Source organism: Mesoplodon densirostris, chromosome 9, assembly GCF_025265405.1.
Source record: "Mesoplodon densirostris isolate mMesDen1 chromosome 9, mMesDen1 primary haplotype, whole genome shotgun sequence".
Lineage (NCBI taxonomy): Eukaryota > Metazoa > Chordata > Mammalia > Artiodactyla > Ziphiidae > Mesoplodon > Mesoplodon densirostris.
The window spans coordinates 71,294,812-71,583,169 of NC_082669.1; the positions used below are offsets into that span (position 1 = coordinate 71,294,812).

General features: G+C 38.2%; 2 protein-coding genes across 2 annotated transcripts; both read right to left on the reverse strand.

Annotated features, from left to right (window-relative positions):
- Nucleotides 1-13,140: 13,140 nt before the first annotated feature.
- On the reverse strand, nucleotides 13,141-101,108 carry DPY19L2 (dpy-19 like 2). Its single transcript, XM_060108199.1, has 22 exons — nucleotides 100,727-101,108; nucleotides 97,347-97,371; nucleotides 95,910-95,997; nucleotides 92,051-92,188; nucleotides 84,105-84,225; nucleotides 81,345-81,438; nucleotides 76,889-76,946; nucleotides 75,087-75,178; nucleotides 72,751-72,850; nucleotides 59,018-59,095; nucleotides 58,074-58,160; nucleotides 53,342-53,401; nucleotides 49,241-49,321; nucleotides 47,130-47,231; nucleotides 46,012-46,083; nucleotides 43,487-43,533; nucleotides 31,658-31,682; nucleotides 25,053-25,172; nucleotides 23,740-23,914; nucleotides 20,226-20,325; nucleotides 18,790-18,915; nucleotides 13,141-13,297 (listed from the first exon to the last, which is right to left on the reverse strand). Exons 1-22 carry the CDS (start codon nucleotides 101,106-101,108, stop codon nucleotides 13,141-13,143), a joined length of 2,328 nt encoding a protein of 775 aa, XP_059964182.1.
- An 11,839-nt stretch (nucleotides 101,109-112,947) lies between these two features.
- On the reverse strand, nucleotides 112,948-171,144 carry TBX20 (T-box transcription factor 20). Its single transcript, XM_060108388.1, has 8 exons — nucleotides 170,520-171,144; nucleotides 166,890-167,148; nucleotides 165,717-165,881; nucleotides 161,226-161,334; nucleotides 157,426-157,584; nucleotides 148,331-148,407; nucleotides 120,269-120,381; nucleotides 112,948-117,948 (listed from the first exon to the last, which is right to left on the reverse strand). The coding sequence occupies exons 1-8, from the start codon at nucleotides 170,644-170,646 to the stop codon at nucleotides 117,608-117,610; spliced, it is 1,350 nt and encodes a 449-aa protein (XP_059964371.1). The 5' UTR covers nucleotides 170,647-171,144; the 3' UTR covers nucleotides 112,948-117,607.
- Nucleotides 171,145-288,358: the final 117,214 nt, after the last annotated feature.

Below are 288,358 nucleotides of genomic sequence, written 5' to 3' on the forward strand. Positions count from 1 at the left end.
ATAGTTGCCAGCTATTTTGCAGTATAAGCCATACGGTCATATATTTAGGCTGTGTGCATGTTGTGTTTCCAGCATAATGGCTTTTCAAAATTAAAGACACAGAATTAGCCCTGACCAAAGAAACAATGCAGTAGCAAAGATTCCCCAAATTGACATAGCAAAATATTGATAACAGACTCTAGAGGGGACAGACGGTCCCTAAGGAATAAAGAAAATGTTGAGTGGAGAATAGAAACCCCACCCAAGCAGCAGTTGCTCTGTGCTGTGCTGATCTTCAATCAGTTCCTGGACTTTAGCAAGAACAAGAAAAAGAACAACAAACAGCTTAAATGGACACTTACTCTGTTTTATATGCTTTACATGTATTACCCCATTTTTTTCTTCAAAAGATATACCTTTATTATCTCCATTTTGTAGATGATAAAACTTTAAAATGTTAAATAAACTGCCCAGCTAGTAAGTGATAGAGCAGGAATTCAAACCCCATCTTAATTTAGATACTAGTATTTTTCAACTTGATCCCCAGAGCTCCTAATACAGTGTTGGATACTTAAAAATAATTAAGAATATGTTGATCAATTTGGGGGATAATTTAGCTGTATAGTAGGGACAGCAAACAGGAAAAGTGACCTAAAGGGATCACTCACCATTCTATCTTTAAATTTTTCTGGTTATTTTCCACATTATTCCTTCATGCAATATTTACTGAGCTTTTACTATGTGCCAGGTACTGTGCTGGGTGGGAAACAGAAATAAATGACACAAATCCTGCATGTAGGTAGCTCCCAACTCAATGAAAGACTCCCAAGGGTAATCAGATAAATGATCAAAAAACATGGCAGGGCTTCCCTGGTGGCGCAGTGGTTGAGGGTCCGCCTGCCAGTGCAGGGGGCGCGGGTTCGTGCCCCGGTCCGGGAGGATCCCGTGTGCCGCGGAGCGGCTGGGCCCATGAGCCATGGCCGCTGAGCCTGCGCTTCCGGAGCCTGTGCTCCGCGGCGGGAGAGGCCACAACAGTGAGAGGCCCGCGTACCGCAAAAAACAAACAAACAAACAAACAAACAAAAAAAACATGGCAAGTGAGGTGTCACTAGCAGACCATGGAGGAGCTGGTCAGGACCGGCTTCCAGGAGGAGGAGGCTTCTGAGCAGAGATGTGAAGGATGAGCAAGAAGAGGAAGTGGGAGAACAGGTAAGACCCTAGTAGACTGAGAGGAGAGTGTGAGCAGGAAAAAGAGACGCTGGGGATTTCAAGCAGTTCATTGTTGCTGAAGTGAAAGTGCTGTGTTGGGAGTATCAATCGTCCTGAACAGGGAGGCAGGGACAAAATTGGACAGGACCTTCTAAGGCATCGGAGGTGGGAGTTGGGTGGAAGAAATAGCAGAGATGTGGTGGCTAAGGGAGAGAAGCTAGGAATTATTCTTCTATCACTATCTGCGAGATAATCACAACTAAAAAAGTGTAGTTCGTGTCCTTGAGTTCTGTTCATTTCTCTCTGGATTTCTCCCATTTTCTATTAAAACACATGCAGACTAGCTCCTTAACATTTTTTGTACCTATGTTTCATGACAAATGTTATAATATTTCATAGCCAGCAGATGGCACTAGGCATATATAAACATTTTGTGCACAGTAATTTTTTAGTGGACGTTCCCTCCTACATATTCCAAAAGAAAATTTTTGTATAGTGCAGCAAATCATTTTATTAAATATGGGGAATAAATATGAACTATATTTCAGCTTAAGATAGCTTTGTTTTTCAGAATATTGTAGAGAGTGTCTAATAAAGCCCAACTGTTCATTTAAGATAACTGGACTTAGAGTAATTTTGTGACCAAATTTCGGTGTTTAATTTACTAAGCTTCGATGGTTTGAATGCCTGGCTGCTATGGTTCACAAAGGACTTTTCTCCATTCTGGGAACTCTGAGGTTTGACTAGGGTCCAGGGTGTGAGAAAGACTGGGCATCTGATGAGACATGCAGTCCCCTTTCCTGCCAACAGCTACCGTGATATAGCCCAAAAGGGATCACACTCAGGGCCTCAGTGAGCTTCTAAAAAGAAATTTCCTTGGTGGCACCATCTCTGAGTGGTCAGGAAAATTCATGGAAAACTAGCATGGGTGAAGGAGTGAAACTAGGTTTTCCTATAGTCAATCAGGTTTTTGTTTGTTTTGGTTTTGGGGTTTTTTTGGGGTTTTTTGTATTTATAAGCCCTGCACACACAGAGAATAGCAGAATCTCTCCAGAATCCCGGACAGACTGAGACAGAGGCCTGAACTTGCTCTGCTTGTGATCTGGACTGGCAATCCACCTAGGTTAGTTCAGGTTCTCCAGGAAACACGCTGAGATAGAGTAGGGAGGGCAAGAGGCTTATTGGAAGGGGGATCAGCTGTTGGAGCAAGAGGGAGCTGGGCTGGGTGGGAAAGATTTTAGGAGTGAGGCAGATCTGACACCTGACAGGAGGGGCAAGCAAGGAGCCAGGGCATCTGACCAGGTCTTGGCTTACTCAGTGAGGAGCTCCAAAGTCCAGCACTGGGCAGAGACGGCCAGGCCCTGGTACCCTGCTATGCCCAGTCACTGGCTGGGGACTGCCCAGAAGTGTGACCTTGGCTTGAACGCTAGTGGCAGAGGCAGAAGGGGCTGCAGTTGGAGGCTGTCAGTAAACTGTACTCCTGTAGCTGGACAGTTAGTTTTTTCCCAGAAGAAGATCTGAGGGCTGGTGCACCTTCGTGGCTGCCACACTAGCCTAGTTAAAACAATCACTATTCATGTTTAGATCCCCTTTGTATTCCTTAGGTCTTTCTAAGATGAAGCTGTGGGAACAGGCTACTTCTTTGCCAGTAGTTGAGGGGCTATTTCTGTACAGAGGTTAACTCCTAGATGCTTGGGTCATGATTCAACCCAGAATATTCCATGAAGGGGACTTCAGCTTCATTTGAAGAATTCTCAATATCCATATATGAATTATATACATAGCTCTTTTATGGAATTAAAAAAATAAAAGACCACTGTCTACAAGTGTTCAAAAGTTACAAATGAATTTTAATCTCAGGCAAGCATGATAAGGAAGTCAGTATTTGCAAAGGCTCCTCTAACATAAGGCAAAGTCAAATATAAGTGATTTTGTTATTTGCTCTTTTGGATTAATAATTCTTAGATCTTCCTTGTTAACATCCTCAAAGTTGACTCAATGTCTAGATTGCATGTGTGGTGCTTTATAATGCACTTCCATGTGGAACATCTTGTTTGATGCTCACAGTTCAAGGTATTCAAGGTGTGGAAGGTATTATAACCAATTTACAGATGAAGAAACAGAGCCTAAGAGTTAACAGATTGGAGAGTAAGGCATGTACGACTTTCCACCCCAGAGGCCTAGCTTCCCTTGAGACCCTGCTCCTTGCAGGATCTGCTCCTCTCTCTCCAACTTAGGTAAATACCTCAACACCCATGTGCTCTCACTGAACCAAAATGCAGTTCCTGGATTGAGCCACTTCCCTCAATGGTCCTGTGCTGTTGCACATGCTGCCACCTCTGCCTGGAAAGACCTCCCCGACCCTGGCCCCCTTTACTTGGTTACTTCCTACTTTCCCTTTAAGATCAGAAATCTTACATGAAAGGAATCAGTCTTTCCTTCTGTTGTACCCCAGCACTGATCACAGAGTAATTATCACCTGCTATCTGAACAGACCCTTGTACATTGTATCTATACAGTTGGCAATGTATTTTGAAAAGATCAAAGAAAGGTCTCTTAAGAACTGCATGGCATACAAAGAGTATTACCTAGCAAATATTAATACTTGGTTAGATCTCATTACAAAGAAAAGCAATGTATCCTATTGAATATTACTGAAACTCATGCTAGAAATTTTGCTTTTGAAAAAAAAGTGTCGGGCTTCCCTGGTGGCACAGTGGTTGAGAGTCCACCTGCCGATGCAGGGGACAGTCGGGTTCGTGCCTTGGTCCTGGAGGATCCCACATGCCGCGGAGTGGCTGGGCCCGTGAGCCATGGCCACTGAGCCTGCGCGTCCGGAGCCTGTGCTCCGCAACGGGAGAGGCCGCAACAGTGAGAGGCCCGCGTACCGCAAAAAAAAAAAAAAAAAAAGTGTCTTAATGGATATATGCTTCTATTAACTGGGTACACTTTGAATTTATTCTAATCTTTGTAGTTAACCACAGGGGGAGAAAAGAAGGTAATTTAACACAATACAAAAGAAACGGAGACTAACTTGAGGTTCTAATCAAGGTACTACTGAAAGCTGAGTAATAAAAATCTTGACCTTTGCAAAAAAAAAAAACAAATATAATTTGTATTTTTCCTATCTATTAAAGAACATGAATGCTGGATATACAGAGGCTATCAAAGACTGTGATGGGTTGCAAAAACAGAATTCTCATCACATGGAGGCTATCTTAAGGCCATGAAGAAGCTACATTACATTGCACATCTTTTTTTTTTTAAGAAATCAAATAATTATTGTGAGTTGTAACACAATTTCTATGAATGATGTCTTTCTTCAAAGTCTATGAACCATAATGTAATGTTTTTTTCACATTTTCTAGGGAAGTATAAGAGTTTCTTTATGTAAAACAAATAAGATGTAATTTTGACTAGAGAAGGACAGACAGCAGAGGGGAAAGGGTGATAAAATCTTGGGAATTGCAGAGACTGGTATTTTTTTAACATTTCTAATGATGGAGAGAAGAATCAGATTAGAGTTGTGTTTAATCTGACATATAGCAGTTTTCCAGAAGGATTTAATATCTTCTCAAGACTTCACATATATTTAAGAATTGCTGCCTTAGCTTTACTAACACTAACATCACAAATTTTCATGCCAAAATTTATTCAGTGCTATTTGTTACTTATTTTTTAAATAGACTTTATGTTTTACAGCACTTTTTTGTTCACAGCAAAATTGAATGGAAAGTAGAGACCTCCCATATACCACCTGCCCCCCAACACACACTACTTGCCCCATTATCAACATCTCCCACCAAAGTGGTAGATTTGTTACAATTGATGACTCTAAATTGATGCATCATTATCACCCAAAGTCCATAGTTTATACTAGGGTACACTCTTGGTGTTTTACATTTTATGGGTTTTAACAAATATATAATAGTACATATCTACCACTACAGTATCATACAGAAGAGTTTCACTGCCCTAAAAATCCTCTATGCTCTGTCTATTCATTCCTCCCTCCTTAAGCCCTGGCAACCACTGACTTTTTAAAAAAATTATCTCCAAAATTTTGCCTTTTCCAGAATGTCATATATCAATAGTTGGACTTACCCAGTATATAGCCTTTTCAGATTGGCTTCTTTCACTTAATAATATGCATTTAAGTTTCCTCCATGTCTTTTCATAATAATCAATAGTTCAGTTATTTTCAGTGCTGAATAGTATTCCATTTCTGGATGTACCAAAGTTTATCCATTTATGTGCTGAAGGACATCTTGGTTGCTTCCATGTCTGGCAATTATGAATAAAGCTACTATAAACATCCATGTGCAGGTTTTCTGTGGACATAGGTTTTCAACTCCTCTGGGTAAATACTACAGAGTGCAATTTCTGTATCATATGGTAAGAGTATGCTTACCAAACTCTCTTCTAAAGTGGCTGTACCATTTGGCATTCCTCCTGCTAATGAATAAGAGTTTCTGTTGCTCCATATTCTTGTCAGCATTTGGTGTTGTTAGTGTTCAGGATTTTGGCCATTCTAACCTCTGTAATTTTTCATATTACTATTACTAAGCCCAGATAATTAAACAGCTTTCAGGAATATATATAAACCAATTTCCACATGAAAGCTGATTCCCAAAACATAGCCAGAACAAGCAAACAGAGACCCAAGAAATTGTAAGTTATTAAGATAAGCTTAGTTATTTTCTGTATGCGTGAGCTATTTTCAAGGATTTAGCAATATTTGGTAGAATAGTACATCTACTTAAAGCACTAAAGAAGAGACCAAAGTGAAACGAGTTCTGAAACCAAGGATATAAGTTTGCAAATCTTCTGAATGATGAGGGCTTTGGGTACTAGAAGGTGTACAAATTGCTTGAAGCATGTTAATTCAATGTTTCCCCCAAATACTCTATCAAACAAATAAAATACATTAACACAACTTCTTTCACCACCAACCACAAAATGTAGGCAAACTTTGTTGATACTATACCTGCCAGGGAAGGAAACCGTGAGAACTGAAAAAAAGAGATTAGTGCTTTCTATGAAAGGGATGTGTTCACAGGGCTTGCTTTTTTGTTGCTGCTGTTGGGGGTACTTAAAGGAAGCACCACATGTACACACACCCACGTGTCCTACATTCTTTCCAAATCCCTATTTTACACTTTAATGCTCTGTGTAATAAAAGCTTCCTCCATGTGGTAAAATGCTTTTTAAGCATTAATAAGTGAATTTTAGACCTTGACAGCCTGGTCTCCCTCCCTCACCTCTAAACTGTTCATGTTTTTATCTCCATTCTTGTTTAATTACTTGTCTATTTTCTCTATATTGCTTTGGCTTTTTATTATGCATAAACTTATATTTTATATAAAAAATTACTGATTCTCCACTACCAATATCACAAACCTCATCATGGGTAAGCAGTTTCAGACTCTCTGCAGATGGCTCAAATAAGTTTTGTGAATAAATTTCAAAATGATGCCAAGAATAGAGATTGTGAAACTTGTAGATTCATATCATTTATAGGAAATTATATTCAGCCATTTGACTTGATTTTTTTTTTTTTTGCGGTACACGGGCCTCTCACTGTTGTGGCCTCACCTGTTGTGGAGCACAGGCTCCGGACGCGCAGGCCCAGCGGCCATGGCTCACGGGTCCAGCTGCTCCATGGCATGTGGGATCTTCCCGGACCGGGGCACGAACCTGCATCCCCTGCATTGGCAGGTGGACTCTCAACCACTGCACCACCAGGGAAGCCCTGACTTGATATTTTAGGGTCATATTCAAAGAATAAACACTCATAAATACTACAAGTTACAAATGGTATACTCATACTTCAGCAAGTAAAAAAAATTATATTGACATCAACGTACCAAGAATTTAATATTAACAGTAACTTTGTGAGGAAGGTATTAGCATTCCCATTTTCTAATGGAAAGGACTTAGCAACAGACAATAAATTGGGAACCTCAGTTTATATATTCAAGGATTGGGTGACAATCAACTAACATACGATTACTTAGCAGTGATATGCTCTAATGTCTTATTATAAAGAAGAGTTATAAATTTTAGTTTTTTGAATTAATAACAGTAAAAGTAATGATTAAGGCTTTTCATATACCAACTTTTTAGAAGATACCATAATGTAATTTTAAAGAAGCTATACCACTCCTGAAACACCACGTATTTTCTTCTCATTGCTATCCTGAATTTTCCAACTTTCCCTTAATGAATATGAACTATTTTTATAGAAAAAAATTTTAAATAAGGAAAAATAAAAAATAATAACTTTCTATCCAGTTTGTGCTGTTCAATAAAGGCACTGTCATATCTGCCACTTGAAGAAACTAAGTAATACATTGCACAAATGGAAGATCATCTACAATTAGAGAACTTGTTTAACTAGCAGGACCCCAGTCTGATGATGCTTGTTGAAGCACCCTAGAGCTACTGAAAGAGAATCGCGGTTTAAGAACCGCTGATGATCAAAGCCCTACTTTGAAGGATGTAAAATATATCACATTATCAAGTATATGTACATCTTAATTACAAAATGAAAACTTATGTACTTAACACCCAGTTAAGAACTGGAACAGGAGCATTAAAGCACCCAGGGCTCCTCCTGGATTGCATTCTCTCTTAGAAGTGATTGCCAGCCTAACTCTTGAATGAATTATGCCTATGCTTTTGTTTTGCTACACATGTATCTCCTTATATTATTGTTGTTTTGTTTGCTTTTAGGCTATATACAAATACCATATATATTTACACATACATACACACAGCACCTTTGATAACTTAGTTTTTTATTCTTAACCTTATATTTGAGATTCATTCCTATTGACGCGTGAACAGATCATTTTCATTCCCGTACAATATTCCATTGTATGGAATTACTTTGTTTTGATTCGTTCTATTGGTGGTCCTTTAGGTTGTTTTCAGCTCCCTCCACCAGGTACAAATAATGCTTCCATAAACATTCTTGTATTTGTTTTCCCTGGCATACTTGCACAGGCATTTCTTTAGGGGAAAGTTATTGGTTGCAGGGTGTGTATACTTTAAAATGTATTAGGTAATAAATTATTTTCCAAGATGGCTGTATCAATATATACTCCTACTACAGTTTAGTGACAGTTCTTGTTGCCCCGTTCTCACAAATTCATATTATTATCAGACTTGAACATTTTGTCATGTGGTATTAATTTGCATTTCCCTATTTTCTTCTAAAAGTTTTAAAGTTCTACCTTTTTCATTTAAGTCCTTGACCCATCTTAATTTGACTTTTGTGCCTGAAGTTATATTCCTACCCATTCTTTTCAGATTTTCCTTTTATGTATCATGGCTAACAGGAATTTTCAAACAGAGATTTTTCTCTTTTCCCTTATCTGTAACCCCACTCCTTTTGAGGAGACTCAACAGATTTACCAAAGAATATAAACAGAGCTCCAGAGAACATACTTTCTAATAAGAATACGGTGAGTTTTTACTGGACAATAATGGAATGTATAAAGCTCTACTAGTTCACATGAGGCCCCAAACTGTTGAAAATTTAATAATTCTGCTTTCTGTATCCTATAAAAAGCAGCCCAGATTAGATCAATAATAATGGTTTAAGAAGTTTCATACATAAGACACAATTTACAAAGTTGATGGTGTCCAACCTTGAAATTATGATTACTGAATCCTTATCTAAGCAGTGGCAGCACTGAGATTTTTAAACTTGGCATTTAATATTAAATATGACATACTGGATACAGTATAAAGTATATAGTATAAGTTATAAACGATTTTAGATATCCTGAAGCATAATGTCCAGCCTATTGAGTAGTAAGAACGTATACGGCATTTTTATCAACTTTATGGAATACTTAATGACAAGAGAGACTCACCAACAGTGAGTATCTGTAACACAGATGGTCTCAGGGCTAGATTGGGCTTACATAAATGTGGATGAATATAAAGAGGCAATACATAAGAGTAAATGCAACCGTTCACAAACATGAATAAGTATCCAGTCACACAAACCATGGAATAAATGCAACTTAAAATAATAATACCATTTTGGGTGTCACAAATTAGCAAAAAATATTTTTAATAAGGCTAACCAATGCTAATGAGTGTTGTGAGATGAGCATTATCATACACTGATTTTTGGTGGTGCATACAATCCTTTTGCAGAGGTAATCTGAGGCGAACTGCATTGAAGGCTTTGCAGGTATCCACATTCTTTTATTGAAATTTAACTTTGTGGAATATACCCTACAGAAACAATTTGAAAATTAAAAAACTTAATGTACTAACATATTCATGGCAGTGTTCTATATATACATCCATGTAGTAGCAAAAATGGAAACAGCTAAACAATGGCTAAGATACAGGTATCTATGCATATATTTATATACAAAATAGGATATTATGTAGCCATTAAAAACAGTCTATATGTAACACTTCCACATTTACTATATGAAGAACAAAACATAAAACTGTTTACGTTAAAAGAGGTAAACAAGGGAAAAAACTATGCCTAAACGTTGGAAGAAAACAGAGATAATAAATGCCTGGTGAATATTTTCCCCTTCTTTTAAATTTCTTGTTTTTTTCAAAACTAATTTTCCTTAATGAGTTTGTATTGCTTGTATAATAGAAACATATAAAATATAAGCATAGTTTTATTAAAATTAAAATGAAAAGTACTCAATGATTTTTGATGTAGTGTCTATTAGCAGCAGAAGAGTACAACACACATATTATTCATTGAAGCTGTACATCAGCTTCTGACAACTCGATGATGGAGGGAATTGCTGAGCTTGTGCACAACTCACTTCTACCATGGTTTCAAATAAACGTGCAAAAATATGATGACAGGAAACTAAGGAAAATGCTTCCTTGCACTGAGGAAAAATCTACCCATCACTCAACCCACAGCATTTGTGCATAGTTTTTCAGATTTCAAAAGAATAAACAATAAAATGTATGCAGGTAAGAATCTAATAGCATAATTTATATAAGAGTAAGCAGTAGTGCAGTAGTGCGCTATGCTTATTTTTTAAATTAATTAATTATTTTTTGGCTGCATTGGGTCTTCGTTGCTGCGCACGGGCTTTCTCTAGTTGTGGTAAGCAGGGGCTATTCTCTTCGTTGTGGAGCACAGGCTCTAGGCGTGTGGGCTTCAGTAGTTGTGGCATGCGGGGGCTCAGTGGTTGTGGTGCACGGGCTTATTTGCTCCGCAGCATGTGGGATCTTCCCGGACCAGGGCTTGAACCCGTGTCCCCTGCATTGGCAGGAAGATTCTTAACCACTGCGCCACCAGGGAAGCCCCACAGAATTGTTTTAAAATGGCCAAAAAAGATCACTGCCAATGTAAACATAGTCAATACATCCAGGAAACTATGATTTCTACCTTCATATCGAATGATTTCAATTTTAAAATGTGTGTTTAGTAAAGAATGAGGATAGAAAACACACAAAAGAATCTTCAAGGGCTTTTTTAATTTAAAACATATATAGTACATGAAAATAACAAATTCATATTAATACATTATATTTATATGAAACTTGTTTCAGTTAATACAATTCATCCATTTTTGTTGTTAAATTCTACCAACTTCTTTAAAATGTTGCCTATGAAAATACCATCCAAAATGTGTCACTTTAATTTCATGAATGTTAGGTGTTAGAGCTCTTTGCCTTCTTTGCCCCACACTTACACCAAAACGAATTATTTGAAAATGCTAAAATAAAGCTTTCTTAGTGGCTTAGTGGCTTTGTATTTGTATTAAAATATTTTAAAACTATAAAAAGTTTAAAATAATTATATTGGTTTCCCTATATATAAATCCACATAAATATATTTGTATTGTATATTTTATTAGCTAATACAGTTTTAAAAAATATTCTACCAACTTCTTTAAAATATTTCCTATGAAAGCATCCAAAATCTATTTCAATTTTTATGAATGTTAGGTGTTGTATCTCCTTTCTCTCTTTGCCCCATACTTATGCCAAAACAAATTATCTGAAAATGCAAATATAAATAAAATTTGGTATGCTTTCTTAGCTGTTTTGTATCTTTTTTTTATATTTTATTTTTTAAATTAGTTTCTGCTTTATAACAAAGTGAATCAGTCATACATATACATCTGTTCCCACATCCCTTCCCTCATGCATCTCCCTCCCTCCCACCCTCCCCATCCCACCCCTCCAGGCGGTCACAAAGCACCGAGCTGATCTCCCTGTGCTCTGCAGCTGCTTCCCACTATCTATCTACCTTACGTTTGGTAGTGTATATATGTCCATGCCTCTCTTTCGCTTTGTCACAGCTTACCCTTCCCCCTCCCCATATCCTCAAATCTTGTATTAAGATATTTTACAAGTATAAAAGTTAAAAATTTTATTGGTTTTCTTGTATATATTATATATATGTAATCTTCTACCTATTGTAAGTGAACTAATCTACAGAATTTAGTCATTTTGTTATCTCAAATGTAGAGGTGCAAAAAATCAGGGAATTACAAAAATTTCACGACGATTAAAGCAGATGCACATTAAAATACTACAGCTATGGCATATTTAACATCCATCAATCAGAGAAAGAGAGCATTTATCTTTCCATTTGGCAACAATATCTTCAAGATAACTATTTACCACTTTTCAAAGCACTACTATCGGGTAGGTTTTATACTGGGAGAGAGGATCGATAAAACATTACTGTCCTCATCCAAAACCAAAAATAAATAAAGGACTTTAAAATACATTAATTATGAAAGATGGTGACCAGAAAAAATGACTATGTCCAATGAGCTTATAGGGCTTCGAGAATGCCTTTGCTTCATTCAAGATCTAGAATCTTCAAATTTCATTTGATAAATTTAACTGGATTTTCGTTTCTGATTATGTTTAACCCCTACATTTGGCTGTGTACTGTAAAAACTTTTATTTTACTTGGATAATAAAAGAAAAAACACTGAATTCTAAAGACAGATTAATAATCTGTTGAACTCAAATTGAGAACTAATCAGTGAAAAATACTTATCTGGCTGGGTAAATAAATTTAAAGAGATTGAAAACATTACAAAATAAGCTGCTTTTAAAAATACCTAACCTGAAATGATAAAAAAGTTTTTAAAAGCTATTAAAGATCTTTCCTGAGGGCTACTAAAAGCAAAAACAACCTTAATAAACAATGGTTACAAACAAATTTCCTCACAGATGTAAAGAGGTTGTGATCAGTATGAGGATCTTAAGGAAGTGTCATTTCAGAGACTGCATTAGTCTCTTCTAAATGGTTTAAAGAGTCTGAGCTGGTACATCCTGGAACTAAGGAAAATCCAAAGCAATTCACCTAGTGGGATACCAAAAGGACTTACGTAACCTTGATTTATTCAATTTCATTGTTCTTTTACATATATTTTTCTTCTTTAAAACTTTAAGATGACACAGACCTACTTGAGAATGGACTTGAGGATATGGGGAGGGGGAAGGGTAAGCTGTGACAAAGCGAAAGAGAGGCATGGACATATATACACTACCAAACGTAAGGTAGATAGATAGTGGGAAGCAGCTGCAGAGCACAGGGAGATCAGCTCGGTGCTTTGTGACCGCCTGGAGGGGTGGGATGGGGAGGGTGGGAGGGAGGGAGATGCATGAGGGAAGGGATGTGGGAACAGATGTATATGTATGACTGATTCACTTTGTTATAAAGCAGAAACTAATAAAAAAAATCTAAAAAAAAAAAAACTTTAAGATGATTTACTCATTTATATGACAAGCTCAATAAGGCTGACATTCAATGGAAAACAATGAAATAATTTACCTTTTAGCAATTAGAAAAATTTAAATCACTTTTATTATCTTCTTTTTAAGGGTCCCTTATTAAAGCTTGTGAATTTTATTAATGTAAATAAACGAAAGTGATTGTTTATTATGCACCTCTTTGCACCACAGTGTAAAGGGGTAGTCTCATTCCCAGTTAACCTTTAACACTCTGTATATACGATTCTGAAACACCGCGGTGAAGTACGGCCTCTCATCCTTGAGCAAGACACTACATAAGGGAGGGTTAGCTGAGTTGGAAGGGTCTTCCACATCCCAAATTTCAAGCATACTGCAACCAGGCCTGAAAAAACAGGCACATATATCTGTATTAAAAATGCATTCATATCTAGAAGAAATATAATTATAAAATATCTCCTAGATTTTGAGAGACTAATTTAATAAATTAAAGATTTTAAAGCATCATTTCAAAAAACGTAAGTTTAAAATTTAGAGATAATAAAATGAAAATACGCTGCATTTTCATGTTCCACTTAACCAAATAACCAATATATTACTAAATCAAATAATAAGGGCTCAATGCACATTCAGAAATATACATTTAAAAATCTACTTTCAAAGTAAAATATAAATGAATATATTTTCTAAGTGGTATTGCCATCCAAACATAAGTCCCATTTATAGCAGAATGAGACAAATTAAAGGAAAGTTAATCTAATTCCTGAATTTCATATTTCATATTTTTGAGCTTAAATTGACTTGGATTAGCATGAAAACATATATAGTCCAAAGCAGGGAAGAGAAGCTCTTCTGCCAACTTTATTCTCCTCAATTCTTTCCCTTTTGAATGGATTGAATGAAATAATACTTCTCACTAGGCAACAACCCATCATGAGAGTCATTAAAGGGAAGAAGTCAGGCAAAATTGGTTTCTAATTTTTTTTTTTTTTTTTTGTGGTACGCAGGCCTCTCACTGTTGTGGCCTCTCCCGTTGCAGAGCACAGGCTCCGGACACGCAGGCTCCAGACACGCAGGCTCCGGGGCCATGGCTCACGGGTCCAGTCGCTCCGCGGCATGTGGGATCTTCCCAGTCCGGGTCATGAACCCGTGTCCCCTGCATTGGCAGGCGGACTCTCAACCACTGCGCCACCAGGGAAGCCCAGGTTTCTAATTTTTTAACAGCTATATTGAGGTATAATTTATGTACGATAAAATTCACCCATTTTATGTGTAAAGTTTGATAAGCATGGGCAAATGTGTATAGGTGTGTGAGCACCATCATAATCATAACACAGAGTATTTCCATCACCCCAACAAGTTCCCTTGTAGCCTTTTAGAGTCAGTCCTCTCCCCCAAATATAAACCTAGGCAAGCACTGATCTCCCTTCTGCACTATAGTATTGACTTTTTTAGAATATGCTAGATAATGCATATCTAGCATATGTTACATACATGGTTACTCACATGGTAACATTGCTATCCTTTCTCCTTCAACCTTTCCTTCATGTATTTGTATTTACAATGCATCTCTTACAGGAAGGACATAGTTGGGTTTTGCTTTTGTATTCAGTCTGTCAACTCTGACACTTGATTGGAGTGTTTAGTCCCCATTCACATTTGCAAGTACTGATACTGTTTGATTTAGGGTTGCCACTTTCCTTTTTTTCTTCTATTTGTTTCGTATCTTTTTTGATCATCTGTTTCTTTCTTGATTTCTTTTATGTAAAGCAAAAAGGTTTTATTATACCATTCAATTCATCTACTGGCTTATTCGGCTTTTTTTGTTTTTTGCTTTTGCATTTTTCAAGTGGTTTGCTCTAGGGATTACAACAGACATCTTCAATTTATCACAATTTACTCTACATTAAAATTACATTAAAATTGGATTATTTCCAAGGAGGTGTGCCAAGAAGGTGGAGTAGGAAGGCCCTGAGCTCACCCCCTCCCATGGGCACACTAAAATTACAGCTATTTACAGAGTAACTATTGACGAGAAAGACCAGAATCTAGCAGAAAAGATCTTATACAACTAAAGATATAAAGAAAGAACCACAATGAGACAGGTAAGTGGGGCAGAGGTGTGGTATAGTCAAGACTCATCATATACCCAGGTGAGTGACCCACAGATGGGAGGATAATTACAATTGCAGAGGTTCTCCCCAAAGAGTGAAGGATCAGAGCCCCACTTTGGGCTCGGGGTCCTATATCAGGAAGATGAGCCTCCAGGATATTCAGCTTCGAAGGCAAGCAGGGTTTACTTTTGGGAAAGACAGAGGGCTGTGGGAAAGAGAATCCACTCTTAAAGAGTGTACACAAAATCTCACACACTACAGGACCCAGGGTAGAAGCAGTAATCTGCAAGGAGCCTGGGTCAGACCTTCCTGCTGATCTTGGAGAGTCACCCAGAGAGGCAGGAGGCAACTGGAGCTCACCCTGGGGACGTAGATGCTGGTAGCAGCTATTTTTGGGAGCTTGTTCTACCACGTGGACACAGGTGCTGGTAAGCGCCATCGTGGAATTCTTCCTCTAGCTTATTAGCATAGGACCTGTCCCGACCCACCATCCTGTGGGTACCAGTACTGAGAAGACTCAGGTCAAGCAGCTAGCCTGACACAGCCCCATCCACCAGCAGGCCAACATCAGCTTTGCCACACCCTGGAACGTATAGCCAGGTGCCTCATGATCTGGCCCCACCCACCACTGGCCAGTAGCCTCCACACAAGGTAGGGCCTGGCAACCAACAGGACTGGGGGCCAGCCACATCTACCTGACCATCCATAGTTCTCAGCCTGCCATAACAGAAGGGCCCACACAGCTGACACAGGGGGCAACCCTAGAGCATATAGCTCTGGTGACCAGAGGGGAGTGCACTTCTGGGACCCACAGGATGTTTCCTACAGAAGGTCACTTCACCAAGATTGGAAAGTGTAACCAAACTACCAAATACATAGAAATAATAACGACAAATTAGGCAAAATGAGGTGACAGAGAAATATGTTCCAAACAAAGGAAAAAGGTAAAAACCCTGGAAGAAGAATTAAGTGCAGTAGAGATAAGCAATCCCGAATAAAAAGTTCAAGGTAATGATCACAAAGATGCTCAAAGAACTTGGGAGAAGAATGGATGAACACAGTGAGAAGTTTAACAACGAGGTAGGAAGTATAAAGAACCACCAAACAGCTGAATAATACAATAAGTGAAATGAAAAAAATACACTACAAGGAATCAACAGTAGATTAGATGATACAGAGGAATGGATCAGCGAACTGGAATACAGAGTTGTGGATGTCACTGGTGCTGAACAGAAAAAAGAAAAAAAAATTACTGAGGACAGTTTAAGAGACCTCTGAGACAACATCAAGCATACTAACATTCTCATTTTAGGGGTCCCAGGAGGAGAGAGAGAAAAAGGGGCAGAGAACATATGTGAAGACACAATAGCTGAAAATTTCCCTAACCTGTGAAAGGAAACAGACTTCCAGGTACACAGAGAGTCCCAAATAGGATTAACCCCAAAGGTCCACACCAAGACACATTGTAATTAGAATGACAAAAATTAAACATAAAGAGAGATTCTTAAAAGCAACATGTTACCTACAGGTTTTGAGCTATTATGAATAAAACTGCTATGACACCCCTTCTAGAGAGATGTTTTAATTTCTCTTATTTAAGTTCTTTGGAATGGAACTGCTGAGTAATAAGGTAGATGTGTGCTTAAACTTTTTTAAGATTCCTCCAAATAGTTCTCCAAAGTGGTTGTATCATTTTCACTCCCCTTAGCAATGTAAGAGATTTACAATTATTCTGTATCCTCTCCAATGTATGGTATTTTAGTTTTAAAAATTGTATTTATCGGTCAGTCACACATTTTCTTTGGTGAATTATGTCTTTCCAAGTCTTTTGCCCATTTTCAATTGTACGGTCATTTTATTATTAATTTATAGAATTTCTTTATATGAACTATATTTATAAGTCCTTTATCAGATGTATGCTTTCAAATATTTTCTTCTAGTCTGTGGCTTGCCTTATCATTTACCTAATGTCTTTTTGATGAAAATATTTCAATTTTGATATATACTATTTATTGATTTTCAAAAATCATTAGTACTCTGTGTTCTAAGAAATCTTTACAACTTTAGCTCTGACATTTAGTTCTATAATCCACGTAAAGTTAATTTTTGTGTATGGTGTAGTATGGGTCATGGTTTAATTTTTTTCTGTATATTATATCCAGTTAGATCAACAATATTGTTAAAAGATCCCTTTTTCCATTCAAGTAAAAAATAGTGTTTTAAAATTTTCTTTGTGGCTTTTTTCTTTGACCCATAAATTACCCATAAGTTTACTGCCTAATTTCCAAATATGCATGGATTTACTAGGTATCTGTTTATTATTGTTTTCTATTTTAATTCTGTATGATTTAAAACCTTTTAAACATATTGAGATCATTTTACAGCCCAGCATATGTTCTCTCTTGGTGAACATTCCACATGCCCTTTAAAAGAATGTGTACTCTGCAGCTGTTTCCTGTAGTGTTCAATAAATGTCAGTTGGGTCAGGTTATTTGATACTATTTGTTGTTCATCTCTTTTATATGCTTACTGACTTTTTATCTACTTTTCCTAGTAGAGAAAAAAATGTTAACTTTTCCAACTATGATTAAAGCCTTGTTTATTTTTTCTTTTAGTTCTACACATTTTTATTTTTTGTGTTTTGAAGCTCTGTTTAGAGGTATGCATATTTAAAACTGTTAGATATTTTTGATGAATTAATCCTTTTGTCATCATAAAATGTCCACCTTTATTTGTGATAATATGCTGTTTTGAAGCATGTTTTGTCTTAAGCTTTAAATTAAATTAATATGATAAGCATATACATTATGATATTTGTTTCTTCTTTTGCAAGATGCCGTTTCTTCCTATACATATTTATTAGATCTTAAAATTAGATACAAAAATTAGCTACTAAAATTTCCAAACTTAGCTCTTCAAAATCTGTTATAGCCAATTCTTAATTATCCATAGGAGAAATGAAAATTCTTCGTGCTAAAATTAATATAACTAAGGACTTCTTAAATCAAGGAGACTAAACAAAGGTCTCAAGATATCCATTACACATCTTAGAATTTTATGTATTATTAGAGATTCAAAATTTAGAAATGAAAAAATGTTAATTAGAAACGTTTCTTATTATGTCCTTTTGAGTTATGTGAAACTTTTCTTAAGAGTCTTATAAATCCAATGTAAATCAGCTGTAGTAGCAGAATGCTAATATCTCACTTGGTTGTAAATTCAAATCTGTATTTCAGACCTCTAATAAAAGTTATCATAGGGCTTCCCTAGTGGCGCAGTGGTTGAGAGTCCGCCTGCTGATGCAGGGGACACAGGTTCATGCCCCGGTCCGGGAGGATCCCGCATGCCGCAGAGTGGCTGGGCCCGTGAGCCATGGCCGCTGGGCCTGCGCATCCGGAGCCTGTGCTCCGCGACTGGAGAGGCCACAGCGGTGAGAGGCCCGCGTACCACAAAAAAAAAAAAAAAAAAAAAAAAGGTTATAAAAATTTGAAGATTATGGAGAAAAGCTACATTTAAGATGTTAAATTAAAATGAAAAAATTAGGATAGCAAAATATACTATACTTAAAAAAATTACATTATGCTTAAATAATAGTATAATTTTAATTTCCTACATGAAATAATTTTAAATAAAATACCAGGGCAACAATTTAATGGAATTAATTTAAAATAAAAATTTTTAAAGAATCAGGACTGCTGTAATAAAGTAAAACATTTGTTGTTTTAAAATATACCATATTATATACCACAGGGCTCATACTCACTTAGTTCGTACAACACACCACGCCTCTTCTAAGATGTAGTAATTCACATGTAACTCCACCAACTTATCTCTCACTTCTTTTGCAGATTTTCGACTATATGCAGAATAAACTATTTTTGTCCGAGCTCTTTAAATTCAAACAAGTTAAAAATTTTAAAACAAATGATAATAGATTTGTTACCAAATTAAAACCTCAATGCTTACTGGATGGAGCATTGATTATATATGACCCCAAATAGCATGAATTATTTTGGGAATAGCAATTGCCACATGTCTACTTATATTTTGCAAGTGCTTAAACTTACAGCAATTTGAATTTTGCAGGTACTGCTTATTAGTGTATAAACCAGTTTAGAGTCTAGAGGTAGGTAGCAGTATAATAGTTCAGAATATAAAATTTGCTTTGCATAATTCATAAAATAATCTGGAACAAATTCAGATAGGGGCTAAATATAGTGAAAATATAGATTTCAGTAGATAATTTCATTCATAGAAACTCTGAAAAGCATATGAGTTGAAGCTGAATGTAGCAAATAGAACAATTAGACAGTGGGCATCTAGGGTAGTAGTCACGTAGAGAAAGGAACTTAACAGAAGCTTGAGAGACAGGGATGCTTACCAAAATATGGTACAACAGATGGTTTAGCCCTAAATGGGGGTTTTTCTAAAATCCTGAACAAATTATCAATTATGCATTAGACTTTTCTTAGGATTTCAAGCATACAGAATGCCCAATCTCCACAACCAAACATAAAACTTTAAATAATTTAAAATATTACCTCTAACAATAAGCCAAAAATACACTAAAAGGAAATGATTACCCAATTACTAGAATGATTAAAGTAATTTTTAAAAGTCAGTCATTTAAGGAAAACAAAACTTTCAGACCTCAGTGGAAACCAGAGTTCCCATAATCAGCTAGCAAAAGAGCACCCCAAAGTTTCATAAAAGCATTTAATATAGCAAATTTCATGTACCTTTTCTATCTGTTCAAAAAGGCTAATCATTGGCCACAAGTAAGATGAAGAATGGTTTCTTAAACCAGGCAGAGGGGCTGTGGAATCTAGAACAGGGGTTGGCAAACTATGGCCATGAGCCAAATCTATCCCCACTCTTATTACCATTACTTAGGAGTTTCACTGGAACACACACCCACATAAACACACAGAGGCTAGCCATAAATGTGACATATTTTTCACTTTGAGAAAAACTGGGTGTTGTATTTTTCAGTTTTCAGAGGTTCATTAAGGTTACTTTAAGTCAACAGGTATGTACTGTAATTTCTGAATGGTTATTATTCTTTAACTTCTAGCACAAATATAAGGATAAGAGTGATTGTGTGTGTGTGTGTGCGTGTGTGTATAAAAATTTCCCTATTCCTATGAGTCAGTAGAAGTCGTTAGTGTGTCTGGTTGAAGTATTCTATCAGTTGCCCACCTCAAGTCTGCACCCTCATAATGTGGGTGATTCACAATGGGGTGAAGAGTGGAGAGCTTGACACTTGCCATTGTAGGCATGGAACCTGCGAAAACAGCATCTGGAAAACAAGATTATATTCCTTAACATGTTTTAAAGAAAACCAAAAGTTACCTATCTGTAATATTTGAACCCAGATTAAGAAAGATGAAGTACATTTAAATAATGATCATTGGCAGCATTCTTTTTCTTCGCTTAATATTTACTGATGGTCTACACAATAGCCAACTTTCATTAAATGTTATCTTGGTGCCAGGAACTGCTAAATACTTTTCCTAGGATTATAGAATTTAATTTGCACAGCTTTGAGGTGGGTTCTATGTATTCTTATTTTGTAGATCAGGAAGCTGAGACACAGCAAAGTTAAGTGACTTGCCCAAGACTGCACAGCTAGAAGTATCAGGGCCAACCCTCTTAGCCACTTCACTACATCATACTACCATGTTCAAGCGCTATACTAAGAGACAGCACTACAAAGACACACAGGACTGGAGAGAATTGTAAAATTTGATATCTTTTTCCAGTAGTTTAAAGTTCTAGGAACTGGGAGACTATTATAAAGGGCAAGTCTTATGGTACATGTTTTAAAGTGACTTTTGTGGGTTGTGAACTGTAATCTCGAGAACTTTCCAGATGAAAGCATTGTTTTCTTCCCTCAGATCACCTTTAAATATTCATAACTAAGTTTTCTTAGTTTCCGTTTGACTTTATAAATGTATACATTTCATCAAACCATATCATTACTTGTTAGTAGCACTTTCTGGAGTAATAGCTTGTATAAATGTATTGCCTTTTGGTTATAACTAGTCTTACACTAAAATCTACTGTCTGGCTTCAGTTTTAGTTCTGTCTCTTGGGAGACAAAAAGACCAAATACTTACTTCCTGGCACTCCTGTACAATAAATGATTATATGATTAGGAAGGTTATTGTCATTTTTAATCAGCACAGTAAAATCACTAATAAGAACAAGGCATATTATTCAGATCAATTGTAAATAATTGAATCTTTACTTTCAAATATAATTAAGCATTCTAAATGTAACTTTGGAGACTTCCCTGGTGGCGCAGTGGTTAGGAGTCTGCCTGCCAACGCAGGGGACACAGGTTCGAGCCCTGGTCCGGGAAGATCCCACACGCCACAGAGCAACTAAGCCCATGCGCCATGACTGCTGAGCCTGCGTTCTAGAGCCTGTGAGCCACAGCTGCTGAGCCCACGTGCCACAGCTGCTGAAGTCCACGTGCCTAGAGCCCATGGTCCGCAACAACAGAAGCCACTGCAGTGAGAAGCCCGGGCACTGCAACGAAGAGTAGCCCCTGCTCACTGCAACTAGAAAAAGCCCACGTGCAGCAACAAAGACCCAATGCAGCCCAAAATAAATAAATAAATGGATAAATTTATTAAAAAATAAGTAAGTAAATAAATAAATATAACTTTGCATGAATATCTCTTTATATGCCTTAAATTTGAAAATACATAAATAAATTGAAGTAGACGTGTATTTATTATTGTAAGATTCAATAATTAATGATGAAAAGCTCTTAGGCTACAGCAGTGGTTCTCAACCAGAAGTGATTTTGTTTCCTAGAGACACTGACAACTTCTGGAGACATTTCTGGTTAGCACACTGTGGGGGGAGAGGGGCTACTGACATCTACAGATAGAAGGAAGGAATACTGCTCAATATTCTGCCAATGCACAGGGTAGCCCCAAATATCAACAGTGCCAAGCTTGAGAAACTCTGGGTTAGAAGGAGCCAAAGCTCAGGGCCAGGGTCATCCAGAAGAAACTAGGTAAGCCTGTTCAGCAAGAACTGGAAGCACTGAGAAGAAACCATCTATGAAACAGAGAGAAGGGGAAAATACTCCCCAAATGCTTCTTTCCTCTTGGGGGCAAAGTAAACATGAGCGTGACAGGGAAACAATAGGATCTTTTCTATAATATATTTAAATCTCCACTTAGCTTACTGCATGTATTAGAAAAAAATTATCCTTTAACTTGACAAAGCCTCACTAATACATACATGACTTGGTAAGTGGACCACAAGCTGGATATCAGTTCCCACTTGTCCTCCCAACTAAGCACCTTTGTGCTGTGTACAAACTATACAACCTTACATGGTAGACCTGAATGTAAGCTCTAGTTCCACCTTTACTATAGAATTTAATAAACCATGTGGTAACCATGACAGAACTCATAATACAGCGATGAGAAAGATTGGTAAGATCAAAGAAGAGGCAAAAATGAGGTAGGAGTTTGTGAGAGTTATCTCAGAAGGGTAAGTTGCCAAACATAGGCTCTCTCTGCCAAGAACCCAAGACAAACACTGGAACAAAGAAAGACACAAGCAAACATGAAAAGAGCAGGTATCTTTTAAAGCTTTGGAAAAACAGCTGTAAGTGGGGAGGGGCAAGGGAGAGTAAAGGGACTAGCTACCTTGTACTATTGTACTACAGGGAATAAGTCAGTAAAGTGTTAATTCAAAAATTCTGATTAAACTAACCTGGAAGCTCTAAGTGATGAGGCACTGTCACCTACACCCCTTGAAAGCCATAGGCCAAATATCTGCATTGAAGTTCATAAGAGTTTACCTTAATGATAGCTAGTTAGTAAAATGATGGCTACCAAATAAGAGATAAGAAGAAACTGGCTCAAGGAGTCACAGGGTAAATTTAAATAAACCATAGTGAAGAACTTGTGCCAGAAAAAAATTATGAAATGTCAAAAATTGTCTAGGACAAGACTATAGGTTACTTACAGAAAATAATGTAGAATATATTTATCCTCTGGAAAGGTATTCAAAAGTGAAATAAATATCAATCTGCTTGAGGTGGTTTTGGATAAAGATAGCAAGAAAAGAAGATAAGCTAAAAGAATATCTTAAAGTATTTAAAAATAGCATGTATACTCATCTTTTTGAGATGCATTAGTGAAGAAAACAGAATATCCAAGATTTTAACTCTTCTGCATGTGACTGGTTTTACAGACATGGAGCAGAGAGTAGGCACTAATGAAAGTGATGGGAGAGGTATTGTTAACCTCCCCACAGTCAAAACTATCTTCTCCAGTGGCCTGTCACAGGTGTGAAAGTTCTCATTAAAGGTTTTTTTTTTTCCTTTGAGGTGTCACTGTTATGGTTAAAATACAATAATCTCAGAGTTATAGCACATAACTTGTGAACAATCAATAACTCTTAAAGTCAGTTAAAATTCTTTTTGACAGGTACCTAGGAGGGGTTTAAAGATGACACAAAATCACCTTTTAAAAAGGTTTGATTTGGTGAACACTGAAATTACCATGCTCAACATCTGTGAAGGTATGAATGCATATGTATTTTTAAATTTTATATGTATACACACATACACATATATATGAAATGATAACTGTACAATATATGCAAATGTATAATAACATATAATAATAATGTGTGTGCGTGAGTGTGTGCTAGCTATACATATAACCAAACAGCTACATACCTGGTCTGATATTGTATTTGATCCACTGTATCAGTTCTTCCTGGGGCAAATTATTAAATTCTCCTATTATGCTCCATTGATTACGGAGGTTTGCACAACCTCGTATTGACATCACTGTTAGAATGCCAAAGATAACATACTCAAAACGAACTCTCCTAAAAAGCCAGCCAAAGAGCTGAAATGAAAGAAACCAATTATTTATAATTCTTATATGAAGAGGGCTATTGGGTCAATAATAAACTACCACCTTTCTACCTAAACCAAGGTGGATTACCATTTGATACTAACAATATACAGAATATAATAATCATCACCTATTGTTTAAAAACAGCAAATATTTTGGAATTGGAGTCCAGTTAAAAATGGAGCTTTCTGGGCTTCCCTGGTGGCGCAGTGGTTGAGAGTTGGCCTGCCGATGCAGGGGACACGGGTTCGTGCCCCGGTCCGGGAAGATCCCACATGCCGCGGAGAGGCTGGGCCCGTGAGCCATGGCCGCTGAGCCTGCGCGTCCGGAGCCTGTGCTCCGCAATGGGAGAGGCCACAACAGTGAGAGGCCCGCATACCGCAAAAAAAAAAAGAAAAAAAAATGGAGCTTTCTTTCCTCTTAAAAGAAATAAAGAAGGAATACCTGATCCTTCTAGTACTGATTTACTACCAGGAATTAAGATTAGCAAATCACAATTCTGAAACATCCTGGAACTAAATCCATAACATCTGGCTGCCTTTTATGGACATCTTGAATAACTAGGGAAACCTCACTAGTTCTGACAAGTATATTCCTCTCAGGAATATAAGCATTATGATATTCTAAGGCAAGACACTTATAATCAAAACTAAATAAGGTGTCTCTAGAAATAACTTGGTCCCAAAATTCTAGCTACTTTGTCTAGCTCCTTTGCATACAGTAACAGAACCCCAGAATCGACAATTTTCCCCACATATTATCCAAGCCCAACAAGACAATACTAGAGCAATTACGCTGCATCTTCTCTAGTATTACAAGAGCACTTGAGGATAGTTCTGACAGGCCAAGGATCTCTTACACTGACCTGAACTTCAAAAAACTATATTTGTGGAGAGGATACTAATAGAGGGGAAAGTCATAGAATTATCAGCTAAAATCTAGGAATAATTTTCAAAGCTACCTGAATTTTCTTTTCTTACTCTATAATGAATCATGAACTAACATTTTAAATCATTTAAGATAAAAACACCAAGTGTTTTTATGGTTTGGATTACTCAGCAAAGCCATGGTAACTACACCGTAGTTGCTGTAGTGTTATAGTGTAGTTATATAAGAATGAATACCTTACCTGCTGAGAGCATATCAAGGAAGCCATAACACACATGTGAGGTGTCAAAAAGAGCTTCAGCCTCAGAATTAAAATGGCAAGGGAAGTAAATGCAAACAACTGCAATGTGTGAAAAATTAGCTATAGAAACACAAAACAAAATTACATTTTCACTTTATATATTTTTTAAATTAATATATGTAAAATAAAGTATATTAAAACTATTATTATTCACTAGGGCAAGGATCTTTTAAGTTAGTAATAAGTCTATTAATATTTATTCATTCATTCAACAAAGATTTATCAAATGCCTGCTACATGCCAGGTACTGTTCTGGGTGCTTTGGATATAGTAGTGAACAAAACAACACTGAGCAATTCCTGTCCTATGAGGCTCACATTTTAGTACATTTACTAAGGAGAGACAGAAAATAAATAGACATAGCAAATAACAAAATCTATCATACAGTCTATCAGAAAGTGGTAAGTGCAATGGAAAGGGAAGCAGAGCCAGGAAAGGAGACTGAAGTGCAGGGTGTGGTGTGAGACCACAGGCAGGAGAAGTTGCAAGTGTAATTAGGATCATCAGAGTGGGCCTCTTCAAAGAGGTGGCATTTTAGCAAGGACCTACACCAGGTGAGAAAGGGAGTCACAGAGACATAAAAATATGGGATGCTTCACAAATTTGTGTCATTCAGTCAGCAACAAAAATCATAACACAAACTAGATTATTTTAGAAGTAGTGGAACTGTATAAATACTTGTACTAATTAGTAGGACATCCCATTTTAAGATGGGGTTCCTCTGAGCAAAGGTTTCAACCAAAACTTTTCTAACAGACATATTCATAAAATATCAACAAACTCCTCACTAGAAAAATGGACAAAGAATTAATACAACCAAAAGTAAGCACAACTAAATATTCATGTTCTAATTCACTAATATTCAAATTAAATAGTAAAGATAATATTTTCACCTAAAAAATTGACAAATATTAAATTAATAGAGTGTTAGAGAGTATGCCATGAAACACACCAAAATAATTTGTATATTTCTGTAATTTAGCAATATTTATCAAGACCCTAGAAAAGAGCCAACTCCTTTGACTTAAATTTTGGTTCTAGGAATTTAACTTAAGGGAATAATCAAAACACAAAAATGCTTCTACAAAGATGATTGCTGAAGTGAATTTTTGCATTTTCACATGTATACAACCATTAAAAGATTACATACTGGAAGATTATTTAATGGCATGGAAAAGTTTTCAGAATATAAAACTCTATACTTACAGAATAATATTAATTCTGTGAAAACCATCTATGTGTGTATATACATGCACAGGGGGAAAAGGCTATAAGAGAATATACCTAAAAAGTTAACAGAAATTATTTCTGAATGGTGATTTTTCTGCATTTTTCAAATTTTAAAGACACGTGCTATTCTTATAATCAGAAATATATAATTTATATTTAAAACAGAATGGCAAAAACTGTACCTAAAGCTACCTTTTTTCCTTTTCTAAATGATATTTGAAAATGGAAAATCTGTTAATTTTTTAAATAATTCTTGAACCCAGAGTTGGAATGTGGAACATTTATTTCAAAATCAGTCCTTCATTTTTCTTTAGTCAAACTCACCTTTGGACAAAATCAGGAACACGTTTTGGAGAGAAGACAAGACATCAACAGACTTCATCCTCAGATAGGTCCTTTTGTTTAGGACCACTAAATCACAGATTGGTAGGTTATGTGAGCCATCTACTTTAATCATCTATCCAAAACAGGGATCACTTCTATAAATCTATAAACTGAATATTCACTATTTCCTGAAAAGGAATATGCCATAGGAGTACCTATTACAAAGACGGATAGCTGTACATGTTAGAAAATCTTTTCTAAAACTGAACTAATGTTTTCCTGCAACTTCCACACCTATGGAACTGCACAAAATTGGTCTAAACCCATCTGTGCATGACAGTTCTCGATTATCTAAATACTATAATTATGACTTTGCATTATTCCCACCTTCAACCTTAGAAAGCTTTCTATCTTTAGAGTAAATATTCAGAAAAATTCAATCATTAGTTGTGTGTTGTCATAATTCTGGTTGCCCTACTCTGAATGTTGTACAGATTGTCCGTCATCTTCTTAAAATGTGGTATCTAGAAACAGACCATCATAGATAACGGATAATCAATACAAATACACATCTGAATTCTCCCAGTATTCCTTCCTTTGGTTATTTTGAGCCACAGGATGACACTATCATTTCCTCCCCTAACTTCTGTTACTTCTACTTTAGCAACAATTTCTCACATCACCAAAATCAAATCCAAGGTAGTAATACTCCTTGACTTTCCTCTATCATCTAAAGGCTGAAGGAAGGACTCTGTTTTCATATGGAGACTTGAAAGATCCCCACCATTACCTTGTCTTCCCTGAATGACGCTTTTTGTGGCTGGATGACACAGAATAGCTAACCCAAATGGCATCACTTATGTTTGTTTTCTATTCTCACCCAAATTCTCCTAAGCATTCACTTACTCTTGGGCTACGACTTTCCATAAAGCTCTCTTGCCATAGTTATTTTATCTTCTATTCTATAAGACAGCCTTCTTTTTAACTACCAAGTGGAGGACAGAAGGTTACAGTCCAAAAGTATAGTACAAAAACCACTATTGTATGTATGCCATTGTCAATCTGGTACCTCTTGCCATATAAAAATTACTAGGAAAATTCTCACAACATTTTTTAGAGGCTGGAAGGAAAGAAGAGAAGCTCAGGAAACTGTTTACTACTCATCTTTGGAATAAGTGAGCCCAACTGGGTAAAATGTGAGGTAGCAGCTACCAAGAAGAAAGAAAGCAAGGACTAACTAAAGCCAGTCCAAATAGCGAGTTGTTCCTGTCAAAACTACCTCACAGGACAGTGTGAAGATATCTTGAGAGCATGCTAAAGAGATGCCCTTCACTAGCACAGTTAACAGGGAGCAGAATATTAGATCTGAAATTTTGATCCAGAAGGCACACTGTCAAAGTGGATATTTACACAATGCTTAACTTATACTAGGCATTATTGTAAGGACCTTACATGTAACTCATATAATCCCATAGCAACCATATGAAGATAAGTACTATTATGATTGTTGTTGTTTTTGTTGTTCCCCAAAAGATGTAGAATAACTTAGCCAATATCACACGCTGAGTAAGTGGAAGAACAAAGATCTGAGTCCAGTCTAGCTTCTGAGTCATTGTCTTTAACTACTACCCTATACTTTCTCTCCAAACTATTCAACAACATAGTTCTATTAGTCTGTGAATACAGAAGTGTGCAGATTCCCAAAATATGTCACTCAATATCAGTTTCTCAAAAGAAGTCATTCTTCCCCCAAATTCCATATCATTTCACTTCTTCAGCTGAATAGCTCTATATAAGTTCAGATGCCTTCAGCTGTATGTCACAGAAAGCTCTTTGGCTGTAAGTAATAGAAAAACCTTGTTTATAATAGAAAACATAAACTAAACAGACTTCAAATATAAAGGATCTAATATAAACTAATCACATAATGTAATAAACTAGGGATTAGAAAAAAGTGAAGGCTGATGCAGGACTTTCTGTCATGGACAAAATGAGATATGAGTGGGTCAAAAGAATATTCAGGAGTGAATACTCTGAATGTTCTCTCTCCCTAGCCAATCTTCTCACCAGTTCTTCATAGTATTAGGACATTCTGGGACTAAATATTGTTCCTAAATCTCTTTCCTTTCTTTTCTTTCCTGTGTATTACTAGGCACTCCTTCACTAATTTCTAAGCCCATAACATAAAAAAGTTGGCTAAAAGAAACAAATCTGATGGAATAAATAAAACACAAATACATTAAATTATGAGGAAAAATCACAACAGTATCCATTAATCTCACAAACTTTAATAATCAATATCATGCCAGTAGGGGTTAATTTAGTGAGTTGAGGTTTGCAGACTATCCCTGATTCAGAGGGTTAGCACAAAGCAAGGAATTTAGAACTTACCCCCCCGGTGAAAAAATTATCCTAAGGGATCCTCACCTAATTTTGAAACAAGCTGGAATGTACAATCTTTTGCTATCATATCACATTCAGAGTGAATCAGGGTTTGTGTCTCTCACACCCTATCATCCCTAAGGTGAAAACAGTCCCATCCCAAACCAAACAGATATTTATCAAGTGTGAGTCACAAGTGGAAGTGGGATTAGGAGCCACTTCATTGCTACTGCTCAGAAATCTACAATCTCCTTCCATAAGACCTACTATTTTTAGAAATTTAAATCTCTATACATGCCTATACATCAGGAGTTTAGCATACCCTCTTTAGTTTGAAAAAATTAAAAGATTTGCTATCACTGTCCTTTTTTTGGTCAGCTTGACTTCTTACTGCCTTTCAAAAAAACATCTTCTTTACTGCCAACAGACTTAAAGTATTTGAAACTCAGATCTGACCATACCATCTCCAACTTAACAAAAAAGTCCAGAATGAAGTCGAGCTTCTTTGCATACAAAGGCATCATAGTCTGAACGCTTTCTTTTCCCATCTTCTTGCCTTTTTTATGCATCAGCAACACTGATTTGCCTGTAGCTCTGGATAAATTTATTACCTTCTGTCTTCTTTGCACACGTGCATCCTTTGACTTTGGTAAACTCTTCCTCTATAGTCATTTGAAAAGCCTTTCCCTAACTACCCCATCCCTTCCAAACACAGATTTAATCACTTCTTCTGTACTACTTTTGTATCTTCCTTTGTCATTGCACATATAATTATGTGGTCACATTTTTTCCCCTCTACTATACCTTAAATTCCATAAAAGCAGAAACCTGGAGTATAGTAGGCACATAATAAAGACTGAACTGATAAGTATGCAGAATTAATAGAAAAAAGAAAGATGGGCAAAACAAGGACAAATGGAGAAATGAAAGACAATGAGAAGGTAGCAAACTATGTGAGAAAGAGAGGCAAAAACTTAAGGAATATTATATTTCTAAAAAGAGGTGGGTTTTAAATATTGTATGATAAAATATGAAGTACGAATGTGTACTAGTAAGCTGGATAATGTGACATGCCTGATTTACATAGAAACAGTTCACATTAGGCGGTATCAGAGTGAATGGCCAACAGCATGGATTATGCTGCTACACTGCCTGGGTTCATAGTCCTTGGCTCTACAAAGCTAAGGCCACTTTAGCTTTGTGACCTTAGGCAAGTTATCAATACTTAACCTCTCTATGCCACAGTTTTTTTCATCTGTAAAATAAAAAAATAATAGTACTTACTGTCAATGGGTTGCTGTGAGAATAAAATTATCAAACAACTTCTCCCAAAATGCCCTGCACATAGGAAGCGGTAAGTGCTGACTACTCCTCTGAGAGCACTGGAAATGGATTGCTAGTGGTTAAATGCAAGATTTACTGCAAATTAGCTGTGAGACCTTAGGTAAACTACTTAATTTCTCTAGGTCTCTAGTCCTTGGCAGAGATCCCTTTGCTCTTTTTCCTAAACACACAGCAAGACTCCATTTCCCAGCCTCCCTGGCAGTCAGGTGTGGCCATGTGCCTGAGTTCTGGCTGTGAGAAGGAAGTGATGTGCCTCTATCTTTTCCAGCCTTACAAAGCCTCCAGTGGACAATCTTCCATGTTCTTTCTCCTTTGCTGCCTTGTACACATCAAGTCTGAAAACCACATATTGAAGATGGCAGAGCCATAGATGGAAGGAGTCTGGGTCCCTCAAATACTGCTTGTTGGAGAACTACCTGCTAGTCAGGAACTCTGGTTTTAACCTTATGGGAGCAAATAATTAAATTTCTACTGATTTAAATCATTTCAATGTTAGTGTTTATCTCGGTAACATCTAATATCATTTAATTAACATAATTTTCTTATTTGCAAAGTGGGAATAATATTATTATGAGAATCAAAACAGTACAGTGCATGGCACATAGTAACTATTTAAAAAATATTAGTTATCATCATAAACTATTCCTATTAAGTTCAAATTCAGTTGCCCTCTCTTGTAAATTTGACCTGCCACTTAAGACTCAAAGTTCTATTACTTAGGAAATTGTATTTCTAGCCCATGATGGTCTTTCACTTGTATGTCACAAAATAATTTAGCACCATAAGAAAGGCTATCTTGTTTTGCTCTCTGTTGAAAAATTAGACATATCTGAGGGCAGGAACATCGCTATACCATCTGTTATATGCTATAACACAGCTAAGCTTGTAACTGGTTGACCATCAGGTCTGTGTGTGGCAAAAACCCACCAGTCACAGGGCCACGGGTACCTACCCTGATGGCTTGTAGCTGATTAGCTCAGCGGGTTAGAAATTAATGTTTGTTATTGTTGAATGAATGAAGGAAGGTAATTTAATTTAATTATACTCTGTGGTCATAAATCAGACTTCTGGCTGTCAAGTCCTTACTACTGTTCAAAACTGAGAGCAGATTAAAAAGTGGGAAGGATGAGCAGAAATTTACTACCAGTGCTGAAGCACTTAAGCACTGATGTTGGTGTATCAACAGCAGAGTTATACCTTTGTGAATTATCCTTGAACTAAAATATAATACACAAATCTAGCAGAGGTTAAAAAGAAAGTTTTACCTCACCATGTTCAAGGAGCTGTTTTCTGGAATAAAACAAAAATATTCTCTATTTACTGACTGTCCATTATACTATGATTACATCAAAATGAACTTCCATTTATTTGTTCTTATATTTTAAATAAATAAATATATAAATAAATAAAGCTATCAGATAATATTACTAAAAATTATGGTAATTTAAAAGGCATGATTAATAGTCATTCTATTTAAAGTATATCAAAATGCTGTTCTTTGGTTAAGATAAAATGGGTTTTACTGATTGCCGAAAACTGTATCTCTGGAGAGATAAATGAATAAAAAGAATATCTATTAAATATTCAACCATATACAGAATATATAATGCTTTATATAAGCACTGCTGTGACTTTTGAGTTGTTTTTATTTTTCACAATTACTAACATGAACATCCTTGTACTTAAAACACTGTGAGCATCTCTGAATATTTCCTTAGGATAAATTTCTAGAATAAAAGTTACTAGGTAAAGCTTATAAATATTTTTAGTTCCACAAAAGTTGTCTAACAAATTTTCTAAATATTTATGTCTAAAAATTTACTAAATTTTTATGGCATACCTACTGTGTTCCAGGCACTGTGCAGTGAGCACAGTGTGAACAGAATAGATACTGTTCTTATCCTCATAAAGTTTATGTTAGATCCAGACAAGAGATACAAGACTGCTTATTTTATTGCCCATTGTAAAGACTGAATATTTCAGTCTTTGCAGGATAAGAGGCCTTCTCATATGGATTTTGGGGTTGGAGAGAGAAGTAAGACAGTATAAATAAGAAAGTAAGAAGTATAAGGAAGTTCAGGGGCACACACAGATCCAGAGATTTTTTTAAGAAGAGTAGTGGAGGGAAGGCCTCTTAGAATAGTAGTGAAATCACCAAATTATTTTGCCAACCTTGCAAGTCCTTCCTGAGTTTATGCAGTCAAGGGTGGAGGTGGGGGTGAATGGATGGGTTCCCACATGTCCTGAAATCTGCCAGTCACAACAGACTCCTATAGTGAGCTACTGCCATGTAAGGGAGAGGCCTGGTAGGTAAGTATTTATAATCACCAATGACCCCACCAATAAGTATGGATACAAATAAATCTAGTAACTAATTCAGACTATCAATATACAACCAAATCATGTGACACAAATAGGATGAAAGAAAAACATCAAGATAAATGAGCAAATGAACTGAACACTCGAGAAAGAGCGTTCAGTATAAGGAATAATAGACAGTATTAAATGAAAATTCCAATTATTATCTTCACAGAAGTCTAAGAGGATTCTTCATCCATTCAATTAAAACAAGCTGCGGTAAAAAAAGAGCTTTCAGAAATTATTAAAAAAACATATTTGCCTAATTTAAAACCTCAAAAGAAGGTTGAATAGCAGAATTTACACAGCTGAAATTGGTCATTTTGAAGACCCAATCATAGAATTCTCTGAGAACATAAGAAAAAAAGAAATAAAAAATATGATAAAAGCAATAATATATGTTCAAAAAAGAGAGGCTAAAGCAAAAAAAAAAAAAAAAAAAAAAAGAGAATAACTATCCCCTGAGCTAAAGAAAGATTTGAGTGTTCAGATTAAAATGTCCATGAATAAACATATAAATAACAGGGTAGAAATCTTATTTAGGGAATAATGACTGAAAACTTGCTAACTCAGGGGAGAGATATGGACATCCAAGTACAGGAGGCTCATACGTGACCTTTCCCAAATTCACTAGATACATTATAATAAAACTGTCAAAATCAAAGACAAAAAATGAACTTTGAAAACAGCAAATCATCTCATATAAGGGAACCCCTGTAAGGCTATCAGCAGATTTCTCAACAGAAACCTTGGAGGCCAGGAGAAAGTGGGATATTCAAAATGCTCAAATAAAAAACCTGCCATCTAAGAATACTTCACCTAGCAAAGCTGTCCTTCAGATGAAGGTGAGAAAGACTTTCCCAGACAAACAAAAGCTGAGGGAGTTCATCATCACTAGACCTGCCTTATAAGAAATGTTAAAGGGAGTCCTTCAAGCTGAAACGAAAGAATACTAATTAGTGACATGAACACACATGAAAGTATAAAACTTGCTAGTAAAAGTAACTACACAGTCAAATTCAGAATACGCTAATACTGTAGCAGTGGTGTGTAAATCACCTAACTCTAGTATAAAGACAAAAAGACCAAAGCATTTAAAAATAAATATAGCTACAATAATTTATTAATGGATACACAATATAAGAAGATCCACACTGTGACATCAAAAGCATAAAATGGGAACAAGGGAAGTAAAAAGAAGAATTTTTATATGCAATTGAAGTTAAGTTGTTATCGGCTTAAAATAGACTCAAAACTATAAGATGTATTATGTAAGCCTCATGATAACCACAAAGTAAAAACCTATAGTAGATACACAGAAGATAGAGGAATCAAAGCATACCACTACGAAAAATCATCAAGTGATAAAGGGAGATAGCATGAGAGGAAGAAAGAAACTACAAAACAGAAAGAAAACAAGATGGCAAAAATAAGTCCTCATCTATCAATAATTACTTTAAGTATAAATTGATTAAATTCTCTAATCTAAAGATATAGAGTGGCTAAATGAATAAAAAGCAAGACCCAATTATGCTGCCTATAAGAGTCTTATTTTAGCTTTAAGGATACACATGAAGTAAAAGTGAAGGGATGACAAAAGGTATTCCACACAAATGGAAATGAAAAGAAAGCAGGGGTATATATATATATATATATATATATATATATATATATATATATATTAATATATTATCAGGTGAAACAGACTAAGTTGAAAAATGTAACGAGACAAAGGAGAAAGTCACTATATAATGATAAAGGGGTCACTTCATCAAAAGGATATAACAGTTCTAAATCTATATGCACCCAGCATTAAGATACTTAACTATATTAAGCAAATATTAATAGACGGGAGAGGAGAAACAGACAGCAGCACAATAATTCCAGGGGACTTAAATACCTAATTTAACATTGGATAGATGTTATCTATCCAAAAAAAAATCTTTAAGGAAATACTGGACTTGAACTACACTTTAGACTAACTGGACCTAAGCATATACACAGTGCATTCTATTCAACAGCATCAGGGCACACATTGTCCTCAAGCACACATGGAACATTCTCCAGGATAAATCACATGTTAGGTCACAAAACAAGTCTTAACAAATTTAAGATTGAAATCATATCAAGTATTTTTTCTGCCCACAACAGTATGAAATTAGAAATAGGAGAGCTGGAAAATTCACAAATATAATCCTGAACAATCAATGGGTTAAAGATGAAATCAAAAGGAAATCAAAAAGTATCTTGAAACAAATGAAAATGGAAACACAACATACCAAAATTTATGAGATGCAGCAAAAGCAATTCTAAAGGGAAGTTTATACCAATAAACGCCTACATTAAGAAAAAAGAAAGAGTTCAAATAAACAACTTAACTATACACCTCAAGGAACTAGAAGAAGAAGAAAAAACTAAGCCCAAAATTAGAAGGAAGAAAATAAACATCAGAGAAGAAATAACTGAAATAGAGAGAAGAAATAATAGAAAAAAATCAATGAAATTAAGAGGTTTTTTTTTTGGAAAAGATAAAATTGACAAGCCTTTAGTTGAACTGAGAAAAAAAAGACTCAAATAAAGAAAATCATAAATGCAAGAGAGGACATTACAACTAAATACAAAGAATCATAAGAAACTGTATAAACAATCATAAACCAGCATATTGGACAACGTGGAAGAAATGGATACTTTCCTAGAAACATACAATCTACCAGGACTGAATTGGAAGAAATAGAAACTCTGAACAGACTTAAAACTAGTAAGGAGATTGAATTAGTAATCAAAAGTCTCCCAACAAAAAAACCCTGCAAGACCAGATGGCTTCACTGGAGAATTCTATCAAACATTTAGACAAGAATTAATGCCAATCATTCTCAAACTCTTCCAACAAATTTAAGAGAAAAGAAGACTTCCAAACTCATTTTACAAGGCTAGTATTACCTTGACACTGAAGTAAGACAATAAAAATAAAAGAATATTGTAGGCCAATATCCCTGATGAATACAGATGCCAAAATCCTTAACAAATAGTAGAAACCAAATTCAACAACACATTAAAAGGATCATACACCATGGTCAAGTGGGATTTGTCTTTGCAATGTTAGGATGGTTCTACATATACAGATCAATAAATGTGAAACACTACATTAACAGAATGAAAGATAAAAATCATGTGCTCATTGCAATAGAGACAGGAAAAGCATTTGACAAAATCCAAAACCCCTTCATGATAAAAAAAAAAAAAACTCTCAACAAATTAGGTATAGACAATATAATATAGGCAATATATGACAAGCTCACAGCTAACGTCACACTCAATGGTGAAAAGCTCAAAGTTTTTCCTCTAAGATCGGGAGCAAAACAAGGATGCCCACTCTTGTCATTTATCTTCAACACAGTACTAAAAGTCCTAGCAAGGGCAATAAGGCAAGAAAAAGAAACAAAATCCATCAAAATCAGAAAGGAAGAAATAAAATTGTCCATGTTGGCAGTACCTAGAAATAAATTTAACTGAGGAGGAGACAGACTTGTATACTGAAAACTGTAAGACACTGATGAAAGAAATTGAAGAAGATGCAATTAAATGGAGAGATACCCTATGCGTTTGGTTTGGAAAAATTAATGTTGTTAAAATGTCCATACTACCCCAAGTGATCTACAGATTCAATTCAATCCCTAACAAAATTCCAATGACATTTGTCACACATATAGAAAGAACAATCTTAAAATTCATATGAAACCACAAAAGACCCTGAATTTTCAAAATACTCTTGAGAAAAGCAGAACAAAGCTATAGGTATTAGATTTCCTGATTTCAAACTATATTACAAAGCTATAGTAGCCAAAACAGTGTGAGACTGGCATAAAAAAGACACAAAGACCAATGGAACAAAATAGAGAACCCAGAATTAAACCAATGCATAAATTGCCAATTTATCTTTGACAAAGGCACTAAGAACATGCACAGAGAAAGGACAGCATTTTCAATAAATAATGTTGGGAAAACTGGACAACCACATGCAAAACAATGAAATTAACTCTTGTCTTACACAACTCACCAAGATAGAGTAGAAATGGATGAAAGGCTTAAATTTAATACTTTAGGGGTTCCCTGGTGGCGCAGTGGTTGAGAGTCCGCCTGCCAATGCAGGGGACACGGGTTCGTGCCCCGGTCCGGGAAGATCCCACATACCGCGGAGTGGCTAGGCCCGTGAGCCATGGCCGCTGAGCCTGCACGTCCGGAGCCTGTGCTCCGCAACGGGAGAGGCCACAACAGTGAGAGGCCCACGTACCACAAAAAAAAAAAAAAAAAAAAAAAAAATTTAATACTTTAAACCATAAAACTACTATGAGAAGACAAAGGGGAAAGCTTCTTGACAGTGGTCTTGGTAATGACTTTTTTGGACTTGACACCAAAAGCACAGGCAACAAAAGCAAAAATAAAAAAGGGTGACACTACCAAACGTAAGGTAGATAGCTAGTGGGAAGCAGCCGCATAGCACAGGGAGATCAGCTCGGTGCTTTGTGACCGCCTGGAGGGGTGGGATAGGGAAGGCGGGAGGGAGATGCAAAAGGGAGGGGATATGGGAACATATGTATATGTATAACTGATTAAATTTGTTAAATAAAAAAAAGAATTTCAAAGAAAAAAAAAAGGGTGACAATATCAACTTAAAAGCTTTTGCACAAAAAGGAAATAGAATGAAAAAGAAACCTACAGAATGGGGGAAAATATTTGCAAACTGTGTACCTGATAAGGGGTTAATATCTGAAGTATCTATATATAAGGAACTCATACAACTAAATGGCAAAAAAAAAATCTGATTTTAAAATGGCAAAAAACTTGAACATTTTTCCAAAGAATATATATAAATTGTCAATAAATTGTCAACAGGTACATGAAAATGTGCTCAACATCATTAATTACCAGGGAAATGCAATTCAAAACCACAATGAGATATCACCTCATGTCTATTAGAATGGCTATTATCAAAAAGAAAAGAGATAACAAATGTTGGTGAAGATGTAGAGAAAAGGGAACCTTTGTGGACTGTTGATGGGAATGTAAATTGGTATAATAACATTGTGTAAAACAGTATGTAGGTTCCTCAAAAAAATAAAATAGAACTACCATATGATCAAGCCATCCCACTGCTGGGAACGCATCCAAAGGAATAAAAATCCATATCCTGAAGAGATATCTGCACTTTCTTGTCCATTGCAGCATTATTCATCATAGCCAAAATATGGAAACACCGTAAGTGTCTGCTGATGGATGAATGGTGTATTTCTAAAAGCACTGCTGTTGGTCCTTCTAAATCTTAGATCCACCACTTTTGGAACTCTCACCCTGTGAGAGAGTCACGGGATTCTCAAGGCACTTGTTTCCTGCTTCTTTTGACTTACAGCTTACAAAGGGAGAGATACTCCAATATCACAAAGGCATAATTGCTTCTATTAAAAATAACCATGTTTGGGGGAATGGGCTTAAAGGAGACATGTGAGGTCAGAAACAGCCAACAAAGGGGAGCAGGAAAGAAAGGTACCTAAAATAACAGACCTAAAGTGTCGCACGGGTAGCCTTAGAAGTTGCCAGGAACCAGCTCTTTTGGTGGAGTTACTGTCATTCGTTAAGGTTATGTAATCATCTCTACTGTGCAGAAGAGAGTGGAGACTGCTAGACCAACAGAGAGGTGTGAACCATAGAGCATATGCAGAGGAAAAACCAGGGAGTTGAGAATTCTTAATAAGAAACCATAATAGAGATTGACCATGGATTCCAGGCTGTGTCAGAAAGCAAACCAGGAATTCTGATTAGATTACAGCAGTTGACATCTTGGTGCCTTGAGGCAGCTGAAGAACAAACAGATTTAGTGAGCGGGGAGAAGAGGAATGCAAGCATGTGGATACCAGGTGGGATTTCTTAAAAGGAGCAGTTTCAGGCTATGGCAAGGTCTGGGCTGTGACCACAGAAGCAGAATTGGCAGCGTGCAGTTCACCCACTGTCTTCTTCAGGGAGCCTTGCAAATAAGACAGGCTTCTGTTAAGGACATTGTTTAGATTCCAAATTAAAAGTGCCTTACAGCCACCAAGTATTAGAGTGTTATTGTGAAGGGATGTGGGGAGATGGCTTCAGGTCATATGCTTGATGGTCGCCTGGCACCTTCCCCGAAGCACTTAAACCTGAATACAAAAAACTACTGACCTATATTATCTTAGGAGGTGTTCTATTTAAGAATAATTTCTACCATTATGCCATGAAGAAACTAAAATCACTCTCTCAATTCAAAATGTCATTCTGTTGCTGACATCCAATTCTTACAACCCTTGGTTATTTTTCATTCTTGGATGAAATGCCTGTCAAGATCTCCGTTGGCCTACTGCAAGATGATTTCCCATTGGCTGTTGGTTGATTTGTTTTTTCAGTCAACCAGAGGTTTGGCTGTGGGATTTAGCTGAAAACCCAGGGACTGCTTTTAAGAAGTGAAGATAAGAAGTAGGAACTGAAGTCCCAAGCACATGGCTGTGAAAGGCAGCAGAGTGAAGAGTTAAGATCACTGGCTCGGTAGTCAGATCTGGCATCAAACTCAATCTCCACCTGCCAGTTGAGTAGAAGAATCCCATTCTCAGTGTTGTCTTCTGTACTATGGGCTAATAATGTCTACTTTGCTGACTTTTTTTACAAAGATTAGACAAGATCAATTATGTAAAGCACTAAACAATTCATTAAACTGTAACATTAGCATTAAAAAAAAATAACCATGTTTTATTAGAGCAATCTTTTCACAGTGCACTCTTGGGAGACAAAAACCTTAACCATCACACTTTGCAACCTGGAGATTTTACCTATTGGAAGAGACACATCTAGAAGAACTCTCTTCAACCTTGCTGGAAGGGCCCCTATCAGGTACTGCTAACCAACCCTTATGCCACCAGAATCCAAGGAACAGACTCTTGGATTCATGTGACACACCTAAAGAAAGTACAGAACACTGACTGGACTTGCACATCATCTGGTGACTTGAAAGTAGAGATTTCTCAGAATTGACGTAGATGACATCTGATGAGACAGCTTTCCCAGGATATTCAGGCCAGGACTGTTGGAAGTTTGTCATCAAACTTTTAAGGATGATATAACACTTCAGATGATCACAGATATTTAGTATCTTGATAACATACGAACTTTAGATAAAAAAGCACCTGTGAGTTCTCCCTCCCACCCCTCCTTGTTACTTGCATGTGACCTCAATAGGTTTCCAATCTGTGCACTTTTCCTCTGATGTGAGACACTACACTCAGGAAAGGTCCTTCCTGGCACTGAGGGACAAAAAGCTGCTGAAACTAGAAAACTTGACTTTTTTTTTTTTGCGGTATGTGGGCCTCTCACTGTTGTGGTCTCTCCCGTTGCGGAGCACAGGCTCCGGACGCGCAGGCTCAGCCACCATGGCTCACGGGCCCAGCCACTCTGCGGCATGTGGGATCTTCCCAGACAGGGGCACGAACCCGTGTCCCCTGCATCGGCAGGCGGACTCTCAACCACTGTGCCACCAGGGAAGCCCGAAAACCTGACTCTTGATCAATGATGCTTTCAGAGAAAGGTCTTGATCAAAAGGGGGAAAGTAAAAAAAAATTAATAAATAGAAATCTTAATTAAATAGAGTTGGAGACAAGAAGGGGGAACTTTCATGCCCTGTAACAACAGCAGAGTCCAACAGGAAGAAGAAGGATTCCTCTTCTTTCCTGGCAAGGATTCAGCCAATGAAAAGCCATGGACTTTTGGTTTACTATAGCTCTCCCAACTTCGTTTTCCCCTCTATGAAAGTGTTCTCTTCTCCTTGCTGTGCAGGGACTTGCATGTGGCTCACCATGGTTGTAAACCTCAAAGTGCAATCCTCTGCTGACTACCAATAAACCCATCTTTCTTGGAGAAATATCTGGCAGTCCATTTGTTTTAGGGCAACAATGAATAAAGAAAATGTGGCACATATATGCAATGGATTATTATTCACCCATAAAAAACAAGGAAATCCTGTCATTTGCAACTACACGGATGAAGCTGGAAGGCATTACGCTATGTGAAACAGGGCAGACAGGGAAAGACAAATATTTTATGGTATCACTCACATGTGGAATCTAAAAAAGACCAAAAAAAAGTCAAACCAGAAACAGAGATAGACTGGTGGTTGTCAGGGTCTGGGGACTGGGGGTAATGACATGATGTTCTTTAAAGGGTACAAACTTTTAGTTATAAGATGAAGAAATTCTGAGGAAGTAATGTACAGCATAGTGACTACAGTTAATAATACTGCATTATATACTTGACATTTGCTAAAAGCGTAACCCTTAAGTGTTCTCACACACACATAAGGTAACTCTGTGAGGTGTTAGATGTGTTAATTAACTTGGTTGTGGTGATCACTTTACAACATATATGTATATCAAATCATTGTATTATATACTTTATATATACACATATTTATTTGGCAAAAAATGGAAACTATGAAAGAGAATATGGGGAAATACTTTTATGATTTTGATGTGAAGTGTTTCTAAGCACAGAAATTAACACAGAAAACACAGCAAGTGTACAGTTGTGATTGTATACAAATTTTAAACTTCTATAAAGCAATGACCATTAATAAACTATATATTGATATCCTAGAATAAACTATGTTATATACATAATAGACAAAAGATTATTGTCTATAATATAAAAAGACACCACAAATCAATTTTCAAATGGTCAAAAAGAAACGCAAATAGCCAACAGACATATGGAAAGATGTAAAACTTCACTGGCAAAGACTTGTAAGATGAGTTACTTTTTAAAAAACTATCAGTTAGAAAATGTTAAAAGTTTAATAACAGTGGTGTTCATGGAGATGCAGAGAAATGGACACTCTCACCATTATAAGTTCTCAGTATCCATCAAATTATAAAAATTCATACCTTATGGTCTAGCAGTCCCATATCAAATATTTCAAATATTAAATATTCTAAATACTGAAATAAGTGTTCAAATGAATGTGTACAAGGATGTTAATTACTCATAGCACTGGTTGTTATGACAAAAAGATAAATATAATCTAAATGTCCACTGATGTGGGAATGGCTAATTACATGATAGTCACTCATGATGCTGAACAATAAAACGTGGAGACTACTACAAAGTATGAGGAAGATCTAGGCAGATGCCCAAGACACGCTGGTACATAAAAGTTACAGAATAATACCATTTAAACAATACATTGGGTTTTCAGAAGTGTTTTCTGGAATGATACATACAAAGCCACTTACAATCACCACTAATTGAGGAGTACATCTAAGAGAGGGGAGCATTTCCTCTTTTCTTGATATACTATTTTTTCTGATAGTATTACTATAAGCATATAGTTGACTCCTGAACAACATGGAGGTGAAGGGTGCAGTTGAAAGTCCGAGTATAAATTATAGTTGGCCCTCCATATACTTGGTCCCTCCGTATCCTGGGATTCAACCAACCACAGATCTAGTAATAGTGTAGTATTTATTATTATTGGGAAAAAATCTGCAAATAAGTGGACCCATGCAGTTCAAATCCATGTTGTTCAACAGTCAACTGTATTATTTTTGTGACTTAAAGGCCACTCTGCCCATAGCCATCACTTTCAGGAATGTAATCACCAAGAAAGACCTCCTAACTTTGAGCTAACTATCTTCCTTCCACCAATTGGCTCCTTCAAGTCTGTCATCTTCCACATTATACTCTCTCAAATGTTTGAAGACAGCTGCCATGTACCCCTCAATCTTCTATTATCCAATTAAATATCCCAGGTATCTTCATGCATTCCTTAAGTGAACAGTTTTCAGGGCTCTAAAAACATTCTTTTTAGAATGTCAAGACATGTTCCCCCGGGCTCCATCCGACCAGAACAAAGTAGAGTGGATCTACTAACCCTTTTGATTTGGAAACAATTTCAACAACAAGATGTTACCATTTCAACCATAAGATTCTAATTAGCTCTTCTGGCTACCATACAAAACTGTTTACTGAAAATATAAGCACGGGGTACAGGGTTCATGGAAACTCTCTATTCTATCTTCAGAATTTTTCTGTAAATCTAAAACTGTCCTAAAATAAATTTTATTAAAAATAATCCATCTAATGAACTTATCTACAAATATAAAATGTAATCTGAGGTAAAATTTTCCTCAGAAGGAAGTTTTCTTCACAATTCTCATGTCCTATAGCAATGTGTGATTTGAGTTATATTTTGCTCATATTTGTTTATCCCATAATTCTAGTGACTAATAAAACCACAAAGAAATGCAATAAAACAAGCAGTTTTAACAATAATGTAGGAAAAGTTATTTCATGAATATTCAGAAAAACAACTATGCTTTCTCTCAAAGTTAAAAAAAAAAAAAAAGAATTGCCAAAATAAAACTTTAGCTTACTTCTGTTTACTGACTTTAAATTGTAGTGGTATATTAAAATTAAACTAAATCAATTTAAACTTTGAGTTAATTAACAAATATAAATCCTTCAAAACAAGTCCAAATGCATAAAAGAGAGACAGCCATAAGAATAATACATTTGGTCTTTTTTTTTTAAGAAGACATCTAAGCTTGGTTCATGTTTCCTGTTGTAATCATAATGCTTAAGTTTAATGTATATTCATTTGGAAAACTGGTATTACAGTAAGTTATTTAATAACTGAATATAGTATGGTTTAAAAACAACTATGAAATAATTACCTCAGATAAGTGTTTGCAGATAAGACATATAAAATATCACGAAAAGCCTGTGAATAGAATCAAATCAATGAAATTTCTAAGGAATTAAATGATGTTTAAAATGTCCTGATTAATTAACAAAAATACCCCCACTATAAAGAAGTATTTTTATTGTTAAAATGAGTCCTCAGAAACAGTTTAGTTCCAGCGCTACCTCAGGCAAATAATTTCTTGAAGTTGTAACCTCCTTTTCTATTTAAAAAAAAAAAGTATTGGAGTAAACCTTTCAGCTCTAAAATTCTAAGCTTTTTATATGTGGATAACTTCTTACCAGTGTTTAAGTTTATATTTTACTGGGTGGCAGGTGGGTTGTGGGGGATTGCTTTCCACAAAGGAGGCAGCTTCCTCCAGGTACTTTCAGAGACTATTTTATCTTGACCTTCTAAGCGAATTAGGAATTTCTCTCTATCTACACAGTCTATATGCCTGCTTCACTCAAACTCCTGATTATTATAAAATTAGCTATGGCGTACCTGCTTCCCTGATCTACCTCAGCCTGAAGTGACTGCTACAGAAGGCTTAAGAGCACTTATCAAAATGGGACTTCCCTGGTGGTCCAGTGGTTACGACTATGCGTGGCTCAACCAAAAAAAAAAAAAAAAAAAAAAAGAAAGAAACTGTACCAGATGATGATGAGAAAGGGAGGAGTGAAGGCAAAAAATGTGGAAGCTAACTTTGGCCAAAGAGGCTTTAGCAGCAATTACACACAACTTAAGAAATTTACAGGGAACTTAAAAATTTTGCACTCTGCATGATATGTGGCTTATAACTCACAGATAAACGTTGAAAAAAATATGTAATAAAATTTCGACTCTAATGTTAAATCTAAGTTTAGAATTTTTAACTTCTCTCATTGATTCAAGGGCATCTGGCACAGACAAATGTTTCAAATAATGAAAATGAGATTAACAGTCTTTTTTGGCAAGCAAAAGCCTATTCAAAGGTATAGATAACCGAATATATGCATTTATAGGAGTCTAAGATTCAATAGTGTTACAGGAAATCATACTAGACATGCCTTCCTCCTTTCCTTCTCAGAAGTGATTTCACACAAGTGAAAAGTTAAATGAACATCAGAAGTAGCCCTGAGGTGGAAAATAAGCCATAATAGGACAATTAAAGACTGAGGTGTTTATGTGGATGCAGAAAGGAGTTAAGCTTTAATGGCTGCAGGGATGGGTGTGTGTGTGTGTGTGCATGCATGCATGCATGCATGTGCCTGCTACTGCACGTGCACGGTTTGAGCTGTGGTACGTTTGGGGGCTAGTATGATGTTTATGAGTCTTAGATCTTGTATCTTTATTTTTAAAATAGTTAATAGTATATCTAGTTATCATTTTCTCCTGTGCTAGATATCTCCCCACTGAACAGTTAATTCTTGCATTAGTCCCCCCCAAGTGGAGCCTTGTAAGAATAACACAAATTGCCATGATGGAATAGAGAAATAGGCTAGTGGAGAAAATATGCAACTTGAGCTAAGTAGGGCCAAAGCAATGGAAAGCAGCAAACCTGTGTGTAGTTTACCCATTTGTATCTATCCTGACTCTTTCCACGTGGTCCCTAAGGAACTGGATCAAGGGTGAAACAACAGAGATGTACAGGGAGATGCCTTTCTCACTCATAAATTATTCATCTTCTATGTTAAAACAAAGGAATGAGAAATGTGGGAACTGGAACTACATAGGGAAGATAGACAATTTGACTTTAAATTTAGAACACTGGCTTCAACAGAACCACACTTCGTATGACAGTAGAGAAATCATGTTATTGCTATCTGCTTAAAAGCATAAAATACATACTGACTTAAGGCAGGACAACTTTTAAACAATAAAAATAAAGATGGTTCAAAATTGCTAAAAACTGAGGACCCACTGTCTTTAACCTGACTTTTGGATAAACTACTCCCAGATCAAGAAAATCTTCCAGTGGTATTTTAAACATTATTTCTTCTACTGTGATAACATTTTGTTTTTTTGTGAAAACAGTGAACAGTAGAGAATGATATTTTAATGACTATACAAATTTCTCCTATTCATGTCTCAAAATGGATCCGGCTTTTTTCAATGTGCTTTATATTTGAAAGATACCAAAGTGGTCGTTGTACTTTTTTTTAGTACCTATAACAATTGCAATTATTTAATCATTTGGGAAATTATTTGCTGAATGTTCCCCCCGGCTCAGACTGTGAGTTTCAAGATAGGGCTGGGCTTGTCTTATTTATCTCAGTGTACCTACTTTGTTAACGTAGTTCTTAGAACATAGTGGGTAAATGACAAATTTCTTTCGAAAGAATAAGTAAAAATATCTTTTCTAATGTGGCTTTCAGAAAAAAACCCACATAATACTAGATAAAGAAAAATCTGAATAAAAAAAGCTTTTTAGGGAGGGAAGAGTTCATCCTAAAAGTAAGACAGAATTCTGAGCTATTAGCATTAATCTAAGTCCTTGTCTTGAACCCAAAAGCAAGTGAAAAAAATTTTAAATACCTTTTTAAAGATAAAATAAGTAATCACTATAACGATTGGAAGCAACAATGTTTCTGTGTAGCTCAGTGGCGTCTGAAATATAGCAAATTATTCAAAATAATTATTTAAATTTTACATTAAATGAATAAAAATGTATGTCAACTTGAGTGTCACAATAAGATTTTGTAAAGGTAAAAGATATCTTTGTCATTAACAGACTATATATTTATTGAGTTTCATGTTCTAATACAAGAATCAAAAATATAAAATAGTTACACAAATATATCAAATAGTTTTAATGATAAAAACTATTAAAATTAGCTATGGATATTATTTTTTCCTTTATTTTGGTTTTATCTTTCCTTTATTTATATTATATAATAGTAAGTTTAAAATGTGTGTTTACTGATCCCTGGGCCCTAGATTATCATTTCCTGGGCTGCAAATTCTATTATTTTCATTTGTGAAACTACAGAACTAACAATGAAGAAAGTTACACTAAGTAATTAAGTATGAATAATAAAATAATAGCAGCAGCTAAATAATTCTCATGAATTGTGATAGTGATTTACCATGTAACAAAATTATATATTTCTTGAAGGCAGGAATCAAGTAATTTTACTCTTCATAGTCTGACTACAAACTGCCTCACAGATAATTAGTGGTCAATAATTGTTTCTGAATAAATGTATGACTGGACAGATAAGAGAATAATAGATGATTAGTAGTATATCTTTCTTGGCAATGTCTTATTTTAAAAGTTTGTAATATTTGGGACATTAAGTGAAAAAAACCTGAATTTTTAAAAAACAAAAACAAGAATTTGGGTCTATATTTCCTGAGTGGTCTCATACCTCCAACTGACCCAGATTATTAAAAGTAATTGAACTGTAGTAACAGTAATTGACTATGGGTCATACAGTATGTTATGCACTCGCCCTGGTAGGGGCCATTGTTTACTGATTTTATACATAAGAAACCAGGTGAAGGAGGCCATATAATTAGCAAAAGTTACTGTAAAAAAATGATAGAGTAAGTAAATTGGGTGTTTCTGAATAAAACTTTTGAGTTTCAGATTAAAGGGAAAACTTAAGAGCAAGAACCCATCATACCTATAGAGGAGAAAAAAAGAAACATACCGCTTTTTCCATGAAGTCAAGTTCAGGAGCACAGGTGTAAATTAAAGTATCAAAATTTGTGTAATTTAAGATTCTGGCTGCAATAAAGTCACTCAGGCGAATCTGGAAGAAAATAAAAACAAATTAAAATTACACAAATAATTATAGTTAATAATAATTGGTTTGATGTAATAGTAACAAAGTCTACAGAGAAGATAAATCCAAGGTACATGGATGCCTCTCCAAAAAAACAAAAAATACAGTGAACCACATTATGTGCTCAATTATGAAGAAAATTGAAAACAAACAGAAATAGCAAGAGAAATAAAAAGGAAAAAGAAGTTCAGAAAAAGCAAGCAGAGAAGGTGATAATGTAAAGAATGAGCTAAAATCAACATTTGCTGGGCACGAACCACCATGCAGTTGATCATGAGATTTTATAATCAGATCATTTATCAAGAAAAAACCAATTTCAGTTAACTTCTTTCACCACACATTGTAAATCATGAACAAATTTTCCATGCACTGTCATTTTCACAAAGCCTCACACATTGAGCACAATTTTTGGTGCTTCTTGAATTTTTCAGACATAAATTCAAGCCATTAACTATGAGAGTTATTCTTCAAGAGAATTACAACAACTATACATACTACTTTGATTTAGTTACTTGATCTCAAAGGACTTTAAAATAAACACCACCAACCAAATCCAATGTAGAACTATTTTCTACTGATTATTTATTACCTACTTTGGTGAGACAATTATTTTTACACTGCATTCTTAGAAGTCCAGATAAAGAAAAATATTTGGCATGTAAAACATTAACTCAAACTACTTTACAAGGACATAAATTATTATATATCAACTTTGATGATTATCTATGGTTTTCATTTATTCATGATTCCCCTTATCTACCAGTAACAAGGATAATTTACAGTTAACTTTATTTTTCTAATTTAGAATAGGCCTGGTAACTAATTACAATTTAACCAAGCCACTTTAGTTTCAAGTCTTTCTCACAGCTGTCACACAGAAGTCAGCTGTGTGTGTGACAAGGGGTGTGTGTGTGTGTGTGTGTGTGTGTGTGTGTTAGGATTTGTAAAGAGTTGGGTGGCAATGTGGAGCAAGGCAAGAAAGAAAATAACAGACCAACTTAATAAATAACTTAGGAGGCCTAAATAAATTTACCATAAAATGTATACCCCCTACAGAATAAAAATTTAAGAACAACAAATATGCCTAATAAACCACTCTGCAGATCTAACAATAAATGGCAAATAAATTCTTACATTTTAAAATTTTATTTAACATGAACATGTATGCAGGCTCAATTCTCCTGGATAGTGACAGCATTTGACGTTTTAAGAGAATAACTACTATCTATAATCCCTTTTTAAAGTTGAAGCAATTTCAGCATTAGAGTCCTAATTGAAGAGTACTACATAAGGTAAATTTCAGAGTAGATTATTGTATGATATACTCATCTATCCTCATATCCAAACAGAAAGTGCTGAAAAATCAAAAGTTAAAATCATGCATTGTTTTCTATTCCCAAAACAAACTAGTTAATAGGAACTTTTGCTTTGAAAAGGGCCATTATTTGAGGTATTAGCCTTAAAACAGACAGAAACAACATGCATGAGGATGTGGTCCATATATTTTCTAGAAGTTGAAAAGACAGAGAATTTTTATCATTCTCTTTATACAAGAGGAACTTTAAAAATATCAAATCACATCTTAATTTTAGTCTATAATTATAAATAAAATTATATTGAGATCTTGAGCTCTATATTGCAAAGCTGAGTACAGACTGTTCATATGTTAACATTTACAATGAATTAATAACTTATTAAACAAACTATTTGTATTTTAACCAAAATATAAACAACTACTTAACATATTTTTTTCCTAGAAGGCTAAGTCACCATTCATTGATATACTTTCTTCTTAGTGGGTTGAAAAGATCTGCAGGGTATTAGTACTGACTCTGCCAATAACTAGTTTGGGACCTTGAAGAAGGCACTTAACCTCTATAAAATGAAGAGGTTTCATTTAAAAATAGATGGTTTCAAAGTCTTCATCCAACTAAATATGTATAGAAATTCTAATGTTTTAACTAGAAAGTACTTACATGGTCTGAAACACCTAAAATTTTAGATGTCAGAAATTTCAGAATGATTGTCCCACAAAACCAAGCACTTCCTTGAATTATCTAGAAAATAAACAAAATAGATAGAAGTCAGAAGACCAAAAGGCCCTTCCTCCTGGAAATTAAACCTCCTATTAATAAGTCTTAAATGAAAGGGAAACACAAACTCAAAAAAAATTTTTTTAAATATGGTAATGAAAACTACATATTAGAAACTAAGGGATGCATGTAAAGCAATGATCAGAAGAAAATTCATGGCCTCATAAACTTTTATCAATAAAAATGAGAGTAAAGGAAATAAATGAAAAGCTGGACTCAAATATCTAGATAAAGAACAACAAAATAAACAAAAACACATGAAAGGAAATATTCAAGAGAATAGTCTATTATATTTAGACCTATGTGCATCCATTTTGTTGTCCTTTACTTCTTCTGGATGTTCTAACATTTCTTCTCTCATCATTTACTTCCTGTTTCAAGGACTTCTATTAATCATTATATAAGGGTTGCTCTGCTAGCAATAAATTCTTAGTTTTCCTTCATCTGAGAATATGTTTTACTTTCCACTTCATTCCTAAAAGACACTTTCACTGGATATATAACTTGTGGTTGACAATTCTTTCCAGCACTTGACAAATGTTGTGCCACTTCCTTCTGGCTCCCATAGTTTCAGATGAGAAGTCTGCTGTAAATTCGAATCAGTTTTGCCCTAAAGGTAATGCATTATTTCCCTCTGTCTGCTTTCAAGACTTTTTCTTTGCCTTTCGTTTGTAGAAGTTGAATTATGATGTATCTTGGCATGGATTTTGTTGGCTTTATCCTACTTGGGATTAACTCAGTTTCTTGACTCTGTAGTGCTATGTCTTTTACCAAATTTGGAAAGTTCTCAGCTATTACTTCTTTTTTTTTTAACATCTTTATTGGAGTATAATTGCTTTACAATGGTGTGTTAGTTTCTGCTTTATAACAAAGTGAATCAGTTATACATATACATATGTCCCCATATCTCTTCCCTCTTGCATCTCCCTCCCTCCCACCCTCCCTATCCCACCCCTCTAGGTGGTCACAAAGCACCGAGCTGATCTCCCTGTGCTATGTGGCTGCTTCCCACTAGCTATCTATTTTATGCCATTACTTCTTCAAATACTTCAAATACCACTCTCTTTTTCCTCTCCTGTGGAACTTCCACGATACAAATATTAAATCTTCTGTTATTGTCCCACACTTTCCTAAGCCTCTATCATTTTTTTTCCAGTTACTTTTCCTCTGTTGTTTAGATTGGGTAATTTCTATTCTTCTATCTTCAAGTACACTGATTGCTTTCTTTGTTACATTCATTCTTCTATGAAGCTCATTCACTGTGTTTTTTATTTCAGTTACAGTATTTTTCAAGTTATTTTTTTAATTCCCAAGTTATTCCTTTTTTTAAAAAATTTTCTATTTCTTTGGTGGTATTTTGTTTGCTTCTAGAGTACTTATAATTGCTCACTGAAGTATTTTTATGATGACTGCTTTAAAATTCTTGCCAAATAATCCCAACATCTTACTCATCTGAGTGTTAACATCTCTTTATTGCCTTTTCTCATTCAAGTTGTAATTTTCCTTATCCTTATTACATGATAAGTGGTTTTACACATTTTTTAAAAAAAATTTAAATTTCAAAAATATTAGATTTATTCAGATACTATGTATTTTTTTCTCCCTAAAATATATGGCATATTTTCAAAAATATGATTTTGTTTGTTGCCAAAGAATAGAAATACAATTAACTTTTAAATATTAATCTTATACCTAGCCATGTTATTTTTATAATTTCTAATAATTATTTTGTTTTATATGTAATGATATAATAAATTTTGATTTTTCTTTCCATTTCTTTTCTAATCCTGTTATTTACTTTCTTGCTTTTATATGTTTGAACCTTTAATAAAATGTGAAAAAACATATTAATCTTGATCTTCATAAATGGAATACTCCAAATATCTCTCCTGCAAAACCAATGACTGCTGAAGAATTTTACTGGGTTAAGTAAACTCCCTGCTATTTCTTCTGTGCTAAGAGTTTTTATCATAAATGGGTGTTTAATTTTATGAAATTTATTTTCTGCATCTAATGAGATGATCATAAAGTATTTTTCTCCTTTAATTTGCTAGTGTGATAATTTACATTTATAAATTTTCCAGAAACATCTTTGCATTCCTGGGATGAGCCCAATTTGACAAGAATGGATTATCCCTTTTTCTTACAAAAACAGGTGTTTTTCTAAGAAAAGGTGTTATTTCACAAAATAGCTTTGCTATTTCTTTTTGATGGTCTTCCAGAAAAAAGACATAAAAAGCCAGAATGTTTTCTGTGTTGTTCAGATGACTACCATGACTAATTTCTCCTTTTTGCAAGAGATTGATGGTATTAATTATATCAGTTTTAAAACATAAATATAAGCTGAACATTCATTATATCTTAACTGTTCTCTCCTTAGATTTTTGTTTCCTTGAAATTCTTGACTTGAAAGCTTTTTATTCTTTGCAGTCTAAAATTGAAAATATTTAAGACAATAAATTTTCCTCTGAACACAATTTTGGCAGAATTCCCTAAACATCCACAGATACTGCTCTATTTATTGTCATTTTTCAGTAATTTGTAATTAAAATTTTGACTTCCTTTTGAGTTAAATTATTAAATAAAAATATTTAAATTTTCTGTTGATTTCTTGGTTTAATCTTTTTTTTTTTTTTTGCTGTACGTGGGCCTCTCACTGCTGTGGCCTCTCCCGCCGCGGAGCACAGGCTCTGGACACACAGGCTCCGCGGCCATGGCTCGCGGGCCCAGCCGCTCCGCGGCATGTGGGATCCTCCGGGATCGGGGCACGAACCCGTGTCCCCTGCATCGGCAGGCGGACTCTCAACCACTGCGCCACCAGGGAAGCCCTCTTGGTTTAATCTTAAAAAAAAAACAAGTTTTGCCAATTTTTCTGAAGAAAAAAAAAAATCAAATATTAGAAGGGTCATATCATTCAAATAACAAGTGTATTTTCACCATAGGGGATGGGAGAATTCTTCCAGCAATAAGAAACTGGCAACTCATTCCATTTTGTTTGTTTGTATTCTGAGTCACTATCTACCCTCTTATCATTTCCAGTTTTACCGTACCAATATATAATATGTAATCACAGAGTTCTTCAATATGGTAGATTTTATTTTTTAGTAGGAGCACATTAAAGACCTAGAGAAAAAGAATGTCATCTGTCTGATATTATGAGAATTAGTCATTGCAGTGCCTACTTAATAAGGTACTTATTTTACTTGGTAACATAACATACAAATATAGAGGTAACATGGGCAATCCATTTGTACATTTGCAAAGAAGTCAAACAAAGATCAGGTAGTGGCTGAGATGAAATAAAAAGGAACTGGGAGACTGTAGGGAAAATGATAAAAGGACAAAAATAATAAGAGTCTAAAGTTTGAAGCCAAAGGAAAGATAGATGATGGATAAGTGTAGAGAAGAGAAAAAGGGAAAGTGGGGACAGAACTACAGACTGAGTTATTTTGAAGAGAAGGTTAGTAAATCTAAAGAAAGAAACTCAAAGCTAATAGAAAAAAAATTAAAAGCAAGGTAGTAGGGTATAGCAGAAGGAAAAGTAAAGAAGAAAGGCCTGAGGGTAGTGCTGAAATAAATGAACTAACTTCTTCTTTTTTTTTTTTTTTTGTGGTATGCAGGCCTCTCACTGTTGTGGCCTCTCCTTTTGCAGAGCACAGGCTCCGGACGCACAGGCTCAGCAGCCATGACTCATGGGCCCAGCCGCTCCGCAGCATGTGGGATCTTCCCGGACTGGGGCACGAACCCATGTACCCTGCATCGGCAGGCGGACTCTTAACCACTGCGCCACCAGGGAAGCCCCTGAACTAACTTCTTGAAAATGACTTGTAGATATTGCTAAGGAGTGTTTCCCACCTTATGTAAGTAGCTATTTATAATATTTACTAACTATAAATCATTCATTTTTAAAGCATATTATCTGTATTCAGTTTATAGAAATAAAAAAGGATTTGAAGAAATTGTGTTAAAAATGCTGAACCTTACCCAAAAGCAGAGTTTAGATGCACCCAATCTTTGAATTTTATTTCTTCTTAGAATTATCACCTAAAATGCATATGACATAAAATAACACAATTAAATTAACTTTTTTAAAATTACATTTCAAAAATTACACATTTCAAAAATTACACAGCCACCCCCTTCCATCTTGGCTATCACCAGCCATTTTCCTTCTTAATTGTTGATTTTTCTGAATTTGGACATGGAAAATTTCCTTGGGGTGAAAGCCAAATGCTTTGTGTACCAGAAAGTTGACCCTAGAATCAAGTTAATTCCTTACTGAGTTACTTGGGATGTTTTATGCAGGGCAATTCCTCTGAGGAGATAGATAGTGTGTGAAAGGTATGTCCATGCAAGCATACATGTAGGTTATCCAGCAAAATTAGTGGTCTAAATTAACATGAAAATCCTTCCTCTCCAAACTCCCAAATATTTTTAAATGTTTAAAAAAATATATATCTAACTGAATTTATAAGAAAGGAAAGGAACTTTCCAGGTGCCAGAGAAAAGAAGGTGATTTTAAAAAAGTAAAACATTAATTAGGAGAGTTTTTAAGGAGTTGGCAGTTTTTAAGGAGGTCTGTAGAACAGGGTTACAACTATGGGCTTGTATTAAAAGGGAGGGCAGCAGAAGAAGACTTGGGACTATGAAAGGTAAGAAACTGGAATTAAGACTCATGCATACAGCTGGGGTCCTCAAAAACTATATCCTTGGTGCTATCAACTGAATGTTTACGTCCCTCCACTGATCCTGTGTTGAAACCCTAAGCTCCAATGTGACATATTTAGAGGTGGAACCTTTGTGAGGTAATTAGATCATGAGGGTGGGAACCTCATAAATGGGATTAGTGCCTTGCTAAGAACAGACATGAGATGATCCCTCTCTCCATCATGGGAGGATACAATGAAGATATCTGTCTGCAAATCAAGAAGAGAGCCCTCATCAAGAACTAAATCAGCTGACACCTTGATCTCGGACTTCCCAGCATCTAGAACTGTAAGAAACAGATTTCCGTGTAAGCCACCCATTCTGGTATTTTTGTTATAGCAGCTTGAACTGACAGAGACATGCAGGACTAGGAATACTCCTCCTACTATCTCTACAAGTTGGTAAGGTATTTGTTTATTCCCAAGTTTGTGTTGGAAAAACAAAAAGTTCCAATGAGAAACAAATCTTAGGCCTGTGTATTACTAAGACTTGGAGGAGAATTTTGCATCATCTAATTGGCCCAAGATGAGCCAGGATTCCTGAAGTTCCAACAATAGGAAAATATAAATGTACCAGATTATACAGGCAAAATTGTTTGTAAATGCAAAATATAAGAAATAAACAGGACTTCCCTGGTGGCGCAGTGGTTGAGAGTGCGCCTGTCGATGCAGGGGACACAGGTTCATGCCCCGGTCCAGGAAGATCCCACATGCTGCGGAGCAGCTGGGCCCGTGAGCCATGGCCGCTGGGCCTGCGCGTCCGGAGTCTGGGCTCCGCAACGGGAGAGGCCACAGCAGTGAGAAGGCTGCATACCGCAAAAAAAAAAAAAAAAGAAATAAACAAAATGCCCAGACTTAGGAGAATGGTTGAATTATCTATGGAATATGCAGAAGGGAATAGTTACTATGAAATTACAAGAAAGAATGAAGATCTCCGTGAACTGATATGGAGTGATATCTAGGAAAGGTTGCTAAGTGATACCCAGAATAGGTTGATAAATCAAAATGCAAAAGACTATAGTATGCTACCTTTCATGTAAGTAGGAGGGGGTATAATAAAATATACATGTAATATTTATTAGTGCAAAAAATAAAAAATAAAAAACAACTAAATGGGTAAACCAGAAAAATTGAGAAGGAAAATGTAAAATTCTCTGTTCACAGATGGCATGATCTTAGATGGAGAAAACATTAAAGATTCTACATACACACACACACACACATAAACTGTTAGAATAAACAAGTTCTGCAAAGTAGCAGGATACAAACTCAACAAAGAAACTATGTTGCATTTCTATACACTAACAATGAACTATCTAAAAAGGAAATTAAGAAAACAATCCCACTTACAATAGTCTCAAAAAGAATAAAATATTAAGAATAAACATAACCAAAGAGGTGAAAGACTTACACACTGAATACATTGCTGAAAGAAATTAAAGAAGACACAAATGAAAAGATAGTATTTGTCTTTCTCTGTCTGACTTATGTCACATAATTATGCCCTCAAGGTCTATCCATTCTGTCACAGATGGTAGGAAAGCCTTTAGCTACCATTTCCAGGGCCCTTCATTTGTTTGAGCCAGAGTGAGATCTAATATTATATTCCTTTCATCTGAAGGACCTCCTTTAACATAAAGGTCATAAAGTCTTTATTTTGCCTGCATTTTTTTTTTTTTTTTTTCCTTTTGCGGTATGCGGGCCTCTCACTGTTGTGGCCTCCCCCGTCGCGGAGCACAGGCTCCGGACGCGCAGGCTCCGGACGCGCAGGCTCAGCGGCCATGGCTCACGGGCCCAGCCGCTCCGTGGCATATGGGATCCTCCCAGACCGGGGCACGAACCCGTATCCCCTGCATCGGCAGGCGGACTCTCAACCACTTGCGCCACCAGGGAGGCCCTTGCCTGCATTTTTGAAAGACATGTTTGCTGGATATAGAATTATAGATAGTATTTTTAAATATTTTAAAGATGCTTCTTGACTGTTTTGTTGCTTGCACTTTTTTCTTATGAAAAATCTGCTGACATCCTTACTCTTTGTTCTTCTGTATTTAACATGTCTTAATTCTATTGCTACTCCCAAGATTTTCTCTTTATTGCTGATCTTGAACAATTTGACAATATGCTTACTCTAGCTCTATGTTTTTTGTATTTGAGATTCACTGATACTCTTCATCTCTGAGATTATAATTTTCATCAAATTTGGAAAATTACTGGTCATTATTTCTTCAAATATTTTTCTACTTCCTCCCAACTCCCCCCCCATTTAGAAATGTACTTTACTTTTCCTATATAAACTGTGAACTGTAAAGGAGGGATTGGAATATCACCATTTTGCAATCCCTACTGAATTAATGGATCTGGTACTAAGCGCTGATCATAAAAAGAGAGGCACCAGATAATATGTGCCTCCTGACTGAAGAACAATACTATATACTTGCCAAAGGAGTTAAATCTGAACACATCCAGGTTTTAGACCCAAGTATTAATATAAATACAGAAGATAAAAGAAGATGTAAAGTGGCACCATGAGAATTTGGGAGCAAAATCTAGACCACAGAACCCTTCACATGTTCAGTGACCCAGGTAAAAAAAAATATCCCAGGGAAAAAAACAGGGAGACGTATTGGAAACCTATAGATAATAATAGAAACTTAAGTGATGAAACTATAAAGAAAAAGCCTGGAGTGATCACCATAGTCAAGATAGTCACTACAGTTTTAGAGCAGCTCAAGGGAGTTATGATTGAGGCAGGTTACATGGAAGGCTTCTAGAATGGTTAGAAAAGTTCTGGTTTTGACTTGATGGTAGTTTAAGGGTGTTTGCAAGTAACAGTCCATTAATCAGTACTTATCAGTACTAGTCAGAACTAAGTACATAAAACATTGGTTTTATGAGGTTTTCTACATCTGTGCTATATTTTAAAATAAAAAATGTTTTCATAGAAAGAGGTTGATGAACACACTATTATTACAAGTCATCTACTTTGTAATACTGAAAAAGTTTGACAAAATGTTGAAAAGAAAGGGCCTATGTCTTTTGGGAGAGAGAAAGAGGAGAAATTACTTACTGGGAGGCAAAAAAAAAAAAAAGGTATGGGGAGAAAAATGTTAAAAACCTAAATCTCAAAAGATTCAATCAATGCACCATACATGGAAAAGTGCTATATTTTGGTATTTCTGTAGTAAGTTATCATTTCTGGTCATTGTGGAAAGAGAACATTCTAGGAACATTCCAGTGGAGAACATTCCAGGTTCTGGCTTATGAATATCAGAAGTGTGACTATAAGGTAATAAAACTGATTTACTGAACCACCATTCCAAATACAACTCTAAATGAGTGTTATTCCATGAAAGTAAGTCACGCGAAGAAACTACACCCTTATTATAATTATGTTGCCACTGCTCAAAACAGTTTGGAACTCCTCTTTATAAACTATCTTTAGAGATTATTTCCTTATGGGTTCAAGAAAATAGGTCTTATAACTTTGTTGTCACACTATATTTTGATCAAGATCTGTATTACCCAGCCCAATCACCCACCTTATTCACAAGACTTTGGTCATTTCCAAAAATCAAATCCACCCTTAAAATACAAAGATTTGCCACCACTGAGGACATTCAAAAGAATGTGCCATAGTCTGTGAAGGCAATTCATAGGAGTTCCAAAAACATTTTGGGCAATGGCAGTGTCACTGCAGTAAGTATTTAGTCTACTGAAGTGACTTAGAAGGAAATAACTAATTTTTATCATAAATTATGGCATATTTTAAAAAGTAAGTCTTATTACTTTATTATTTAAAAAAAATTTACTTGGGCATTGCCTTAAAAAGGTAAACTTTGCTTATATTATTTTTCAAGGATGAGATAAACAAAAAGCATTATCTGGGAAAAATTTTTCATGTGAGCAGTAATCCAGAAAGGACCTTATTTATTCTCCTTAACCTATATTAAATGGGTAAACTTGCTATTTGACAGGTTAAAAAAAACTTCACAAGCTTAACAAACACTTACCAATGTCATCAATAGAGACGAAGAATAATAAGAAGATAAATACATTGGATTTCCAAACATCAACACAAAACAAAGGAGAACTGAAACCTGAAAATTGAAGAAAATGAATACATTTTATAGTTATTAGATAGATAGCATAATGCATACTTTGTCTACAGGGATACAGTCATTTCCAATACAAACTTTATTTGCATAAAAAAGAATAATAAATAGATCCTGACCAAGTGATAACAGAATTTCAACACACTGATAGGTTCCAAGTATTTTCAACACCATAAATACTATATAGCAGAATTTAATTTTTTCCCCCTGTTTTCAACTTGGTACAAAGAAAACGGGAAAAATCTTATTGATTCTATTAACTCAATAATGGAGGGATATAACAAGAAAGACTTACTTATAACTATTAGTTTTCTAATCTGATTTTTGTTGAACTACTTGAGGATTTCTCTCACTAAGGAAGCTTTATTTTATGTTCTTACCTAAAAGATTTTTACTTTTTATTTTCTTAAGGGATATGTGTTTGGAAACTAATATAAAAAAACAATAATGCAAAAACATAAATTTCACAGAGTGTCATATTCATGCAAAGTGTTAAAAATCTCAGGTCTCAGGGAGAAAAGGCAATTACAAAAGTAGTGACAATAATAATAATAAAAAAATTTTTTAAAGATTCAGAGAATACAAAACATCTACAGTCTAGTTGAAAGTATAGTTGTTATAATATGGCATTCAGTTATCCTTCTAAATATTATCAACATCATATGTATTAAATACTACTTGAGAGGAGGTATATAAAACAGTCAGTTCTATTTTATAAACCCTGAGATCTTATTTTAATATATGACTTATAAATATTTAAAATGTTACCAGGTGTACAGCAGAAACTAATAAAACATTGTAAAGCAATTATACTCCAATAAAGATATTCAAAAAATTGTCACCATGTTCATATAGATGATCTTCTGAAATTTTTTTGGCTCAATGTACCCCACAACATACATGGGAAATAATGAGGCTATCTGAAATAAAAATATAAAAAAAGCAGAAGTGAAAAAATGTAGAAAAGCATTTCACTATTCATAAGCAAAGTAAATATAAGAGGAGAGTTATATTTCCAATAATGATTGTCAAAGTAATGTGAACCAACCTTCTCACTGAGAACTAGAATAGCTTGAAAAAATAATAAAAGTACCTGTATGAAAGCCACAGCTTACTAATACAGCAAAAAAAAGAATTAGAAAGCTAAGACCAGAGAAAAGGTGGAAATCTACAGAGATAAGCATGACATTTTGGGTCACTTTTCTTCTTCTGCCAATGCTAACAGAAGCAGATGCCTGCCAGCTGAGAGGCAGTTGAGAGATTTCCACACACTTAGCAGTCAGGTAACCCCAAGAATGAGATCTCTGCTAAGTCCCCAAGCTTTGGTTTGGGACTTCAAAGGGTTATACTATAAGAGAGAACCAGAAATCAAAGCAGCACTCCAAAATACTGAAGCCTTTGAATTATCTCATTCTCTGATTGCATGAGGGAGATTAAAGATTGTTAGTCCCTGTATTTGCCTGCTGGAAACAAATTTAATTTTCTCTGGAAGAAGTTAATATCTTAGTCTCAAATTAACTGTACTATTGTTCATGTACAATGTCTAATACCACATCAAAACTAATCAGATATAGGAGGAGATAAGACATTATCACTAAGACAACAGAAACAGATCTATGAAGAATCTCAATCTAGTTCAGGGGTCAGCAAACTTTTTATGTAAAAAGCCAGATAATAAATGTTAAGACTTGTAGGCCACGTACAGTCTCCATTGTATATTCTTCTTCTTCTACATTTTTAAAACAATACTATAAAATGTAAAAACTACTCTTAGCTCACAAACCATGCAAAAACATGTCTGGCATCATCAGACATAGACTTTATGTTTGGCATATGCACGGAAATAACAGATAAGATTGAAAATTCCAGGAGGGTACTGAAAGCCATAAAAAAAAGAACCAAATTAAAAATATACAACTAAATATTACAATAATCAATAATAAGAAGTCAAAAATGGGTTTAAGCAGGTTGAACATAGCCAAACAAAGAAGTGATAAATTGGAAGATAGGTCAGAAGAAAGTATAAAATGACAAAGGGATGAACAACATATGAAAGAACATAAGAGATGTAGAGCATATAGTATAAAGGTCATACTTTACATCTCAGAAAGGGCTGAGGGAATTAAGTAAAATCTATACTTAAAGACATTATACCTGAGAAGTCCCCAAAATCTATAGAAAAAGAATCAAGCACTGATTCATAAAGTATTAGTAGCCCCCAGCAAGGGATAAATTAAAACAAACAAAACCCAACCACACATAGGCATGTCATAGTAAAAACTGCTTATAACCAAAGGCAAAGAGAAAACTCTTAAAAAGGGTCTGAAACTAACTGACTTTAAGACTTACTACAAAGCTGCAGTAATCAAGACAGCATGGTACTGGAGAAAAAACAGACAAATTGCTCAAAGGAATAAAATAGAGGGTCTAGAAACAGATCCACACAATTATAGGCAACTGAGCTTTGACAACGGCGCAAAATGGAGAAATGACAGTCTTTTCAACAAATAGCGCTGGAAGACTTGGACACGCACGCATTAAAAAAAATAAATCTAGACCTAGACCTTACACCTTTCAAAAAACTGACTCAAGTGTATGTTAGAGCTAAATGTAGAACACAGGCTAAAAAACTTCTAAAATATAATATAGGAGAAAATCAAGGTGATCTTATTTGAGGATGAGATTTAGCTATGACATCAAAAGCATGATCCATGAAAGAAAAAAACTGATAAACTGAACTTCCTTAAAATTAAAAACCCCAGCTCCACAAAAGACACTATTAAGAAAACTAAAGACAAACCAGGGACTGTGAGAAAATCTTTGCATAACCCACATCTGATAAAGGTTTGGTATGTAAAATGTACTAAGAACTCTTAAAACTCATAAATAAGAAAACAAATAACCCAATTTAAAAATGGTCAAAAAGGGCTTCCCTGGTGGCGCAATGGTTGAGAGTCCGCCTGCCGATGCAGGGGACATGGGTTCGTGCCCCGGTCTGGGAGGATCCCACATGCCGCGGAGCGGCTGGGCCCGTGAGCCATGGCCACTGAGCCTGCGCGTCTGGAGCTTGTGCTCCGCAACAGGAGAGGCCACAACAGTGAGAGGCCCAAGTACCGCAAAAAAAAAAAAAAAGGTCAAAAGATGTGAACAAATAACCTAAACAAAGAAGATCTACAGAGGGCAAATAAGCACATGTAAAGATGCTAAACCCAATACTACATTAGGAACTGTAAATTAGAACAAGGAGATACTGCTACACACTTAATAGAATGGCTGAAATCCAAAAACCTGACAAAATCGGCAATTTCTTACAAAACTAAACATAGTCTTAACATACAATCCAACAATCACACTCCTGGGTATTTACCCAATTGAGCTGAAATCTTATGCCCACTCAAAACCTTCACATGAATGTTTAGGGAATCACCAAAGACTGGAAGCAGCCATGATGTCCTTCAAGAGTTGAATGGATAAACAAACTGTGGTACATTCAGACAATGGACAATGGAATATTACTCATCAATAAAAAGAAATGAGCTATCAAGTCATGAAAAGACATGGAGGAACCTAAAATACATATGGCTAAGTGAAAGAAGTCAGTTTGAAAATGTGACACAACCTATGATTCTAACTATATGACATTTTATTTTGGTTGTACTTTATTTCATTAAAAATTGTACAGCTCTACTGTGAGTTACAGTATTAACATTTATTTTAGAGGGCTGCATTCACAATAATAATTATGACTGGGCCCAGTAATTCTTTTCTTTGGGGCTTTGAAAAGTCTCATACAATTTAACATTTACTGGTAACCAGATTATGAATTTGTTGTATAAGTAAAACAACAATGGATAATTCATTCAAGAATTCCAAAGAGATTTTTATTTCAAGAGGTGCCAGTTGAAGATGGTAATACTTTCAAGTAATAACCAATTTACCCGAATATAGTTTCCCAGAACTTTGTTTATAACTTAATTGCTTGGAGCTTAAAGTATAGTTTTCTTAGAAACGATGCTATAAACTCAAATCCATTCAATGGATACTAGAGGGCCAATGCTATCTCCACCCTAAAGAAACTTATTTGCTGGTGGTGTGGAAAAAAAGGCAAGGACACAAATATCTCTGCAAACTTCGTTTCAACACATTATCAAGTGCCTCATAAAGTAAGCTCAGGCAAGATCATAGAATCTCAGAGTCAAAGAATGCATAAATTGTTGTAAGTATATTCTATAGATCAACTACCCAGAATTTGGGAGTTTGGTGCTAATATCTTACTCTCAAACTTCCTTTCATTTTTTTCTTCTCCCAGTGTAAATACCTTACTACCTACCTCCTCCCCCCAAATGGATGGGGAAGGCATAAAGTGGTTCCAACTAAAATTCCAGCTAATGGATAATCAGAACTTTACTGGATTTAAGAAATTTGTCCCTTTTATTAAGCTTAGAGTCTCTACCAAGGATCCCTCTGTTATTTTTTTCAGCTTTATTGAGATATACTTGACTTAAAACATTGTGTAAGTTTAAGGTGTACAACCTGCTGATTTGATACACTTATATATTACAGTATTATTACCACTGCAGTGTTAGCTAACACCTTCATCACGTCATGAAATTCTCATTTCATTTTTGTGGTGAGAACATTTAAGATCTACTTTCTTACCAATGTTCAAGTATATAAAACAATAAAGTTAACTACAATTATTATGCTATGTGATAGATCGCCAGAACCTATTCATCTTCTAGTTGAAAGTTTGTACCCTTTGTCCAATATCTTCCTACTTCCCACACCCTTCAGGCCCTGGTAGCCACCATTCAACTCTCTGTTTCTATAAGTTTGTTTTTTTTAGATTCCAAACTAAATACTAATACATGATATTAATATTATATCCCATGATATAATACAGTATTTGTCTTTCTCTGTCTGACTTATGTCACTTAGCATAATGCCCTCAAGGTCCATCTATGTCCTATGGCAGGATTTCCTTTTTCTCATGGCTGAGTAATACTCCATTGTATATATATGTAGCGCATCTTCTTTATCCATTCATCTGTTGACAGACACTTAGGTTATTTCCATACCTTGGCTATTATGAATAATGCTGCAATAAACATAGAACAGCAGATAATCTCTTCAATATTCTGTTTTCATTTCCTTTGGATATATACCCAGAAGTTGGATTACTAGATCATATGGTAGTTCAATTTTAAATTTTTTGAGGAGCCTCCATACTGTTTTCGATAGTGGCTGTACCAATTTACATTCCCACCAACAGTGTACAAGGGTTCCCTTTCCTCCACATCCTCACCAACACTTGTTATCTCTTATTTTGATGATATTAATCTCTCATCAGATATAAGACAAGTGAGATTACATCAAAGTAAAAAGCTTCTGCATAGCAAAGGAAACACCGAAAGGGTAAACAGCAACCTATGGAATGGGAGAAAATACCCCATATATCCAATAAGGGGTTATATCCAAAATATATAACGAACTCATATTACTCTAGCAAAAAAACTAATAAGGGGTTATATCCAAAATATATAATGAACTCATATTACTCTAGCAAAAAAACTAATAACAATTAAAAAATGGGCAAATTGCACAGCTATCCTAAGAAGATATACAAATGGCCAACAGATATATGAAAAAACACTCAATATCATTAATCATCAGTGAAACGCAAATCAAAACCATAATGATATATTAACTTACACCTGTTAGGATGGCTATTTTCAAAAAAACAAATGACAAGTATTAGCGAGGATGTGAAAAAAAGGGAATCCTTTCACATTGTTAATGGGAATGCAAAATTATGCAGCTGCTAAGGAAAACAGTACGGAGGTTCCTCAAAAATTAAAAATAGAAATAGCATATGATCCAGCATTTCCACTTCTAAGTATTTATCCAAAGGAATTGAAAACAGGATCTTGAAGAGATATTAGCACTCTCATGTGCACTGCAGCCCTATTGACAATATCCGAGATATGGAAATAGCCTAAATGACCATCAACGGTTGAATGGATTTTAAAATGTGTTATACACATACAACAGAATAGTATCAGCCTTAAAAGAGAAGGAAATCCTATAAAATGCAACAATATGGATGAGAATATTATGCTGAGTAAATTAAGCCAGTCACAGAAGGACAAATACTGCATGGTTCCATTTATCAGAGGTATTTAGAATAGTCAAACTCACAGAAATAGATAATAGAACAGTGATTGCCAAGGGCTGAGGGGAAGAGGAAATGGGAAGTCGCTAATCAACACACATAAGATTTCAGTTATTCAAGATCAATAACTTCTAGAGATCTATTATACAACATGGTCTATAGATAACAATACCTACACTGTACACTTAAAAATCTATTAAGAGGGTGTATCTCATGTTCAGTGTTCTTACCACACACATACACACAAATACACTTAAAAATTTTTTAAGGCTCATTACATAAAAATAAAAGGACTATATAACAACTGTGCACATAATGATGTTGCATCAAAATGTTTAAAGCAAGAATTTACACAGCTAAAAGTAGATACAGACAAATCACTGTTATAATGGAAGACTTTCTTTCATCCTCTAAGTAACTGAAAGCAAACAAAAATAGTAGAAATCTAAAAGATTAGAATAATATAATTAACTTTGCTTAACATACGTAGAATCCCATATCTAACAAATATAATCAATTTTTAAAATGTAACAAAAATAGAAAATACCTGGGAACAAATCTAATGAAAGATCTGTAAGATCTCTAAAAATCTGTATTAACATTATTGATAGAAATTAAGAACTAAATAAGTAGATATATATCATGTTCTTTGATCAGAAGACACAATATTTTAAAGATCTTAAAAGTTTTTATTTACTGCAATCACACTTATTGTCAAACTGAAAAGGAAAGAAATACAGTATGTATATAAAATTGGGGATGGGGACAAGTCTAAAATATAGGTTTTAAGAGACACTGTGAGAAAGTGTGTCCAGCTCATTTAATAAAATAACTATACAGTTGTTAAAAGGAAGTTCATAGGGCTTCCCTGGTGGCACAGTGGTTGAGAGTCTGCCTGCCGACACAGGGGACACGGGTTCGTGCCCCGGTCCGGGAAGATCCCACATGCTGAGGAGCGGCTGGGCCTGTGAGCCATGACCGCTGAGCCTGTGTGTCCGGAGCCTGTGCTCCGTGACGGGAGAGGCCACAGCAGTGAGAGGCCCGCGTACCAAAAAAAAAAAAAAAAGGATCATAAATTTACTTTGTGAAGAAAATTAATCTTGACACTAACTATGAAAAATGTATCATACAGATTCTTATGTAGAAAAGCAATTAGGTAATACAATAGACTCAATTAATTATGGTTTTACAAAAGGTATAGAAGTAGTCTTTAAATGCATATTTCTTTTATTAATGCTTCACGAAAACTGAAGGCATTTTAGTAAGGAAATAAGACAACACAGCCAAGTGTGTGGCCTTCAACAGAAAAGAGTTGAAAGACCCTAGAGATGCAACAAAAATAAATTGGAAAGTGTTGGTGCTCTGAAGTAGGCCAACTTGATTTTAACTTAATCTCTGAGCCTCAGTGTCTTCATCTGTAATCGTAAATTAATAATACCCATGTGCCTGGACTCCTTGAGGATTAAATGAAATAAACTATAATACTGAAGTCTGGTATATGTTAGTCTCCCTTTCCCTCCTACCATAGACCAATACTGTTAGGATATGCAGATCTAGACCCTCCTTCTTAAAAATCACATTTACACTTCGGCTAAAGAAAAAAAAAAAAAAAACTTCACAGGAGAAAATTGTGCTTAATAGCTGGACTGTTGCTATTTGAACTGCTGGTTGAAAAGAAAGCGCTCTCATTGAGATACAAGCAGCAGAGTCAACATTCTGTTGTGAAAATGTAGAAAACTGACTTCTATTCTTGCCTCCTTTCATCATACTTCTCAAGATAAGTAGTTCTGAGGATAGAGCAAATTCTGTTTCCATGAAACAATAAAGAGTTTTTAATCTGTTCAAATGCTTGGACCAATTTTGTTCCTGAAATCAGAAATGAGTACAGGTATTTAAAATAAATTTTAAATAAAACCGTGTATAAGGAATGAAACTATAAAACCCTTCTGTAAGCTAATTCTTGATTCCCTGTTAGTTTACACATATAGAATAAACTATATTTTAACCACTGTGGCCACAATAAACATTGTCAAACTAACAGAAAGAAATCAACCTGTAGACTGAGTTTAACAGCAAGATGCAAGGTCAGACAAAGCTTTCAGAAAGAGAAGCTGACATTTATAGTAAGAGTAGCTGCTTCTACATCCAGAAGAAACATCAACTCCCCTTGGAAAAAACCATTTTGGTGACCTTTTAGTTTTGTAGATCAAAGACTCTTCTTGAACAAAAGGTTTATTTGACTTGCCAAAAAACTGTCCTTTCTTGGCCCTTTGGTGTGTGAAATTTGATGTTCAGTAAAGACAAAGGAACTGGAAAAAAGTTTCACAAGGAGCTATGAGTCTCCTGTGGGAAAACCTTTCTGAGACTCATCAATACTTGAACATCTCCAAAAAACTAACATAATCCTAATTTAGCAAGACAGAACCCCAAGGAACTTGAAAAACAAACACATTGTGTAGATGATAGAATTCTGAACTTGTGAGCTCACTCACAAGAACTGTACACCAGAACTGCAGTCTTTTTTAGGAGAAGCCTAGTTCTACAGACAGCATTTAGCTGATGCTGAAATTCCTTATGACTCAACTCAGCTATCTCAGCACTGCAGGAGTGCTATGAGACATTTACAAGAAAGAAAATGGTGCCACTCATAAGTAAAAGCACGGAGTCCAGGCCAATTTTAGTGTGAAGCACTTGGCATCTATGGCTGTTAGGAGTTTTCTATCTTCAAGAAGGTGAATTTGAGTTCTTGACATCAATGCTAACCAGGGGGTTTTAAGTTCACACTTGGCCTCTGGTTCATTCAGAAAGCTGCAGGACAGGAAACAGGACTTGTCAGCAGGGCAGATTCAGATATTTCTCTTCAGTGGGAGCTCTCAAAAAAGTCTTCATGGTAGCCTCATCCCAGGTGACAGCTCAGGAGCAAAGAAAGAAGATGCACATCACATAAATGGAGAAGACACTCTGGCTTAGAAGATCCATAACCCATGGAAACTTCTGCAAGGGAAATGACACTTAAGAGAGTCACTTCACTTAAGGAAGCTCAAAGTCAAGGCATCCCCCTCAGGAAGAACTTAGCTCACTTACAATTTCTTCCTCTCGGATGCAATTAGGCAATCACCAAGCAACGTGCCTAGTAACGTCATGGTCACACAACAGTAGCAGGTTTCTAAGGGAAGAGAGCTAGAAGGTTAACTGAGGGTTAAATTCCATGCAGAAGGGGTAAGTTTTGCTAAACAGCAGTGTGGTGGCTTTGACTGTGTACCCAGACTTCTGAATCCTCCAGATACAAGTAGTCTCATTTCTGGCTTCAACAGTGAGGCAAAAACATCTAGTCCTGATATTTGGCTCAAATAAATGGCCGATGGGCTTATCGTTGGAAGAGAAACTCCAGGGTGGGAAGAAAATAATCTTCTTATAAGCAGGAGGAGGTCATGGAGTCACATTAATTTAAATATTAAAAGAGATATGGCTTTATACATATCCCAAGCAAAGAATCAGTTATATAAAGAAAGAATATGAAATTGACAACCAGTTTTGTATAGATATATTGATACTATCTCTTCCGGAAATAATCTGCATCTCTATCACTTCTGATTTTATAACCTCCTTCCTGCAACTATCCCTTTTACTGTCCTTGGTCATAACAATCTCTCCTACATGAATGGGAATTCTCTAATAAAATATAAGAAAATAGAGCATATTATAAATTAAAATCCAGTTACTGAATAAGTCAGTCACAATTTCTCAGTTTCTTAAGAACGATAATGCTCTAAGGTCTTCTCACTCCAAATATTCTAGGTTTCTACAACTGTTGCTTGTAATTTTTTTCCTTTAAAATATAGCCAATCCTTGAGTCCTTCAGCCCCATTTCTCAGACAATATGTGCAAGAGACATGAACTAATCTTAACTTTAATCTGTGAAAAATATAATCAAGAATAAAAGCCTTAGAACACTCCCAGAAAAATAACATTGAATTATCTTCACGTTAGTATGAAAAAACAAAAACACAAGCAAACAAAACTTTATAATTCAGAAAACTAAAAGCTGGGAGTTACGTCAGCATCATGGCAGCATAAGGTGTCCTGCTTTTCTGCCTCCGCCTTTTAACAACTAAAATTTGGCATCCATCCATGAACAAAAGTGCCCCTGTGGAAGTTGTGGCATCCAGCACCATATGCCAAGGGTCCCGGAAGGAGTCTGGCCCACCTATGTATCTGGTAATAGGCAGAAAGACCTCAGCACAAGCTGTGGAATAAGCAGGAGCCAGTGAACTAATCCCAGCTCTTCTCAGCTATGGTTGAAGAAAATCTGGATACTGCTGACTTGGGCAGACACCCACAGACAAGAGAGCCCTGTAGAATCCAGTCTTCCTGAGGAGAGGCTCAAGCACTTCATTGGAGCAAAAATATATATGAGTTTGGACGCACTAGAGAGAGTAAGAGGAACTTTGCCAACACCACCTTATCCCCAAGGTGGAACAGTGAGAGCCTGAACTAGCCAGTGGCAACCTCTCCTATGGGGGAAAGGGAGAATGATGAGTGTGTGCCTGGCATCCCCAGCTATGCAGGACATTGCTGGAAAAAACAATTTCTTTCCCACAGCACTCAGAGCTCTGCAGTGCGACCTCCTTGACTGGGGCAGGTAGGAGATTGAGAAAGAGGCAAATAAGAATATCAGAGGGCATTAAAAGGATGCAGTTCCTTCTGCTTGTGCTCAGGACTCTGGCAGGAAACCTGCCTACCAGCTGCTAAGAAAACCACCCAAGGATCCCTCCACTTGGCCTGCAGGCACTCTTGACACCTCCTGAGTGTTAAACTCACACCTCTCCCGACTCTGCAGCTGGCTCCTTTTTCATGTTCCTTAGTGTGGCAGTAAGAGTGAGTTCTACTAGATAAGGAGCTCATGTGAAAAAGAGGCCAGGGTCTGTGGGCCTGTCTAGAAAAGACATACAACCTTAATAATTCTGCCACAGAGGGAGCAAGAAGCATGAAGCAGTTGTATGCATATAAGGTCAGAGAAAACCCCAGATATAAGCAGGATGAATGAAGAATATATCCCACCTGATGGCAACCTGAAATGCAAAAACTGCAACACAAAACTTCAAGGAACATGAAGAATCAAGGAAACATGACATCACCAAAAAATCTCAATAGTCCTCCAATAACCAAACTCTGACAGAATTCTACAATTTACCTGATAAAGAATTCAGAATAGCTGTTTTGTGGAAACTCGATGAGATACAAGAAAACACAGAAACACAATTCAATGAAATCAGGATAACAATACATGAACAACATGAGAAGATTAACAAAGAGATAAAAATGATTAAAAGAACAAAACAAATTCTGAAACTGAAGAATTCAATGAATGAAATGAAAACGGCAATAGAGTATCAATATCAGAATAGACCAAACAGAAGATAGAACAGTGAGTTAGATAGGAACTTTGAAATACGCTGTCAGAGGAGAACGAAGAAAAAAGAATGAAAAAGAGTGAAGAAAGTCTATGTGATTTATATGAAAATATCAAATGATCTAATAAGAGAATCACTGGAGTTCTATGAAAAGAGAGGGAGGAGGGACAGAAAGTTTATTTAAAGAAATAATAGCTGAGAACTTCCAAACCTATGAAGAGATTTGGACATGCAAGTTCACAAAGCTAATAAATCACCCCATTATTGTAATTGAAAAATACCTTCCCTAAGACACACTATAATGAAACTCAAAAATCAAAGACAGGGAGAATCCTAAAAGCAGCAAAAAAAAAAAAAAAAAGGACTGTAACATATAAGAAATCCCCATTACTCTATCAACTACAGTAATCAAAACAGTATGGTACAGGAATAAAGACTAATATACACAGCAATGGAACAGATTGAGTGACCATAAGTAAACCCATGCATATACTGTCAATTAATATTTGACAAGGAAGCCAAGAATACTTAGGGGGAAAAATAATGTCTTCAATAAATGATGTCAGGAAAACTGGATATTTACATGAAATTGTACTTCTATCTTACAACACTCACAAAAATTAACTTAAAATGGATTAAAAACTTAAATATGAGACCTGATGCCATAAAACCCCTAGAAGAAAACTTAGGGAATAAGCTCCTTGACCTTCATCTTGGCAATGATTTTTTGGATTGTAACACCAAAAGCAAAAGCAACAAAAGCAAAAATCAACAAGTGAAACTACATCAAACTATTGATAAAAAGCTTCTGCACAGCATAGGAAACAATCAACAAAATGAAAAGGCAACCTATGCAATGGGAAAAAATATTTGCAGATCATATATTAGGTGAAATATTAATATCCAAAATGTATAAAGAACTCATACAACTCAATAAGGAAAAAAACTGATTAAAAAATGGGTAGAGGAACAACAAATATTTTTCAAAAGAATACATCCAAATGGCCAACAGGTACATAAAAAGACACCCAACATCACTAATCATCAGGGAAATAAAATCAAATCCACAGTAAGATATCCCTCCATACTTATTAGAAAGGTTATCATCAAGAAGACAAAAGAAAACAAATGTTGGTGAGGATGTGGAGGAAAGGGAACCCTTGTGCACTGTTACTGGGAATGTAAATAAATTGGTGGAGCCACTATGAAAAACACTATGGAGGTTTCTCAAAAAATTTAAAATACCACTACCATATGATCCAGCAATCCCACTTCTGGGTACATATCCCAAAGGAAATGAAGACAGAATATTGAAGAGATATCTACACATCTATGTTTACTGCAGCATTATGCACAATAGCCAAGGTATGGAAACAACCTAAGTGTCTGCCAACAGATGAATGGATAAAGAAGATGTGTTACATATATATATATCTCCTGCCATTTGTGACAACACAGATGGACCTTGAAGGCATTATGCTAAGTGAGATAAGTCAGACAAAGACAAATACTTTATTATTTCACTTGTATGTGGAATCTAAAAAAGCCAAACTTTTAAAAACAGAGAGTAGAATGGTGATTAACAGGGGCTTGGGGGTGGGGGAATTAGAGAGATGTTGGACAAAGTATACAAACTTGCAACTAGAAGATGAATAAGTTCTGGAGATCTAATGCATAGCATAGTTATTATAGTCAATACTGTATCATATAATTCAAAGTTGCTAAGAAACTAGATCTTAAACGTTCTCACCACAAGAATGAAATAATAATTATGTGACTTGATAGAGGTGTTAACTAACACTATGGTGTTAATCAGGGGATAATCATATTGTAATATAATAATGTATCAATACATTGTATATCTTAAACTTACAAAATGTTAATTACATCTCAAAAAAAAAGAAACAACAACTAAAAGTCTAGTGTATCTTTTGAATGGATAGAAAATCATTAAGGCAATATTAAAATTACCCAAGGAGCTAAATTAATACATTTCCTTGCCAGAAAATGATGCACATTAGACATCTATTCTACTATGTTGGCATATGCAACTAATGAAAACCACAGAAATTCTGTGTTAGTTTTAAGACCAAATATAAGGAAGTAAGGCAGAGGGAATACTCTTAACATGCTTTAAACATGCAGCATCAATTAAGTTGTGGTTATAACTTCATTCTTTGTAGACAACTGGCAGCACAAGGATTCTTGGCAGAATTTCTCACTGCCAATAAAGAACATCATTACATATTATCAGTGTTTGTTAGTTAGGTGGAAAGGAGTTCTAACAAAAAATCATAGTAGGAAATTTCGTAAAATTGACCTTTTACTCTCTGCTTCCCCAGCTCAGTTTCTTGCCATTAGTTACTTAGTTGTTTGAAGAAACAGGGTATGGCCTCAATTCACTGAATAATACCATGATTAAAGCTCTGAGAAATGGTGTCCAGGAAGATTCTGCTCTTCAGACAGAACAGCTAACATTTAGCTGGATTAGAAGCAGAAATCCCCTACCATGAAGAATCGAAGTGGCCCTTACCATGTTGTGCAGCTTGGCACCTAAAATGATTCCTCAGACAAAAGGAAAATCTACAGGCAGGTTTACAGAGATCATCTCAAATACCAACAGGAAAAATTATGGATTAAAATAAGAGGAAAAAGTCTTTTGCAGGTTTAATATCTGTTTAACTAACCAACACATTAACAGAAGGTAGATTTATATGATTAAAAAAATCACACACATATATAAACTTTATAATTATTCCATATTTTGAAAATCTATTAGGGCACAAATATAATCACATTTAAAATTTCTCCATAATGAAAAAGAATATAAAAAAAGAATGTATATATGTGTATAACTGAGTCACTTTGCTGTACAGCAGAAATTAGCACAATATTGTAATCAACTATACTTCAATAAAAAAATTTTTTTCCTATGGAAACAACCAAGCACATCTTGCATTCAACTTAAATTAGTTTAAAATCATCTTACCTGTGTAAAAAGTATAAACTGAGCAAATTGCCAGGGAAGCGTAAAAGCAACATTGGAAAGGCAGAGTGCAATAAAATGCTTTTTACTATTGTTCGACGTCCTTAATGGAGAGAATTGACACCAGTAAGTTTTACTATAAAAGTAGCCTATCATTAAACTGAATGACTAGGTGCAAAATGCTAAAATCTATTGATCCCCTTACCTTTGATGTTAGACAACAAAATATAGTTGACTTTTAAAAGCTCATTAAGAAGAACTTAAAATATTTGGGTTATAAAAATGCTTATAATAAAACAAAATTAGAGCTTTAAATAAAGTATTGTATCTAGTTTATCAGTAGGTATCTTAAACATATAGCACAGGGAATTTGAGTCATTATTTTGTAAATTTTTAATGGAGTATATAATCTGTAAAAACAATGAATCACTATTCTGTATACTTGAAACTAATAAAATATTGTAAATCAACTATATTCAACTAAAAATTTTTTTCTTTAACTATGCATGACATTAGAAATTTAATACTCCAGCAAGAATGTCAGAAAACAGAATCTGAACTGACCTTGCATACCTCGAGATATTTATACTACATGAGCAGCAATAACTTTCATATACCACCACTTTTACGTTTCAAGAAACAATGAAGAAAAGTATAAGTGCTGGTGAAATAAAAAGCTAACGACTATGAGAAAAACTTAAAGAGATTTTAAACAATGACTTTAAAGAAATAATTCTGGAATACAGTTAAACTAATGCATATTGAAGTTTAAACCCTCCATTCTGCAATCATGAGATTTATCAGTAACCAATACCTTTTACCACATAGATTTTAGTACCTTTTAGAATATGAAAAAAAGAAATGCACACATTTTGTGTAAATTATAAAACTGTAACTCTTCTTTTTATAAAGGTTGTATTGGATTTCCATAAATTCTTGTACTATGGTATATACATTTTCAAAAGCAAAATTTTTAATGATCATATTGTTTAATATTATCACAAAATATATTCACTAAGTATTCAGTTATATTTATAAAATAAAAATTACTTTTGGCTAAGGTATGGAGTATAACACATGCACTCAAGGATACAATTCTAAATGTTCTAATTAACATATTTAATTCCATGAAATCTGATTGGTTAGACTAATATCACTTCAAAAAATAAAAATGGAAAATAAACCACCTTTCTAGAAATTTAACTGGGAATGAGTGGGGATAAATAGGCAACTTCCTCTACCATAATCTTTGAGAGAAGATAAGGTTTAGAGCAAAGATACAGAAATTCGGATAAGGATCAGATTCCCAAATCCATATTCAATCCAAAAATAAACTTTCATGTAGGTTAACAAACCACAAGGTAGTCTGCACCTTTCTAGAGGTTAGTAGTCATGCCAGTATGCCTTTATTTACCTTCTTTAAGCTAACATATAAGGGCCTTAAATGTCTACATGGCAGTGTGCTAAGTGCTCCATGGTTAAAGAGATAAATGTGGCATGGTCTCTGTTTCCAGTGGCATTTTAATACATTAAGTGTATGTTTAGACATTTGTGTATGTATGCTTTATTAACAAATTTACAGTTTTAAGAAAGAAAGACATGTACACAAATGATCTTAATATAGGCAAAATCTGATGGGTACTAGTAAGTGAACTATGAGTTTCTCTGGGAGTTTGGAGAGGACAGTGATCACTATCTCAATAAGAGATCTCATGAACATTCTATGAACTTATCTCTATTGTAAAGTTATTTATAGTATTCTACTATTTATGTTTTTGTTGTTCCCCAGACTTTTAAAATTTCTGAAATGCTTATAAAATTAATCCCAACCAAAAAATGTGTCCAGGAAAAACAGCTGAGATGAAACTTTGGTTGAGTTTCTAGAAACATCTGTAGTTCAGATATATTTGTAAACATATGAATATAGATACTCCTTATCTATCCAACCTAGCATTTCCCAAATTCACTTGTGCATAGAACACTTTTTTTTTCATGCTTCATCAAAACCACAGGATGGACAACAATGAGTCAGAGTACATAAGCAATGAGGGAAAAAAGTAATACTTTCTCAAAAACCTTTGCATCTTTACCAAATATATATGAACACATACATATTGGTTTATTAAAACATAACATAGTTATGTAAAACCTGTAGCCTAGACTCTTAAGTGGAAAGTGATTTTTTACATAGCAATTTTAGATTTTTTTTTAAACTGGACACACAATTTATTTTTGAAGTAATTTTTAAAAGAGTCTAAATTTAGTAATTATAACGATAGGTTGAAGTAATTTTGAGAAACTTACAATTTAGCTAGTTTCATTTTATAAATAAAAATTACCTGAGAATCACAGTTAAGATGTACATCTGAAGTACAAGAAATGGATATGAAAAACTTTCCCGGAGAGGTGGTGTCCACATCACCCGAGTAGCCTGAAATCAATAAAATGCTTACCTCACTCTATGTTCCATTGCAATAAACACAATTAATTTAAAAAATCATGGGTGGGCTGCTTTTAGTAATTTTAATACTAGGCTCATTTATTTCTGGATACCTGGTATAGCTCCTCAGTTTTTGGAGTTCTCTTACAGCACATAGCCATTAGGTAGAGAGCCATTAACTAGCAAGTCCAGAAACAAGTGAAAGATAGACCAGGCCAAACATAAGGACACTCAAAGGACAAACAAGATGATAGGGTTAGGAGCAGTGAGAATTCTGGGAAAGACAAACCAGATCCACATTCCAGCTCTTCAGTGATGATCCTGGGCATCCCAGGGATTTGGGATTTATACATGCTCAGAAAAATATCTAAACAAATGTCACCTAGGGCATTCACAAACACCAAATGTTTACACATGACAAGTTTAATGTGTATATACACCCATTACAAGTAATTAAGACTGTCTCTGAATTTGTGAAATATACCTTTGAAAGAGTTAACTATAAATTTCTAAAAACAACTAGAAGTATTTGGGATTCACTGATATGATGTATACAATGAAACTATTAATTAAATTTTCATGTAGACTTTAAAACTATTTCCAAAACATATGGGTGGGAATATTATAAAATTTTATATCAAGAATTCTGAAATTCTAGAAAGAATCTAAACTCTTACAACCTTGCAAGAGTCTTAAAATTTATTGCTCTTCTTCCAAGAAACCAAAATCGTAAACATCAGAAGGTGAGTTACGGTACGTATAAGAAGGTCAACTCACAGTGTCAGTCATCTGGCATACTCAAAGAAAAGGTCTTGTGTTTATACTAATACACTGGTGACTGACAATGTATTTGTTTGCTTAATATATTTAAGATACTTATGTATAATTTTTCTGATTCCCTTGTCTAACTGATTGTTTAAAATTAACCAAGTATCTACCTTTCCCAATAGTAATGGATAGAGACTTCTACCCTATATAATCTGTGCCATAACATATTACATATTTTGCTTCCAAAAACTAGCAGTCAGATTCTTCCACTTTTCTTGGCCATATCCTCAGCATCTAACACAGACTCTGGCACACGTTTTGTACTTGATATTTTGTTGAATGAATCTATCATATTCTAAATAAGTTTCCATAAACTCTTTTTAGGTGGACCATGTCTTATTGGGCTGAGTTAGTAAGTTAATTTGTATTTTGAATTCGGCATTTTGTGTAATTGAAAAGGCAGCATGATGTAACAGAAAGAAGTGAGGTTTTAGAGCCAGAAAGATGTAGAAGAGGAAACCCAGCTTCATCATGGCGTGAATGTGGAATCTTGAGTACGTAACTTAACCTCTCCAAATTTCAATTTCATATCTTCTACTGTGAGGATAATAGCCACCTCCCTAAAAAGTTTGGTGGGAGTGAGATAATGTACATAAAGTGCCTGAACTCAACAAATATAGTACTTCCTTTTTCTATAAAATATATGTAACATATATACATGCTAAAACCAGGCAAGATAGCTCATATCATAAATTCTAATTATTATGTAAAAATGTGGATCAACGTGATTAAAACATCAACTTACAACACAAGGTTCTTTAAAATACTGTCAAGTCCTAAGTAATATACAATTAAACACTGTTTTGATGAATAAGTTTCCTTGTTCCTATACCACCCCTTCTATTTCTACAAATTATTTTCTAGAAAACAAACCTCTCCATGGTTGAAAAAGTAGCATAATACTGTAATTAGACCTCCAAGTTGAGTCCCACTGTAAAAAAAAATGTATACAATCAAAATTCATGTAAAATATAGTGAGTTTTTCACAAAATTATCTTAGATTTTAAAATGTCATAGTACTAAACCATATAAAATAACAGTAAAAATTTCCAAAGTACCCATGTAGTTGATGTTTTACTCTTTTTTTTTTTTTTTTGCGGTATGTGGGCCTCTCACTGTTGTGGCCTCTCCCGTTGCGGAACACAGGCTCCGGACGCGCAGGCTCAGCGGCCACGGCTCACGGGCCCAGCCGCTCCGCGGCATGTGGGATCTTCCCAGACCGGGGCACGAACCCATGTCCCCTGCATCGGCAGGCGGACTCTCAACCACTGCACCACCAGGGAAGCCCAATGTTTTACTCTTGAATGTACAGGCATACAAAGTGTACATACAAAGTAATCTGAATGTTATTAATTTATATTTAAAATATTTTCTATGTAAAATATTATATGTGAACATAAAATAATTTTTAACAAACAGGCCAGCACTTCAGAGTCTATACTGCATTCTTTGAATATTCTGAGTGGAGGCAAATTTTTGTCATTCTAAATTGGATTTCAGTGACTGAGAGATGAAGAGTCTAACAGTTTCATTTAGCGGTAACTGAACCATCTAAACCACTGCAAATATTCTTTTGTTGAGTCCCAAGAAACAACAATGTAGAATACAAAACTGAGATCAAGGATGGCTGATTATTATCAAAGATTAAAAACCACTTCTTAAAGTTGCCTTTTCTTTAAAGTATTATTCATCATTATATACACAGGTTCAGACTCGGAAGACAATAAATACTGGTTGAATGATTGAAAAAAGGAAGGAATGAGTTTAACAAAACAAGCAGAGGAAAGCCAATGGGAAGTAATTTACCTTTAACAGATTTTCACTAAGGGAAATTCAAAGGACGCACATCAGAAAAGAAGAAATTGAAAAGAGGAAGGTGTGAGAAGCAAGAACACATGCTGCATATAGAAACTAGGAACATGTGGATAAATCTAAGGAAGATTTGACAACAAAAAATAACAGTGATGACTGCTGTGGAGGGGTACTAGAAGTACTAAATTATGGTAATAATTACAAGATGCTAGGGGCTGTTTCGAAGTAAAGTGTTCTGAAATTCCTTGTACTGATCAAAAAGAAGAGGAAAGATATCAATTAATTTTAGACTTGACCAAGTTAGATATGCATGTTAACATTTTATCATTAACCACGGAAGAATAGAAATGGAATATCTACCTTCCAAGTTAGTGCCAGTGGGGGAGGGTGGCCAAGTTAAGAAATATCCTTCTTAAAGACTGGAGCCTAATGATGTATTTGATATTCTAGAACTGTGTAACCAATTTAGAGAAGACTATCACCTTTTGGGTAGCTCTCCCAATGAAAAGTACTAACTTTTAAAATGTCTTATTAGTCTCGTGTAACATTTTCCATATTTGAAAAAAGCATAATACAAACTATTTTTTAAACTAGAACAATTTAAAGCCTGTTAACATAATCTAAAAGTAATCCTTTCCCTGAAAATACTGATGAGCTTATGTATTTTTCCTATCTGGCACACATATAGAAAAGTACATAAAAATTTCTAGATAGCTTATAGAACACTTATAAAGTGGATATTCTTATAACTACCATATATTATTGAAACAAAACTGATCACACCCTGAGACTTCACTTGCCACCCCTTAAGACAGCCACTATCCTGAGTTTTGTGATTACCAATATAACTGCTTCTATATACATATCATACTATTATTTAATCTGTTTAAACTTTATACAAATATAAGTATGCAGTATTTTTAAATTTTGTGCATGCCTTGATTCATTCAACATTATATTTGTAAGATTTTTCCATGTTGATGTTTGTAGCTATAGTTCATTATCATTGTTGTACAGTATTTCACTGTATTAATAAACCTACAATGTGTACACTTCTCTGCTGAAGGACATTTGTTTCTAGTTTGGAGCTACTACAAACAATGCTGCTATGTTCTTGTATATATTTTCTGGTGTACATAAAAGAGTTTCTTAGACATATTTACTTTAAATTGGAATTGCTGAGTTATAAGGTATCTGTATCTTCAAATTACTAGATAATGCACACCGTTTTTCCAAAATTGCTGTACTAATTTATATATCCACCCACCAGGGTTAAAAGTTGCCTTTGTCAATCTAGTAGGTATGAAATGGTATCTCACTGTGGTTTAAAATAGTATTTTCCCCATAATTAATGATGGTGGTCAATTTTACATAAGTTTATTGGCAATCTGGAATTCTTCTGGGAAATGCCTATTCATAAATATTTTGTCCGATTTTCAGTTGGGTGGTCTATCTTCTTAGTCTTTGTCTATCCCCTAGAATATAAATTCCATGAGGACAGGGATTGTTTGTTTTGTTTTCCTAGCACCTAGAATAGTGCTCCCAGTCACAGTAGACATTCAATAAATATTTGTCAAATTAATGAATGTAAGTCTGGATACCACATTGCGTACATGCTTTGCAGTATCTTTTCCCAGCTTGTGGCTTATCTTTTCATTCTATTATATCTTGAGGAACTTAAATTCTTTTCATCAAATTTATCAGTTTTTTTCTTCATGGCTGGACTTTCGTACCTTGTTTAAGAAATCTTTTCTTAACCCCAAGTTACTGATGATAATCTTCTATATAACATTTTATAATTTTGTCTATCACATTTGAGTTTTTAATCCAACTAGGATTTGTTTTTCGTAAGTTCTGACTCTGCTTTGTTCCATATGATCTCCCCATTATTTCAGCACCATTTATTGAGAAGCCTATCCTTACCCACTGATCTGTAATATCCACTTTGTGATACACCAGGTGTATATCAATGTACATTTCTGCTTCTGGGTTTCACTTTATTCCAGTGATCTATTTGTCTATCTCTATGCCAATATCACATTGTCTTGTTTACATTAGCTTTATAATACAGAAATAATTAATGAAGTAAGTTCTCACATTTTCTTCAGGATTGTCTCAACTATTTTAGGTCCTGTGTATTTCTGAATAATTTTAAAATCAGTTTATCAAGGTCAACAAGTTTTATCAAGATCACAATTTTTCACTGATTCTGTGCTAGGATTTTTATGCTGAAAACTTCCAAAAACAAGGGGTATATTTATATTAATCTCTATAGAAACATAAACCTTATGAAAACTCAGTAATTGTTGAAAGATTAAATCTAGATTTTTTTACTTTTAATGTTGTGCAGTTCAAGAATAACATTGTAAAGAAATCTGATGATTCAGTTAAAAATGTATTCTGTTGTCGGGCCTCCCTGGTGGCGCAGTGGTTGAGAGTCCGCCTGCCGATGCAGGGGACACGGGTTCGTGCCCCGATCCCGGAGGATCCCACATGCCGCGGAGCGGCTGGGCCCGCGAGCCATGGCCGCGGAGCCTGTGTGTCCGGAGCCTGTGCTCCGCAACGGGAGGGGCCACAGCAGTGAGAGGCCCGCGTACAGCAAAAAAAAAAAAAAAAAAAAAAAAAAATGTATTCTGTTGTCAAAAACAAAATCTGACAGAAGTGTCTTAAATAATATGGATGCTTATTATATCATTCAACAAGAAAATAAAAGATAAGTGTCTGTTGGCATTGGTTCAGCAGCAGAAGGATGTTAAGGCAGACATATATGCTATGCTTATGGCCTTTCCCTCATGATCACAAAATGACTGCAATAGCTCCAGGTATCACATCCAGGTAAAAGCAGGAAGATAACAGAAAAGGGGCAGCTGAATCTAACCTTTTGTTAGAAAGGCAAATGCTTTCCTGGTGTAACCAAGTCTGATTTCACCTTCTTTTTCACCAGAAAAGCTAGCTCATATGGCTCTCCCAACATGCAATGGAGAGTGGGAAGCAGAATACACGATGGTCATAGTTAACTTCAACCTATCACCTGAAATTGGGCACCCTGCTACCCCAAACAAAATTGTGGTGCTGTTATCAAGAAAGATAGGCTATCAAATGTAAGTGTCTGCTACAAGTGATATACATTTTCTTTTACTGCTTTCTTAATTTCACATGTACAGAGATGAAAATTAGAAATATTAATACTTTGCTACTAATGCCAACCAAAGATCCCCTCTAATGTTATAATAATTTTACACATGATCTAGAGGTATTTTCATTAAAATCTTTGTTAAGGAATCTTAATCAGCTTAAAAAATATCCCCATAAGGATAAAAGAGGGGCCTTTAAGATATTGTTTTAGCGACAGCTCTAGTTTTTGGCTGCATATTTGGCTCAGCTTCTGAAAAAATAAAATCTAAAGGTTTCCTACTATTAGTCAATTAATCTTGTTATTTATCCTTTTAATTTAATCAACAAATGTCAGAAAGTCCTTATTATCCCACTGAAAGATCTTTTAATACAGTAGTCTTACCTCAAGTATGCACCATACATGAAGAACAATCCCATCATTATTCCATTTAAAATAAAAATCACACCAACATAAAAGCAAGCAGGGTCTCCTAATCCTTTAAAAAGACACAGATTATTCAGTACTTAATGAATAAATTACTATACAGTAATTGGGCATAATTATCTCAGTGCTTTGTAATCAAGAGCTAGTGAATTTGCTGAAAGCTTTGCTGCTCAGACTGCTGCTCTATTTAATAGCTACATTAGTACTTTCCCCATCCATAAGGCATTATTAGTTACATTTATACTTTTACCTATTGAAGTGTTGTTATAGTGTAATGATTAGTTGGTGCTTCATTTTATTTAGGTGATGCTGCTATTGTTCCACATCTAGAACTGTCTGTAGAGCCATTTGATAAATTACAAGTGAAAATCCATTGCAGTAATTTTATCTTTTGCTAGGCTCTAGGATGAGTAAAATACGGCCCCTGACTTCAAGGAGCAGCTTTAGTCTGTATGGGATAAATTGATCCATTATCATGTATAGCCAGGACCTTAATACTTAATATATCCTGTGTATAAAATGATATATATATATATATATATATATATACACATTAACACACACACATAATCTACTAGGTACTTTGCAATCATCATCTCACATAATACTCAGAACAAATCTTTGAAATTACTTGGTATGAAAATACGTTTTTTAATGGTTGAGAAAACAACACAGAAAACTTAAGTAACTTGCCAAAAGTTATTTAGCTGTAACTGGTGGAGCCAGGATCTAAAGGCTGGCCTTTCTGATTTCTTCTTCTTCTCTGATCATTCCTTTTCAGTCTGTCCTAGTAACTTCTCATCCTTTTACACACCCCCCTTCAATGTTGGACCACCTTAGGCTCTGTCCTATACCTTCTTCTTTTCTCAGTCTACATATTCTCCTTAAGGAAATTCTTCCACTTCCATGGTACCAATTATCATCTATATACAGATGACTCCAAGTCTACCTTCAGATGAGAACTTTCTTCTTATTCCTATAGGTATGTATATGCAGGTAGCCACTTGACATCTACACTTTGGGGTCTCTCAGGTACCTCGAATTAATAGCAATTCAAACCTGCTACTTTTAAAAATGTTTCTTACCACTTTGAATGGAGGGACTCAATTAAGCCAGAAACCCAACAGTGTTACATAAATTCATTCTCCTTCCCCTTCCCCATCAAACAATTACCAAATCTTGTTGTTTCTCCTTCCAGCTATCTCTCAAATCCATTCATTTTTCCAGTTACCTTTCCTGCAATCACTTGCTGAGAGCAAAACAGTTTCCTACCTGGCCTCACTGAATTCACTTTTGTCCTTTACTAGTGTCTTTTCCATGTAACTGCCGAAATTGTGTTTTGAAAATAAAAATCTGTCAAAATTCTTCAATGAATACACATAAAATCCTTAACTAGTAAATGGTCCTTCATTATCGGACCCTTGCTTACACTCTAAGCATCATTTCACACCATGTTTTCTTCTCTATCTCTCTGCTCTAGGAAGTCTAACTTTCTTTCAGTTCTCCCTTGCCTCAGGACTTTGGAAAATGCTGGTTTCTATTCTTGAAACACTTCTCCTAACCTCAGCAATCTTATTTTCCTATTTGTAACATCCACCACAGTTGTAACCGCTAACATCCCTCTTATGTTGCAAACTCTATGAGGGTAAGGCCCCATGTTTACCCAGTTTATCTTGCGGTCCCAAGTGCCAACATTAACCTATCACTTAGTGGCAACTTAATAAATACCATATATGTACATATATAAGGTGATTTTTTCCCATCCCTCAGAAAAGTTTATACCTTCTAAGCTGGTTGAGGCAGTCTCTCAATTCCTTTAGTTTGTACAAAAAAAAAAAAAAAGTCTAATTGCCCTCAAATATCTTCTACCAATGCTGTCTTAGACCATGGTTATAAAGACCATCTGAGGGAATCAGTAAAAATGTAAGGGAAACATGGAAATACAAATTTAGGATATATTCTGAGAACTGAATGTTACTATACACAAGTCAACGAAAATATATTTATAAAACATAATGTTCTAGAGAATATGAAGAAATAAAGAAAAAACAACTATGTGTTATGCAAGTAGATACATGTGATTTCAAATAAGAGTTTCAAGGAACAGCATCATGCTAAGATTGTAACAGTGCTAAACTGCAAACATCTTAAATGGAAGTGACAATTACAGATCCTGGAAAACTGTTAGATGATTCGAAAAGCAGTTCTTTGACAAAGATACTGACGTAGAAGATGTATATGAAGAGTTCGATTAGAACTGTTCATGGACTGTGAGAGCACAAAAACAGCAGAATTTCTAAAGTAATCTATTATATATCTGATCTTTAAATATTTATGCATAACTAAATTTTTACATTAAATATTTATGTTAACTATTACAGGTAGAACTGTGACTATTTAATCTACATCCCCCAAATTTATATATTCAAGCCACCCCAAAGCTTTTTTTGTACCTTCTGAAATGGAGGAATGACTTATAATCAGTATGGCCTTACACTGGAGTATATTAATACTCTAAATTCCAAATTAATACTCTTATTAGCAAGTACATTGCTTTCTCAGAAAATTAAAGGGTAAATACACTTTTAGGTGAATCAGTTCTAGACTGTTTTTAAAGAAAAAAATCACAGTAGTTTATAATAATTCTTAAAGGAGTCATAACATTATGTTTATATAAACATTAATGACAATACAACAGCATTTTAGGAAGAAACATGCCTTCACAGCTTTGAACTTCACTTAGAGGTTTTACTCTGGTCACATTCCAGCAGGTCTTTGTTTCCAGCCCCCAAAAATTCATTATTCCCACAAATGTGCGATACCAGAAGGCTATAATCACCTACAAATGATAAAATCAAAAAGATAATAAAGAAAAATTCAATATCTTCTTAATCATAATTTTTCCAAAATACCATTTTATGATGGTTGCCTTTAACATGATAAACTTTGATGAATTTATTTAAATCATGTGGGAAACAGTCATTTAAAATTTTATACACACAATCAACTAAAGTTATGTATTACTGAGTAATGCACATCTACAAAATTTATGTTGTGATCGACATCTCTGTAATATACTCTTGTAATCAACTCTAACATAATTAGTAGTAGCTGTAAAATCAAGCATAAAGTACATAATTATGATAATAGCAAAATACAAAGATTTACAGAAGTATTTCATAACATTTCCCTTAGGTCCTTGAACTTATTTTCTTCATAGTCTAAAAACCAACTCATAGTCTATAAAACCAACTGCACATGGAATAACAGCTCCTGTGCCCATTAAAACTCTGACCAAGCAGATTTAATTAACCAGTACTTCCCAACCTGAAATCTACTTTAAAAAGTTTAAAGACAAGGGAAAATAGCAACAAAAAAATTACAGACAAAATGCTCATGCCTGGGAGGTTTTTTAATAAATACTTTTATAGATTTGGGAAAAATAATGCAAAATCATTGGGAAAAAAGTTAAAAAAAGTAAAAAGGAGTTCAAAGGGAAACTAAAAATAACCTAGAACTAACTACTTTCACTATTTTGGTGATCATCCTTCCAGTCTCTCCCTAGGCATAAGGAACATGTAGCTAGAGTTATTCATAATGTAATATTATGTATTATAAGATGTTAATGTAATATACATCACTAAACAATGTCATAAACATCTTTTCATATATAATATTATTTACTATTTTATCACTTAATTTTATAAGATGACATTCTGCTTAAATTTATAACTTCTATTCTTGTGTATTTTTCATACATGTACAAAAAATTTCCATATTAAAATGTATGTGCAAATTCTAGAATTATACTCCTTTCTGAGATGTCATTGAATATAGTAGAAAAGCATGGCTTTGAAGTCAAAATAGAACAAAAAATTCTGACTCTGCAAGGTATGGTTTCTATGGTGTGAAGTAATCCTTCAACCTCTGAACCTCAGCCACCTCATCTGTAAAATGAGCTTAATATCAATAATAACCATCTTACAAGAGTGATGGGAGATTAGAGCTTATATATATATGAACTGGCATATAGTAAGCATTAAATGCTTTTGTCTTTTCAAAATACATTGTTTCAAACTTACACTTTTAGATGAGAAATTAATGTCAACTTTAGATGAGAAATTAATCTTGTGAACACAAATTATGGACATTTACTTCAACACTTAAGTACTATATAAGGTTGCAAGCAAATGTAAATCTGCATACTGCATCTAAGCAATATGAAAATAAGACTGGACGAGTCCTTGTTGCCTGTCATTTACATGCTTTCAAGTTTTAAAAACAAATGAACTACATTACCATGATTACTTTTTCAAAGCATCAAAGAAGCTGAAAACTGCAGATTATTCAATAAATATTTTTAATAAGTAAAAAGAAAAAAATTAGCTAATGTTTTGGAGACCATACTGTTGGAAACTAGTGGAACAAGAAACAGAGATGTAACGACATAAAGTGTCAAAAATAACCAAAAACTAAAAATAATACTTACCAAACACTGGAAAAAATGGGCCTAGTCTAACAAGCTAAGTCCTTATCTTATATACACAGAGTAAGTCAACATTAACTAAAGTTGAAGATTCAACAAATAGGGTTTTTTTTCTTTTTGATTTTTCCATTTACACTAGAATTAGACAGATAATCATTAGAGGAAATATGGTCAGACTGCCTTTGAAAAGTAAGCCAGGATATAGAGAAAGCTGCTGCAGAAAACTGCTTCTTTCACCTTAGATCTTAGGTAGGTCTACACTATACAATTGTTACTACTACAAATTACATTGAAAAGTACTTATAGAAATTTAAAAAAAAAAAGAAAGAAATTTGGGAAACCCTTAAGTACTTTGAAATTAAATAACAATATTTAAGTATCCAATGGATCAAAGGAGAAATCACATGGGAAATTAGAAGATCACTTAAACTAAATGAAAATGAAAAAAAACTCAATATTTAAATAATGTAAATTTCCTATTCCTACAAGTACAACTAGAACTCCTGTGAATAATATAAATCAAATACAAGAAGACCCTGAAAGGTAGAGAAAAGAAGGCAAACTAGATAGGAATGTCAGGGCCCAAGGAATGACATGGTAATAGGTTCCCTGGACTTTCCCTTTGCCTTATTTTCTCAGGTTTGGAGTTAAAGATACTTTGATACTTGATACCGAAACCAACAAAGAAAGTACCAAAAAAATTAAACCACATACTAATAACCTTTATAAAGACAGACATAACAAGTCCTAACAAAATATTAGCAAATAGATTTCAGCAATATATAAAAATAATTATATGCCATGATCAGATGGGGTTTATTCCAGGGATGCAAGACTATTTCAGTATGAAAAAATGAATGTACTCCATCATATTAATGGAACAAAGAAGATAAATTCCATGATCATATCAATTGGTGCAGAAAAAGCATTAGAAAAAATTCAATACCCATTCTGATAAGAACTTACAGAAAAAACTAGGAATAAGAGAGGAACTACCTCAATCTTATAAAGGTCATGTGCAAAAAAACTTACAGCTAACTTTATACTTAATGGTTAGAGATTGAATGCTTTCTCCCTAAGATCAAGAATGAGGCCTGGGGCTTCCCTGGTGGCGCAGTGGTTGAGAGTCCGCCTGCCGATGCAGGGGACGCGGGTTCGTGCCCCGGTTCGGGAGGATCCCACATGCTGCGGAGTGCCTGGGCCCATGAGCCATGGCTGCTGAGCCTGCTCATCCGGGTCCGGAGCCTGTGCTCCGCAACGGGAGAGGCCACAACGGTGAGAGGCCCGCGTACCGCAAACAAACAAACAAACAAACAAACAAAAAAAGAATGAGGCCTGGATGTCCACATTCACCAGTCTTAATAAACATAGTACTGAAAGTTCTAGCCAGTGCAATAAGGTAAATAAGAGTAATAACAGACATACAGATTAAAAGAAAATAATACTCTATTTGCATATTAAATGACTCACTATGTAGAAAATCCCAACATACGTATAAAAAAAAAAATACTCCTAGAACTAATAAGTGAATTCAGCAAGATTGCAGGGTGAAAGATAAACATACCAAAATAATCAACTGTATTTCCATGTAGCAATGAACATGTGGGCATCAATATTAAAAATACAATCCCCTTTATCATCATTTAAAAAAACATGAAATAGGGCCTCCCTGGTGGCGCAGTGGTTAAGAGTCCGCCTGCCGATGCAGGGGATACGGGTTCGTGCCCCGGTCTGGGAGGATCCCATATGCCGCGGAGCGGCTGGGCCCGTGAGCCATGGCCGCTGGGCCTGCGCGTCCGGAGCCTGTGCTCCGCAACGGGAGAGGCCACAACAGTGAGAGGCCCGCATACCGCAAAAAAAAAAAAAAAAAAAAAAAGAAAAAACATGAAATACTTAGGTGTATATTTATCAAAACACATACAAGACCTGTATGCTGAAAACTACACAATGCTTTTGAAAGAAACCAAAGAATACCTAAATAAACAAGCGACATACCATGTTCATGAATTAGAAGACTCAATAGCAAAGAGGTCAATTCTCCTCAAATTTATTTACATGTTTAATGTAATTCTTATCAACGTATCGATAGAATTAGATATAGATAACATTATTGTTAAATACACATTAAAAGGCACATGAACTAGCTAAACCAATTTTGAAAAAGAATGAAGTGAGAGAAATCAGTTTACCTAATCCAAGACTTACTGTATAGGTACATTAATCAAAACCATATGGGGCCTCCCTGGTGGCGCAGTGGTTGAGAGTCCGCCTGCCGATGCAGGGGATACGGGTTCGTGCCCCGATCTGGGAGGATCCCATATGCCGCGGAGCGGCTGGGCCCGTGAGCCATGGCCGCTGGGCCTGCGCGTCCGGAGCCTGTGCTCCGCAACGGGAGAGGCCACGACAGTGAGAGGCCCGCATACCCAAAAAGAAAAAAGAAAAAAAAAAAACAAAAAAAAAAAACTATATGGTACTGGCAGAGGGACAGACACATAACTCAATGGAAGAGAGCAGGGAACCCAGAAGTAAACCCATAGAAATATGCCTAATTTATTGTCACATAGGTGCAAAAGCAATTCAATGAAGAAAAGATAGCCCTTTCAACAAGTGGTATGGAAACTATTGGACATCTACAGGTAAAAAACAGCAACAACATAACCTTTACCCAAGTCGCAAGTCTCACATCACATAAAGAAATTAATTCAAAATGAAATGGATCACAGACAGAATTCTAATTGCTTTTAGAAAAAAACATAGAAAATATTTAGCATCTAGGGCTAGGCAAAGAATTCTTAGACTTGACACCAAAAGCACAATCCACAAGAAGAAAAATTGCTACACTGGACTCCATTAAAATTTAAAAATTTTCTTATGCAAAAGACTCTACTTAAGAGGATGAAAAAACAAGGTATAGACTGGGAGAAAATATTTGCAAACCACATACCTGGCAAAGAAGTAGTACCTAGAATAAATAAAGAACAACCTAAGATTCAACATTAAAAAAAAACCACCCAATTAGAAAATGAGCAAAAAACATGAAGACACATTTCACTGAAGAGGGTATACAGATAGCTAATGAACACAAAAAAGGGGCGTTCAACAACATTAGTCATTAGGGAAATGCACATTAAAACCACAATGATAAATCACTACATTCTGATAAATCAGAATGGTTAAAATAAAAAATAGTGACAACACCAAATGCTGGAGACCCTGTGGAGAAAGTGAATCACTTATACATTCCTGGTAGAAATGTAAAATTGCATAACCACTCTGGAAAACAGTTTGGCAGTTTCTTATGGTTTGTTCCTTTTTTATTGCTGAATTGTATTCCTGGTATGAGTGTACCACAGTTTCTTTAACCATTCACATGTCAAAGGACATCTGTGTTGTTTGCAGTTTTGTGCTACAATGTATAAAGCTACAATAAACGTGTATAGGTTTTTGTGTGAACATAAATTTTAATTTCTCTGGGATAAATGTCCTGGAGTACAACTGCTGGATTATATGGTTTACATCTGTAATTTAAAAACTGGAAATAATTTAATATCCATAATAGGGAAATATACAAATAATTTTGGAATTCATAAAATGGTTAAAATTAAAGAAAAATAAATATGTACATACATTTTCAAAAATTCCAAAATAAAATATTGAGGAAAAAGTTGTAGAGTGATATGTTCAGTATGAGAACACTTCTGTGAAATTACAAAAACACAAACAATCCTTGAAAAAAGAACTGGATGGATATACACATCAAATTCACGATAATGATGCTTGTGAGAATGGGAAAGGAACAAACTTAACTGGGAAGCAGAACAAAGATGACTTTAACTGTATTTATAATGCTTTATCAGAAGCAAAAACGATAAAAGAAAAGCATTTATTTACTGTAGGTGGTTGACCACACATATTTGCACATTATTCTCTAGCTTCTGCAATTTTAAACATTTTAAAATCAAAATAAGAATAATTTTTAAAAGCTATAAAATATGAAGAAAGAAATAAAAAGCAAGACTTTTTAACTAATCTGCTGGATTCTGAGATAACTCAAAAGTAGTTCTTACCATGCTGTCAAGTCAGCATTTATCTGCAGAGTTCACAAACTGAATCTACAATATTTTTTCTCCTTTTTTCCAATTTCTAGAATTTGAAGACTATCATAAAATTCATACTTTTTTTAGTATTGGGAAGTATTCATAGATTTCTAGCTATATAACTAAATAAATCTTGCCTTATTAATGTATCCCCAAGGTCACTATTCTACTCATCACTGTCACTGTCTCTTCATGTGATCAGTATGCCCATCCACACGGTCTCTAAAGCCAACAGATGCAACTGACAAAGGATTAATCTCCAAAATACACAAACAGCTCATGCAGCTCAATATTAAAAAACAAACAATCCAATCGAAAAAATGGGCTGGAGGCCTAAATAGACATTTCTCCAAAGAAGACATACAGTTGGCCAACAAACATATGAAAAAATGCTTAACATCACTAATTATTAGAAAATGCAAATCAAAACTACAATAAGTTATCACCTCACACCAGTCAGAATGGCCATCATGAAAAAATCTACAAACCATAAATGCTGGAGAAGGTGTGAAGAAAAGGGAACCCTCTCACACTGTTGGTGGGAATGTAAATTGATACAGCCACTATGGAGAACAGTATGGAGGTTCCTTAAAGAACTAAAAATAGAACTACCATATGACCCAGCAATCCCACTACTGGCCATATACCCTGAGAAAACCATAATTCAAAAAGAGTCATGCACCACAATGTTCACTGCAGCACTATTTACAATAGCCAGTACATGGAAGCAACCTAAGTGTCCATCGACAGATGAATGGATAAAGAAGATGTGGTACATATGTTCAATGGAATATTACTCAGCCTTAAAAAGGAACGAAATTGAGTCATCTGTAGAGACATGGATGGATCTAGAGACTGTCATACAGAGTGAAGCAAGTCAGAGAGAGAAAAACGAATATTGTATATTAATGCATATATGTGGAATCTGAAAATATTGGTATAGACAATCTTATTTGCAAAGCAGAAAAAGAGACACAGATGTAGAGAACAAATGTATGGAGACCAAGAGGGAAAAGGGTGGGTGGGATGAATTGGGAGGTTGGGACTGACATATATACTATCGATACTATGTATAAAATAGAAAACTAATGAGAACCTACTGTATAGCACAGGGAACTCTATTCAGTGCTATGTGGTGACCTAAATGGGAAGGAAATCTGAAAAAGAAGGGATACATGTATATGTATAGTTGATTCACTTTGCTGTACAGTAGAAACTAACACAACATTGTAAAGCAACTATACTCCAATAAAAATTTTTTTAAAAGAAGCTATTGGGGCTTCCCTGGTGGCGCAGTGGTTGAGAGTCCACCTGCCGATGCAGGGGACGCGAGTTCGTGCCCCGGTCCGGGAGGGTCCTAAATGCCGCGGAGCGGCTGGGCCCGTGAGCCATGGCTGCTGGGCCTGCGCGTCCGGAGCCTGTGCTCCGCAGCGGGAGAGGCCACAGCAGTGAGAGGCCCGCATACAGCAAAAAAAAAAAAAAAAAAGCTATTGTACTTATATTTGTATCTATTTTGCTTTTGCCCTGACATTACTTTTATCAAATCATTCATTTATTGCATTTTATAAAAACAAGGAGTAGGTAATTTGATGAATACTGATTAAAGAATGCTTCAATAATATCTTCCCATAACGTTTTCTCTGCTGATGTTTTGTAATATATGGTCTTTGTACATACTGCAATAGCCATGTACTGCTTTTCACCGAGACTTGCTTGGGGAAAAGAAGAGGAATTTAACAGGATATATTTTTGCTATAATTAGAAAATAATAGATGGAGGTTTAAAAAAAAATAAAGCCAACAGACCATCACCCTCGAGAATCCTTCTTGGCTCCTTCCCATTTGGCCTATTACGCTAGTCATTAATTCCATACTAAGGTTCTATTCTTTAAGTTCATTTGAGCATAATTTCTGGGGTTTTTAAATTTAGGAGAGGAACTTTTGATACACTGCTCAACTATAAGGACACATACAATCAATAAACTTTAAAATCCCCTCCTTCCTATAACATCATTGAGCTTACTATTTTTATCTGATAAAGAAGAATCCCTCTACAAATATTTGTCCCCAAATATTGCTTACCTCTGGATAAAGATGGAAGTGTTTCACTGTATTAATTACAAGGGGATATTCAGTGAGCCTGTCATTCATAATCATCCACAGACCTCCAAAAAATGAAGGCGCTTCGATAATGGTTTTGAAGTAGGAATAATAAAGTCCCTTTAAAAAAGTACAAATTGTCAATGTAAGTAAAATTTGAAAATATTTATTTTTATAACTCTTTTTAGAACAATTTACTCTGAAAAAAAGAAAAGGATAGATAATAAGACTACCTAATTTCTCCTCGCTAGTGCATTCTTGGATGCAAAAAAGGCATACATTTTCAGGTTATCACTATACTATTCTTTCATATTTTCTGTAGGTTTGAAAAAGAGTTAAAGGGATGGTTAAACATTTTAAGGAGCTTTTCTAACCACACCTTAAAATATGTAAACAATATATTTTTAATTTTACCAAGCCTGATTTTACCCCCACATTATGAGATGCCTAGAGGTTGAGATCTGATGATTCTGGCATAGAGATGACTTCATGTCCTTGTACATGTAGAACTTGGCATAGAGAAAATTACTTCTTTTTCTCCAACTCTTAGGAAATAACAGTGACTACAAGAGCATTAGATGCAACTTTGTGCTTTCATCTTACTTCCTAATTCCATCTATTGGCTCTGCACAAGGTGAAAGCTAACTAAATGTGAACCAACTATTGTTCATGACACAAATGCTGTGTCCTAAAAAAAGGATTACTTTAGTGCATTATTCCAGCATGTGGAATAATGATTTTATTAGGTTACTAAAAGTGCTGTTTAGTTAAATTCCAAAGATTAACAAAAGCATGTTGTTTCATATTACTTCCTCATCAATTTCCTGCTTTCCTTCCTAAAAAATAAAGGGCCACATAGTTTGTAATACACGCTCCCTCAAAAAACATTAAAAGCAATTTTCAACCCCACACGCATTCCTGCTTCATACAACTATAGGTACTTTATTTTTGATAGACTAAGCAACACTAGTGACTATTAAAATTAAAATATCTGGGGGGCTTCCCTGGTGGTGCAGTGGTTAAGAATCTGCCTGCCAATGCAGGGGACATGGGTTCGAACCCTGGTCCGGGAAGATCCCCCATGCCACGGAGCAACAAAGCCCATGTGCCACAACTACTGAGCCTGCGCTCTAGAGCCCATGAGCCACAACTACTGAAGCCTGGGCGCCTAGAGCCCATGCTCCACAACAAGAGAAGCCACCGCAATGAGAAGCCCACGTACCGCAACGAAGAGTAGCACCCACTCACTGCAACTAGAGAAAGTCCACACGCAGCAATGAAGACCCAACACAGCCAAAAATAAAATAAAATAATTTTTTTTAAAAGTATAAAAAAAATTAAAGATTTGTTTTAGCTGATGTCTGTAAAAGCATTTATTCATAATTTTGATTAGTAAAATAAGTTCATATCAGGATCTTTCCCTTTTCTTATGAGAGAAACAAGGCAATACTACAATGAAAAGATATTTAATATGCATGTCTATACTTAGATAAGTAGAAAATATATAAATTTTTGTTAATAACAGTTATTATTTTTGGGCCAGGTACTGTGCTATGTGCTTCATTCATTTTCATCTTCCTTCATTTTTGGTAAAACCCTGTAAGGCTGGCATTATTCCCAGTTAACAGATGAGACTGAGAATCAAAGTTAACTTACTAGCCATTATGCAAGAAAGCACAGAACTGCTATCTGAATCTAGTGATCTGTCATTAAAGCCCAGACTCTGCCACAGCTATGCTCTTTATTTAATATTTTATATACTGTCTTTGGAAATAATACCTATAATAAAAATTCAAATGCTAACACACCCAATTCTTCAAAGCTTTAAGTGGCTATACGGTGAGACTTAAAAAGCAATGGCTGAGATACCTAGAGTAGGCAGATTTATAGAGACAGGAAGTAGAACAGAGGTCACCAAGCAGCTAGGTGAGGAGTGACTGTGAGTGGGGAGTTAAGTGTTTAGCAGGTACAGTCTCTTTGGGATAATAAAGTTCTGGAGATAGATGGTGGTGATGGTTGCACAACTATATAAGTGTACTTAATGCCACAGAACTGTATACTTTAAAATAGTTGAAATGGTAAATTTTGCTAATTTTTTTAATTAAATTTTTTTATTTTAATTTAGCCACAATTAAAACCAAAAAACAAAACTAGTGGCTAAACAGTCAGGAGACCCAGTTTCAATTCTTCTCTTGGCCCCTAACTAGCTGATCTGGAAGACAGTCCTGGCCTCTCTTAATTGTAAATTTCTGCAATTCTGGCATTCTTTTTCCCATTTAACCCCCATAACAATTGTGTGAAATACATATGGTAGATAGATTATCTCCATTTTATAGGTTAGGTGCCAAAAAAACAGAAAGCATTATATCAAAAGTTGTTTCTTAAAAGAAATTATCTTGAAATCAAGAGAGCTAAAAAAAAATTTAAAGAGCCAGATAAAACATGGGGTCTTCCAACTCCACCCTAAGGGAAAGCAATTTCTGATCATTTTGGTAGCCCTGTATCACTTATTTTTTATTTTATTTTATTATTATTATTATTTTTTGCGGTACGCAGGCCTCACACTGTTGTGGCCTCTCCCGTTGCGGAGCACAGGCTCTGGAAGTGCAGGCTCAGCGGCCATGGCTCACGGGCCTAGCCGCTCCGCGGCATGTGGGATCTTCCCGGACCGGGGCACGAACCCGTGTCCCCTGCATCGGCAGGCGGACTCTCAACCACTGCGCCACCAGGGAAGCCCTATTTTTAGTTTTTTGAAGAATCTCCATAATGGCTGCACTGATTTACATTCCCACCAACAGTGTACAAGGGTTCCCTTTTCTCCACATCTTCAGCAACGTTTGTTATTTGTACACTTTTTGATGGCAGCCATTCTGACAAGTGTGAGGTGATATCTCATTGTGGTTTTGATTTGTACTTCTCTAATAATTAGTGATGTTGAGCATCTTTTTATGCGCCTGTTAGCCACTTGTATGTCTTCTTTGGAAAATGTCTGTTCAGGTCTTCTGTCAATTTTTTTAACTTTTTCTTTTATATTGAGTTGTGTGAGTTGTTTTTGTATTTTGGATATTAACCCCTTATTAGTCATAGCATTTGCAAATATTTTCTCCCATTCAGTAGGTTGTCTTTAAGTTTTGTGGATGGTTTCCTTTGCTTTGCAAAAGCTTTTAGGTTTAACTAGACTCTCTATTTGTTTATTTTTACTTTTATTTCTTTTGCCTTAGGAGACAGATCCAAAAAATATATTGCTACAATTTATGTCAAAGAGTGTTCTGCCTATGTTCTCTTCTAGGAGTTTTATGGTTTCAGGTCTTACATTAGGTCTTTAATCCATTTTGAGTTTATTTTTGTTTATGGTATGAGGACTAAAACACTTTTTTATTTAAATAATAAACCTACAGGCCAGATTTCAAAAACAAACCTATGGTTACCTAAGGGGAAAAGTGGGGTGGGGAGAGATAAGCTAGGAACCTGGGATTAACATACACACATTACTATATATAAAATAGATAACCAACAAGAACCTACTGTATAGCACAGAGAACTCTACTCATATTCTGTAATAATCTACATGGGTAAAGAATCTCAAAAAGAATGAATATGTGTATACATATAACTGAATCAGTTTTCTGTACACCTGAAACTAACACAACATTGTAAATCAACTATATTCCAATAAAATTTTTTTTAAAAAACAGCAAAAATAAAAAAAATAAACCTATAGGCTATAGTTTGAGAAACAGTGCAATTCACCAAAAATTCATTTCAGTTCCTAATAAATTTCCACCTTATAGTCTCACTATTCTTAAACTACAAATGAATTCATTAGAAGAAAGAACCTAACCATTTCAGTGCGAAAAGTCATCTCCCGTTCCAAGGATGAGAGGTGAGAAAAATGACGATCATTTTCAAAAAGCTTTATTAAATGTATCCTAGAAGAAAAATAACATGTTTCAAAAACAGCACTAAAATAACTATTATAAACAAAGTATGAAAGCCATGAAAAGACAAAGAATAAATTTTTATAATAAATATTGAGATAATTTTGTAACTTGCTAATTTGTATATTTTTAGGCATTCATAAGCTAGCATTAGCACAGAGCTGAAATTCCTTAACTCCCTGGTTCCTAATCTTAATTGTGTATCTAAAACTCCTGCAGATCTCATCACCCTTCCTCCTACTCCAGGCCTCTAAATCAGAACAGAAGCATGTTTTTGTCTGTTAGGTTTCACAAGTGTTTCCAATGTACCAGGTTTGGGAAATGCCTCTAACTGTTGAAAAGCTTTGGAATATAACTTTAAATAAAATTATTTTAGGTTAAAGCAATTTTTAAATAAGTATAATACTACATAAAGTGCCAAAGAACACAGGACTGTACTTTGAGATATTTATTAATGCAACTTAAAAAAACAGCTGTAGGTACTGAAAACAGGAGCATATGTGACAAATAAATTATAGTCAGCAATTATGCTATCCTTAATTTACATAGTAGATGCTTTCCAATGAAATACAAAATAAATCAAAATTCCATATAGCAACGCTGTCTTTCACTCACCTTCGTTTACACATAGGACACATGCCACAGTACCAACAGCTGTAGGAAATGTTTCTTATCATTACAGCCTTAGTTCTAACATTGAAATCTCCCTGCAGAATAATGATCAGAAGAGCACTGTCCCAACAGGATGTGGGGCAGATCCCATTCTTCCCAATAGTAGAAATCCTTGAGCTCAGGTAGAAATGAAGATATGTCAGAGGAAAAATATTATTATTTTACATAGAGTTTTTACAAACATATCATTTGTGTAAAATTATATGCAGGTGTATGCATACTGAAAGGCTCATTTAATTCTGTATTACCATCACAGAGTGTTTATCTTCATTTCTACCTGATTTCCAATTGACAGGTGTTACTAAAACTTTGTCTCTAAGTTTATGTCACTAACAACACTCAATTACTATAAAATGAGGAAGTTTTTTTACATGAAATAAACATGAAAAGTACACTACAAAAGCTAGATATTTAAGAAACATAGTGGTGAATCCTTTGATAAAGCAAAAATATTTTAATTCATAAGTTACTATTCCCCTAATGCATCCATTTATAAAAGTTGCTTCACATGAGGTTTTAAAAAAGGTTATATATATATATATGTAAACTGGTGCACATACAGATGTTCTATACACATAACAAGCAGTTATTGTTTTATTATATGCAAACAGCAATGGCAATTTTTAATCCAAATGTTTTCATTGATTTCAAACTGAAACTAATCTTACCAGTGCAAAATTGCCACAAAGGCAGCTGGAAAAAGAAGAAAAGAAAAAAGTCATTAAAAGCTGCTTCATTATAATATACCTTTAAAACAACTATTTAATAATTTTTAAAACAAACATTGCACTGTTGAAAGTTCCCAATCATGATTCTCCAGCTCTTTTTCCATATTCTTACCATCCTGAGCTCATTCCTACCACTCTTCAGTATTTCTCAGATTTACTAGTTTTATGCCACGATCAGCAAACTATGGCCCATGGTCTGTTTTTGTATTGTCTGCAAGCTAAAAATATTTGTTAAATTTTTTAAGGGTTATAAAAATAAGAAAGAATAGGTAACAGAGATCGTATGTGGCCTGTGAAGCTTAAAATATTTACCACCTGGGTCTTTATAGAAAAAGTATATACCTGCTACATATGTTAACTTTCTATCTAATACATACATAATATACTCTGAACCACTTTAAAATTAAACCTATACCTCCCCTCTCAACTCAAAACAGATGCCCCTCTGATAAGGTTTCATTAACTCTTAAGATACACAGAGAATGCCTTATTCAACTATACCTGTATCCTCTTTCTTATTCTCCAATTACTCTTAAAAATGATATTTAAGGAAAAGATCAAAAATCCTACTAAGTCCATCTGGCTTTCCAAAAACCCTCAAAATATTCATGTGCCTCTCCCTCCCTTTACTCCACATTCCACACCTGATAAAATGGTAAGGTGTAATGATGCCAATATTGTAAAGGCAAAGAAGTGCTTATCACAGTTCCTTTCAAAGTTGTGATAAAAAGCTGACTCCTGGGCCCCCATATCCTGTCTCTGTCAATCTCACCTCTGATAGTGACCCAATCTTATACTTTACTGAAACAAAGATCATTTAATGCGAGCACTCCCAAAGTCTCTTATATCCACTTCAACATTTCTCTACGTAGTAATTCCCTCTCTTGGAACCTGAATCCCACCCTCTCCCCTTGGTTCTTCCCTTCAGCCTTTAATTTTCCTAGGCCTTAAAACACTTCTCTTGATCTAGTAGGCCTTCCAACTACGAAATATTCTCTCCTCCACACCCCCCGCCATTATCTAATAAGATTCTTAGCCTACTTCTTTCTTCTAAGTTCCTGTAACTCTTAAATGACCAATGATCAGTTAGTTATCAACATCAATGGCCCTCTTTCACTTCTGCTTTTCAATCTCTCTGTAGCATTTGACCAGATTCTTAGATTTCTTCCTCTGTTATCTTCCATCATACCAACTCTTCCATCTTCCATCATACCAACCCTTTCTGACCATTTTGTTTTTATATGCGTATCTATCTGGTTTTCCTTCTCTCACGTCTTAAAACTAAGTATAACGGGTTTTCCCAAATAGCTTTACTTTGCCCACTTTCCTCTCTTGGAAATCTCACTCAATCTTAACGTTTCAACTCACTTCCACATGGATAATTCCCAAATCGACACTCCTCATGCCTGAACAAATGTTCTCTCTCCCTCTCCTCACACTCTTTTCCTCTTCTACCTCACTACCTACCCAGTTCCTCTCAATTTGTTGCCATTAACTTTCACCTCTGTCCTCTCTTCTCCATTCCTACTATTGCTACCCTCATTAAGACCACTATTGCCTGGATTCCAGCATTCAATTATTTTTTCTGCTTCTTTTCTCAATCCATATCCAGTCCATTTTACACAATGCTGTCAAATTATTCTCTCTGAAGCACACTTCTGATCATTTCACTCTATTTAAAAATCATTCAATGCCAACATTGTGAATGTACTGTCACAAAATTGTTCACTTTAAAAATGGTTAATTTATGTTATGTGCATTTCACCTCATTAAAAAATTATTTTCCTAAAGAAAAGAATCAATTGATGCCTCCCTACAGAACAAAGTCCAAATGCCTTAAACCTAGGCTTGAATTAGACTCTCCATGGCTGGTCCCAACCAACCTTTTGAACTTCCTACTTTCTCTTCTTTTTGTACCCTTACTCTGCTTTCATATTTTCTTACATTCCATGACTCTGATTATGCTGTTCTTTTTTTTTTTTTTTTTGCGGTACGCGGACCTCTCACCGTTGTGGCCTCTCCCATTGCGGAACACGGGCTCCAGACGCGCAGGCTCAGCGGCCATGGCTCACGGGCCCAGCCGCTCCGCGGTGTGTGGGATCTTCCCGGACCGGGGCAAGAACCCGTGTCCCCTGCATCGGCAGGTGGACTCTCAACCACTGCGCCACCATGGAAGCCCTATGCTGTTCTATAGGCCTCTAAACTTGTTCTCTGCTTCATGCATCCAAATATTAGCCTTTGGTCACAATTCAAATCTCACCTTTTCCTAAAAGTCTTATCTGATCTCATTTCCCACTTTCCATTCTCCAGTATGTTCACTCTTTTGAACTCTCATAGCACTTAATATACTCACTCATCATTTCACCCAACATTGAGTGCCTTCAATGTGCCAGTCATGGGTGCACCAGGGCTTGTGTTTGGGCAAAACACCTCTGTATTCAAGACCATGTTGATTCTGGATGTGGAATGTATCTGTTTCCATAATTAGACATCTGACAAAATCTAAATATGAACCCCCATCTATTATTTCTCAAGTATTTTCAACACACCCCAAATGTGGACATTCATTCTACTTTAATTAACATCAGCAGTCAACTTAGAAAAGAAATCACAGTAACTTACATTAGGAGACATTTATCTATGTTTCAATGCACATCAGCAGCCAGTCTGACCAAAGACTAGACTCAAAACTGATTTTAATGAAACAGCAATATTTAAGTTACGTCTTCAGCTACAGAAAATGAGGAATACAAATAAACATCTTTCAAATGCTTAAATAAGAAAATTTAAGCATCAAAGCTCCTCAGCAAGATGAAAATAAATGGAAAACATAGGGAAATATATTGCCTAATGTGACTATTTCTGCTATTAAAGATTCTCAACTCATTAAAATAACCAAGTTTATTTTTCTTTATTCAAGGTGCAGAAAAATACAATGTCTGACCTCTCCCCCCGCCAAAAGCTACCCTATCATTTTCACAACTTGTGATAAATGGCTGCCTTAAGATGACATTTTGTTGGTGACACATGAAGTGATCACTGTTCCTGAAAACCCTTGAAAATGTTTTAAAAGAACTTAAAAAGAACTTTAAAAGAAGAGGGCTGGAAATTCTTGTCAGCGATTTTCCAGAGATTGGACTTCGCCATTATTGCTGCTAGACTTGCTTGTTAAACTGATCTGCAAGATTCACCAAAACCACTTCCAACCCGAGGCTCAGAGGGCCCGCGGGTCCCTCGGATGCGAGCCTACCGCGCGGGATTGCTGGGCCTCGAGCCGTCGGGGCTCCTGCCGAGGGCTTCCCCCGGTCGACTCTGCTCACCTATGCCGAGGGTCATCCTGCCCGTGAACTGACATCTCCGCAACAGATGCACCTTGTCGCGGAGCTGCTCCATGAAACAGCTGAGGAATTGAAAGCGGCCGAGAGGAACGGTCCTTGCGACCGCCTCCATTTGCAGGCAATTCTGCGCGTTCAGGTTTCGGGTACTCCGCAGCGAGTACTCCTGGGCGGCCCCTGGCAGGTTCCCCCCGCATGCGGGCAAAGACAGCTTCGGCTTTTTCACCTCCCCCTTCGGCTCCTCGTCCAACTCCGGCTCCCCGGCTTCGGTGGCCCGGCGCCGCGGCTGCCTACACTGCGGGGAGCGGGGAGAGTGCGACGGCTCTGAGACCGTTTCTTTGAGCTTATTCCTCGTTTGCCCGACCATTTTCTCATAGTCCCTGTTCGGATGGAGCTGCTACTCTCTCCGGCGCGGGCCCGGCCGAGTCGGGCGAGGTCCGTAGGGGTCTGGCTCGGCTCGCAGCCTCAACGACTAGTCCCCGCCGCCGTTGCGGGCCACCGGCTAGTCAAGGCGACCGCGAACCCTGGAAGGGGGGCGGCGTCAGGCCCAAGCTGCCCCGCGCTGCCGGTGCGCCGCCCACGCGTGCAGCCCCACGTGCGCAGGCCGTGCGCGCATCCCGGCGCGCATCCTCCCACGTGCGCCTCCACGTGTCCAGCCCCAAGTAAGCGGACTCCGCGCAGAGCTCCACGCGCGTCTCCTCACGCGTATCCCCTCAAGTGCGCCGCCCAGCTCACCGCCGCCCTACGCTGCTGGTGGACAAGTCTGAGGAACTTTCTTCGACTTTAGGCTTAGCTTTGTTATTTTTACCAAAAGATTGTCTGTCTCGAGGTTATTGAAGGGAAAGGAGATCTCAATTGAAAGAATAACCGTAGAAAGAGAGCGAGGGAAGAAAGTGGGCGCCTGTGATGCACCTGGCACTTATTAGGAGCGTCTCTCCTCGCCTCCTTGGAACACTTAGCATTGGGCACTCAGTCCGTCTCCTACGCCGAGGCAGTGGCCCGAGGCCGCAGGCAGCAGGTGGCAGAGCAGGCGTCAGCCCGGTGAGTCTAACCCCAGAGCCTCTGGTTGACGCGAACTCGGTGACGTCCCCTTTGAGGACAGCGCTTATTAATCCATTCTGAAGTGAAATTGTGTCCCCAGCAAGGTTGCTCAGAATTCGTCAGCAGTTGAGCGCGGAGTTGCGCTCAGCAGTCTCCCCCTTCTGAACCAGGGACCACCCAGGACCACGTGAGAGGGGAGCCCCATAGTCACTGCACAGCCACACGTGATGCCAGGACGGCTGGCAAAGATGGACAGGGGCCATTGGCATTTTTCATGTCCTCTGTTACAGGCCAGGCCGCTGGAGCCCACGACGCTTCACGTCCCATCTGTTTTATCATGGATCGAACTCCCTAAGCCCCTTCTCCCCCATCTAATCTAGGCTCACTGTGGCCAGGTTAATTTTCCGCATGCCACACCCTTCAGAAATGCTCGTGGTTCCCATTAGCCCGCAAATGAAACGTAAACTCCTTGGCTTGTTCATCGGTACCTTCAGCAAGCTGCCCCAGTCTGCCTTTTCAACTTTAGTTTCCCACCTCCGCGGACACAAATCTTCCTTTCCAGTTATTACAAGTGAGGTCCGCAGTGTGACTCCATAACTATCCATTTACTTATACCGAAAAGCCCTCCTGTAGCTTTTTCATGCACTTCTGCCTGCCCATCTCAATTCTATCACCTTCCAAGCCCCAGCCCACGTTAATTTCCCTACTCTGAAGGTCTAAAGCAGTTACTGACAGTATTATTCATCTTGTCACTTACTTAAATTCAATAAGTGCTAATATTAATTTGTTGGTTTGTAAGATTTTCTTCAAGGAGCGTTTCTACATTCCTGGCACTATGTTTGGTGCTTAAAATGTTTTCGCATCTAGGGAATTGCCTGGCGGTCCAGTGGTTAGGACTCCGCTGTTTCGCTGCTAAGGCCAGGGGCCCCCGCGGCCGCGGCGGGGCCAAAAAAAAAAAAAAGTTTTCGCATTAAATTCACACGATAACTTTGTACGAATTAGGAAGCCGCGGATCAAGGATGTAGTGATTTACCCAACTTTTAACAGCTAATAAATCGTCCAATCCTGAGTTTACAATACAAGGTACTTATGGGTGGTTGATAAAAATATATTATTGAGTAAATATGCAAATTCAAAAAAATACCTTATTTTTTCATATGAGTATTTTAATATTGTTTTTGGAATGCAGTGATTTTGTTTCCCTTTGATAAAAAGGGAATTGTAGAATTAGGTTAAACTCATAAAATGAATTGGGTGGATTTGCACCTTTTTGTATGTATTAGAACATCTGGTTCTGGAGCCTTTTTATTTTTCTTTAGTCTTTAAGTTTCCTCCATTATTAATGGTGTATTTACATTGTCTACTACTTCTGGTATCAATTTGGGAAATTTATATTTTCCAATAGACGTTTCAAGTCAGCTGAATTATACACCCTACTTTTACCTGAAATTGATATGGCCATCTGTGCCTTTTCAAAAAATCAGTGTTTTCCCAATTAATCTGTTTATCCTTCAACTCTCTGTGATTTTAATAGATGTGTTTAAGTTATATCTTGTTGAATATTTAAAAAGGTAATCTGAGGGTCCTTGTTGATAGATTATTCATTTAAGTGATTTTATAAGTTTTATGTCTTCGTTTTTCATGAGGAGTGGGTATTTTTGTGGGAAGTAAGGAATGGCTGCTACTGGAATGTTGGCCAGATGTCATTTTTAGTGACATTTTCTTGTAAAACTTTGAATTGAACTTTCTGATTTTGGTCTCCTTCTTTTCAATCTATTTTGCCTATTATGTTTCCCTTTTGTGAATTTGTTTGTTTCTTGGAGTTTCCAGTTGTCTTTTGTATCACTCCATGTCCTAACAGAATAAAGCCTATTCTTTCTGTTGGTCTAGCCCTTGAAAGTACAAATCTGGTCATGTTTGGCATTTAAAAAATAATTTTTATAATAATGTTCATTGTACTATTATTTATATAATTGAAAATTAGAAGTAACCTCCATGTCAAACAATGAATTACAGAACACTGATAACAGTGAAGCATTACTAAATTGACTAAAGTCGTTTTGAATGAATATTTAACAACATAGGAAAATACTCATGATATAGTGTTAAAGGTAAAATAAGCAGGATATATATGATTCAGATATATAGTAAACACATAGAATTAACTGTGTTCCATGCTCCATTCTAAATCTTTTACATAGAGGACTCATATATGCAAGATTACCAAGATTACCTTTAGCCAGTAACTTAACTGCTCTAATTTATGTCCCGATCTGAAAAATGCTGAAGTACCTAAAACATAGTAAAGCATCTAAAAGAGTATATGCTTAATTTGAAAATTATTACTATATCTTGGGGACTTCCCTGGCAGTCCAGTGGTTTAGAATCTGCGCTCCCACTGCAGGGGGCGCAGGTTCAATCCCTGGTGGGGGAACTAAGCTCCCACAGGCCACACAGCATGGCCAAAAAATAAAATAAAATAAAATAATTACTATATCTTGCTCTAGAGTGACCATATTCAGAGTATACTGATGAGTATTATTTCCAATTAATGTTTTGCTCACCTGGATTTTTGTCATTAAGTTATATGTTAGTTCTATTATTAAACAGTAATACGAGTTGAAGTTTCATTAGTTAACTCAGAAAACTGAGAGACAAGTTGCCTAAATAATTTTGCATTCTCTCAGTAAGGAGAGGGATAGATTGTGTATGTGAGGGAAAACATGGCGCTCAGTTTTATTCGCTTGAATAGAGTCTGACAAGTTTTCATCTTTTATAACTTCTCTAACAGTGTTCACTTATTTTGAGCTAGTTATTTTGAACAGTTATTTAAGTCATATTTTAGCTTTATGCTTATTAATGACAGTGACTTAAATCAGTATGCCTGATACTTATTCTATGGTGAACTGACAATTGAAATAGTGCATTATAATTTGATATAATGCAATGTATTCTCGAATTATTTTTTCCTCTTTGAGATGAAGATACCTTGTGATTTAGTTAATTGTTTCTCTTACATAGAGATTTCCCAGTCATCTATTTCTAAAACTTGTCTCTGTTTTCTCTTTTAGTAAAACAATTGCTAATTTTTACCCCAAAATACAATGAAACTGTATAACCAGCAGATGGCAATAACGACTTATAAATCAGAATTTTAAAAATTTACGGAAGTTTTTAAGTTCATTTTTAAAAAGAAAAATATTACTGTTCTTGTAATATATCAGTTAACTAAATATGAAGTGTAGGGAAATTCCAAATATAATCCAGCATAAAAATAAATACATTGCATATTTCACGTATCAAAATAATTAAGATATTCATTATGGTCAATGGTTGGTTTTCCAAATAATAATGACTTTGCTTTCATTGATTCAGAAAGTTTTTAACCAAATTTAAGTGTTTTAACTTTGTGCAAATACATAGACATAAATATAAGTGGATAGCTGAGTTACATCTATAACTAGCTTGGTTATATGAATCAGGAAAGATAGAGGTAATACAGTGAATATCATTTTGAAAATGTTAAATTTTCCACTTGTAAGTTGATAATTTAAAGTACTAATTTCACTTTAACAGATAATCTGCATACAAGATGGTGTTTTATTTGTGCTGTTTCACAGTTTCTTATACATTAAAGTACTTTTTTTCTCTTTTATGGTACAAAGAGTTGGAATTGGCATCAAAGTGTTTATGTCTAGTCTGTCATCATCAGTTAGTCCCCAAAATGGTAGCAAAATTCTTAGAATCTCATGATTATGCTAACTATAAGTGAACCACATATCCAAGATTTTTTCTGAGCATTTTGATTTAGTAATTTTATTCATTTCAATTAAGAAGTTTTAAAAAGATGAACTGAATGGGATTCATTTTTTAATACTTTTGCAAGAATTCCTATAAATTCACAAAGATGAAAAAATTTCTGTTTATTCATGTACCTCTATTCTTGTCTCAAAAATAGAATAACCATAGATATAGGCTTCTGGGTGGCTATTTATTTTCTAATTGGTCTGTTTTATATGTTAAAAGATTCTTTCAAATTCTTCTTCAGCAAGTTGCTTCCACTAAAAGAAATGTCATTGCATATGTATATTTTATAAAACAGCTGCTTCAGTCTAAAACCATTACATATCTCAGATTGATTCATTTTTTTTAAATAGTGCATTTGCTGCTATTGAATTACTTTATACAGCCTGTTTAAATTCTAGTTGGATGCAGGTGCTTTTTCATAGAAGAAAATGGAAAGTCACCGAGTTGCAGTGAAGCATACAGTGTAAATGTAAATGCATCTGTATATGACAGTTTGCATAAAACTGCCTTTTCATCCATGGGAGAAAAGGTATCTGTAATAAGTTGGAATTTCTAGGAGTTCTAGTCTACTTTCTGTGTCCATGAGGGTCCTATTCTCCTTTTAAAACTCTAGCTCTCTCAGCCACCCATACTGTTTAGTTCCCCAGATGTGTATCAGATGAAATGAGATCCCCTTGACCTTGAACAGCCTTATATAGGCATGTGTCATTCAGAGGAAGGAAGGTAATCCATTAATTAATTGGGAGAATTCCTTCCCCTCCCACATGGAGAGACTGCCTAATTGCATAAGATATGCACACTGATTTGAGCAGAAGGGTACTCAGTAATCATTTTTAAATGACTTAACCAATATATACACAAGCACATACATGAATATTTATACCAGACCCCAAAAGTCAATTTTTCCATGAACCCAGTGGTGATAGTTCCATGAACAAACTCCAACATACTGAGATTTTTAAAAATTTACCACCAAAGTAACTAATACAAGAATTACTACATTCAGTATAAATAAGCAAAAGTCGTAGACTATATTAAAGAATGAACTGTAGTATATGTAAGGGCAGGTTAAATACAAAATATAGCAAAAACAGAAATGAAACATAAGGCACCTGTGTGCTATGTTTTATATCACATAATATTTTAGATTGACTTAATATTTAACTTTGATCGTGACATAGTGGTCAAGAAATATCACAGTAGGGTATGAGCCAATATGTTTTGTGCAGTTTACTTCTCTAGCTCTGATTTCTTCAACTATGAAATAAAGACTTTGGACTACATGGCCTTATTAAAGTCTTTTAAACTTATTTGATTCTAGTTAGTATTTGAACATATGTTTAGGTAGCTGGAAAAATATACCTATTGAGTCATCAGTGCCCTGTACCAAACTCCCTTCTTAACAGTGCTTCTCTTCTCTCCTCATCTGTCTCCAGCTGTGTGTTCTGATTCCACCTTTATGGTCTTACTCTCTGCAATCTACCCCACAATTTATCCCCCATCCTGTCCTTAGTTGCTGCACCTCTCACTGCCAACTCAGATGAATTAAGCCTATCTCTCTCTGCCTATTCAGGCAGCCCCAACCCGGCCTCCACCTGATTCCTGATCTCTGTTCTGGTTCCTCCCTGATTCCACTTGCTTTCCATTCTCTTAAGTACAGTGGGCTTCATTGTTCCTATTCTCTAATTATGTCTGTCCTTTAGGAGCCAAAATGGCAACTGGAGTATAAAGGGAAGGGGAAATGTCCCTAAATAAGTAATAAGTGTTTATATGAAGACCACCAGGCTCTTGCTTTGGGCCGCAGAGTCCTGCTTTCACATAAATATTGACCCATCCTTAAAAGGTAAATGTGGAAGTTTAAAATTTCCTTCTTGTTTTTGCTACAATCTGAAACTCTTCTTGAGACACACCAGTGACAATGTAAAATTCTTGAGGAGAAAAATTGTTGAGTTTTGCTTTTATGTTTCTTATTTAAGGTTGCGTACCTGGATTCCGTAAAGGCAATGTAGACCTTAAATTTTTTTTCTTAAAATCTAGAAATTTTTGTTATAGGGGTTAGCACAATGTCTTAGTTATGAGTACAGACAGGATTTGAATCCTGGCTATCTCACTTACTGTAGATCTCTGAGCATTTCATTTCTCTAAACCTCAATTTTCTCATACCTCAAATGGGAATAATAATAGCTCCTACCTCATAGAGTTGTTGCAAAGATTAAGTAAGATAATGTATATAAAGTACATAGATATGTAGTAAATGTTTTACAAAAGGTAGCAATTATTATCATAGCAAGGCTCAAGATGGAGAAGGAATTATTTATATCACCTTTTTCTTTTCAGGGAGTCCAAAGAACCAGCTACAATTCCTCCTAGGGGGGGAAAAAAAACGGAGCTAAAAATAAGCCAATTTAAATTGAGAGCCTAAAACCATACAATGCTATCTAATAGGCAGTATTATCTTCTTTTCACAGATAAAAAAGAATTTTGAGGCAGGCAGAAGATTCTAGACTGCTCACTTTTAACTCACAAGTACACAAGATTTAACTCCCCTGGAAGTCCTCAAAGTTGACAAGTTGGGCCCTATAAAATGGAAATAAAATATTTTCTGGATAGCTTTTTCTATGTTTTAAAGTAACAGCTTTAGTGAGATATGATTCACGTACCATAAAATATGTTCTTTTAAAGTGTAGGATTCAGTGACTTTAGTATATTCACAATGTTGTGGAACTATCACCACTATCTAAGTCCACATTTTCACTACCCCAAAAAGAAACCCCATACTCATTAGCAGTCATTCCCATTCCTCCTTCCTTCCAGCCCCTAGCAATCTGCTTTCTGTCTCTCTGAATATGCCTCTGTTGGACATTTCGTATAAATGGAATCATACAACATGTGGTCTTTGTGTCTGGCTTCATTCACTTAGCATAGTGTTTTGAAGGCTCATCCATGTTGTAGCACTTATCAGTACTTCAGTTCTTTTTATAGCTAAATAATATTTAATGGTATAGATATACCAAATTTTATCTGTTTACCAGTTGCTGGACATTTGGGTTGTTTCCATTTTTATGGCCATTATGAATAATGCTGCTATGAATATTCATGTACAAGTTTTTACGTGGACATATGTTTTCATTTCTCCTAGGTGTATACCTAGGAGTGGAATTCCTGGGTCATATGGTAACTTTATGTTTAACAATTTTATAAACGGCCAGACTGTTTTACGAAGCAGCCACATAATTTTTTTTTTTTTTTGCAGTACGCGGGCCTCTCACTGTTGTAGCCCCTCCCATTGCGGAGCACAGGCTCCGGACGTGCAGGCTCAGCGGCCATGGCTCACGGGCCCAGCCGCTCCGCGGCATATGGGATCCTCCCAGACCGGGGCACGAACCCGTATCCCCTGCATCGGCAGGCGGACTCTCAACCACTGCGCCACCAGGGAGGCCCGCAGCCACATTATTTTATATTCTCACCACCAATGTACAAGGGGTCCAATTTCTTCACATCCTTGCCAACACTTATTGTCTATCATTTTGATTATAGCCATTATAGTGGGTGTGAAGTGGTATCTCATTGGCTTTTTAAAATTAATTGACTTTATTTCTTAGAATAGTTTTAGGATTACAGAAAAACTGAGCAGAAAGTACAGAATTCCCATATATCCCTTCCCCTCCACTGCTGCACACAGTTTCTCCTGTTATTAATACTTTTTATTAGTGTGGTACATTTGTTACAATTGATGAACTAATAATGATACATTATTATTAACTAATGTAACTATACTTTGCATTATGGTCCACTCTTTGAGCTGTACAGTTCTTTGGGCTTTGACAAATGCATCATGTCATGTATTCACCATTATAATATACAGAATTGTTTCATCGCCCTAAAAAGCCTATGTGTTTCACCTATTCATCCCTCCCTCCCTCTTCCCAAACCCCTGGAAACCACTGATCTTTTTACTATCTCCATAGTTTTGCCTTTTCCAGATTGTCACACAGAGTGGCTATACCATTTTGCATTCTCACCAGCAATAAATGAGAATTTCTATTGCTCTTTGTCTTTGTCAGCATTTGGCATTATCCATGTTTTGGATTTTAGCCATTCTAACAGGTGTGTAATGGTATCTCATTGTTGTTTTAATTTGCATTTCCCAAATGACATGTGATGTTGAGCATCTTTTCATGTTTATTTGCCACCTTTACATATTTTTTGGTATGTCGTCTAGATCTTTTGCCTATTAAAAACTTAGATTGTTTTCTGACTGATAAGTTTTAACAGGTCTTTGTATATTTGAATACAAACCCATTAACAGATATGTGTTTTGCAAATATACTCTCCCAGTTGTAGCCAATCCTTTCATTCTCCTAATAGTGTCTTTCATAGAACAGACTTTTAAAAATCTTAATGTAGTCCATCATATTAACTTTCTCTTTAATAGATCTGCTTTTGACGTTGTATCTAAAAAGCCAACGTTATCTAGATTTTCTAGATTTTCTCCTGTTATCTTCTAGAAGTTTTATAGTTTTGCATTTTACATTTAGGCCTACGATCCATATGGGGTTAATTTTTGTGAAAGGTGCAAGGTCTGTATCTAGATCCAGTATTTTACATGTGGATATTCAGTTGTTCCGGCATAATTTTTTTAAAAAAGGTTATAGTTTCACCACTGAATTGCCTTTGCTCCTTTGTCAGAGATCAGTCGACTGTATTCATATGGGTTTATTATCTGGGCTCTCTGTTGTGTTTTGTGGATCTACTTGTCTGTTCTTGCACCAATACCATACTGTCTTTATTAATGTAGTTTTATAGTAAGTTTTGAAGTCAAGTACTGTCAGTCCTCCAACTTTGTTCTTCTTCAATATTTTGTTGGCTATTCTGGGTCTTTTGCATGTAAACTTTGGGATCAGTTTGTTGATAGCCACAAAACTTGGTGGGATTTTGTTTGGGATTGTGGTGAATCTATAAATCAAATTGGTTGTCACTATTGAGTCTACCTATCTGCAAATATGGAATATCTCTCCATTTATTTACATCTTTGACTTCTTTCATCAGAGTTTTGTAGTGTTCTTCATATAGATCTTGTACATATTTTATTGATACCTAAGTATTTCTTCTTTTTTTTTTTTGGTGCTGATATAAATGGTGTTGTATTTTTAATTTCAAATTCCAGTTGTTCATTGCTGATATATTAGAAAGCATTTGACTTATTTTTATTAACCTTGTATCCTATGACCTTGTTATAATTGCTTATTAATTTTATGAGTTTTTTTGTTGTTGGAAGTATGTTAATATTATATATATATATATTTTTTAAAAATCAGTAAGAAGGAGAGGAAAAATCCTTAAAACTATAAGCAAACTGAACAAATGAACCCAGTTGTATTGCTAGTGAATAACATAACCATATAGGAGAAAAAAACCAAGTAACTGCTAAACATGTCATTTGACTATATACACTTAGTTGAGTAGCAGGGTAAACAGCTGCAAACAAATCCTGAACTCTTTTTAGAAGGTTTATTGTAGTTGTATGAAAGAAGCAGTATGAAATTATTTGGGGTGTATAGTAGAATTGAGTAAATAAATATGTTGATTTTGGGAGCCAGGGTTCTCATTGCGGAAGAAGGCAAATACAGATACGGAATGGGGCAAAGCATGGAAAAAACGATCCTATGGGCGTACATTGGAATTGGAGATACCAGCATAAACTCATGATTTCTAATACAATTTATACACACACATACGTATATTTGAACATGTGTGCTTACATACATATATATATAAATATTCCTAACACTGTTAGCTGAAAAGGCCTAGAAACATATGACAATGAGCACATCTGGCACCCAGATATTGGTTACTAATACAGTTTCCCAACTAAAAGGAATCTGGGCTCCTGGTAGAAACTGTTGATTACAGGGCTAAGGCAGGAAAGGTACAAGATGAGCCTGGAACAGTGTGTTATGCCAGAAATTGAAGAAGAACTTAAAAAAAAAAAGTAAATTAGGGCATGTCAAGAGGACACAGGAGCCAACTTAAGGGGCTCCCAGTGACCAAATCTGGGATGATTTGAGCATCAAGATAACTAAGGGTAGTAATAAATTATAAGCCATTGAAAAATAGGAATTCTTTTGCCATGAAAGACAAAGGCTGAGGAATGATAAGTACCAGATTAAAGGAGACTAAAGAAACTGGACAGCTAAATGCAATAAGTGATTCTGAACTGGATCTGATACTTCTTACTGAAGGAAAATATATGCTACAAAGGACATCATTGGCGTCATTTCACAAAATTGGAGTACAGATGGTAGATCACAGTATTATACCATTGTTAAATTTCCTGAACTTGCTAATTCTACTGTAGATATTTACTGGAATCTTCTTGATTTTAGGAAATAGACTTTGAATTACTTAGGGATAATGCGGCACGATATGTGAAGCTTACTATAGGGATGATAGGGCATGATGTGTGGAGCTTACTATCAAATGTTCAGAAAAAGTGTGTGTGTGTGTGTGTGTATGCGTTGACTACTCAGTATGAATGCAAATGATAAATGGGGTAAAAAGTTAACAATTGGTGAATCTAGGTAGAGAATATACAGTTTCTTTGTATAGTTCTTGCAACTTTTCTATAAGCTTGGAATTATAACAAATAGAAGATTTTTAAAGGTTGGGGTTTGGCATGAACAAAATATTAAGGGTAATAGAGCAGACTTCTGAAAGCAGAAGGTTTGATAACGTCAAGCATTTTGAAGGACTGTTACATGGAAGAAGGATTAAGACTTTGAATTTGGCTAATCTTATTTTGTGTCAGTCTGCTTTGTGTAATATTACAGCACATCCAAGAGGTCATGACTGGAATGAGAGGTAGGAGTTCTTTAAGCTTTATGGAGTCTTTGGTATCATTCAGAACAGAAAAGTGCGAAGACTGGCGCTTCTAAAGGTTCATCAGGTAGAGTGAATGAGTGAAAGGGACTGGGTGTAGGAATATGGGAACTGGTGGCAACTCGAGAGCAATGTCCTCTCTAAAGACTTTCAAGTGCGACTAAAGACAAAACCACAACCCTGCGACAAAACCACAACTGCTGTGCGTTGTGTCTGGCCTGGGAGTGGCCAGTTATGATCCCCTGACCTTACCTAATCCTCCTCTTTTTTTTTTTTTCGGGTGAGGAAATGGGTACCAAAAGTCACAAAGTGTGTGAGATAATGAAAGGTGTAAATGTGTGCACGTATATCGAAACACATCATATTTAATGAAAGAAATTAACATCCACACATTTGTACTTTTGTACAATTTTGGGTAATATATAATTTTAAGCTGTTTACAAATAACATGTAATGCTTCAAATATTACATAATGTTGATAATACATTTCTAGCAGAAATAAATATATTGCACTTAAAAAGAACTTCATTAGATGTTACTTTATAGTATTAGGCTTATAACTTCTTTTTTCATAAAACATTTCCCATGCCCTTCCCACCACCCCCAGCACACACACTTCATTACAGTGACTGTTCTCACGCAATTCGTTAAGCAAATGAACACAGCAAACAATAGAACTGTGATAGAGTCTACTAAAGAGGCTAGATCCAATTTTATCCTTTAGGAAATAGAAGACCTTCTTTTAGGTTTCTGAAACTAAGAAAAACAACAACTAAATATAGTATTTTAATGTACCAGAAGTGAAATACAACAAGCTGTATTTTTTGTCCAGATGTACTATTTCACCAAAATGTTTTTATTTTCTTATTATCAGGGGAGGAGGTTGGAATTATCTAAGGGAGAGACAGAGAAATAAGGGCCAGAGAACACTTCTGGATTATTTGTCTATCAAATATTTATAAATGAACCTTTGCATATTTAAGCATGCTGAAGAAAGCTAAGTATTGAAATATTTTATAACTGGCATGGAATAGTAGTGAAGAAAGAATGTTATGATTTCCTAAAATTTTAAGAGTTTTTAACCTTCCCTTTGCTTGTTTACATAAAATCCTTACATTCTGAAATAATATAAAAATTTATAAAATCCATCCTCCACCCAAGCCTAGCTCTCTAAAGGAGCCAGCTGAAAATTTTTTCTGTTCAGTGCCTCATTTCTGTCCAGTCTAAATTTATAGTATAATATTGTTTTGTTTGTAGTAATTATCAATTCCATACACATTTAATAATGAAAACAGTTTTCCTTACTTGGTCAATGGAAGATTGAGTAAAAATATTGTTTTTCTTGCCACATTTGATCCTGCACATTACATAACTGACTTTTTGAACTTTAGTTACTGAGTCATGGCTTGAGTTTGACTGTGTTTTTAATGAGGTGGTAAAGTCTCTCCATTTACCTTATTTGAAGTTCAGTTTTCTTAGTATAATTCAGCTTAAATATAAGCAGGACAGCCTGAAAAGCTAATGTGAAATTCAGAATTGGGATAAATATCCTAATATCTCTATGAAAAATTCATAGGCAGTATGGGATGAAGATGCTTTGCTTCTAAGAATACTTATTCTTGGACTTTTAGAGGGTTTCCTTTTTATCCCCCAGGGTGGGGCATTGTGGCCGGAGAAGTGCAATTACAGAGATGTGGATAAGGGTGGAGAAAGGAGGTTTTGGAATATCCCACAAAGTCAATGTGACTCTTACACAGGGTGTTTACTAGATGATGCATCATAATCAGGAAGTGTCTTAATATCTCCTACTCTGTGCCCACCTACTAGAAATGGTGGTAAACCTTTAAGACAACATACCATTGTTATGAACTCAAAAGGACCAGCAATGTAATATAAATTCATTAATGTAGACCTTGTTACCTAATAATTTGTGATATGTTGGACACAAACTGGATATGTTTATCTTTATACTGCCAAGGGTGGACAGAGGAGGGGGGAAGATTTACTAAGTAAAAGAAATAAATGAGCTTACTCAGAATTATTGATAAACATTTAAAAAACATATCACATATGTAGAATTTACTAAGTTATGAATTAATTCTTTTGGGTTAGATAAAGCCATTCTGGCAGGGCTGCTTTTTAGCAGCATTATACGTTAGCCAGGCTTTTTAATACTGTAATATACCTGGGGGGGACCCTGAATTTATTCCAAATATACCATAACTCATGCTCTTTATTATTCAGTTGGCTTTGTCCCTAATTATCTAGTTCTTGCAATTGTTTTTGGTAAAATAGACTTTAGAATTTTAAATGTTAAATACCCAAGGGGTTAAGTAATAATCAACAAGCAGAAGAGCTCAGAACCCTGGTGGGGTCATATATCTGCCCCTGGTTTCCATGACTAGAGTGACTGACCAGGTTAAGCTCCATTTCACCTGTGCTTCTTCTTTCTTGTTCAAATAATACCAGATACTTAAAAAGTGTATCCAAGAATTTCAGGTGTGATTTTCCAAGAGCATGCTTTGGTGTCTTAGTCTTTGTTCTTCTCTAAGCATGCTATTTATTTTTAGTCTTATATTGATTTAATTACAAAATAAAGTTATGAATTCAGGACATACTAGCATAAAACCATATTTAACAAAAATATATAAACCTACTTTTGAGACACACCAATTGGGAAAAATGTCAAAATAGTATTAAAATGATCCTTTCATGCTCGTTGAAAAGAAAATTCAGATATGGATTTGCTTTAGTAGACCAGTCATTTATTAGGGTATTAAGTAGTATCATGTAAAATAGTATTTACTTTTGTTATTCCTGCTTTAAGTAGCAGTACTCTGTATTAAAAGCACTGACAACAGGGCAACTATTAAACATTAAATCCCTATCCTAAGCTCTGTGGATATGTACTTTAAACATTATGCATAACTACTTTTTTTTTTTTTTTTTTTTTGTGGTATGCGGGTCTCTCACTGTTGTGGCCTCTCCCGTTGCGGAGCACAGGCTCCGGACGCGCAGGCTCAGCGGCCATGGCTCACGGGTCCAGCCGCTCCGTGGCATGTGGGATCTTCCCGGACCCGGACACGAACCCATGTCCCCTGCATCGGCAGGCGGACTCTCAACCACTGCGCCACCAGGGAAGCCCATAACTACTTTTTTAAAGAAATACATCTGTGCTGTGTTTGAAAACAAACTACCTGTGGATACTATAGCATAACATGCAAGAAGTTAGAAGTAAGCCTACTGTGTCTGCCATAGGACTTTGAGATGTTTGGTTAACGCAGCTGGTGCTTCTCCATAACCAAACCTTGGAATATAGTGGAGAAAGTCAATTGCAAGGTCCAACAATAGCATCACTTAGACAGGCTGTGCCAATTATACCTTGTTTCATAGACTGGAAATGCCCAATAAAGTCATTTGATATGGAAAAGCCTAACATTAAAACAACCAAATAAAATCCCACTTGAGTTTGATGTGATAAGTATATTACATTTGACTTCCAAATACACCTCTACCCTCAGCAGCAAGATTTCCCATCTCTTTGAACAGATTCAATACTTTTGTAGTCAGAATGAAGTAGAATGAATATTACATTAAAAATTAAGAATATTGGGGAGCTTTGTGTAGAAGACAGGTTAAATTCTATAGCTAGAATGCATTATATCTAAAATTGAAGGACTACGAATTTCATTAAACCTCTGTTATTAGGGAAATGAAATGTTGCAAAATGCCAAATGTACTATCCTGATTGTAAATGCTTAGATATATATGGCTCAAAAATAATACAGAAATTATATATAACTACAATATAGTTAATTACTATTATAAATATTAAAAGAAGGCTTAAGAAGATAGCAAGAGTTGAAAATAAAGTGGATAAATCCTTTAGATTTACTTATAAGCACTTCCAATGTTTCAGTCAGGGTGTCATTGAGTTAACATGCGATTTCATATTATGGACCTAGAAAAATGGTAGAATTACTGAATGTAATACAGTGAGAAAAAAGGGCCAATCAGATAGATGGACACATACCTATTCATGACCAAAGGTTAAGTGGTGGCTATATGGGCATTTAGAATGGTCATTCATAAATCCTTGTCAATCAGTGGCAGCAACTAATCAAACAATGAAGCAGATTTACTGAAAATGAGAATTTGGCCTGGTGCATTTTAACATCCATAAGGTCTCCCAAAGCTGAAGTAAAAATGAAGGGAGCTCTGGTACCCACTGCAGAAAAAATTCCTTTTAGAATAGGGCAACCATCTTTTTATTGTAGTGAAAGAAAGTCTCATGCGTCAAGGTGTAAAGACTTTAAAGTGTCCCTCAGTGAATAAATCAGCAGTGTATTTAGAATGCAGCCCAGAAAAATAAAACCTCAGTTTTATTCGTATATGGAAGATTTTTCCTACATAAATGGCAAATAATTGCAAGAAAGAGAATTAGAAAGAAAGAAAAGACTGTGAAAAAGAACTTGTCAGGTACTGGCCCTTCAATATTAACAGAACTTTGTGAAGTCTTACCACCTATTCATCCACCAATTAGGATGCATTAGCATTATCTCAGCTCCTTCCCCAGCAAACTAACACAAAGGAAAACTAAACATGCTTAAGCTACAGCACTACAAATACTTCTCTATTGGCTCTCATTTCTATAGGGAGAAATGGACTTCAGTTAGTCATTATGCATTATGGTATGTTATATAGTATTGCCTCTTTGAAGATTCTTTTAACCTGTGGAAAGTAGAAAGAAAACCTATACATGTTGACTTTATACATTACTGCATTGACACAGCATTTTTAACCACTAGGAATAATGCATCTTAAGATTCATCTGCCTTGTATTATTAAACTTTCTTGGTACACTGATATCCAATAGTTGTGGGACTTAGGCTGGCTAAGAACTTTACACTGATTCTCTCTCAAAGCCAAAAGCTGTACCCCGCTACAGATGAATCCTGGTCCGTGGTGCTTTCCCTCAGTGGTAGGTTTTACTGTGAGTCCAGCTCTCCTCTTTAATATGTCCCATGTCTCCTGGAGAGCCCCGGCTCCAACACCCCACATCCCACCCACCCAACCCTGTCTTATATTTCCATACCCATTTGCACATTCTGGATCTGGATTCTCCTATTTTTAGAAGAGTCATACAAATGGCGTCATCACAGCAGAGGAATGGCGCAGTCCTTGGATAGCAGCATAGGGCCCCTGCTGAAAGTAGTGATGATACCGGGGCATGTGGAATGAGGGGAATGTCGGGCCACTCCCTTGCATGGAGCTGGCAATGGCCGATGGGGTTAGAGGCATCCCAAGTCGGCTATATGGTGGCAGAGAGCCCTGTATAGGGTGAGGAATGGGTGTCGCTATGGATGCTGTGCTGGTGCCAAGAGCAGTCAGGGACTGTGGGTGCTGAAATCCAGGAAAACTGGATGAAGATGATACCCAGGAACTGAGAGACAAATTATCAGATGTTGTAAAGGCTGATCCTGAAAGGAAAAAAAAAATCTCATTAGACTGGAAACTCTACTTCAGTGTGCAAATCAAGAATTACATTATCTGAACAAATACCGTATGCTAACACGTATATATGTAATCTTAAAAAAAAAAAGGTTCTGAAGAACCTAGGGGCAGGACAGGAATAAAGACGTAGACATAGAGAATGGACTTGAGGACACGGAGAGGGGGAAGGGTAAGCTGGGACGAAGTGAGAGAGTGGCATGGACATATATACACTACCAAATGTAAAACAGACAGCTAGTGGGAAGCAGCCACATAGCACAGGGAGATCAGCTCAGTGCTTTGTGACCACCTAGAGAGGTGGGATAGGGAGGGTGGGAGGGAGATGCAAGAGGGAGGAGATATGGGGGATATATGTATATATAAAGCTGATTCACTTTGTTATACAGCAGAAACTAACACAACATTGTAAAGCAATTATACTCCAATAAAGATGTTAAAAAAAATAAAGAATTACATTATCTGTAAGGGTCAATTTTATTTTTAAAATTATGTAATAGATCTATAATTTAAAAGAGAGACAGGTCAATCATGAGGCATATCTAGCTTTCCACACAAGAATATATCATTTAACCATATATGGAAAAGATAATTTACTGACTTAACTCAATAGATGGCCTGCATACTCCCTGAGAGTGGCCAAAACACTAGCACCCTGCCTGAAGGTAATGACCTGATTCCCTTTAAAGGACTTCCAAATAGCTGATATCCGTCCTAACCTCTGTAGCATCCCTATAAGTAAGGCTGGACAGACAAGCCTCAACAAAGCTACCTGGTTTCCAGAGCCACTATGAAAACCCACAAGACTGTTTTTCTTTTTTTTTCTTTAGCTTCTGTAACTCTTTTCTTTTGGAAATAATGAGAACATTTACTATGTTGATTACATTTAAGACAGATACACAAAATCCAAACATTTTAATATACCAGCTCTACTCAGCATAGCTGAGTTATGTGGAAACAATAAGCACTGTCAAAAATAAAGCATAAATACTTAGAAATTACTCTAAAAAGAAATGCATGATACTTATTTGAAGTTTTTCACACGACTCTATTGAAATAGAGATGTAAGGAAAGATTTTAATAATTGGAGACACGTGCCATATTCTTGGATGAAAAATAAAAAATTTTTAAAAGTCATTTATTCCCAAATTAATTTATTGGTTGAGTGTAAAGCCAATGAAATGCCAATGTTTTTTCCCTCTTCAACTCGATTCTCTAAATTATCAGGACAAATAATGACAGAATTTTAAATTTTTAAAAATTATAACAAGGATAGATTTTCCCTACCAGATATAAAAATGTTATCATGTTATAAAAACAAAATAATGCATTTATGAAAATAGCATAGTACTGAGCAAGATGAGAAGCCACATCAATAGAAAAGAACAAATTGTCACAGTACAAAATAAAATATATATGTATACTGTATTTATCATATATTTGGTATATAATAATATACTAAGTAATAATGGTAATACACATCATTACAAACTATCAGGAATGACAGCTTAGTGTCCATAATTTTTTATTAGATATTTGACAAGTTGCAAGAGTAAGTTTTTCTTATATCACAGTATCCAGAAGTTTAAACAAAATTTGACACTGAATTTTCCAGTTGTATAATTACCAGTAGCTCATCTGGATTTAGCTATAAGAGATATCATATGTTCTGACTGTTTATGCTATTCCATATCATGGACATAAAAATATGACAGAGGACTCTCCCCATGTGAACATCCCTGTGCCTGGGCAGCCCCCTCTGGTTTCTTTTCTCTGGCCTCCCAGATGCAGAGGGCTCCTCTTTGAACATCTGCAGCAGAGGAACTTTTTAGTACTCCCCTATTCTCACGACCCGGGCCACTGCCTCTACGCAATGTGTTCATTAGGAGAATCTTCTTTTTAAAAATGTTTTCCATTCTAGTCATTGATCCTAATAAGATATTCCTGATATAAGTAAAACAGATATATTCCCTGATTTTCAGATTGTAAAACTGAGGTTGAGAAAGACTAAGGGGCCACCCCCAAAGTCCAATAGCTCTTTGGTAGTAGATCACAGACAAATAACTCCTGGGCCCTGACTCAGAGGCTCAATGTCCTTTTACTGGAAAACAAACTACAGGAAGGCTTTAGGCAGCATAATCACTTAAGATGCAAAGAAAATGATGATCAGCCTCAGGCTGTCCCTTCCTGAAGAGGCTTCTGAAATACTCTGGGGCAGTCTCTTCCCTGAGGGCTAGAAGTCTCATCACCTCCCTGCCCAGCAGTTGCATAGCCCAGAAGTAGTCTTACCTCGATTTTGTGTTGTCTGAACCTCATCCCCCAGCACATCCTCTTCTCCTCCATAGGTACGGATGGGTGAGCGGGCATAGGAATGCTTTTGAATCAGGCTCTCCACACTTTCCCTAGATTAGAGAGTGACACATCCTGAGTAAACTAAAAAGTTAAGTACTCAGAGAAGGAGAGGAGTCTTAAAGATGATTTACCAGTCAGTAAAACCATTTTCTCAGCCAAAAGACCACCACTTCAGTCAAGAATCCGCCTTCCAACGCATGGGACACAGTTTCTATCCCTGGTCGGGGAACTAAGATCCCACATTCTGCAGGGCAACTAAGCCCACATGCCACAACAACTGAGCTCACTCATGCATCTCAACTAGAGAGCCCTCGTGCCACAAACTACAGAGCCCATGCGCTCTGGAGCCCGTGCGCCACAACTAGAGAAGAGAAAACCCGCAGGCCAGACGTTTCTAGTGTTCTAGAAAATTAGAGAGAAGCCCGAGCACCACAACGAAGAGCCCGCACATCGCAATTAAGACCCGACACAGCCCAATAAATAAATAAATAAATAAATAAATAAAATAAAATATTTTAAAAAATACCACCACCTCAGGGAAAGATAACATTTAAAACATGTACATTTATTTCATTGTAGATACCTCAGAAATATAACCTCAGGCATATAAATACAAGAAACCTAACTGGACAGGATAAGGACAATTCCCTGAAATTCTACAAAATTAGGGTCAAAGGTGAACAAGGAGCTATAAAACCTGACCATAGGAATATGGAGTTTAATGATGTGAAAAAATGACTGGTGAATTTACTACAAGGAGCTGCAATCCTGTGACTTCATCAGCTAATGAATACAAAACAAATACTCACCTGATACGAACTGCACTGATTGAACATCTGATGAAATACTGGCCCAAAGTTCAGAATATCATTAGTCATAAAAAAGACTCAATGTTCACTAATAAACCTAGTAAGTGCATAGAGTATATGACAATATGGGTAGTATGGATAATGGCCACTTTGAGATTCTTGTTGCTTTAAGACTGAAAATTACGGAAAACCTATGAAGGACACATAAATGGCCACTAGGGAATTTAAGCCCCCAAATAAATTGGTGCATTGTCTTTGTAGATGGTCTTTCTCTTGCAATATAGTCTAAAAACTAAAGAGTGTTGTTAACTTTAAAAACAAAAATTATTTTGGTATTTGCCAGTTCAACCTGCTGCCATTAAGAAAGAAAAACACCAGATAAGAGGGTTTTTTTAAATTAATTAATTTGTTTGGCTGCATTGGGTCTTTGTTGCTGTGCACAGGCTTTCTCTGGTTGCGGTGAACAGGGGCTACTCTTTGTTGTGGTACATGGGCTTCTCATTGCAGCGGCTTCTTTTGTTGGGGAGCACGGGCTGTAGGCACGCAGGCTTCAGTAGTTGTGGCATGCGGGCTTCAGTAGTTGTGGTACATGGGCTCAGTAGTTGTGGCTCACAGGCTCTAGAGCGCAGGCTCAGTAGTTGTGGCTCACAGGCTTAGTTGCTCCACGGCATGTGGGATCTTCCCAGACTGGGGCTTGAACCCATGTCCCCTGCATTGGCAGGTGGATTCTTTTTTTTGTTTGTTTGTTTTTTTATTTTTCTACATAATTTATTGTGAGATGATCAATGTTAAATAAAATATTAATTTTCGTCATTTGCTTTCATTTCTTCTTGACCAATTCTTCATTTTCCCTTCCAAAATGTTGTATGCCACACCTTTGAGGCAATGAAGAAGTTTTAAACACCACTGCTAAGGACTTGAACATTCATCTGCAGGTACTTATATGCTTGTTACGTGCACAGCTGTCCTCCTGGTGGTTTTTTCACAGCCATCCTCTATGACAAGTTTTTGGAAAACATTTATCACAACGACCTTCATTCATCTTCAACTCATAGGCTCTGTTGTACCTTTGCTTTGGAAGAGGCAAAAGTTCTTCCAGTCTCCCAGCTCTTGACCGGTTTCTTCTGTATTGTATCCGGAAATACACATCTCTGTGACCCGAAGCATCTAAGGGTACAGCCGGCATTTACAGCCTCAGGGCCTCCTATACTGTACGGATTCTTCTCCAACTTCAATGCCACGTCTCCAGAGCATATTTACAAAGGAAGATCCGGGAACAAATGCCGGCAACGCTCCACTGCGTCGAGACCAGAACTCATTGTTGGCAGGTAAACTGTGCTAAAATGCGACTGAGCAGAAGGCGCGGAGGAAAGCTCGAGGCTGCGTCAACTGGGGAGGGGGAGAGGAAGGGGGCCTCCTGACATGACCTTGAGGCTGAGGCCGCGCCAACCGCTCCGCTGTGCCCGGCAGTGGACGCAGGGCACCGGGATGGAGGCCCCGGGCGCGGAACCCACAGAGCGGAGAGGCCCGAGGCGGACCCACGCGCTCTGGCTCGGAGCCGGGTTCCAGGCAGAAAAAAAGACGAGGATCTTACACCGCAGGGACTCCCCCCGACCCCCTCAAAGAGCCCGGCGACAGGCCCGCAGGCGCCGCCGCCCAGCCCGCAAGGCCGACGGCTCCCGAGGCGCCTTCCTTCTCCGGCGGCCCGGCCGAAAAGAAAAGGCAGGTGGATTCTTAACCCCACTGCACCACCTGGGAAGCCCCCAGCTATAGTTTAGCCAAATGATTTCTTTGCCAAAAATGGAAGTTGGTAACAGGTTAGCTTATACAGTATACATCTCCAAGAATAGCTGTGGCCTAAAGACCAACACCAAATTAACCACCAAAGGACAAAAAAAGGATTTTTAAAAAGTGTGTTGAATAAAGGACAAACTGAACACCAAATTTCATCTTGAGGGGATAAGGAAAGCAAATAAAATGTCATAATAACTTTTTAAAATGTAATACTTGTCAACATTTCACAGAGATATACAGACTTTACCTGTGAAAAAATACTAATAGTGAATTTGGTGTTCTAGAAAGCTTGTATACTCACACAGATTAAAGCATTGTGTCATATTATATAGCCTTCAAATGAAGACTTAAAAGTATGCCTAAAAGAAAAATTAGTTCTAACAACTATTCAAGTTATATCTTTACTCCTAAAAGGTTTTAAAATAAGCATACAGTACCACCTCATGTAGCCAAAATCACTGGGATCAGGCAAAATCCAGATCCAGTGGATTAACATGTAGGTGTTTAAAAAAATGAGGCCATTCCATATTTATTGATATGGAATGATCACCAAGACATATTAAGTAAAAAAAGTTAAGTACAGAACACTGTATAAAGTTTGCTACCATTTGTGAATTTAAAACAAGAAATGTGTATGTTTGTATATGCACAATATTTCCAGAATGTTCCACTTTCCAGAACAGGAAGCTGCCTAGAATAGGTTGTCTCTGTAGTGTGGAACTAGGGACCTACTGGAGCAATGATTCCCAAATTTGTCCCAAATACACTTGAGTTACCTAAAGCTCTTAAAAAACAACAACTATATTGAGGTAAAATTAATGTACAGTAAGTGACATATATTTAAATTGTACAATTTGATTGATTTGGGCTTATGTGACCAGTGACACCACCAACACAAGTGAGATAATAAATGTATGTAACACCTCCAAAAGTTTCCTCATGCCCATCATGCTCCCTGGTCTCCATCCCAACATACTTTTCCAAGGAAAACACTAGTATGATTTCTGTTCCTACACATTAGTTTGTGTCTTCTAAAATTTTATAAAAATGAAATCATACCATATGTGTATCTTTTTATCTGGCTAAATTACTTTGAGATTCACATATCAATAGTTCATTCTTTCTTATTCTGAGTAGCATTCTATTGTATGGACATACTATAGTCTACCTGTTTATCTGCTGATGGACATTTGCATTGTTTCTAGTTTTTAACTGTTACACATGACGCTGCTGCATATATTAATATATATTTTTAAATATACATATGATTTCTGTTCTTTTGGGAAAATGCCTAGGAGTGGAATGGCTGGATTGTATGGTCGGTATATGTGTAATTGTTTAAGAAACTGCCAACCTATTTTCCAAAGCAGTTGTATCATTTATTTTAGTATTCCCACTCAGCAGTGTATGAGAGTTCCATTCCTCCACATTCTCACCAACACTTGGTGTGATCAGTCTTTTTAATTTTAGCTATTCTAATACACATGTACTAGTATGTCATCATAGTTTTAATTTGCGTTTCTGTAATGACTAAGATGTTGCTCATCTTTTTATGTGCTTATTTGCTTCTATATTATCAACTTTGGTAAAACTGTTCAAATATTTTGTTCATTTTAAAAATTAGGTTGTTTCCTTATTATTGAGTTTTGAGATTTCTTTATATATTCGGGATGCTTGTCCTTATAGGATGTATGACTTGCAAATATTTTCTCCCAGGCTATGGCTTGTCTTTTCATCTTTAACAGTGTCTTTTGAACAGCAGAAGTTTTTAATTTTTATAAAGTCCAATTTATTGTTTGCAATTTTATGGATGCTTTTGCTATACTATCCCAGAATCTTTGCCTAAACCAAGACCATAAAAGTTTCTCTTAATTTTTTTTTCTAGAAGTTCTTATAGTTTTAGGTTTCACATAATGATATATAATTTGCCTTGAGTTAATTTTGTATAAGCATGAGGTATGGATGGATGTTTATTTTTTGCTTATTGATAGCCAACTATTCCAGCACTATTCATTGAAAAGATGACCCCGTCTCCACTGAATTACCACTGCATCTTTGTCAAAAAAAATCTTCTTCCTCTTTTTGCCTTCTTTTAGGTTATATTTTATAATTCCATTTCATCTCCTTTCTTGGTTTGTTTATTATTTATAACTTTTGTTTTTTTAGTGGTTGATTTAGTGTTCACAGTAAATATCTTTAACACATCACAATCTGCTTGGCAAGTGATAGTTACCACTTTAAATATAAGACTCACAATAACATTACTTTTATTTCTTTCTTCTAACCTTTGTACCATTCTTGTCAAACATTTTACTTTTACAGAAGCCCCACACTACACTGTTATTTTTTTGTCTAAACAGTAAATTATGTTTTAAAAGATTTGAATAATTTGAAAAAAATTGATCTATTTATTCTTGTAGTTACCATTCCCACTGTCCTTCATTCCTTTGTGTAGATCTAGGTTGACATCTGATATAATTCTCCTTCTACCTGAAGGACTTCCTTTAACATATCTGTAGTGCAATTTTGTGTGTCTGAAAAAGTCTTCATTTTGCTTTTTTTTTTTTTTTGCGGTACACGGGCCTCTCACTGTTGTGGCCTCTCCTGTTGCGGAGCACAGGCTCTGGACGCACAGGCTCAGCGGCCATGGCTTACGGGCCCAGCTGCTCCGCGGCATGTGGGATCTTCCCGGACCGGGGCACGAACCCGTGTCCCCTGCATCGGCAGGCGGACTCTCAACCACTGTGCCACCAGGGAAGCCCGCTTTTTTTTTTTTTTTTTAACAGTTTTGCTGGGTATAAATTTCTAGGTGAGCAGACTTTTTTCTTTCTGCACTTTTAGAAATGTTGCTCCACTGTCTCCTCATTTACTTTGTTTCTGACAAGAAGTCTGCTGTCATCCTTATCTTATGTACTATGTCTTTAATTCCCTGGTTGCTTTCAATATTTTTTACACTGGTTTTGAGCAATTTGATTATGATGTGCCTTGGTGTTATTTCTTAATGCTTCTTGAGCTTAGGTTTGTTGGCCCTCTTTGGATTGTGTGTTTTTAGTTGTCATTAAATTAGGAAAATTTTTGAACATTATTTCTTCAAATATAATTCTTCCTTCATCTCCCCATCCACCTTTTAGGGGCTCCAATTCTCCAGTTACACATATATTAGACTGTTTAAAGTTTCCCCACAACTCACTGATACTCTTCATTTTTTAAAATTTCTCCTTGCTCTCTGTTTTATTTTGGATAGTTTCTATTGCTGTGTCTTAAAGTTTTCTAATTATTTCATCTGCAACATCGAATCTGCCATTAGTCCCATCCAGTGTATCTTTCATTTTATACATTATAGTTTTCATCTTTAGAATTTTGACAAGGTCCTAATGTATAGCACAGGGAACTAGATTCAATATCCTGTGATAAACCATAATAGAATTTTGATTTGGATCACTTGGGCCTCTTCTGTGTCTCTATTTAATTTTTGGCTATTTGGAATACAGTTATAATAACTGTTTTAATGTCCTTGTTTGCTAATTGTAATATTTGTGTCAGTTCTGGGTTATTTTCAATTGGTTAATTTATGGGTTATATTTTTCTACTTCTTTGCATTTCTGGTAGTTTTTTTTTTTTTTTTTTTTTTTTTTTTTTTGCGGTATGTGGGCCTCTCACTGTTGTGGCCTCTCCCGTTGTGGAGCACAGGCTCCGGACGCGCAGGCTCAGCGGCCATGGCTCACGGGCCCAGCCGCTCCGCGGCACGTGGGATCCTCCCGGACCGGGGCACAAACCCGTGTCCCCTGCATCGGCAGGCGGACTCTCAACCACTGCGCCACCAGGGAAGCCCAGCATTTCTGGTAGTTTTTAATTGGATGTCAGATGTGAATTTTATCTTGGTGGTTGCTGGATATTTCTGTGTTCTTATAAATATTCTTGAGCTTTGTTCTAGGATATAGTTAAGTTACTTGGAAATAAGTGATCATTTGGGGTCTTGCTTTCAAGATGTGTTTAGGTAGGACTGGAATACTGTTTAGTGTAGGACTAATTTTTTTCTCACTATTAAAGGAAAACCCTTCTGAGTATTCTATCAAATGCTCTGAAAATTGTAAGATTTTCCAGTCCTTCTAGTTAGAACAGGCATTATTTTTATCCCTGTATGGACACTAGTACTGTTTCCTCCAATCTTTTCAGGTGCTCCCCTCCCCACAACCTCTGGTAGTTTCCTCACACATGTGCTAGTTAGCTCCCAGCTGAACACTCAAGAGGGACCCCCTGTAGGACTTTGGCGTTCTCTTCTCCTGTGGTCTGTCCTGTGGATTCTCACTGTTTGCTCTCATTGAACTCTCAGCTCTGACTGCTCAACTCAGGGAGTCTGCCAGGCTCAGCCTGTATTCCCCCTCCCTGTGCCATGGCCTAGATACTCTCTCAGACTATAAGCTGGGTCCATCATAGGGCTCACCTCATTTGTTTCCCATCTTTCAGGGATTACTGTCTTTTGTTGCCTTGTGTCCAGTATCATTTTAAAAAGCATTGTTTCATATATTTTGTGTGTTTCTTAGTTATTTAAGGCAAGAGGTTGTATTTGGTCCTTGTTGCTTTACCTTTACCTGAAGCAAAGTCTGTCCTGAGGCTCTTCTAAAAATTCCAAAACCAGGTCATACCCACAGATCAAGTAAATCGCAATCTATGGGGTGGGACACAGGCTTCAGTAATTGTTAAAGCTCCCCAGGTGGTTCTAGTGGAGGAGAAGGTGTGTGATGGATACTTTTCTCCATATATGCCTCTGTACCATTTGAACTTTGGACATGTTTATTCAAAATTAATTACAGATCATAAACTATCATAAGAAATGGTAACATACCAATGGACAAAAAGAGAAGAACTGCTGGTCTAACGCTGATACTTGGGGAATTTATAATGAATTGATAAAACTGTCATTATCGGGCCTCCCTGGTGGCGCAGTGGTTGAGCGTCCGCCTGCCGATGCAGGGGACACGGGTTCGTGCCCCGATCCCGGAGGATCCCACATGCCGCGGAGCGGCTGGGCCCGCGAGCCATGGCCGCGGGGCCTGTGTGTCCGGAGCCTGTGCTCCGCAACGGGAGAGGCCACAGCAGTGAGAGGCCCGCGTACCGCAAAAAAAAAAAAAAAAAAAAAAAAAAAAAAAAAAAAAAAAACTGTCATTATCATTGCTGATTTTTATATCAATATAGTAAATGCATTGGAGGCAATGTGGTATATTGGAAATTTCATGGGCTTTAAAGTCACTCATCAAATGGATGAATGGATAGATGAGTATATGGACCACCTAAAACCATTTTCACATTCTAGTTTTGTTCCTTCCTTAACCTCTCTTCATCTGTAAATTGGGAAGTCATTCATTCATCCCCCCAAAATTATTTAGCACCTTTTATGAACAAGGCACTGTTCTAGGAATTATGGAGGCAGCAGTAAGCAAACCGTAAACATCCCTGCCTAGTGGGAGAGAGGGCTGGGGGAGAGGGAGAAAGAGGATACGAAAAACATGTAGAAAAACGTGCAGCATAGTAGAGGATGATGATAGGGCTGTGGAACAATAAAAGTGAAGCAAATAGTAGTGATAAGAACTATAACCATGAGAATTAAATGAGATAAGGCATTTGAATTGCTCAAAAGTGTCTGGCACATAGGAGGTACTCAGTAAATATTAGTGCCCTATAAAAGTATATCTAAAGCAGGTAAAAATTCTATTCTTTTAGATTATATTTTTTTCCAATTTATTTCACCCATATGAATAATCCTAATCCAGAATAACGTGATCCAAACAGGAGGATTTTTCTCAGTGATTGAATGTAAAAGTCATCAGAAAACTTGAAAAGTATGTTATTTGCAGTTCTATTATAAAATTATACCTATCATAAAATATAACATTAAGCTTTAATGAGTCCATATCACCTGTTTAAAAGTGTAACCTACTTTTAAAGATCCCGTGAACTTGTTGAATCCCTTGAGTTGGACTTGTTGACATGAAAATATTTCATAATTTACTAAGAGGCACCAGTAAATGCAGAAATTAACAGAAAGGGTAACTTGGCATGACATGGACCCTAACTAATCAGCTTGCCAACTGCCATGTATTTTAAGCTTTATATGCCCACACTCTGGTAATGTTGGACCCCTGTAGCCTTAACAGCTGAGTCACTTACTCAAGGACTTAATTCACTGTAATATTAGAGCATGACTGTCTTATTGGGTAACTTGGGTCATTAAGAAAAAAGTCAATTGAGATGAGTAACTTTTAATAAAATGACAACTATAACATACGTTCAAGCTGATGTCCTTTTAGTCTAAGCCATGTGTCATACTGTTAATATTTAAAATGAATTTAGAAAAGAATTAGGTGGTTATTTTCACATGAGGAAAGAACTTGTTTCAGATACCCTAGAAAATATTTTCTCTTTGTAAAGTCATAAAGGACCATCAATGGGCTGAAATTATGGATGGTGTATTTCTAAGGTGTATTCTGTTGCCCATCCTAGGCATGTAGACTGCTCTATCCAAGCATTTAAGTTCAAAAGCAGAGTGTAGTATCTGCCTCTCTAAAAATGCCCTTATATAAAATCATTTAAACATTTTTCACATATACACAAGAAAAATTGTTTAAATAACACAATGAATCACTGAAATATTTTGCTTTTCTATACAAAGTTCATTATATTTATTTTGTCCTTGGAAGATCACTGGTATCATTACTTATTCTTGTCTCTAAGAGGGAGAAAAAAGGGATTTATTGAAGTGATTTATTTTTGTCAGGCCTGGAAGGGAACTGAAAGCAATGGCAGTTCTTATATAAAGGATGGCATAATTAAATTATTGCCTTTTAAGTGAATGAAAACAGTGGTGCAAATCAGGGCCGTCTCTTCGAAGATGTTACGAAGAATAGACAGCTCATGTTGTTTACTTTATGTCTAATCCCTGTTTCCAGCAGAATGAAAAGTGCAAAGAATTTATTTAGCCTGGAAGACTACTGTGAGGATTTCTGGAATACTGTGCTCTGAAAAATAAGGGATGACTCACCTAATGGGTTAAGTGACTTAGGTATTACAAGCTAGGACAGTACCTTGTAATGCTCAGTTCTGTTATATCCCAAAGCAAGAGACAATAGTTACTTTGGATTTTAATAGATAAGTAAAATGGGTGCCATAATTGAAGTTTGGCCTTTCTAATATCTAACACTAAATTATTTTTCTAGGCAAAAAGCATACATCATTAGGTATCTTTAAGAGATCTCTTCTGGGCTTCCCTGGTGGTGCAGTGGTTGAGAGTCCGCCTGCCGATGCAGGGGACATGGGTTCGTGCCCCGGTCCGGGAAGATCCCACATGCTGCAGAGCGGCTAGGCCCATGAGCCATGGCCGCTGAGCCTGCGCATCCGGAGCCTGTGCTCCGCAAAGGGAGAGGCCACAACAGTGAGAGGCCCGCGTACCGCAAAAAAAAAAAAAAAAAAAAAAAAAGAGATCTCTTCTGACTAATGTGTAACCATCAATTCCAAGACTAATATACATGTGAGAGACACAGTCATAGCCAGAAAGTGGGCAAGATACAGGGTAGCTGCAGTGATTATGTTGATTCTGCAAAAATGTTCAGAACTATTGGAAGTCATCTGAACTATTTGTTCAAACTCTAGATAAGCAAAACCAACATACTCTATCAGTATTGAACTGATTACCCTTCCTCTATCTCTGAAACTAGAGTACAAATTTCTTAATGCTCAAAAAGCAAAACCTTCCCTTTTCCTTCACATTCTCCTTTGCACCATCGCCTTACCCAATATATTCCTCTTTAAATGTACTTACTAGATGGATAGCAATCATGTGTTTGCATGACCACCGTTACCACTACACTGTTGGCCTTTGAGCGAGGGAGAGAACAATGCTTTCTTTATCTAGGCAGTGGTTCTCAAACTTTAGTGTATTGTAGACTGAGTGTTTGTGTCCCCCAAATTCATGTTGAAATCTTAATCTCCAATGTGATGATTTTAGGATGTGAGGCCTTTGGTAGACCGTTAGGTTTTAAGTGTGGAGCCCTCATAAATGGGATTAGTACCCTTATAAGAAGAGAAAGGAGAGCTTGCTTTAGCTTTCTGTTCTTCAGCCATGTGAGGACACAGTGAGAAGATAGCTGTCTGTGAACCACAAACAGGTCCTCACCAAAAACTGAATCTGCCAGCACCTTGATCTTAGACTCGCCAGCTTCCAAAACTGTGAGAAATAAATGTCTGTTGTTTAAGCTACTCACAGCCTATGGCATTTTTGTTATGGCAGCCCAACAGACTAAGACAGTGTTCATCAGAATTACCTGGAGGGCTGGTCAAAACACAGATTTTTGGACCCCACCCTAGAGTTTCTAATTTAGTAAGTCTGAAGTATGGCTCGAGAATATTATTTCCAGCGTGTTTCCAGGTAACACTGATGCCACTGACCTGGAGGCCACACTCGGAGAACCACTGCCCTAGTGTAGTGGTTACTGGAAACTGCTTAGCTCAAATCCTAGCCCTGCCACTTGCCAGTTGTGTGCCTCTGGCCAAATTACTTCACTACTCTTTGCCTCAGTTTTCTCATCTGCAAAATGAGGGATATTAATATGACCTAGCTCTTAGGGTTATTATTAAGATTTAATGAATTAAATACACATAGTTTATATTTGTACTTGGCATATAATAGGTGCTCAATAAATGTTTATAGGTAACAAAATTAAATCACTGTTATTATTGAGTATCAAAATCATGTGTTTCTAAAGCTGGTTACATAATCATAATCATTTTAGATGAAATTGACACTTCCAGTCGCTATAACTTTCTATGCTTCATTTAAACCATCCCACAATATACATGTCAGAGAGAAAATTAAATAAAAAGTAAATATTATTTCAATTTACATTCTAACTTTCTCTCTTTCTAAATACAGACCTGGTAAAAAGCTGCATTCAGGGAGAAAATGTCAGATCCATTAAAATCAAATCTAATTTACAGGAAACAAAATATTTAAAGTTGTCCTTGCTCATCAGTTTGCTCATGCTTACATCATATCTTACTAGTAGGCCTTTGTAAACAACTCCTTGTCACAATAATTTTCTAAAGATTTATGCAGATAATGTTATAAATTACTGGAAGACAATATATCAATATTTGTTGCTTCCACAAAGTACTTAATAAATGAAAACTTTAGATAATACAATTGGAGATGTATTATAAATCATTAATTTTAATTTAAGAACAGAAATATATTATGCAATACCTTTTGGAAAAACAAAATAATCTTTTTAAAAGCTTTTAGATTTTAGCTTATTTTTATTTATGTGACTTAATCCTACTAATTTTTCTTTTCAATAGTAATACACATTTCTGGTTTTATATCATTATTAGCAACTTAAATAAGTAAACTGTACCACTGTGGAAAAAAAAAAAAAACTAGTTTCTTAAGTCTAACTGTTGTGACTAGAACAAAGGTCTCATGCAAAGTACAGATCATTCAGCCTCTAAAAATAAACTTTAGTAAATTGTGAGGCAGGGAACAAATATCCTTTAGACACAGATAGAAAGAAAGACACAAGCAAGAAAAAAAGGAGGACAAATTATGACCGTAAGTCAATTGTGAATAACTCTGCTACTCTATCAAACCCGCTGATTTGTTTGACACTGTTTTGTAATATAAATGTTTCCTCTTAGAAGCTGTGAATAAATGAGTAACGTTTTAAACGCAGGGACATAGCTTGCTAGTTAAAAGAATTTTGTGGTAACTACTTATATAATTTGAAAAGAAAAATTTAGTTCTGTTGAAAGTCATCCCTTCCTTTCTGTGGTTGTTGTCACCAGACTAATTTATTAAATTAATAGATTGTATTTAAAAGCAGACTTTAATCTGGTTACAAACAAAATAACTTCCATTTTATGCATACAGTCTCTTATACTAACTCTGCCTTCATTGGAGATGATAAAAAGATGTTTCTTTACTAAGAAGCTGTGCGATCAGATTCCTTATCTGTGTCTGGGCTTTGCTTTCTCCTATAAAATGAGGGTGTGGTAGGGAAATGGTTGGCTGGATTAGCTGCTCTCTAAGATCCATTATGGCTCTAACAATTTATGAGTCTATAAATATATAAACAGAAATAAAAATTAAAAAGAGCCATTTTGAAAAAGTCCAGTACTATTTGCAAAGAACCCTGAGTTCTAACCCCAGATTTTCTACTAACTTATTGCGTGATCTGGCAGATCACTCTCTGGGCCCTACTTGCCTCATTGGTATAATGACAGAGAAACTGGTTGGCTCCCCAAATCACTCCAGCCTTAAAATAAATAAAGAAGAGACCATTGTTACTAGCTTTTGCCATTTGCTTTCTTTAGTATTATTACTTTCGAATAGCCTGCCTCTCACATGGTGGTTGCCTTTAACATCCAGGGTTTTTGTTTGTTTGTTTTTTTTAGCTGACTTCATTGAAATTATGTTTCACTTTTACTTTATTACAGACACTGCATAATCTACTTTGTAAGAGTCTCCATAGTACTCAAGTATAGTTGTATTTATGAAAGATTAAGGGAATTGGCAAACTAAGTTATGAGCCATAACCATTTCACTATTCACTAGGCTGTAGTTTAATCCATTTATTTTCTCAGGCAATACAATGCTCCCCCCCATATATATATTCCTCTCCTTTGCATAAATCAGTTATACTGGTTTTCTTCTAAAGATAGAATATAAGAGTGATATGTGAACTTATGTTGTCGGCTATTTTGGTAACAACTATTAGGTTGGACTAATCAGTTCATGACATGCATGACTGCTTCAGGAGCCCTGAATGTCAGAATTTTCTTTTTACCAACACTAGCCAGAAAGCTTAGAAGAAAGCCAAGATACCAGCAGCAGGTATACTAAACAGGGGAAGGTGAAGATGAGGAGGAGAGATGAACTAAGTACACAAAAGTATACTGCAGAAAGTCTTATTCTGGACCACACTTCAAGAAAAAAACTGACTAATATGTCCAAAATTCAAAGGTAGAGGAGGATTTTTTAAAGAAATGGCTCTACTATAGGACATCTGGAGAGAGCACTGAGCAGGACATCCATTCAGCTTCCCATTGAGTCCACCAAAATGATGCAAGTGCCAGCTGTCTGGATGGGACCCATGATGTAGAGAAGGAAAATCCACATAATCCTTACATTTCATTTCACCATGAATTGCCACTTCTCTGCCTCTAAGGTCATCAGCAGAGCTTCTGACAATTTAAAATTTATTCCACTGGCAAGCTCACTAGAAGTTAGTGTAAGGAGGGTCTTGGATTGTACTCCAAGGACTCCTCATTCTAAGGAAGCATGAGGTACAAGAGGAACAAATGAATAATGTTTCAGAAGACTGATGCTGCCTTCTTTCTGTCCCTTCACATCATGTATGAGTGAAAGAAATAAGAAGGCAACATGTCCAGATAATTCTCTGGGAACTGGGCATCCCCTTCTGCCCTTTGATCAAGGACAATAAGAACAAAGGAAAAAGAACGAAATCTTTTGATCATTCCAGAAAAAAGGCTGTCACTTATATGGGAAAGAATATTAGATTGTCATCAGAGTTTGACAGCCATAGTTTATTCCAGGAGACAGTGAAGTAACAACATATCTAAAATATGGCAGGAAAGAAAATGTGACGGAAGGATTGTGTATACCAAGTTCAAATGACTTTCACAAATGAAGGCCACAGACTGTCATGTTCATGCAAAAGACAAGGAATTTTGGTCCCACTATAGCCTTTCTTGAGGAACCAAGTAGAAAATGAACTTCAGACAACCAAAACACTGGAGAGACACTGACATAAGATGCATCAGGGGCATTAAATATATATTTACCTATAGAACTAAGACTAAGCCATGGTTATAAGAAAGGATACAGTATGTAATGACTGTATTCTCTGACAAGGTAGATGAGATACAGTTCTCAAAAATGGGGAGGCGAATGGGGAAAGAACATGATAAGTAGAATAAAGTTGTTGATTATATATGTTTATTAACTGGGATTAAAAGGATGTTACTTCAAACCAGATGCTGAAAAAGAGGGAAAGTAGGGGGGAAGAAAAAAAGGAGTTACTAGTTAATTTCAATATTGCTTCTAGGAGGGGACTTAAAGAAAATTAGAAAGAGGGAGAGTAGGGGTTCTTAACAGATATTAGTGTAAAGGAAAACAGAACAAGAGTATGAATCTTGCTAGTTACCAAAAAAGTATAAAAAAAAAAGGTTCCTAATAAAATAGATCACATAGTAAAAGATTATTTATATAAAATACTTGTATATCTATTTAAACATAACAAAACAATATGCCACAACTAAGCCCAAACATATTACTATATACATTACATGTGTATTATATACTTACATAGTACAGATATATATATATATATGTAATAAAATACTAATGTACATTGTTACATAAAAACAAGGTGAAAATGTATAGAGTGTTAAAATTTAAGAAAAGCATATATAAACATGTATCTGCTTATATTAAAAACCATAATATATTATATTCTATTAAAAACATAATGGAAGGATAAACAATGCTTTTTCTTTTAATGGTTACCGATAGGAGAGGGAAGAAATAGGATGGAGGAGATATAGAATTTTGACCGCCTTTGAATAAGCCATGTTCTGTAGATTTGTCTTGGAACCATGTAAATTATGTATTAAATAACCATATAAGAAAATTATACATTTTTAAATTCCAAAAAATAAAAAATACAATAAAACAAATGAACCTAAATGTGTATCCTTAGGTTAGTGGTATGAACAAAAAACAAAACAAAACTTAAAAAAAACACAACACTCTAGTATCAACAGAATCTACACTAAGGACAAAAAGAACCACAAAAAGATTTTTAACTATTTTTAGTTGGCACATTGTTGGAGATATGCTGACATACATATTCTGAGATTGCTATGCTTCTCTATGCTGTGAGATAAAGCAAAAAAGGAGCAATGACAGAAGATTCTGTCATTCCTGGCGTTACTGAGAACTAGAGGCTCAGCATGAGAGAAAAGAAGTACAGATAAAAGGTCAGAGAGGTTAAGTAAAAACTTTATCATCCTGAATTGAAATAGAAAGTATCAGTATGAACTCAAGTAGAATTTTACCTTTAAAGTACATGTGGGTGTGCACACACATATCCTTCAAACTGAGGACAGAGACTATCTCTGGGGAGGGGGATTCTGAGAAGTGGAGGCTCACATTTGACTTACTTAAAGTTTGAGTACTGGATTCTTACACATTTTAAATATCATATTTTTCCATTTTAAAGTGCAAATTTGGAAAATATTTTCTAATTCCTTAACAATAAACTGGATGATGTTTTCGGAGTCTTTATAACACCAGCTTTCCCAAATGCCTTTTATACTGTTCTCTAAAGTCCCTGCAAGTTTTCTCTGAAAGAGGAAAAAAAATTACAACCTAGTTTTCAGTTATTCATTATAGTTGAGGCACAAGATTAGATGATGGATAAAAATAACATAGATAATTGAAATTTACAAAGAATCTTAAAAAGTATGCATCTCTGAAGTTATTACTCTGTCATCCTACTCTGTCATCTTTCTTCTGGCTTGAACTACAGGTGCTAAAATGACCCTAAAGCATGTCTCAAAATCTACCATTGTTGGGCTTCCCTGGTGGCGCAGTGGTTGAGAGTCCACCTGCCGATGCAGGGCACACGGGTTCGTGCCCCGGTCTGGGAAGATCCCACATGCCGCGGAGCGGTTAGGCCCGTGAGCCATGGCTGCTGAGCCTGCGTGTCCGGAGCCTGTGCTCCGCAAAGGGAGAGGCCACAGCAGTGAGAGGCCCGCGTACCGAGAAAAAAAAAAACAAAAAACAAAAAACTATCATTGTAAAGATAGGAAGGATAAGGTGTTGGCAGAGATCAGATCTCACCAGCTTTGTCAATTAGCATCACCATATGGGCCTCAAAATGAAATTCTGAGTTTCTTCATTTTAAATACCATCCTAAGGAGGTAAAGTTTCTGGGTAGAAGTTTTCCTTGCTGCCAACATTTCCACAGCCCCTTAAAGCTCTAAGCCTGTGATCAGCAAACTTACTCTGTAAAGGCCTGGTAGAAAATAGTTTAAGCTTTGCAGGCCTTAGGATCTCTGTCAGATATACTCAGCTCTGTCACTGTAGCATGAAAACAGCCACATACAATACATAAATTGAAAAACGTGACTGTCCTGCAGTAAAACTTTATAGACAATAAATTTTAATTTTATATTATTTTTGCATGTCACAGAATGTTATTTATAACTTTTTCAACCATTTAAAATGTAAAGACCATTCTTAGCTTGTGGGCTATACCAAACAGGTGTCAGACAGCAGGGTTTGCCAACCCCTGCTCCAAGCTATTTACCTGATTAGAGATGGGCCCCACTCACCCCACACTCTTGGGAAAACCTTACTCTTCATGAAAACCTTACTGCCTCAGAAACTCCACAAGCCAGCTTAGAGCTGTGTTAGAACCAACACTGCTTGCTTTCTAGCACCAGAAGTCATTATTTAAGACCTAGGAATTATCCATAAACTGAACTTCTTTAGCAAACCTGCCAAAATGCTTGCTGCTCCATGGCTTGATGCAGGTAAAACTATAAATTTCCAGAATAACAGATTTGCAACTTTGTTTCCTGAAGTTTTCTTCTTCATCTAAACTAATAGTGTTTGAGCTCTGAGCAAGAAGGCCTGATTCCCTCTGGGCTTGTGTCCAGATTTCATGTGTTTGAAAGTTTTGTTCAATCCCAGGGAGTTTTAAACATATTTTATAGAGACTCTCAGTGTGAAGGGAGAGTGCCAACTACATACTCTGACATTTTAGCCACAGGAAAGGAGTGAGGGAAGCATCAAACAGCGTGCGGTTCATCGCTGTACAGGGAGGGAAGCTACTTGGGGGGATGGGGAAGAAATGAAAAGCCCTCTGTCAGAGCTTCACCTAAACCCCACCTTGGAGCAGCAGAGATTAATGATAAAGGCAGATCTTTGATCAGTTGATGAGAAGCAGATTCTTACACTGCTGGAGGCCATGAGGAAGGGATCCCACAGCAGCACACTCTCAGCTAGCACACTGTGGTCTTGGTACACTGAAGGGTGCGGGGCTAATGACCACCACCGGCTCTGGAGGAGGGCCATGAGGTTGCTTTGCTGGGCATGGAGAGGGAACAGCTGATTTCCAGCTGCTGAGGCAGACAGGGTAATATAATCAATGCAAAGTTAAAACTCCCTTTTCCAAGGCTCTCTCCACCTACCTGCAACAACTTCCTAACCCAAACAATAATTTTATTTCCAAATTGGCACACTCACAGTAAGTTTAAATTATTACCCCTTCTTCAGTCTGCACCTGCAAGATTAAACAAAGAGCCACATGATTTTATTCACAATTAATCTCAGCTCCTGACGCTAAACAAACAGACATCCCATTCTATACATGAGCTAGAGAAAGATAATTGGAATTACAAAACACTCAGCAATTCAAAAGAAGAAAACTAATTTTTAAAAGCAGAACAAGTGATCTCTTTTGAAACAGACTTGTTCCAAGAAACAAATGTTTTAAGTCTCTAATTTGTAGTTTCAAGTTTTTAGTGAGATTTAAGAAGACCCTATACTAATAAAGCAGGGACTAGCAGGAATGAAAAGAATACAATCTGGAAATGTAAAAGTATACTTGAAAGTGACAAAATAATAATTACCACATTTTAAAAGAACCCAATAAGGAGAGCAAACAGAATACCGGATGCTGTAGAAAACAGAATCAACAATTAGAAGACTCATATAGGAAATTCTTCCAATATCAGAGTAAACAGTTAAATAAAAATTATTAAGCAAAAGATGAAAGAAATAGGGAATAGATTCAGGAGTTGTAACATTTATATAATAGGAATTTTAGTAGGTCTGAATAGAGCAGAACAATTAGAAACAAAAAGAATGAGGAAGAGGAGAAAAAAAAAAAACAAGGAGAAAATTTTCCTGAGATGAGTAACGAACGACTTGAGTTTTCAATTGGAAGGGCTCAGTTGTATTGTAAATACGAATGAAAAAAATTTACAACTGAACAAATACTGGTACAATTTCTGAATTTCAAAGGAAACTTTCTAAAAGCATTTTTATTAGATAGGAAAAAAAGGTAATTTTCCAACAAAGGAAAGACAGTTTAGCATCAGCTTTATCTACAGTATTTAAAAACTAGATGACAAAGGAAGGTTGAAAGAGTTCTGAGGAGAAAGACAGTGATGCTAGTCAGGTTATAATAATGGCAGCAGATCCTTTCAGATATGTATAAACTGATAAAAAGAGGGTCACCCATATATCCTTCTTCAACCAATTACTCAACATTTATCAACAACTGAGAATAAAGTCAGAACACAATTCCAGTAATCAGAGTATAACAGAAGAAATGAGCATTAAACAATGAAATGAGTATGACTAGAATTAAATTTAAATGATTATGGTTGATGTATTTGTGATCCTTACATTAACATTAAGAAAAAGAATTGAAAAAGAAGATAAAGAAGATACATGAATAAAAAGCTGGATTTTAAATCCCAGATTTTTTAAACCAAAACTATAGGTTGAGGGAGGGGTAGTACAAGGAAAAAAATCACATACTAAATATCTCCTATTTTACAAGAAAAGAAAATGTATAGTTTCATTCCTAACAGTAACAGAGAAATATCAATTTTACAATTATGTCTTTCAGAATTTAAAAGCATAATTATATTAAAAAGAAATATAATGAACATTAGAGAAAGGACTTTGGTTTCAGACAAACTAACCTGGGTGTGAGGCTCAGCTGTCACAAATTACCATATGTGAATTTGAATAAAGTATTAATCTCTTTAAGCTTCAGCTTAATAGGGATGATAGTCATTCTTTATTATAGAATTATAGGGATGATAATCATTCTTTATTATAGAATTATTTTGAAGTGTAGCTGAAATAAAATGTGTCAACTGCATAGCTCACTGGCTGACACGTGATGGCTGTGGAATGTTAACTGTAATAAAAGCGGGGTGGGGTGGGGGGTGGTGCTGGGACTTGATAAATTTAACAAAAGACAGGAAGAGAAAATAAGGGGTAAAACAAATAGTTGAATTAAACAGAGAGCAGAAACAGAAAAAAACAATACAAACATATCAGTGGTCATAATACTTGGAGATAGATTAAAATTTTCGACTAACACACAAAGACCTTCAGACAAATTTTTAAAAATACAGATACTCTGTATGACATTTTTAAAGACACATCATTATTTACTCAACAAATATTTGAGTGTTTACTGTGTACCAGGCACTATTCTAGGCTCTGGGGATATAGTAGGAAGCAAAAGACAAGGCATTGGACCAATCAGATATTGGGGGCTGCATAATCTAGGCAGAGGGTAAGTAAGTATAAAGGCCCTAACTGGGGCTAAGATGGGCCTGGGCATGTTCAGAGGAAATTGAGCAAGACAAAGGTAGGTGAGTTCAGAGAGATAACTGGGAGGGCTGGAATCAGATTCTATGGGACCTTTCAGGCCTTGTCTGGACTTTGGATTTTACTGTGAATGGGAAGATGAGTCACTCTGAGCAAGAGTGATGTGATCTGACTTCCTTTCTTTGATAAGATCATTCTGATTGGTGAACTGAGAATGGACTTAAGAACAGTAAGAGTGGGAGTAGAAAGATCAATTAGGAAATTAATGTAATAATTCAGGAAAGAGATGATATTGTCCTAGATAAGAGTGGTAGCAGTGAGAATGGTAAGAAGTAGTTGAACTCCTCTGGATATAGTTAGAATGATTAGTTGCCTGCATGTGGAAAGAGAAAGAGGGGCCAGCAAGGGTGACACCCAGTCTTTTGGCTGGAGCAGCGGGACGGATGCAGCTGAGAAGGGAACTGTAAGAGGAGAGCAGGTGTAGAAGAGTGTGGTTGGGCATCCTGTTGTAGGTGTGAGGTACCCTTAGCAGAGACGGAAAAGTAAAAGAAATAGCCAGCCAGAGCTTTGACGCTAGAGAGGCCAGAACCAGAGATGTAATTTGATAGTAGTCAGCATATAATGGCATTTAAAGGCATGAAACTGGTGATATCACCCAGGAAGGGGATGTGAACTGAGAAGAGAAGAGGTCCAAGGACTAAGGCCTGGAACACATTACTGTTTACAGATGGAGGACAAGGGGAAGAACCAATAAGGGGATGGAGAAAGAATGGCCAATGGAGTAGAATAAAAACCAGAGATTGTGAGAGATCTTGGAAGCAAAGAGGAAAAAGGGAGAGAATAAACAACAGTGTCAAACCCTGGTAATACGTGAAGTAAGATAGAACTGAGAATTGACCATTGTGGTTAGCAATGGGGAGTTCACTGGTGACCTGGACAGAGGTGGACTGGTGGGGTAGTGTGGGTGAAACTCTAAATGACGGGGTAGAAGAGACAACGGGAAGAGAGGAACTGAGAAGAGAATACACACAACTCTTTTTAAGGAGCTTTACTATAAGAAGGAGTAGAAAACTGGGAAAATCAGTAACTCAAGAGATACATGGCATCAAGAGAAGGTTGTTTTTTACTTAATGAAAGAAATGTCAAGATATTTGTTTGATTATGCAAGAGAAAGAGGGGTCTATTGCTGTAGGGACAAAAATTTTTAAAAATTGAAAGGCAAATAAAAGCAAAAAATGTTAAGGTATACCAATATAAGATGAGACAAAGTAGAACTCAAGACAGGCATTAAAAGGGATAGAAGTAAATGATCATTTGACTGATAAATTATGGAACAAACTAAGAAAGTAGTTAAAGAAGTATTCCTCAAAAGAATAGTGCACCCAGATGAATTTACGGGCAAGACTGTAAAGTATCACTTCTTTGGATTTAAACTGATCAAACAATAAAAAGAAGGAAGATATTTCAGTTTATTCAAACAAACTAGCAGAAACCTGATACCAAAGACTGACAGAGAAGGAAAGAAGAAACAAAGTATATCTCTGTTATGAAGACTGATACAAAAAGTCTTAAATAAAATATGAGTGGAAGGGTAAGCTGTGACAAAGCGAGAGAGAGGCATGGACATATATACACTACCAAACGTAAAATAGATAGCTAGTGGGAAGCAGCCGCATAGCACAGGGAGATCAGCTCCATGCTTTGTGACCGCCTGGAGGGGTGGGATAGGGAGGGTGGGAGGGAGACGCAAGAGGGAAGGGATGTGGGAACAGATGTATATGTATGACTGATTCACTTTGTTATAAAGCAGAAACTAATAATAAAAAAAATAATAAAAAAATAAAATATGAGTAAGTTAAATCCAGCAATATATTACAAGAAAAACAGATAAAATCCAGATAGGATGTATTCCAGAAATACAAGGATGGCTCAACATAGACAGTATGACTAGAATTAATCATATTGTTATTTAAAAGTAGAAAAATAATTAAAATTGTCTCAGTGGATGTTAAAAGAGCATTTAATATAAATTCAGTTAACATTCAGGATAGCAAAAAATTCTTAATTTAGGCATACCTCAATATGATAAAGTATATCAATCTGAAACCAACAGCCAATGAAAACCATATGTAATGATAAAACACGAGGCATTACTAAGTAAGTCAAGGACAAGAGAAAAATGCTAACTATCATCACTTTTTAATAGTATTCTGGAAATTTTAGTCAGTGTAATAAAACAAGAAAAAGACATTGTTAAAGGCGTAAATCCTAGAGAGAAAACAATAAAGTGATCATTTTTGCAAATGATATAGAAATCTAAGTAGATAACTCAAGAGACTAAAAGGAAAAATTGTTAAAACTAATTTTTTTAAGTTCAGTAAAATGGCAGGATGCCAAAGACATGTAGGAATCAATAGCTTTTTACAGACTAGACTGATTTCTAATTAAAAATTCTAGTACATTCTAGACAAAAGAAAGGTAACGTGAGCCACATATGTGATTTTTAATAGTCTAGTTGTCACATTTTAAAAAAGCAAGTGAAATTAATTTTAGTATTTTATTTAACCCAGGATGTCTCCAAAATATTATTTCAACATGTAATCAATATCCTAAAACTATTGTTGAGATACTTTCAGTCTCTTATTTCATACTAAACCCTAAAAATCAATGTTTGGTTTTTTTTGTTGTTTGTTTTTGTTTTGTTTTGTTTTTTGGTGCCTATGGTATTTCTTAATATGGAATAGCCACATTTCAAGTCCTCACTAGCCATCTGAGGCCAGTGGCTATTGAACTGGACAATGTAGCTATGTGCCTAAGAAACTGTGTAGGACTTATAAACTTGAAAATACCAAAACTTCTAAAGAACATAAGAAGAGGTTTCAGTAAAAAGACAAACATATGACATACTCCTAGAAGTCTCAATACTGTAAAGATATCATTTTTCTCCCCCAGATTATTATATAAATTCAACACAAGCCCAATCAAAATTCCAATGATGTTTTTTGGTAAGACTGGACAAAATTCCAGAGACTGGAAGCATAAATGTCAAAGAATGTCAAGAAAATTTGAAAATGACAAGTAAAAAAGATCTAGAGTTTGTCATATCAGATATCTATACCTATCATCAAATATTTATATATTATACCAATTTACCAAAATTATAACAGTACAATACTGGCAGATCAATAAAGAGACTAAAAACAACTATAGGTAAGAATTTAGTATATGATAAAGGAGAAATTTTTTAAAAGTGGGATGGAATATGTTAGTAAATATATAGTTTTGGGGCCACTTATAAAAAATATACAATGACATCTATTTTATATTTTATACAAAATCAATACTGCATGAGTTAAGTATTTAAATAAAAACCTAGAAAGCAATAAAATGATAGAAAATCTGTAGTTGAATATTTACCTATTTATGTTTTTTTGGACTAGAGAATCTTTTTAAGATAGAAATCATAAACAGAACAATACATTTGGTGATGAAATATTCTATTTATCAAAAACATAAGTAAAAAGCTAATTTCAAATGGATAAAATAATTCCAATATATATGAACAATAAAAATATTAATACATAAAAACAGCTTTTATAGATGAATAAGAGAAAAGATGAACAATCCAAAAGAAAAAAACAATGGGTGAAGGACATACATAGGTCAGTTTACAAAAGAGAAATACAAATTTTCACCTATCAAATTGGCAAAGATAACAAGATGATCATGTTTCACAAGTGTGCAAAGAAATGGACATCTTGATCATGACATGGACAATCTTTCTTGAAGGAAACTTGGCAGTATATATGAAAAGCCTTTAAAACATGCATATCTTTCCATTTATATGAGGTACCTAAACTAGAAAAATTCATTGAGACAGAAAGTATAATAGACATTACCAGGGGCTGTGGAGAGGAGGAGTAGAGAGTTACTGTTTAATGGGTACAGATTTTTTGTTTGGGATGTTGGAAACATTCTGGAAATGGATATGGTGATGGTTGTATAACGTTATGAGTGTACTTAATGCCACTGAATTATACACTTAAAATGTTCAGGGCTTCCCTGGTGGCGCAGTGGTTGAGAGTCCGCCTGCCGATGCAGGGGACGCGGGTTTGTGCCCCGGTCTGGGAAGATCCCACATGCCGTGGAGCGGCTGGGCCTGTGAGCCATGGCCGCTGAGCCTGCGCGTCCGGAGCCTGCGCTCCGCAACGGGAGAGGCCACAGCAGTGAGAGGCCCAAGTACCGCAAAAAAAAAAAAAAAAAGTTCAAAATGCATATTTTACCACAATTAAAAAAAATTCCATTGCGTGACTATAAAAATTTATTAAACCATTCTCCTATTGTTGAACATTCAGGTTTTCCCCAAAATTTAACAATTAAAAATAACATTATGGTTAAAATAATGTGTATCCTTTTACACAGCATTTTTATTTGTTAGTATTTATCCTATAGTAATAATGAGTAATATGTGTAAAGATACACATTTTACTTCCTGGCACTGTTTGTAATAACAAAGAGTGGGAAACCTAAGTAACTAACATTATAGGATTGGTCAAATTATTGTACACAATGGAAAATTAGACAGCCATTAAAAAGTATACTACAGACATATACCTATTGATATTAAGGGGAAAATGATTAAAAATAGTGTGTGTGGTAAACTTCAAAGGAAGTTAATGTTCATAGGTGCATAGGAAATTATCTGGAAGAATATATAAGTTTTTGCCAGTGGTTATCTCTTAGTGAATGGGATTTTGTTACTTTTTTTATGCACTTTTTCTTGCTTGTCAGTATTTTTCTGCAATAAGCATGAACTCTAATTGTAAAAAACAAAGCAAACAAACAAACAAAAAAACCTAACAGAACTTAATTTTGAACATTTAAATATCTTCATAGTCATTTCTCCTTTCTCAGAAGTAATATCATGCCTTCACTTATTATACAAAGTGCCCCTTCCCTCCCCACAAAAGAAAAACCAACTGATAGAGTGTCTGTAAGTATTATATGGCACCAGCAGATAATTCTTTCCCTGAACTAAATAACTATAAATTAGATTATATTAAGAAATCCTTTTGAGCTTTTGATTTGCTTCTTGGCTGTCCATTGTAGGTATATGTGCAAAGCATCTAATGAATGTGCAAAGCATCTAATGAAAACACTTTCTACTTTTGGTAATGAGATGAGTTGCCTTTTATAACTGAGGGAGATGCTGTCCCTGGGAGAAGGCTGCACATATGAGACATTCAGGTATCTGATTGGAACCTCATAAAATGAGAGCAAGAAAACCAGAATGCCCTTTAGAGTATCCTCAAAGTTTGTGCAGATGTAGAAAGAATAATACTGTGAGTTAAGAGGTATAAAGCAAACAGATCCAATCCTAAAGGCATTTTTGTTTGGGTGTCCCACATAGTAGCTGTAAATCTGGAACAGGAAACTTGAAATCATTAAGGTCACATATTTATAACATCATATTCAATTAGGTTAGAAAAGTGCAATTTCTGTCATCATGTCCTAAAAAGATGTGTTTTTCTCTCAGATCTCTTATTTAAAAAAGCTCTCTATATTGTTACAAATAGGGCTGTTTTCAGTCAGTTACAAGGAGCAATTCAATTACTAGATGGTTTAGTGCAGTAACTGACTCCAGACTAATTTAATTTCTTTAGGTCTCCAAAGATCAATTGATCTGATTTGTCCTATCCCCAAAGGCTGCTTAGAAAAAAATTCAGACTGAAATACCTGGAAATGAAATCCAAAACCTTGGCCAATTTCACACTACTTAGGTCATCTTGCAAACTTGCAGCTAGTCACATAAGATGCTCTCTTGGCCCTCAGACCATTGAAAGCTTTTTAGCTTCATGTACATGTGAGTGTTCCCCACATCAGGATGTTTATTAAATAAGTGGAAAATGTGGCTGCGTGTGTTATCAAATCCGTCGCTCTAAAGGGTAGTGAGTCTGGGTATTTGTCTCTCATGAGCACAAGTGCAACAAAAGGGGCTATTTTTACTCTAGGAGTAGTTCATTAAGACTATTAAAAGTAGCTTAGATGGGGTAAAACTATGCTTATCTAATAAAATATAATTATTTTACATTTTGAGATTTAGAAGTGCTTTCATAAATGTCATCTTACATGGTTCTCATAATAAACCTCTGAAGTAAGCAGGGTTATTTTCTCCATTTTCTAGATGAGGAAACAGGCTCAGGGGTTAGGTGACTTCTCTAGGATCACTCAGGCAGGAAAAGGCAGAGCTGGGGCTCTAACCCATGACTTTGTCTGTATATACCATGCTCAGCCACTGATTAGAGACAGAAGATATGATGCCCACTGTAAAAACACATCACTTACTTCCCGACTGAGCCACTGTTTTCATTCTTGCCTGACCCCTGACTAGAATGGAGAAAAAGTTCACTTATTAAAATCCCACTTGCATAAACCCAGTCTGAATCAGTACCTCTGGCACTCCAGAAATAGGAGATAAAAAAGGCCACACCTAAATGCAAGTAGCCTTTGTAAATGCACTCCTTTGTCACCCACTCTGCTGATAGCACTTTCTCACTGACTTGGGTCTTATGACCTATTTGCACACCTATGTCCCACCTAAATGGAGAGTTATCTCCTTGCCATCTCTCTGCATTTTGCAATGGATTTTTCAACAAGCTCAAGTTTCTTTCCCTGATCTCTCAATACCCCACAATCACTTGTCAAGCACTCCAACTAATTAATCTTTTCTACTCAGATGCCACAGTTCTACCCAACTTTCAGTCTCTCCTGCTGGATACTTTGTCTCCCCACCGAGCTTCTATATCTGTTCCCACAAGTCAAAACCACACGCCTATGCTCTGCCATTTGGGAAGGATGAGGGAAGGATAAGACAGATGTTGCTAAAACATGTAATTATCCTTTAATTTGAGTTTCCAGGACAGGTTAGAGAGAAGTGCTGAGGTCAGATGTGAGCATGTGGTAGGTAACGAAGAGTGTGGCAGAAACACGTAGCAGTTGGTAGGGAAATCACACAAAGATTTGGAGATAAAGTAACCCAGAGGGCTGGTAGCTAGGGTACCCCACCTGTCAATAAAGATTCCAGGCCACATTAAAGATTAGATACAGAAGATGAGTAAGATCTGATGATCTAATGTGTGAAATGGTGACTACAGTTGATAACATTGTATTATATAATTCAAATTTGTAAAGAGAGTGGAACTTAAATGTGCTCACCAAAAACAAAAACAGAATAAGTACAGAAAGTTACATAGTATGTTTAAGGGATACAAATAATCTTCTCCTTGAAAAAACCATATTTTGGCATTCATTTTGGGCAAACTGTGCATCTCAATATAGTCATTACTTATCACGTAGACAGTCTCACACTGTGTGAACCATTTCAATTAAATAAAAAGTGGGGTAAATTACGGCACATGATTGTCACTTGCCTTCTTAAAGGTCCTGAGATCTGATAGCTTTCCTATTAAGTATAAGCAGTCTATGCTGTAGGTAAAATATACACCTTGATTTAAATTGCCTCTCCTTGTTCCAAAATTCCAAACTACCTTTATAGTCTCTATGTTAACAAATATATCCACTTCAGAAGGCAAAGGCTATTAAGAATCTATTTCTCTGTGGATTGCCACTCAAGACATGAAGCTTAATATCATCTAGAGGACTGTGTCTTTGATAACAAAGAAGCCCACTGAAAAAATGTCCTGTCCAAAGAAACCACTTCACTCAGAAATTGAGTGTAGAATAGATCCAGCTGCAGCAGCTGTCAAAGCTTAAGCAGTTGCCTATCTACAGGGTTTATAACTGGAAGGGAAGGTGGGACAGAGAACTGGAGACTATACAGAGTATTGGAGACTATATACAGTGAAGTTATGGCTCTTTGGTGTTGAAAGGAGTGTGCTCTTACAAACTAGTGCTTCTCTTTATCTTATCTGGGCAAAAAAGTAAACAGAAAATTCTCATTACCTCTCAATGTCAGTGAGCCTGGAGGAGTCCCGGAATCCTTTGGCAAAAGGGTTACTATCTATTTTCAGCTTGGTTATCTGGAAAGGGAAGAAAGGGTAACAAAACAGTATCATTTCCATGGTCAAGGAAATAAAATCAGAAATAAAAAGTTTGTTCATTTTCCATCATGGCACCCCAAGAATATCTTAATGTCTCTCAGTATTGTGATAGAGGTTAAAATTGCTAAGGAAGTTCACAAGAGGCCTAAATTGGGGGGAATGGTCAGAGAAGGCCTCAGAGAGAAGGAAGTAGTTGAGGACAGACTGGTCCTAAAACAGGCTGGAAGTCAATGGATAGAGACAGTTTGAAATGGGGGCCTTTTACAAACAGTGTGGCTGCTGTGTGAAGTATTTAAGAGAGTAGTGAAAGGCTAGAGCTCGTCTAGAAGGCCAGCATTGGTGGGTAATGGGGAATAAAAACAAGAATGTTACCTCATGCTGACTTGGCAGCCTCATTTGTTAATACCATGGGTACCTATATATACCATAATGGATACCACCTAAATATATGATATAAAACTTTCAGCTTATAAATTTACCCCTGTTCCCTTCTATCTGACTAAATAAGAATCAAATTAGTGGGTCTCTTATTATCCTCCCATATAATGTTACTTACAGACTCTATGCTTATATGGAAAAAAAATATTTCCTAATAAGAATCATAGTCTGAAGTATTAAGTGTCTATGTTGTGCTAGTCATAATTCGCACAATATTAATCTAGAAAGAGCCATTAAAATATATGCACTGCACCTTCATGGAAAAATGTTAGGTTACAAAGAAAATAAATAAATAAATAAATAAATAAATAAATAAATAAAACACTGATTAAAAGATGCTCTACTTGCAAAATTCCTGAGTCTTAAGAGCTAAAAGGAATGGAGAAAAATTATTGGAATTAGAACCACAGACACCTTTAAAGAGAGCCATAACTCATTTGTGTCAAAATGAGAACCCACATTCATCTTTGGAAAGAGAGACACACACAGAATAGTCTTAACCTGGAAAAAAAGTTATAGGTTGAGGGCGGCATGCCTTCCTCTTTCAAAGTAAGGAGTAAACACAATCAAAAATATATCTATTTTGAGATATATATATATATATAATAGTTTGAAATACTATTTTGCCAATAAGCAACTTTTCCTTTGATCAGAGTGTATCTACTTTTCATTTTAAACTATTAACATCTAAAGAATTGCTTTTTTCATTACAAAAGAAAGTCTTTTTTTTTTTACTTTTCAAGTTTTCTTAATGTGAGCTAACCAATGTACAAGCTGCAAAAAGCTATTTACCTCACTTAAAATAGAACTTCCCACACTATCCTTACCAGAGAGACTGCACTTCTCTATCATTAACACTGGCAAGTTGTAAGATTGATTCTTTGATATTAGTTTTTAAGGGCACTTGACAGTGCCTCAGAAATGCTCATTTTTGTCCCATGCACATTCACTCTAGAGTAGCCAAAAATAAAATTGCTAATTTCCTTTTCAGCTTAGTTAATGGAAGATGGGAAACAGTGAAGGAAATAAGCTAGATAAGTAAGAAAACTGTTCTTAATGGACAGCAACAGGACTTTGTGTGCATAGAAAGAAATATACAGGAACCACTGAGGTTGCCCCTAAAGTATGGCCATCAAGAGTTTGTAGAGAACCTTCTCTCACACTCAGACACCCCTTTAATTAAGGGCATGGATTTCTAAAGGGTGAAGTCTATTTTAGCCATTCTTTCAGACTAGGATTTAGTATTAAAGGTCAGTTTTCAGGGCAGAGGCAAAAAGTTTTATTTGTTTGAAATAAATTACAAACATCTTCTAAAGCCCAAGCAGTCAATATATTCTAGAATTATAAAACACCAACAAGATTTTTAAATCCTCAAAAATGGGATTTCTTTTATTATCTTTTTCTACTGAATAATTATAAATGAAAATACTTTAGATTTCTAAAGTGCTTTATAGTTCATGAAAACACTTTCACAATAATTTATCAACAGAAATGAGATCACATGGTCCCTAAAATTCCATGGAGCAGGCAGAGGCATACATAGAACTGGAAGTGGTTTAAGTGCCACTAAAGAAGCTGGCACCACATCCCCTGCAGTGTTAGGTGACGTTAAGTGTGAACCAAACCCAGATAAAAGCTTCAAACTGAAACTGTAAGATACAGCAATAAAGTTAAGTCTTCAAGTTCGGTTCTTACAAGCTCATTTATAAAAACTGAATGGATTTGCCAATGGATAAAATTTTCTGAAGACAAAGGCAAATAATATCTGATGGAGAAACTAATTTTGAACGAAGTCCTTTTGCAGCCATCCCTCTAAAATATGAACCATATCAGGAATTTCTGGTGGTCCAGTGGTTAGGACTTGGCGCTTTCACTGCCAGGTCCTGGGTTCAATCCCTGGTCGGGAAACTAACATCTTGCAAGCCACGCAGTGCAGCCAAAAAAAATTTTTTTAATAAATATAACAAAAAAATGTGAACCATATCAAGCTTTGAGTCTTTATAAACTTAAAGAATAGAAAATATTATCTATCTGTTATAATAGTTAAAGAACCACCTTTGATCCACTTTGTCCCTGAAAAGGATTTTGAGAATTGTATTTGTTGTTATTTATATTTCCAGGAGGTAGACTGTTGGCTCAGAATGTGATGATTGTGGAGTTGTCGTAAAAAAATAAATATTCTCAGTGTGTGTGTGTGTTAGTTGCTCAATTGATGTGTCACCATATCTAGTATTACTGCCATAACTTTGAATGAGGAAGTGAATCAAATTCAACACAAGTTTTCAGATTTCTTTGGAATTTTCTTTCATTTATTAGAACTTTCTCTTTCCAGTATCTTTTTGGTCCTTCTTTCATCATCCCCAAAAGTATCAATGGTAACTTTTTGACTTTACATTTGATATAATTTCAAACTGAAGGGAAGTTTCAAGAATAGTACAAGGTGTACTCATACAGCTAGATATACCAGTTGGTTGAGCAGTGATTTAACTTTAGTGTGTTAATTAGAAAAGGAGCTCAAGAGAGTAATCAGGTATTTACTTTCTCTACGGACTATTTTATCTAATTCCAGGAAAAAAAATTGCTTTTGGAAGTTAGAGAAAAAAACCTGAATGGATCTCTTACTACTAAAATTGTATGGGGGCCCTGAACTAACCACTACAGTCTTGAACAGGCTTTATGGAGTACTGATTAGCAGTACAGGGACTGTGGATAGACTTCTTAGTGAGCCCACCGTGCTCACTGTGATATCACTAGACTCTGAATCTACTGGGGTGTCAAAAATAAGCACCCCAGAAATGTTTGTTTGAACTTTGCTTCAAGGACAAGCAGTCAGAAATATGATTTCATATGTTTACCAGTTATAAGACTAGGTGAAATTCTTGAGTTTACATAAAAAGCATTTTGTTTTCTATTTTAAGATAAAGTAATTTTTAAATAGCAAAGTTTTAACATTCTAGTTAATCATGCACTTTTAAAAGGTCAGGCACAGATTTTATTCCATGGATATTTAAATAAAAACCAGTAGTTAATAGAAAGAAATTCATTTCTGCAGATATAGTTTTATATCCCTTTATGAAATTTGGGAGAACGAAAAAGTTACGTATTTGAGAACTGATGAGAGGAAGACCTGAGTTATATACAGTGATGTCAGTTGGACATCATTTTCCTAATATAGAATACCTGCAGCTTGTAAAGCTATTGAACAGCATCACCCATGTCAAAGGTAAAACTAAAAGAAAGATCCAAAAATAGTCAACTACCAAAAACATATGTAGAGAACCCATGTGAAACTACAAGTATGTCTTTATGATTAAACAACAAATTTTAAAAGCAGCAATATTTTTCATTTTGTGAGGAAGAAGAATTAAAAAGGACAGCAGTATGTGCTTAAGAAATCCTGTTTCAAGTATATGTACATATATGCAAATCACTGACTAATTCTGGTCAAATTACACCCATTTTTTCATGTATTATCTTAATAATATGGAATATAATTCACTTCCTAACCAAAAAATTTCATTCTTTCAACATCTCCTTTATAGATAAATATATGTGTAAATGGAGGGCAGATTTTGACACTGCCAGCTGTACCAACGAGAAAGGGACTTTTTCTAGTAGTTATTATTCCATGCGATATCACTGGACTCTGAATATAGCTGGGGTTCCCAGCCACAAGGTGAAATTGGCCCTCAGAGACCATTTCTCCAATTATCAGGAAAAGATCTGTCCAAAGTCATTTAAAAATGAAACCTGACCTACACTTCAACTCTACAGCAATGGCTTGCCTGCTCAAAAACAATGTATGACCTTTAAATCTTAAATTATAAAATAGTTTGTTGAAAGTATAATGTATTTAGCTTTAATCTAATAATGTAAAGAAATGCAATCATTTCCTCACAAAAACCAGAGGAAAAAATAGAAAAAAGGTCCCGTTTTCATTACTTACAAATAAAACTACCAGATACAATAAATGAGAAGCTTTTTCACGAATTCTAATGGAAAATTTGATTTGGCTTTTAATATGTATATAAATAATGTCCTATCCAAAGTTTAAGAGATATAAAGGTGGCCCTAAGTGTGAACTTTTAAATCTTCTCTCTCTTTTCTCCCTGTTCTTTGTGCATGAAAATACTTAATATTTATACTGTACTTAGTACATATTTAATTTGTTTATTTCCTATATATTTATTTTATGTTTATTATGGGTAAATCAGTAGACAAGCATGGTATAGCAGTGAAAAGGCAGTAAATGTGAGGAGGCCTAGAAAGAATCAAGGATAACTTTAGAAAACTGTGTAAGACTAATGAAAATACTAACCCCCAAAATGATTTATTCACCCCACGTGAATTTCGATTGGTCTTATGAGGTCTATAAACCATTTGCAAAAATGGCTCATTAGTATACCAAATCAAATTTTTGACTATTAATTGAATTTCAGATATGTATGTGAGTAGATTTCACTTCACCACTGTGGCTGCCATCTTCTTTGCCTGTAAACTGGGACTAAGAACAAGACCATCTTAGGGAACAACTGTAAGGATCAAATGAGATGCTGTGCATAAACATGCCTTTGGAAATTGTAAGGCACTCTATAAATAAAGCACGTGGTGACTGTTGGACTGTCTCTGGAATGTCCAAAGAGGATTTTCCACCATTTGTGTGTGTGTGTTTTGTTGTTTTTTTTTTTGCAGTACGCGGGCCTCTCACTGTTGTGGCCTCTCCCGTTGTGGAGCACAGGCTCCGGACGCGCAGGTTCAGCAGCCATGGCTCACGGGCCCAGCCGCTCGGCGGCATGTGGGATCTTCCTGGACCAGGGCACGAACCCGTGTCCCCTGCATCGGCAGGCAGACTCTCAACCACTGCGCCACCAGGGAAGCCCTTGCCACCATTTGGATTTTTAAATGTTACTGGCAACTTTTCAATGAGATAAATGAATGCACAAATGTTATACTATTTATCTTTAAGTAAAAGCACACACACATACACACACACATATGGCATTGTGCTAGGGATTATGGCTTTAAAGGTGGGTGCACAGAAATAAACTCAGACGTGGCAGGATCTATTGAGAAAAGCAGTACTGAATTTAATCACTTATTGTGGGTTATTTAGCAATGAAATGATATACACTAATCATATTAATTGTTACACTTAATGATGCAGTGAAAGCTAGCTAGGCGCTGGTAGGTGGATTTTGCACCCATTTATAATCTTAATTAGAAATAAACATTTTCAAGAGGAGCAACTACTGTTGGGGTATGTGTTTATTAGAATCTTAGCCTATTTTAATTTAGCAATATTTTCAAATTCAGTTTCCCAACCTTGACACTGTCAGTGGTCATTTTCTTGGCCTTGCAATCCAGTAGGATGCTACCAAAAAGGAGGAGTTAATACCCAGAAGATGGTTCTTTCACTTACCAGATTTGTGACCTTGGGCAAGTGTATTAACCACTCTGAATCTCAGTTTCTTCATCCACAAAATGAGGCTTATGGGGCCTTATTCAGGGGATTAGTGTCAGAATTAAGTGAGATATTGATTAAAAATATAGAGAGATTCTTCTAAATTAAAATAAATCCAAACCATGAACCTTAGGTGGATACTAGTTCAAAGGCGGGAGTGGGGGGGAAGGCTATAAAGACATTTGTAGGTCCATCCTGAAATTTGTAATATGAACTCAATTTTAGATGTTGTAAAGATATTGTGGTTACAAAATAATCTTATTGTCAGTCTAAACTTGTAGAAGTACTTACAGGTAAAGTATCATGATGCATGCATCTTAGTTTCAAATGATTGCGAGAAGGGGGAAAGTATGTACATGTACAGAGATTGAGAAATGGGGCAGGGGAGGTAAAGCAAATTGGAAAAATGTTAATTGTTGAATCTGGGTGGAGAGTATACGTGGTTCATTTTACCATTTGTTTAACTTTTGGATATTTGAAAATTTTCTAGATAAATGTTGAGTGGAAACAAAAGAATTCAGTGAGGTAATGTCACTAAAGCATATGGCTCCTATTAGAAACAGCTAATGCCAGTGGATATTTTGACTGTCAATATAGGTTGATTACCATCTTGTTACACTGGCTGCTGTCAGTGTGAAGAGCTCCCTGCACACAGCAGGTAAGCAATGAGCACTTGCTGAAAAGAAAAGAAATTAACATAAAGAACTGAAACCGTCTAAAAAGGATGTCTTGAATCCATGAGGGTCACAAGCTGAGAGGAGGTGAGGTTCCCCTTTCTTGGGGACACCAAGCACCTAAAGAGGTTAGGCTTTTAAACCTAACTACCTGGATTCATATCTGTGATGGGAGCAGCAGGGTCACATTGGATAAGTTATTTAACTCCATGCCTCCATTCTTTGAATTGTAAAATGCAACATAAAAATACTGTTGTTCCTATCTCATAATATCATTGTGAGGATTAAATAAGACAGTGCACTTTAAATGGTGCCTTGCGCGCCCAAATATTAGCTGTTATTATAATTATGTTGATAATAACCTCCTATTCCGTGTTCCGTGATATGAGAGGTCCTGCCAATATTTATTCAGGATTGTTTCTTCACCAATTAAACCAAATCTAAGGTGTTACACTTAGAACTTTCCTTAATTTTGTTCCGTCCGTAATTTTCACTAAACAATCCCAAGTTACCTATTCTTGCTTTAGTTCCCTTTACAGATAATTCTGATAAAAGCAATGAAGTTTCCATATGACAAGTTTTTATTTCATTCTCAAACATCAGCAGGTTTTCTTGTATTAGTATAAATCTGATGTTTTATAATATAAAAGCTACTAATTCAGTTAGTGTAAATTGAATTAAATGTTTCAGGAATCTTTTCAGAACCTGTGATACCTGTATTACATGTGTCCTCAAATAAATTAAAAATGGGATTGTTGATATCAGTGTTCCAGATTCTAAGAGAAATAGCATTATGTTTTAGGCCTTTGTGGGCTTCACTCTATACCCAAATTTTTAGCTTGGGCATTCTCTGAAAGTTGCCACTCTTGTGTTGTTTTCTTAAGGATAATTAAAAAGTTATTTTGCTTAAAGATAAATAGTATAACATTTGTGCATTCATTTATCTCATTGAAAAGTTGCCAGTAACATTTAAAAATCCAAATGGTGGCAAGTCCTCTTTGGACATTCCAGAGACAGTCCAACAGTCACCACGTGCTTTATTTATAGAGTGCCTTACAATTTCCAAAGGCATGTTTATGCACAGCATCTCATTTGATCCTTACAGTTGTTCCCTAAGATGGTCTTGTTCTTAGTCCCAGTTTACAGGCAAAGAAGATGGCAGCCACAGTGGTGAAGTGAAATCTACTCAAAGTCATATGGAAATTATAGGTGCTTATGCCTTACAGACACATACCCACCCTGGCCATTCTTCTACATCCCTTCTCTGACTTCCTGTTTCCTCATCTGTGTAGGGCTACCTGGGCTTTCAGTTTCATCTTCTTGCTTTTCCTGAGAGACTCAACACCATATCTGCTTGGTTGACCATCCCACTCTGCACTCTGAAGCATCTATCAGACAGCACTTAACAGTTATTCACTCAGAACCCAAAATATAACATCAAGACACGAGGAGAGCAAGAGTCCTGGCTACCTATAACCAACCAGTCAAATAAAAGCAAGACACAAAACCCAGAGTAAACTGACAATGTGAGTTCCTTTTACTAAAGTACAGTATATCAAAAGGAATTCTACTTCTGGTCCATTCGGACTGTGGAAAAGTTACTTGTCCTCTCTTGGCTTCAGATTCCTCACTAAAGAATGTTACTGTTACCCCAGGCCTTCAAGATTACGCTGACCATGAAAGAATACATGGGGAAGTATCTAACAGGACTCAGTCCTTAGCAACACTTTGATAAATATTTACAGTAGAGTTGGACTAAGCCTTATGGATGAAGAAATGCATAAATTTTAAATATGATTTACAACAGAGAGTAGAAAATATATAACTCAATATTATAAATTAGATATCTTGATGTTAATTAAATACACAACTGCTTACATACTACAGTCTATTATCTAAAGAGGCATTTAAGATCATTCTACTAGAATTATCTTACCCTGAATTACAGCTGAATAAATCTCACAAAATATCTAACGTATAGTAGTTTGTTGGCTACAAACGTATAGTAGTAGTTGGCTAGTACGCTACGTGTGCTAATTTAGCAGAAAAACTGAACTTCTAAATTTTATGAAGCAATGAGTGTATGGTAACACATGTCATGAGGCTCTACCAGAAAGAGAAGGAAGCAGGTAATGTTCTTGAGAAAATTTGAGAAGGCAGATTGGGTCAGGTTTGGGTGGGACATGTGAGCAGTGAACAGCCTGACCAGGAGTATAAAGGTTCTAAGAAAGATGGTGTAATACAGACCTTCATAACCTTGAGCCACAGATACTCAACATATTTGGAAGTCCTGGGGCTGATTCTCCATAGCTTTCTCCAAAGTGAATTTCTGTTTTGAGTACTGGGATAGCCCTTCTCTCCAAGAAGATAACTCTCCTAAAGCCTTATCTTATTTGGGAAATAAATTGTGAAGGGTATACTCACCAGTTGATTCTGGTAGGCAGTGACCGCCGTAAAAACTGTTTCTGGAAAGATGAATGTTCTGAATTCTTCAGACTTCAGATTGAGTAATGAGGCTGTGTGGTCTTTCTTCTTAATGATGTGCACCCGTGGCTGGTACTTATGCATTGAGTTCAAAATTATCTGCAGCAAAGAGTGGGAAGTACAGTACTGGATTTTAAGTACTTATAGTGCTAATAAACAGGCCAAATTACAATGAGGCAAAGAAAGAACCATAAAATCTACTGTGTCAAATGCAGTTTTAAGATTAGGATCTACCCTTTCCATTCTTCACACAAATAATTTTCACATGATACTGCAGAGTATTGTGAGTCACGTTTTACCAAACCAACTGCAAATAATACAGGTTGTTTCAAGTGTCCTTTCTAAAATGATAGAGGAAAAAGTCATCTGGAGGATGTTTATTTTTTAGAAAACGCTTTTTGTTTTTTAGTCTGGTTAGACCAAAGGCAGTATGTCTCTAAATTTTCTAAAGTAAGAAATTACAGATTTGAGGAGGCTAGATTGTTATTTGGGGCAGTGGGGGGTGAGGGGTGGGTGGCAGATGGGACGGAGGGAATAAAACAATTTTAAAAGGCAGTGTGGTATAAGGTAGACCTTGGTTGGAATACTGAATCTGCTACTTTCTAGCTCTTTAATCTTGGGCCAAGTGATTTCACCTCTCTTACCTCATTTTCTTAAATGCAAGAACAGTATTAACTTCACAGGGGTTGTGGTGAGGATCAGACGCTGTAACCCTTGTAAATCACATAGCAAATAGGAAGTGCTTAGTAAACTGTATTATTATTGTCGTCGTCATCATTTCTGACAACTTCATTGATTCCTGACTTCCAGTTACAAACTAAATAAGAACGTTAGTGATGGATGTCTTCCATTCCATAGCTGCTAAAAGTTGCCCGGTACTTAGAGATCAGAAATATACCCTGTTAACAAGGCAGTATTTTTCATGTATCATTTAAATAAAATACAATAATTCACCATTATGAAATTTGAGCAACAAAACTTACTTTCAGATATTAAAGATTTTTCACATCCCCCCCCCCCGCCCCACAACCCAGACAGCTACCTAAATCTACAAAATCGGGTACGTCTTTCCTGGGATAACAGGGCTTACAATGTACGCCCTTCACCCCAAGGGCCTAGCAGAGAGCTTGGCTCTCAGGGGAGGTGTCTGATACATGCTGTAGCAGGACTAGGGTCAATGGCATGCAGTGTTGTTGTTCTCTTGTTCTTTGGCTAACTTGGGTGTGGTGGGTGAGTGTTAACACTGGTTGACTTTAGCAGAGTTAAATACTAGTCACTGTGAGATAACCGATACAGAATCAATCTCTTTCCATGCTGAGATATAAGCCAACAAAGTTACTGGGCATTAACTGGCATTGAATTTTTGAACATGCCATCTTTTTATGATCCCAGACCTGAATAGGAATTACTGAAACAAATGAGACGTTCAAATGAATCAAAATAAACTTAAAAAGTTATTTCTTTGTGTAATGCATTTATTCCAAGGAGTTCAAGATATCTATGCTCAGTCATAAAACTGGAATAAACTTGAAGTGACAGAAGTAAACATTTGCCTCCTAATCCTGATATAAGAAAAACCTGACCATTCATTATATGTTCTACTAAGAAGATAGTTTTCAAATCATACACACACACACACACTCACACACAATGGAAAAAAACCTAAGCTTTAAATAAGGTCCCCTCTTCCTTAATACCACTCCTACGTTAATTTCCTTTAGGAAAGGGTGCTGGACAGACTCAGACCGCAGACTGAGTCTCAGATCCCAGGGCTCCTTGAACCTCTGCTCAAGCTTTCATGGGGCTAAGAAACACTGATAGAAATGTAGACGTTGTTTCATCGAAGAAATAAATTCCTGGAAATAAGAAATTTTCCTGGAATGCATCTACAAAGGGGGCTTCTTTAGGACTGATTCAGAGAACTTGGCTAAACACCACAGGGTCTAAAAATATTTCCTGGTACTTTTCAGAATACACTATTTCTGGTAACAGAGTTATATTAAATAATAAAATTTTAAAGCTAAAATGGATATTAGCAACCATATAAGACTTAAACAATCTGTCAAGGTCTAATCTTAGCATAATCAGACTAGAACCCAGAGCTCCTGAAATATAGCTTAGTGCTATTCCCATCCATGAAGCTGATGCTAAAAGGAAAACATATCAATTCTGGACAACTGATCTCAGAATGAATTCTCAGGTCTTTCTGGAAAAACTCAAACAGTTCTTATAAAAGTTTCACATTGGAAAATACTAGAACCATAAAAAAATTTCATTTCTGTCTGCAAAGATTTCAGTGGAGCCCAAGAAATTTTAATATGAATGACATTAAGAATGATCATTGGCCTACAGAAAATGTCTCTCAGATACTTCATAAATTTTAACCTGAAAAAAAAAATCTGTCAATAAAAACATCTGAAAGAAAGGACAATTCTGCCAACATCCTTGAAGGTAAAAAAAGTCAAGTTACTTTTCCAATACATCAAGTAACAGAAGCCTGTTAACCTACTTCCAACATCCCAACAGTGCCACCAGCAGAGTTGTTAGTTAACCTGGTTACTCTGACTTGGCCGAGATAAACAAGGTCTCCTGTGGGTATATGGATGGTGGCAGTGCCTGAAGTGATTTACTTGGTTCTAGGTTCAATCAACCATTTGAAACCACGTCTAGAGCTCTCTCTTACCTACGTGTAACCGTCTTTTTTGAGAAAAGTTTTGAAACTCTTTTTCTGAATTGCATAAATCCAGTAAATTACTAAATCCAGTAAAAACTAAAACCTTAAGTAACAGGAGCCTTAATAAAGGGGCTAAGAGAGAGAATAATTATATCAGAATATCTAAGCCAAGGAAAGCCACTATGAAAATCCCAATGTGCTTTCTGGCAAACGAGGCAAAAAAAGAAACAGTATTCTCATCAAAAAGAAGCATGCATGTCTGTCTAAAGTTTTCTTAGCATAAAATCTAAAACAGATTTTTAAAAATGTGAATCTTTATTTAAGAGCATGAAATAACAGCATAGATAGTTCCTTAAAAAGCAGTCTTAGCAAATATGGAAAAGCCTGTGTCAATGGCTGTTTGTTCTATTAACTGTTGATAAGAGCTGAGAATTCCAATTTCTCTTTTCTTCAACATTTTAATGAACTCCTTACTGATGTAAAATCAAATTGTTTTGTTTTTAACTGCAAGACTTCATTGTGTTTTAATATTCATAAGTCTCTCTACAGAGGGGATATATAATGAGCTAACAGCACTTCCCCAAATTTATTTGTACATAAAATCCTTTTGTCCCATTGCATCGCACAAGAATGTATTCTATACAACACACTTTGGGAAACCCCCATAGGAGGTCTCAGCCTCATTCCCTTTATGCTGTGTTATCTGATATACCACTGATAGAAATTAGATGTTTAATCCAAGAATGGGCTGTAGTAACCTCCAAAATGCACATTCCCTTTGTTTAGTTGGTGCAGGTGTTAAAGCAGTTGCAGAAGTAGGAATCCATGGTGCCAGAGGTCCCTGACTCTCTTGCATAGAAATGGCATACAGCATCTTTGTAAATGACCTCTTGACAATAGCAGTCAAGGTTCCCTGTAGAACATATGAATGTTCTCATAGAATGACTCAGAGCTGGAGGGTGGGAGGGGGAAAGAGAGAGAGGAAGAGACATCGAGGGAGGAGGAAGCTTTATGTGGTTTCTCCATTCCATCCCAGGGAATCCGCAAGTCCAAGCACTGTACTTACATGGCCATGTTGATCCAGTTCATTGTTGGTGAGTTTCACCTTTTCAAAAGACACCATCTGTTTAAGTAGCTGCTCACCAGTAAAAGGAGAGTCTGGATGTACATACAGCCTAAGAAAATTATGAGAGAATTTTATTGAGACTTAAAAAAAAAAATCTCTCTTTGGGTTATAAAATATTCTGATTCTAAAGGAACACAAAAATCTCATATAAAGTGAATTTTATTTGCCTTGTATAATTGCAAATTTAGTAATACAGCAATACCAAAATAATGCTGAAACATCTAAATGTGTTTCTTTGTGTACCAGTGATTTAAAAGGGGTAATACTAATGGTAGTATATATATGTCAACCCTAATCTCCCAATTTGTCCCACAGGAAGCTCAGCTCAGTGCTCTGTGACGACCTAGATGGGTGGGATGGGGGCAGGTGGGAGGGAGGTCCAAGAGGGAGGGGATATATGTATACATATAGCTGATTCCCGTCATTGTACAGCAGAAGCTAACGCAACATTATAAAGCAATTATAGTCCAATTAGAAATAAATAAATAAATAAATAAATAAATAAATAAAATGTACTTAATACATTTTCTGTTATTTGCTGAACAAGCCACTTTTTTAAAGGTGGGTTTTTCCCATCGACCTAATCAACTACTAGTCTGCTTTTGTCAAATATAAAATCCTATTGTTGTAGATATTTTCAAAAGAAAGACTAGGTTATAACTAATTGCAAAATGAATTCCTAGTATAAGCACTGCTAAAAAGCAATGAAGACAAAGAATTTAAAAGAGGAAACAATTCTAGAGAATCTATTCATTTAAAATTGAAGGTGATTCAATTTAAAGTTTGTGTTCTTTATAAACAAGACAGAATAATTTTAATACACTGACCTGGGGAACTTTTAATAGTCCACAGATCACATAGTCTGTTTGCTTCTCCTGGTACTTTAAATATTACTACTTTCATCATCACCTAGTTAAGTGCTTACTAAGGAGAGTGAAAACAAGTTGGGTAAGCTTCAAATTATTCAATGTATTTATCTGTAAACAGCCTAAGCAAAAAAAAAAAAAGGCTTTGATGGGAAAAAATATACTTATCAAGTATTTATCGTTTATTGGTCAGCTTCTATGTTCAAGGCAATCTTTTACTCACTGACAGTTAAATGCAGGTCATTTTTTTTCCTGCAAGCTTCACACTAAGTACAACTTTTTGTAAATCACAATCCTAGTATCCACTCAACATAAGCGTTTCTGAAGTCAGGGATATCATAGAACTAATGATAGGGGAAGGAAATATCCTTGATTTAATGGGATAAATTCCTTTATCCATGCAATGGGTTATTTATATCTATATTTTGTGTAGAATCTTTGTAACTATCATTAAACAAATATTATGGTTGGGGCAAAGGCAAGGAAAAAAGTTTAAAAACATATTCATGTAAAGAACAAGAAGTCTATGCCGTGGTTTGTCACACAGAGGACTAAGAATAGAAGAGTTGGGTGCACGTGCTGCAACTCACAAAGCCCACAAGAAGCAAAGCACAAAACAGGCTGACAGCACTAAAGATTCTTACCAGACCCGTACAAGAACTTAGGTGTTTGTCTGCCTGTTTGATTTTTTTTTTTAAGGAGTGCTCAAAATTGCCTTTCAATTGAAGTATTCTTTGATGACACAACCATAATAGCTTTTCAAGTGTCACCCTTCCAAGGCTATAACTTTATAGGTGCAGTTGTTTTACTAATCAGCACCATATCCTACCCACTCCTCCAAAAAGGTTCAAAAATATTTAAAATCCTAGAAGTTGATGAGATGGTCCCTCTTTAAGTATCAATTCACCACATACGATAACATTAATAAAGATTAATTTATTTAAATATCAACTACTTTTTAAAAAAAGGAAATGTCCTATATGAAAATATAACATTACTTAGGTCATGTATAATGTCTTTTCCATTATTATGATCATCATTTCTTCTGATAAGGAACAGCTGACTGATAAACTTCAGTCTAACATAAAGTGCTTCAAAGAACTAGAACTGCAAGGAATTTCTACCATCCGTTCAAAAATGATCACCTCCCAAGTTCTTCACCTTTCCCATATGGAGCTAGAAAATATAGCACTATGTCTTTTAATAATAATAAAGAACAGTTGCTTATATGATCTAGAATATTTCTATCCTATAATGCACAAAACATTTCAATCTAATATCAATATAAGTAAGCTGAACTAGTATGAATGAAAAAGCATACAGGAAGCCCCGCTTCTTTCAGGTCCTCTGGGACTTAAAATTCCAGCAATAGCTTAAACATGCTTCAGTTAAGATAGTGTATTCGTACATGCTTTCCTTTTCCAGCCAGAACAGATTAGTAACATAAACAAGGCATGTCATATTTCCAACTGGCCTGCACCAGTTCCCCATACCTTCAGATAGGAGGAAAATGTATGCTAAATAAGAGTGATTAACTTCTTAGAGGAAAGACTTAGAGAAAAAAAAGAAAAGGGGTTTGCTTGTAAAAATGGTTAGGAATCTGCTAAAATACTTCTCTCATCCTCTCTTCTTTCTTCCTCTCTCTCCCCCCTTTAAAAAAAAATTGTAAATTTTGGAAAGAAGCTCTGGAGTAATGTGAACTGGCTAGTTAATAGTAAATAGTAGAGAACACTAATTATATTCATTTAAATATCTATTGTAAATTTGTAAATCTTGCTCCTTTTTTAAAAAAAAAATTTTAGTCCTAAAAATTATTTAATATGTTATTTAATGTATCAATTTGGAAGGGCTGGGAAGATCTCCTTCCTAGTCTCTTGTGGGAATGGAAAACTTGGAGAGGCTTCTTTTAATCTCTTCTCTAGTGTATTTAATATACTGTAAGCTCAATAATATCATCAACCACTAAGTAAGCTTAATATTCCATTTGAACTGTATGTGTAAATTGTGTTGATTCTGTGCCTTGACTTAGACTCCAGACTAGATACTAACAAAGAACCATACCTTGAAATTAACTTCAGAGTTCCTAAAACTGTACATTTAAATAAATTCTTAGCTCTGATATGAACTTCCAATCAATTATAAAAATTACTTAGTCATAAAACAACTTTAAAGCTGTAAGGCTTGGTTTTAGAACCCTAAATGTAAAGTCAGCTAAGATTCATTGTTTGTATTAAAGTATGCAGTTAGAGTCCTGTTCTTAAACTATTAGTATTCACATAAGTAAGAACTTGCTGGGTTTTTCCCCCCAGAATGCTCATTTGGGCAGTAGCAATAAAGGTTTGCATGTAATTTTTAAAACGGAGTTCTCCTGGAAAAACATTACCAATGAATAGCACAAAAATGAACATGTTTTGTTTGGGTCATTACCTAATATACTGAGTAATTTCTCAGTAAAAGAATATTTTTTAACATATTTATTGGAGTATAATTGCTTTACAATGGTATGTTAGTTTCTGCTTTATAGCAGAGTGAATCAGCTATATATATATACATATATCCCCATATCTCCTCCCTCTTGCATCTCCCTCCTACTCTCCCTATCCCACCCCTTTAGGTGGTCACAAAGCACCGAACTGATCTCCCTGTGCTATGTGGCTGCTTCCCACTAGCTATCTATTTTACATTTGGTAGTGTTTATAAGTCCTTGCCACTCTCTCACTTCATCCCAGCTTACCCTTCCCCCTCCCCGTGTCATCAAGTCCATTCTCTATGTCTGCGTCTTTATTCCTGTCCTGCCCCTAGGTTCTTCAAAACCTTTTTTTCCTTAGATTCCACATATATGTGTTAGCATACGGTATACAATGGAATATTACTCAGCCATAAAAAGAAATGAAATTGAGTTATTTGTAGTGAGGTGGATGGACCTAGAGACTGTCATACAGAGTGAAGCAAGTCAGAAAGAGAAAAAAATTCAGTAGAAGAATATTAACTTGATGTCGAATTATATTTATCCACTAATTATAATGAGGGAAAAAAAGAGTTTGTTTTTCTTACTTAAAAATCTCTGAGCCCTTTACTGGTCAAAAACAACCACATTTTACCAATATGATATTTACTATGAAGTTATAACCACGTTATAACAAATATTTACTATAAGCAACTACTTTACTAAAATGCACATTTCTGAAAAGGATTTTAGGGCAGCCACTTCATCAGTAGGTTTATTCTGTTTGGTGTTAGCCAAATAGAAATGATGGATGCCATATGAAATGGGTCCAGATTTCTAATAAATATTCCAGTTGAAATTTAAGAAAAAGTTTGAAATGAATTATGATGAAAGATAAAATTAAAGGCAATGTTCTGCATACAAACTCTTGCCTTTCTCAGAGACTAACCCATATTTTGTGTAGTTAATCCTGGAGCGTCTGGGCTTGGAAAGCTCTCTTACCAGAGCTCACGGCTTTAAAAACAGACCTGCTTAAAATTCAAACAACCAGGGCAGGAGACATTCTGCCAGCAAGGTTAATACACATTTTGCTTGGCTGAAAAATCTGGAGGCACAAACCTGGCTGGCAGCGGAGGGTCCGCCTTGCCAGCCACCAGCCAGGAGGACCGGTGGTAGGCATAGCGGTACCTCTTGTTGTCCACAGGGACGATGTCCATCAGGACTATGTACTTGGCCTCAGAATCCACGCCCGAAAAGGACACACGGATGGTAGGAAACATCCTCCTGACACAGGCAAAGAGAATTACCCGAATTAGAGAGGGAGGAAAAGGGTCCGCCTTCCCTCCCTCCCCAGCCCCCAAACTCTTTGTGTTTCCTGTAAAGCCATTCAGAGATGTGAATACGGAGACTGACCTTCTCCCGAGCCTAGATAATCTTAAGTGTCATCTCTGTAGGAGTCCTCATTAATACCTAAGGGTCTGCAATTAGGGAAAATCCTGTGCTAAATCATCAAGCCCATTAGGCTCCCAGACCAGAGTCTCCAGAGCAGATGGAGTCCTACAACCTCCTTGCCTTCCAGGGAAAAAACTCACTCTTGCCTTAGTAGGAAGCCAGAGCAGGGTTCTCAAGTTGGGTTTCGTTTCGGGAGACTCTGGGCAGTGTGTCCCGGAGTCCTGAGAGCTGGAGCAGTCAGGCGCCAAGGGGCCACCGACCCCCGGAGCCTTAGCCCCAGTCCCAGGAGCAGCCTGCACCTGGGACTTCCTGCCTGCCCTGAATCAGTCCACTGCGGCGCCAAGGGGCCCCCTGCACCAGAGCTCCTTCCTACCGGGAGTGTGGTCGTTTCAAATTTCATTCTTCCTCCCAGGTTTTCATTTTAGTTTTTAACGGGAGCTTCTGCAAATTGAGGCTGATAAAAGGGAAGCCGCCTGCCTCCCTCACAGCACCCAGCAGCCCGCCCTGTACCCTGGCATGAGCTGAGTTCCTGCTTCCCTCCAGATGCCGACCCTGCACCCAGAAGCCATCCCAGGCTGCAGGGGGCCAGAGATCCCAGTCCCATGCCCTTAGGGCAGGGGTGGGGCTTCCCACTGCCAGATCCCAAGAAAGCAAATGCCTGGATATCTGTCTCAGCAGCTCTTTCCAAAAGCAAGTCTGCCGAAAGAAACCCTCCTTGAGCGAAGCTTCCTCTTGGAGCTCAGGACCAGTAGAGTTTCACCCAGTTCCTGGAAACTCCCTCTGCCACCCAGGGCACTATTCCCTTCTCCCCACTCCTCACCCAACAAGCCCCCCTACAACCTGCCAGACTTGGTGATGATCATCTCCGTGCCCAGCTCGTGGAATTTGTCCCAGAGCTCCTTGGTCTCCAGGCTGCAGGCAATTTTGGCCATTTCCTCGCTGGGGATGATGGGGGTGGTGGGGATCAGCGGCTCAGTGCACAGAGAGGAGGAGGATGGGCTGCTGTTGCCTGCGACGCTGCCACCAAACTCCCCGTGAGCATCTAGGCTGGTCAGCTCACCCAGGGGCTGAGCGCAGGACGACTTCTCGACAAATTGTTCTACAGGCAAAGAGAATTGAGAATGACAGCTAATTCTGTCAAGCAAAGATACAGGAAGGAGAACAGCACAACTGAAATAGGTTCCTGGATTTGACTTTGGAAAGGTTACGCACAGAATCTCCGGAAGGACAGCAATAACCCATCACTATATAAATTAAGCCTGAAATTCCTGTGAAGTGACATGGCTCCTGCTTGCTTATGGAACCAAATGAGTGAGTTTTAGAACCATGGTTTGTTACCACCATTACTGAAACCCACTTTGGAGAATAGAAATGCGAGGAGTGGATAAAGGGAAAGGCATGATCATAAAGAATTAAAAGCAAGTAGTCCTGTTGTTATCCCTCCCATGTTCTAGACTTCACAGCTTGTGGGCTCTAGTGCCAGTTCTCCCTCATTGACAAAGAGGACACTTTTCTGCAGGGAGATCAAGGGAGTGAAGAAATCAGCACCTTCCTCACTTTGAGAGGAACTTCCCTTCCCTCCTGGAGTCACCTCCCCATAAGAGAAAGTGAAAAAGGGGTGTTGGGGGGGTTAATTAAGTCACTTCACTTCTCTGCCTGGCTCCCAGTTTCCTAGGCTTTCAGATGTTACTTTAGGGCATTTTTATAATTTCCCTCCCAGCCTGAGATCTCATGAAAGACTAGCATATTTATTGCTTGTTAAATTACAGGAGTACAATCTCTGGGCCAATTTTTTGGACCGGGCTTGAAACAAATACTTGAGGGATGATATGTATATTTCTCTCTCTCTCAAGAACGTTTTGGAAGTGAGCAAAAGAACCCCAAACCCAGAAGAGCAGAGTATTAAAGTAGGAAGAACAGTTTGCCATCTACCATCAAGCTGAAACACCACTGCCTACGAACCAAACATTCTCCCCCACAGATGATAAGGGCCTGGGACTACACCAGTCACTTTGATGGAATACAGGGGGAGCTCTGTAATTGTCCCAATTATCTTGCATCCTTTAAAAAAGAAACTACTTGAATCCGCAATGTGAAACTGAACTTCAAACAACTCTATTCTAAGTGCCCTCAAGGAATTGAAACAAGTTATATATATATATATATATACACACGCACACACATACACATACATACACACACATATAATGTTTTATTTCTCATATTTCTCTTTTGACTTGGGGCAGGCAAGCAGGAAGTAGAGAATTTTTACCTTCTTTTCTCTTACAATAATAATCCAACTCATGGAAGCATTTTAAATTAAGAATAACTAAATTATCTTATCCTTCTGTTTTCAAATTCAAAGAGAACCATGCCATGGCAAAATCATATTATTTACTAATGTTTTCAGAAACACATTCACATAACATCTTTATAGGGAATTAACAAGTAGCCTTAGAAATTTTCTGACCATTGAAAAACACAAATGCTGTAAACTCCAGACTAACCAGTGGGTCAGGGTTGGGAAGTGGAGGAAGAAAATGATACAGAAATGCTCTAACACAATGTTATAAGTCAATTATATCTCAATTTAAAAAGAAAAGTAATGATCTAGTCGTCTGAGGTGGTTCTTCTGAGTAGATTTAACATGTTTAAATGAGCAGTAATGAGACACTTGTGACTCCCACCCTACAGTTTCTTCAGCATCTCGCTAGTGTTTCATTCTCTCTTAACAGGTATTTCACATGCCCGAGTCCTTGGCTTACAGCTGCTAATTGTGCTCTGTTGAACTGGCTGCTGAAAGGGACTAGAATGCCTTCTGGTTCTTTTTGGAGCCGGTCTCAAAAGCCCCAGGGGAGGGAGGATGCTCATTTTACAGACTGGGGTGAGGGTAGAGGTGCCGTAAGCTGTGAATGGTTTTATAGTTTAGAATTCAGAGGAAGGTGGGTTTTTCCTCAGGAAAGTAGAGAAGGAAAGCAATGTTGCAATGACAGTGGAGCTGAAGCTGGCATGTTTCCCAGTCTACTGTCTGTACTTCTGTCAGGAATTTTAACCTGAAATCCTCTTTTCCTGCTAGCTACCAAATTGTATTGGGGGCATTTATAAAGAATTCAGAGGCCCCCTAAATAGGAGCGGATAATGTTGGGAAGTGCCACAAACATAACTTTGAAATTGGTGGTGAATTTTTTTCTAAACAGTTGGAGTTTGTCTGATTGGTTGTTTCCATTTCTTTGGCAGGTTTAGATTTACACAGGAGGATAGGTGGGAAGAACCAGGGAAAGGGAGTGAAAACCTTGGAGGAGAGACTTTTTGACATGTTTTCTGGAGATCTTCTGGTTTCCTTTTCCTTGGTTCTAAGTTGCTGCAGGGATTTTAGTTCTCTCTTCTCTCTCTGCCCAGGCCCCTTATTTTTCATCTCTAACATTTCATCTTTTATATTATTATTGTTGTTTCAAGGTGTGAGATGTTAAAATGTTGAGAAGGACAGGGAGAAGGAAGAAAAGAATTGACTAGAGTTTAAAAGTTTTTAAAAATATTACCCTAAGTTCTCTATTTGATGCTTTGCACAGTTTTAGGGCTACCAGATGATCAGGATGTGGAATAATTATTACCTGGGGACCCAAGAGGTGATGATGAGAACACTTCTTTCTCCCTCAGTTGTAAAGGGACTTAAAACACTTATCTCCAGCAGTTTCTTTCCCACACAATTCACTCGTGGTAAGGGGAATATAGTCCCTTTTTCCCCTTTACTCTGAGAGTACTGTCTTCTATAAATGGTAAAGGTTGTTAAATAAACAGTATAGCTAAAAGTTGAGGAATCTGGGAAATGGTAACTGGCTAATGTTTTTGCCAACCTCCACTGAAAATGATGGCAGTTATGAAATGATGTCTCACAGATAAGTCTAGAGCTTCTGTGAAGAAAATGGTTCATGCGGGGACAACTGGCTTATTCTACAGCACTTGACAGTTGTCTTAAGGAGCTGACTTTGTGTAGTCTATTCAAGTCGGGGGAAAAACAAAATTAAAGTAGTTTCTTGTGAAGTCAGTCTCCTTGGTTTCAAATGCACAAGCAGGTGTTACACGCATCGTAAATCCTGTTGAGTTTTTAAAGGGGGTTTTATTATTATTTATCCCCTAAATGTTTTTATCCCAACAAAGTTACACACGCCGGATGTCCGACTTGACATAAGGATTCTAGACAAATAGGTAGGGAAAGCGACTAGCGATATACGTACGAGATACGAAACCGGTTGCATTTAACAGACTGTGAAGTCCCCAAAGAATTCGGGCCTAAGAGAAAAAAAAAATCTCCCACCCGCAACGTATAGTCTATGGCCTGAGGGTCAGAGCTGCCGCGAGCCGGGAAAGGTGGCCACCCTCGAGAGCCTCCTGAAGCTAGGGAACGGAGGGACAGACAAATGTGCAGCACTCCCATGCCTGTGCACCCCGACGGTCTAGCACCCGACTTACCCAGTGGTTTGATAGTGTTCTCCGTAGCTTCCTTCTCTTTGGAGCCGCCGCTCGACATCAGCGCGGCGATGGAGAAGGCGTTGGCCCTGGAGGAAAGCTGGGGCTTGGGCGACGCCGTGAACTCCATGGCCCCTAGTGCGCGGTCCTGGCCAGGGACCTGGCCTGCCGAACTGCCGTCCAGCTTCCCCAAGAGAGACAGAGACTGAAACACAGCGGAAAGTTTCCAAGTGCAATCACAGGGGAGTCGGGGACTCTAGATGAGTCAGCCCCAACCTCCCGAGAGCTCCACACCGGCCTCTCCTTTTCCCCACCGCAAGAGCCTCGAGCCGCAGAGACTTCAAACTAGCCGGAGAGGACCAACCACGGTCTCAGCTAGGTGTGCAAGCACCGGGGCGCTCCGTAGGACCACAGGCTGTGCCTCCGGAAGCTGGAGAGGAGCATCAGCTGCGCAAAGCCCAGGGGTCCTGCAGCACCCGCTCCACGTCTTTCCTCCCTCCCCACTCTGGGGACAGTCGGAGCGGCCGAGCGCAGCTAAAATGGGGTGGTTGTCTGGGAGCGGGAGCGTAGCCGTGCGAGCGCGGCGGGGCGCGGAGGACACTGCGCCCGGGCGTTCGCCGCCCTGCGCCTTAATTTGCTGGCAGCTGCGATCCCCGCGGCCCGCAGCCAGTCAGCGCCGCCACACGTCACCGCTTCCTGATTCCGCCGCCGGGGGCGGGGCCGCGGGGCCGGGTGGGGAGGGCGCGCCCGGGGCGCGGCGCCCTCGTGGCCTCGCTCAGCAGCCCGCTGGAGCATGGCACCCGTTCGGGGAATGGGGTGACACCACCAGGTTGGCGCAGCGGCCGCGGACGCAGCCCGCCTGGTCTCGCAGTCCAGGAGTGAGAAGGAGGTGATCGCTGTCGGGGGGGGGGGGCATTTTGGTCGCGTCCTAAGACATGGGATCTCGGGAGCGTAGACCAGAGGAAGCCTCGGGGAGTTTTTGCTCCTTCCATTCTTTTTCTTACTGGTGCTCACAGTTGCAAAAGAAAGTTAGAAAGCGCTAAGTAGGGCAGAAACCGACGCCGTAGATCTGGCGCCAATGGGCCAGAGCCCATTCGCCGGGCAGCACCCAGGGCTGGATACCTGCACTCATTGGGCTCCAAAATCTGGCTGCTAGACAGTGGGGCTGGAGAGATGCAGCCCTGCAAAAGATACGCTAAGGACTGGGAGCATTTGGCAAAGGATGATCTCAGAACCACGGCTTCTTCTGCACACCGGTGTGCCTCTCATTCAGGGTTCCTGTTCTCGAGAGGGACTCTCGAAAATCGGGCCTTGACCGAGGGGAAGGCGAGGGGCAGATGCCGTGCCGTGCCGGGGGTGGGGGGGCGCGGCACCCTGCTGGGACCACGCGACGCGCAGTTGGAGAGTGCGAGCCTCACAGCGCCCGGGCTTGGGGGACACGGGACCTTCAGCCTTCACAAATTCAGTTGCGACCTGGACTTCCCACGGCCTTATGGGGGTCGTCTTGCTGGCCTTGTTCAGCTTGAATAACTTAAATTCTCCGAATTCGCAGGGTAATCCGCTTCACTCGGAGCCGTGTAAACTTAGGCTGACACACACACTCAAGCTGTACATGTAAATATTTGCGCTCCTTTCTAGTCAGTCGGTTTGGCGATTAGGAGCCTCTTGGTGGGTCTTGAAAGAAAAAAAAAGAAAGAAAGAAAGAAAAAAGAAAGGAAAGCAGCTCCCATTTCCCACCAAAGTTTTTCTCTCTCCACGGCACACACATTCCCCACCCCCTGAAATAAACTTATGGGGAAAAAAAACCTGAAAGTCAAAAGTTGAAATCGTCCATGTAAGTAACATGATGACAGCTGGGGGACTCGTGATTTAAGCCTGTCTTGTCACCGTGTATCAATAGTTTCTAACAATGTACTGCATGAGAGTGACTAAGGAACATTCTGATACTAGTCTCGATGTACAGAGAGTGTATGTAAATTAGGGGGGAATTTGTAAAACTATACTTTTGTGCTGGAAGGGATTTATACGCTGTCTTCCAGCCCATGTCCATTTGCTTGGAGAGTGAGAAACCGGGTCTGGCTGGCAGGGTGGTGCATCTCCCCTAAAATAGCCGGCTAGAGGCACAGACCTGCACTCCAGGCGAAGATTTTGATCACACCCGGGCCCTGCAGCTGTGCCTGGGCTATTCACGGGAGATCCACAGTAGAGTAACGCCGGCTGAGAATGCTTTCAGATTAAACTTTGGTAAGAATAGAGGCTAAACCACCGCATGCACCTACAGATTCTTTTCTATTCTTGAGTCTTTGGTCCTTTGCTGTTTTTGGACAGCCCAGACCCTTGGGTTAATAAAGCTTCCCCCCCAACACACACCCTATCTCAGTCAATGCAACAGTGACATTTCCCTGGTTTGAATGTAAGGCGCAGGCTTGTCCCTGTCCCGTCTCAAGTGCTCACTGTTTGGCCAGGAAGGGAGATTTCTGTCATGAGGTTTTTGGGGGGCACGAGGTGGGGGGTTGTTTGTTTTGGGTGAGTAATGTCATAGTCTAGAACTTTATGCTTCAACTGGGCATCGAAGATCTTATTTGCTGGTTTCAGTTTTCATATGAGGAAACATCATATCTTAATTATCTTAACGGTTCAGGCTGGAATTTGAATAATTTCATGACAGGGACATTTTTAGAAAAATTGGCGGAGCAAGGGGAAAAATGATTTGCCCCCAATCAGTTTCCACTTTTCCAATTGCCCACGCAGCCTTAGCCCAATTCTGGGTGTCTGGTGGGCAGTGAACTTTGACTATTCATCCTACTGCAGGCAAAATAGGAAGCTAAGCTAGCGTGCGCGGAGGCAGGCAGCACACCACAGGAATTGAAAGGGCCACTTTAAACAAATTCGGGCTCTAGAGGTGAGCCGTTTGGGGATCCCTAAAAAGTGATGCATCTCGTTGGTGTTGAAACCGCGGCAATAAAATGTATACTACAACATAATTATCAGGGGCACACTGTCCCTTCTCTTAGAGTTATTGCCTCTGCAAATCAATACCGTGCTATAAAAACGGGGAACCAGTGCTTGGCAGAGAGGTGCCGTCATAGGGTGATTCAAAGCCCACCTGAAGAGGAGATCGCCCAGTTCTGAGGTCCCTTCAAAACCCAGGTGTTAGCACGGGTTAACAGGTAAAGCCACGGAGGGGGTTGGAACAAAGCAATCACATTAACACTTCCCTGCAGGCCCTTCTCATGCTGACTTCAGAAGGGCGGGGGCGACTCTTGGACACCGGAAAGTGCCTTGCACTTGGAGAAGGCTTTGAATCTTGACTTTAGCCCACTTTAGCCCTCCCTGAGACTCGGTACAGGTTACCTAAATTTCTCAAAGCCTTAGTTTCATCATCTACATTAAAATAGACGAATAATTCCTACCTAGAATATCGCTCTGTGGATTAAACGGGTTAAAGTGCGTAAAAAGCCTAAACAGTTACCCCAATATAAGTAAACCATGAGTACAGCATTTTATTATATTAAATTTTTGAGCTGCAATTTCGCGATCTCAGAGATCTTTCCTTCGCGTGCTCACGTACAGGTAGCTGTGTAGACAGTTTTGGAATATACGGATTGGGGTCACATTGTGGTAGTGGACCATTATTTACATCTTGCTAAACTTTGGAGCCTAGGAATTAAAATTTGGGGTTATATGTCTGAGTCTGGTTATACTGAGTTTGATTATATGGAGGACTGGAAGATGTCTCTTTATACATACTACCGTTTCAAATTGTCCTTTGTAGTCTCCGAAACTCAAAAGTTGGTCGACCCCAGAACTGTGCAGGAAGAAACGGTTTCACGATTTTGGCCAAAAGCCCCTCGCTTAATGGACGTTAACACTAACGCAGAACCCTCCGCTGACAGCGGTAGGGACCCTCCACCCGCGTGGGACGACTGCGCCCGGAGCGGCAGGACCCGGTGCCACACCAAGAGCACCGCCCGGTACCCGAGGGCGAGAAAGGAGACCCGCTTCTCAACGCAAGGGCAGCTCTACTCCCGAGATCTCGTCCCCATCCTGTTTTCCGCTCTTTTTGGTAAACTCCTTAAAAGCAAAAGAAATGGGCTTCGGTGCCTTTGGATTCCTAAATTCGGTTTACCGAACAAGAAAGACACCCGAAGCAGCGTAGGGAGCGCGGCCGCAGCCCCCTGGAAGCCGGTGCTACACGTCCCGGGGGCGCGCCGTGAGCAGCGCGCATCCCTGGGCTGGGTAGGGAGCGCGCGGCGCAGCCTCCGATTTCACTGTGCGGCGAGGGGAGTGGTCTGAGCCTTTCCTCGGAGGAACCCGAACCAAGGCTCAAATGCACATCCTGACGGAATTAAGTTTTTTTGAACCCAAGTGGTCCCCGAGAAGTGCCCCCTCCAGTCCCGGCCTCAAGAACGGGCCCGGAACGTCCGGAGCTCAGGTTCACCCCGGAGGCCCCAGGGCCGGGCGACTCGAGGCGCCCTCGCCCAATTCCGGTTCTAAGGGCGAAGCATAGATCAGCCCCTCGAGGGGCGCGGCCAGAGTGCGGGTGTGTGTGTGTGTGTGTGTGTGTGTGTGTGTCCAGAGTGCGTGTGTGTGTGTGTGTGTGTGTGTGTGTGTGTGTGTGTGTGTGTGTGTCCAAGCCGCCCGGGACTTCACACTGGCGCCCAGATGTGGAACCCAGGAAAGGGACGTCTTGTGGGCCTAAGGCAGGTGACGTTGCCGGCCGGGCCTCAAGCTCGAGGAGGTCGGCGTCTGTGGGTGCGCGCCACCGCCCGGCTACGGGAACTTGGACGCCCGGGGCCTTCTCCGGTTCCCGTCGCGTGGAGCCACCGGGCCTACGGGCAGAGATCAGGCGCGGGGCCTCAGAACTCCTCACAGGCTGATCCCTTAGGGTCGCGACCCTCCCGCTCCTTCTCTCGACCACTCGCATGCAGGTTTGTTCCGCAGGAGCTCTAGACTGCAGGGACCGACCCTAGGCGCCCCAGGCCTCCCCCTGACCAGGGCAGAACTTGTACATTAGAATTGGGTGCAAAACTCGCAGCGTGATCCCAAGAACAGCAAAGAAACCTCTTCTGACCCTGTGGGCGAGGAATCCAGACCTGCTCTCTCCCACCCCTCCTCCACCCTCCTTCCTCCTCCACCCTCCTTTCTTGTCCTCCTTACGGGCTCCCGCCTTCCTCTTCCAATCCTCCTCTTGGGACGTCGTCGCCTTCCCTCTCTCAACCGCCTGGCTGCTGACCAGTCCTGTGTTTAACACTTAGATATTTCGTACATCATGAATTTTTGCATGAACTTTGATCTTTTAAATTACTGCATTGAAATATCATTTTATTAGTTTTTTTGGCACCCCCTTAAATTTTAGGCTCTCATCCTAGTCTTAGCTGGGTCAGGAAGGTTACGAATTTGATCGAAATTATACTGATAATCAGCAGAGCGATGATTTCCACCCAAATCTCTAGCTTTGAAAGCATTGCCCCTGCCATTATCGCGCACACTGGACTGTTTAAGCGGGAACCCCCACTAGGAGGAGGGAAGCAGACAGAGCATGGTCCCCTGCATCAGGATGAAAGTCATCTTGGCCGGGTGCCCTGGCCCACTGGTGGGGAGGCGTGGGGCCTGCGTGGATAGGGCACACCACAGCCAGACAGGCGGCCCAAGCGTCCTTCCTGAGCTGTGATTTCTTAGGTGTTTAAAAACAAACTGAAAACTAAATGAGGCAATTTCCGTAGAAGAGCAACCACAGCTGTCTTGTCAGCGCCCCTCCTCTCGCAAAGTAGCGTCAGTTTTGCAGATGTCACCTAATTAAACTTCTAGCGATTACCACATTTTGGAAGGTGATCCAGCCTTCCAACAACCAACTGCACCCTGTCCCCTGGGTGATTGCTGGAGCATGTCCTGCCTTCGATTTTCAGGAGCTGGAGCCAGCTGTTTGGTGACAACTTGTCTGGGTCCTTATCAAGAGGTTTGGGAGATCAAGGCGGGGAAGACCCAGGCAGGAAGTAGTCCTACAAGGTATCTGCTGCCAGCCCCCATTGCGAGTCTCCCCAGAAACAATTTGATCGAAGCTCATTTTATTCCCTTACCCACGGAAGGCAAAATACACGCAGTAAGGGATTGGGTGCCTATTCCCAAATGTCAGCATGTTCCAGACGACTTGAAGCATGTATTATGTAAGGGAACAAAGATGTATGGCATCCAGTAAAAGATAAAGAATGCAAAGTAGTTGTTCATTTATCTAATATTACCTGGTACTTACTTTGGGCTGGGTACTGTGCTAGGTTCCATGAATAGACCAGTGATCAGAACCCTAAAATTTCTGCCTCATGCAACTCACAGTCTAGTGGGAGACACCAATAATAAACACATGAAACCATACGCACACAAATAAATAGAAATTGTGATAAAGACTTGAGGAAACAAGGAGCAGAGATACCCAATTCAACCTGTTTGTGGGCATTCATTCATTGTGGACAGGCATTGAGTTATTGGGGTGGGGATGGGGCTGGATAATTTGCATATGATCACTGCCTATCAAGGATTCAAAACCTAGCTGGAGATGTATAATAGAACATCGATACGAAAAGTATACAGTTTTCTCAACATTGAGCTAAAAGAACTCTTAGGATGTAAGGGCATAAAGGCAGACTAAACAACCTTAATAAAAAAGCTTGCAGAGGAAGGTGTGGAGCCTGGCATTAGAAACGCCAGTTTGGGCAAGTGCCTCTGTTTCCATATCTGTAAAATATGGTTTTCTGATGATAATACCTACATCAAGTTTGTTGTGAAGGTTAATGTCCATGTGAGGGTAAAGGACTTCACAGATACTACTATGGGCCAACTCTGGAACTTTGGCGAGGCCCCTTTTCAATTTAATACAAATTACAAATTTGTAATTGATACAAATTAGATGTGATGGAGAATTGTGTCCAAGAGCCCCAGTTTCCACCCTGGAATTGTAAGGAATGTAAGAAACAGCTTTCTCTCTGGAGTCTGTGAAAGGCTCTGGGTCTCACTCGATTTCTATGGTGTAAGAGAAACTCATACTTCACCACTAGGAAGGGGCCAGGTCCCCGGGGATGCTCAGACATGCGGCCTCTCTGTTGTGAACGCCCTGGCTGGAAAGACTGGAGGTCCACAGGTGGCCTTTGGGCTGCATCTTCTTTCATTAACTCACGTAGTTTGAAGGCATTTTGTGTACATTTCAAGTCCTGGATGCTAGTTTTTCAGTGCATTGCAAAGAGCTTCTATTGTGCACTTAATATGTGCCTGGCGCTGCACTAGGCTTCCCAAGAAATACATAATGTTGATAATAATATCTGTCGGGTAGCATTATCATCTGCATTTTAAAGTTGCAGAAAATGAGGCTCGGAACGCGAAGTAACTCAGTTGATCTAGGGCACACGGATAGTTTCATGGTGGAGCGGGAGGCAATCTTGGACTGTGTGACCCAAGTCGTTTAGCTCCGCAATCTTAACCTCAAACCCATATCGAATGCTATCACTAACTTGGCTAGTTTCCGGTTCTGGAAGCAGAGGCAGTTCGGAGGAAAGGGCTGAATTCTCTGTTTGCATATATCAGCCCCAGAAACCCGTAAACACCTGCCTGTCTTTGTTATATGCTCACCGGGCCAGAGAACATTGTTCCTTCAAATGTGGGCAGATGTAACTCGCATGCCCACGGTCCACCCGCCCGGCGTGCAAAACAGAAGGCAGGCCAAGTAAAGGTCTTTCGGTGTCGCACATAGACCGCGAGCCCAGGCGGCCTTTGTCATTATTTCTTCTTTCCTGGGGGTAATTACCGACTAATCTGCAGGCTCCGCGGAGGCAGCGGAGGCGGCGAGGGGGGATGGAGGCGGGGCTGGCCCTGGAGATCATGCAGAGCTTGGCTGGAGTCTGCGTACCCCCAAGTATAGGAGGCAGACTTTCAAGTTTTGGAGGTTTGAAGCCAGCTTTGTCCTTTATTGGCCAAGTGACCGTGGGCTATCTGACTACTCTGAGCCTTAGTTTCCCTAGCGTGAAGCGGGAGGCTCGCACAGTGCCCGGCGCCGGCTGAGCACACTGGGAGCGGCGGCCCCAGTTACGGAGATGCGATGGCAGGAAGCGGACACTTTCCGCAACGGAGAGGCGCAGACTCACCGAGCCCAGGGGCTTGCAAGGCTCACTCTCGCGTCTTGACTCTGGGATCCGCTGGTTCTCTCCCACCAACCCATCCCCTTTGCGGCTGTCATCGGTCCAGACCTCCACCTTGTAGGGGCCAAGACAGCTCGATTCCACTAAGTTCCGTCACTTGGTGACTCTAGACGTGGACTCAGATTCCTAAAGATGCTTCCTGAAGTGACGCTGTAAGGGGTCCCTGCGAACCACCGAATGGTGGAGAAGCAGACCCGACCCGCCTCTGCTCAAGGCGCTCGGGCCACCGTTCCGCACACGCGGCTCCAACTCAGGACCCGGGGCCAGAGACGGTGCCCTCGGCTCCGACCGCCGCAGTCCCTGCGGCTGGGACTCAGACGTCCAAGTTAGAGGCCCCGCCGCTGCCGGTCCCTGCTTAGTCGGCACGGTGACGGTGGCGCTGGCGGCGGCGGGGGCCTTCCCTTGGCTGCCCCGCCATTTAATCAGGGCTATTATCAGACTCGGCTTGCAGGATGGCGCCGGCCGAGCTTTACCCCCATTAGCGCAGGGCTGGGTGGGGGCTGGGTCCCCAGACTGCCGCCTGTCCCGGCTCAGCTGCAGCGCTTCTGGAGCGCTTTGAGAAAGGCCGAGGCTCGGGGTCTGGGGGCGGCTTGGGCCGTCTCAACACAGCCCTTCTCAGGCTGACAGTTTATTAGACTTTTATTTCCTACCTCCCAACTCGACCCTTTCTAGCTCTTTGGCGTTGGGGCAAATCACTGAACTTCTCTGAGCCTCTGTTTCTCATCTGTAAAACGGATCTGGATAGATACTTAACTCTAGGTCCTCCTGAAGATAAACTGAGAAGATGCATCTTAAGTGTTATGCGGACCACCTGGTGTGCACAAATAGTGTTAATACTATTATTACACTAGAATTATATCTGCTTTTTTTTTTTTTAAAAAAAAAGCCCTCTCCCCTTTAATTAAAAAAAAGAGGGGGTGGAGAGGGACCAAAGAAGTCCAAAGATTACGTATAGACTTGCTGGTTTTATTCATGACTTACTGGGTTCAAGTTTCTTTTCTGCCACTTGCTATATGTGTGACTTTGGGCACTTCACATCGTCTCTTTGTGCCTCTTTGCCTTAGCTGTAAAATGGATGGAATACTAGCACCTGCGTTATTGGACTGTTGGGCACATTAAATGAGATGATGCATGTAGAATGCTGAGCACAGGGTAAGGTCTCCTTAAGCACAGGTTATTTGTTATCAGTTATTAGCAAAGTGTTTTTACAAACCACATTCTTTAGGTTTGTTTTTAATCTTCCTACAAGCAAGCAACTGTCTCCTGATGTTAAGGAATATTTACGTCGGGGTTGGGGTGTCAGGTTTAGGGCTGAATGTCAGGTCTGGAAATGCCAGGGAGGGAATCATACAACAGCGTCTTCTAGCCTCCAGAGTTCCCTCTTTGTATTCCCATCACAATGCGCTATTGACACGATCCGTTTAAAGGTAACTGTCTGGACAGCAAAATCAGTCATGATTCTCAGATGGCAGCTAAAAAATTAGCACCCTCAGCAACCCTAGTGTTGTCAGCAGTAGTTCCTAATCAGTAAAATATAATTAGCAAAGCAAGACTAATTATTAAAGTGACCTTCTAAGTAGTGAATGTTTGTGAATGGTCCTTAAGTGGGATGTGCTGGGCACACAGCCCAATACTTAAGGACTGCTCTCAGCTTCAGCCAGCACTAGCCTCAGCTCATCAGCTACCCCAAAAGCCTAGTGCTGCTTTTCTTCCTCTGACATGAAGCAAACAGCCCATATAATGATTAAATTGTTTCAAGTGCTTGTATGTGCCTGGCAATATTCTAAGCACCTTACCTATATTATCTCATTTGATCTTCCCCATTTTACAGATGAGGAAACTAAGGCACAGAGAGGTTATGTAACTTACTGTAAATCACACAGCTAATAGTTGGTGGAGCATAGGTTAGAATTCTTGTTTTCCTTTCTCCTGTGTTCCCATCTCCCAGCACTTTTAGCCCCTACTCTTCTGCAACTCCCAAAACACTTCAAAACCAATGTGTCTGGAAGAAATCAAGCAAACAACAAACCTCAGAAAGTTCTCTTCTTCTAAGGAGGCACCTAGGGGTGGAGGCTACCATATGTGGCAGGATTCTGAAGACCTTTACTAGTCAGGATGACTTCTTGTCAGTCACTTGTCCTTTGTGCCACAGTTCACTCTTTTGGAAAATGATTGGATGCTTCTTATATTGTATAACTGCTAATTATAATGATAACTAACATTTACCTAGACCTAAGGGATATCAAAATCTGTGGCAGGTGCTTTTATACACATCATTTCATTGTAAAATAAATCTCATAAATTTTACTTGATAATAAATACTGTCTATGTCACAGGGCTTTTGTAATGATCCAGTGGGTCACATCATTTGGAAACATTTAAAAAATAAGATGTTATTATAAATGGCTATTGTTTATTTTAAACATTCTGAAAAAAGTACTTTTTTGGACAGTGATTTTTCAATGTGTGGTTCAAAGTCTACCTGAATCCAAAGCACCTAAGAATTTTGTGTATTTCTTGGTTCTACCCAGAGTGACTAGACTCAGGTTCCCTGGTGCCTAACAGGGCAGAGGTGAGTGAAGGAACACACGTTTGAACCAAGCACCCCAAAAGGCTCCTGAATTCCTAATCTTTCTCATGGCACTGCAGTCTTCCTATTGGCCACATTTAGCTTTGGATTTGACCAGAGCTAGTGAGAAACAAGAACATCCCACCTCTTCTGAGAATCCATCTGTGATTAATCAAAGTCCCACACTGAAACCTATAACTTTCATCATTTCCCACCACACCTTTAACAAGAGAGGGTGACTTCTGATATGTCTGTTGTTTCTGTCAAGGGTGAATACTAGAAGAGCATGACTGACTCTATGCAAGTTGAGAAAAAAAGAGCCACCAGCAAGTTCTCCCCCATCCCACACCACCCCACCACACATAAACACATTACATAGAGGGCACTGTGGGAGGTGAGGTCCTTAGCTTGGATTACTGCAGCAGGGACAAAGACATTGCAGATTGTGTGAGAAGACCAACAGGGTCACTAAAATTCAGCCCCTCCCATCTTGTGGATGAGGAAATGGAAAATTGAAGCCTAGATCAGGAAGTGACATGCCCAAAATCACCTACACTGCTGGTCATGTCCTTGAACCAGGTTGCCTGACTTCTGCTGACCCTCTGACAGGAGCTTTGCTGAGGGATAGGAAAGCCTTCTCATTATCTGTCATTGGTTTCCTAATTTATGCAGCTACACTCTCTCAGTCATGGGTCACACATATTAGGCTTTGGTGTTGCTCATGAAGCCCACACAACTGCTCTAAGAACCAAACCTGAATTCTGCAGCAAGGCCTCATTTGGTCATGAGCACAGAAGAAAACTTGTAGTCCTGCCCTTGGCATCAAAGGTTTGACTTCCAGAGGAGTTCCTTGTCATTTGGGTTGTACAACAGTGATCTTTGGATTTTAAGGTTGACAGGCTGACAGGGTTGATTTGCTCATTTTGGGGGGTGTGGGGTTGGAGGAGGAGGATTTACATATGACCAGATAAAATGCAAGTATTTGAAATAAAATATTAAGGAAGGGGGGGTGGAGATAATGTGTGCATCAGTTAGGATTCTGTGTTGCTAATAGTGGGAAATTTTTTTCAACTTAGTTTAACAATAAAGGGAATTTGTTGGCCTACCCACTTAAATAGTTTTGGTGTAGTTTCAGGTGAAGTGTGATTCAAGGCACAAAGGAAATCTGTTTTTCTCATCTCTGACTTCTTGGTGTTGGTGCTGATTTTTGGCAGGCTTTTTTGGGGGGCGTCACAAGATGGCTGTCCCCTGGTCTCATGGCTACGTTCTTCCTTGTTTGCATCTATTAGGAAATAGTCATCAGTAGCATCTACAGAGAAAGGAGTCCAGAAAACCTCATTAACACCTCATTGGCCCTTGTTTAGGATCATGTGTCTTGAACCCCAAGCCATGATCCAAAGGATAGGGGTTCACTAATTGGCTTGTTTGGGAGTTTGTAACCCCTGGAATTTGGTGGTAGTGGAAGTCCTCCCAAACCATGTGACTGAGACCAGGGAAGGGGTGACTTCATTAAGGAGAAATGAAATTACTATTGGCCACACTTGAGCTTGGGAAACCTTGCTTAAGAAGATTTTTTTCTTTTCAGGAAACCTGGGTTGTGTTTCACAAAGGAAGCTTTGAGAACCAGGTTGCTTCAAATGTTACTGGCTTTTGTACATCCTTCCAACTAAAAATGTTTTTTTTAACACTTTCAAATGGTTTTAAAAATCAAAAGAATAGTATTTTGTGACATGTGAAAATTATATGAAACTCAAATTTCATTGTCCACAAATAAAGTTTTATTGCAGGGGTTAGCAAACGTTTTCTGTAAAGGGCCATATAGTAAATATTTAGGCTTGCAGGCCATATGGACTCTGTCACAATTGTTCAACTCTGCCATTGTAAAATAATAGCAGCCATAGGCAATATGTAAACAAATAAATGTGGCTGTGTTCTGATAAAATTTTATTTATGGATACTGAAATTTGAATGTCTATAATTTTCACATGTCACAACGTATTATTCTTCTATTGATATTTTTAAACCATTTTAAAATGTAAAGACCATTCTTGGCTAGCAGGTTGTATAAAAACAAGTGACTGGTCAGATTTGGCCCACGGGCCATACTTTACAGAACCATTTTATTGGCTGCCTTTGCAGGACAGGGGCAGAGCAGAGTAGCTGTGACAGAGACCACATGGCCTAGGAAGCCTAAAATATTTACCAGTTGGTCTTTTATAAAAAAAAGTTTGATGCTGCTTACTCTGGAATCGTACTTCTCATGCTTTAATTTGCATACAAAGCATTTGGGGATCTTGTTAAAATATGAATTCTGATTCTATAAGTTTGGGTCAGCCTGCACTTCAACAAGTTCTGAGATGGACCACATTTGGAGGATTTTTCAGTCCTTCTTGGGACATCCTATAACAGAAAGCTGAGAGGAACTCCTCTCTCGCCCCACGCCCACTTGTTGAATTAGAACCATGTTTTCAGGGGTCTAGGGATCTGCATATTACATAAACAGATTCTAACTCTGTGGTTATTTTTGAGAACCATTAATGTATGTGCTTTAACAAAAGTTCAGTGACAAATACATTGAGGACAGGGATTAGCCAAACAATTGACCTCAGAGCTAGTGAGATTCTGGTGGCTTTTTGTTCAACAAAGGATTAATTCTGTATCTTAAAAAAATCTATTTATTGTAGCATACAGATTATTTATTTGTTGGTTAATCTCCGAGGAGTGAACACTGATTAGAGCATCTTGATTTCACATGAAGACACTGATTTAGGCATAATGACTGGCTTACTGGCCCTCGCCCTCCATTTTTCCCATTTCAGTTATGCATTTATGATCTGCCAGATCTATTAATGTACAGATAGGTTTAAAGAGTAAGGATTGGGTTTTTATCTGTTCTTTATGTAGTAGCAAGGTAAATTTTCTATAAAACCCCATTAAATCCTTTCTTTGTTGACTTCCTCTTTCCTTTCTCCCTCCATTCTTTCCTTTTCTTGATGGCCATCCATCTTCAGTTCGTTGTCTTTATTTCCAACTTTAGCAAACTTCTCAAGCATTAATGTTCCAAAACATGAAGATTTTATATTAGAGCTAAGAAAAAAAGGGGGGAATGGAGAATCTTTACCACACCTGGGATTTGGGGCTCACACTTACAGCAAGGAGCAGCCAACCTGAGAGCCCAGAAGGGTGGAGACTGAGCAGCTGTGGAAATAGAACACTCTCACCCCTAATTGAGTGGGGAATCTGTGTTGTGATGTGTGATGTGTCAGACACACTGTTCAAGCAGCATTCACGACACTGTGGGTCACATGAGTGGAAAAGCACCATTCGTTTTCTTCTTTTTTATACTTGCTAATGACTCAAAGCCAGCTTTCTAATTCAATCTGTGCACTTGGTCATATAAGCCAGGCCTGTCAGTACTGTCTGCTTCTTGTGGGAGCGCGATAGGACACTGGGGGATGGAGAGGTGGGTGGAAGCAAACATTCCATTTAAAGTCTGCAGAGAAATGTTGGGCAGGTTGGGGAACTACTAATCTTTTCTTAATTTAAGTTATAGTTGCTTCATATTGGACCCTGATGGGTATTTTTATTTTCATTTAAATTAGCAGAATTTCTTAGTAAAAGAGAAAACCAAGTAGATGAAAGTTAATAATGATAATTTTTAGAAAGGCTATCTTGAATGTTCTTAAATAGTTAAACTCTTATTTAACCAAACCATGGTGTTAGAGAAAAGCAATATTCTCCTACTAAAAACAAAAAAACTAACGTGTCAGGGTTGGGTACAGAGAGGCTTCCATTCTTGACTTGATGCTTACCATAATGCAGAATGATTAGCCTTCTAGCTTAAAAGGCTGCAGAGTAAAAGAAACCTGAAAATGAAAATCCCCTTAGACCTCTTAGAATAAATGATGCGGATTTGCTAAGTACACAGACTGGCCCTCTTAAAAGGGAGATAACCACTTTAACTATTGCTTTGGAAAGAGAATCCATAAGACCAATTACGAGTCTTATTTTACATTAGTGATTTTACACCAGTAAAAATAACCACCTTGGGTCCTTCACAAGGTGTTGTTTTAAAACAAAAACCGAATGAATTTGGAGTCTGTTTACATTTCAAAGATAAAGCAGCAAAGTGAGTAAAGAGCCTGCTAGATCAGGAGTCAGAAAACTGCATTCTCCTCACTCCTTCTGAGTAACCCCCGCAGGCTGTGAACCTCAGACTTTTCCATCTATGAAAGATAGAGAAAAATGTCTGCCTCACATTCTTCATGGTATTTTTTTTCCTATTAGTTAATTGTGGTAAAAGTTGAGGTACTTCTGTGAGGCACAAGTGAAATTTTAAAAAATATGAAATTTCCCTTTGAAAATTATGAATTCTAGCAACAGATATTTTGGAAGGTTGAAACAGGCTTATTGAGACTGTAAAAACACTTACATGACTATTTAATATCAAATTATGTTCTATTTTCCTCTTTTCTAGCCTCAGCTTTCTCAAAGTAAAAATTATATATAAAATATCAAAAACGAAGGAAACTGGTCCTTTTTGTTTTCTTTTCTTTTTTGTATTTTTGGCTGCGCCACGTGGCTTGTGGGATCTTAGTTCCCCAATCCATGCCGTTGTCAGTGAAAGTGTGGAGTCTTAACCGCTGGACCCCCAGGGAATTCCCTTGGTATTTCTTGATGGCTGATCATAGGTTCTGTGGTAGCCAGCCTCCACGATGGCCCCCAATGAACCCACCTCCTGGCATCACATCCTTGGGCTGTACCCTCCTATATTGTTCCAGGGTTGGCCTGTGTGACCAATAGGATACAACAGAAGTGATGGTGTATCACTTCCAAGATGAGGTCATAAAATACTGAAGGTTTCTTGTCTCTGTTTCTGTCTCTGTCTGTCTCTCTGAGCTGTCTCTCTGGGGGAGGCAAGCTGCCATGTTATGAGCAGCCCTATATAGAAGTCCATGTACTTAGGAACGGAAGTCTCCTGCCAACAGCCAAGCTTAAAAACAGATCCTCCAACCCAAGTCAAGTTTCTAGATGATTCAGTATTGCCCAACAGCTTGACTGCAACCCCATGAGAAATCCTGACTTAGAATACCCAGGCAAGCTGCTCCCATATTCCCCACCCTTGGACATAATGTGAAATAATAAACGTTCGTTATTTTAAGATGTTAAGTTTTGGGGTAATTTGTTGTGCAGCAATGAATAACTGATACAGGTTTTAACAGGAAGAGAAAATGTCAGAGATGCAGTTGATGAATTCTTTTAACTAGAGAATTGTACCAAGAAAGCCTGTTGGGCAGACATTTCCTTACTCATCAGTTTAGCTCTGATAAGAATTTGAGAGGCAAAATGTCAAGATGTAGTAATTTAATCTAATGAAGTGTGTTTTGACGTTGATGTTGCCCTTGACAGATCATAGCACACAGTTGAGGCAACTGTGCAGCATGAGAAGAGGAATCCACCAAGACCAACATGGTTTAGTCAGGCTTTAGTCAGGAAAACAGCCCACGCCAGGTAGCTCAGTAGAGGGAATTTGAGATGGGGATCCAGGCACAGAGATTGAAAAGGCTAAAAAGCCAAACAGAAAATGGGGAGGCAACTCAAATTAGCAATAACAAGAAGTTGCTACCACCCCTGTGATTAGAGAAACCAGGAGCTGTCATGTGCCAGGGACTGGAATGACAGTGCAGGCTACACAGCCAGAGCTGAAACCATAGAGAAGAAGCTGCAATGACAGAGATGCTGCCCTAAGTACAGAGAGATGGGGTAAGTGCTAGGGCCCTGCCCCGTCGGCAGGCCTTAATTGCCCACCAGCCCCACCACTAGCTGGCCTGACCAGAATCCATTTAGAAACAGAACCTTGGAAATACAATTTGCCAGGGTCGTCACCTTGTGAAACAGAGCAGGGGAAGTGTGAGGAATGGATCTGAGAGCAAACAGGCATCCAGCTGGCACAGTCCACTTCTTCTGCCACTCAACAGCTGTTCTACATTCCCACCCATTTTTATTTCCCAAACAACATCAACCTCATGCTTCTATTATTCATACAAATGAAGACTCTCACTCTCTTAGGAAGGGGAGACACAAAGTCAAATCAGTCCTTTCAGAGTCCACTTCTATCCATTTCAAGGTCTAGAATCACCAGGTGATACAATTCTTCCCTTTAGGATCACAAGTGACTCCTCTGGTCTGCTAATTTATAAATAAGCAGCCACCAAAGTTCCCTACACATAATAGAGGAGAAGGAAAAGAAGTTATAGTGTGTATGTGTGTATACATATTATATCATATCATATTATAATATGTTGTGTATATGGAGGATGACAAAATATGCATTATCACTATAGTCCTCATTTCTGTAACTGATTATCAGGCCATGTTAATATTTATCACTTTCTTTTTCTATCACCCATTTCATGTTCCCTTTGTCCCCAGCTTGCATCTCAGCTAGTCAAGGATTTTTTGTTTGGTGAGAAGATCTAAAGTTTCATTCTTGAATTTTCTGAGGTCATAGTGCTATTGCCTTTACTTAATTGCTGTAGTCTTTCATTAAACTTATATAGAAGACATAAGAGGTGTCCCAGTGAATTCTGGTTCTTGAGAGTTCACCATGCTCCCATTATGTAGCAGCAACCCAGTTTCTCCTTGGTAATTAGGATCTGATGCCTCAACCAGTATTGTACCCCCTTCTCTTCCTGTTTGTTCAGTGCCATAAGGAGCACAGATTCAGAGCCAGATTTAGTAGAATCATTGCTCTGTCTCCCAGGGGAAGCATTTCTCCCCTAGGAACCAAGGCCTCTAAATAATCATAGCCCAAGGTCTTGGGGTTGGAAAGCTAACACTCTTCAAGGAGTCACTAAGTACAGAGGGGTCATTCCTTTATATCGCCTCCTTCCATTCCTTTATATCTAGACTTCTATATTATGGCTACTGGAGAAATAGCACCATGTATCGGTTGTGGTTCAGGGTATGTATTACATCCTGAAGGACAGCGTCTGCAGTAGGTAGAATAATGCCACCCCCCCACCTCACTCCCCACCAAGATGCCCACACCCCAGTCCCAGGAATCTGTGAATATGTCAGCCTACATAGCCAAAGAGAATTAACATTACAGATGGAACTGAAGTTGCTAATAAGCTGATCTTAAGATAGGAAGAGTAGCTTGAACTATCCACGTGGGCCCAGTGTAATCAAAAGGGTCCTTAAAAGTAGAAGAGAGAGGCAGAAGAGAATCAGAAGAGCAGGTGTGATGATAGAAGCAAGGTCAGAGTAATGAGGTACGACACAGACTCAACTCTCCTTTAGTTGCTTTGAAGAAGGAGGAAGGGAACCCAGAGCCAAGGAATGCAGATAGCTTCTAAAAGCTGGGGAAAGGCAAGGGAATTGATCCTACCCAGAGCTTACAGAAAGGAACGCAGCCCTACCAAAGACTTAACACGGGTGAGACCTGTGTCAGACTTCTGAGCTACAGAAATGTAAGATGATAAATTTGCATTGTTTAAGCCACTAAGTTTCTGGTAATTTTTTATAGCAGCAACAAAAAACTAATACAGTACCTCAGTCTTTCAGGGTGTTTATCTCTCAGCAAGTGCTGTGTAGCTGAATCTGCAGTAAGCCGTTTACCATCAGGCCAGATGCTTCTGAGTGATGGGCTATATTATAAGATCAGTAAGTTCTATGAGGGTGATTTCATCCTGGATTTTTCTTGCTATAAAATGAGTCCCTTGGTTAGAAATGTAATGGTGAATTAATCCCATGGATGGTGGTGTTGGCAGAGGCGTTGTGGGCAGAGAATGTAAATTCAGAGTATCCAGATCAAATTAGATAAGGTTAGGCCCATGACTACCCTCTCCCTGTACCACCATGGCTATTTGATACATGGGCCCCTGGCAGTTTCACATATGGGCCCACTGAGCAAGCAAGCACTGGGGTGGCTAAGGAAAGAAGACAAATTTCATCCACTGAACAGACCATCTTGTCCGCCTGAATATTAAGAGTCTTCTCTGTAGTAGATGCCCTTTGAAGAGTATCCACATGGGACTCAAATATCTTCACACTCTATAGCTGTTCTAGGCAATTCAGCTGCGTATTCTATATACTTTCTTATAGTCAACCTCATTCTTTCCAAGCCTTTGATCAGCTGGGCAACTTAACCACTATCTACAAATAAGAGTAGATCCATACCTCAGGACATCTCTCCTTTCAGGCAAAGTGGACAACCAGATGTACTGCTTAAAGATTTTTTTCACAGAAAGTTCCCTTCCCCATGGCCTATAAAGCCACCATAGAGTGTAACTTTTGGTGTAACAGCTGGAATTCCTAGTTGGACCCAGCTTGTCATGCAGATTTATATGTAAACCAGGCCCAAGTGTTTTCTTCCTTCAGCAACTTCCAGCCACGACTTCCTTCAACAAGGAGTCATAGGGGACTCCTCATGCGTTCCATAGAATTGGACTGAGGGAGAAATGGTGATGCCTTGAAGGAAACACCCAGACAGTCTAAGTCAACTACCCGTTCAAGCATTTTACTTGAGCCTTCCAGGCCTGCTCAAGGTCAAACTTACGTATGCCATTCCCACTTGAGGATGGATTATTTTCATGTCCACCCTAATTTGTGGCTTGATGGCTCAGATAACACCCTAGTTCAATATGAATGGCTCTGTAGTATTAGGTGTTCAGTTTCTTCCAAGGCTGGTAGTAAGTCAGAAGCTGTTCTCAAAAGGAAAAGATCAGCAGAGTGAAACATGGCTATGTTCCAAAGTTTAGGGGTCTGTGCAGGATCTTTCTATTGTGGCTTACCTCAGAGCCCATACAGCATCCCGATTTGCAACAGGTACTCCCAGCACTAAGACATCTGTGACGTCAGAAGATCTGAGTTACAGAGCAGTTTGTTTCATACCTTGGAGAAAATAAAGAGCCTCTGAAAACTAGCAATCTAATAGGTAACTCAGTAAAAGACTTGAAGCAGCAACTTGAAATGAGGAGCCTATTGCCTTCAAAATGTGAGGCCCACCAAGCATTGTACCACCAAGTGAGAATCAACTTGTTTTTCATTTTCACCAAAATGTTCCACTTGTCTCTCACCAACATGTTCCTGAACATCTAAAAATGTTTTCGAGTGGGCCCATGAATTTTTATGGTATTTTTCTCCTGCTTGCTAGACTGTATGTATCTTACTAAGGCATCTAAGATACTTGCTCTTACTGCTTACCAGGTTAAGTCAACATGATGTTATCAATGTGGTGGACCAGCATGATGTTCTCTGGAATGTCAGCTGGTCAGGGTCCCAGTGAGCAGGAGAGTTGACATAGCCCTGAGGCAAGATAGTGAAGGTGTACTGCTGTTCCTACAAGCTACTGCTTTTAATTGCATCTGCTAATTGATATAGAAGAAAAAGCATTTGTCAAATCATGAGTTGCATAATAAGTACCAGGAGCTCTGTTGAATTTTTCCAGTAAATGTATGCACATCTGAAACACCAACTACAATTGATATACCACTTTATTAATTTAACAATAATTTCTGTCTTTCTCCAAATGGAGTCAATCTCGATCTGGCTTTTGCCCAGGCCAAAAAGAGATGGGTTAAAATGGTTAAGTATAGGAATCATCACCCCTGAATTTTTCAACTCTTTGATGCTACCATTAACTGCTGCAATTTCTCCAGATATGTGGTATATATATATTTATATATATTTTTTTGGTTTATTATTTTGGTTGAAAGGGGATAATTTGGTTGAAAGGGATAATTCCAGAGTCTTCAACTTGGCCGTTCCTACCATTGTAGTCCTTATATCAAGTCAGGGAGCCAATGAAGATATTCTTCCAATTCTCTAGTATTATGTCTTTTCCAACTATGCTATCTCTGAGAAAATAACCACATGGATAGGGAATTAGACCCTCTAGACCTATTCTAAGACTGACTAGGGCCCAAACTCCATTTATCACCTTAGACTTCCATAAACCTCCAACTATGTCCAGTGGATCACAGTGAAATGTAGACTCAAAGCCACTGTCTAATAACTTCTGAAGTGTTGATATTACTGGCTTTTTCTCTTCCTGGCACATTGTGGGGATATGAGCAGGTAATTGAAGAAAACACTGTCAGACCATGTTCACAACTGTTTATAAAGCCTTTAGAGAATTCCTTTCACTTTTCTGGTGGGTTTTTAATAAATAATCAAAGGAAATGTGTGTAACTCTTTAGATTATAGTTTATTTATATTCCTTATCTATGACCCTTTGCTTTTTTTTTTTTTTTTTTTTTTTTTTTTTGCAGTACGTGGGCCTCTCACTGTTGTGGCCTCTCCCATTGTGGAGCACAGGCTCCAGACGCACAGGCTCCGGACGCACAGGCTCAGCAGCCATGGCTCAAGGGCCCAGCCGCTCCGCGGCATGTGGGATCTTCCCGGACCGGGGCACGAACCTGTGTCCGCTGCATCGGCAGGCGGACTCGCAACCGCTGCGCCACCAGGGAAGCCCTGTGCCCCTTTTCTTAAACCATAAAATTATAAGGTCATAAATGTTCTGCTGCCTGTAGATATTTAAATGTTTTTTGTATCCTAACTTTAGAGTATATATAAAATCAGAAATAATGTATTTTGGCAACCTGCTTAGTTGAAATTGTAATGATCAGAAAGGAAATAAATCTGAATGAAGAAAGCACTGGCTAAAAAACACATGGTCACAGACCACTTTGGGGAAGATGTGGAGAAAGATTTACAATATACACTTATGGCAATGGGACCTGCTCTCAGCTCAAATTAAAGGCTCTGAGTCTGCCCACTGGCTTAAGTTTGGGAACTAGATGAAAGGTCTTTCTTTATCTCATGTTATGGGAAACACAAGTCTGAATTATGCTCACTAAACCTACAGTTTTTCTGATGATATAAATCAAATAATATTTGGCCAGGCAGTCTATTTCATTCCCAGAAGCACGGTGATCAGTTAACCACCATCATACATTCTTATGTGTTTAAACACTCTGATTGCCACTCAGCTGTGCTGCCCATCATGATAATTACACCCACCTTGCTGCCACTTGGCCACTGCTTGTCTGAAATCCCATCATTCCCACTGAAATCAGCACACCTATTTCAGTGATAGTATCTCCCACTACCACTGGATGCTGGTTCTTCCCTCCGCAATCATTTTAAAATTCCGTAATAGACTATAACACCTCCCAGGTATGCAGGGGTAGGTTGCCCATAATAAATTCACTGTGATATATTCATCTCACTAAGCTTTCGGATTCCTTCTTCCACATTATACAAGAAGTTCCAGCATCTTGATCTCATTGGATATAGGTCATCAGCCTATAGGTTCAGTTATTCAAACAAACAAGATGTTAGAGCCATCTGCAGCCAGCTAAGCTAGCATATTAAATTCAGAAAGTTGGATAAGTGTACCCATATTGATAAATTAGCCTGTACTATATTGGTCTAATAATTATTAATTCCCACGCAGGTTCCTCAGGTTCTTACTAATATAAATTACCAATAAATTGAAAATGTTCAATATATAAGCTATATTTTCCCAGAAGAGACTTTACAGTTCTGCTCCTGAGGTGTGCTAGGGTCTGATCTTTTCTCTAGAGCTGGAGGCAATGAGGGAAGTGGGGAATGGTTTTGCAAAAAAATGATATCCCCTGGAAGCAATTTCAAACAGGGAAAACATGATCTTAACCTTCACGTAAGAGATCTGCTGATGCTGTATATTGAACTTTCAGTAAACCAGTATAATTCCGTTCAAATCTGATCATTAGCTATGTGTGCCCTGTGGCTAGAAGAAATTAAATTTTCTGAGGCTGCTATAGATGTCTCTGATTCTCTGACCATGCCTTGAGTTGAGAGTTAAATCACTGAACTTATAATTCTATTTCTGTTAGTGCCCCAGCACTGTTAGAAATATCCAGCCTATTCCATGATCTTTGCTTTATTTATTAATACCATAATGGTCGGATGCAGCAGCCATTTGATCTCTTAAAGCCTTGCCTTCAACCAGCAGTTCATCCTAGGCAACCACATGTAGTAACTGAAGTAATCTTGATGTCAGTGTATGCCACATATCATCAGTATTCCATTCCCCACCAGCAATGGGTCTCCCTGAACAATGCAAACACTTCCTAACTATTTAACTCCATCAATCCCCTTACAACCTGTTATGGTATTGTTAACATATATTTTACTTTACATATTCTATGAACTCCACAGACACAATTGCTGTTATTGTTATAAACAGTATTTTAAAAATTTACCCACAGGGCTTCCCTGGTGGCGCAGTGGTTGAGAGTCTGCCTGCCGATGCAGGGGACATGGGTTCATGCCCCCATCTGGGAGGATCCCACATGCCGCGGAGCGGCTGGGCCTGTGAGCCGTGGCTGCTGAGCCTGCACGTCTGGAGCCTGTGCTCTGCAGCGGGAGAGGCCACAACAGTGAGAGGCCCGCGTACCGCAAAAAAAAAAAAAAAAAAAAAGAAAGAAAAAAATTTACCCACACATTTACCTTTTTCCAGTGCTTTCATTCTTTTTTTTAATTGACGTTTTTATTTCTTTAAGTTTTTACTAGAGTATAGTTGATTTACAATGTTATTAGTTTCTGCTGTACAGCAAAGTGAATCAGTTATACATATACATATATCCACTCTTTTTAGATTCCTTTCCCATATAGGTCATTGCAGTGTATTGAGTAGAGTTCCCTGTGCTATACAGTAGGTCCTTATTAGTTATCTATTTTATATATAGTAGTGTATATGTATATGTCAATCCCCATCTCCCAATTTATCTCTTCCCCCTTTCCCCCTGGTAACCATAAGTTTGTTTTCTATATCTGTGACTCTATTTCTGCTTTGTAAATAAGTTCATTTGTACCATTTTTTTAGATTCCACCCATAAGCAATATCATATGATATTTGTCTTTCTCTGTCTGACTTATTTCATTCAGTGTGACAACCTCTAGGTCCATCCATGTGGCTGCAAATAGCATTATTTTGTTCCTTTTTATGGCTGAGTAATATTCCATTGTATATACGTACCACATCTTTATCCATTCCTCTGTCGATGGACATTTAGGTTGCTTCCATGCTTTCATTCTTCTCTGAAGTTCGCTACTTTCATCTGACGTTACTTTCCTTTAGTCTGAAGAATTTGTTTTGACTTTTTTTATAGCTCAGGTCTGCTGACAATAAATTTTCTTAGCTCAGTTTGTCTGAAAGTGTCATTATCCATCTTTAATTTTCTTAATAAACTTCAGTTTTTAAACAGTTTTTAGATTTACAGAAATATTGTAAAGATAGTACAGAGTTCCCAAATACACCACACAATGTTTCCTCTATTATTTACATCTTATATTAGTATGGTACATTTGTTACAAATAATTAACCAGTATTGGTACATTACCATCATCATTCTTCTTATTATTATTTTTTTTTTTGCGGTACTCGGGCCTCTCACTGTTGTGGCCTCTCCTGTTGCAGAGCACAGGCTCCGGACGCGCAGACTCAGGGGCCATGGCTCACGGGCCCAGCCGCTCCGCGGCATGTGGGTTCTTCCCAGACTGGGGCATGAACCCGTGTCCCCTGCATCGGCAGGCGGACTCTCAACCACTGCGCCACCAGGGAAGCCCCATTCTTATTATTGATATGTTATTATGAACTGAAGTCTTATTCAGATTTCCTTAGTTTTTACCTAGTGTCCCTTTTCTGTTTAGGACCCCATCCAGGCTACCACATTTCATTTAGTCATAATTCTCCTTGGTGTCCACATTGCTGGACATTGCTGGTGGGAAATGGAATACTGATGATGTGTGGCATATAGTGGTCGTTACAGTTTCACTGTTATTTTCGAAGGTTATTTTCACAAGGTTGGTAGGTTTTTAAAAAATTTAATTTAACACTTTCAAGATGTTGTTCCATTATCTTTTAGTATCTATAGTTTTTGATGAAAAGTCAGGCAAAAGTCTCCTGTTGTTCTTGTGGTAATAGAAGTCTGAGTAGGAGTTTCTTGAGCAGGAGAGGGGGTGTATGGATTGGGAAGAGGCACAGGGAATGCTTTTGAGGCATAGAAATGTTCTGTATGTTGATCTGGGTAGCAATTACATGAGTGTGTAATCATGTAAAATTAATTGAGCTATTTACATCTGATTTATGCATGGTAAGTATATTATACTTCCAAAAAATATTTTTAAACATCATTTAAAGACAAGTCTTGCTAATATAGTGAGTCTACCAATTTGGATCCAGCTCTCCCTTCTGTAACCAGCACTAAATATTAATAAATTGAAAAACAGATATGAATTAAAGGAATTACTATTTTTATATAACTTGTAAACTGAACTAAGACAGATTGACATTTTTTGTTTAATGTCATGGTCATGGTAAATAAATAATTTAAATCTTTTTTGGTCAAGAAAAGTATTTTGTAAAACAAACTTGTTTTAGGTGATAATATAGTTTACTTATATGGATCAACCTTATTGAACAATAAGTCAATAAATGCTCCAGCTAGACCCCCCTCACATTTACTATACCCTCGAATTATAATCTAAAATTACAATAATTAACAATTACAATAATAAATAATAATAAATGACACATTCAAAAGAACAGAGACAATGGAGTTTAAATCCTGTCTCTATTTCTTGCTGGCTGTGGAAACTTTGTGACTAAGTTACTCTGAACTTCAGTTGTCTTACCTGGACAATGAGGGTAATGAGACTTGTCTCAGAGAGTTATGGCAATGAATAAAATTTATAATATATGTAAAGAATGTGACATCCAACAGATGCTCAATAAGTGGTACCTACTAATAATGACAACACTTGTTATAATAACATTTATAAGATAATTATGGCTTATGCTATTTTTATTACACATATTTTTCCAGTATCCAAAATATTTTATTACTATCTATTGTGGTTTTATAGATGCTATCTATACTGAAGCAGACAAGCAGTGCTTCTGAATGAATTTCAGACATCATGTTTTTTCCTTCCTTTTATTTAACATTCCCTAGGATAATGCTCTTAAAGAACAGTCAGTGTAATGCCACAAATGCTGCTAATTGGTGTTAAGGAAATTCTCCTGGATGTACTGATCTCTTGAGTCCATGGTGACAAGTTGGCCAAATGAGATGACTCCGTTCCATCTTTTTTTGTCAGATTGAAATAGCAGTGACTTACTAATAAGTGAGGAAAATGATAGCAGCCTTAGAAAGGAAACTTGTTTCTCTATAAGACATGCCCTCCAGATAATCCAAAGTTGTGCAGTGGCAGCATTTGGGGAATTATATGAATCTGGAATTATATGAATTATATAAAATCAAATCTCACCCCAGAATGTTGAATCTCAAGAACCAGTATGGTATGTATTCAGTAAATGTTTACTGAGTAAATAATCAATAACTTAGAATCAATAACTAGGTACCTGGGGATGCAAAGAAGGGTAGGCCTTGACTCCTGCCCTTTGGGGTGTATGACTGAACACCAAGAAGTATAAAAGTAGAATGGGATTAAATTGTAGGAGCTCAGAGAAGAAGGCTGGGGAGGTCTTAAGTGGGATCCATTTGGAAATGATGGATGAATAAGATTAAATGGGAAGAGAAAATAAGAGAAATTTCAGAGAAGAATGACATAAGAAAGGACAGGAGAAAATAAAAGCATTAAATGCCTAAAAGGTCAGGTTGAGAACAAATCAAGAAAGGAGAATATTTCATATAGAAAATTTTATTCTGTAGGAATGGAGAGTTGTAAACTTTGCAGATTTTAAATCAACACAGTAGTGGTAAAAGGAGGGAGAGACGGAGCTGGCATAGTGGATGGGAAACACTGTGGTCATTGGTGGTCTAGATCGGGCCGCACAGGGACGGATGAAGGAGAATTTTCTAAAGAAGAGCCAGCAGACTTTGATAACTGTTGGTTACAAAGCTGTCTTTGTGGAAAGTGGGTGAGGTTTAGAAGGAGAGCGAAGGTGGAAAGGTAGAAGTTTCAAGACAGTTCCCAGTGTTTATACCTCGTTGGATGGAAAAATGACTTTACTGTGTATAGAAACGTGAAAGGGAATAGATGGTGAGTTTGGTTGAGAGTTTGTGATTTTGTGATTATCAGAACACCTGCAAGCAAATGACCCACAGGCCAGAGTTTGAATGGCACAAGACTATGTAAACAGGAATAGAGGTGGCAGTTGCTAGTGTTTCGGGGTAACCTCTAGGGATTTGTGGTGGGTAAAGGCTTTCAGCACTTGTCCTCCTCACAACCTTTATAAGAAGGTATAGTACAATGAAAGTGAAGCCTCAGTTAGAGTAGTATGAACATTTGTATCAAGCAGGTGCAAAACGGCTATACAACCTGCTCCTGCAAGCTTGGAGAAGCCCTGTTCTGTCCTTAGGCCCTTTAACAAGCACCTTGCCTGATTCTTTATGAGTTGGATGGAATGATATTCTGATGCCAGGAGCAGCCAACCTTCTGGTCAAATCAGGCAACAGAGTCACCCATTAGGTGTTGGGGGGTAGGGTGGGCACAGAGCAAGCAGAGTGGTAAACTGAGGGTCAGCCAGAGAGCTCACTGTACCTCTTCCTGCAAGGGCAGCAGAGCTCATATAATCTCTCTAGCCAACCACACATCACGTAAGCCACTTTTTTCACTGATTTAAAAAGATTTTTAACAGCCCTTGTGCAAAATAACCCACCCTCTAATTTTATTTTATTTACTTATTTTTTATACAGCAGGTTCTTATTAGTTATCTATTTTATACATACTAGTGTATATATATCAATCCCAATCTCCCAGTTCATCCCACCACCACCCCCAGCCTGCTTTCCCCCCTTGGGGTCCATACGTTTGTTCTCTACATCTGTGTCTCTACTTCTGCCTTACAAACTGGTTCATCTTTACCATTTTTCTAGATTCCGCATGTATGTGTTAATATACGACATTTGTTTTTCTCTTTCTGACTTCACTCTGTGTGACAGTCTCTAGGTCCATCAACGTCTCTACAAATGACCCAGTTTAATTCCTTTTTATGGCTGAGTAATATTCCATTGTATATTTGTTCCACATCTTCTTTATCCATTCATCTGTCAATGGACATTTAGGTTGCTTCCATGACATGGTTATTGTAAATAGTGCTGCAGTGAACATTGGGGTGCATGAGTCTTTTAAAATTATGATTTTCTCTGGGTATATGCCCAGTAGTGGGATTGCTGGGTCATATGGTAATTCTATTTTTAGTTTTCTAAGGAACCCCCATACTGTTCTCCATAGTGGCTGTATCAATTTACATTCAAGAGGCTTCCGTTTTCTCCACACCCTCTCCAGCATTTGTTATTTGTAGATTTTCTGATGATGCCCATTCTAACTGGTGTGAGGTTAATATCTCGTTGTAGTTTTGATACGCACTTCTCTAATAATTAGTGATGTTGAGCAGCTTTTCATGTGCCTCTTGGCCATCTGTATGTCTTCATTGAAGAAATGTCTATTTAGGCTTTCTGCCCATTTTTTGATTGGGTTGTTTTTTTTTTTAATATTGAGCTGCAGGAGCTGTTTATATATTTTGGAGATTAATCCTTTGTCCGTTGATTCATTTGCAAATATTTTCTCCCATTCTGAGGGTTGTCTTTTCGTCTTGTTTGTAGTTTCCTTTGTTGTGCAAAAGCTTTTAAGTGTCATTAGGTCCCATTTGTTTATTTTTGTTTTTATTTCCATTACTCTAGGAGGTGAGTCAAAAGAGATCTTGCTGTGATTTATGTCAAAGAGTGTTCTTCCTATGTTTTCCTCTAAGAGTTTTACAGTGTCCGGTCTTACATTTAGGTGTTTAATCCATTTTGAGTTTACTTTTGTGTATGGTGTTAGGGAGTGTTCTAATTTCATTCTTTTACATGTAGCTGTCCAGTTATCCCAGCACCACTTATTGAAGACACTGTCTTTTCTCCATTGTATATCCTTGCCTCCTTTGTCATAGATTAGTTGACCATAGGTGTGTGGGTTTATCTCTGGGCTTTCTATCCTATTGATCTATATTTGTTTTTGTGCCAGTACCATACTGTCTTGATTACTGTAGCTTTAAAGTATAGTCTGAAGTCAGGGAGTCTCATTCCTCCAGCTCCATTTTTTACCTCAAGATTGCTTTGGCTATTTGGGGTCTTTTGTGTCTCCATACAAATTTTAAGATTTTTTGTTCTACTTCTGTAAAAAATAAATGCCATTGGTAGTTTGATAGGGATTGCATTGAATCTGTAGATTGCTTTGGGTAGTATAGTCATTATCACAATATTGATTCTTCCAATCCAAGAACATGGTATATCTCTCAATCTGTTTGTGTCATCTTTGATTTCTTTCATCAATGTCTTATAGTTTTCTGAGTACAGATCTTTTACCTCCTTAGGTTTATTCCTAGGTGTTTTATTCTTTTTGTTGCAATGATGAATGGGATTGTTTCCATAACTTCTCTTTCTAATCTTTCATTGTTAGTGTATAGGAATGCAAGAGATTTCTGTGCATTACTTTTGTATCTTGCAATTTTACCAAATTAATTGATTAGCTCTAGTAGTTTTCTGATGGCACCTTTAGGATTCTCTATGTATAGCATCATGTCATCTGCAAACAGTGGCAGTTTTACTTTTTCTTTTCCAATTTGAATTCCTTTTATTTCTTTTTCTTCTCTGATTGCTGTGGCTAGGACTTCCAAAACTATATGTTGAATAAGGTGGCAAGAGTGGACATCCTTGTCTTGTTCCTGATCTTGGAGGAAATGCTTTCCGTTTTTCACCATTGAGAATGATGTTTGCTGTGGGTTTGTCGTATATGGCCTTTATTATGTTGAGGTAGGGTCCCTCTATGCCCACTTTCTGGAGAGTTTTGATCATAAATAGGTGTTGGATTTTGTCAGAAGCTTTTTCTGCATCTATTGAGATGATCATATGGTTTTTCGTCTTCAATTTGTTAATATGGTGTATCACATTGATTGATTTGCGTATATTGAAGGATCCTTGCATCCCTGGGATAAATCCCACTTCATCATGGTGTATGATCCTTTTAATGTGCTGTTGGATTCTGTTTGCTAGTATTTTTTTGAGGATTTTTGCATCTATATTCATCAGTGATATTGGTCTGTAATTTTCTTTTTTTCTAGTATCTCTGTCTGGTTTTGGTATCAGGGTGATGGTAGCCTCATAGAATGAGTTGGGGAGTGTTCCTTCCTCTGTGATTTTTTTGGAAGAGTTTGAGAAGAATGGTTGTTAGCTCTTCTCTAAATGTTTGATAGAATTCACCTGTGAAACCATCTGGTCCTGGACTTTTGTTTTTTGGAAGATTTTTAATCACAGTTTCAATGTCATTACTTATGATTGGTCTGCTCATATTTTCTGTTTCGTCCTGGTTCAGTCTCAGAAGGTTATACCTTTCTAAGAATTTGTCCATTTCTTCCAGGTTTTCCATTTTATTGGCATAGAGTTGCTTGTAGTAGTCTCTTAGGATGCTTTGTATTTCTGCGGTGTCTGTTGTAACTTCTCCGTTTTCATTTCTAATTTTATTGATGATTTGAGTTCTCTCCCTCTTTTTCTTGATGAGTCTGGCTAAAGGTTTATCAATTTTGTTTATCTTCTCAAAGAACCAGCTTTTAGTTTTATTGATCTTTGCTATTGTTTTCTTTGTTTCTATTTCATTTATTTCTGCTCTGATCTTGATGATTTTTTTCCTCTACTAACTTTGGGTTTTATTTATTCATCTTTCTCTAGTTCCTTTAGGTATAAGGTTAGATTGTTTGTTTGAGATTTTTCTTGTTTCTTTTTTTTTTTTTTTTTTTTTTTTTGCAGTATGCGGGCCTCTCACTGCTGTGGCCTCCCCCGTTGCGGAGCACAGGCTCCGGACGCGCAGGCTCCGGACGCGCAGGCTCAGCGGCCATGGCTCACGGGCCCAGCCGCTCCGCGGCATATGGGATCCTCCCAGACCGGGGCACGAACCCGTATCCCCTGCATCGGCAGGCGGACTCTCAACCACTTGCGCCACCAGGGAGGCCCTTTTCTTGTTTCTTGAGGTAGGATTGTATTGCTATAAGCTTCCCTCTTAGAACTGCTTTTGCTGCATCCCATAGGTTTTGGATCATTGTGTTTTCGTTGTCATTTGTCTCTAGGTATTTTTTGATTTCCTCTTTGATTTCTTCAGTGATCTCTTGGTTATATATTTTTTAGCCTCCATGTTTGTGTTTTTTACATTCTTTCCCCTGTAATTCATTTCTAATCTCATAGCGTTGTGGTCAGAAAAGATGCTTGATATGATTTCAATTTTCTTAAATTTACCAAGGCTTGATTTGTGACCCACGATGTGATCTGTCCTGGAGAATATTCCATTGCACTTTAGAAGAAAGTGTAATCTGCTGTTTTTGTCCGGAATGTCCTGTAAATATCAGTTAAATCTATCTGGCCTGTTGTATCATTTAAAGCTAGTGTTTCCTTATTAATTTTCTGTCTGGATGATCTGTCCATTGTTGTAAGTGAGGTGATAAGGTCCCCCACTATTATTGTGTTACTATCGATTTCCTCTTTTATAGCTGTTAGCACTTGCTTTATGTAATGAGGTTCTCCTATGTTGGGTACATATGTATTTCCCGCCCTCTAATGTAGATTTAAATAATAATATTAGAAGTGCTTTTCACACACACACACACACAAAGTGTGGATCCCTGATTAGGGTTCTTCACCTGCTAGCTAACCAGCACCAGGTCATAGACTAAAGTTAACCCACGCACACATATACGTCACATACAGAAGTATTAAAGTATATGACTGCACGGAGAGGCAGTCCAAGGAGACAAAAGCTGAAACCACATGAGCATCTCCCTCCATGGGAGAGGGGTTACTAGAGGAAAGACACATGGGATGAGAGCATTTCAAGACAAAAGCGGGGCCCAACAACAGGAAATGCATCAAAGAAAAGGGTCATTGAATTGGTGATTAGGTTTGTAATTGGGGATCTTTGGGAGAACAGTTTGCGAGAGTAGTTGGGGCTGAGGCCAGGTCACAGGGGTAACTGTGAGGCTGAGTGGCCAGCACATGGCAGCAGCAGGTGTGAACCACCTCTTTGAGAAGTTCCATGCCAACCATGGATCATTTTCCTGGGGCAGGTGAGGCATCAGAGTGTGAATATAGAAAGCCACGTCTTACCCTGGAGCTCCTTTTTAATGCTGTCCTGAGGGGTTTCTGCAGCCAGGCTACTTTATGATGAGAATCTTTCAGACTTGGGCAAGTCTGTGTGGCCTGCCGTTTACTAAATATTGGGCAGTGCTATGGAAAACCTTCAGGGTATAGGATCTCTGTTCCCTTGTAGTATAATTAAGTCTCATCTAGGTGTAGCAATTTCCTTCTCTTCCTTCCTTGGGCAAAGATAGAGTGAGGGTCTCCAGGTGTTGGAGCTGGGCAGCTGGCACAACAGAAGCTCTGTCTTCTGGGGCACAGGTGAACTGGGCATGAGAGCAAATGGTCGCAACAAGGTAACGCATACAAGAGGTGTGCAGGAGGTCTTGTGGGAATGTTGTATGCGAAGGCTTCCTGGAGAAGATCTTGAAGGACGGGTGGGAACTCATAACCCAGTTAACTAACAAGACTGGTTAGGATTGATGAATTATGAGTTTCTTTCTCAGATAGGAAAGAGAGAGTTGGGAAAGCGAAGGGAGGCCAGAGGAAGCAGTGCTTATGTTCCACTTTGCATACTATTAGACACGCCATCCACATCTTTGCTTAACAATTTAAGGAGAAAATAAAAGCATGCTTGTGTGCATGTGGCTACAGTAGAGAGTCATTTTACACATATGGACATGAACTCCAAACAGGAAAATAAATGACTCAAATCACATTAATAGTCATGTGGTTACAATGTGCTTGGGCCACGAGCTGCCTACAGAGAGAGAAGTGACTTGCCCCAAAAGCTAACACTTGACTAAAACGCAGATGCACAATGGAAAGCCAGGCCATCCCACTGTGAGAATCCAGGCAGTAACAAGATATCATACCCAGTCGAGGCATGTCTACCTCAAGGTCTGGGTCTGGACAACCCCTCAGAATAAGCGAGTCATTTCTGCAATGCCCGGAGCAAGGTGCTATGTGGACGTCTTCTCTAATCTTTTCTGATGACAGGCCTGGTGACCTTTGGTGACACACAAACTCTTTAAGGGAAAAAAAAAGTATAAAGTGCAGAAGCCTAAACAATCCAGTTCCCAGGATTAGCAGACCATATCCAGCCTTCACCTTGAATTCTTCATCTTGCTCAGTTTCCCATTAACATGAGACAAGGTATTAAAGAGGTCGGGGTTTTGAACCAGACCAGGGTGCTTGGTTTTCTTTATGGGTCTATCTTTGCAGCATAATCAAAAGCATCACTTTACAAATTCATTTGCAGCTTGAGAGACCAAAAAGAAATCTAAAAGTGATGTTCAGAGGAACATTTTGTGGCCTGGAGAGGGGTACTCATGGCATTAATGTGAAGCTACTTGTACCCAATCCCCTTTCAATAGCATGTCAGGGCACAAAGCCTCCCTTATAAGATCTGACAAGCGTATGTTCTAGAGGAAGCGGAGGGGAAGCCCTCCGTTCATATGACTAATTAGATGGACTTCATGCTGGGTTGCTCTTTTTTGATGCAGGTCCTGGTCCTAATTGTCAATTTGCTCCTCAGAAAGTAAGGTTGAGTTCAAATGCTTATGTGCCCTGTTTTCTTTTAGCATTCCTGACCTGAAACTGATGCGGGGTGACAGGGAACAGACGGGAAAGAGACTTCTCGTTGTATTCAGAGTAAACCTTTTCAAGTTCCCCACTAGGAAGACTGGACCAGTAGCAGCAGCTTCTACAGGCTATGTTTATCAATTAACATGGCTCTCACCAGCTGGGAGTTCTGCCCAGGCTCGCGCAAGCCTCTTTGATGGGCAGCTAAGCCCAAGTGAAGGGACCAGAGATGCTTATTGGCCAAGTCTGCTTGGATAGTTCTTCAAAGGCCAAGGCAGTTACTGGCACAGACATGGCAATGTGTTTGGGGATAATATTGGGAAATGGAGTGTGAGATTGATTGCAAGAATGGCTGCAATTCTTTACCCCTCCCTATAGCTGTGTCCTTTGCAATGTTCCTCCTATCAAAAGTTGGGGTCTGTTTCCCCACCCTTAAATCTGGGCTGGCCTTTTGATTTGCACTGACCAATTGAATGAAGTGGAAGTGAGTTTATGTCAGCTTCAAGCTCAGATCTTGAGAGGCCTGAGCACTTATGCTCTATCTCTTGAGACAGTGCTATGTGCACACGTGGAAGGATGTGAGATCATACGAAGCAAGGGTGAAGCATCCCAACTGAGTCCATCCTAGACCATTCCGTGCCCAGCTGACCTACCACCTGACTGTGATGCATGCCTGAGCAAGCCCAGTCGTGATCAACCCAGCTTGACTCAGGCCATAAGTACCGCCCAGTCAACCTGTAGACTTATGAGCAAAAAGAAATGCTTATTGTTTTAAGTGATTTAACGTTGAGGTGTGCGTTAGTTCAAGTACTCTGAGAAGCAGATACCAAGGTGGAGTTAGATGTCCAAGAGATTTACTAGATGAAATGCTGCTGAAGGATAAAGAGGAGGGAGACAGAGAAGGTGAGAGCCTTCAGATTGAGACACAGGTCTGACCTCTGTAGAAGACAGAGGGAAGGAAGGATTGAGTAGTTTGAGTCTCAAACTGCAGCACAGGGCTAAGAAAGTTCTGGCCAGCCTGACCAGGAGTTCTTGAGCCAAAGTCACTGTGAAAGGAACCCCGTGTTTCACAGGAGTGGGTCTGCATTAGCAGGTCCTCTGTGTTCAGTCACTGGAAGTGTGAGTCATACCCTCACTGACTTGGGGATGGATCCAAAAGGGCAGCAGCTGGAGCCATTAATCAGTTATACTCCCCACAGCAGGAAATCTGAGCGGCTTAAGTTGGTTTGTTACCCAGCATTATTGGGGCAACAGATAATTCATACTTGGGGCAAATAGGTTTCCGTTCCTCCAGAGGTTTTTGTTGTATCCTGGGTTTAACCTGTCTTCGCCCTAAACGTGTCTCTGTGACTAAAACTAGAGAAGAATCATTTCACTGAATAACATCAAAATTTTTAAAGGTTTTGGCCAACTGTAGCTCCTAGACCAAGAATGTCCTGTTAAAACTGCAATAGACTCAACATTCCGTTCCTCTAGAGGGCATTATTTTGTTTGTTATTTTGCCCAGGAAGGTGTCACACAGTGTCCTCCATGGCATGCCAGGAAGAAACAGAGTCCTTGGCTAAAAGGCTTTTAATTACCTAGATTTGAAATTGGCTTCAACCTGTGAGATAAAATTTATGGAATATTGTTGTTGATGACAAATCCTTTATGTATCTGTGTGGCCTAGATTAGCATGCCTCATTATTGTTTTTATAAAAGCAACTTAATTACTAAGCATTTGTAATCACTATTATTAATTAGTTTTTTATAGATATCTGGGAAGAAGATACAACCTCAAATTCAATTAACATTTATGGAGCTCGTTTTATTGCTAGGCACTTTGCCAGGGACATATTTTATTTGAATTCTCACCAAAACTGTGGGAGGTGCTTATCATCTCCGTTTGTCTCAGTGATCACATTGCTAGTAAGTGAAAGAGCACAGGCTTGGAGTCAGGTCCTCTGACTTCATAATTCATGTACTCAACAATCATTCATTGAGCATCCAGAGTATTCTAGGAGCTGTACTATTTGATAGTAATACAAACACAGTTCCTGTTCTCAAATCATCCACAGATTAGTAGGTGAGGCATATGCCATGTTTTTCTGTACCTCAGTGAGATGCATGCTATAACTGAGAGAAGCACAGGGCACTTTAGACACTGAGAAATGGAACTTGTTGTGGGCTAATTGTGTTCTCCCAAAATTCATATGTTGAAATCTGAACTCAGTACTCAGATGTGACTGTATTTGGAGACAGGGCCTTTAAAGAGGTAGTTAAGATGAAATAAGGTCACATGACTAATCCAATATGACTGGTGTCCTTATAAAAAGAGGAGGTTGGCCACAGACATGTACATACAGAGGAGAGACCATATGAAGACACAGGGAGATAACAGCCATCTACAAGGCAAGGAGAGAGGCCGCAGAAGAAACCAAACTTGCTGACACCTTGATCTTGGACTTCTAGCCTCCAGAACTGTGAGAAAACAAATCTCTGTTGTTTAAGCCACCCAATCTGTGGTATTTTGTTATGGCAGCCCTAGCAAACTAATACAGCACCTAATTATACTGAGTGGGTTGGGGGGAAAACAGTTACAGGAGGATCTCAAAGAGAGAAGCATCAGGATGTATAGAGTGAATATGGGACTGAGAGGAGGACACATGACTTTTAGTCCCTCCCTGGCTATGGTGTCACTGAATAGCCTTCAGCAGGTCACTTCCTTTCTCTGGGAATCAGCTTTCTCATCTGTGAAATGAGAGGATAAGCCTAGAAGAGGGTTGCCCAAAATATGTTTCATGGAACACCGATCCCTTGAGAGACTTCTCAGAAAAAAGGGAGATGGGAAGGTCTCTGTGGTAAGATACATTTGGGAACACTGTACACTATACTCTCTCTTGGGTGTTTATAACACAGAGCAGCACATCGTAGGTTCTGAGAAGTCCTATTTTATGTAGAATTAACCTAACTTATTTAGCCACAAAACTCCATTTCCACAGTACATTCATTAGTACTAATATGGGTTCCAAAGGACCCACACTGAGCAACGCAGGCCCAAGTTCCTTATCTCTTTATTTTCTAACTCCAATACTTTAGTGACTTTAAATATTTAAAATAAAACATTAAAAAAATCCCAAATGCAGAACCTTCAGAGACTAGGGGTGAGACCTGTGACTTGCAAACCATTGATCCAAAGAGATAGTTCTAACACCAGGAACAAATGGAAAGGAGATGGCGTTTATTGGGTTTGCGTTCTCCTGCCTGATATTTTCCTCTTCATTTCTAATATTTAAACCCGATTCTTTTTTACTATCTTATTTCTTTAGCAATGTTGAATAATAATGATGATAGTGGAAATGCTTGGCTTGCTTTGGACTTTAATGCAAACACTACAGTGTTTCACTATTAATTTGATGTTGGCTGTTGATCAGAAAAGGCTTTTCTGTACTATGTTAAGGAAATACCTTTTTATTTATAGCTTTCAAAGAGTTTTTAACAGAAGTTCTGTTGTCTTTTAACAAAATCCTTTTTGGCTTTTATAGTGATAATTATACGATCTTTTAGCCTTTGAATTATTAGTGTAACAATTAGTTATTCATTTGATAAAATTACCCTTACATTCTTAGGATAATGGTAAGTTGGTCATGATATAATATACTGTGTTAATTGATTTCAAAATTTCAGCTGAATATAATTACTAACATTCAGCTGACTATAATCAGATATATATATTGCATAAACATTTAAAACAAAACAGATTTGTGCTATTGAGGATCTCACCAGATTATACCAGGATGCTTTAGTTACCTTACATAATCAAACTGCCCAGCTCTGGTTCAAGGTGATGGCATTAGTCAACTGTTAATCTATTGGAATATTCAGTAATACATGCATAGAATTTGAAGAAACATGGACAGTCTCAGAGAGGATCTTCTAAAGAAAATTCTGTCATGCAAATCTCAATTTATATACATTAGTAGTAGGAGCAACAAATATTACAGAAAGAGTTGTTTGTTAAGGTCAAATTATAAAATAAAGCCATGAAAAAGGGATTTTTAAAGGTATGTTAGCAATTATCTTTTGAAAATTCTCCTTATTAACCCCACTTAATAAAATATTGACATAAAAAAATTCTTTTTCTGATAGTTTCAGTTTTAGTTGTGAAAACACCACATCTGATCTCAATTAACAAATACACTTATCCTGTTTCTTGTCACAAGATCCTAGATAAAAAATGTGGTATCTTATCTAAACTTTTTCTGATTGACTTTTAGAATATGTAAAAAACAGAGCTGGGTAGGGACTTCCCTGATGGTCCAGTGGTTAAGAATCCACCTTTCAACACAGGGGATGTGGGTTTGATCCCTGGTCAGGAAACTAAGATCCCATGTGCCTCAGGGTAACTAAGCCTGTGTGTCACAAATACAGAGTCTCAACAAAGACCCAACACAGCCAAAAGTAAATAAACAAATAAATATTTTAAAAAATAAATACTAAAAAAAACCACCAACAACAGATCTGGACTAATTATTATGATAACATAAAGTGGAAAACATCACCAGAACGGATATTCTGTATCTCTTAACAATGTAAAACAAAACAAAGAAAATAAGACACCAAGGGAAATGGCATTAAGCTGATTTATTTGGTAGTTAACCAGTTTACATCAAATTTATTATTGATTTAAATGCTTATTCAAATCTTGATAGTAATACTCAGATACACATCAATGACAGATTATTAATTTATGCTTATGTCAGCAATGTTTCCCATCCATGGAGATAATCAGGCTTTGGAGATCTTCAGAAAAACACCAATTAAGTCCCCTAACATCATTAGCCTCTTAATTTCTCTTACAACCATAGCAATAACCGTGGAGCTCAGCCTGTGCCAAAGCACTGCTGCAGAAGCCACGAAAAAACACCTTCATGGTTTCTACAATCCCAGGAATTCTTGGACAACTTCTTTGATAAATGAGGAGCATGAAGCAATGGATCAAGGAATATTAGGGTTAGAAGGGCCCCTGATTTGCTGTTGATAGCTCAGTTGGCTTTATCACGTGCATTCCCTTATTTTGGGGGACATCGCTGAAAGCACGAAAGACAAATGCCATATCAAGAAGTTGAAGAAAAGTCTCAGATAACAGTGGAGTAGTATTCTCTTATGTGCAACTGTGTCAGTGAACCCAAGCTAGGTATATTCTCCTACTTGAGAATCACAGAGTGCCAGAACTGGGAGTGAACTTAGAGATCCTTTTGTTCCACCAGCTCATTATAAAGTGAGTGCCAGAGTGCTTGAGTGATGTGCTTCCTCACTATGGCAGACTGCCTACGTGGTAATCTGTCTCATTACTTTGACTGCATTTACCAAACTTGTGGTTAGATTAGAGTTATATGACTATCCATGGGATGTGGGCATGAGTGATGTGTGCCATTCTAAACCTGGCACAGTCCTCTTCTCTCACTCATTATTTGAATGCAAAGGATGCTGTGGTAGACTCAGGAACCCCTAGAAGATGGAAGCACAAAAAAGATGAAAAGAACTGATACCCCTAAAATATCACATTGAAAGCTGGACACCTGATTGGACCATGACATGGGTGAGAACTATAGTGTTAGGCTACTAAAATTTGGAGAGTTGTTTGTTACAGCAGGTAGTAAAATTATCCTGACTAATACACTGATGGTGTAATTTGGTGGTACAAAACTATAAACAGGATTTCTAATATCCTGTCCTTGCTCTCAATTACATATCATCCTTTAGGCAGAAATCGTTTATCTCCACAGGAATGTTTTTCTTCTTGAACACCTTCCAGGAGAGGAGAAGTTTAACTTTTGCAAAGCTAAAGTGACAAGTAATGGACGTGATCATACTTAAGAGTTCTCAGGTTTTCTCATAGTAGCATGTATTTTCTTTTCTTTCAGATATCGCTGATGGGTAGTTGGGCTCTTGTCCAATGTGAAATGAACTGTGCTTTTTTTCACTGTTTTTAAGACATGGAGGAACCTAGCAATGCTTAGGCACCTCTGGAAACTTCCCAGGATTCAAGGGAAATGACTCAATCTGCTTGGGGAAGATGGTCTCATCTGCTTTTAGTGATTCCTTTTATTCTTATCATTTGCTTAGAAAATGATTAAGAAGGCCATAGGTGGGGAATATTCCACTTGACTCTCTGGCTTGTTGATTGAACATGGAGCTCATATTAAGCTGTGAATGGTTTATCTCCATAAGTTCACAAATGAGGCTGAAAATCATCTTACTTTCATGTTCATGGAGAGATGGAGAGAATGTTTGCTTCTTCTAGCCACTGTGGTAGCCTCACTGTTATACCCCATTGTGCTGGAAAGGGTGAACTCTGTTTCTTATTTGGGAATATTGAGCCTTTTTAGTGATGTTTCCTGTGGAATTTTTTTTTCTGTCCTTGTTATTTTTTTCTGATATGGTTTTCTGATGTAAATTTTTTTGGACTATGATAAAGGATAATTTAGTCTTTTCATATCACTTATTTTATACTACTTTCTTAGAAAAATAGAACTTTTTGGAAAGAAAAAAATCTTGACAGAAAGATGAATATCATATGATATCACTTATATGTGGAATCTAATAAAAAATGATACAAATGAACTTGATGAACACTTTTAACTTGAGTTGACCAACTGACATGTTTTTCAATTCCCAGATAGATGAGTTGTAATTGGCTTCCTCTGGAGATTACATCATAATTTTCAAAGGGATTATGAAGCAGTTTGAGCTAAGCCAACATCTATTTGAAGAAGTTAGAAAAAGAACATCAAAATAAACTCAAATAAAGGAGAAGAAAAGAAATAAATATGAAAATAGAAATTAATAAAATAGAAAACACAGATACAATAGAGAGGATCAACAAAACCAAAAGTTCGTTCTTTGAAAAGACTATTAAAATTGATCAAGAAATAAACTGACAAAACTGACCAAGAAGAACAAGAGAGGTCTCTCTAATTTTCTAATATTTTCATTTCGGGGCTATAATTTTCCTTTGTAAAAACTCTTTTGGCGGGCTTCCCTGGTGGCGCAGTGGTTGAGAGTCCGCCTGCCGATGCAGGGGACACGAGTTTGTGCCCCGGTCCGGGAAGATCCCACATGCCGCAGAGTGGCTGGGCTCGTGAGCCATGGCCGCTGAGCCTGTGCGTCCGAAAAAAAAAACCTCTTTTGGCTATAGCCCACAAGTTTTTAAATGTAGATTTTTTTGTTAGCATTATATTCAGATGATTTCTAATTCCACTGTGATTTCTTCTTTGACCCACAGATTATTGAGGAGTGTATTTCTTAATTTCCAAACATATGGATACTTTCTAATTTTTATGTTTATTTCATTGTGGTCAGAGGTCATTCTCCACAGAATTTCAGTCACTTGAAAGTTTGATGAGATTTTCTTTATGACCTAGTATATATTCCTTTTTTTTTTTTAAACGTTCTGTTTGTGCTTGAAGGACATGTGTATGGCTGTGTTCTACATATGTCAATTGGTTAAAGTATATAATCGGGTTGTTAATGTCTTGTGTGTTCTTCCTGACCTTTCTCTGTCAATAAGGATACAGTAGATTCCAACAACATGATTACTTGTAATTATCAGTTTCTGAGAGAGATGATTATAGGTTTGTCTCTTTCTCCTTATAGCTCTGTCAAAATTTCTCTTTATATATTTTGAGGCCATATTTTTAGGTGTATATACATTGGTGAACAAACCTTTTATTGTTATATAGTGTATTTTTAATCTCCAGTAACTTTTGTATACCTAAAGTCTACATGTTTAATATTAACATAACCACACCAGCTTTCATTTGGTTGTCATTTTCATTGACTATATATGAATATTATATATTATATATGATCTACCTTTCTTGTTCCTAATGTTTTAGGTATGCATGTTATAAGCCATATATAGTTTTTTCTTTCTTAACTCAGCCTATCTTCCTCTATAATTAATATTTATTTCATTCCTTTATGCAGTGAGAAGTATTATAATAGAGTAGTAGGCCTAAATTTGTAAAGAAAAACAAATGTAGAACCGGTTCAGCAGCTTGGCCTAGGAGCTGTAGGCAATAAGACTTGTTTGTAGCTACTGGCTGAGAAAATTGTTCCTGTGTCTCTGGATGGTACCCAAACAAGTCATAAGACAGAGTCCTCTGAGGCATTCCTTTTTTTTTTTTTTTTTTTTGAGAGTCATGTTATCTGACAGAGTGCATGAGATGGGAGGCAGGGGCGACCTGCCTGGCCAGCCAGCTCAGGCCCATCCACCCTGGCTCCTTACACACGACAAATGCCAGGGCCAGATTGTCCTGACATCCAGGATGCCCTGAGGGATGTTCCGTTCCTTCTCTGATCCCCAGTGACTGGAAGCAAAATGGCCATGTGCAGATTCTCAGCCTTCTGTGCAGATTTGGGGCTGTGGTATAAGAGAGGAGTATTTCCACCTTTGGTGATTATCTAAGGAGAATTTCCTTCTGAAGGGTGACATTTTTTTCCCCTCTATCCCAGATTGCAAATCATGATGGCATGATTCCAGCGCTTCATTCTATAGCCTGATAGAAATGATAGTTAGAGCTAATAGAGCTCCCTGTGTAGTCCTGACTATACTATTTATATCCAGTTGTACCTCTGAATCTGTGTCTCGTGCATGGGGCATGAGCATCATGAATAATCCTGCCTCTTTATTCACATTTGATCTCCCTTGTATCCTGGCATATATTAAGCACTCTATAAAATGATGGGGACATGAACAGGGGATAAATAATCTGTATAGTAGCTGTTTTACTGGGGAGTGTGGAAGAGTTAGAGAACGTCAGTGATACGAGAGAAAGGTTCCTTCACATCTATTTACATGTCTTTTCTTTGGGAACTTTTTCAGGTAAGTTGCCTATTTTATCTTCATTTATTTGGTCTTGTAGGTTTTTACCTTGCTTCTTCATCAGTGACATATTTTTTTGTCGTTTCATTTTTTTTTTTTTGATGGGTATTTCTGTCTTACTGGTTATTTGGCCTGAAACGTCCAGCACTGGAGTTTGCAGGCAGTTGGATAGAGCTGGGTCTTGGTGCTGAGATGAGGACCTCTGGGAGCCCTCACTCTGATTAATATTCCCTGGGGTCTGAGGTTCTCTGTTAGTCCAGTGGTTTGGACTCAGAGCTCCCACCACAGGCGCTCGGGCCCGACCTCCAGCCTGGGAACCAAGATCCCACAAGCTTCATGACATAGTTAAAAAAAAAAAAAAGTAAGAAAGAAAAAAAGGAGCAGTACAATATCAAAGAATAAAAAGCAAAGTAAAATTAGAAATATAAAAATATATTAGGAAAAATAAAACTAATTGAAACAACCAGTTGCTGGGGGTTCCTCCCGTCCCCTTAGGTGTCCATGGTCCCCCACTGGTTCCTGGTAGGTGCCCTAGTTGCGTGGAGATGCAAATTCTGCATCCTCTTAGTATACCGTCTTGACTCTGCCCTCCTTTTCTTTGGGAACTTATTGCTGTTAAGAGGTAAGACATGCTGAATTATTATATATAACTTCAAGTCCAAAGTGGTGTCTTCACTTTGTTCCTAGTTTATAATGCGAATCCTTATTTTTCATGAAATTCTTCTAGCAGTTCTTAGTGTTGTTACTCCTTCTGAAGAGGAGTTGGGGGGCAATAATCATGCAATGTGGCAGCTGCCTGTTTTTATCTGGTAGAATCCAGCCCTCTCCATGATGTTCAGGTTTCAACAGAAGAATGTGTTACCAAGGACCCTGAGCCTTTGGGACTTGGTTCTTTCTGCCAGGGAGGAGCTAAATGTCTTTTAAGACATAAGCTGCTTTAAAGCAAGACTGTCTCACTTACAATAACACTGAAAGCTATCCAACAATTGGCTAACGTTGCTTGGAACATGAAAGAAACTCAACATATCCCCCCCAACCATTTAAATTCTAAAGTGGGATGTGTACCCCTCAACCCAAACCGTCACATAATCCTTGAGGCCTATGCCCAGATGAAGACAGACACTTGGCAAAGAAGGAAGGGCTACTGGGAACAGAAAGGACAGACACAGGTGGCTCTTTCTAACTAATGCCTTGAAGGGACTCATGAGATTTTGTTTTGGGTATATAAAATGACTCATTCCAAATTTTGAGTTAATGGGAGGCGGGTAGATGTTGGGGACTCAGTTCTAGTATAATATATGCTGATGTCACATCTTCTGGTCAAAGTAAAAAATAAACCTGGAATGTCCTTTTATGCTCTAAGGCAAGGCAAAGGAGGTAGGACAAAAACTACCATTTGTTCAATAGAGTTTGGGAATACTCTCAAGGCCTTCCTACCTGGTATGAATTTGAGGCTATTTGAGCCACAGGAGCTATTTTGGAGTTGGTCCTCTTCTGCCACTTAGAGGAGGGGAATTCATTCTTGGGATGGAGGACAAAGGGAGATTGATCTTGGACACTGAGATATTAGGAGAGAATTGCAGAGAAGCGGGAGGGTGATAAAGATATTAATAAACAGTAGTGCCCAGGGCTGTACCCAGGGAAAGTGGTCATAAGAAATTAGAATGGTGTGGTGGAGGGAGGGTTACTAATGTCAGTACCTCTCCATGTGAACCCTGTTGGCATCTTTGGAAAGACAACTCTTCTTGGGAGGAGTGCCCTGAACAATGCCCTAGTCCTCGGTACAGTAGCAACCCCTCAGTACAGTAGCACCCCCTAGTCATTGGGTAACAATCAAATATACCCCTACATACTTCTGAATACTCCTTGGGGGATGATATTGTCCTTCATCGAGGGTCACTAGTAGATGTTCAGAAGTCAAGGATCTAGACTGGGCTTTGCTACTACCATAATGTGAGTTTCTGGACAAGTCTTTTAACCTTGTAGACCCGTTAGTTTTCTCATCTGGAAAATTTAAAGGATTGGAAGTTCTATTAGATCTCTTACAGTTCTTAGAAATCTGTAATTTCTAAGTTAACAAAAAAAATGAATGAATGATCTCCTTGGATTCTACAAAAGAGACTAAGTGTACCCCAGAAGCCACAGGAAAAAGCTAAGTCTGAGATGATTTTCCCCAAAGAAACTAAACACAGGCAATGAATTGCAGGCATTGCAGGTCTTCTAGGACTGATGAGAATCTTCTTCCTTCTTATTCATTTTCCCCATAAAGCTGTGGCTCATTTCTACTTGTACTGGGTGGAAATGGGAAGGAGATCAAATAAAAAAGGAAAGTAAAAAGCTTCGTGATTTTAAGTGAATTTGATGAGAAATAATAATTTATAAAGTCATTGCCTGCCTCCTGTTTATTTCACTTTTAACTTCTCCTCCTCTCTCCCACCTTTTCCCTTCCTCCAAGGGCTAGGCTTTTATCACTAGGATCATTTGATAAAAGTCCTACTTTGCCGTGTGACATTGCAAAAAGGATCTGTGTACCCAGGAACATTCTCACTATTTCCAAAGTATCCGTTTTTTGTCTCACATGCTCTGTAGAAACGTTTCCCCTTGGGGTGTTCTTACTCACTTGAGTGCTTTAAGTCTACATTAATACACTTATTTCAACTAGACCTTTAATCAATATTTCATGGGATGTATTGAGAAGACCCACTTAATCTCTTTTAGTCTCTGCAGGTGTAGGAGTGAGAGAAAGCACTGGCCCGAGAAGACGGGTGTCATTTACACACAAATGAAGATGTTCCTATCGATCATAGGCTTGTTGGGATAATACTTGTGATGAATCATTTATAGGAAGGGGACAAGGCATCTTATGTTTTACAGAGTGGGACTTTTGGATCCTTAAATATCTATCAGAGTCCCATTACTGAAGGAGTCAAGGATAACCATTGGATTGACCTCCTGGCAAGGAAAAATACTAATAAAAATAAAACAACTTGAATAGGCAGACCAACTGGGGCCACAAATGATTCTGACATTTGTGAACTGGGATATTTTGAAGAGGTCTCAGAGTTTATCATCCACAGGCAAATAAAACTCCGTGAATGAGAGAATTGGAGTGGCCTTTGGAAAGGTAATTTATTTTCGGTAATGTTTATATTATGGTGGTAAGTTGCCTGGGACTTGGAACCAGCAGGACTTTGCTCAAATTCTGATTCCTAAACTTATTATCTATATGAATGTGGGCATTTTATTTTACGCTTCTTAAACGTCACTTCCTGAGCTGTAAAATGTTTATTTAATAGCTCACGTGTGTTAAGCATTTACTATGTGCAAGATACTTGTCTAAATTCTTAACATATTTTATTTTTATAATCCTCAAAATAGCCTTAATAGGGAGATATTGTTGATTACTGTAGCTACGTAGTAAGTCTATAAAGTGGAATTTCTTCTACTTTTTTATTCTTTTTCAAAATTATTTTAGCTGTTTTAATTCGTTTGTCGTGTCATATAAATTTTAGAATAAGCTTATCTATACCTATAAAAACCTTGCTGGGATTTTGGCAAGAATTGCATTAAACCTATGAATCAATTTGTTGAGAAATGACATATTTACTATATTGAGTCTCCTAATCCATGAAAATTGTACATCTGTTTATTTAGATCTTTGATTTCTTTCATCAGCTTTTTGTATTTTCAGCATACAGAGCCTGTTCATGTTTTGTTAGATTTATATATAAGTATTTCATTTTGGGGAGTGATTGTATATATTGTATATGGTATTGTGTTTTTAATGTCATTTCTCACATGTTCACTGCTATAGAAATATGGTTGATTTTTATTTTTTTATTTGTATTCTGCAACCTTGCTGAACTCAAGTTAGTTCTATTATTTTATTTTCAGAGAATCCTTGGGATTTTCTATGTAGGCAATCATGTTATCTGTGAATAGGGAATGTTTTATTTTTTCCCTTTCCAACCTGTATGCCTTTTAATTTCCTTTTCTTGCCTATTATACTGGCTAAGACTTCCAGTAGTATGTTGAATAAAAGTGGTGATGGCCAACATCATGCTTTGTTTCAAATTTTGGGGAGAAAGCATTCAGTTTTTCATCATTAAGTCTACTGTGAGTTATAGGAGTTTTATAGACTCTCTTTATCAAGTTGAGGAAATTCTCCTCTATTTGTAGTTTGCTGAGAGTTTTTATTATAAATGGAATTGAATTTTGTCCAGTGTTTTTTTTTACCTTATTGATATGATAATATGTTTTCTCTTATTTAGCCTGTTATTATAATGATTGGTTTCTTTTTTTTTTTTTTTTTTTTTTTTTTTTTGCGGTATGCGGGCCTCTCACTGTTGTGGCCTCCCCCGTTGCGGAGCACAGGCTCCGGACGCGCAGGCTCCGGACGCACAGGCTCAGCGGCCATGGCTCACGGGCCCAGCCGCTCCGCGGCATATGGGATCCTCCCAGACCGGGGCACGAACCCGTATCCCCTGCATCGGCAGGCGGACTCTCAACCACTTGCGCCACCAGGGAGGCCCTAATGATTGGTTTCTAAATGTTGAACCAGCCTTGCATTCCTGGGAAGAATTCCACTTGGTCATACTGTATCATTCTGCTTATATATTACTAGATTTGATTTGTTAATATTTTGTGGACAATTTTTGCATCTATGGTCATGGGAGATGTTGCTCATAATGTTTTTGTCTGATTTTGTTATTGAGATAAAAATTTTAATATTATATTTTTGAGCTGGTATGTGGGAAAGCTATTTATTTTTCCACTTCGTTGTTATATCCAGCCACATACTTGAAATTTTGTTTCAATTCTAATAACTTTTTAATTGGTTTCTTTTATATTCTAGGTAGACAATTATAACTTCTATTTAAAAAACCACTGGTCTCTCTCTCTCTCCCAAATTGATACAGTTTTCAGTTGTTCTTGTATTTGTGCATTATCTAGTGCCTCTGCAACCCCTGCAACAATTTTAGTAATTTATATTTTTATAAATACAACATTTCACATTATATCTGTACATAGTATTTTCTAATAAATTTAACCTCCTTCCTATCTGTAGTGATATTTTTTTCATTCCTAGTTTTTTACATGTTCTCCCTCTCTCTCTTTCACTCTCTTTCTCCATACTAATCAGACACATCAGAACTTCATTGTTTTTCCCATTTATTCTTTTCTTTAAAATTGAGATATAGATGACATACAACATCATATTAGTTTTAGGTGTATAATATAATGATTTGATATATGTCTATATTGTGAAATGATTACCACAATAGTTAACATCTGTCATCATACATAGTTACAATTTTTTTCTTGTCTTGAGAACTTTTAAAATTTATTCTCTTAGCAACGTTCAAATATACAATACATTATTGTTAACTATAGTCACCATGCTGTACATTACATCCCCAGGGTTTATTTATCTTATAACTGGAGGTTTGTACCTTTTGATCACCTTCACCCATTTGCATACCTCCCAACCCCACCTCTGGCAACCACCAGTCTGTTCTTGTATGTATAAGTTCAGGATTTTTTAGACTTCACATTAAGTTAAATCATTTGTATTTGTCTATATATCATACTATTTGTCTTTCTCTGAGAACCTTAACTCTTAAATTGACCTTTAGAATAACAGCTTTTGATTTTATATTATCTACTCTTTTTGGTATTTTGTTTTCTATTTTATTAATTTATGTTATTAATTAATCTCTTCCTTATTTTTTTTTAGCTTCATTCATTGAACACTTGGTTTATTTATTTTCAGGCTATTAATTTTTTTTGAGTACTCTTTGGTCACATTTCATAGATATCAAAATGTAGAGGGCTTCCCTGGTGGCGCAGTGGTTGAGAGTCCGCCTGCCGATGCAGGGGACATGGGTTTGTGCCCCGGTCCGGGAAGATCCCACATGCCATGGAGCGGCTAGGCCTGTGAGCCATGGCCGCTGAGCCTGTGCATCCGCAGCCTGTGCTCCGCAACGGGAGAGGCCACAACAGTGAGAGGCCCACGTACTGCAAATAAAAAAATTAAAAAAAAGAGAAAAACGTAGAGTTTTCATTATCATTTATTGCTAAATATCACTTCAATTTTTAAAAACATCTTTATTAGAGTATAATTGCTTTACAATGGTGTGTTAGTTTCTGCTTTATAACAAAGTGAATCAGCTATACATATACATATGTCCCCATATCTCTTCCCTCTTTCGTCTCCCTCCCTCCCACCCTCCCTGTCCCACCCCCTAGGTGGTCACAAAGCACTGAGCTGTTCTCCCTGTGCTATGCGGCTGCTTCCCACTAGCTATCTATTTTACGTTTGGTAGTGTATATATGTCCGTGCACTCTCTCACTTTGTCCCAGCTTACCCTTCTCCCTCCCTGTATCCTCAAGTCCATTCTCTAGTAGGTCTGCATCTTTTTTTGTTGTTTTTTTTTGTTTTTTTTTTTTGCGGTATGCGGGCCTCTCACTGTTGTGGCCTCTCCCATTGCGGAGCACAGGCTCCGGACGCGCAGGCTCTTCGGCCATGGCTCACGGGCCTAGCTGCTCCACGGCATGTGGGATCTTCCCGGACCGGGGCATGAACCCGTATCCCCTGCATCGGCAGGCGGATTCTCGACCAGGGCGCCACCAGGGAAGCGCAGGTCTGCATCTTTATTCCCGTCCTGCCCCTAGGTTCTTCATGACCAATTTTTTTTTTTTTTAGATTCCATATATATGTGTTACTGTACGGTATTTGTTTCTCTCTTTCTGACTTACTTCACTCTGTATTACAGACTCTAGGATCATCCACCTCACTACAAAGAACTCAATTTCGTTTCTTTTTATGGCTGAGTAATATTCCATTGTACATATGTGCCACATCTTCTTTATCCATTCATCTGTCGATGGATACTTAGGTTGCTTCCATGTCCTGGCTATTGTAAATAGAGCTGCAATGAACATTGTGGTACATGACTCTTTTTGAATTATGGTTTTCAGGGTGTATGCCCAGTAGTGGGATTGCTGGGTCGTATGGTAGCTCTATTTTTAGTTTTTTAAGGAACCTCCATACCGTTCTCCATAGTGGCTGTATCAATTTACATTCGCACCAACAGTGCAAGAGGGTTCCCTTTTCTCCACACCCTCTCCAGCATTTATTGTTTGTAGAGTTTTTGATGATGGCCATTCTGACCAGTGTGAGATGATATCTCATTGTACTTTTGGTTTGCATTTCTGTAATGATTAATGATGTTGAGCATTCTTTCATATGTTTGTTGGCAATCTGTATATCTTCTTTGGAGAAATGTCTATTTAGGTGTTCTGCCCTTTTTGGATTGGGTTGTTTGTTTTTTTGATATTGAGCTGCATGAGCTGCTTGTAAATTTTGGAGATTAATCCTTTGTCCGTTGCTTCATTTGCAAATATTTTCTCCCATTCTGAGGGTTGTCTTTAAGTCTTATTTATGGTTTCATTTGCTGTGCAAAAGCTTTGAAGTTTCATTAGGTCCTATTTGTTTATTTTTGTTTTTATTTTCATTTCTCTAGTAGATGGGTCAAAAAGGATCTTGCTGTGATTTATGTCATCGAGTGTTCTGCATATGTTTTCCTCTGAGAGTTTGATAGTGTATGGCCTTATATTTAGGTCTTTAATCCATTTTGAGTTTATTTTTGTGTATGGTGTTAAGGAGTGTTCTAATTTCATTCTTTTACATGTCCCTGTCCAGTTTTCCCAGCACCACTTATTGAAGAGGCTGTCTTTTCTCCACTGTATATTCTTGCCTCCTTTATCAAAGATAAGGTGAGCATATGTGCGTGGGTTTATCTCTGGGCTTTCTATCCTGTTCCATTGATCTATATTTCTGTTTTTGTGCCAGTACCATACTGGCTTGATTACTGTAGCTTTGTAGTATAGTCTGAAGTCAGGGAGCCTGATTCCTCCAGCTCCATTTTTCTTTCTCAAGATCGCTTTGGCTATTTGAGGTCTTTTGTGTTTCCATAGAAATTGTGAAATGTTTTGTTCTAGTTCTGTGAAAAATGCCAGTGGTAGTTTGATAGGGATTGCATTGAATCTGTTGATTGCTCTGCGTAGTAAAGTCATTTTCACAATGTTGATTCTTCCAATCCAAGAACATGGTATATCTCTCCATCTATTTGTATCATCTTTAATTTCTTTCATCAGTGTCTTATAATTTTCTGCATACAGACAGATCTTTTGTCTCCTTAGGTAGGTTTATTCCTAGGTATTTTATTCTTCTTGTTGCACTGGTAAATGGGAGTGTTTTCTCAATTTCACTTTCAGATTTTTCATCAGTACTATATAGGAATGCTAGATATTTCTGTGCATTATTTTGTATTCTGCTACTTTACCAATTCATTGATTAGCTCTAGTAGTTTTCTGATAGCATCTTTAAGATTCTCTATGTATAGTATCATGTCATCTGCAAACAGTGACAGCCTTACTTCTTCTTTTCCGATTTGGATTCCTTTTATTTCTTTTTCTTCTCTAATTGCTGGGGGTCAAACTTCCAAAACTATGTTGAATAATATTGGTGAGAGTGGGCAACCTTGTCTTGTTCCTGATGTTAGTGGAAATGTTTTCAGTTTTTCATCATTGAGGGTGATGTCTGTGGGTTTATCATATATGGCCTTTATTATGTTGAGGAGAGTTCCCTCTATGCCTACTTTCTGTAGGGTTTTTATCATAAATGGGTGTTGAATTTGTCGAAAGCTTTCTCTGCATCTATTGAGATGATCATATGGTTTTTCTCCTTCCGTTTGTCAATCTACTGTATCCCATTGATTGATTTTCGTATATTGAAGAATCGTTGCATTCCTGTGATAAACCCCACTTGATCATGGTGTATGATCCTTTTAATGTGTTGTTGGATTCTGTTTGCTAGTATTTTGTTGAGGGTTTTTGCATCTATATTCATCAGTGGTATTGGTCTGTAATTTTCTTTTTTTATAGTATCTCTGTCTGGTTTTGGTATCAGGGTGATGGTGGCCTCATAGAATGAGTTTGGGAGTGTTCCTCCCTCTGCTATATTTTGGTAGAGTTTGAGAAGGATAGGTGTTAGCTCTTCTCTAAATGTTTGTTAAAATTCGCCTGTGAAGCCATCTGGTCCTGGGGTTTTGTTTGTTGGATGATTTTTAATCACAGTTTCAGTTTCAGTGCTTGTGATTGGTTTGTTCATATTTTCTATTTCTTCCTGGTTCAGTCTCAGAAGGTTGTGCATTTCTAAGAATTTGTCCATTTCTTCCAGGTTGTCCATTTTATTGGCATAGAGTTGCTTATAGTAATCTCTCATGATCCTTTGTATTTCTGCAGTGTCAGTTGTTACTTCTCCTTTTTCATTTCTAATTCTATTGATTTGAGTCTTCTCCCTTTTTTTCTTGATGAGTCTGGCTAATGGTTTATCAATTTTGTTTATCTTCTCAAAGAACCAGCTTTTAGTTTTATTGATCTTTGCTGTCGTTTCCTTCATTTCATTTTCATTTATTTCTGATCTGATCTTTATGATTTCTTTCCTCTGCTAACTTTGGGGGTTTTTTGTTCTTCTTTCTCTAATTGCTTTAGGTGTAAGGTTAGGTTGTTTATTTGAGATGTTTCTTATTTTTTGAGGTAGGATTGTATTGCTTATAAACTCCCCTGTTAGAACTGCTTTTGCTGCATCCTATAGGTTTTGGGTCGTCGTGTTTTCATTGTCATTTGTTCCTAGGTATTTTTTGATTTCCTCTTTGATTTCTTCAGTGATCTCTTGCTTATTAAGTACTATATTGTTTAGCCTCCATGTGTTTGCATTTTTTTTCAGATTTTTTCCTGTAATTGATATCTAGTCTCATAGCGTTGTGGTCGGAAAAGATAGTTCATAGATTTCAGTTTTCTTAAATTTACCAAGGCTTGATTTGTGACCCAAGATATGATCTATCCTGGAGAATGTTCCATGAGCACTTGAGAAGATTGTGTATTCTGTTGTTTTTTGATGGAATGTCCTATAAATATCGATTAAGTCCATCTTGTTTAATGTATCATTTAAAGCTTGTGTTTCCTCATTTATTTTCGTTTTGGATGATCTGTCCATTGGTGAAAGTGGGGTGTTAAAGTCCCCTACTATGATTGTGTTACTGTTGATTTCCCCTTTTATGGCTGTTAGTGTTTGCCTTATGTACTGAGGTGCTCCTATGTTGGGTGCATAAATATTTACAATATTTACATATTGTAGATTTATAACATTTATAACATTTACAATGTTATATCTTCTTGGATTGATCCCTTGATCATTTTGTAGTGACCTTCTTTGTGTCTTGTAATAGTCTTTGTTTTATAGTCTATTTTGTCTGATATGAGAATTGCTACTCCAGCTTTCTTTTGATTTCCATTTGGATGGAATATCTTTTTCCATCCCCTCACTTTCAGTCTGTATGTGTCCCTATGTCTGAAGTGGGTCTCTTATAGACAGCATATATATGGGTCTTGTTTCTGTATCTATTCAGCCAGTCTATTTCTTTTTGTTGGAGCATTTAATCCATTTACATTTAAGGTAATTATCGTTATTTATGTTCCTATTACCATTTTCTTAATTGTTTTGGGTTTGTTATTGTAGGCCTTTTCCTTCTCTTGTGTTTCCCGCCTAGAGAAGTTCCTTTAGTATTTGTTGTAAAGCTGGTTTGGTGGTACTTAATTCTGTTAGCTTTTGTTTGTCTGTAAAGGTTTTAATTTCTCCATCAAATGTGAATGAAATCCTTGCTGGGTAGAGTAATCTTGGTTATAGATTTTTCTCCTTCATCACTTTAAATATGTCCTGCTACTCCCTTCTGGCTTGCAGAATTTCTGCTGAAAGATCAGCTGTTAACCTTATGGGGATTCCCTTGTGTGTTATTTGTTGTTTTTCCCTTGCTGCTTTTAATACGTTTTCTTTGTATTTAATTTTTGGTAGTTTGATTAATATGTGTCTTGGCGTGTTTCTCCTTGGAGTTATCCTATATGGGAATCTCTGTGCTTCCTGGACTTGATTAACTATTTCCTTTCCCATATTAGGGAAGTTTTCGACTATAATCTCTTCAAATATTTTCTCAATCCCTTTGTTTTTCTCTTCTTCTTCTGGGACCCCTATAATTCGAATGTTGGTTTGTTTAATGTTGTCCCAGAGGTCTCTGAGACTGTCCTTAATTCTTTTCATTCTTTTTTCTTTATTCTGCTCTGCAGTAGTTATTTCCACTATTTTATCTTCCAGGTCATTTATCCATTCTTCTGCCTCAGTTATTCTGCTATTGATCCCTTCTAGAGAATTTTTAATTTCTTTTATTGTGTTGTTCATCACTCTTTGTTTGCTCTTTAGTTCTTCTAGTTCCTTGTTAAACATTTCTTGTATTTTCTCCATTCTATTTCCAAGATTTTGGATCATCTTTACTATCATTAATCTGAATTCTTTTTCAGGTAGACTGCCTATTTCCTCTTCATTTGTTAGGTCTGGTGGGTTTTGCCTTGCTCCTTCATCCACTGTGTGTTTCTCTGTCTTCTCATTTTGCTTAACTTACTATGTTTGGGGTCTCCTTTTCGCAGGCTGCAGGTTCATAGTTCCCATTGTTTTTGGTGTCTGTCCCCAGTGGCTAAGGTTGGTTCAGTGAGTTGTGTAGGCTTCCTGCTGCAGGGTACTAGTGCCTGTGTTCTGGTGGATGAGGCTGGGCCTTGTCTTTCTGGTAGGAAGGTCCACGTCTGGTGGTGTGTTTTGGAGTGTCTGTGGCCTCTTTATGACTTTAGACAGCCTCTCTGCTAATGGATGGTGTTGTGTTCCTGTCTTGCTAGTTGTTTGGCATAGGGTTTCCAGCGCTTTAGCTTGCTGGTCGTTGAGTGGAGCTGGGTCTTGGTGTTGAGATGGAGATCTGTGGGAGATTTTTGCCATTTGATATTACGTGGAACTGGGAGGTCTCCTGTGGACCAGTGTCCTGAACTTGGCTCTCCCACCTCAGAGGCACAGCTCTGACACCTGGTCATGTGGCTGTGGCTAGGAGGCCTCAGTTCCTTGCCACATGGATCTCTCCTTAGGGTTGCTTGAGTGTCCTCATGACATGGCAGCTGGCTTACCCCAGGATGAGTGATACAGCCCGTGGTCCCCAGGACTGTCGCAGCTTCAGCTGCTGGAGCCCCTCCAGAGCTGGCAGCCTCAGTGAACCCACCCTCCCCTTCGGGCTCCAGGGCAGTTCAGTGACAACGGAGGGAAGAGCTGTCATTTCAGTTTTGTTTTCTTCTTGCTTCTAATCCCTGCCAACCACTGATCTTTGTACTGTTTCCATAGTTTTGCCTTTTCCAGAATGTTATATAGTTGAGATCATTCAGTTTGTAGCCTTTTCAGATTGGCTTCTTTTACTTAGTAATATTCATTTAAGCTTCCTCCATGTCTTTTCATGACTTGATAGTTCATTTCTTCTAAGCACTGAATAATAATCCATTGTCTAGATGTACCACAGTTTCTTCATCCATTCACCTACTGAAGGACATCTTGGTTTTTTCCACATTTAGCCAATTATGAATAAAGCTGCTATATATTCTTATGTGGGTTTTTGTGTGAACAGTGTTCATCATCTGCTTAGATACCAATAAGCACAACTGCTGGATCATGTAGGAATATGCCTAGTTTTGTAAGAAACTGCCAGACTGTCTTCCAGAGTGGCTGTGCCACTTTGCATTCCTATCAGCAATGAAGGAGAGTTCCTGATACTCCACATCTTTGCCAACATTTAGTATTGTCAGTGTTTTGGATTTTGGCCATCTAATAGGTGTGTATTGGTATCTCATTATTGTTTTTTGTTTTGGTTTGTTTGCGGTACATGGGCCTCTCACTGTTGTGGCCTCTCCTGTTGCGGAGCACAGGCTCCTGACACGCAGGCTCAGCGGCCATGGCTCACGGGCCTAACCGCTTCATGGCATGTGGGATCTTCCCGGACTGGGGCACGAACCCGTGTCCCCTGCATCGGCAGGTGGACTCTCAACCACTGCACCACCAGGGAAGCCCTCATTATTGTTTTAATTTGCATTTCCCTAGTGACATATGATATGGATTATCTTTTCATATGCTTTTTTTTGTCATCTGTATATCTTCTTTGGTGAGCACTATTTTATTACTCTGATGGCTGTTCTTAAATTCTTATGAACATCTGTGGAAATGTATTAATTTCTTAAATTATAAAAGCAACACAAATTGTTATAAAGTTACAGTAGCATAGAAGTCTAAACAGTAAAAGTGAAAGTCCATTATAACCCGTGGAAATGTTCTTAATGAATATTACACTTTCAGATTTATTGATGCATAAATAAGTGTGATTTTCTATACAAATATGACTATACTGTACATATGGACTATACTGTACATATGGAATAATATATTTAAGTTTATTTTGCTTTTCCTCTCTACCACCACAAATTTTTGTTTAGTTAAAATCATATTTAATTTTAGTTTAAGACTGTTTACTTTTGATTTCATATTTTGCCTCAATATTTCCTAACAATTGCCTCAAGTTCAGAACCATATTACAATCCTTTAGCCTTTGTTTTTAGTTATCTTTGCTTATCACCAACCCTTTTATCTCACGTATTCCTCTTTGTTCATTTTGTTTGTTTTGCTGAAGAATTTCCTTGCATTTATTTTTGAAAATTGAAGGTACACTTATTTTACCATACACATTAAGTGACAATTTCATTATCTTCTAGCATCCTGTGTTGAAAAAATAAAGTTGGACAGTGGTCAAAAGGTAGTGCCTTCATAAATAATTCATTCCTTTATTTTCAGGACGAGTTAAGAAATTTGGGAGGATATGTCTAGATAAACATATTTTTTCAGTATTTTTGCTCAGCAGTCAATTGTGAAGTACCAGGTCTTTATTCATCACAATTATCCTGTATTGTTTCTTTTATTGTTTCCCCTTCTCCAGTCTGTTATCTCTTTCTTCCTTTTATATTAAATGGATCTTCTAAATATATATAAGTCTTTCTTTGTCATATTTTTATTTCTTTGTTTATTGTTCTATTTTATGGAAAATTTCTTTGCTTTGTATTCCATATCTCTAATTTGGCCTTTGGGTGGTCCATTTTAATTACTTACATTTCAAGCATTTCTTTTGAGCATTTGTTTCCTTATTCTTTGATTTCTTCTTTAAAAATAGCACCTTACAGTACCTTGTTCTTCAGGAGCAAAACATCCTCCTAAAAATTTTGGAGGTTGCTAATTAGAATTTTTAAATTTCACTTTAAAATATTATATCTTTAGTTTTCTTCAGAATTGTTCTTTCTGCCTGTTCATCTTGGCTCTTTCTTTGCTACCCTTGGTTTTTCTCAGATGTTTGGTGATCTTTCATTGCTCATTTAAATTTATAAATGAAAGACTTGGATGATGAGTGTTTGAGGTTGGCATGGATTTCCTTTTTTGTGCATGTCTGTTTTCATAATAGGTTTCTCCCCTGACTGGAAGGAATGAGGAGTAGATGGGCCTGCTGACAGACATGTTTCTTTTTAGAGTGGATGAGGGAGGCAAGTTGGGGTTCCACACACTTATCAAAATAAGGAAGATCTTTACCTTGATACTAGAATACTTTAGTGTTTTCATTCCTAGAAAAACTCTTTTTGTCCTACTTACCTTCCCTGCATGATCATTATGTAGGACGAGAATTTTCCGGAGCTCTGTTCTACTTTTCTCTTTCCAAACTCAAAAAGTGTTAGGACACCCTCTTCCCACAGCCCCTAAAGGCAGACTTCCCACCATGGAAAGTATTCTCAAGGCTCTGTCCTGGAGACAAACACCTAGCCTCCCTGTACATATGCAGGAGTGGATGGGGACTACAGACCAAGCTGCTCATCAAGCAGTCCCTTAATTGTCCTGAGCATTGCCCTATGGCCAGGATTTGATTTGTATTCTCTGCATTTGAAGATTCTAAAACTCTTGGGGTGAACAACTCTCTTCTCCTCAGCAGCCTTTTCCCCTTCCTGTTTTTGTATAGTTTATTCTACTCTGGTTTCTCTATCAATCTGATCTTATTAGTTTTCTAACTTCTAGAAATTCTCCCAAACGTATGGTCTACTGGTGATATCATTTCCTGTTCCCCGGGTTTTTATAAATTTATTTTTCAATTACATATTTTGTGTCATTTCAAATAGACTTTGGCAGAGAGAGGGGGTACATGTTTGTACTTAGCCTGCCATATTAAAATGGAAGTCTTCACCTGTTTTTGATCCACGGTTAAGGTTCTACAGGTTAATCAAATGTAATCTGTCACCAGTATGTAGATGCTAGTTTAAATTATCTTTTAGTTTCTATATGAAATCCCTCAAGCAGGAATTTTATCCTAGGATTCATGGATCCCTAGAGATCAATTAGCCCCTGTGCTCCTAAATAATCTCTAGGGGATTATAGGAGAAAAAAACTAGAATAAAGCCCTTTGAAAATATTTTTTCATGGGCTACTTAAAATGGTAATGGACAATTAATGAAAGATAAATAAAATCTAAAACTGCACATATCATTCAGGAAAACTTTTGTAAGGTAACATTTCCCCAACATTATATTATGAGAAAATTTAACATACAGAAAAGTTGAAAGAATTGTACAGGAAACACCCATATACTCACTTCGCTTGGACAATTGCAGTTAACTATGTTTGCTTCATCTCAGATCTATCCATTCCTCTATCCATCAATAAATTCTTCTTTCCTTTTTGATGAATCTCCAAGAAAGTGGCAGCCATTAGTGCACTTTAAAAGGTACTTTAAAAATAACAGTACATTTTTTCCTGATTTTCCTTCCTTTCATTTCCTTTCTCTCTTTTTGTCATCATATTCTCATGACACTAATAGGTGAGTTTCTCTCTGTATGTAATGTTCTTGTCTGCTTGGTTGGCTAATTGGGTGGGTGTTTAGACATGCAAACCAGATTGGCTGCTTTAAGGACCAACGGAAAGCTCACCTTTTTTGCAAAGACTTCTTTAATTGAATGGGTTGACAATCCTTTCTCCTGTGATCTTGGATCATTTTGGCAGGTCTCTGCTATTTATCCGATTGATATTGTGATTCTTCCTTTATATGAGTGTCACCCCCTTTGACTATAGGATCCTATATGTGTATGCCTGTGTGTGTTTATGGTTGTGGGGGACAGTGGGTTAGAGACTGGGTCTTGTTCATCTCTGTTCAAGAGTTGAAACAGTTCCTAGAACATACTAAATGAATAAATCAGTTGGTGAGCAAATGAGTCAGTGCTTGCCCACTTTGACTAGACAAATCAGTTCAAAATAGTTGTTATGGGCTTCCCTGGTGGCACAGTGGTTGAGAGTCTGCCTGCCAATGCAGGGGACGCGGGTTCGTGCCCCGGTCTGGGAGGATCCCACATGCCGTGGAGCAGCTGGGTCTGTGAGCCATGGCTGCTGGGCGTGCGCGTCCAGGGCCTGTGCTCCACAACGGGAGAGGCCACAACAGTGAGAGGCCTGCGTACCGCAAAAAAAAGAAAAAAAAAATTGTTTTTATGATCATTGCTTTTTTTGTTAGTTTATCAGGTTAAATGAGGATGAATGCTTTGCTTAAGAGTATTTGCAATCCACATGATCGATATGGTTTTCTGTAGTTCTTAAAGTAGGTGAGAAGATGGTCAAAGTAAGAACTGGAACTCCTTACATCATTCCAGACTCAAAGTCAAGAGTAGGTATCACTATGCAAAAATGGAATCTGTCAGGTTATAATCTCAAGATTCCTGGACAAACATAATGTCATCTTTATTCTGCTTTGCTAGTGTCATCAGAAACTCATCACAGGCACGGGTGGACCCTGGGTGTTGCACATGTGCAATAGCGTGCCATGGCGCCATGTCTCAGGGCATCCTTGCACATGGGTTTCCTCTCCAGCAGGTGGTGCTGCCCTGATTGCTCTTTGACCTGAGGAATTTCTGAGAGATTTGGAAAGAAACTAGAGCACGGGGCCCCAGATCTGTCTGTCCTCAAAGCCTGTGCTTCTGACCGCTGCTCATCACACCAGCTACAGTTTTGTCAAGTCCTACATGAGAAACCAGGCTCAGAGAGGTGAAGTCACTTGCCCAAGATCACACAGCAGGTAAATGGTAGACCTGGCATTCAAATCCAGAGCCTGAGCTCTTAACCTCACATTATAGTTACCATTTGGATTTGCAGATGATCTTCGACAGGAATCAAAGCTCTTTGAGAAATGGCTGATTCTGGATTTGGTCAAGAAATGTACAGAGATGAGACCAGAATGCAGACAGCAGAAGCAAGAAGAACTACAATCCTGCAGCCTGTGGAACGAAAACCACATTCACAGAAAGATAGACAAAATAAAAAGGAAGAGGACTGTGTACCAGATGAAGGAACAAGCTAAAACCCCAGAAAAACAACTAAATGAAGTGGAGATAGGCAACCTTCCAGAGAAAGAATTCAGAATAATGATAGTGAAGATGATCCAGGACCTTGGAAAAAGAATGGAGGCAAAGATCGAGAAGATGCAAGAAATGTTTAACAAACACCTAGAAGAATTAAAGAACAAACAAACAGAGATGAGCAATACAATAACTGAAATGAGAAATACACTAGAAGGAATCAATAGCAGAATAACTGAGGCAGAAGAACGGATAAGTGACATGGAAGACAGAATGATGGAATTCACTGCTGCAGAACAGAATAAAGAAAAAAGAATGAAAAGAAATGAAGACAGCCTAAGAGACTTCTGCGACAACATTAAATACAACAACATTTGCATTTTAGGGGTCCCAGAAAGAGGAGAGAGAGAAAGGACCCAAGAAAATATTTGAAGAGATTATAGTGGAAAACTTCCCTAACATGGGAAGGGAAATAGCCACCCAAGTCCAGGAAGCACAGAGAGTCCCATACAGGATAAAACCAAGGAGAAACATGCCAAGACACATAGTAATCAAACTGACAAAAATTAAAGAGAGAGAAAAATTATTAAAAGCAACAAGGGAAAAACGACAAATAACATTCAAGGGAACTCCCATAAGGTTAAGAGCTGATTTCTCATCAGAAACTCTACAAGCCAGAAGGGAGTGGCATGATATATTTAAAGTGATGAAAGGGAAGAACCTACAACCAAGATTACTCTACCCGGCAAGGATCTCATTCAGATATGACAGAGATAGCAAAAGCTTTACAGGCAAGCAAAAGCTAAGAGAATTCACCACCACCAAACGAGCTCTACAACAAATGCTAAAGGAACTTCTCTAAGTGGGAAACACAAGAGAAGAAAAGGACCTACAAAAGCAAACCCAAAACAATTAAGAAAATGGTCATAGGAACATACATATCGATAATTACCTTAAATGTGAATGGATTAAATGCTTCAACCAAAAGACACAGGCTTGCTGAATGGATACAAAAACAAGACCATATATAAGCTGTCTACAAGAGACCCACTTCAGACCTAGGAACACATACAGACTGAAAGTGAGGGGATGGAAAAACATATTCCAGGCAAATGGAAATCAGAAGAAAGCTGGAGTAGCAATACTCATATCAGATAAAATATACATAAAATAAAGACTGTTACAAGAGACAAGGAAGGACACTACATAATGATCAAGGGATCAATCCAAAAAGAAGATATAACAATTATAAATATAAATGCACCCAACATAGGAGCACCTCAATACATAAGGCAACTGCTAACAGCTATAAAAGAGGAAATCGACAGTAACACAATAATAGTGGGGGACTTTAACACCTCACTTACACCAATGGACAGATCATCCAGACAGAAAATTAATAAGGAAACAGTAGCTTTAAATGACACAATAGGCCGGATAGATTTAATTGATATTTATATGACATTCCATCCAAAAACAGCAGATTACACTTTCTTCTCAAGTGCACACGGAACATTCTCCAGGAGAGATCACATCTTGGGTTACAAATCAAGCCTCAGTAAATTTAAGAAAATTGAAATCATATCAAGCATCTTTTCTGACCACAACACTATGAGATTAGAAATCAATTACAGGGAAAACAACGTAAAAAACACAAACACATGGAGGCTAAACAATACGTTATTGAATAACCAAAAGATCACTGAAAAAATCAAAGAGAAAATCAAAAAATACCTAGAGACAAATGACAACGAAAACACAATGATCCAAAACCTATGGGATGCAGCAAAAGCAGTTCTAAGAGGGAAGCTTATAGCAATACAACCTACCTGAAAAACAAGAAAAATCTCAAATAAACAATCTAACCTTACACCTAAAGGAACTAGAGAAAGAATAACAAGTAAAACAAGTTAGTAGAAGGAAAGAAATCATCAAGATCAGAGCAGAAATAAATGAGATAGAAACAAAGAAAACAATAGCAAAGATCAATAAAACTAAAAGCTGGTTCTTTGAGACGATAAACAAAATTGATGAACCTTTAGCCAGACCCTTCAAGAAAAAGAGGGAGAGGACTCAAATCAATAAAATTAGAAATGAAAAAGGAGAAGTTAAAATGGACACTGCAGAAATACAAAGCATCCTAAGAGACTACTACAGGCAACTCTATACCAATAAAATGGACAACCTGGAAGAAATGGACAAATTCTTAGAAAGGTATAACCTTCTGAGACTGAACCAGGATGAAACAGAAAATATGAGCAGACCAATCACAAGTAATGACATTGAAACTGTGATTAAAAATCTTCCAAAAAACAAAAGTCCAGGACCAGATGGTTTCACAGGTGAATTCTATCAAACATTTAGAGAAGAGCTAACAACCATTCTTCTCAAACTCTTCCAAAAAATCACAGAGGAAGGAACACTCCCCAACTCATTCTATGAGGCTACCATCACCCTGATACCAAAACCAGACAGAAATACTAGAAAAAAAGAAAATTGCAGACCAATATCACTGATGAATGTAGATGCAAAAATACTCAACATAATACTAGCAAACAGAATCCAACAACACATTAAAAGGATCGTACACCATGATGAAGTGGGATTTATCCCGGGGATGCGAGGATTCTTCAATATATGCAAATCAATCAATGTGAAACACCATATTAACAAATTGAAGAATAAAAACCATATGATCATCTCAATAGATGCAGAAAAAGTTTTTGACAAAATTCAACACCCATTTATGATCAAAACTCTCCAGAAAGTGGGCATAGAGGGACCCTATCTCAACATAATAAAGGCCATATACGACAAACCCACAGCAAACATCATTCTCAATGGTGAAAAACAGAAAGCATTTCCTCCAAGATCAGGAACAAGACAAGGATGTCCACTCTTGCCACCTTATTCAACATATAGTTTTGGAAGTCCTAGCCACAGCAATCAGAGAAGAAAAAGAAATAAAAGGAATCCAAATTGGAAAAGAAGAAGTAAAACTGTCGCTGTTTGCAGATGACATACTGTACATAGAGAATCCTAAAGATGCCACCAGAAAACTACTAGAGCTAATCAATGAATTTGGTAAAATTGCAGGATACAAAATTAATGCACGGAAATGTCTTGCATTCCTATACACTAACAATGAAAGATCACAAAGAGAAATTAAGGAAACAATCCCACTCACCATTGCAACAAAAATAATAAAACAGCTAGGAATAAACCTAGCTAAGGAGGTAAAAGTCCTGTACACAGAAAACTATAAGACAGTGATGAAATAAATCAAAGATGACACAAACAGATCGAGAGATATACCATGTTCTTAGATTGGAAGAATTAATATTGTGAAAATGACTGTACTATACAAAGCAATCTACATATTCAGTGCAATCCCTATCAAATTACCAATAGCATTTTTTTTTGCAGAACTAGAACAAAAAATCTTAAAATTTATATGGAGACACAAAAGACCCCAAATAGCCAAAGCAATCTTGAGGGAAAAAAGTGGAGCTGGAGGAATGAGACTCCCTGACTTCAGACTATACTACAAAACTACAGTAATCAAGACAATATGGTACTGGCACAAAAACGAAAATTTAGATCAATAGGATAGAAAGCCCAGAGGTAAACCCGTGCACCTATGGTCAACTAATCTATGACAAAGGAGGCAAGGATATACAATGGAGAAAAGACAGTGTCTTCAATAAGTAGTACTGGGAAAACTGGTACATGTAAAAGCTACATGTAAAAGAATGAAATTAGAACACTCCCTAACACCATACACAAAAATAAACTCAGAATGGATTAAACACCTAAATGTAAGACCAGATGCTATAAAACTCTTAGAGGAAAACATAGGAAGAATACTCTTTGACATAAATCACAGCAAGATCTTTTTTGACCCACCTCCTAGAGTAATGGAAGTAAAACCAAAAATAAACAAATGGGACCTAATGAAACTTAAAAGCTTTTGCACAGCAAAGGAAGCTATAAACAAGATGAAAAGACAACACTCAGAATGGCAGAAAATATTTGCAAACAAATCAACGGACAAAGGATTAATCTCCAAAATATATAAACAGCTCCTGCAGCTCAATATTAAAAAAACAACCCATCCAATAAAAAAATGAGCAGAAAGCCTAACAGACATTTCTCTAATGAAGACATACAGATGGCCAAGAGGCACATGAAAAGGTGCTCAACATTACTAATTATTAGAGAAATGCAAATCAAAACTACAATGAGGTATCACCTCACACCGGTTAGAATAGCCATAATCAGAAAATCTACAAACAACAAATGCTGGAGAGGGTGTGGAGAAAAGGGAAGCCTCTTGCACTGTTGGTGGGAATGTAAATTGATACAGCCACGATGGAGAACAGTATGGAGGTTCCTTAGAAAACTAAAAATAGAATTACCATATGACCCAGCAATCCCACTACTGGGCATATACCCAGAGAAAACCATAATTCAAAAAGACACATGCACCCCAATGTTCATTGCAGCAGTATTTACAATAGCCAGGTCATGGAAGCAACCTAAATGCCCATCGACAGATAAATGGATAAAGAAGTTGTGGTACATATATACAATGGTATATTAGCCATAAAAAGGAACGAAATCGGGTCCCTTGTAGAGATGTGGGTGGATCTAGAGACTGTCATACAGAGTGAAGTAAGTCAGAAAGAGAAAAACAAATGTCGTATATTAATGCATACATGTGCAGTCTAGAAAAATGGTACAGATGAACCAGTTTGCAAGACAGAAATAGAGACACAGATGTATGGAACAAACGTATGGACACCATGGAGGGAAAGCAGGCTGGTGGGGTGGTGGTGGGATGAACTGGGAGATTGGGATTGACATATATACAGTAATATGTATAAAATAGATAACTAATAACCTGCTGTATAAAAAAATTAAATTAAAAAATTACAGTTTTTTCATTGAGAATAACACACATCATACTATCATAAAGAAGTTGCTTATGATGTTTACTTTTTTCTATTTTTAGAAATTTTCCCAAGATTAATTTTAGTAACTGATCTAACAATTCCCATCTCAGTAGTGGGAATAAAATCTTGCATCTTGACCCATATCCTCTGTATGTCATGACTTTCTTTGAGCTTACGTGATTCAAGAGCCAGCCCCACAAAGAAACGCAGGGCATGCATTTAATAGGAACCAACATTTTTTGATGAAATATGATGTGCTTGGCACTGTACTAGGCAGTTTACATTTGTTATTTTTTGTCTAAAGTGCCCTCCAATGGAGGGAAAATTGGATTAGCTGGCTGAAATCACTCACTTGAACTGTCTACATGGCTACTGGTCATTGGCTGCTTGCTGATTTGAGGCTAAGGAACTTTTTCTCCTCTTTAATGTTTGTCTTCGTGATTTAACATCATGCTCAAGAGCAGTGCTAGAGGCCAAGCAAGGCCCTCAGGGGATACTGGGCTCACATCAGTATTTACTTTTCAAAAATGAAAGTGCTTCAGAGAGTGCCCTGGTGGGCAAGACCTGGGGAAGACCTCTTGGGTCCAGCTTTTTCTTTTTTTCAAGTCATAGATCACTGATCTTTTAGCCAAAGGACACAGACCCTTTCCCCCTCTTTCTCCTTGCTCTCCACAGGCAGCCTGCAGCCCTTTGGTAGCCCTGGGAGTTCATTTGACCAGATGTAACAAATATGGCTTAGCAGGGGATTAAAGTATAATTTACCTGGAAGAACACCACAGTCTGGAGTCTTTTCTGAGCCCAGTACACCTGCAGGAACGTCCCAGAAGCCTGCCTCTGTCTTGTGGGACCAACTCACCTCCCAGGCACCACTGGGTGGCTGGGTTCCCCAGGATGCCACTTTAGGACAGTCTGTGCTTGTGGGAGCAGATAAGTGAGCTTAGAGGGGCCTTTTATCAGCTTCTGTGTTCACAGAGGCCAGATGATCTTCAAGGAGTTGCTTAGAGATTTAAAGCGCTGATGTGACAAGGATACTTTGATTCCAATGTTCCAGCCCTCTCCCTGCAGCCAGTGTTTATGTAAACTTGAAAAAACCTGCCACTACTGTTCATCGCCCTCGTTTTTCAACCGTAATGGTAATGACATTCCAAGGACTAGGAGATATTTAGCATCCTTCAAGTCTGGGGTTAGATTCTCCCTCAGACATGGCATTGGAGTGTTGTAGTCCAGCTCTTGGGAGCACAGGCAGAGAGGACTGCAGGAAACAAGGGAGACTGCTCTCAAATGGAGTTTTGAAATCAGCCCTGGGAAAGCTTTAATTTGTGTTATTGATTATTGTTGTATATGCAAAATTCTGACTTAAAAGACTCGAAGTCTCTTTTTGCTTTAATATATGAATCAAAATTCAAGAACTAGAAGTCATGACTTTCTCACTGCACTCTGTGGTCTCTTTCCCAAGCCTTCTCTATTTTCCCTCACTCCTCTTCCCTCTCAAACTCAGATCCTCTCCTCTCTCTCTCTTTTTTAAAATATTTATTTATTTATTTATTTATTTATTTATTTATTTGGCCGCACCGGGTCTTAGTTGTGGCACACGGGATCTTCGTTGCCACATTCAGGATCTTTAGTTGCGGCATGTGGGCTGTTAGTTATGGCATGCAGGATCTAGCTCCCTGACCGGGGATTGAACCCGGACTCCCTGCGTTGGAAGCATGGAGCCTTAACCACTGGACCACCAGCGAAGTCCCCTTTCCTCTCTCTTTTATGGCCCTTATTTCCAAGAGCAAAGATGGGACTCTGTGAGGAGAGAGACTTATCCCATCAGTACAGATGACAAACCAAAACAACAGAAGGGAATATTAAGAACTGAGACTCTCCCCCTCCAATCAAGGACATATGCTTACCCCTTGGTCAGCTTGAAGTGCCTCTCCCCGCCTTCCACTTCTAAGGGGCCTTAAATGTCCCTACCATCATCTATTTTTCTTCCTCAGTCAGTCTTTCCTGTAAGAAACCTCGATCAGTCAATCCCTATTCCTACTTTCCTGTAAGAGTAAAAGGAAAAACAAAAAGATTTTGGATGGGGGAACAGAGTTTTGTATGTGAGAATACAATTTTTTGTCGCTCTTCACTCCTTTTCCCTAATGAAGGCCCTAAGGATGAAGTTGGTGGGCACCAGGAGACCATATCCTGGTCTTGAGTATCTCAGCCACTTCTTGGGCAGTTCTCTGATCTCTGTTTGGCACCCTCAGTGCCTCTGAAGCCTGGCCCTGGCGTGGTGCTTTGGAGAGCCCTTCCTTCAGGCTGATCATTGGAATGGTGCTGACGGCTGTGAGCACAGTCACACAGACGAAAGGAACTGGATCCTGTTCCTGGAATCCAGAGCAAGGATCCTGATGGAGACTTTTTCTTCCTCTTGAAGGCTGAGCCACTGGCAGTCTTCTTTTCCATCTGTCCAGGAAAGCCATCTTTCAACAAATAGAGTTTTAAGAGCTTTTATCCTGCTCTTGCATCCAAGAGCTGGCCCAGAGCATAGCTCTTGGCTTTTCTCAAAATCAGCTCTGTTTGGGAACATGAACTCCATAGGGTTTAGTATAAGGATACAGGCATTTTTCAACTTGCCGATCTTAAATAGAAATTTAGGGGCAGATGCAGGTTTTGTGAGGCTTGAAAGCTTGCACATGACATTTTGAAACCACCAACCTGATGGGAGGTGTGATGAAGTAGCAGATAGAGTGGAAAGAGACAGCAATCTTGCAAATTGGGTTAAAATGTCTTACTTCAGCAACTTAAAAAACAAACAACATGTGACCATGTGAGCACATTACCGGTGGTCATCCAAGGCCCAGGAAGGAGCCTGTGCAAGTGAGGAGCCCTGCAGACCATGCTTCATTAGCTTCATTGTAAATTTGCCTCTGTAGGATTGTTTTCCTCTTAAAAAAAAATGAAAACACATCCTTCTTGTCCTCCAAGCCATATTACTTTATGTTTCTAAAAATGCTTTTCAAGTGATTTTTGTGCAATTTGACAATGTATCAATAGCCTAAAAATATTCACGTTTTATCCCAGTAATTCTCCTCTTGGCAATCTAGTCTAAGAAAATTAACTAGATTAATGGAACAGCTTTATGCACAAAGATGTCTACTGCAGCATTATTTATAATAACAAAAAAATGGGTAAACTTTAATGACTAACAACATGGGAATGACAAAGTACAATATGATATATTCACCTGTTGGAATATTATACCATTAGTGCCAATGACTTTTCTTTACAAAATGCCTATAATAATCTGGGAAAATGCTAATATACTAATATTATCAGAAAATAGCAGTGCACAAAACTTATATAAACAGCCAATTGATAACATTGTCTTTGAATTTCCAGCTCTTTGGAAATATTCTTGTGTTACATACATCTGAACCCCTTGGATCTTTGGAATTTCGAAAATTGAGGACCAACACTGATCACACTAGAAAAAAGTCTCATTTAAAAATATCCTCTGATTTTATATTGTTTTTTAAAGATAATTCTCGGGACTTCCCTGGTGGCGCAGTGGTTAAGAATCCGCCTGCCAGTGCAGGGGACATGGGTTCGAGCCTTGGTCCAGGAAGATCCCACATGCCGTGGAGCAACTAAGCCTGTACGCCACAACTACTGAGCCTGTGCTCTAGAGCCTGTGAGCCACAACTGCTGAGCCCGTGTGCCTAGAGCCCATGCTGCACAACAAGAGAAGCCACCACAATGAGAAGCCCGTGCACTGCAAGGAAGAGTAGCTTCCACTCACCGCAACTAGAGAAAACCTGTGCACAGCAACAAAGACCCAACTCAGCCAAAAATAAATAAATTAATTAATTAATTTAAAAAAACTTTAAAGTTAATTCTCGATACTAATGGGAAAATGATGAAATCAGCACTTTTAGTTATTGCTGATTGAAGAATAATAAACAACATTTTTGGACAGTATTTTGACATTATTAATCAAAAGCCTTAAATGTATTCATACCCTTTGACACAGTAATCCCAATTCTGAGCATCATTAGTATCAGATGCTGTACTGCTGTGCATAGAAAATGCAAAAGAATCTATAGATTTGGATTAATCAGTGAGCGTAATAAGGTGGCTGCGTATACGTGTCAATACTCAAACTATTATGAAAATCAATTGTATAGATTGTTAGAAAATGAAATTTTAAAAATATATCATTTACAATAGTATAAAAATAACATCAAATACCTACAAGTATGTCTAATGTGAGATATTCAGGGCTATTACCCAGAAAACTATAAAATATTATTGCAAGAAATTAGAGAAGACGTAAATAAATGGAACTGTACTATGTTCGTGGATTGGAAAACTAAATATTTTTAGAAGATGTGTATTCTTTCCCTACCAAACAATCCCAAGCAAAATCTCAGTGTTTTTATTCTTTCTTTGTGGAAATTATAAGCTAATTTTAAAGTTTATAAAGAAATGAAAAAAACTAAAGATAGCCAAAACAATCTTGAAGAAGAACAAAGCTGGAGGACTTACTCTACCAGATATCAAAACAGCCAATATGGAGTTATTTGTAGGCATAATTTGTATTAGTATTAAATTATATTAAGCCTCCATTTCTTTCCCCATTACCTTTGTTTTTATTTTTATTGATGGCATGTATTATGTATATTTATATTTTTATTAAAGATATATTTGACTACAAATATTAAGTGTTGTATATGTATGTATACATATATTTTACCAAACGTTATATGGTCCTATCTGGCTTTATAAATGAAAAATAGCTATTTTTGACAATAATAGGTTAAGTGTGAGTTTTTTCTGATTCATTCCATTTTGTATTTTGTAGATCTTTTCAATTTGAAATTCACTTTCCTCTTTAGGTCTGGAAAATTTCTTTGGTTATTTCTTTGATAATTATCTCCTCTGCACTTATTTGTTCTTGTTCATTTCACTCTTAGTGGATGTTAGACCTCCTGGTTTGATGCTCTGTGTCTCTAATCTTTATTGCTCATATTTTTCATCCCTTTGCCTTTTTACTTTTATGCTCTGAGAGATTTTCTAGGCTTTTCCACTATTGCTTTTATTGGATTTTTATTTCACAATCATATTTTTTATTTCCAAAACTACTTTCTTATACCCTGATCATTCCTTCCCCTATTCTTGATTTGTGGATTAAATAGCTTTTCAAATCTCACTGAGCCTCCTGATTAGATTTATTTCTTAAAATCACTGAACTTGAATTATGTTCATGTTCAGTTTCCCTTGCTCTTTCTCTTTCAAACTGCTTTTTTCCCCTAAAATGTCTGGATACCTTTGAGTGTTTGTTAATATTTAAGAGTATGGACTAGGCAGGCAAATCTCTGTACATGGGCGTGGACTTGTTACTGGCAGACATGCCTTTCAGGCGAGCAGTTGGGGAGCTAATTATTCTGCTTCCAAAAGCCAGGATGATGACTGCTTTACTTTTAGGCACTAACACCTCCAGTAGTTGCCTTAAAAATTTTTTTTAAAGAAAAAAATATATATACTGTAATTTTTTTTTAAAGAAAAATACCCCCCCCCCTTTTTTTGGCTATGGATAAATGCCTGCCTGCTTGAGATTTGTGCAAGGAGGGAGGTATTTGCTATTTTGTTTATAGTCCTTGTCACTCATTCCCTGGTTTTCAGCTCTGCTTCTTATTTCCACTCTCGTGTGTGTTCCCTCTGAGTCCGGAGGTTCTGTGGTTCTGCTGCTTTTGGATTCCTGCAGCTTCCTCAAAGTTGCTGTTTCCCCTGCTCTGCTTCAAGCCACTGATACCCCTGCATTTACTTTCTATCATCTGGAAATTTTTAAAAATCTCTTGTCTGTTGATGAGTAGCCTTCTATTCACTTGTTGTTATAGGTTTATACCTTTCTGTTGCTTTACCATCATTTTTCTGAGGACTCAGGAGATGGAGAGTCTATCATGGGAATTTAGTCTGTCATCCTGAAGCGGAATCCTTTAATCTACTTAAGAGGAATCCCTTAAATTCCATGGAAGATGTTTGGTTTAAGCCCAGTTTTGAGAAATAAGTAGAATTTACATAGAAACAGAGGACTGTAGAAGACAGACCAAAGAGAGGACAGGTTTGAACAATAGTGTGGAGATGTGCATTGACCACGTTAGGCTTGAAGAATAATGAGTGCATCAGCCTAGCAGGATCCCAGAGTTCCAGGGGGAGAGTCATGGGAAATAAGACTTGAAAAGTAATATGGATTTAGAGTTTTTAGTTCTAGATGGGAAAATTTGGCTTTTTGAGCAGAGCAGAAAAGCAATGAAATCAATATTTTAAAAAGATTTATTTGGCAAGATGTGAAATATGCTTTGGAGGGAGATAGACTGTAGGCAGAGAGCCAGATAGGAAACAGGTTGATCATCCATTTGTGAAATGAGGGATGATGGCAGCAGAAAGGAAAATTAGGAAGAGATGGCAAATTAGAAATAAGAATCTATATTACTTAATGACTGGTTGGCTATGGAGGATAAGACACCTGCCAGTTTTCAGGACTAGATGACTATGGAAAACTACTGGCATTGATGTAGTTGGGAAAGTAATAGGCACCTATCCTATTTACACCTCCTGTCTCTGCTAAGAGTAGGTCACCCACAGTATAATCCTTGTTTCCAGCCTAGGTTTTTACAGGTGGCGATAGCAGTGGTGGTAGTGGTAGTGATGATGGTAGAGATAGTGGCGGTGATGGAGGCAGTGGCAGAAATAGTGATGATGGTGGTGATGACAATGTGGAAGGCAGTGGTAGTGGTGGTAGTAATGTGATAGTGGTGATAATTGTGGTAGGGGTTGGGTGCAGTCGTGTATGTGGTAGTGGCAGTAGTGATGGAGGTGGTGTTAGTGGCAGCAATAATGGTGGTAATGGAATGGTACTGGTGGGAATTTTGGAGGGGGATGGTGATGGTGGTGGTGATAGGAGTGGTGGTGATGGTGGTAATGGAAGTAGTAGCAGTAGTGGTTGTGTGAGGAGAGTGGTGAAGGTGCAGATGGCTTTAATGATGGAGGGGGTGGTGTGATAGTACTCATGGCAAGTGATTATGGTCGGGACTGTGGTGGTGAGGGCGGTGGTGGTGATAATGGTGGTGATGAGGATGGAGTGATAGTAGAAGTGAGTGTGGTATCGGTTGTTATAGTGCTGGAGGGAGTCAGAGCAGTGGAAATAACAGCAAAGGTCATGTCCTGGTGACTGTGGTAGGGTGTGGTAGTAGATGGCACATCTTAGCTATGCAACTATAACTTTACATCTTGAATTTACTCTTGTCTACTCATATCATGAATTTAGGAGAACAGGAGAAGGCTTGGTTGTCCACAGAGCTATATGACCCTGTCCTACCCTTTAGCCACAGCTGATTAGACTAGAACTGGACATCTGCCTCAGGAAACAATCTAGGCTGATTGAGCTAAGAAGATTTTCAACCTAGAGGTTGAGTTTAGCTAAGAGACTAGGAAATTGTAGCTATTAGATGTAGACACTTGAATGGAAGAGACTTGTGGAGTAATAGCCTGAGTCATCACCATTGCAGTGAAATGCTGTGTACCGTTAAGGTTAAGAAAGAGTTCACAAGTTATGAGTAAACAGAAAAGGGCAATGTGCTGATAGAGGCAGGAAATGAAGCAGGGGGCAGAGAGAAGCAGAAATGAAAGACCAGGCAGCAGCCTCCTTCCTAGCTGACAAGGTCCAGGCCTCATGGGCTCCCAAAGAGACCATTCAAGTCCATTCTGGTTTCAAGTGGCCGTGAAATTGCCAGTTGTATCCTTTCCATAAACTTCTCTTTTGTTTGAATTGCTTTGTGTGAGTTTCTGTTCCTTGCAATCAAATATCAGGGACTAAGATATTCATGAAGTTAACTGCTTATTTTTCATGCTGTTTGCAGACTTCAAGGTTACCAGCCCCTAGATACCACTATTAGATGCTTTTGTGTTTGGACCCCTCAACCCTCTACCAGGGAGCTTTTGTATTGGACAGATCATGCATTAAAGAATTGTATTTAACATCAGGTCCATTTCACACAGAGTCCAGGCTTTATTTAATATAATCTATTACTTAATAGTGCCCCCTTGATATTTCAAAATTAGAGTTCCCCCACCCGGGATGTCACATCCTGCTTCTCCAGTGGCAGCAATGTCTGTAGACTCTGTCTCTTACAACCTCTTGCTATGTTCTTGTTTCTCTGGCTTGCATTCTCTTGACTTACACCTTGACCCCCCTTCTCTGCCTTCCTTTTTCAGATGCCAGACCTGGACTCTCTGACTTTGATTTTGACTCACTCAGAAGATCCTGACTCTGGTGTCTCTCTCCAAAGGATGGAAGAGCATAGCTGACTGACAAGCTGGACTTAGACCTGATGCTCTACACTTCTGCCAGGTTGGTGAGAGAGGACTGGAAGGGGTCGGGGGGTGATCTTTATCTACTGAGTACACGTGTCAGGTACTGTTCGGTCAGCATTACTGCCTTCGTTCTATACGTGATAAACCTAAAGCTCAGAGTGTTTAAGGTGAATGAGTTTATGTAGTGAATGAATGGCAGATCTGTGGTGTGAACCCAAATGTGTTTGACTTCAAAAGATGTTTTCCTTTTAAACTGTGCTGACTTGACGAAGAGGAGATAAAACGAGTCTTAGTCGAGTACTCTGGTAGCACCCTTTGATGACCATCCAACGTCCATTCTCCCCTTCCTTCTTCATAGCAAAGCCCTGGTTTTATTTGGTATGGAAATATGCTCCCCTAAAAAACTCTATAGTCTAGGCTTCCTGCAGCCAAGGCGTAGGCATGTGAAAGCCGATATGATGAAAGTTGAAGGGTTGTGTGGAGCTTCTAGGAAGGCTGCTTAAAGCTTCAAGTTGATCCAGCTGGGAGGTTCTCCCCTTTGCTCTTCTTCTTGCTCAGAATGGAGCTCTGATAACCACCTTGTACAGGAGGAGATCCTAAAGGTGGAATCCACATTCTAGGGTAGGGGCCTGGGTCCCTGAAGGTAGCAGTGCTGCCATATCAGTTCTGAAATGCCTGCCTCTGCACTCTTATGTGAAAAGGTATAAACACCTGTTTTGTTTGAGCTACTTTTATATGCAGTACGATTCAAGCACCTCCTATATGTGAAACACTGTGCTGGCACTTGGACATTCGGTTGCCCCCATTTCAGATGAAGACCCTAGGTTCCAGAAAGTTAGAGTAATTAACTTAAGCTCACACAGCTAGTCAAGTGGCATGTCTTGACTTTAGAGCATATTGCTCTAAAGACTAAAGTCTAAATTCCTTAACATGGCATATGAAACGCCCATGATCTAACCATTGCCTTTTGTCTTACATTTTGTTTTATGCTTTTAAAAATGCTGTTCCCTCTGCCTAGAATTCTCTGCCCTACTTTTCCTCTGGGAATCTCCTACTCATCCTTTAAGACCTAGTCAAAGTGCTACCTCCTCTGAAGTCTTTCCTAGGCAGCTGTCTCATGACATAGGTCTTCCTTCTTCTGTGCCCCTATTGCTCCATGCTATGCCTTATTAAGACATCGTGTTGCATATAGCGTGGTAATTGTCTGCACGCCTGTCTCCCTTCTAAAATGTCAGCTTCTTTAGAGGCCAGATCTTTCCATCTCTGTATCCTCACCATTAGTTCACTGCCTAGCACATAAGAAGGAAATTTTTTTTGAATGACTGACTGCCCGAATGAATAAAAGTAGGCATCAAGTTGAATGGTACCTTTTAGTAAACTTCAGGGGCTAAATATCACATACTGAGGCTTATCTCCTCATGTGTCTCCTAAGCCCCCTGGGAAGCATATGAGAGCATGTCATTCATTGCAGGACTGCTTTCGGTGGAGACCCATGAGAGCTCATGTCTCCATGGAGACCCTTCAATTCATTCTTTACTCTCATTCCGTAGCCCCTGCACCTAAAGAGGACTGTGGCATATTTCCAATTCAAAACATGGTTTTGTTAGGGAATGTGACTGAAAAGATCATAAATGTAGATCTGATTCTTGCTTGAATCCTTTCAAGAAATTGAATCAGTTCTGACACAGCATCCTTTTTCAAGATTTTGAAAACTTTGAATCCATTTTAAACTAGATTGTGATAGACAGACCCACTGGAACATTAGCAAACAGTTAAATACTAATTAGCCAAGTCGCTGCTAATCTCCCAGCTGTCAAAGCCAGAGATAGAGACAAAAGCTTCTATTAAACCTGAGTTGGTCCCTGAGGAGGAAGAGGTCAGAGGGGAGTGTTCAGTCAACTGTGAGATTATGTGAACGAAGTCTTAAGTGAAAATAATAAAAAACATACAAATGTCCCTTTACTCATTTAAAAAGACATTATATTGACATGAAAATTCTCCTTTTGTCATTTTACTCTCCCCAATTTTCCCATCATTTAACTGTTACCCATTATTTTTAGGATAAAGTTCTAAACCTTTTGCCTGACTTTCTGCCCCCAAGTAAGATTTCCAGTTGTATTTGTCACTTCCTCCTCTTCTTGGACCTTCTGCTCAAGGCTGAACATGCCCTTAGGTACATAAAGCTGGGGATGATAACTGCAAGATACAAGATGGACAGATATACTGTGGTTGTGAATGGTGGTAGTGGTGATGGGGGGGTGGGTATTGAGGGAAGGTGGAGAAAGCTGCCTTTGAAGAACCAAAATTGTCTGCACAAAGACTTAAAATCTACTCCTGTGGGCTAGTTCTCTGTTTACACTTCACTGCCCTCCAATATTTCTCCTAATTGTTTCTCAAAATTCAAGCAAGTGTAACCCAGTATTGTAGCCCAAGTCCCTTATTCAAGTGAAGCCATACTAAAACCTATCTGTCCCCCATCCCATTGCAATAGGAGACTTTTCTTTCACTCCTTGGTATATATGTGGATTTTCAGGGGGAGTGTGGGGGTGGGGTGAGGCAGTGTCCATTTTATATTGTATGAATCTTTTTTTAAATTTATTTATTTATTTATTTATTTTTGGCTGTGTTGGGTCTTTGTTGCTGCGTGCGGGCTTTCTGTAGTTGCGGCGAGCGGGGGCTACTCTTCATTGCGGTGCACGAGCTTCTCATTGCGGTGGCTTCTCTTGTTGAGGAGCACGGGCTCTAGGCACGCGGGTTTCAGTAGTTGTGCCTCGCGGGCTCTAGAGCGCAGGCTCAGTAGTTGTGGTGCAGGGGCTTAGTTGCTTCAAGGCACGTGGGAACTTCCCGGACCAGGGCTCGAACCTGTGTGCCCTGAATTGGCAGGCGGATTCTTAACCACTGCACCACTAGGGAAGTCCTTGTATGAATCTTTATAAAATTCTCACAGGTATTTGAGAGTCCCAAAAGGTTAACAAACTTCAATTTAGAAGAGGTAATGTGAAGAATTTAAACAGAACTTCTTAAAGTATGGTTTGTGGACTACTTATGTTAGGATCAACTGGAGAGCTTGTTTTTAATATAGATCCTTGGACCTCGACTCAGGACTCTTGATTTAGAAAATCTGGGGTGGGAGCCCCAAAATCTGCATTTAAAAATCCTCCCAGAAGATCTGCTTTACCAGATGAGAACCACTGGCTTTAAATGGATCTAGGTCCATGTTTGTTGGTATTTTATAATTTGTGGGCATTTTATAATTACCGGTTTTCCTGAATTTTCCAAGTTGAATAGTTAACGCCTTGAGTTTGCCTGAAAGACAATTATATCATCAGAAATAATTATAATTTGTCCTCCTTCTTTTAATTTGTGTGTGTGTGTGTGTGTTTTCTTCTTGCACTGGCTATGTTGTAGAACAGGGGTTGGCAAACTATGGTCCATAGCCCTAATCTGGCCACCATCTATTTTTGTATGACCCATGAACTAAGACTGGTTTTTACATTTCTAAATGGTTGATCTATATATAAGTACCTACATAATATCCTCTATGCTGCCTCTTGGCAGGCAAAGGCTAAAATATTTCCTATCTGGCTCTTTACTGAAAAAGTTTGATGACCCACCAGCAAAGAATGAGAGTTCTGTTACTCTCTGACTGTCAGCATTTGGTATTGTCAGAATTTTTTTTAGCTATTCTAATAGGTGTATAGAAGTGTCTCATTGTGGTTTTTTTTTTTTTTTTTTTTTTTTTTTTGCGGTATGCGGGCCTCTCACTGTTGTGGCCTCCCCCGTTGCGGAGCACAGGCTCCGGACGCGCAGGCTCCGGACGCGCAGGCTCAGCGGCCATGGCTCACGGGCCCAGCCGCTCCGCGGCATATGGGATCCTCCCAGACCGGGGCACGAACCCGTATCCCCTGCATCGGCAGGCGGACTCTCAACCACTTGCGCCACCAGGGAGGCCCTCATTGTGGTTTTAATTTGCATGTTTCTAATGGCTAATGATGTTAAGTATCTTAATGTGTTTATTTGCCATCCAAATATCTTCTTCGGTGAAATGTCTGTTCAAATCTTTGGACCTTTTTTTGTTTTTTTTGTGTGTTTTTTTTTGCGGTATACGGGCCTCTCACTGTTGTGGCCTCTCCCGTTGTGGGGCACAGGCTCTGGACGCGCAGGCTCAGTGGCCATGGCTCACGGGCCCAGCCGCTCCGTGGCATGTGGGATCTTCCCGGACCAGGGCATGAACCTGTGTCCCCTGCATCGGCAGGCAGACTCTCAACCACTGCACCACCAGGGAAACCCTGGACCGTTTTTTAAAAATTGAATTGTTATTTTCTTATTGTTGAGTTTTGAGGGTTCTTTATATATTCTGGATACAAATCCTATGTCAGAAATAAGATTTGCAAATATTTTGCAAGTATTTATTTTAATTCTATTAAGTGTTTTATGCAGAAGAAAATCTTTTAATTTTAAGTCTAGTTTATCATTAAAATATTTTTTCCATATCATGCTGTTGGTATTATATGCAAGAACCCTTTGCTTAACCCAAAGTCACAAAAATTTTCCCCTGTGTTTTCTTCTAAAAGTTCTATGGTTTTACAAAATTTTATATTTAGAGCTGTGATTAGTTGAGTTAATGTTATAAGATGTGAGGTAAAATTTGAGTTTCTTTTTTTTTTCTCTTCTTTTTTTTTGCATATGATTGCTCAATTGTTTCAACAGCATTTTTTAAAGGACTATTAGTTATCAAAATAGGTTGACCATATTTATGTGGGTCTCTTTCTGGTTGAGTTCTCCAACTTTACTCTTCTTTTTCAAAATTGTTTTGGCTATTCTAGTTCATTTGCTTTTCCATATAAATTTTTTTTTTTTTTTTTCCGGTACGCGGGCCTCTCACCGTTGTGGCCTCTCCCGTTGCGGAGCACAGGCTCCGGACCCGGACGCACAGGCTCAGTGGCCATGGCTCACAGGCCCAGGTGCTCCGCGGCATGTGGGACCCTCCCAAACCGGGGCACGAACCCGCGTCCCCTGCATCGGCAGGCGGACTCTCAACCACTGCGCCACCAGGGAAGCCCCCATATAAATTTTAGAGTCAGCCTGTATATATCTTCAAAAATCCTGCTGGGATTTTGATTGCAATTGAGTTAAATCTATAGGTCAATTTGGGGAAAATTTATATCTTAACTGTGTTGAGTGTTCCAATTAATGAATACAGAATGTATCTTCATTTATTTAGGTCTTCTTTGATATTTCATCATATTTTGTAGTTTTCAAGATACAGATCCTAAACATGGTTTTAGTTGGGTTTTTTTGTTTGTTTGTTTTGGTTTTATGCCTAAGTTTTCTCTTTTTTTCAAGCTTTAAATAGTATTTAATTTTTTTCAGTTTCCAATTGTTGTTGATTGCTAATATATAGAAATACAATTGATTCTTGTATGTTGACCTTGTATCCTGTGATCTTGCTAATAAACTCACTTATTAGTCCTTAGATCTTTTTTGCGTTGAATTTCGTCAAATGCTTTTCCTGCAGCAGTTGATATATGATCATGTGGTTTTTTGCTTTAGTCAGTTAATATGGTAGATTATATTGATTTATTTTTAAACATTGAAACAGCCTAGTGTTTCTGCAATAAAACCCATTTTTTGGTGATGTATTGGTTCTTTTATTGATTGCTGGAATTGATTTGATAATGTTTTCTTAAGGACTTTTATCTCTATTTGTAAGGATATATGTATGGCCTTAGTTTTCTTTTCTTGTGCTATCTTTGTCTTGTTTGGTGTCAGGTTAATGCTGGCTGTATGAGAGGACTTGGAAAGTGTTTTCCCCTCTCCTGTCTTCTAGAAGATAATTGTGTAGAACTTCTGCTATTATTTATTTAAAGGTTTGTTAGAATTTACCAATGAAACTGTGTGGACTGGGAACTTTCTTTTTGGGGAGGGTTTAAACTAAATTTTCAATTTCTTCAAGAGACATAGGACTAGTAAGATTCTCTATTTCTTTGTGGATGAATTTTGGTAGTTTGTGGCTTTTAAGGAATTTGACCATTTCATCTAAGCTGTTGAACTTTTATTCATAGGGTTCTTGTAATATTTCCATATTATTCTTTTAATGTCTGTGGGGTCTGTATTGATATTCCCTCTTTCATTTCTGATGTTAGTAATTATTGTCTTCTGTATTTTTTCCTTTCTGTCAATCTGTTCATAGTTTTACCTTCATAATTCTTTTTACAATGAATCAGCTTTTGGTTTTATTAATGTTCTCTATTGCTTTTCTCTTTTCAGTTTTACTAATTTATGCTCTTGTGTTTATTGTTTCCTTTCCTCTACTTGGACATCTGTATTTTAATTTTTATACTATCACATCTCAATACTTAATCACTTAATTTTGTTTCAATTCAAATGGTTATAATATGTCTTCGACCAATTATTTTCAAAGAAAATACCACATTTGTCATAAAACTTTTAAAGCCCTGCCTCCCTGAAAATTTCTCTCTGTTGGTCATACATGAAAGCCAGCTTACCTAGGTATAAAATTCTTAGGTTATAACATTTTCTCTTCAAAATCTATAGATGTGGCTTCACTGTCACCTAGAAGTAGAAATATAGAGGTATCTGAGGCTACCCTTGTTTGCATTGTTATAAGAAACGGATTTTCCCTCCTGCTAATGACATTTTAAATTTATTTTTGTAGTTTAAATTTTTCCAAGAAGTGGGCCAATTTCCAATAATTTTTACCCGGAGTTTAGTCAGTTCATTTAATCTCCAGGTCTTTCTTCAGCTCAGAAAAGTTATTAGATGATTATTGCTTTATGTAGCTTTTTTGGTTAAGTAATAATTCTGGTCTCTCCATTGTAAATACTATTTGTTATTCAAATGGTGATTTGCCATTCTTTATTCTGTATTTCTACTGACTTCCAAAAGTTTTTGTTTTTTAATTATTTCTCTGCAATGTAATACCTTCTTATTTTGTTACCTCTTATTCTCTTGATTTTAGACTTTTTTGAATAGATTTACTCATATTTATTAAGGTTATTTCCTGTTGTACTCTTCTGTATATACCAATTTGTTTTCTGAAATTTTATTCTGAATCTTACAGTAGAATTTCCTACATTTATGCTTTTGTTCTGAATCTTTATTACATTATTCTTTTTCCTCAGTTTTGCAGTACTTTTAAAAAAGTAAACTTCTGTTGGTTTTCTTCTCTTACTCAGTCACTGTGTAGAACAGGGCCTGGCATACAATAGGGATTCAGTGGACATTTGTTTATGAATTAATGGTGAGGAAGATGAAACCTTTCTAGACATTGGGTATGTGAATTAACCTTGGCCCTGCTCCTACCCTGTTTATGTGATGGTCTAAGTCCCTTTTCAGATCTACAACTGCAGGCTAATTGATGTGCATAGTTTCCAGTCTGATTCCTAGCTTACAACTAATGTGTCTCTTTTCCATTCAGATGACATCTTTCCCTGTGTCTGATGTTCACTTGTCTGGTACTGATGGAATGCATGAACAAGCATCATTCCCATGTCTGTCAACTTTCATCCTATGTCTGTGCATATCTATAATGGTTTCTCATGGTGGTTACCTATCCCATGTACAATGCTCAAATGAAAGCTTCCTACCTATATTTTCCACCCAATTGATATCTGGCTTTTGCTCTTTGACTGTACAAAGATGTGAAACAGAGCAGAGGGGTTTGTAGGCAGATGTGTTCAGTCATTGAAGGAAAAACTTGTGCCCAATTTTCTGGGTGGTACATACTGGAGTCTCTGAATCAGTGGTGGTAAAAAATGCAGTATCATTTTATATTTCATCACTTTTTTGGTATTCCTATTTAATTTATTGAGGAGTTGGACACTATTAAACACAGAGCTACCAGCCAATGCCATTTTCAGCTAGAACTCCATTTCTAGTGTATTTTTAAAGTATTAGAATCTATTTTAAAATCCAGCCAGAATCTAGGACATTTATTTTGAATGAATACACATTGCTGTTTTTTCTTATCATATTCACCTCCTTCTACACACTCTTATACATAAATATGCCAAAACTAAATACTCACACTGTGCACTCACTACAGACAGTTGATAAAGGATTTTGAAACAATTTATAAATATTTATTAAAGTAAAATAATAGCAACTGTGCCAAAAATAGCATCCCATCTAAGTATATTCACAACAAATGATCTCCAAAATCATTTTATGCTGACTCACTTTTTCATTTTAATGAAATGCTAATGCTGACATGTTATTCTATCCCAGATCACTTCAGAGTTATCAACTGCTCTCCCTCATGAATTCCCAGTCCAATTAGCAAACCCTTATGTATCCTATTACACTATCTTTCACAGTGCTTGCTGAGCTCCCAAGTCCAGCACAATCTATTTCTAGTCTGGTTCTTCCCATAGGAATTTTTTGCAATTCTTAAATGGCAGAGAATTTATTTTCAAAATAAAAACTGATAAACAAGTTGTAGAAAAATGTGTATTTTCTTCCTAAGAAAGATTACTGCAAAATGTTGGAAAAACTCAGACTTTTGATTTATCATCTACAATAATCCTGTTTTACACATTGACCTTAACCAATCCCAAACTTTTCCCCTTCATAACTGAGAATAAATAGTTGGGGAAACTCCATAAGCTTTGGTTCTGTGAACCAAAGGCAGAGAAATGCTCAATTAAAAAAAAAAATCAGGAAGCCATAGGCTAGATAGATAGATAGATACGTTTTTCATTTAAAATGTTTTAGCAGCCAGCTTACTGATCAATTCTCCTCACCCTCTTTTGACCCTTTTTTTAATGCAGTTAACATGGTCTAAGTCATTGCCTTTACTGTTTTTAAGTCTGATGTTTTTCTTTGTTTGAACAATGGCTGTAATCATGTTTTCTCAGGTCTCTTAGAAGTTACACTAATAAGAAGTAGCAGACAGTCCTCTCCCATGCATTCTAAAAGCAGATTTCTCATGTGGCAAGACAAAAAAGGAAAAAAATATCACTTAACATAAAATGAGGCGCTATATCTGAGACCCTGTGAGGTCATGTCTGTACAGCAGATTGGACTCCTGCTTAAGTTTTTCTTATGGAGGCAGGAGTGATTTGGTGATGACATAAAGGGGCACTGATAGGGGACTGTCAACTTTTTCTTAGATGACAAGACTAGTTCAGAAAAACAAAAAAAATTATCCAGTCAGCTCCTCCCTGGCTTGCTTAGGACAAAATGGAGTTGAAACTTGTCTAAATCACCTCCATATGCCTCCTTTAAAAATAGGTGTTGATGTGAAAATTAAGACTCTCTGGTTCTTACCACCAGCACTGCCTTTACTCTCCTCACTGGCAAAAATACAAAGGTGGCCCAATGTGTCTCTTGAAAGTTTATTTCCAAGCTAAACCCCAGATACGTTGTGCCTACAGTACCATCAATTGGCTCATCAAATAAGCATCAGAAAATACACATAAGCGTGTGTGTGTTTCGGAGGGAAAAAAGGTTAATTTCAAAACTGGCAGAATTTGTCAGGTGGAAATCTGTTTTTGTTTTGTGCAATGCCTTAATGGACCATCTTGTTGTAAAAAGACCCATAGAGCATGGCCTGAGGTTCAAGTTAGGCAGAGAGAAACAAGCTTCTCTGCCTCCTAAGTCCAGGGTTGGGCTTCCAGAGCAATCTCCAGAAGGAGGATAGCAGGTCCCAGAATAGGGAATGGGGAGTAAGATGACAAAAGACTGGAGAAAGACAACCTAAGAAAATAGCTGGAGGTTGAAAGCTCAAGAGAAAAGACAGTCATGCAGAAGTTCCCCATGGTAGTTATCATGGAGATACTTTTAATAACTGAATTGTTTAAAAGCTACTGTTAAGTTCTCCTACAGTCGATTCTGTCTTAGTCTTGCCGCAAACCTTGAATTAATGAATTCTGAACCATTCATTGTTCCTAGGGAAGGTATAAGGTTAGGTTCCTGTGAGCCTCTGGTCACAACATTTTCATCACCTGTCAGTACATAACCTTGTTTCATGTGTTTCTGTTTAAAGGCACCTTTTAATATATTTTTGATTCATTAACATTGAACTCATGGCCAATAGCACTATAACTTGTGGTTGAAAGAAGCTCATCGAACACACACATTGCCTCCATAAGGCACATCAGAGTCTCTTGCACTTAGGAACACTAGACAGCACTTCGACACTATGCTTGAGGGGCATTTTAAACAGTGAAACCACCAACAAAAAGCACAAAAATGTGAAAAAGTGGCAATGAATAGACTGCAAAAAGGACTCTCAGTTACAGTATGAGTTGAAACCAGAAGACAGAGTGTTGCCTTGTTCTCACCTCAGCTGAGACTGTGCATGTCGGGTAAGTCAAATATTTTTCCACTCTGCTCATGTCCATGAATAACCATGAAAGCACTGTGAGTGTTGATTTGGGGGGTTACAAAAAAATTTTATCAAGTAAGTGAATTCACAAATGTGGAAACATCAAAAGAGGACCAACTTTATTTTGATATAATCTTTCCTCATGGTGACCCCCAAAATGTTAGTATCAGTAAATGCTTACTTTATACCACTTCCCATTGTGTTCATTTAGGAGAAATTAAGGAACAAAGGCAGTGTTCCATAGCTGGGTTGATGTATGTCAGAGTTCCTGATGCCTAGTTAATAATAATTATTGTTATTATTCTTAGTATTTCATAAAGTGGGATATGAGACGGCAACCCTCTTTTCCACATACACCTTATAATTCATACTTCCTTTTCATGATTACTCTTAACTATTTTAAAATAGTTTCAAGAAGATGTGGCACATATATACAATGGAATATTACTCAGCCATAAAAAGAAAGGAAACTGAGTTATTTGTAGTGAGGTGGATGGACCTAGAGTCTGTCATACAGAGTGAAGTAAGTCAGAAAGAGAAAAACAAATACCATATGCTAACACATATATATGGAATTTAAGAAAAAAAATTGTCATGAAGAACCTAGGGGTAAAACAGGAATAAAGACACGGACCTACTTGAGAATGGACTTGAGGACGTGGGGAGGGGGAAGGGTAAGCTGGGACGAAGTGAGAGAGTGGCATGGACATATATGCACTACCAAATGTAAAATAGATGCTAGTGGGAAGCAGCCACATAGCACAGGGAGATCAGCTTGATGCTTTGTGACCACCTAGAGGAGTGGGATAGGGAGAGTGGGAGGGAGACACAAAAGGGAGTGGATATGGAGATATATGTATACATATAGCTGACTCACTTTGTTATTCAGCAGAAACTAATTGTAAAGCAATTATACTCCAATAAAGATGTTAAAAAAATAAAATAGTTTCAACTATATAAGGGTAGGATGTATGTGAGCATCTGTGTGGGAGGGAAGCGTGCAAAGTGACCTGCTCAGCCTCAACTCCACAAGGAGCGTCTTAGCACCAGAATCCTTATTTTTATTTACCCCTATTCCTTGATCCTTAATTAATTCTCTGTCACTAATTGTGCAGTTGTGATGAGGACAGCAAATCTCCTCACTTCTCTTAATTATTATTAACTAGGCATCAGGAACTCTGACATACATCAACCCAGCTATGGAACACTGCCTTTGTTCCTTAATTTCTCCTAAATGAACACAATGGGAAGTGGTATAAAGTAAGCATTTACTGATACTAACATTTTGGGGGTCACCATGAGGAAAGATTATATCAAAATAAAGTTGGTCCTCTTTTGATGTTTCCACATTTGTGAATTCACTTACTTGATAAAATCAAAAAAAGAACCTTACGCAGGGATCCCCTGCTATTTGAAAGTTAGCTGTATGCCACTTCGCTCTTATGAAAACCATCATCAGTACCTGTTTTTGCTACCCGGAAGAAATTTTCTCTTTTATAAAAAAAAGAAAAGTGCTTCTTTACTTTATGTCATTTCTGCTTTATGAAAGTTTCTTAGGAACACTCTACTTTTGGATAGCTGGGGAAACGTGTATTTGTTATTTACATCTTAGTAAATTCAGCTCTTCATCTAATATCCCATTTAGTAACCCACTTTTACCTTCTTCCCCTCCCCCCTTTCCTTCCTTCCTTCTCCTGGAGTCTTATTCTCCTGCAGGTAACCAATGCTAACAGAAATGCAAGGCTTAATCAAAACACTCATGCCTTCAAGAGAGGGCTGCTCTGCCCTCTCACAGTTCCCTTTGGCGACCCTTTGTTAGGACAAGGAGCTTGTGGCCAAACTTCTAGTCTCAGTCAGAGATTCTGGCAGTTGAGGTCCCAAGCAAATATAGTTGATACACATATAAAACCAAAGTTCAAAATCTTTGTCCAACAAACTTACTCTGGATTGCCACACAGATTGCCTATGTGAGAACCATCTCCAAATATGCTATTAAGTCCACTAAACAAATTCTCTGTTGCCAATTGTGCAGTTGTGATGAGGACAGCAAATTTCCAGTTCTGATATCAGCTTTCTCATCAATGCAATGGGGAAAACAAACAAAAAAACATCGCGGGCTAGAGGTCAGGACTCTTGGACTCTTCCAAGGTTCTGCCACTAAAGGATGGGTAACCTTAGCCAAGTTCTATTACCAGCCTTGGATTGAAGTTTTGTTCTCTGTAAATTGAAGAGACTGAACTAGGTAAACTTTAAGGTAAGACTGACAAATTTAAAAGGGGAAAAAAGTGTGCATGTGTTAAATTCCAGTTAAATTTGTATTTCAGAGAAACAACAAATAATTTTTTGTGTAAGTACATCCCATTCAATATTTGGAACATACTTATGCTAAAAATTTTTTCTCTGAAGTTCAAATGTAGCTGGGTGTCCTGTAGTCTGTCAGACAACCCTACTACAAGATCCTTCTTAGCACTAAGATTCCAAGATTATTTTTGTGCTGTATCAGTTATGATTCAATCAGGAAAGCAGAACCACTGAGTTATAGAAGAGATTTATTACAAGAATTGCACATTACACAATTGTGGAAGGAATTGGGGAAGTGAAAGCTCAGGAGGGAAGTTGAAGGATCAAAGAGTCAACAAACCAGTCAATCCAAGAGGCCGAGCACTTCCAGCCACCAAAGTGAAGCACAGGGAGGTCTATGGAAAGCTGTCTCTGTGTAGCTATTACCTCTTAGCACCTGCTGCTAAGTGTCTAGGGGGCTTTGGGGTTCGTGGTTATCCCATATCTGCCTGACACTCACTGTGAACGACCTTCAGAGAATAACAACTGCTGCTTCACCTCCATGTCCAAATGTTGTCCATATTGCCCTTTTGGCTAACTCTAACTTAGAACAATGCAGAGAAGAGACTCGTGGACAACACGGTTCCTGCTTAACCAACTTGATGCAGTACAAATTGTCATACTGAGGAAATCCAGAGGAATCTGTTGAAAAGTTATTTGAATTAATAATAGAATTTATCAGGTAACTGGGAGATAAAATAATGGCTTTCCTGGGCTTCCCTGGTGGCGCAGTGGTTGGGAGTCAGCCTGCCGATGCAGGGGACACGGGTTCGTGCCCCGGTCCGGGAGGATCCCACATGCCGCGGAGCGGCTGGGCCCATGAGCCATGGCCACTGAGCCTGCGCATCTGGAGCCTGTGCTCCACAACAGGAGAGGCCGCAACAGTGAGAGGCCCGTGTACCGCAAAAAAAAAAAATAATAATAATGGCTTTCCTATATAACAGTGATAATGAGTTGGAAAATATAGTAGGAAAAGTCCCATTTGGCAACTGAAAACATAAAACACTTAGGAATAACATGAACAAGAACTGGGTGGTATCTATGTGTAACACACTTCACTGCATTACTCAGGAACATAAAAGCAAATTTGGGTAAATGGAAATGTAAGCCAAGTTCTCTTGCGGAAGCTCGGTATTGTAGTGATGTCAATTCTTTATTTAATTTGTAAATGAGGTACAATTTCAATAAAAATTCCAATAGCATTATTTTTTGAGAACACATCAAAATTATTTTAAAATTCATATGGAAGAATAAACAAGGGAGACTAACAAAGAAAATTTAGAAAAAGAAGAATAACGAGGGAGGACTTGCCTTAAGAGATGTGAAGAAATATTGTAAAGTTACAATAAGTAAAACAATACGATACTGGTACCTAAAGAGACAGTCACACCAATTACTGGAATTAAATACTGAGATTTGATAAAAATGACATTTCAAATCAAGAGATAAAGGATAGATTATTTAATAAATGATATTGGGGCAAATACCTAACCAGCTGGAAAAAATGAAGCTGAAGCTCAAAAAAAATCTAACCAAAATAATTTTCAGATGGCTTTGAGCTGTGAAGTATCAGAAAATATAGATAAATATCATGATTACAAGTATATTTAATCTTGGAGTGGCGAAGCCTTTTTTTTCTTTTTTAAAAATAAATTTATTTATTTACTTTTGTCTGCATTGGGTCTTCGTTGCTGCACGTGGGCTTTCTCTAGTTGTAGTTGCGGCAGGCGGGGGCTACTCTTTGTTGCGATGTGCAGGCTTATTGCGGTGGCTTCTCTTGTTGCAGAGCATGGGCTCTAGGTGAGTGGGCTTCAGTAGTTGCAGCATGTGGGCTCAGTAGTTGTGGCTCGCAGGCTCTAGAGCGCAGGCTTATTAGTTGCGGTGCACGGGCTTAGCTGTTCTGCAGCATGTGGGGTCTTCCCGGACCAGGGCTCAAACCCTTGTCCCCTGCATTGTCAGGCAGATTCTTAACCACTGCGCAATCAGGGAAGCCCAGCAAAGGCTTTTTAAAACATGATGCTATGGGCAGAAATCATAAAGGAAAGAAAATGGATTCATTTTGTAAGTATTTTAAATGGTACAGCTGAAAACACACACACACACACAAAATGACAAACTGAAAGAAAGCATTTGCAATATTTCCCACAAAGGGTTAATATTCTTAATGTCTATAATTCTTTACAAATAAAGAATAACTTCAAAGAAGAGTTAGAAGGTATGAGCAAGAAATCCCTCCCCCACCCCAAAGTATAACTAAAGGCAAAAAAAGTAAAATAAATTCATAGTCATTAAGTAATCAAAGAAATGGAAAGTTAGGATGGGATAACTTTTCCCCCATCAAATGGGCAAAGATGAAGGGAAAGATAACATCAACAGTCAGACTGCCTGGTTGGGGAAATGAATCTGCATCTACTGCACGCGGGGGCGTGAACTGACATAAGGTGTTTACAGGGTAATTCATTAGGGGATATCCAAAGCCAGTAGTGGATATCAAAAGTATTGAAAATAAGGGCTTCCCCGGTGGCGCAGTGGTTGGGAGTCCGCCTGCCGATGCCGGGGACACGGGTTCGTGCCCCAGTCTGGGAGGATCCCACATGCCGCAGAGCGGCTGGGCCCGTGAGCCATGGCCGCTGGGCCTGCGCGTCTGGAGCCTGTGCTCCACAACGGGAGAGGCCACAACGGTGAGAGGCCCTGCGTACCGCAAAAAAAAAAAAAAAAAAAAAGTATTGAAAATAAGCACACTCTTTGATCCAGCAAAACTCCTTCTGGTATTTTTTTTTCCTAAGGTATTATGATGAATGTCCATCTTTAACTGTAAGAATGTTCATTGCAGCTTGTTTAAAATAAGTGCCCACCCATATGAGGTTTGGTGAAGTACAGCATTCTATATATATTGAAGAATATCATGTAGTTATCAAAAGATTGTTTTAATACATGGGAAGGTGTTCACAATATACAGTGTAATTAATGAAAAATCAGTTTATAAAACTGTCTTAAGTCATTCATGGTCATTTATTACTTTAATAAATATTGATTAAGTCTCAATATGTGCCATTCTCTAGATAGTGCTAAATAGTACAAGCAGTAGTACAGTAGTTATATTAGTAATTGTAATGGTAATAGTATATAAACAGTACTATAATGGTCCTCCCCGCCCTCCACACACACATATAGAAAGTACTGGAAGGGTATCTACCAAAGTAGATATCTCTAGATACATGTGGTTTTCATTTTTCTACTTGAATTGTTTTCTAAACTTTGTGATAATAAAAATCGTAAACCGTTGTTTATCGTTCTCCATTTTTATTCTTCTTTTCCTTGTATATTCTTTGACCTATTTCCCCCTTCTGCCCAGTGTGAAGCTTGGGTGTGGAATCAGAGGCTAGGAAATCAATTTGACCCGGAACAGGAGAGAGAGACCTAACACTGCAGCTGAGCCTGAGGAAGTGCACAGGCAAAAAATGCCCATTCAATAGAGTGACCCCCTACTTCTCCAGAAAGGAAGGAGAATGGCACATGTTTGGATTATCAGAGACTCAACACACAGCAAAAGCCTCTTCTGAGCAGCCCCTGCCTTCCCCCCACAGCTGACACCCTCCACCTAGAGCCTGTGGTTCTTCCCACCTCCTCTCTGTCCTGTGTCTCCTGCCACAGTCCGCTTCCTCAGCATGACTCTCCTCCTCACATACCTACAGTTGCTCTCCATGCCTACATAATACAGTCGGAGCTCCTCAGCCTGGTGTTGAACACCCCTCCCTACGGCCCCTGCCCACCGCCGCCCTCTCAGTGCAGCCCCACCAGCCTGCTTCCTGCTGTCACCCTCTCCTAGTGCATCTGTCCTGTTGTTTGGTTTTTGCTGTTGATTTCTCCTCAACTGCTGTGTCTGGTCAAAGCCATTCCATCATTTGGTTCTGTTCAGATTATACTTTGTCTGAGAGACTTTGTCAGTAATCTTCCTGCCATTACAGTATGTTCACTCTTTTATTATAGCATATGCCTGACATTACAGTTCTTTGTATGAGAGCTGTGTCTTTTCTTCTACCGTGTTATTTTCCACAGTGCAAGTAACTTGGTATGCATTTGATTAACTGAATTCACCATGCTGCATAGGAATTGGCAGTTTTCAAAGGATCCGGGTGTACAAGTGCACCCACTGCTGAAAATAGTCTAAGTATTTTATATTTAATGGAGTAATCCTTTATTTATATAGTGTTGTACCATTTATTTATAAATGTCTTTCACATAATGAGAACCAGTCTGAGTAAATATTTGCATTTTCCTGGGGAACCTGATTTATCTAGTGTTACATGGATAGTTAGAGGGCAGAGTTGGGGTGTAAAATCTGGTTTCTTCCCTTCCAGTGCTGTGCCTTGTTGAACTCAGTGGTTCCATTTGGAAGGGACCTCAAGGTCTTACAATATGAGAGGGCATCATTTAATGTTCTTTGTCTTCATATACAGGGCTGCAGAAATTCTAAGTATAGGAGCTCTTTGGTTGTTCAGAGTCTGAATAGATTGGAGCTTATTTTGTGATAAATTCATCAGGTATATCAGTGTTGCCAGTGCACGGATGTCCCAGCTGACCACCAAACGTTTGTCCCCTGGCCTGTGGAGTGACCTTTAGGTTTTCTCCTTTCCCAGATGGGGGTAGGGCAGCACTGCTTCACGGCTGACACGGCAGGCTTGCCCGGCCTCCTTCACAGGAGGCCATTGGACCCTGTATATTTTCCTACAAATGTCTCTGGCATTTGAGAGGCGAGCGAGCCCCACAGCGCCTGCTCGTTCACAGAGAGCCTTATCAGTTGTTGATGAGACCCTGTCTAGGCTCACAGACAGGCAGTTTCCTCCAGCCCCAGAGCCTGAGCCTGCTGTGGAGCCAGAAGAAGGTGATAAGCCTCCGAGAAGATTTTTTAGGAGCCTTGCCTATCTTTCACACCAAGTCGCCAGGGTACATTTTCCATGGTCGCCATTTCCAGATAGGGTGGCTGCTCTGGATAAGGCTGGGGAGGCTGTAGGGGGAGGGACAGTGAAGGGGGCAAATGGTTTTTCCAATTAGCTACCCTCGGGACTCCCTCAGGACCCTACAGCATTTGTCTTGGACAACTTTTTTTCTTAATTGTAAAAATTCCTCCCTAGCCAGCCAAGCAAACCTTTGAGGCTGGCTCCAAAGCAATCACACAGGGTAGGCCCAGACCCTGATGGTAAAAGTTGAATCTTGTTGGGCCTTAACTATGGGGAATGTTCTTTCTGCAGCTGCCAGGCAGGAGGGCTGTGGTCATCGGGGCAGCAGGGCTGCCACAGAAAAGCCTGATGTGAAGCCCAGCATTTCAGAGCAGTCAGGTTACAGGAGATATGTTTATAGAATCTACACAAACCAACCCCTTGACAGTCTCCCTGCCGAGTGTTCGGGCAAGGCCAGAGGAAAGCACGAAGAGATTAGCCTGTGCTTGACTGAAAAGCAAGACATGTCCATTTTCCTGGGATCCAGAAAGTCTGTCTTCTCTTTGGAGACTTTTTTAAGTGGTAGAAATGAGTGGGTGTACTGCTGATTCACAACATTCACGAAAAGTTAACTGAGGGTTTCCCATCGTGTTTAGAAAATGCATCATCTTATTTTCTTGTTTGGACAAGTAAGTATGTGTTCTAGGCTCTACAAAGAAAATGGAAGAACAATCCATTTTTAAAATGGAGTGTTTTGAGTTATTTGTTAAGTGCCTATCCATTGCATTGTCTCATTTAATTTTTCTTATCACTATTTTCCAATGAAGAACTGAGGTTCAGGGAGTTAAGCCACATGCCCAGAGTCGCATCACTAACAGAGGCAGAGAGGGATTTCAATGAGTTATCTCTTTCTTCCGTTTCGTGCTGCTTTCTGTTTTTTAATGGTTAGTTTTGTTTTGGTCATTCCTCCAAAGTGCAAACCAAAACAGAATGTAGCCTTCCAGGGTCAACTGAGGAGTAAAACATGAGTTTTAGTGATGATACAGCAGTGTGTGTATTGGCCGATGTGGAGGGGAGCAGGTGGGTGGCCGTAACACAAGGTTGGCTACTCTGGAGTAGTTATTTTACAGCGTGCCATCCAAAGACTGCTCCCTTTCCTGATTCAGGTTTTCCAAGTGATACCACACAGACCATTATCAGTGCTTTCAAACACATTGTTAAGCTTTTCCCACTGTCAGCTCACATCATAATCTCATAAATTTTGTCTCAGATACTACAGTGCAGGGCAGGCAGTTTGGGTCTAGCCTCATGTTCTTGGATGAGATGATGCCTGTACTGCCTTCAGTACAGTGATGGCCGCATAGAAAATGGACAATAAGTGGTAGCCATAATTGTCATTATGGTCATTATTTTTTCCAGCGAGCAGCAGTGGTGTGAGAACAGACTGGGTTCTTCACTTCAAAGAGAAATGCATAAGCACAGTACAAATGGAAAATACAAATGATGGGACTTCATTTAAGGCTCCCAAACAGTCACAGAGGAAAAAGTGCCCATAGCCTGTGGGACCACTTTGTAAGCAGAGTTGCAGGGCAGCAGTCTTATTCCTCCATGGCTAAAGTTTGGACCCTCTTCTTTCTGGTTTCTGTTTATCCTAAGAAACCTGAGCCTTGGGGAGACAGACAGGTGGAAATGCCTTTGTGATCCCCCGGGAAGAAAGAACTAATTAGTGGTCTGCAGAGGAGATTCCCAAGCCTAATATTGACCTTCCTGCACAGCTTCCTTTTTTTTTGGAACTTGATAACTCAAGGCAGCCACCAGTGAGACCACCAACTACTCACCCTCTAGGTAAAATTCCACGCTGGAACTTGGATTTGGAGTTTACTTTGAAGGAGTAAAGTAGGTGCCAGCAGCCACACCTCATGGTGTTAGCCCTGTTGGCCACTGGATGCTGCCCAAACCAGGCAGTTCTCTTCTAAAGATACAGTTTGGACTCAGCCTGAAGTGGTCACAATATTGCTTAGAGGCCCCATGAGTCCCTCTACCTTTTGAACTCTGGGGACAGACTCTGCCAACTAAAGGTGCTTCAAGAGTCATTTCATAACGTCAGTGGTTTTACTTTTCAGTACAGTGCTAGGAGAATGATTAGAAACTTTAGTGTTCTGGATTCATTTGGAATAATAACAAGGCCAGGACAGGGTGGGTGGTAAGCACATGTATGTCTATTTTATGGATGAGGAAATAGAAGAAGACAGAAGGTTACACTGACTCTGAGAATCTAACTCCTGGAAGGTTCTGGATCCCAGAGAGCAAAATGCCTGGGTTTGTCTGGTTGTGCACTTAACACAGCATGACAGACTAGCAGGAGGGGCTGTATTTTCCAGCTTTGTGCTCTAATCTGGGAAGTATGCCTCATGGGGACACTAAGGAGCTGGTTTTAGTATCCCCAGGGCCCAAAGTCTTTGACTCAATACCCTCTCTTGACCACTAACACTGGCCACGTGGATGTCACACCTCTCTTGCTTATGGTGCAACATTACCCCAGAGGTCTCTGTCTCACCAAGAAGGAATGCGTGAATCGCCCCCTGGGGAACCCCTATGACTTGAGTTACTACATGTCCCAACATTTATGAGTCTTCCTTCTCACATATTTTTACTAGTAAAATAGAAAAAAGAAATTGTCCATTGGAAAAATAAATACAATATGTAATTTTATTTTTTTAAATGAAAGGCATCAGTTGTTCCCTTTCTATATTAAAGTCTCTTTTATCTGTCACAAGAGTTCTGGAGATGGTTGGGGATTGTGGTTGCCCAATAATGTGAAAGTACTTAATGCCACTGAACTGTCCCCTAAAACATGGTTAAAATTTATGTTATGTATATGTTGCCACAGTTTTAAAAAATCGTGTCCTGTGGGTATTGCCATCACTTGGCCATGGTTTGGGAGGTTTTGATGGAGAGTGAAGATGCAGCTCTCTCTCCACAGCACTGGGGACAGCTCTGAAGGTTTCAGTTCTGTCTAGCAGATGCCAGAGTTCAGTTGCCTGCAGTCAGGATCCCTGATGTCTAGGACACTTAACAGATGCCTTTTCCTGGGTCCGTGTTTTTTCTTGACAAAGTGATAATGTTCCTAATTAGTGAGGAGACCTGCGGGTCCGGACAGCCTGACAGGCTGGGCCCTTGGCTGCTGGGCTGGGGAGGGAGGGAGGGGTAGGGCTGTCTGCAGGACCTGCTTGGAGGCTGGAGCTGACCCACTTGGGAGTGGATGAGCACCCAGCAGACAAGAGGCAGGGGCTGGAAGGAAGAGGAGGTCCATAGATGGGGAGGGCAAGAGGGGAATGTTTTGCTGACAGAAAAGAGATATGTTTTAGACTGACTTCTAATGCCAGCGATGCCTAATCTCATTGCCAGAGCATGGTGCTCTCAGGATAACCTGAATTAGTGTCTTCTGTGCTCTTCCTCAAACGAGGACCTAGGGAGACTGCAAAAGAGTGTCTCTCTTCTCTCTTTATGCCTCTCTCTGATAATTATAACCCATGAGGACCCTTGATGAATGATTTAAAACAAATCGGGGGACGCTAGGAGCCGAAGGTCACCTCCAACAATGTGGCATCCTGCCCCTTCTCTTCCCCTGGGACAGGCCCTCGCATCTTGTAGACTATCCCCCTCACTAACCTCCATAATGCAGTAATGAGTTGAATGGTGACCCCCAAACATAGGTCCACCCAGAACCTGTGAATATCATCATATTTGGAAAAAGGGTCTTCAAAGGTGTAATTAGGGATTTGGAGATAAGACCATCCTGGATTATCCATGTGGGCCCTAAGTCCAATGACAAGTGTCACTACACAAAGGCAGAGGGAGATTTGAGACACAGAGGAGAGGCCATGTGAAGACAGAGACAGAGATTAGAGGGATGCAGCCACAAACCAAGGAATTGCTGGAAGAGGCAAGGAAGGATTCTCCCTGTAGAGCCTTTGGAGGGAGTGCGGCCCTGATGTCACCTTCATTTCAGACTTCTGGTCTCCAGAACTCTGAGAGAATCAATTCCTGTTGTTTTAAGCCATTAAATTTGTTACAGCATCTCTAGAAAATGAATACAAACGCCAACACTTAAAACCAGCATGGCGGTCTCCTTCATTGCTGAATTGTAACTGGTGGAATTTGCACTTTGTTTTCTTGAGAAAGAGCCGTGTCAGTGGCATGTTGGCAGCACTTCTCATTTCTCGCACTATGTGCACATGCACCACCTGGAGACCCTGTTGTGAGGCAGGCGGTGAGACAGCCGCGGGGCTGGGGCCCAAAATTCTGCATTTCTAAGATGCTTCCTGTGACACAGATGTCGCTATCTGCACATCACACTCTGAACCCACACAAGTCATTCGTTTTTATCCTACTGTGTTCGGTGCTGTATCTAGAATGTCATTATTCATGATCTCTGTCCAGTAAACCTAGAATCAGTCATTTTGCATAAAGGTCTCTGTGCCTCATCTTCCTCACATGTTAAAGGAGGGACTTGGGCTAGTGTGGCTCAAGTTTTTTCCAGCTCGAACTTTCTGTGAGTATGGGATGCTTTCCCCACACAGACAGAAGACTCTGTGGGGTCCCAGTGCCTACCTTGGCCTTCGTACACCAACCTTTACTTTCAGTGTTTGGCCTTTCTCCTCATTTTGCCCTATACCAGGGCACAAAATGTCCCAATTCTCTGCAATGTAAAGGAAAGTGATAGAACACTCCTTTGCCCATTGCTGCTGTGGTTTTCTCACTGATCAGCTGATGCCTCATTCCCCCCCTTCCATCCCCAGTGAGTTCTGAGCTATGTTCTGAAGCGCTAATTCCCATGAACGAATTGTTGCTGAGACTCTCTAATATAGCCTCCATTTTCAGGGAAGGGTGTGTGTGTGTGTGTGTGTATGTGTGTGTGTGGATGTGAATAGACCTCACTGACGACGTCCCTGTGGTCAGCTCATGCACATAACTGAGTGTGAAGTCTGACTGTCCAAAGCCTGCAACTGTGATTTATGTTCCCTTATCACAATCTGGAAAATACCCATTCTCTGTGGGTGTTGCTCTGTGGGCATAAATGTCCACTGCCTTTATCAAGATGTCACTCCCTTAATAAGTGGTTTTTACCAAAAGCACTTTACTCCTGGGATTGACACTGTAGAATTTTGCAAAAATGCTATATGTCCCATAATCCCAGCAGGACGGCCATTTTCAAAAGTCACATTTCAGTTCCTCTGAGTGCTTATTGCCCAAACACACTTATAGAAGTAAGCACTTAAGAGTTGGCTTTAAAAAAGCCTGATAAGGCAGGAGCTGCTGTTCACTGGCACAGATTCTCCAGCCTATCGAAAAAGTGTTTACCTTCATCACAGGAATAGCAGATGTCTCCTTACTGACCTTCACAGGAAAGTTGAGATGGGAGGGTGTCACTGGAAATGGAGTAAGGTAACTGTTAAACATGCCCGCCCCCAATTTCTACAGGAAATATTTACACTGAAGAGTGAATGGTAACCACCTTCCGTACTTTCCTTCTATTCCTTTTGCTTGACCTCACTCCCTCACCGCTCCTCTCTTCCCCTCACTGTTTTGGCCAAACTTGTTTGGTGATGAAAGTAAAGACCCTCACAAGATACCTCATAGCTGTGGGGGTTGATGGTGGATTGACAGATTCCTGAGCAGGAACCTGTATGTGGAATCTGGACCAGATGCATGTCTAGGCCTGTCCTTTCATGGTACCTCTGGCTCTGTCTACATAACTGCTCCCTGTGACCTTTGTCTTGCTACATGTTGCTTCACCTTTGACTGCATATTGGAAATTTCTTCCCATGTGATTGAGTTCAAATTCTTAAGAGAAAGAATCTGATCATAGGAGGATCTTATCTTTTTTTTTTTTTTTTTTTTTGCGGTATGCGGGCCTCTCACTGTTGTGGCCTCCCCCGTTGCGGAGCACAGGCTCCGGACGCGCAGGCTCCGGACGCGCAGGCTCAGCGGCCATGGCTCACGGGCCCAGCCGCTCCGCGGCATATGGGATCCTCCCAGACCGGGGCACGAACCCGTATCCCCTGCATCGGCAGGCGGACTCTCAACCACTTGCGCCACCAGGGAGGCCCGGATCTTATCTTTTCATGAGGTCACTGCAAGATTGTTGGCCAGCCTCTGATTGGCGCTCCCAGATCATGTGGTCCTGGGTCATGTGACTCGAATTGACCCAATCGGCTGTGGCTCGGGTATCACAGAACACAAACCATGGTCCAGAGAGCAGAGAACTGGGTGCCGGGCAGCTTTGCTGTGAAGAGGGTTTGGGCAGGGCTAGCAACGACCTGGTTTCCAGGGCACAGGCTTCCCTTATCTTCCTCTGAAAGGGCTTTAGATATAAAAGGCCAGTGTGGAGACTCAGGGGACTGGGGGGTCACAGCTGTATAGTAAGTACCAGCACCTCCTGGTTTCAGTCTTCAAAGTCGAGAAGAGGTGAAGTCAAAGTTACAGGGAATTGACCTTCTTGCAATAAGTGTGTTCAGGAACCAAAAGTGAGCTAGAGCCCTTGTAGAGGTTGAGCCCAACATATCAAAACATTGTCAGGGAGAGCAGCCTGCAGAACTGCCGGGAAGTGATGGGTGTGAGAGGGCAGGAAAGGCAAGCTCTCAGCTGTGAATGTGTGATGTGCACTTGGAGGCGAATCGGGCCGAGCCTACCATGCTGCACATCAGGAGTCATGGCACTGTGTTAATTCCATTTGCAGGTCCCCTTTTTAAAAGACAGAGCTGACCTCCCCAGCTCTAATGGAGAGGAGCAGCCTCGAGATTACAGCCAGAGAGGAGCAGGTTTCCCTGGCACTCAGGAGACTTTGCTTGTCTGGGTTGGGCGTCCACTTTGTTTATGCTGGCCTCAGCTCCCTGCTCCATTGCCACCTCCTTCCCACTTTCTGCACTACTCACTGTTACTAAAGATTTCTTATGTTTGAACAGCACAATGTGGCATCAAAAGTGACTTGACTTTTAAAATAATGCAATAAAGCTTCTGGAAGAAAAGTAAGAATACCTTCAGGTATACCTTCATACCTGGGGATAGGTAAAAGATTTCTTAGTATACAAAAAGCACTAACCATAAAAAAAAATAACTAAATTGGGCTTGTCAAAATTAAAAATTTCTGCGCATCAAAAGACACTATCGAGGGCTTCCCTGGTGGCGCAGTGATTGAGAGTCCACCTGCCGATGCAGGGGACACCGGTTTGTGCCCCGGTCCGGGAGGATCCCACATGCTGCGGAGTGGCTAGGCCTGTGAGCCATGGCCGCTGAGCCTGCAAGTCAGGAGCCTGTGCTCCGCAATGGGAGAGGCCACAACAGTGAGAGGCCCACGTAGGGCAAAAAAAAAAAAAAGACACTATCGGGAAAATGAGGGGCTTCCCTTGTGGCACAGTGGTTAAGAATCTGCCTGCCACTGCAGGGGACACGGGTTTGAGCCCTGGTCCAGGAAGATCCCACATGCTGCAGAGCAACTAAGCCTGTGCACCACAACTACTGAGCCTGTGCTCTAGAGCCCGTGAGCCACAACTACTGAAGCCCGTGCCACAACTGCTGAAGCCCATGCACCTAGCGCCCATGCTCCACAAGAGAAGCCACTGCAATGAGAAGCCCGTGCACTGCAATGAAGAGTAACCCCAGCTCGCCACTAGAGAAAGCCCGTGCCCAGCAACGAAAACCCAATGCAGCCAAAAATAAATAAATAAAATAAATAATTTTATTTTAAAAAAAAGAAAATGAAAAGAAAACCAAAGACTGAGAGAAATATTTACAATATGTATATCTAACTTGCATCTAGAATATATAAAGCACACCTACAAATCAGTAATAAAAAGATAACCCAATAAAAAATAAGCTAAAGACTTGAACAGACCCTTTCTAAATGTACAAATGGTCTTTAAACGCATGCAGAGTGCTCAACATTATTACTCAGCAGGAAAATGCAATTTAGAAACCACAAGGTGTTATCACTTCATAGCCACTCAAATAGTTGTAATTAAAAAGGCTGACAGCACCAACAGTGTATCAACTGGACATGGAAAAATGGAACTCACAGATGTTGCTGATTGTAGGGCAAATGGTATAACCACTTTGGGCAACTGTTTAGCACTTATTCTTTTACTGTTAAAAGTACACCTATCCCATGACCACCATTTCATTTACAAGTATTTATGGAAAAGAAATGAAAGCAAAAAAAAGAATGTTCATAACAGTTTTATTCTTAATAGCGAGAAACTGAAAACAGCAAAAATGCCCACCAGTAGGTTAATGTATAAACAATCTGTGGTATATTCATATAATGGAATATTAGTAACAATAAAAACATTTCTGATATACACAAAAATGTGATTAAATCTAAAAACTCTTGTGGGTGCTAGACACAGCAGACTACTTTCTTCATGATTCCATTTATATGAATTTGTAAAACTCGTAAAAATAATCTATAGTAATAGAAATCAGAGCAATGGTTTTGTTTTGGGAGTGGGGTAAGGAGGTTGATTGCAAAGGGTACTAGGAACTTTCTGGGGTGATAGAAATGTTTTAATACCTTAAGTGGGATGTTGGTTACATGATGTAGAGGATACTGTTCTACCCAGATGCCCTCTTTAGGACTGACAGACCCATGCCCTAGCGCTGGGAATATCAGCCAGGATAACCCACATCTGCATTCCTTACTGGGCATTGCCCTTGGCTGCAGAGAACTGCCTTGCCCAGTAATCTTCCTTACTGGGAGTGGATGTGACTAATGACTGTCCAATGCAGGGATTCAAAGGCCTGACCCCTTGCCTCACCTTGGGACACTCTAAAGGCCCAGTCCTTCTCCAAGCCTCCCCATAGGATTAGCCAAGGCTTCAGTTGCAACAACATTGTGGGTCAGCTCCTCTCTCTTCCTAACTCTGCCTTGCTTACTTTATCATTTGAGAGTATGTACCAGTAAACATTACGCACCAATTTTCACTTCAGCATCTGTTTCCAGAAAATGGAACCAAAAATGGTCCTAGGAATGGACCCTAAAATAGGATTTGGGGGCTGGATAAGTGGCCAACTGGCTGGCAATGAGAACTCCATGAAGAGTCCTTAGCATGCTGTATGGTGTGGTTGTTAAAACGTGGACATGGTTGGGCTGTCAATGGAAGGGGAAGTGTTAGGTGGTGCACTTAGATAGAATGAAGGAAGTAGTAACCACAAGGATTGTGGGCTTGAGTGGCTGTTACTGAACACGTAGATTCATTAAACAAAGATAATGACTGTTTCATGGTGATTAGCCACCAATTCAAGGCAAACTGTGAAGCTCAGAGGACATCCTAGGCAACATTTAAGGAAACACTAATCTATAGTCAAAACAAAAACAGTGTGAAGGATCAGGTACAGAACTTAATCAAAGAATAGTGGAGCTTCAAAGAAGGTTGATTTCACAGAGTCTGGAACTCTAGTTCAGAAGCAAGGGACCCTGAGAATTGGGTCTAGGATACCTGAGTAGATGCTACTGAGAATCTTGAACTCTTCAATCACTCTAAACCTGCTGGGCTATAAATGGCCAACCTTTGCTTATTAAAAAAATAATGCCCTCTCCGTTGCTTGAAGCTTATGCAGAAATCACAAGAGAAATAAGTACCTTACAAGACAATGTTTGTCCCCACTCAGGATCTCCCCCCACCTTACCATACTCCTTACTGTCAACAAAACCAATAATAAGGGTGAAAGCCCAGCACAGCCTGACTGCAAAGGTTCTGGGCCTGCTAAGGTCTGAGAGGGACTATTTGCCAAGTATCTACTACATCAAGGAGCTACAGGATTTAGCTAATAAGTACCACAGATCCCAGAGTGCCTGCATGGGTCTGGGCCCTGAGCATGCAGGATCAAGAGAGAGGAACATAAAGTTGGATAAAGGAGCATCTATTGATATGAGAAACTCTCTGATGATCTAGGATTTAACACCATGACAGGGTTCCTGGAGATGCGGCTAATATGCTGCAAGAATGGCTATTAGAAGCTTGAGAAAAGTGATGGCCCTCCACTAAGTGAAGCAGAAATGGCAGAACTGCCATGGCAAACAAGAAGGAAGGAATCAAAAGGCTCTGAGAAGTGGGCATGATAGAGCAGATATTTCATAAGGCCAGAAAACCCATCAACTGGCCAAGTTTTGCAGGAGGGCCCAGAGAATGTGCTAGTGAGCATGCACTAGAATTATTTAGCAGCTCACTGGTGGCTGTCTTCATAAACCAGGACTGCCGGCAGGAGATGCCACTACAGAACTGGGATTCTGATAGGAATAAGTATGATAGAGACCTGAAATAATGGATGCCAGGTAGGCACAATTACTGCAACAAGCAGCAAGGTCAGAGCAGAAACCTGACCGAGGAGGATGGACCAACAGAGAGATGGAGATGGTTGATAGAATACATTGTTCCTTAGGCTAAGAAGGTTGGGCAATCAACAAAAGCATTGCTTAATATGCACAACCAAAAGAAATTAAGGATGAATGGTCAGGAGCCTGTGGACAGCAGCCACAGAAAAATTCAGGATTCCTAACTGTTCTCAGACTTCTAACCCACTGACTGAAGTACAAGTCAGGTCCCCAGGAGGAGCAACTTTGCAAGCCCACAGCATGTATGCTCAGTAGCAATTCCCCCAGTCCTTCCCTATGGCCATTTATTCAGATAACCATGCATTGAGCAAAGGGGAATATTTACACACTTTTCAGGAAATGTTGGACACCCTAGAGTCTTGACTCAGGAGTTGACATTGATGCCCAAGGGCTCAAGAGCAACTATAGCTGACCTGTTAGAATTGGGGCATATAGTGGCCAGGTAATAATTGGAGCCCTGAACCTAAGCTGTTTTGAGTAACTGCTCAGCCCATCTGGCTGTGGACCTGAGACCCTAACCCTGACCCTAGCCCACCCAGCTGGACTCAGCTGCCCCTAGGGGAGACTGTACACTCTTCAGCCCAATAGTCCAACCTTCCTATTCAAAGACAACCCACACCTAGCATACATATCTTTTGTCTTTGCTTAAAGAGATACTAGAATATGAGAAATGATATTGTACCCAAGGGTTAAGGCTGAAAACATAGAGGAAATAGTTCCTGGGACCCACCAATGCGAGTGGAAACCAAACAAATACGTTCTATGTAATACACCAATAAAAAGCAGGAATGCACAGTTATTCGAAGATGGACTAGATAGTAGATTTGCATGTTATTACTACTAGCAATAAATAATAATATTAGCTACAATTCATTGAGCAACTACTACGTGCCAAGAATGTTCACCTTTACTCTCTCATTTGATCCTAATGACAGCCCTGTGAAGTGAATGGCATGCCCATTTCATAGAGAAGGAAACCAAGGCTCAGAGATCTGAGATGAATGATCCAACGTCATGAATCTTGTGAGAGGGGGAGTCAGAATTCCGGCCTAGTCTGCTGACTGTGGAACCAGTACTGTTTCTGTCACACCAAATCGTATCCTGGTTGCAAAGATTTGTGGCTCAAGCACCTTGGATAAATCACTTGGCTCCCAGCTAGTGGACTTAAGAAAATATGCTTTTTCTTTCATGGTTTTGAAGACAGAATCAGTCATAAAGGGCCTTTTTTTTTTTTTTTTCTCGGTACGCGGGCCTCTCACTATTGTGGCCACTCCTGTTGCGGAACACAGGCTCCAGACGTGCAGGCTCAGTGGCCATGGCTCACGTGCCTGGCCGCTCCGCGGCATGTGGGACCTTCCCGGACCGGGGCACGAACTGGTGTCCCCTGCATCGGCAGGCAGACTCTCAACCACTGCGCCACCAGGGAAGCCCAAGGGCATTTTTTTAAGACCTTCTGCTTTGAAGTGATAAAAGCTAGATTGAGGGAAGACTCACAGGCCCCTGATCTGGGTTCACCCCTGCCCTTGGAGCCAGGAAATGTGATTTCTTCTGCCGTTCCTTTCACTTACTGCACTTGCTCTGCTTCTTGAGTCTCCAGTGATTTTTTTTTTTTTTAAGAAAAGAAGATAGCTTGGGTTAATTTCAAGTTCTCCACAATTTATCTGTACTAGGCTGGAAGAGTGTTGAGTGGGAAAGGGTTTCATTGTCCACGAGGGCCTCACGGCTCTTCAACACCCACCACTTCTGCCTCATGTCAAAGGAAAGCAAATAGGTTTATTAAATAGCTGTCAAACTGAATGAGCAAGCACCGAGAACGCACAGAGGGGAGATTGGATTAGAGGTAGAGGACATGCCACACTAAACAAGGGCACAGATTTATGGCCTTGGCCATACGGCCTAAGAGATGATGCCCGAGGTAGATATGTATGAGGGGGCAGGCAGGGCCAAGGAAGTGAATGGTGAGGTACAGAGGGAAAGACTGAGGCATAAGGTGCTTCTAGAAAGGCCATGCTTTTCCTCCCCAGCACTCAGAACACTGGGAAATGCAGCCTTTGATTTTCCAGCCTCTCCAGTATTAGAAAGACCAAGAAGATTGGAATGACTATTGAGTGAGTCAGTTTGCAGCATCTGCTGTATTACTTGTGCTACTTTCAAGCCAGTTTATATTGGGTTTTATGTTACTTGAAACTTATGCATCAATTAGTGAATATTGATCACTTTTTAGAAATCTTGAAGAGCCTGAATATCACGTAAAGGAGTTCAGAGTTTAACTGTGGAGAATTAGGACACTCTTTGAGTAGGAGGATGAATTACAAATGTCTTATATTTGTTTTCTTTATATTTATTTTAGAAAACAATCATCTAATAAAGTGACAAACTAGATGAATATCCAGCTAGGTGATTATTGCAACCATCCACATATGGAGAGGTGATATTCTGGAAAGGGTTGAATTAAGATGGAAATAAACTCTCACTTGAGACATGTTCCTAGGGAAGAATTGGTGTAATCCTGTGATTAGAATTCTTGTACTTAGACATACCCAGGTGCTCACTTAAGCAAAATGGGACTTTATTATAAGGGCACAGTGGTATCTGACAGAACCCAGGGCAAGGGAACTGGGGCTCAGAAGAGATTAGAGTCAGTGCTCTTTGTCTCTCCTCTTTCTTTCCTTCCCCTCAAATTCATCATCCTCCTTTTGTATCTAAATATTGGCTTCCTCTGCATTCCTGTGTTCCAGGGAAGAAAACAAGGCCACTGACAGCCTCTGAGTTAATATGGCCCTCTCTCTTCCTCTCCCATTTAAAATTCCCATCGAGGGGACTCTGCTTGGCCCAGCTGGAGTGCATGCTCACCCCTGAGCCAATCAATCATGACCCCAGGGGGAGGGAAATGGGGGGAGTCCACATGTGCCAGGTTCCCCTCTGGATCTGGGAAGGGGAATTGTGAAGTGCATTAGCCTAGTGGGTGTCTGTCCTCTCCAAATTTGGTGCCACTGGACGTAGACTGGCCAGGGGTGAGTTGGAAAGGCAGAGGAACAGTCAGTGATGACAGTGTGGCTTCCTGGTCTGAGTGACTGAGAGAATGTAGCACCATTTCTCTGGATGGGAGGTTAAGGTTCCTACAATTTACTGAACTGTGAACATTTTTAATATAGAGCAATATGAGCTGAGGAGAAGCAGCCAAAGATTGCTATTATTGACCATGGCATTTATGACTTCACCCATGTTTGAAGTGATCTGGAGATCCTTTCAATCCCAGTGAAGTAGAAGTTTGAATACAGACAAGGACAGTTTGGGGGCAGTCAGGCATCTGTGAAATTAAGGAAAACCTGAGGCTTAGGGGACCTCCTAGGATCTTCCTAGAGTAGAGTGACCCTTTGGCCCCAGAACGTAGGCCTAATGCCTAGAACAGACTGGAGTGGCTGGGCAGGGCAGGGTCTATGGCTACTCTTGGCTACTCACATGCTACTGGTTGGCTTTGTGCTTTGGAGAACGAGGAGCTGTTAGCCATCCCTGGGCTGCCTTCCGTTTATAAAGGCTGAGTGATTATAAGGAAAGTGGAGAGCTAGGCCCCAGGACAGGGAGTGCAAGAGTGGGCTACATGTGCTATTCCACTAACATCCATAGCAGAAATTGCTAATTGACCAAGGAGCTATTTTTCATAGAGCCAAGAGAGTCCTTATCAGTGGAGAGCTCCAGACAGCCTGTCAATTCGTTAGTTCATATGATGAGCAGTGTTGGTCACCCTGATGTAGACAATGGCTGGCAGGGGGAAGCAGGTGAGTCTGGGCCAAACATGGCTGGTTCATGCATTTTGTGGAAAACTAAAAGGGCTGTGGCAACAATAAGCGTGACTCCAACACAAAGTTCTAGCTTTAATGTGAAGGTGCCTTAACCTTCTCACCAGTAGAAGGTAGAAGTGATGGGGATTTTACAAAGGGGTCTTTCACAAAGTTTAATTTCATCCTCATAGCAATTCTATGGGGCTAGTGCAAACTCGATGAATTTTATAGATGAGAGAATTGAGACCTGAAAATGTAAAATGTCATCTTCAAGTTCAACCAGCTGGAACCAACACTCTTGTTTCACTTAGAACTGGACAATTCTGACTGCTGCTCAGTGTATTTTTTGCTGTTCCAAAGTATAATTTGATTTGAGACCACATTCTTCTGCTGAGGTCCCTAAGAGAATTTTCCTCAAGTTATATTTCAGGTGATATTCCTTTAGAGTCTTGATACTCCAAGTCTGTTGTGCAGATCTGTGATATCAGTATCTACTGGGAGCTCATCGCAAATGCAGAATCTCTGGCCCTACCCCAGACCTCCTGAGTCAGAATCTGCTTCTTAACAAGACCCCCAGCTTATTCATGTGCACAGTAAAGTTTGAGAAGCACTGCTCTACAAGACACTAGTCCTTTCAAATGCTCTACCATGGCAAAAAGGATTCTACAGGCAAAAAAAGTTTGGGAAACACTGAATCCTATCCTATTCTTGTTATGTATTAGCCTACTAAAGGCTTAGGAAAGTCCTAAAGTAAATTTATTTAACTTTGCTTAGTCCAGTATTTTCCAAATCTGTTTGTTCATGGACTCTTTGTATGAGTAACATGTATTAATATCCCATGGATTTACTGTTTAACAAAACAGTTTGAGACATGCTGCCACAGAATAAGTCTGGTTAAAGCCATAACTGCTTGTGTGTGTGTAGTGAAAAATAGTTTAAAGAAATAGCCATCAAAGACTGATCTGGTAACCAACTGTTTACATTATCTTCAGGTGATGCTAGCACTGCCATTTTAAGGGCACCAATATGGGAAAATGAAAAGAAAAAAAAGTTACTCAAGGAAGGGAAAACAAGAGCAATCTGTGAGAAAAAATGGGTAGCAAGTTGATGTGGGCAGGTATGTTTGACCAAGAGAAAAAATGGATGAAAGCATAGATATTTGTTCCGTTAAATTATTGCAGTTTTCTACATCATAGGCTTCTGCACAATGGGAAGCATTATGAAATGGGACCAGGGCCTATTTTGTATCACATACCTGATCTCATTTAATGTTTACAACAACACTGTAAGGTACGTATTGGATCCCATTTTACAAGCGAAGAAACTGAGGCTCAGAAAGATTTGATCATTTGCCAAGGGTCACACAGCTGGTGAGCAGGATTTCAACACCACATTTGGTGACTCAGAAGCTCAGGCTCTTTAACCTTTACATAGTTTGGCACAGAAAACACAGTGGGAAGCCTGGGCCTCTGGGGGACTGTGTCTGATCTCAGCCTGGAGTCCTGAGGAAAGGGTGCTGGCGCCAGGAGCCAACTGGGAGCTGTTGTTCCGGGTTGCCAATCCCTCATGATTGACATGCTCAGCACCAGCTTCGGGTGTCTGCCTGCGCTCCCGCAGGGGCTGCTCTGGGGTCTGGTACATCACACCCAACAATCCGTCTCCTATACTTCATCTTCCCCCTGGAGCTCCCCCACCCCTCAGATTAATAGAAAGAAGCTGCCACAGCCAGGCAGCCAGCCACCCCCATCGAACATGACCAAGTAAAATAGATTATTGAACAAAGAAATGAATAGAGAGAATTGGGGGGCTGAGGAGGGGGAGGGGCACCAGCTAAGTTGTCTGTTTTTAAACAGCAACCGCAGTTGGAATAATTGATTGCAGGAAAGGCCAGACTCAGTTTGGCCTAGTTTGGTAATCACTAACTCAATTACTTAATTTTCAAGGAAAATGTTTGTCTCCAGTAAATAAAAACAGAATAAACTATGAGACTTAAATGCCTCCTTTTAGGGAACTTCAGTCACAGATCAGATTTGCAGAAGGGAGACAGCTGGGGAAATCTGGACTTGGGTGAGCACGAGTGACAGCAAGAGTGATAACAGTAACAACCAGTATCAAGTTACTGTGCATGTTCTAACTCATTTAGTGTTCACATTAACCTTATGAGATAAGCACCATTATTATCCCCATTTTATAGGTGATAAAACCGAGGCCCAGAAACTTCACATGATTTGTGCTTAAAGTTGCACAGCTAGCAGGTGACAGTTAAACATGTAGAAGACAGATTCTGGACCCAAACTGCCTAAGCTGAAATCCTGCCCTGCCATGGTTTTCTTACTGGGAAAATGAGAGAGTGCTATTAGATTCCTCTTTGCCAAACCTCAGTCATTTTCTTAACACCTTCAAACTTTTTGGCCAGTTCTCATACAATCAGTACTATTATTTTCTTAGAACATTTTGTGAACCAACATTTTGTTTTGGAAGTTTAAATCAGTCTGTCTAAAAAGGAAACATATCAGAAGGTAGGTCAAAAACTAATATCTCTTAACTAGAAGATAATGATAAAAATAAATATAAGGAAAAGATTATTACCTGAGTCTGAGGCATAGACCTGATTTCTCCTTGTTAAAAAGAAAGGTTAACGAGTGTTATAGACATGTTAGAGACCTATTAGACTCCGTCCATAATTTTCCTCCTGGACATAATCAGAAGTATTGAAAGAGAACAGAGCAGGAAGTGCCTTGCTTATGATTGCACCTCAGGAACCTCTGCATTACCCATTTCTCAGGCCTTTCTCCTACATCACAAAACTGAAACAGCATGGCAGAATGCTGGAGCTCGGAAGCTTAAAGAGCCCTAGGCGGGTGGAGAGGCTTCTTTGGCTCTGGTGGTCCTCAGCTTAGGTGATCTATGTGCTGATCTTGCAAAGGGAGATGGCGAGGACATCCAGTCCAGAGGGATCCCCAGCAAAGTGGTCCAAGCTCCAAAGCATCCAAGTAGTCTTGTGGTAGCAGTTTGTGACCACACATCCAGCCTGCCTCTCCCTTCAGGCACATGGAGGACCACACTCCACCCCTCACACTTTGACAAAAGCCATGGCCATTTGACTTGCTTTGGCCAATGAAGTGTGGGAGGAAATGGTGTGTGTCAGTTCCTGGTGGAAGCATTTAAGAGCTGGTGCACACTCTGTCTTCCACTGCTGCAGTGAATCCTGGGACCTCTTGCGGAGATAGCAGAGAGATAAGGTGGTGGAGCCTCCATCAGCCTGGGTCCCTGAGTGACCACTGTAATACAGCAAAGCCCCCCACAATCCTAGTTCTCTACTGACTCACATGAGCATTTGTGTTGTTTTAAGCCACTGCGGTCCTTTGAGATTAAAACATAGGCCAGCCTATTCTGACTGATTAAGGGACAAAGATCTTACACTGGCCACCAAGGCTACAGATCCAGGCACTGATTGTCTGGCAAACTGTTCCTCCATGCTGTAAGTCTCCTTGGCCATTATTGCTGCCTGTTCATCATCAGTGGAGCTGGAAATCTGCTGATGCTTTTGGTATCATCTGTAGCCACAGTCCTGGCAACTCTGTAGATCAGGCTCTTACTGAGCCCTGGTATCCTGAGCCCCCAGTGCTATAGTCCCTGGGTACTCATTCTTGGCCTTTCACCTCAGTCAACAGTGTTTCTGTAAAGTGGGACTGATGCTCCCTGTCTCTGTGTTACCTTAGTTAACTGCGCCCCAGAAGCAAAAGTTCTTGAGCACCAAAGGATGATAGCATTTAGAGATAAAACTCTTTGGATTCATGCATGCAACCCCTTCCTCCAGATTCAAACACATCAAGCTGGTGGGTCACTTCTTCCATGCTGTGTTCCACGTTCTCAGCCTCCACCAGGGCCATCGCCACTCTGCAGACATGTTATATGTGTCAAACCACAAAGATCTTTTTCCCTGAAGTCTCCTCAGCTGCCATTAAGAGTCAGTGGACACAAATGGACATGGAGGGAGCATCTGAGTGCCTGCACTGGCCCATCCAGGGCACCGTGTGTGTGGTGGCCTTGCATATAGTTTCTATATGTCAATACATTGGTCTAATTCTTCCTCATAGACTGTAGGCTCCCTGAAGGAAAGAAATAGGTCTTGATTACGTTTGCATCTGTCTGGTTATCTCTTGCTGCATGACAAGCCACCTCAAACTAAGTGGTGTAAAACAAAAAACGTTTTATTATGCTCATGGATTCTGGAGATCATGAATTCAAGTGGCACACTAGGATATTAAGAACCCTACTTAGTTGCAAGCTAGCAAGCTAGCCTGCCACAGTTTTATGATGCAGGTAGAAAGCATGAGACTCCTGGGTCAGAGACAAATGACTTTATTGCTCACAGCAATAACAGTAGTTTGACTATCAGTATTTTCATGTGCCTGTTCCCTGAAACCTAGTTGCCATGGAGTGATGGGACAAGAGCAGGTGACACCTGCACATAGTGGGTAACATTATATGAGAGGAGCCTCAAGCTTAGGGAATCTGCATCTTTTATAATGGGAAGTAAGCATGCCTGCATTAAACTCCAGAGGAAGACATTACCTTTATAATACAGGCCACTCTGTGTGTTCCAAGGCTGTAAGCAAATCTGCCCTTTGATTCAGAGGGAGGTACAATCTCTTTCTTCTTTGGTAAAAGATGGTCTGGAACAAAGGCAGTCTGTGCTTTTCCTTACAAGACATGCAGAAATGTGAAAGACCCATGGAGAGTTGTCTACCAATGTGGCAATGGCTTTTTTCTGCTCCAAAGTGTCTAGGGCCTCATCTGGGAAAACTTGACATGACTGGGGGGTTGGAATTATCTGGAGGCTTCTTCATGCACATGTCTGGTGGCTGGTCAGAGTTGAAAACTATGCTCAGCCGGGACTGTCAACTGGTATCACACTCCATGTGGGTTGGGATTCTCACATCATGGCAGCTGGATACAGAAAGAGAACATTCCAAGAGGGCATGTGGAGAACAATTGAATGAAGAGAACCCAGGGAGAAACTGCATGGCCTTCCCTGACTAGCCTCAAGAGTAATGCAGCTTTACTCTGCCACCTTCTCCTGGTTATAAGCAAGTCAGAAAGCAGCCCAGATGCAAGGGGAGGGTAATTAACTGCTTGCTGTGGGGCACATTGGAGAAGAGACGTGAATGTGGAGAAGGATGGAATGTTGTGGTCGTTTTTGGAAAGCAGGACCATGCAGTGTAATGCCAACCCAAATATTGCTGTTCATGCTGCACAGTGTAGTGGAAAGAACCCAACCTAAATGTCTGCAGGGCTCTTTTCTAGTTTCTGCTGTACCACTAAACTACCTAGCTGTGACCTTGGGCAAGTCACTTACCTAACTGAGCCCCTAAGATCCCAGTGCCCTGGGAGAGCACCCAAAGCATAAAAGGAACCTGCCCTTCTCACTTCACAAGGTTGTTGTGAAAGTTTCTTGAGAGTCCTGTGAGGGTCCTGGAAGTGCCAGGGAAATGGGCAAGGAGTTCTAAAGATTATCTCATGAGGGATTGTCCAGGAGGTAGAGTGTGTCTCCAGACCATCTGCATTCAAAGCTCTCTTGGATCCTTACTGGATGAGAGGCACACAGCTTCAAAATAAATAATGTAACCAAAGCCTTTTAATTCTTATAATCGTTACCCATGAAGACCAAGGGTAGCACCTGGCTTTCTTGCCCTCTAAGGGTTAGAAAACAATAAAAGGATTAAGGCTACCATGGAATTGCTTCTGGGATGTTCCTAACCAGGGACCTCCTCTACCTAGTCAAAAGAAAATGAAGAGAGAGAGAGAGAGAGAGAGAGAGAGAGAATGGCAGGTAAGATTGTGGAGGGAGATGCAAAGAGCAGAAAGGATAACAAACCCTGAATAGCAGAGACCTATATCCCACTACTGAATACAGAACTGTATTCAACTACAGGAGACGCAGGAATGGGTGCATGTAGCTTCCTGGGCACTCAAACGTCCACATCTTAGGACTGAGCCTGGGGAACAGAGAGGGAAATACTTGTAGTTTAGAACATCAGAAGGGCTTGAAGTGTTGCATAGTAAAGTTGTTGAGCATTCACTATGTGACAGGAATTTCACAAATCTGGGAGCTGAGTATTGTTATTATAAAGGAAGAAACCAAGGTGCAGAGAGAAGAAAACTGCCCAGATTGCATGGCCTGGAAGGAATAAAAGCATGGCTTAAACTGAAGACTATTTGGCTCCAAAGCCCAGCCTTCTCCACTGTTTCCCTTATTTCTCTGCCTCTTGGCAGGGGTAGGAGTAGAGAGGAGAAGAGGGAGGGGAGTGTGTTGGGGTAGAAACTAGAGTAAGAAGAGGTCATCCTTGCTGTGCCAGCCAAGGACTTGTTGCCATGAGGCACTCTGCATGTCCCCAGCCTCAGCCTAATACTCACAGAGTAAGAGCCAAAGGATAGGCAGAGGGAAAGCTGCCTGGCCAAGTGGGTGAGTAGCTGATGTATTTTCATAGCTTGAGGCTGATGTGTTCTGGGCAAAGTGCTGCCTCTGGAGCACCTCTGGTCTCAGTTTACTCTTCCTGATGCATGCCACACTGCTCTCTTTGCAGCTTGATTCAGAAAGTATTTGTTGAGTGCTTGTTATGTGCAAGGCACTTGCCTGCCTCTGGGGATGCAATGATGAATATGATTTCCTTGCCCTGGATGAGCACTCAATTTAATGGGAGAAACAGATAATTTTTACTCAGACTGCTTAATGCTCTTATAGAGAAAAAAGCCTAAGAAAACATCCATGCTCACCAGGGGCGGCGCTTCTTGGAGGATTTAACAGCTTAGTTGAGTCTTGAAGGACAATAGATGAAAAGCAAAGGACAGCAGGAACAAAGTCACGTGGATGGAAAATAGTTTTGAGTCAACTGCTGCTGTACCAGTGTAGGTTAAGTTTTCCAATTTCTTTCTTTCTGTCACTCAGAATGCCTTTAGTTTCTAGTTGTACAAAACCCAACTCAAACAGGCTTAAACAAGTAAAGGACAACTAAACAGCTGTAGGAATGAAAAGGGGGCCATAACTACAGAAAAAGTAAAGACTTTAAATATCTTTAAAAATCTTAAGAGAAACTTAAATGAAGTCCTCAACTTTCTAGAAAACGTAAATTAAGAACATGGACAAACAAATAGAAAATCTGGATACACTATGAACTCTTTAAAAAACTAAATCAATAGACAAAAACCTCCTTGGCAAAAAGGACATAAGATGGTGTGGCTGGAAAGTTTTACAAAACTTACAAGGAACAAATAACTCTTATTTTATACAAACTGATATTCTTCTAATTCATGAAGACAAGCCATATAATTTCCTCCCTAAATTCAGGAAAATGTATGATAAAATTTAACAGCCACTAATGCTATGAAACCCTTAGCAAACCATGAATTAAAGAGAACTTCTTTAACCTGTCAAAAACCAAGGAGAAATATTATACTTGATGGTGAAACATTAGACATATTCATGTAAAGTCAAGCACAAACAAGGAGGCCTTATTATTACCTCTCCTAGTCCGCATTGTACTGGGTGTTCTAGCCAATGCAATAGGACAAGGGGAAAAAATTAAAGATATAAGAAATGAAAGAAAGAGACAAATTACCGTTATTTGTAGATTAAATAGAAAACAAATGGGCAGAAGATCTAAACAGACATTTCTCCAGAGAAGACATAGAGATGGCCAATAGGCATATGAAAAGATGCTCATCATCGCTAATTATTAGAGAAATGCAAATCAAAATTGCAATGACATACCACCTCACACCAGTCAGAATAGCCATCATTAAAAAGTCTACAAATAATAAATGTTGGAGAGGGTGTGGAGAAAAGGGAACCGTCCTACACTGTTGCTGGGAATTTAAATTGGGGCAGCCACTATGGAAAACAGTATGGAGATACTCAAAAAACTAAAAATAGAGTTGCCATATGATCCAGCAATCCCACTCCTGGGCCTATACCCAAACAAAACTATAATTCAAAAGGATACATGCACCCCTATGTTCATAGCAGCGCTATTTACAATAGCCAAGACATGGAAACAACCTAAATGTCCATCAACAGATGAATGGATAGAGAAAATGTGGTGTATATATATACAATGGGGTATTATTCAGCCATAAGAAAGAATGAACTAAGGCCATTTGCAGCAACATGGATGGCCCTACAGATTATCATACTAAGCAAAGTAAGTCAGAAAAGGAAAGACAAATACCATATGCTATCACTTGTATGTGGAATCTGAAATACAACACAAATGAACATATCTACGAAACAGAAACAGACTCACAGACATAGAGAACAGATTTGTGGTTGCCAAGGGGGACAGAAGGATTGGGAATTTGGGATAAGCACATGCAAACTAGTATGTATAGGATGGATAAACAACAAGGTCCTACTGTATAGCATAGGGAGCTATATTCAGTATCCTGTGATAAACCATAATGGAAAAGAATATGAAAAAGAATATGTATACCTATAACTGAGTCACTTTGCTGTTAAGCAGAAATTAACACAACATTGTAAGTCAACTATACTTCAATAAAATTTAAAAAAAGAAGAATGGGACGAAGTGAGAGAGTGGCATGGACTAATATATACCACGAAATGTAAAATAGATAGATAGTGGGAAGCAGCCGCATAGCACAGGGAGATCAGCTCAGTGCTTTGTGACCACCTAGAGGGGTGGGATAGGGAGGGTGGGAGGGAGATGCAAGAGGGAGGAGATATGGGGATATATGTATATGTATAGCTGATTCACTTTGTTATAAAGCAGAAACTAACACACCATTGTAAAGCAATTATACTCCAATAAGATATTAAAAAAAAAAAGAAAACAGAAGAGGGTTACAAACAAACTATTACAACTAAGCTTTCAACAAATTCACTTGATACAAGATGAACATATAACAATCAACAATATCCCTATATACTTGAAACAACAAATTAGAACATATACTATAAACTGTAATATTATAGCAACAAAATTATAAGGTGGCCAGAAGTAAATCTAACAAAAGATATGAAAATCTTAAAGAAAGTATAAAACATTATTGGATGGCATGAAAAATAACTCAAATAAATGGAGAGGTATGCAGTCTTTATGGGCAAGAAGAATCAATATCATAAAAATGTAAATTTTCCCTCAAGTTAATGTATTGATATTACTTCAGTGAAATTCCAAACAGAACACTCAGTGTATATATATTTTCCTATAACATGCCAGTAGAGCCTAAAAGTATTAAAAATAAAGGCCTAGAATATCCAGGCATTTTTGAAGAAGAAAGTCTGGGAATTTTCCCAAAAGAGATATCAAGGCTTATTATAAAGCTATCATAATTAAGACAGCATGGTATTTGTATAGATTATAGTAGCAAGCCATAAACAGACACCCACAAATTCCTGTAAACATTGTCTATGAAAGATGTAGCATTATGAGTTACTGGAGAAAAGATATTCTTTTCAATGAATATTGCTGGGCCAGTTAGTTATCCATACAAAAAGAAATTGGATCCTTACCTTAAATAATACACAAAAATAGATTCTAGGTGAATTAAAGAACTAAGTGCAAATAGTGAAACATTTAGAAAAATGAAGAAAAAATTTTGACATAGTTATAGAAAAGAACTTCTTAAAATGCAATAAGCAGAAACTATTCTTTAAAGTTTGATAAAGTTCACTGATTAAAATATTTCTGTATGGAGAAATATACCATAAATATAACTAAAAGATATTATATTTATATAGAGAAATAGGAATGAGAAATGATACTTGTATGTATACAACCTTCAGAAGATTAGTATATAAATCATATAAAGAACTCCTAAAATTAATAATTATAAGACATACAACTCAAAAGAAAAACAGGCAAACAATATTAATTTCCCCTAGTGTCCTTTTCCCCTATTCCATATAATAATAGGATGTCTGGAGTTTAGCTATATAATTGGCTGTGCTGCTAAGGGCTACATTTTCTAGCTTCCTTGCAGCTAGGTATGTCCAGGTGACTACATCTGGGCCAATCAGATGTAAATGGAAGCAAAGTGTCTATTCTAGTCATATGTTTTAGGAAAGCCATTGTTTGCAGTCCACTTCTGCCCCATCTCTGTTTTTTGTAGGCTAGAATGCAAACTTTTTTTTTTTTTTTTTTTTTTTTTGGCGGTACGTGGGCCTCTCATTGTTGTGGCCTCTCCCGTTGCGGAGCACAGGCTCCGGACGCGCAGGCTCAGCAGCCATGGCTCACGGGCCCAGCCGCTCCGCAGCATGTGGGATCTTCCCAGACCGGGGCACGAACCCGTATCCCCTGCATCGGCAGGCGGACTCTCAACCACTGCACCACCAGGGAAGCCCTAGAATGCAAACTTAATTGAAGTCGATGAGTCAGCTGGTGGACTAAGACCATACCCCAGTGGATGGCATGGTAACAAAGCAGAAGGAATTTGGATCCCTGGATTACTTTCTGGAGCAGAGCTGCCTACCCATCCTGGTCTGCCCACCTTCCTCTGTGTTATTATGCAAGAGAAGAATGAATTTCTTTGCTATTTGAGCCCCTGAATGTGGAGGTCTTTGTTATACCAGTTTTACTTATATCCCAACTACTGTAGACAGGAATAAGAGATGGAAATGAAACTTGAATGGCAATGCAGTTTTTAATAGCAACAATAACAAAAACAAAAGTCAGAAAAAAAACTAAAAGTCTATTTGTATATTATTACTTAAATAAATACTATTTATTTATTAAAACATCCTAAAATAGAATACTATTGTTGGGAAAAAAGTAAAAAAAGACAAAGTTTCATGTACTTCAGGTGGGATTATGGGTTGGTGTACCACTTTGGAGGGCCATTTGGTGGCATCTTGACACATAAATCTTGTTATTAAATCACCCCCCAAATCCATATGTAGAAGTCCTAAGCCCCAGTACCTCAGAACGCAAGCTTGTTTGAAAATAAAGTCATGGCAGAAGTGACTAGTTAAGTTAAAATGAGGTCTTTAGGGTGGGCCCTAATCCAGTATGACTGGTGTCTAATTTCCCCATTAGTCACTTGGCTGGTGTCTATTGGGGAAATTTAGACACAAATATAGACATGAATAGAGGGAGATGACATGAAGAGACACAATGAGAAGACAACCATTTACAAGCCAAGGAGAAGACCTGGGACAGATGCTTCCCTCACAGCCCTCAGAAGGAACCAACTCTGCCAACACCTTAATTTTGGAATTCCAGCTTCTAGAGCTGTGAGACAATAAATTTCTGTTGTTTAAGCCACCCAGTGTGTAGTACTCACTTATGACAGCCTTAGCAAACTAATCCACCTATGACTCAGCAATTCCTTGTATAGGTATATACCTACAGAAACTCTCACAGGCTTGTACCAGAAGCTATATTGAAGAATGAAACACTGTAATAATGAAATATTGGATATTCATCAATATTCATCAATAAGAAAATAAGTACATAAAGTGAATTAACACAATAGAAAACTCTACTTCAGAACAATGATGAACTAGTAACATCTCAACAGGGATTAAAATAAGTAAAATTTTTGGGCTTCCCTGGTGGTGCAGTGGTTGAGAGTCCGCCTGCCGATGCAGGGGACACGGGTTTGTGCCCCGGTCCGGGAAGATCCCACATGCCACGGAGTGGCTGGGCCCGTGAGCCATGGCCGCTGAGCCTGCGCGTCCGGAGCCTGTGCTCCGCAACGGGAGAGGCCACAACAGTGAGAGGCCCGTGTACCGCAAAAAAAAAAAAAAGAAAAAAAAGTAAAATTTTTTAAGTTCACATCCAAAAATAGTTTCAAATAAAATTTTAAAACAAAATAAAATGCAAGTGACAAACTGAGAAAAAGTATTTGTGAAATAAGACAGCAACGAGTTTTTATTCTTTATATTATAAACAGGCCTTATAACAATGAGAAAAAGATAAATACTGCCATACAAAAGGGACAAGACACAGCAGTGCTTTCAAGAAAAATGCAAATAACGAATGTAGAAAAAAAATTCATTGTCACTAAGAACAAAGAAATGCAATCTTATGAGAAACCAAAAAGATTTAAATAACTTTGCAAAGATTAGATTTTTTATAAAACTTTATAGAAATTTAATAACTTTTTACTACAAAGGTGTGAAAAGGAAGGTGTTATAGAGCTAAATCCACATCTATCATAATAGGAAGTCCAGGTCAAGTCATTTATCATAATAAGGAGCCAAGAAATATGATTGTAGGAAATACCAAGAGACACAACTAATATAGTTGAAACTTCTGGGGGGAAAAGCCACTAAATTGCAGAGAGGGAGAACAAAGAAATGCTTCTTTTCTTAGAAGCCTCATCTGTAGTCGAATACTGTTTGACTTCTTGAACTATGTGTATTACTTTGACAAAAACCACTTAAAAATATTTATTCACTGAATAAAGCAGAAATAGCCCAGAAATAGATCACTGAAATAGCAATGATCTATTAACTTTATTTTTTTGTATTTTATTTTTTAAATTAATTTTTTATTGAAGAATAGTTGATTTACAATGTTGTGTTAGTTTCAGGTGTACAGCAAAGTGATTTAGTTATACATATATACATTTATAGACATCAGATTCTTTTCCCATATAGGGTATTACAAAATATTAAGTATTCAAAGATTAGATATTAATCAATGCCAGTGAAATGTGAGATCAACTTATTTGAAGGACAGTTTTTCAGTATTAAAAACTACTAAAATGTGGAAACATTTTTATCTTATAATATGAATGTATCTTAAAATAATAAGAAAATAACTCAAAGATGTAATCAACCATGTTCATAATAACCTTGAAGTTGTCAATGCAAACTAATCAGAAACAACTTTAAATGGTTAGTATATTTTTATCTAAATAAATACTGCTGTATCCTAAAATGGAAAACTATTCAGTATTGATATTTATTGCTCTCAATACATTTATTTCTATTTTTTAAAAGGAAGCATACAAGACAGTAATCAGTATATTATCAGTTTGTGTACTTGTGGTGGGTGCCTGTGTCTGTGTGTGTAGGGTAGGGTCTTC

Excerpts from the sequence above, each read along its gene's own strand:
- DPY19L2 (XM_060108199.1), bottom strand. The coding sequence starts at position 101,108 with ATGGTCGGGCAAACGAGGAATAAGCTCAAAGAAACGGTCTCAGAGCCG. Across the intron at positions 47,232-49,240 it reads TTTTAGGTGTTTCAGACCAT|ATTCGCCTGAGTGACTTTAT; the intron begins GTAAGTACTTTC and ends ATTTTCTTCCAG. Across the intron at positions 20,326-23,739 it reads CAAATACAATATCAGACCAG|ATGCTGTTTTCGCAGGTTCC; the intron begins GTATGTAGCTGT and ends CTTGTTTTCCAG.
- TBX20 (XM_060108388.1), bottom strand. The coding sequence starts at position 170,646 with ATGGAGTTCACGGCGTCGCCCAAGCCCCAGCTTTCCTCCAGGGCCAAC. Across the intron at positions 167,149-170,519 it reads GAACACTATCAAACCACTGG|AACAATTTGTCGAGAAGTCG; the intron begins GTAAGTCGGGTG and ends CTTTGCCTGTAG. Across the intron at positions 117,949-120,268 it reads TCAGACAACACAAAATCGAG|GATCAGCCTTTACAACATCT; the intron begins GTAAGACTACTT and ends TTTTCCTTTCAG.